The sequence below is a fragment of the Platichthys flesus genome, chromosome 8, assembly GCF_949316205.1.
Source record: "Platichthys flesus chromosome 8, fPlaFle2.1, whole genome shotgun sequence".
Classification (NCBI taxonomy): domain Eukaryota; kingdom Metazoa; phylum Chordata; class Actinopteri; order Pleuronectiformes; family Pleuronectidae; genus Platichthys; species Platichthys flesus.
The window spans coordinates 26,351,517-26,581,608 of record NC_084952.1 but is presented as its reverse complement, the minus strand read 5'-3'; the positions used below and the strand labels follow the sequence as shown (position 1 = coordinate 26,581,608).

Here is a 230,092-nt window from a genome sequence, read left to right as displayed (position 1 = left end):
GTAACGCATTACGCTGCATTTCGCGTATACTAACGTAGTAAGACGTCCACAGACAATAATTGGACAGTACTTTATAATTAAGTATTTAATTCTGTTAAAAACAGGAAAAACAGAGGTGGTAGTAGGAGCAGCCAACTATACGCCACTCATCTCTATCCTAGAAGTAGGCTGATACTATTCCTTATAAGAATGAGGCTGCATTGTTTTTGGTAAGTGATATGTCAAGACTGTGGCCTCCCTCACTGGAACTCCCCCAGCTGGATCACTTCAGTATTGAAAAGGGGAATCCTCAGATTCCACATCATCTATGCGATTTACTGCAAGTGGAGTGGAGAGGTTATTGTGGTTGCCCTATTAGACTCATAGTCTAACTAGTAGTAAGATAAGCTGCAATCCTTCAAACTACCACAACTTCAGCACTTCGAGATAACATCAGAGAAAACATGAATCAGTCTAAACATGGAACATATTGTATTAAATTCACAGTTATGCCATTAAAGCTCCTCATCTGTAACACCGGTATAATTCACTTAATCTTCATTAACATAAAACTATTCACAAAAACGTACAAAAAAATTATGAATTGGTGACTCTAGTTTCTGAGCACTCCTCATAGATAGAATTATTGACTGAACTGTGGAAGTTCAGAGTAACATTGTGATTTCTCCCTTTCTGACAGGTGGAAAACGATGTGCTGTTGTGTTCAGACCTATTTGTCACAGCAGAGAGATAAGACAAGCCAGCTGCTTCTATTTTCCCTATCTCAGCCATCTGACAGGCTGTCAGAGTTGAGAAGTAAATTTTCCGATTGACTGAGCGTTTAAAGATGAGTTTTAAATTGGTTATGGGAATCCAACACTTACTCAAACCCACAAGACACATCACAGAATATAATTAATTATTTAGCTATCACAAAACCAATGATACATTTATATTTAAATAAATATTGATAAAATGACACTTGATAAATTTATTGATTAATTACATTAAAGAACTTAAATAAAATGCCTAATTTCTATAGGGTTCTGTTACATGATATTTATATTGCAACTTTAATTTACCTCTAGGTTCAACTTTGGAAAAATGACAATAACTTTTGTAACTTTTGTTTTGTAATTTCAAATTTGAAAACAACTAATTTGTCTAAACTTGAGAATGTGTCTTAGCTGTGAGCATCCAATACTCAAATATTCCAGCCTATTGTTTACGACTACATGTAGACCTTACTGCTGTTATTCTTATTAGCACTAAAATATTCTGAACTAGAGCTTATTTTTCAAGCAATAAGTACCAGATGAAGTCATGACGTTTAGAGAAACACTTGCAGGCTTGTTGAGGCAGTCAACTTGAGCTAAGCTGTTTTGAGCTAAACATTTTATAGGTGCCTTTCACAGCACTCAAGGCCACCTTACGAGGCAGAGATAAAAATGAAAAAAAGTATCAAAAAGATCAATAAAACTAACAGTGAATAAAACATGCCCTCTTGCAAGCTGCAAGAGGGGATAAGCCTTAAGGCTCTAGATCCCATGGCCAAGCAGGCAGGTGAAACAGTGAGATCAATGAAAGAAGAAGACCTGAGAGTGCTGGAGGGTGTGTTGATGTGTAGGAGTACAGAATGGGATAGAGGAGCGAGATTATGGATGGTCTTTAAATTGAGGAGCAGATTCTTAAAAACAATTGCGCTATTGACCAGGAGCCAATGAAGTTGCTGAAGGACAGGAGTGATGTGATTAATGGAGGGGGTTTGGAAACGATGCAAGCGGAAGTTACCGTAATCAATGCAAGATTTAACCAGGGTTTGAACGATAATGGCGGCGCTGTTGGGTGCAAGGGTTGGGCCGAGGCGATTCATGTTATGTAACTGGAAATATGTGGGCAGGGAGCAACAATTTATTTGGGCTTGGAAAGATAGGGTGCTGACAAGGATAGGAAATCAGAGAGGGGTTAGGTGGGAGGATAGAGTTAGGTTTGCTGGAAAGGTAGAGCTGGGTGTCATCCGCATAGCAATGGAAATTCTTAAATATACGGAAGATATGGCCAAGAGGAAGTACATAGACGATAAACAAAAAGGGCCAGAGGACAGAACCCTGGAGAAAAACAGTTGTGTGTTGAAATGGCTGGAATTTTAAAGATTTGAGTTAGATGAACTCAGTGAGGCAAGAGAGATAGGATTTAAAGCAGTCCCGGGGTGTGTCAGTGCTGCCAATGGAGGCTAGTATGTCAAGGAGAATATTATGATAAATGGTTTCGAAAGCTGCACTCAGATCAAGGAGGATCATAACTTCTTATGGCAGCTCTCCGGAGAGAGCTGCCATAAGAAGGTCATTGGTGATTTTACCAAAGCCGTATCTGTACTTTGGATGGGGAGGAAAGCAGTCTGGAATTGTTCAAAAAGGTTAGTGTTAGATGATTGAGTATGAAGCTGAGTTGCAACTATTTTCTCAAGGATTTTTTAAAGAAAAGGTAGTTTAGAAATAGGACGAAAGTTATTGAAATTGTTGGGGTCTGCACCAGATTTCTTAAGTATAGGAGGAATTGCAGCTGATTTGAAAGTAGAGACAACAACACGTAGGTGAGGGAGAAATGTATGATGGCAGTAATTAGGGAGGCCAGAGAGAGTAGGCACTAGGACAGTAAGCAGTTGAATATATTAGGACCAAGAGAGTCAGGTGGTATTAGTATATTGTTAACAAAGTGTGTTCCCTCCATTTGAGCTGATTAAACTGAGTAATTTGTGGATTTTGCTGTAGAGAGAGCGTCCTTGAGTGAAGAATGTGATCATTATATATTTATTTGTGCACAACACTTCCAGTTTACATGTAGAGATGTATCAAGCAGTGTCCTTTCGCAGGTTTAAACTTTTGGGTAGAATGGGAAAAGGAGACAGACCAGGTGTTTAAAGGTGCTATGGGATTTCCCATCTCTCCCTTTGCAGGTCAATGCCTCTGCTGCCCTGCACCAATATCTCTGCCTATAGATTCAGCCCCTGAACCATCCCATCATCCACCTGTAGGCTTCAACGGGGGGGTTAGATATTATTAAATTAGTAATAATTATTAAAGATATTTTCTCATCACTCCCCATTATATTAGTGTAATCTTATCTGGGAAAATGTACAAATGTGAAGTCAAAACTCTAAAGATGTTCAGGGCGCGTCATATAAGGGTGAGAGAATATGAAGAGGAGTAATTAAACTATACTTTAAAGACAAAAGTGCAGCAGAATATGTTATCCGACCTGTTTTAAAAGACATGTAGGAAGAAAGGGTTATGCAATCCACGACTCCAAACCCCTTTGCTATAATTCTAGATTTTTCCTTCCGGCTCTCGGTTCAGATTCCCGTCAGTTAAGACTTACAGGCACAAATACTCTTTTATCCCCTCAGCCATCTCCCTTTTAATTTCAGGATGGGGGAAGAGCTGTGTGACCAAGGCTAATCACTTGGCTGAGTTTGTGGTGTTGTGTTGCTTTTAAGGACATGGGAAAATTCAAGAGACAATGTGGCTCTTGTATGGTGGTGGTGGTGACAATGTTAACTATGATGTCTTTGATGACTTAGCCCCTGATGATGGCTGGTTGTATAACAGATAGCAAGATGCTGACCCCTTATTGTGCTATATGTCCATGCTTTATGTCTTATGTGTTGCACCCCTTGCTGTGAACACAAATTGCCCTATTGGGACAAATAAGGTGGGACAATTTAAGTTGAAGGTGTTTATAATTAACTGGGGAAATAATTCAAACACTTTACTCAAAATCATTAATAATTTTGCATTTATGTGTACATAAATAGAGTAACAGAACAATTTTAGAGAGGAGTTAACAGAGAGCCTGAAAGAGCAGTCCGAACCCTGCTTCTTCTCTTCCATCGGGATAAAAGTAAAAATGGGCATGATTGTTCAATGTTCATTTCAGGAAAAGTAGCTGTTATTAGCAGTTCCCTCAAATCTGCAGTCAAATGTTTGCTTTTTGCTTGAGAAGTTTCTGTTTTACAATCCCTTAACCCCTGACTTTGTTCTAAAAGGATCTCCAGCAGGTTGGAAGAGATAAATTATAGATAAAACAATTATTGATAAGCCTCGATTCGTTCTCTAATTGTGTGATTTAAATTGCCTATTAAAATCTGCTGACCTGCCACAAACAGACTGTTCGTCTCTGACACTGTGCATTCTAAGAGCTCTGTGGGTTAATGTTAAGGACCCTCAGAGGACCAGTTGAGATATAGAGAACAATGAAGCCTGCTAAAAGCATATGTTGAAAAGTGCCTTGTACAATAAAAAGACAGATTATAAAAAATGGACATGTAATCATCCTAAATAGGTCTGGAGTCTGTTGCTTACAGACCTTGGTTGACTTTATTCACTTAATTTGACTTTTTAAGATCAGGGTCTAGAGTCAACTGATACTGACCACTGAGCAACTTCAATAGTGAATCGTTTGCTGAGTATTTCAGTACTGAGCTGGTAGATAGGTATGACTGCTAGAGTAGATAATACCACTTCACTTTGCCCACCCACATTTTCCAGGTGGTCCAATGCAAAAGACAGATACACTGGATGGGTTTGGCTCCATTTATATTTCCAGACAGAAGAAGAGGAAACCTATTGTATGGACTGAACACAGGCAAAGAGAAGTCTGGCTCCAGCAACTCTGTTCTATGGTCATTTCAAACCATATGAATACATTCAGCCAGTGTGGATGGGAGCCTCTCTGCTAGCAACACGCCTCAGGACTCTGAGGACTTTACAAAGTGATTTATTCTTTCTTGAGCCTACCAAGTTCACTTTCATTCCCAAATCTTTGATAACTGCAATCCAGTCTTCAAGAGGAGTCTTTTCCTTTTCTTTTTCATCTGACTTCCATTTAACAATCATGAAGATATAATGCTAATGAGGGATTAACAAAAGGAAAACAGATGCTTGGATTGTAAAATTTCATGAATATTTTGGTTTGACCATTTCGAAAGGAGCGAGAGGAGACTTGGATCATCGAATCAAGCACGGAATTTATTTTACATTCTTGCTTATGATGAATGTTATTCTTTACACTACGCAACAGCTGATTTGACAAACAACAGCTACCAACGAGAATTGTTAAAAGGACCTGATTTACATTCAATCAACACCACATCAGAAGGACTGATCATGGGTCTTTGCACAAGCAAGGCAACTGTCACTCTTGATCCCAGCGCCCATACTCTAAGTGCAGACCGAGCCAGTCAGGCAGTCAGCCCTGAAGGGACCCCCATTTTGGATGAGGGTATCATGATGGTACAGCCGGTCAAAAGAAAAGCTGAAGGCGGAGGAGGAATAGGGAGAACCAAGATTGACGGGTTGGTCAACCAAACTGCCAAGGGCTACCTGGAGTTGGGGGAAAAGGGAGGAGGAGAGGGGGAGGCACAGACATCACAGGAGGCTGAGGAGGAAGATGAGGATGAGGATGGTGATCAGGTTGAGGAGCTGATCAACTTGTCAGACAGTGAGGGAAGCTTGAAGAGTGAGTTTCTTGAGTAGAAAAGATAAAGAGAGGTAAGAGGAGAAAATATAATGACAGCAAAAAGTTAAGAAAGACAGAAAATTATAAAAAATGACAAAACATCTGTTGCTTATATCTTGATCTTGTAATTGCTGAATGAGATGTGGAGCTTTGAGGCGTTTAGTTGCTGACCTATTTTGTGTTTCATAATGTATGCTGCTGGGCTACAATTCATACTTATACTGAATGCATTTAGGATAGAAGCATTTCCTTGAGCTGTCATTTTCTGTAATTGTCACAAAGAGAGCTTTAAATAAATATTTGTGAATACAACACATGTAAGTGATCAACTTCTGTGTGTTCAGAGCAGTCATAGGTCTGGGACAGCCTAGCTAAGATAACATTACAGTGGCTTATTTTATATGTATATATATACAATACCTGGTACAAAAGTTTCTGTTACTCAACCCAGCTTAATCAAAGTATCTTTCCAAACACTCCAATTTACACACTGCTAGTACCATAAACTAGCTTGATTAGAAGATGAAATGAAATTAAACAATTAACCAGCTCACAATTAACCAGGAGGTATATTTCACTCTCTCTATTTCCACACCTTAATCACAAACATTTAACAATATTAAGTCCTAATGGAAATGCTACCAGACAGTTCTTATCAATTAAATCCCATGGCAATTAAGGGGAATGAAATATGTGGTGTATTGCTATTCTGTGTTCCAAAATGTACATGTAAAAAATCCTATAGCCATCATTATAATATCCTATAGCTAAGTCCTCCAGATTTTTATTTTGCAGGTGTATACAAGCTGTAGATGTTCTCAAACATTTTTTCACAACACCAGTAAAGTCCTGAAATTGGATATGTTCAGTATTTTATAATATATCCCTGGGCATCAGAATATTAAAAATAGCTAAATGTAGAGAACCCATGTTTCTTGAGTTTATAAAAATATCCGATTTTATTAAAGGTATGGTAGGCGTACTAATTTAACACATCTTTCGGGAAACTCTGCTTATATCTGCAACACTCTCTTTTTGTACTTATGATTTAATACAAACCCTGAAATTCCAGAAACATATACTTTTTTATTGAAGACACAGTCTTAGTCTGAGGATAGACTAAGGTGTAGGTTACAGTTTACATATTCCGTTTTTTCGCCAGAGCATTTTTCCACACTTAGATTTTGAGCTGAAAATAAGCAATTACAGAACACAATCAAATTATTATTTTGTGTTCAGGCAAACACTCTGGCACAGTTGAGGCTTATGTGAATTCCCAGCTAAGGATATACTGGCTGGATGAAATAAACTACTGCAATTCATTCAGTGACCTATAAACTGCAGAAAAATGATCTGACTTCACAGAGTTGAGGAAATGCCATAACAGTCATATGCAGTCAGATTTCACTGATATGTGGCTAGCATCAGCACATACATGATGCATCACTCTTGCCGTCGTGTCAGGGTCCTGTTGAGTAAGGACGTCCTGTGTGGGAACATGTTGACGGAGACAAATAATCACACAATGGACAAAATAATTCAGGGTTTCCCCAAAAGTTTGGTAATGACCCATCCTGATCTATTAAAAGCTAAAAAACCTGGCTCCATCCATTGACAAAGGTAGAGGTTCAGATTTGTACAACTTTCTACAACATACAGCGAGTACAGGTGTAGGTTAAGATAATTTGTTGGAGCTAAAAAAGACGATCCCAGACAAAATTTATACTGATTTACTTATTCACATACAAAATATTGTATATCTTAATTCACATCGTGAATTCCGACCTTTATAGTGATCTATCAGCCATGACTGGGTTCTCCACCACCTCCAGATGGATGCTGCCTCTGCTGTTGCTGCCAATTTTCATCATACTTCAGCATTCATCCATAGTGCAAGGTGTATCTCTACATGAGTTCAATGTCAATGTGGAGCATTTTGGACTGAGCGCAAAGGTAAAGTGTCTTATTTTCAACACATTTTAAACACACACATATGTAGATATATGTGTGTGAATTTGGTTACATACATATGTGTGTGTATGTTTGTGTTTGTGTGTGTGTGTGTGTGTGAGAGAGAGCGAGAGAGAGAGAGAGAGTGTAAAAAGGTTTCAGCTAGATCTTGCTGATACCTCTTTTGAGATGTTACTTCTTGTTTGATTTTACAGAATTGTTCTAAGAACTGCAGCTCAGTCCAGTTACATGTAAGTCTGAACCCTTACATTTGTTTTTTCATCAGATATCCCCTGATGCTGTTACTCTGACTGTATCTCAGCACTCTGCCACCTTCTCTGTCATTTTCATTCACCAGATTTGGCTTAGATTTTGCTTTTGGATCACAACAAAATTGAAAGTGTGCTTACCAAATAAGCTTAAATCTCCAGGCAGATATTGGATTCATGGGAAACTCATAAGTAAGAATTCTGGGATTCCCGTCCGTGAAACAGACTTAAGCAGCTCATAAAGATAACCAATACAAGAGATTTGAAAATATACATTATCCAAACTTGTACCTCTAATTATTTTAATGAAATATTAACACGTTTTTGTGCCTTTAAGGTTCATAAATTCCGACTCTTCAAAACAAACAGATTAAGTGTTACCTAAGAAGAAAATGTTGTTCTCTCTTTACTCGGACATTGTTGATATTAAATAATGGGAGGGGAGGAGGAGTAAAGCAATCAGATATAGTTTTACTGATTTAAATCTTTATGTAAGCTTCCAAAGTGCACCATATGAAACAAACTGTATATTTTTACCTTTTACAGAGGAGAATTTTCTGAGGAATTAGATAATAAGCTTAAATTGTTATGTTCACATTGCCACTGAGACAGAAATGCTGCAGTCTGCACTCTGTAACGTGATTTTGTTGCTCTATACCGGTGTGAGCATACACAACTTCAGGACCACACCATCTTTACCACTTCCTCTTTGCTGTAATCTCATCTGAATCAATTTCAGTTACTCATGTGAAGTTTTTTGTCTACATGCGAGTTTGTTTCTATTTTACCACAAATTTGTGTTCAGTGGTAAATATTTATTTGTCTTTCATCATTTTGGAAATATTTATCTTTAATATATCTATTTTTAGACCAATCTAATTATTTTCATTTGTAGCATGACAAATTATCGGAATTTAAAACAAGAAAGTTACAAAAGTTACATTGTTAATTGGGGAGGGATTGTTTACAACAAACACTGGATTACATTAATGTCATCTCTGTATGTCTTCTCCCCAGGATAAAATATGTCGCTGTTTAAACTTGACTATGTCCCCAGGGGTAAGTTGTTTCTGTATTTGTGTGTCAGTACTAATGCAATAAAGTAGATTATCATATATTATGTAATGATGATACTCACAATTTTATGATAAACTATAAAATAAAGATCCACACACTTTTTTTCTCATTATTATATATATATGCATTTCTGTCAAACTGGGCTCATAACACATTAACCAATTATCTTCTCTCTTCTATGCTTTAGCAGCAGAACAGATACAAACTTATTTTTTATCTACATCATATGTTCATGATAAAAATCTTTTAGTTAAGTACAGTATATCTTTAGCATTTTAACTTAAAAGATCAGCAGTCATATCTACTGTTTATTTGCTTTTCTAGTTTCATCATTTACATTTTAACTTATTATTTTTTACCACATTATTCATGCATTTGACAATAATGCCTCTGCCTCTGTCACATGAACATTAATACCAACATATTTAACTGAGACAGTTGATAGCTTAATAATGCTGGTTATCAAGGATGGCTGATTTCGAGGTTAAATTAAGCTGGATAGTGGTAAATGGTCGACATTTACATAATGCTTCTCTAATCTTGATGACCAATCAAAGTGTTATACAGTACAGTTTCGCCATTCATCCATTCACACACACATTCACACAGTGTATCTATGTGCAGCACTTTCTCTATCACACATCAATCTCACACAGCCTTCAGAGGAAATTTAGGGTTCATTACATGCCCAAGGACACTTCAGCACACAACACATGAAATAATGTAATCATTTTGCTGTGTTTCATCCTCTGAATAGGAATGTGGCTTTCCTCATCAATACATTAAAGGCCTGAGGTCCCTGCTCAATTATACTTCCTTGGAGGGCCTCATCCCAGAACTGATCGTTAATCTGCAGGAGTTGAATCAGAGAGATCAGATGGTAAACAGTTCAGTATCCTGCTCACACCAGTCTTTCAGTATGACTGTATTTTTGTCCAGCGTTTCCATCAATGAATGTCTTGTATCCAATCTCTCTTGCGACATCCCTCAGAGGCTGCAGCCGAAGGCTGACGGCATCACTAGGCTGCCCATTTAGAAGAGAAAACTTCCTTCTATTAAGTCCAATCTAACCCAGGACTTTTGTCGTTGAGCTTGCATAATGGTAAAGGTGGGACAATCAGATAAGGGCTGCTGCACACTAGAGGATAATCAGGTTGATTTGATCTGATATGCCCCTTCCAACAAGGCTGCAAGTTAACTGCCCAAATAATCCTGAAGTATGAGGGGTAAACATAATAATCTTAATTTTACTGATTGAGTCGCAGCCTCGATATGAAGCTCCTGAAGCTTGATGTATGATGTTTACGATATACGGCTGACTAAAACAACAATCAATTTCCAACTCACCTCCAGCTCACACTGCAAAATCTATACGTCTTCTCATCCATGACAACATCCATAGTTAGAAGAGGTTATTGCAAGTTTCTGTGAGATTTCAAGTCTCTGGAATCGCCACTGTGAAAAACATTTCCTTAAAAATGGCAAGTGTGTAGTCATTCTGGCCAAATCGTCCAGTGTGTGTGTGTGATTCCAAAAATCTGATAAATATGTCATTATGTCTGTGGTCTGCCCCATTATTTTAAATGGTCAAGAGTTGAACATTCTTTAGTGTGCAACAGCCCGTAACTGACCATACGCGGCTTCTGATTAATGCCTTAAGAGATCTAAAAGGAAAATCTAAAGGATCAACTTAATGATTTCAAACAAAAAACACAAGACAACATACCTTTAGAAGCTTCACATTAGAGCATAAGTCTCTTTATATGTTCATAAAAATAAAACAATAAGCTATAAGAGACTAATAACCTGTTCCATTTTTTGCCTTCTCACTGCAAGCGATACATGGCTACATTTTAATATGCAACACTCATGTCTTCTGTTTATCTCCACAGAACATTACAGTGTGTTCGATGGATGTGATGCGCAAACCCGTCCTAACAACAAAGTACCTCGTTGAGGCACTAGAAGAACTGAAGCACAAAATCAACTCAAGGAATAAAACCACTGGTTAAAATCGTCAGAGGCAGTAACGTTCTACTGGTAATACTTGTATACTGTACGGCAGCAGTATGTATTTGTGATTTTAAAAAAATTTGCCAATGTATTATTTTTGACTTATTTATTTTTATTTATTATGAGTTTTTGATTATAACAAGGAAATATGTTCATAAAACCTATTCAATTGATGTTATTGCCCTCCAAATGGAATGATTGTGGAAGAACACTTTATATATTTGAACTTTAAAAATGTACAGTGTTTATTTGAATAATAAAAATGATAATGCATTAAGACTGAGCTATGGTGCTCAAGGATTTACCTGTGTGGTAAATGTGCAACTAACCTACATATATCCTCCCAATCAAGCTTTTTTTTCTTAGTGCTCTGTTACTCACAAAATCTGATTAATTGTCAAGAATCCAGTATGTCCAAGACTTTTGCCAAGTTGGTATGATTATTTCCTACCATAAATATCAATATACCTTATGAGGGGTTTCAAAAGCACTATCTTTTTTCAGAGGTGCTGGTAGTTCTTATCGTTGGTTTTATGCAATTATATATATTATTATTGATGCATCTTAATCCTTCCAATTTAATAATATAAGGAAAAATTATCATAGCCAATTTCAATGTTTGCTTGCATGCAACACTTTGCTACTAATTTAACAAAGCAGTAGTTGTGTGAATAAAAAGAAATAAAAAACTACAAAAAAGATATAAAAATAGTTGCTTGCATCCTTTTTCTGCTTTGTACTTTTCTAAGCCGTTAACTTAATTTTGACCGAGTAGTGGACAGTCCTGACCTGACACTTCAGGATTTATTGATCCAGGCAGACCCTATGACCTGCAGGTTGACCTCCTCACAAGTTCCATTCTCCATAATATTCTTTCTGGAATTGGTGAAATTTTTTCTAAATGCTTTTATTTAATTTAACATATATGACATTTACGATATAAATACACAGCAACTAGTAAAGTTATGTTATATCTATCTTTTTCATATAGCTGCATGTTTTTATTAATTTTTTTATAAGTTACTTTTAGAGATTTTAGAGAAATCAAACAAGCCTGAATTCTGGGAGCGGAGTGCTATAGTGGGTTGATTAGGTACTGACAGCTCTTTATGGTAAAATGGTGCCATATTGTATAGGGCCTGGAAGGTAAGGAGGAGCATTTTAAATTCTATTCTAGATTTAACTGGAAGCCAGTGTAGTGAAGTTAATAGAGGAGAAATGTGGTCTATTTTCCTGGTTCTTGTCAGCATTTTGGACAAGCTGCAGAGTCTTTAATGACTTACTGACAAGCTGCAGAGTCTTTAATGACTTACTGCTGGAGCCTGATAATAATGGATTACAATAATCAATTTGTTTCATTGGAAGCAAGGGCAATGTCGTCTAGCGCAGCTATATCATTAGATAATGTATCTCTGAGGTGGTTAGGGCCAAGTATTAAAACCTGTTTTATCTGAGTTTAATGAGAGAAAATTAAAGGTCATCTAGGTTTTTATGTCCTTGAGAAATGCTTGGGGTTTAGTTATTTGATTACACTGTTCAGGTTTAATTGACAAGTATAACTGGGTGTCATCCGCATAGCACTGGAAATATACAGAGTTTGTCCTAATAATGTTAACTAGTGGAAGCATACATAATGAGAATAAAATTGGGCTGAGCACTTAAAATATAATATAACATAATTATAATTTAAACCAGTTTAGGGCAGTTCTTAATTAATTGCTCTAGTCTCTGTAATAAAATGTGATGGTCAATAGTGTTGAATGCTGCACTGAGATCTAACAGAACAAGGACAGGTACAAATCCCTGATCTGAAGCTATTGGAAGGTCATTAGTGAATTTTGCCAAGGCTGTCTTTGTGCTGTGATTAGATCTAAAACCTGACTGAAAGTTTAAATACACATAACTTTCCTTGAGAAACTCACACAGCTGATGGCTACACATTTTTGAAGGATTTTAGACAGGAAGGGGAAGTTGTATATCGGTCTGTAGTTGGCTAAAACCTCTGGGTTTGATTATAGCTAGTTTAAAGGACTGTGGTACATATCATGATTATAATGAGAGATTGATTGTGTTCACTAACATACCATCAATTAGGGCAGGATTTCTTTAATTTTGTAGGAATGGGATCTAAGATACAAATTGTCATCCAGATTTGTATGTCCTTGAGACTAGATTATTTTGGTCAGCTGAAAAAAGGTGAAGCTGTCTAAATGATTGGTAAGATTCTCAGCATTTCCTGAGATTTCTGTTCTTGGTAGGGTATTAGTGCAAACTGAGGTCGGGAGATGGTTCATTTTATTTTCTAATAGATAGAATTTTATCATTTAGGAAGGTCATAAAGATATTGCTATTTAGGGATCGAGGAATACTGGGTTCGGTGGAGGTGTGACTCTCTGTCAGCCTGGCAGCAGTGCTTGTTTACATTTAAGGTTTACATTTAAACCTTAAATGTAGCTACAGCACTATCAGGTAGACATCTAGAAAGGAGTTTTTGTATTAGTGGTACATATTCTGATAATGAGAAATCGAAGGTCATTAAATGATGGTCTGATAGAATTAGAATACTTCTGCATTTGTGTAGCACTTTTCTCTTCTTGAACACCACGTGCAGTGCTTCATAGAACAGTTTTTTCACCCACCCATTCACTTACATATTTGTATGGTGCATCTACTGTGTGCAGCACTTTCTCAATCATACATCCACTATACACTGCCGGCTTAGCCATCAAGGGCAATTCGGTCTTAGAATCTTGCCTCAGCATGCAGAATAGGGGAGACTGTGATTGACTGTGTGATGGAGGTTGACATTTTTAATATCATTATTTCTGTTAGTTTTACAACACCAAGAGTAAAGTAAAGTAAAGTAAAAAGAGAAAAAGAAAAACTATCGTTATTTTAATTATTTGTATTATTATGGGTTAAATAGAATTAGCAGAATTAACTAAATATGACTGTCATTTACCATCAGTGATGCCGGTAACGCGTTACTTAGTAACAGTCTTAGTAATAGTCTGACCACTTTTTTTCAGTAGCGAGTAATCTAACTTGTTACTATTTCCAAACCAGTATTCAGATTAAAGTTACTTGTCCAAGTCACTGTGCGTTACTATTTTGGTAGTTGTGGTTAAACCGCTGGGCACGTGCCGCGGCTGGGGGAGCAGTCGCCCCGTCGTCCTCCTCTCCACGCCGCCGGAGGCTCGGTGTGCTGCACGCGTCAATGTTTTTTTTTGGTGGGGGGGAGTCAGTCTGCGGTGCGCAAGGCGGGGACCGGTTGGAGGGGACCGGGTACGGCGATCGGCGGCAGCGACTCTGGACGCGTGTCGGTTCCTTCTCGCGGATCACCTCAGCTACAGCGCCCGTTAGGGGAAATCTACGTTCGCGCGGGGGGCCTCTTCCGGCAGTTTCTGTTAAAGTGAGTGTTGGCAAAAGCGGTTGTCATTTTTATGTTGAGGCGGCGGGGGTGTTTTCGGCTGTGGCTGAAGAATGTAACTAATAAGGTAACTTGTAATCTAACGTAGTAACTTTTAAAATCAAGTAATCTGTAAAGTATCTAAGTTACCTTTAAAATCAAGTAATCTGTAAAGTAACTAAGTTACTTTTTCAATGTTACTGTGGCAACACTGTTTACCATATTGTTAATTGTTTTGATAAGCAATTTAAATATAAAAAAAGATTATTTTATAATGTAAAAAATTTAGATCTCCCTCTATTAATTTAATAATCTGCAATCCAGTGTCCTAGATTCATGTAATCGCAACAATAGTAACAAAAGGTTTTCTGAAAAGGTTCCTCTAGGTGTTCAACAACGGCTGCCTTCTTCCCAGTTTTGGTTCCCTCTGCATGCTTTTCTTTCTCTCCCCTCTGCCTAGTTGCCGGACTGCTGGACAGCCATATTCATGGTCCAGATGTGTTTGTGCAAATGCAAATTTAAACATGAAGCCAGTAGACTCTGCTGCCCTCCACTGGCCTTCTTCAAAAATAGCAACACAAGCAGAGAGAGAGAGAGAGAGAGAGAGAGAGAGAGAGAGAGAGAGAGAGAGAGAGAAGAGAGAGAGAGAGAGAGAGAGTTTTTCAACACAGCTGACACAGACTTTGAAAGAAACAGAGATAATAACATTCAAACATGCAACCACCACCCAGAAAGGTAAGACAGTGCTGAGCCTCATGAATGAGGTGACTTGAAATGAATATAGAGTATCATGCTTACTGCTTCCACATTTTTAAATATCTACTGCTTATCTGCCTTCAGTTCTGTTCCTCTATCTTTAAGATTATTAAATCTACAGACCATTTCATTTAAAACATCGATACTACAGTAAATGGATTGTGCATTATATAGTGCCAAATACAGCATATATATGCATTTATTGGAAATATTTAAGTAATTTGTTTAGATAGTAGATATTTTCTTCACCGTGCATAGATGGGAACGCATCAGTCTGCAACAACTGAAATCACTGTTACTTTACATCATGAAAGTCTGTACTACATTCTCATTTGAGATCTTACAGAGATTTGAGACAATGTATTTTTTATCTCCATTCAAAGTTGAAATTCATATTCCCTTAATTCCCTTCAGCTGAATTTTTTTTTCCTGTAATCCACAATTTAGAACTGAGACAGTTGTAAAATAGTTGCAATTTGAAAGCTTAAGTTGACATTTTAAGATTAGTTATAAATAAGGATTGGCTTATCTACTCAAAGTTTTGCAATTATTGTGTTGCAAAAAAACATTTATGTATGAAGGAGATGTTTTATTTTGAACTCTCTTTGATTGCCTTTGCTGTATGTCAATTTATGTTTACTTGAAAGCTATTTGTAAGGACATTGAGAGCAACCACTAATTGACCAATAAAGATATTGCTGAGGAGCCAATTAACTATCTTCATTAAAATATAACAATTCAATAATCCCTGTGTGTGTGTGTGTTTGTGTGTGTGTGTGTGCATGCTTGTGTGTGTGCAGGTGAGAGAGAGTCAGCAGGTGAAACTGGTGTTCTCAGAGCAGCACAGTAAATTGCAGACCAAACAACATCAGGACACTGAACTGTTGGAGGAGATCAGGTACAGTTGTCTTTCTGTGGAGCTGTATGATGAAAATTAAAGCATGTTAATTACAAGTGTTTTTTTTGTGTTCACCTAGGTCCTTCAGTAAGCATCGTGCAGCTATAGAGAAGGAGTATGCCCAGGTGAGCAAACATAGTACTATTATAGTTCACTATTAGTCCTGTTTCTGGCATCTTTCGTTCTTTACTGGAAATGTTCATCATTTATTGATTTGAGGTCCCGTATCAGTTTCAGAGAGCAGCTTGCTCTGAAATGTCTGATACCGTCTGATGTCTGTGATCTATTTTTTGACACTATCAGAGCTACTGCAGCCATGAGACAAATAGTTAAGATAATCACACTAGTGATGGCCAAAATTGTAAAAGTGGAACATAAGAAGGAGAGGATTTTTTTTGATAAATGAATATATGTGAAGTAAGTGTATTTGTATGAGTGGAGGAGCAGAATGTACATGGTGACTGTTCAGAGGGTAGAAAAATAACATATTATGTAACATAACATGTAACATAACATCGTAACATATAACATAGTCAAGTGAAGCAGCACTTTACAGGGTGAAGGAGTGGGGAATATTAAATTAAATAATATGAATATGTGTATAACATCTAACATAGGCAGATCAAAGTCCAAATGAAGCAACAGTTTACAGGTTGAAGAAGTGGGGAATATTAAATAAAATGAATATATGTGAAGTAAGTGTACTTGTATGAGTGGGGGAGCAGAATGTACATGGTGACTGTTCATAGGGAAGAAAAATAAAATACTATGTAGCGTAACATAACATCGTAACATATAACATAGTCAAGTGAAGCAGCACTTTACAGGGTGAAGGAGTGGGGAATATTAAATTAAGTAATGCGATAACATCTAACATAGGCAGATCAGAGTACAAAAGAAGCAACAGTTTACAGGGTGAAGAAGTGGGGAATATTAAATAAAATTAATATATGTGAAGTAAGTGTATTTGTATGAGTGGGGGAGCAGAATGTACATGGTGACTGTTCAGAGGGTCAGTGTTGCTTATTCAGAAGCCTAATGGCCCGGGGGAAGAAACTGTTTGTGAGTCTGGTAGTCCGTGCTCGGATGCTCCGGTAACGTCTGCCAGACGGCAGCAGTGTGAGAAGTCCACAGCCTGGGTGGCTGTGGACATTACGGACATTACCATTTACCAGAGGTTTGGACTCGAGTCACATGACTTGGACTCGAGTCAGACTCGAGTCATTAATTTGATGACTTTAGACTCGACTTGACAAAATGTAAAGAGACTTGCAACTCGACTTGAACTTCAAAATCAATGACTCGTGACTTCACTTGGACTTGAGCCGTTTGACTTGATAAGACTTGCTCCTTTCCCCAAATATATGTATCATAAGTCCGGCTTCAGCCGACAAAGGACACGAGAGCAGGTCATGCGCTCGGGACAGCACACCCGTTTATTCTCCATTCATTTTACAACTTCACTCATCACAGCACCCACTTCCTTTAAAACCCCCTTTCAAAATAAGAATCACTACCAACAACCCACTTAAAACCGGAAATACAAATCAACCCTCAACAATAACGTCATTAAATAAATTAGCTTACAATTATAATGCCGATATTATTTCAGTATAGAAATATTAGGTACCTTTTAGCCATGTATATCACAAAAAAGGCAGAACAAGAGATATATTAAATTGCTCAAAAAAAGTTAAAGAAGATTGACTATTCTTGTTTGTACTTATTGATGATTATTTAATGTAATCATAGAGGAGTTATGCTTAGGGCACCAAAATGGCTCGCAGCGGCACTGGGTGGAATCATACTACGTCCACATCGTGCACAAATGACTGACAGACTTTTGGCCAATTTGGTCTTTTGCAAATGCAATTAAGCCTAGGGCCCTGACATATAAAAAGCACAACCCTGTTCATTGTTATGTTCAAGTATTTGTTATGTTTCTCACATGTACACACACACACAGACAATATGAGGTAAGATAAATGAGATGAGATAAACACAGGACAGGACAGAAATGTTCATGTTCATGTATTTGTTATGTTTCTCACATGTACACACACACACAGACAATATGAGGTGAGATAAATGAGATGAGATAAACACAGGACAGGACAGAAACTGCTGTGGAACTAGTTAAAATGCAAAATACAATGTTAGCACTTTTGTACAAATAATTACAGTTGCACTTGTTTTTTCAAATGTGTTCATTCTGTAGGAGTGGTTTAAAATGAAGAATATTCTTGCAAAATATGAGTTAAATGTTAAAAATGACTGGTTAATAGTGCAATAGGGAAGTGCAATGTTGGCACAATTTTTTTCTGTAATTTCAATTGCACTTGTTTTAATGAATAAATAAATACAGATTTTAAAAGCATACATGATCTGTGTAAATATATTATTACTCAGTGATCAAAAGGACTCGAAAAGACTCGAAACTCAAACTGCAGGACTTGGACTTGACTTGAGACTCGTCAGTCTTGACTTTGGACTTGACTCGGGACTTGCCTGTTTTGACTTGGGACTTGACTCGGGACTTGAGGGCAAAGACTTGAGACTTACTTGGGACTTGCAAAAAAATGACTTGGTCCCACCTCTGCCTTTTACCCAGGGCTTTTGGTTAGGGAAAGTCCTGACACTGACCCTAGGGACGACATCACCTATACATTTGGAGATATATGAAGAGACAGTATCTGTGTCTCGAGATCGGCATAGGATACCGGCGCGCTTTCCCCGCTTCCGGTGCGCTTTCTGGTAAACAAGTCGGCGGTAGAACAAAGGAGCCACAGCAAGCACTCCGGTAAGTTGAAAAAAACTCTGTATTGAGCGACGAGCGTATATCCAAAAGTGCCAGTCGATCATACTGTATGAGCGACAGTGCAGTGTGTACAAAAAAACAAACAAGAAAAAACGTAATAAACATAAAACTGCGTAGTGCATGCGGAGCCATTGTCAGTGCGACCTTTCTCTACGGTGCACCAGTAAGGAGCACTCCTTCTAGACCCACATACATAAATCAATATTGTCCTGTATTGTTAAATGGTAAGAATATCAAATTTAATCAAAAGGCTGTAATGTGTGGTGTAACTGCTAGCTCTACGTCCAGCCCTCCTATTTTATCCGGGCTTGGGACCATAGACTGTATATATAGATGGACGGAGGGTCCGTTACGTCACCCATTGGTTTCTGCAGAGTGAGAATGAGGCTAGTAGGAGGCGTTCCCCCGGCGTCATCTTGCCGGTGCTTACTCCTCCTGACAGCTGGGCGATGCTCGCTAGTGATGGGAAGTTCGGATCTTTTTACCGTATCGGTTCTTTGAATCTCGTTCAGTAAAATGAACGAATCTCTCTTTTCTCTGGTCACATCTGCTCAGAGATCAGCGGCTTCATGATCTGAGCAGAAGCTGCAGGTGATTTGTACCGAGCTGGAGTTTCTGTTTCCTCCTTCTCCTCTCGGCTCGCTCCTTGTGCTCAGTAGAAAACGAGACGTGACGCTTACAGTCAGGACTACTGACACCTAAATCATCCCAATAAAAAATAACCTTAACTAACCCTGTGAACTTGAACTAGTTCATTTTAAGTGTGAACTGGCTCAACGCTACAAACAGCTACTGGACACCAGTCAGCATTGAGAGGCAGAAGTAGTAGGGCTGGATCATTACACTCCTGTGACCAATCCTGCATGAGACTGCGGTTAGGCCCGCCTTTCTCATTAGCATAAGGACACTGCAAATGAAAAGGAAATGTATCATGGAAAAAATAAATGTTAAAATATATTTAAGACATTTCTTTTGACATTTCTTTTGGTATTAACATATTTATTTATTTATTTCTGTATTCATTTATTTATTTCCTTTTTTATTTATTTATATATTTATTTATTTCTGTATTTATTTATTTATTTATTTTTACTTAAGTCATGTATGGTCCTCCATTCTTCTGAGCCTATGGAGGTCACGTGGAAAATGATCCTAAGACTCGTACCCGGCAGATGAACGAATCGTTCACCTCCCATCCGTGTCTTCGGATCAGTGATTCGTTCATCTGCCGGATACGAGTCTTTGGATCATTTTCCACGTGACCTGCAGCAGCCTATGCAACAGTCCCGATGCGCGGCCACGAGAAAATGAACGAATCACTCTTTGAGAGGACTCGTTACTCCCGAGTCCTTGTAACGATTTGTTCAAAACGAACGAATCGTTCACGAACGACACAACACTAATGCTCGCGGAGCTGAGCGTTTCCAGGTTAGCTTAGGGCTAAGGACTTAGGCTACATGCTACCCGACGCTGCTAACCGGTTAGCGCTGTGCTGTAGCAGGTCGCGATCTTTACGAACTCACTAGAGGTAAGTAACCTTGAAACTACAACAACAACAAAACCTATTGCTTTATCTATGATCATAATCATAAGCTTACATGCCTCAAGTGGTTTTTAATATGTAATTGTTATAAAAATTACCGTTTATTTAACACATCTAATGAAAAGATTTAAGCAAGTTAACTACAGAGTTGTGTGTTTAGTTGTGACTTGATTTTAATAAGTTAATATCAATACGCTACATGTGATAGTAACTATGTTTCACAAATGTGCTGTTACAGGCTGGTATATCCTCCATTACCATTGCCACCTCGTTTATTTAGCCTTTTATGGAATTTTTGAGTGAATTGGACAGATTAGATATGAATATAATCTCCACACACCAGTGTTGTAAATAGTTCTCATTAATTATATAATTATGTTTCCACAGAGGGAAGTGGAGAGACATGATGTGGACTGCTATCAACAGCTCTGTGGGAGTCATCACCTTGAATATTACAGATGAGGTAGAAATACATTTATCTATTTGTACATTGTATTATTTCTTTCAGTACATTACATTTCATTTGGTTGACACCTTGATCCAAACTTACTTACAATATGTGCATTCAACTATGAGGGTACAAACCCAGAGCCCAGTAATCGGTTCCGACTGAAATCTGTGGTGCTGAACACAGAATAAACTGTAAGAACCAGTCTTTGCTGGAACATACACAACATAAGACATTATTTTATAATGAGTTTCTTCTTTTCATTAGACTGCAGCACCGGATCTGTCCTCAGCAGCAACATGGTCGAGATCGGCAGCTTCAGGCTGGTCAACACGAGGACGACCTGCACAAGCTTCATCGGCCCAACACTTCACGTTTTCTCCCTCAACTAAAGATGGCCTGTAACTGTTTAGAGTTGGCAATCATTGCTATGTGTCATGGATAATAGATTTAATTTCTATATTCATTATGGTTGGTTAAAAAGATTATTATCTTTTACAATCTGATTTGATACACTTTAGATAAAAACCCAGTGCTTTATTTTTCTAATTCCCAATAAGAGACAGAACACCGTCAGTACAGCTGAGTCCTTCAGGCTCGTCCGTCCCTAATAAAATGACAGGAGACATAAAGTATGGCATTATTGTAGAGGAAATGTTACTTATGAACAAAGTTTCTGTCCTAAAAAGTCTGTGGATATTCAACTCTGTATTTTAATTAAACAGTGCACTACCAAGACAATGCAGTATGGAGTTCTTCCACATTATCTTTGCTTTGATTGTTTGTAAGGTATGAAAACAAGTCTGTACCTGGAGTCAGTACATAGGTGATGACACTTAGTGTTCAGTCTTGTTGGAGTCCTGTTCTGTCTCCTCATGTTGGACATCCACTGGTGCGACTGTCTGAGTCAGCTGGAGGAAAACTCGAAAACACACCGATATGTGATACACCGGTTTTAAAAAATTTATTATAAATAGAGTAGAAATGTACAGTACACAGTTCATGCTAAAATTGTAGTTGCCATGTAAAAATCAAGTTGCTTGATTTCTCAGAAGTTATTAAAGCATTTCTGTGTATCCTTTTGTCAATGCTCAAGTGTTGTCTCTGAAAATGTTCACTGCAGACTCTCGGAATCCAGTTCTGTCTCTTCATGTTGATCACCCACAGGTCTAGCCTCTCAGGATCACCTAGAGGAAAACTAAACGAATACAAAAATATGTAAAAAACAATATCTGTCAGGCTACCATCTTCATACTTATGTATATGCAGACAATAAAATGTCGATAACTTCAGTCTTTTTAGATATCCCAGTTCACATAATCCATCTGTTGCATTGCCTCTTTTTGTGTTATTATGGGCCTATTTGTGACACTTATACTAAGTTATTTCAAATTCATATAGTTACTATTTCATGCCATATTCACGTTTTTAACACACAAGTGAGATAAGTTTAATAGAGTTTGAAAGCGGACAATTATAGAACACAAACTTAGTATTCACTTAAACCACAGATGACACATCATCTAGTGAAACAAATAAATATAAATATAATAACTATTATTATTATAAACTACCCTTGCCAGAAGTATATAGCCTTAACATTAACAAATAGGGTAAGTCTCGATAAAAAAACTCATGCTAAAGAGATAATATAGCATCATTTAAGCTTTCATTCCTGTGACCAGGCTTACATGTGTGCGTAGTAGTTTCATATGACGCACCAACATTGATCGCTGTAACAAATAATCCCCATGTCTATATTGAAACACTTCTCCACTATGTCTAGAGTGCGCACCGGTATACTGTGACTAGCATTCACGCTCCATAATGTAGCATCAGGACCGCTTCCGGCTGTGCTGCTCAGAGAGGAACCTACAGTCTATGCGGTGAACACAAGCTTAAACAACATTAGCTTAATCTCGACAACATAAGCAAAACTACCTGCTAATCATTGCTACGGTTCTAATATATGAATTAAATAAAAATCGATTTTCACTCACCGGAAGAACTTGACAACAGAGTTGTGAGACGGTCTGTTAGTTCATTTAACTGCACAGCAAGCCATGGTTTGTGTCGAGTGAATCGACGGGGATCCGCCGAAATGAACCGATGAGTGGACCGAGCAGCTTGCAGGTGGCTTGAGGGGAGCTAACGAGCGGCTAGTGACAAGCTGTGCCCGCATCGTAGCCTTTGCCCAAGTGTCAATCATTAGACCATGCCCCTAATTATGCATAATTTTAAACCTCAATATCGCCTAAACGGTAGCCTGGATGCCAGACGAAGTTAACCCCGCTCACAACATTTGAGGTCGGGAAGTTCGGTCTGGAGTCGCTCCGTTGGGGAGAAATTATGCCCGACCGGGCCAATCAGATTGTCAGTGCAGGCTTTATACGATGATGGACAGATGATCAACGGTAACGTAATCAACCACGTCATCAAAGTGCCCTTGGGTTGAATTCGTTTTCAACAAACATGCCTGCCGCTGGAGAGCTGAGATGTGTAGATGCTGCCATTGAGTCTGTTTTAGAAGACATCGAAAGCGCATTCATTTTGAAAGAGGAACAGAGAACGTGGAGGCGACGCCAAAGCACCGCGCTAATCCCTGTCGCGCTGGCGCTTGGCTGTTCACACCGGACACTGAAGCGACGCTGAACCGCCGGGCAGCGCTAATAATATCAACCCTTGATCCAGTAGATTAAAAGCATATACTTACTTGTTGCTCCAACATTAAGCAACAGCGTCCCAACATTTGTTTCTTGGTGTCGTCTTTATAAAACATGTTCCGAGGATCATACAACTCACTGTACTTCTCTACTTCAATTATTAATTTAATGTCATCCACGTTGAAGAACTTCGCTGTTTGCTCCGTTAAATGTCGGGTGTCGGGGGTAAATTACGTTTTCTCCACTCAAGCCTATGTGGAGAATACGTAGCCCCCCCTCTCTCTCTTTTTATCTGTATCACTGCTTGTGTGGCTGTAGTGGATGGGCAGAGGGGGACATTTAATAATGTCATTGGTCAAATTAAAACTCCAGGACAACAGAAGGGGACTTCAAAGTATGGGATGCATATTTGATCATTTATATCATATAAAATATGTCATCAATATAGTTTAAGATCGTTTTTCAGTGTGTTTCCTGGTGCGATACACTCGCGTCAAGCGCAAAAAATAGACTAGACGCCGAAACGATCGCTGCACGGCACGAGGCAGCCTTGGCGTGGTGTAACCCGCACAAAGTTTTAACATGGGAGTGGATGGGAGCCAGCTCTTATTTAAGGCTTGGCGCTGCGCTGAAGCGTCGCTTCGGTATCGCTTCAGCGTCCGGTGTGAACCCGGCGTTAGTAAATAACTCACAATGGGTTGCTTAACATACGTCACATATTACGTTGCTCTGATTGGTTGTAGGTCTATCCAATTGAGCGAAGAGGAATTTTATTTCCTGGTCAGTTGAAACACGCCCCATAATCACAGCCCAATGGAGCGGTCTCAGACTCACATTCTGACTAGAATTGTGAGTCTGACAACGTCAGGCTACCTAAACGGTGGAGTAAGAAAATAATTCACCCCCCTCAGAGTTGTCATGAATGAAGAACCTCGCGATTGAGACTAAAACCAAAGGTTGAACCATGCTGTAAACAGGTTTAATTCTGCTCTAAAGTTGGGCATTTTAAACATTGGAGTCAATGGGACTTTCTGTTTCTTGGAGCCAGCCTCTAGTGGCCACCCAGTGAACTGCAGCTTTTTACACTTCCGTATCGGCCTCATCGCTCAGCCCAGGATGCTGCCCCTTGCTTGGGACCAGCAAAATGATCCAAAAGAGATACTCTGGCACAGATAGCTTTTAATTTTTTTTCATAAGTTTCGTTTAGTTTTTAGGACCCTGAAAGGGTTCAGTTCCTCCACGTTCCACAATAGAGGTCTGGAACAGCTTGATTCTTAGATGCATCACGATGTGGACTCTCCATCGATGAAGATACTGAACTAAATTACTCTAAATGTTTTCCAGTGACAGTGAAGCTACATTGACACTTACATCCCTATGTAAGCCAGGGAAGGAGTAGCGGAGGCTTTGCGCACGCGTGATTCATTTGCAGTCTGGAGGACGCGGAGTGTGGGTCTCCTCTCTGCACTGACTGCAGCTGGGACTGCTGCGCAAGGCTACTGGGAGACTGAGCGCCTGTGAGTGCATTGGGGCGGCGGAGAGGCTCACGCCAGCACCCGCTGCTCCTTGAAGACAGTAACTGAAGAACGAAATGTGCTTTCATGTCAGTCTCCAAAACACAAGAAAGTATCCAATATCAACAGAAAAAGTCGCTGGATTTGTCGCTAGTAGCTTTTGACAAAAAAAGTCGCCATGAGGATTTGGTGGGTCGTCAGATTTAGCGACAAAGTCGCCAAGTTGACAACACTGGGTATAACTAAGAAAGGAGTGAGTCTTTAAAAAGACTGTTTATAAAGTAATGAATAACTGAAATGTCTGTGACATCTCAGCGGCCACATTGTCAGTGGCCATAAGACATTCATAAAGTTTGTACCATCCTCGGCAGGCAGGCAAATTTCAACATAAACTCCGTAAATTACATTTAATTTAGCTGACGCTTTTATCCAAAGTGACTTCCAATAAGTGCATTCAACCATATGGGTACAAACCCAGAACAACAAGAATTAAGGAACTACAATTTACCTCAAAGAAGCCGAACTACAAATTGCTACATTTTTGTTTCATTCCAAGGTGTAGTTGGAAGAGATGTCTTTTGTTGGGGGCGGAAGATATGTATACTTTCTGTACAAACAGCTTTCACTGCCGGCATTCAAATGATAAGCATATACAGTTTTCAGCAGGCAGGCAGCAGGGTAGCTTGAAAGTGCGAGAGTGTACTGTGTGTTATATCCTCCATGACCAATCTCTTTCAAAATCATATTATCCAGACTTCAGCTTCAGCTGTCGCTTAGGAAGTAGTGTAGGCCAGTGGTTTTTTCCCAGTCTCCCCCCATTCCATGGGCTGAACTGACCTTGGGCAAGCTACTGAACTTCCCAAAGGCTTCCGATCGCTGTGCCAACTGTGCATGATAGATGTCTGATAGGGAAAGTGCCAGAGGTGGGACCAAGTCATTTTTTTGCAAGTCCCAAGTAAGTCTCAAGTCTTTGCCCTCAAGTCCCGAGTCAAGTCCCAAGTCAAGACAGGCAAGTCCCGAGTCAAGTCCAAAGTCAAGACTGACAAGTCTCAAGTCAAGTCCAAGTCCTGCAGTTTGAGTTTCGAGTCTTTTCAAGTCCTTTTGATCACTGAGTAATAATATATTTACACAGATCATGTATGCTTTTAAAATCTGTATTTATTTATTTATTTATTAAAACAAGTGCAATTGAAATTACAGAAAAAAATTGTGCCAACATTGCACTTCCCTATTGCACTATTAACCAGTCATTTTTAACATTTAACTCATATTTTGCAAGAATATTCTTCATTTTAAACCACTCCTACAGAATGAACACATTTGAAAAAACAAGTGCAACTGTAATTATTTGTACAAAAGTGCTAACATTGTATTTTGCATTTTAACTATTTCCACAGCAGTTTCTGTCCTGTCCTGTGTTTATCTCATCTCATTTATCTCACCTTATATTGTCTGTGTGTGTGTGTACATGTGAGAAACATAACAAATACATGAACATGAACATTTCTGTCCTGTCCTGTGTTTATCTCATCTCATTTATCTTACCTCATATTGTCTGTGTGTGTGTGTACATGTGAGAAACATAACAAATACTTGAACATAACAATGAACAGGGTTGTGCTTTTTATATGTCAGGGCCCTAGGCTGAATTGCATTTGCAAAAGACCAAATTGGCCAAAGGTCTGTCAGTCATTTGTGCACAATGTGGACGTAGTATGATTCCACCCTGTGCCGCTGCGAGCCATTTTGGTGCCCTAAGCATAACTCCTCTATGATTACATTAAATAATCATCAATAAGTACAAACAAGAATAGTCAATCTTCTTTAACTTTTTTTGAGCAATTTAATATATCTCTTGTTCTGCCTTTTTTGTGATATACATGGCTAAAAGGTACCTAATATTTCTATACTGAAATAATATCGGCATTATAATTGTAAGCTAATTTATTTAATGACGTTATTGTTGAGGGTTGATTTGTATTTCCGGTTTTAAGTGGGTTGTTGGTAGTGATTCTTATTTTGAAAGGAGGTTTTAAAGGAAGTGGGTGCTGTGATGAGTGAAGTTGTAAAATGAACGGAGAATAAACGGGTGTGCTGTCCCGAGCGCATGACCTGCTCTTGTGTCCTTTGTCGGCTGAAGCCGGACTAATGATACAACCAAACGCTCGGCTACATAATTATAATAACTATGATAATTTTTCAGTTGCTTTTTTTGGTGCCCCCTCAGGACAGGCGCGTAGTGAGCGTTTTGGGAGCGGCGGCGCTGCACACACAGACGCACACAAACACGATGACAGATACAGAGCGCTCCTTAATAACATACTTTTTAATCTTTGTGTTTTGGGGAAAGGAGCAAGTCTTATCAAGTCAAACGGCTCAAGGCCAAGTGAAGTCACGAGTCATTGATTTTGAAGTTCAAGTCGAGTTGCAAGTCTCTTTACATTTTGTCAAGTCGAGTCTAAAGTCATCAAATTCATGACTCGAGTCCAAGTCATGTGACTCGAGTCCACACCTCTGGAAAGTGCTGCAGATGTAATAAATTCATGTGTGTGAATGTGTGAATGGCTATACTGAAAAATACTTGTGGTTGTCATCAAAACTAGAAAATGCTACATAAATATAAGCAATTTATATTTATACACACATTAATGAGGACTAAACTTGTGTTCAAAACAAAATTCTCCACAGTGAACGTTAGTCTGGTAGTTTAAAATAAGATGCTTGAAATGGAGTTTTGAGTTTTGAAGAAAAATCTGCTACAGTGCAATTGCCAAGGCCAGATTATCCCAATGATGACTGCTCCATTGCTATCCACAAGCGCATATTCTTAAGGACATGGCACAAGTGCATTTACGTTGAGTCCAAATGCATATTTGGTCATTGTTGAAACCATGGTTCAAAGGGGTTCTACTATGAGTAATGTCTTGGACATATCGTGAAACAAATCAGATGATTTTCTAGGTGGTAAAAAATAGGCTTTTCAGTAGAGGAATCTTTGTCCCTTTGCACATAAGTAAATAATCCCTAAAATAACAGGACAATACAGCATCCCATCCGAGTTTGTTTGTCAGTTACTTTTCCCACCCTCAAGTAAGCAATGTAGGCCTACCAACAATTAACTGACATCTCAGTTTAAGGCCAACACACCAACCGACGCTCAATTGGATTTAAGTACATTTATTTACACTGTTTGACAAATGACAAGTAGTTAAAAAATGAAAAGCATTGTCAACACACTATAATTTCCCTTCTTTTTTGCATTGTGATGTGATAAACATAATTTTCAGGCTCTTCAGAGGTTAGCTGTTCAGTACCAGAAGAGAGACTGGCAAAGAGGAAATACAGATGCTATCACTTCTGGGTAAGACCACACACACGACGTACACAGCAATCTCACCAGCTATTTGCTTCTCATTTCTTCTATTTTTGAGGTTGATTTTTTTTTTTACACAACCTGTGACTTGACTGTGGGCTCTGGCAGATTGATGTCATTTTCTGTAAGTAGGGAAAGTTGCAGATACTGTGATGTGTTGTTATTGCCAGGAACAGTTTGTGTAAAATGTGGTCATGCCAATGAAGATTATGAAGAATCATAGTATGTCAAACTCAAATAGCTAACTATTATTAAAAATATGGAAGATATTGGGCCATATGGGAACTCTAACCAGGATACACTGAACAGAATAAGCCATTTTACATACATATTTTATGACTACTTCTCTGTAATATTGTCTAATAATGATAAAGTTGGAGGTGAATAGATAAGCAAAAACATTACTTACACTATCAGCTGTAAGAATTGATGTATTCATAATGTATGTGCAAAATGTGAAATGGTAATGGTAAATGGTCTGTATTTATACAGTGTTATTTATTCTTTATTCTTGATAACTACCCAAAGCACTTAAAGGTACAGTTTTTGTCATTTAGCCATTCACACACACATTCATACAGTGCATCTATGTCTACAGCCCTCAGTGGCAATTTTGGGGTTCAGCATCCGAATGACACTGCCATGTGTAGTAGGCAAGACTGTGATTGAACCACCAACCTTCTGGTTAGAAGCAATTTTAATCCTTCAAGAACTAAATGCAGCCTTTCACATAGTAGATCATGCAATTTTAACTGAGTATATTAGAAACTAAACCACAAATTAAAAAAGTTAAATGTTTTTAATAGACAACATTACCTTACCCCAGGGGTGTCGTTAGGCCTGTTTTAGGGGGGCTGAAGCCCCCCTAAACATGCTACATATATGAGTCTGTTCTGGTTTGTATGTTTTCTCCCCCTTCAAATTACAATCGAATAGCCTCTCATCATACTTAACAATAAAAGACCAGGCACAAGGACCTTGGGGAGTCTGCATCGCTGCTGCGCTGGCTTTCTCACTCTGCCAAGTCAGGTGTCTCATCAAGACAGCAGGATTACAGCCAAGGAGTTTAGCTCATAGTAAATGATGCACAGAGTGAAATTGTATGTACATGTAGTTACAGAATGTGGCTATCTGTAGTTCTGTAGTTCTAGTTATCTGTAGGTGGCCAGAAACTTCCTTGCACGCAAAACAGAGGCTGGATGTCCACCCCAAGATATGTTAGCTGTGCACAACCTCCTGGATTTGTGTTTCCCTCTCTGAAGGCAATCATTCAAGCTGCCTTAACAGTGCCTGTGAGCAGCTGCTCTTGTGAAAGATCCTTTAGTGCACTGCGTCGGCTACACTCTTGGCTGCGGAAAACAATGGGGCAGAGAAGGCTTCACAGTCCTGCAGCCATGTCAGTAGAAAGTGACATACTAGGTGGACTGAGTCACAACAGACTAATAGACCAACTCGCCAAACTTAAAAACAGAAGGCATTCTTTGACGCTTCCTCCCACTAAATATAGTCATTAACCTGTGCTTCCAAACCACTCCCATCCCTGTCAATGTCTCGATGACCTCACTTCCTCAGAACGGGAATTGAATACACTGAACATTCATGTTTTCTCAATGGCATGACTATGGCCATGGAAACGTGATTACATTTTCTAAAATCTCCTGTGCATTGGATTCTATTTTTGAAATAATTTGAATGTATTTTGTATTTTGTGTATTGTGTATCTTATTCCCTTCTGCTCATAATCCAACAAATAAACAACTCAGAAGTTGACACTGGCAGGTCCATTCTCCATCCATTGGGTGTGGTCCCTTTAAGAATTAGGATTTGGGAGTGACGTGGATATGAAAACTAGTATATCCATCTTTTCTTTACAAGCAGGAAAATTATTTCTCTCTATTTGAGAAAAGTTCATATTTGTGTAGTCAAATTTCACTATGACCCTGAAATTCTGTCTCTTCTGTTATCTTATACTGAATGAATGCAAGCAAAAATACAGACTAAAATCACACTCTTTCTGATTGAACCAATCTATGAACTGTCTGAAACAATGGATATCCGCAGCCCCAAATGAGCCCCAAAAACTTGCAAACATTCTCTGTGCTCGCAAACATTCGGCATCCTTAGGGGCTAAGCCCCCTCTTTCTTTCAATACTAGAAACGCCCCATCCTTACCCCACTCCTTGCCTCTCTCAATTGGCTCTCTGTCAAGTTTATAATGGTATTTACATTTTTGAAGCACAAGCTACATCATAGAAATGTTACCCCTATATGTGCCTGTTCACAGTCTTAGATCCTCAGGTGGATCCCTGCTGGCTGTTCCAAAGTCAAGGCTGTAAACTAAAGGTGAACATGCTTTTGCCATCAGGGCCTCTCTGCTTTGGAACGACATACCTGAGGAGATAAGGCGCGTAGGGTCAGTGATTTCTTTAAAATAATTTCTTAAAACCAATGTTTTTTAGACTTGCCTATCATGTGTTGCCATCTTTTATAACGTATTTTTAAAATTTGGGCGAGGATGGAGGGAGCGAGCAGGCCACATAATGACAAAAACGGGCTTCAATGTGCACTGTTTAGCATTTAGAGACGAGTGTAGAGAAGTACAATTAATGTAGATTAGCAGTCATGGATGTGTGTGATTTCAGAGGTGTGTTTGGTGTGTGGCGGTCAATGGTTGATGCAACAGCTCAGACTGCTGCATCACGACTTGCTGCTGCAGAGGAATACCGCAGACTGACAGGACAAGCCTCCAGAAGTTTTCGCAATGCAAAGGACATCCGAGCTAAGCATGTGAGAGAGCACACAGAGTAAACTTAAAGTGATGAAACACTTTAAATAGTTAGAAAATCATCATTGCAACAGACAACAATATGTGTGTGTGTATATGTGTTGCTTATGTTTTTAAGGGCCTGGAGCAGCTTCTGAGGGTACAGGGTGAAGTCGTGGATGCCCTGCGAGAACTGCACAGGCTCAAGAAGAGCTATCACCAACTCAGCCACATTGCAAATGTTGCCAGAGAGAAAGCTGCAGATGCACAGACAAGGTCAGTGTTTGTCTTTGTGTTTGAGAAAAAGAGAGAAACATTTTTGATATGATTGCATGAAAAAGACAAGTGGTTTCATCTAAGATGTACATACATTATAAAAGGTCAAGGTTGTGGAAAAATCCTGAAGCGTTTAAAGCCCCCATGAAACAAAGGGACATGCTTATAGCATGTCCCTTTGTTGATTGTTTATTTATCACATGACTGAATGGCTTCCATCTTATGCCTCAGTAGAGACAAGGTTAGGATGGGGGATTAATTCATTATTTTTCAAAATACTTTCAGGAACTTTAACACTCTCCACTTGACTATAAATGCTGCCAGTACATTGAACTTATTGGTTAAATCTGCAGGGGAGGATGCAGCTCACTTTGATGTTATTTTCTCATTCATATAAATGATCAAAACCACCAACACAGTTTCCACAGCTTTCTAATTACAAAGACCATAGTCAAACAGATTGTAATGCTGGTTCTGTAAATATGCATGATATACTTTTTCCCATGTTGATTATTTAGGACACCATTTTTTCTTACTATATCAGTTTCTGCAAACTGATAAAGCGCAGCAATGTAGTGCAGCACTGACTGAATCAACAGTGTGTAAAATGCAGTGTAAGGGAAAGATTAAGTTCTGTTAGAGTTCTCATTTAGAACAGAGGTTTGACATAACGAGTTAGATAATGCGTGTTATATCTTATCAGAATGTTATATCTTATCAGAATGTTTTAACTTTGTCTTCTAGAGCCAGAAAGAGTGAACATGGAATTTTCCACTTTAAAGCAGGACTATATAAAATGACTGCTAAGGTATGGTGTTATGAAGGTACTGTTATAATACAAAATAACAGAAATGACACACACAAATATTCAAGGATGTCACTAATAACCCTATTTTGTAATGTGAAACTGCAACGAGCTGTGGTATCTAAATGTTAGTGATATGATGAGGTAAAATTATTTAATCTTTAAGCTAACAGACCCTGAATGACTGTACACGATCCTGAATGGTTTAGTTCAGTTTTGTTTTTTAAAAGTGTGTACGGTCTGTGTGTGTCTGTTTACAGCTCAGGGCCAGGTTGAAGGAGTGTGATGACCGTTTGACTGAAGTTCGTAATGACTATCTGCTGGCCCTAGCAGCAGTGAATGCCCACCACCAAAACTACTTTAGGAATGATTTACCACTCATTATGGAGGTACACACACACACACACACACACACACACACACATACACACACACACACACGCACACGCACACGCACACGCACACGCACACGCACACACACACACATATTGTGGAGAAAAGATAAAACCACTGAATGAGTCATATGAGCACAGTCCACATTAAAGCTTTCCCCTTTCTGGTGACTGATTGACTGGTGGGGGTTATCAGAGTTATGTGGAACTGAGTCCTATGACTTAAGCAGTCTTCAGGGAAGGGAAAACTTGTATTGCTCCTTTTCATTCCATTATCCGGGGAAAATTCCAAACTATAAGCACCAGAGCTTCAGTTTCCCAGGCAATAAGGTCTTGTTGATGTTTTAGGCCTTTCACAATTTTTTGCCTTCGATGTTGCACTTGCACTTTGCCCTTGATGTTTGCTTTGTACCATCTGCTCAGTCTTTTGACAGGCAGACACTGTTGGCATTGTAAAACTTTCTATCCTTAAGCCCCCCCCCCCCCGGTTCCCACAGAATCACTTTGCTGTGGGATCCCCTCCTCTGCTTTTTTTATCGATAAAAACTGCCTCATGTTCTTTATTTATCTCATCAGCAAATGGATGGGGACATTTATGATGACTTCAGGAGCCATTTTACCCTGCTGTGTGGGATAGAAATGGATTCCTGTTTGTTCACACACAAACTGTACAGCAAGATATGGGACAGCGTTGGTAAAGTACGTGTGTTTTTATTTTTTTTAGCATATATTATTTTGATTTATTTATGTATGAGTATTGTTTTGACAGAATGCTCTCTACTGTATTCATTATAAATACGAATAACTACAACTGATTATGTTTTCGGTAACTCACCCACTCACCCATTTAGAGCTTCTTTATTCAAAGGTGTTAGAATTAGCAAAAGGTCTTCAGATCTTGTTTTGGTTTCTGTTTAAGATGCATTAATGCCAGGTATCAGTCACTGACTTCTGATAAACCAGACATAAGAAATGTCTCACCTTTTCTCTAGACAACATATGTGTGAGGGCAGAAGGTCATGGGGAGGGTAGAAGAAGAAAGGTCACAGAAAGAATTTCAGCACATACGCAAAAGTTTGAACTAGCAAGTGAGTGCAGCCTGAGAGAAACACCTCCAGTTTTCTCTTCAACATGTGATTGGTTAAATGCATTTTGTATCACTGTATTGCTGGTCCATGGCCAGAAGAAGAGAAAATGCTGCATTGTTGTTCACTTACACTTGTTTGGTAAAAACACGATGTGGTTGTTTTGATGTATGAGTTGCCCACACATATTGAAAAAGTCATGAAGCTATTTCATGCTTTCCTGACAAATTCTGCAGAACTCCCTGTGATGTGACAATGGAGCTGTGTTCTCAGAGGGTTGATGGAGGAATGAATGTTTCTAATATTTCCCTGCTAACAGTGATTTACTCTTGTGTTGTCAGGTGACTAGAGATACAAATATTCAGCAGTTTCTCCAAGAATCTGTTGCCTTCAATAAAACCACCGGATTTCCCTTTCAACCTGCTCCATATGACAAGGTGTGATTAGATTACTTGTAATATATTTACTTTAAATTTGAGAATGATAATATCGATATGTGTGTACTCAGTTAGATTCTGACACCTTTTTCACACATTTAAACCTGAATTCAATTTATTTCAAACTGTCCCAAAAGGCAATTATTTTCTCTCTGAATATCTGTACTTATGAATGTTTGTCCGAGTACACACTTGTTTAACAGATGACCATTTATGTGCCAGTCTTTAACCCCAGATGCCTTTATGTGTTTGTAAAAGAATATCACATCCACTAAAGAACAGTAATACTCACCCTTTCCAATGTCACTTCCCTTAAATAAAACTAAATAGAAAAAACCGAAACAGTGATGTTATCTAAGCCAAACATAATAAATCAGTCTTACATTTACGTTAAGTTAAACTGCCTAGTTTTTTTTACATACTGCTTATTTAACAGGGTGAATTTAAAAAAAGGTTTAACTTTTGACATGTGAGATATTTGGTTAGCTGGAACATTTGTAACAAAATGTACTTTGAAAAGTGATACAGCCAAAACCTGCCATTTCAAAATTGTAAATGACACCAGCCCTCATGTCTCTGACGCTGTGTCATTAAAGAATTAAACATGGCATGCTGCAATGAACACTGCAAATGTCTAAAAGCTGAATAATGTCATTTCTGTCTTCTTTGCAGGTGTCTTCTCTAGAGGAGGTCTGTGCCTCAGCAGCGGAGGGTTGTCTGGTTAAGGAAGCCAAGAAATGGACTACTAAGGCTGCGAAGGACTATAAAATCATCACCCACGGAGAGAGGGTGAGGCTTTGATTTCCGAGTTAAGTGGCTAGGTGATCCTTGTTTAAGCAATGCTTGATGACACTACTTGAGTTTGAGTTCAGATTTTACTTAACAACTTCAAAATGTAGAGTAGAGTAGTCTAACTATGTAAAGTTCTCAGGACACACTTCACATATAGCCATTTCCCTACTTTGGAGCCGGGAAATGCTTGTAGCAGTGGACCTCAATTTTTGTTTGTTTGTTTTTGTTATTCACAATATTAATGTTGTAAAAATATAATTTCCAAATTAGCATCACTGTATTGTGAAAGACTTTTTGTGCATGTTTTCATTCATAGTAGCAATGAAAGTAGGTGTGAATTTGTGTCAGATATTAGACGTGCTATATGTACAGTATGGTTGATATGTTTAAAATTCTACTCTGACAACAAATGTATTTTATATTTCTCCTCCTGTCAGGCTCTACAAATGTTAGGAAGTCGGTTGAAGCTCTTGTCCGGGGAGACAGGGCTTAGCGTGGAGCAGAAGATAGCAGAGGTGCAGGACAATGTCAGGAAAGCCAAGGTATGGATCTCTCAACAGGTTGGTGCTGCCGACTATGACAGGTCAATGTGTGTGTGTGTTTTGAGAGAGAGAGAGAGAGAGAGAGAGAGAGAGAGAGTGTAGGGAAAAGCACTGCACGCACACAGACCTACAATTAAGCAACGGTACAGAACACTAGGTAGGAGAGCTGTAATGTTGTGTATATCATTATGATGTATGTTTATGTACAAATGTTTATATCAATGCTATAGATATATCACTACTCAAAACATTCAAGACTATGATTTCAAATAATAAAGACCTGAGGTAATGATAATCAACAAACTGAAACATAATATTGATATTAATATCAAGCAAGGGGAAAAAGGATGAAATTGCACCTTGGTTTAGTATGTATTTGCGGTTAAATATTAGTAGAGCATGTTTAAGCACAAAACACAAGCAATATCATATCAGCGCAATTAATCTATGCATGTTTGCACATACAGGAAATTGCTTTGGTGTCGTTCGTTGGTGCACTCAACATAAAACAACAATATAAAAACAACAATATAGAACAAAATATAGACAGCAACAGAGTTATGGGCACGTGCGGTGCTAAGGTGCAGAGATTGGTGATAGTGCCAGTAATATATCAATTATAAATTATGTGCAAGGGGGGTGCAGAGTCAGTGTGATGCAGGGGGCTTGTTTCTGAGCCCCACTGACATTGGGAAAAAACTGTTCAAATGGCACAAGGTTTTAGTCCTGATGGCCTGGAACCTTTTTCCGGACGGGAGACTCTGGATTGGAATAGGTGGTGACCGGGATAGGAAGGATCGGCAATCTTGCGTGCTCTACTGCTACTGGTCCTGGAGTGGAACAGGTCTAGGAGTGCCAGCAGGTCACAGCCGATGACCTTCTCAGCTGACCGAATGATCTGCTGCAGTCTGCCCTTGTCCTTGGCAGTGGAGGCAGCGAACCAGACTGTGATAGATGCGGTGAGGATGGACTCAATGATGGCTGTGTAGAACAACCATCACTTTCCGCGGCATGTTGAATTTCTTCAGTTGCCGCAGGAAGAACATCCTCTGCTGGGCCTTCTTGATGGTGGAGGTGATGTTCTCCGTCCACCACAGGTCCTGTGCAATTATAGTCACCAGGAGTCTGAAAGACTCCACTGTTTTAACTGGGGAGTCGCAGATGGTGAGGGGGCTGTTTGGGCTGGGCTCCTGCCGAAGACTGCTACCATCTCTACAGTTTTCAAAGCGTTCAACTCCAGCCTCCAGGTGGTTCTGGCTGCACCAGGAAGCCAGGCTGATAACTTCCTCTCTGTAGGCGGCCTCGTCCCCATTGGAAATTTATCCAATGAGGGTTGTGTCGTCAGCAAACTTCAGGAGTTTGACAGAGGGATGGCTGGAGGTGCAGTTGTTGGTGTAGAGGGAGAAAAGTAGAGGAGAGAGCACGCAACCTTGTGGGGCTTGTTAGGCGTGTTGGTTTATCCTAAATAGGAGATGAGCCGGACTGGTCCAATTTAAGTATTTATTGAGATGCAATGAAAGTTGAACAACATAGCTAAGGACAATTATCACAGCCTAGGCTAAATCAGTTAGCAATAGGTAGTTAATAATGGCCCCGAACAGAAGGGGTTTGATATAATTATAACAGTAGAATTAATGTTATTGGTTATAAAAGATTGGAGGGGAGTCACCGCAAATCAATTGGGTTCTCCCTTATTGGTCCACAGCTGTAGTCCCCCGCCTCTTGTCAAGGAATCCAGGAAGTGACAAGAAGCCGCTCTCCGTGACGCTACTACTACTCTGATAGTTGCTAAGCAAAATGTTCTCTTCATGAAAGGCCTTGACACAGCTGATGCCATGTGGGCCATTGGAGAAAGGAATATGATGTTCCTGCTATATCTAAACAATATCCTGTTGATGTAAACATTAGGATCCTCGAAACCAGAACAACGAAACAAAACAATGTCAACAAAGTCATTCTGTCCGACTTCCAGAACTTATCAGACAGCTGCATGAAATATATGTGATGTGAATGAATCTTGGGGAAATAATGGTTTTATACCAAAAGTTAGAATTCAGAACAATTATAAGATTCATTATTAACACTATGCAGCAAGGGTTATTTATAAATGATTTGTATAGAGGCCCTATATCTGGCCCAACCTGCTCAAGGCCCCACCTCCTGCCTTTATTGCAAATAGTACAGTCAGACCCACACAACAGCTAAAATATTGAATTCCTAACAGGCTCCAGTGCTGATGGTCCGGGGCTCAGAGACATGCTTGCCCAGCCTCACGCACCGCTTCCTGTTAGTCAGGAAGTTAGTGATCCACCTGCAGGTGAGCTCAGGCACGCTCAGCTGGGTCAGCTTGTCCCAGAGAAGCGTTGCAACCGTTGATCAACCGAAGGCCCTTCCAGACTGACGAGGAGTTATTGGCTTCAAATTGTTGTTCCAGCTTCTTTGAATACTGTCGTTTGGCCTCCTTAATCTCCTTGCCAAACGAGTATTTAATCAGACTGAAACTATTCAAGCCACCTCTTTCTCCAAAGGAAGGTGTTTGAGCTTTGCCGTGAACCAGGGCTTGTCGTTGTTATAGCTCACCCTGGTGCGTGTCGGAATACATGTATACTGTCATCACAGAAGCTGATGTAGGACGTCACAGCATCTGTGTATTCATCCAGGCTGTTAGAAGTAGTTCTAAAAATGTCCCAGTTGGTGTTTTCCAGGCAGTCACGCAGCTCCTCCACAGCTTCTCTGCTGCTCCAGTTCTTTGATCTCAGCACAGCATGTTTTGAAAGTTATAGTTTCTGTCTGTAAGCCAGGATCAAGTGAATGAGAGCGTGGTAGGATAGACCCAGGGCAGCGCGGGAAACTGCATGATACGCCTTGCTGATGGTGCTGTAACAGTGGTCCAGAGTATTGTCCCCCCTGGTCGGGCATTTGATTAACTGTTTGTATTTTGGGAGTTCCTGAGATAAGTTCCCCTTATTAAAGTCCCCAAGGACAATAACAGGTGAATACATGTTCTCTCTCCTTCTCTCCACTCCTAGTATCTGCTCCACGAGTTGTCGTTGAGCCTCGCGCACGTCAGCTTGCGGGGGGATGTAGACTCCAGTCAGGATAAAAGAGATTAATTCACGGAGAGAGTAGAGCGGTCTGCAGGTGATGAAAAAAGTTGCCAGGTCCGCAGAAACGGACTGTAAAATTACTTTCACGTCGCTGCACCTGCCATGGTTTATATAAAAACAATCCCTCCGCCTTTTGCCTTGCGTGACAGGATCGGTCCCGGTCCGTGCATAACAGCTGAAAGCTGGTCAGCTGTGAGGCGGAGTCCGGTGTAGCTTCGGTCAGCCACGATTCCGTGAAACACACACAGAATAAAGGGAAAAGTCTCTATTTGTCCGGAGGAGAAGCCGCCCATCTTATTGCAAATCGAGCGAACATTGGAGAGGAGAATGCTCGGGAGAGGTGAGCGTGATCCTCTCTCCCTGAAGCGCACCAGAGCTCCAGCCCGCTTTCCTCTCCTCGCCTCAGTCTTGCTGTGTGACCGAGGAACACCGCACCTTTGATCAGTAAATCCACTAAATCCAAGGAAGAGGCAAAGAAGTTGGGACATAAATCGGATGGTGTTGTGTCCCTGTTGGTAAGACGCTCGTGCATCATGAAAGTAATCGGAGTAGGGTCGCAGTAGCTACCACGGTAGTGACACGGACGAACTGGCGATGACTCAGTGCAAAGCCCGGGTAGATATAGCCGGTGGGTAATTAATGCAGGTGCGCTCCCTGGTGAGCCTCCGCCGAGCCATCTAGTGGGATGAGCTGCTCCTGTGGAGGAAAAGGAGAGAGGAGAGGGGGATGAGCACTGGAGGCACTGGAGGCACAGAGGAACTGTGACATATGTGTCATCTATTCTGTCACCTATTCTGTTCTCACCTGGTAAAAACACAATCCTCAAATCTATCAAAGGACCTCATCAATGTTTTGTGCCTGTAAAAGTGGAAAAAAGAAGCCCAACTAAAAGCTATATATCTTAGTTCATACAATATGCATTCTAATGCATGTTACATTACATTTCATTTAGCTGACGCTTTTATCCAAAGCGACTTACAATAAGTGCATTCAACCCGAGGGTACATACCAAGGACGACAAGAATCAAGAAAATACAATTTCTTCAAATAAAGCAAAACTACAAAGTGCTATAAGTAAGTGCCATTTAAGTGCTACTAAAGTGTTAGTTTCAAAAAGTTGTTAGTTTTTTGTTTTTTTCTAAATTTATTCAAGGTAAAGTCGGAAGAGGTATGTTTTTAGTTTTCGGCGGAAGATGTGTAGACTTTCTGATGTCCGGATGTCAATGGGGAGCTCATTCCACCATTTAGGAGCCAGGACGGAAAACAGTCGTGTTTTTGATGATTGTTTAGCTCGCAGTGAGGGAGCAACGAGCTGATTGGCCGAAGCAGAGCAGAGTGAACGGGGTGGGGTGTAACGTTTGACCATGTCCTGGATGTAGACTGGACCGGATCCGTTCACAGCATGGTACGCAAGTACTAGTGTTTTGAACCGGATGCGAGCAGCCACTGGTAACCAGTGAAGGGAGCGGAGGAGAGGAGTAGTGTGAGTGAATTTAGGTTGGTTAAAAACCAGTCGAGCTGCTGCATTCTGGATGAGCTGCAAAGGTCGGATGGCAGAAGCAGGTAGACCTGCCAGGAGCGAGTTACAGTAATCTAGACGTGAGATGACCAAAGCCTGGACCAGAACCTGCACCGCCTTCTGAGTGAGAAGGGGGCGTATTCTCCTGATGTTGTACAGCATGAATCTACAGGACCGTGTTGTTGCAGAAATGTTGGCAGTAAGGGAGAGTTGGCTGTCGAGTGTTACGCCCAGGTTCCTAGCTGTCTGAGTGGGGGTTAACACAGAGTTGTCAAAGTTAATAGTCAGGTCGTGGATGGGAGAGTCTTTCCCTGGAAGGAAAATAAGTTCAGTTTTGTCAAGGTTAATCTTCAGGTGGTGTTGAGACATCCACTGAGAGATGTCGGTCAGACAGGCAGTGATTCGTGCTGCTACCTGTGTTTCTGATCGGGGAAAAGACAGGATTAGTTGGGTGTCATCAGCATAGCTATGGTAGGAAAAGCCGTGCGAGTGAATGACAGAGCCGAGGGAGTTGGTGTACAAAGAGAAGAGGAGAGGACCTAGGACAGAACCTTGAGGGACCCCAGTAGTGAGGGGACAAGGTTCAGACACAGACCCTCTCCAAGTTACCCTATAAGTGCGTTCATGAGGTAGGAAGAGAGCAGGGAGAGAGCAGAGCCTGAGACACCGAGGTCCTGAAGGGAGGAAATAAGGATCTGGTGGTTCACTGTGTCGAATGCAGCAGAGAGGTCTAGAAGGATGAGGACAGAGGAGAGAGAGGCTGCTCTAGCAGTGTGAAGCTGCTGAGAGACAGCAAGGAGGGCAGTCTCAGTTGAGTGACCTGCCTTGAAACCAGACTGGTGAGGGTCAAGAAGATTATTGTGGTTAAGATAGGAGGAAAGTTGATTAAAGATAGCACGCTCAAGAATTTTGGAAACAAAGGGAAGGAGAGAGACAGGTCTGTAGTTATTTACTTCAGACGGGTCCAGGGTGGGTTTCTTCAGGAGAGGATTAACTCTTGCCTCCTTCAGAGAATTAGGAAAACAGCCAGTTGACAGGGAAGTGTTGATTAGATGGGTAAGAAAAGGAAGAAGGTCAGGGGCAATAGACTGGAGAATGTGAGAAGGGATGGGGTCAAGGGGGCAGGTGGTCGGGCGGGCGGAGGTTACCAAGGTCAGAACTTGATTGGGAGACAGGGGGGTGAAAGAGGAGAGCGAAGGGGATGAAGATGAAGTTGTTGGAAGTGTGGTTATAGAAGGAGGATCAGAAAATGAAGAGCGTATGTCATCTATCTTTTTGGTAAAGTAGTTGACAAAGTGGCTTGGTAGAAGAGAGGAAGGAGGAGGGGGACTGGGAGGGTTGAGGAGGTTGGAAAAGATGGAGAAGAGTTTTTTGGGATTAGAATATGAGGCTTGAATTGCAGTTTGGTAAAAAGTGCTTTTGGCTGTGGAAATAGAGGCAGAAAAAGAGGAGAGAAGAGACTGATAAGATAGCAGGTTGTCCAGGTGTTTAGATTTCCGCCATTTCCTTTCTGATGATCGCATAGTGGCTCTGACGGCACGCACCGAGTCAGACAACCACGGAGCTGGGAGGGACTTGCGGACCTGTTGTGACGTAAGAGGACAGAGAGAGTCAAGAGAGGAGGACAGAGTAGAAAGGAGAATGTCAGTGGCAGAGTTAGGATGCATGAGTGAGAAAGAGTCAGTGGAAGGGAGGGCTGATAGAACAGAGGAGGCTAGAGAGGAAGGAGAGAGGGAACGAATGTTGCGACGGACAGGTACCGACTCTGTTGATGTGTTAAGGTTGTCAGTTTGAGATAATGGGAGAGAGTAAGAGATAAAGAAGTGGTCGGAGACATGAAGTGGGGTTACAGTGAGGTTAGATGTTGAGCAGTTTCTGGTGAAAATATAGTCCAGGTGGTTACCGGCTTTGTGAGTAGGAGGGGAAGGACTGAGTGAGAGAGCGAAAGAAGACAGTAAAAGTAAAAGGTCAGATGACTTGTCTGTCTGGATGTTAAAGTCACCCAGAAGGATAAGTGCAGGGCCATTTTCTGGGAAGTTTGACAGGAGGACGTCTAATTCCTCCAGAAAATCTCCCAAAGAACCTGGTGGACGGTATAGGACAACAATAGTTAATTGTACCGGTTGAGTAACAGTCACAGCGTGAAATTCAAAAGATGTTGGGGTAAAGATTGGAAGCGAGTAGAGAGAAAAACTCCATTTGTGTGAAATGAGTAAACCTGTCCCGCCACCCCTACCAGTGGGTCTAGGTGTGTGGGTGAAGGAAAAGGCAGTGGAGAGGGCAGCTGGGGTGGATGTGTTGTCCGGTGTAATCCAGGTCTCAGTGAGAGCAAGGAAGTCAAGTGATTGCTGTGTAGCAAAGCCAGAGATGAAGTCTGCCTTGCGGGTAGCTGACTGGCAGTTCCATAGGCCCCCTGTGACAAGGTGTTGGGTATGTGTGGAGCGGGTTGGATAGATAAGACAGGAAAGGTTACGTGTTGGTATGAGCGAGTACAAGGCCTATAGTAACTACGATTAGAAATGCGCACAGAAATTATACACATATTGAAAATAAAAATGCAGCTTTATACTCAGCCTCAAACGAAAGACTCCTTTGTCTTTATCCTCCGAGTCTTCATACGATGAGTCTTCACAGACGCTGAAGCTGACGCTCCAAACAATTCCTGGTTTTAAGCCAGGGTTGACGATGGCTGGCTTCAACTGTGCTGACCACTCCCCCTGCTCATGAGCCAATCAGGCACCACGTGGTGTTAATGGCCCAGCAGCAGATCATCAACACAGTTAAAATAACAAGAGAGACTTGTCCCTTTAATCAGGGACTCAGCTAAGTGTCCTATCTGGCCAGAAACTGTTTCTGGACAAAGGCTATTTACCTCAGCAGGTAGAAAGTAAAATAGAATTATGCTTTTTAACAGAATTGGAACACATATATGTCTCATATAATCTACACGCCATTCATATCTTTTGGTATGCAAGATCAAGGTTATATATTTTTTCAAGGGTTTTGACTTGGCAGGTCCAGTGTGAGCCTAGATTAGTAGACTACTGGATCAAGACAATCATGGACTTAGATTACGAAAATGTAATTGTTGGAATGCAATACAAGTCAACCCATTTACTGTGGATCTATGTATACTTGGAAACCCAACATCTGAGCTGACACAGAAACAACTAACCCAATTTCCACAACACAACCTGCTCTAAAAACTAGAGATTGATGAGGTACATCAAATATGTTAAGGCAAGGGGGAGCCAGTATGACAGATCATTGGGCAGATATCATCATCATGCCCACAATCCGAAGTTGGGTTTTAAGCCCCAATAATAGATTCAGATAGCAGACTAACCAAGTTGGATACCTGGAACCTCCATAGCCAATTATTTAAGTAATTTACGGATGTCTGTTAGATTATTGTCACTATAACGGTGACCATACCTGACATCAACATTCTTGTCTAAAAGATTAACACAAAAATCCTAAAGAAGAGTAAAGGCCAGGATTAAGGCAACGTTGAGAGAGGTTAGTCAGCTATCAAGACTACAGAAAAGGATGGTCAAGTATGGGCTCCCAAAGAAATACAACCGATTGTCCATAACTCCATATATTAAAAACAAAACAAAAGACACAACTCTGTCTACATAACTGAAGAGGTACACTAGAGAAACCAGGAGAAACATGGTGTTTACCGTTCAAATTGTACTCTAAGGGAAGGGTAAAATGAGAACTATACTGGAAACGTATATGGGAGGGAGAAGAATCACAGTCATCCTAGACCAGATCAGACAACAAGCTCCGCATTTTAAGGAGTGTCTTATGATTTCTAACAGCACAATTATCTAGGATGATATGGAAATAACCACATCCTGAGTTTATGTCACACCGGATCTAAAAACATACCATTTCTGTGGGCTCAGAGTCCATGTGATTTTTTATGCTAAAACCTGTAGTTAGTTTGCCTTCAAATAAAAGGTGGCTGTGGCTCAGGAGCAAGTCGTCCAATAACCAGAAGGTCGGAAGTATGATTCACATCTACCCCATTCCGCATGCCAAATAAATACAGACCTTTTACAATAAATAAAAGCTCTCATAAAATGTGCTCAGCTTAGCTAGGTGATGGGGTACTTGGATGATAGTGTCAAGTTCGCTGAATAATGCGTGTGAAATAACTGTGTACTGATGTTGACATGTTTTATTCCGCTCCTGCTTCCGTCTCTCAACCCCGCACCCCACATTCACTCCCTCATCCCATTGGTCCCCAGCACACCAACATAGGGCTTCCCCATTGGTCAAACCCACATGTCAATCAACTATTACAAGTAACATTGAACAACACCACAGATAGCATAGTTAGAAAACACTCTGATAGATGACATCTTAATGTAAGATCCAGAACCTTCTGTCTCTCTGAGTGTGTCTAAGATGTTGACTTGTTTTTCTTGTCTTAGCTCAGCAGAGTGAAGGCAGAGGCTCGTCTGGTGCTGCTGTCAGACAGTGTCCCAGGAATTGAACTGTGGCTTCATGATGCCATGAACCAGGCAGAAGAGGAGCTGGAGAGAGAGAGACGGCTCAGTGAACAGAGGAAGTCTACTGAAGACTTTTCAGTACACAAACACACACGCTCACACACTCACACATTCACACAGGTGTGTTCTATTGACTAATTGAACTCAGGTCGCACTAATCAGAGCCAGGGGACTTTGTGTCATCAGAGTAAAATAGTTCTGTAATCTTAAATCTAAATTTATATCCACAGCTATACATTCAAACTGTATGTTGCTCTTCTATATCAAGCAGTAGAAACGTTTGAGTAGTTCCACTAATTCCACTAAGTAGCTGAGATTAGAAGAAGGAAACTTGGGAAGAGGATGATCAGTGGATTCAATCAAATGATATTTCATAGATCAAATCTATTTAAAGAATGAATGTCGGTATTATTTTATTGACATATTTCCCAAAGTAATGGTCTCCCACTGCCTGGGAATTTTTTTTTTTTGTGGTCTAAGATTGCTTTAAGATGGTTTTATCTTTTAATATAATTTATTTAGATATATCCTTTAAACCTTGTTTAGAAATTACTTCAGTCAAAAAACACAAATGAACAAGATGAAAACATTGTGTTCGTTGGAAAAAATTATTTAAAACATCTCATTTACAAGTGAGGTGGTTTGTGGACCCTCTTTATGTTTAAAATGATATATAAATTCTTTTGGATTATAAATCTGCTTTTCTGTGTTTTCCAGGGGGATGAATTTGAGCTGACTGACTTTGAGGACTATGATGATGATAATGCAGATATTTTTGCAGATCCAGGATCAGCATCTGGAGCGTGTGTTTATCCTGCAGCCTGTAGAGTTATCTATAGCTATCAGGTAGTCCTCGCTAAAATATACACACTTTTCTGGTTTGGTGACATCTGCAAAAATACCCTTCAAAGTTTTCAGTCATACAGTTTTGGTATTTGAGTCTCATACATTTTTTTGGTGGGAGACATAGTCTAATTTTTTCTTTGAACTTCTGTCAGTTGGTGAGTTGGTGTGATTTTAACTTTGCCTGAGCTAGTGTGATTATAATCCCGTCCAAAAAATATGTGATTTATTACTCCCCCCCACCATAGTTAATTACAAGGGTGCATGGAGAGCACATACCTCTGCTAATTACAGCCTTTCTCGCAATGTTGCAGTAAGAAAAAATTATTCTGGTTCTGCACCAAAATGTAATGGTTTATTTTGTGACCCATACCACATCCACCAAGTTTCAACACCAGTGAAAACATAACCTCCTAGATGTTATAATGAAGCATAGTCATAACCTCCTAGAGGTTATGTTTTCACTGGTGTTTATATCACTCAGCAGAGTGCAGTCCCCTTATGAGACCACATTTAAATTCACTAGATCTAGATTTTCATTCGGACCGGACCAAATTGCACACTCATAAATCAATCACATAAACATGCTTGATGTTAATCAAGTTAGATGTATAATATATTATTTATTTTCTCTCTGTTGTTTATGAATAATTGCATCAGTCAATATGACCTGGTAATATCCTGGCTAACATTTTACATATACGTTACCAGTCTGGTATAATTCAAAAGTATTTACAATTTGTGCCTTTCTTTACACATAAACATGTAGTGTAATTGTGTAAACCTAAGGAGTTGGAATGATGTTATTTAAATAGGTGTCACACATAATTGGATGATAATTTATACCTGATGCTTCATTAACAGTCAAACCTGATCAGGTAAATTTTGACCCATGACAATAAGTTATAAAAGAATAAAGTCTCATGGTCAATGGAAAGCTAATATAGGGATTACATTTTATCTAGAGAACTGGTTAGAGATATTATTTAAGAGATGCCAAAATGTCATGTTTATCCCCACACATTATGATTTTGTTATCTAAAATCTTTGGAAAATGCTGGTGTATTCACAAAGGCTGCAGAATGCTGTATTTCCTGTCTTCTTGTTGCATAATATCATCTAGTATCACAGTAAGCAAGTTTGAATTTACACAGCAAATGAAAATGTGCAGTGTGTGTGGAGAACTGCATCATGACAACGGCCATTTCATTTCATTGAAGAATTCATAGAATTTATTTTAAAGCATGTTGTGTTCTTCAGGCTGGCCAGTCAGACGAGCTGTCAATCAGGGAAGGGGAGGAGCTTCAAGCGATCGAAGATGGAGACATGGAGGACTGGCTAAAGGTAACAGTTCCTTGTTTAAATATCATGACAGCAGGAGGCTTCTCCCAGTTAGGTTTTAATTAATTTTAATCATCCTTTGAGGTTTCTTCCTTTCAAAAAATGTCATCCACCTTTCCATCCATCAGCTACAGCAATTATCCTTTAGGGTTATAAAGAAGCATAGTCAGACCGAGCTGACATTGGCTGAGCGGCAGGGTACAAGCACAGGTTGACATTTAGGCAGTGATCACTTTAAATGACCTAAATAACATTATAACGTATTTTATAGATATCTAGATTTATTTTTCTGATATCTGTTTTAATTTTGTTCAAACGGATGCACTATTGGTATTTGATGCATTTATTTTGTAATGGTGTTGATGGTGGAAGAAATGGAATACTTTTATTTTGAAAAGGTAGTCGTCGTCCCCCCCCCCCATGTCAATCAATCAATCAATCAAATTTTATTTGTATAGCCCATATTCACAAATTACAATTCATCTCATAGGGCTTTAACAGGGTGTGACATCCTCTGTCCTTATCCCTCAGCAAGAGTAAGGAAAAACTACAAAAAACCCTTTTAACAGGGTAAAAATATGTAGAAACCTCAGAGAGAGCCACATGTGAGGGATCCCTCTCCCAGGACGGACAGAAGTGCAATAGATGCCACGTGCAGGAGAACATCATCAATAATCAAAGTCTCTAGCAGCAATGATGGAGCACAGTCCATGCTCAGCAACCATCTAGACCACGATCCACCATCCAGACCAGACGCCACTTCAGTCCTCAGTCACCGTCAACCGCCGCCCACCAGGAGGACCCATCACAAGCCACCACTGCGGTCCTGGTCCACCGCCCGTGCCCAATGCCAACGCGACACAGGGTCCGCCACCAGCACCACGATCAGCCCACATGACTCAGAATCCGCCACACTGGATCCAACACCGCGACCCCCGGTGCGCGATCCACAAACCGTAATCCATGGTGCGGCCACAGAGGCCCTGGATCTGCGGGTGATAAAGCAAAGGGATTCCGGGGAAGGGGGATAGGAATGGAGAAGAGGAAGGAGAAGCTGGAAAGAGAAGCTCCGTGTGTCATGTGTCATAAAATAGAACAAGTAACGTTCTGGCGCACTAATTAGCTCTAACTATAAGCTTTATCAAAAAGGAAGGTTTTGAGCCTACTTTTAAACGAACAGATGGTGACTGCCTCCCGAACTGAAAGTGGTAGATTATTCCACAGCCGAGGGGCTTGATGGCCAAAAGCTCTGGCTCCTACTCTACTTTTAGAGAATTTAGGGACGACAAGTAGGCTTGAATTCTGGGAGCGGAGTGCTCTAGTGGGTTTATAAGGTATTAACAGCTCTTTAAGGTATAAAGGCGCTATATTATTAAGGGCCTTGAAGGTGAGGAGGAGAATTTTAAATTCTATTCTAGATTTAACTGGAAGCCAGTGTAGCGATGCTAATATTGGAGAAATGTGCTCTCTTCTCTTTGTTCTCGTCAGGACACGTGCTGCAGCATTTTGGACAAGCTGTAGAGTCTTTAACGACTTCCTGCTGGAGCCTGATAATAATGAATTACAATAGTCCAGTCTCGATGTAACAAAGGCGTGGACTAGTTTTTCTGCATCTTTTTGTGAAAGGACATGTCTAATTTTTGAAATATTACGCAAGTGGAAAAAAGCGGTCCTCGAAATTTGTTTTAAGTGACTATTAAAGGATAAATCAGGATCGAAGATCACTCCCAAGTTCCTGACTGTTTCATTGGAAGCAAGGGCAATGTCGTCTAGCGCAGCTATATCATTAGATAATGCATCTCTAAGGTGTTTGGGGCCAAGTATTATAACCTCTGTTTTGTCTGAGTTTAATAAGAGAAAATTGCGGGTCATCCAGGTTTTTATGTCCTTGAGACATGTTCGAAGTTTAGTTAATTGATTACTTTGTTCAGGTTTTATTGACAAATATAACTGGGTGTCATCCGCATAGCAGTGGAAATTTACCGAGTGTGTCCTGATAATGTTTCCTAGTGGAAGCATATATAATGAGAATAAAATTGGGCCGAGCACAGAGCCCTGTGGAACACCATGATTAACTTTGGTGCGCACAGATGACTCATCATTAATTTGCACAAATTGGGAGCGATCAGAAAAATACGATTTAAACCAGTTAAGGGCGGTTCCATTAATGTTAATTAACTGTTTTAGTCTTTGTAATAAAATTTGATGGTCAATTGTGTCGAATGCTGCACTGAGATCTAACAGAACGAGGACAGACACAAGTCCCTGATCTGAGGCTATTAAAAGGTCATTAGTGACTTTTGCCAAGGCTGTCTCTGTACTGTGATTGGCTCTAAACCCCGATTGAAAGTCTTCATATATATTATTTTCCTGGAGAAACTCACACAGCTGATTGGCTACCACTTTTTCTAAGATTTTAGAAATGAAGGAGAGGTTAGATATTGGTCTGTAATTGGCTAAAACCTCTGGGTCTAGGGTGGGTTTTTTGAGTAGGGGTTTGATGACAGCTATTTTAAAAGACTGTGGTACATAACCTGATGATAATGACAGATTGATAATGTTAAGTAACGAACTATCAATTAGGGGCAGAATGTCTTTAAGTAATTTGGTAGGAATGGGATCTAAGATACAGGTTGTTGGTTTAGAACCTGAGATTAATTTGGTAAACTGATCACGGGTGATCAGAGAGAAGCTGTCTAAGTAATGGGTAGGATTCTCAGCCGTTTCTGAGATCTCTGTTGTTGGGAGGGTATTAGTGCCAATTGAGGGCAGGAGATGGTTGATTTTATTTCTAATAGTTTGAATTTTATCATTAAAAAAGGTCATAAAGATATTGCTATTTAGGGATGGAGGAATACTGGGTTCGGTGGAGGTGTGACTCTCTGTCAGCCTGGCTACAGTGCAGAAGAGAAACCTGGGGTTATTTTTATTCTCTTCTATTAGTTTTGAATAGTAGGCGGCTCTTACTTTGTGGAGAGCCTTTTTATATTCTTTAACACTATTCTTCCAGTCTATGAGGTTTTCAACATTGTTGCTGGAGCGCCACTTCCTTTCTAGTTTTCTTGATAATTGTTTTAACTCATTTGTCATGTGGCTTTGCGACACATGGGTTTGTTTAATTGTACAAGTATGCTCTTTCTGAGTCTGTGTATCATTCACACTAATCATTTTATGTTATGTTTATGATAACATGATGTGGTTTATGAAGTGACAAATAATTTAATTTAAATTGAATATGTGTATATGCAGCCCTATATTAAGAGTTTGTTATTTTGTTAAGATAAATAGCTATTAAGTTCATAGGGATTTTATATTTGTATAAATTCATGTTAAAGTCAAGCCTTATGAAGGACAATCTAAAAGACAGTTGGTTAATAATATCACAACTTAAGGGCTATACAAGTCGTTAAGTACATAAAGGAAGTAATATTTGTTTTGTTTTCCTCCTAGCTCTTTCGGTGTGTTCACACTAATCACAGCATGTATGGAGATGGCAATAATGTGATTTAAATTGGATGAAATATACATTTTTGCTATTCTGGCACACAAACAGAATGATGATAAGTATGCACAAATAGAGGATATAATGCCATCGAAAGGTGACAAAATTAAATCATTACAATTATAGATTTTTTCCAGGCTTTTAAAGTGACTGGAAACATTTGGAATAATGGTGCAAAACTTTTATAACATAGATCTACTGTGGTTTTACGATGTGCTACACAGTGTATATTGTATGTTTTCCAGTGTATAATTCATATCGTTGGATACCTGATCATGTCTCTGTGCAGGTGTGTAACTCTTGTGGTCAGGTGGGTTATGTTCCTGAGCGTTATGTGCAGTTCATGTGTCTACAAGCAGAGGAAAGTGCTCAGCTGGACTGTTCCTTCAGCTCCACCTCATCCACTGGAAATAAAGAGAAGGCAAGCAGCCAAGGTTAGCATTTAATGTGTGTTATTAATATTAGCACTAAACATATGAGCAGTGTTGGGCAAGTTACTGAAAATTAGTAATTAGTTACAGTTACTAGTTACTTCTTTTAAAAGTAATTGAATTACTTCACCAGTTACTGTATATCAAAAGTAATTAGTTACTAGGGAAAGTAACTTTTAAGTTACTTTTATGTCTGCTTTTTAAATGTAATGAATATGAATAGTACTGAACAGTTAAACACAATAAACATATTTTTTGTAATCAACAGGGCAACAGGCCTTCAAATAAAGCAGTAGTACAAAAATCCCTTTTAATACTTAACTTAATACAAAATAACTGTCTCAGTCATTTAACAGTGTTTTTTTTACCACATTAGGCCCAATGAAATAAAAGTGAGGAGAAGCTTCTCAAACTTATGATCTGAGAGCCTATTTCCTCTTTGGAGAGAAAATCAGGCTCACCTTGCGTAACTGCCTGTAGCTCTCACGGAGCGGACAGATTTAATAGACACAACAACGCTGTCAGTGTTTCCCCTAGGTTTACAGCTTTTTTCAGATGGGGGGGTCGCGGATGCTCTCTGTCCGCTGGTGGGAGTGTGCTCACCTGTGTGTATGCGCATCGGGATGGAACTCCGCCGTGAGCGGTACAGAGAGCAGATGAGAAATCTAAACGCGCGACCATGTGGCGGGGGGCGAAAAAAAGAAAAAGAGCTGTTACGTGCGCCAGAGCGTCCTCATGACTGCCTCTTGTCCAGCGCGATCGACCCACACTTCCTTCGCGGTCGACCAGTAGATCGCAATCGACGTAACGCGAGTAACGAACTCATTTAAATTTCAGTAATTGTAACTGCGTTACTTGATTTAAAAAAATACCTCGTTACATGCTCGTTACCGCTAAAAGTAGTGGAATTACAGTAACGCGTTACTTTGTACTGCGTTACTCCCAACACTGCATATGAGTACTTAGTTATGTGTCATGTCATGCTTATATTGTAAAATTTAATGCAGTTGTAATGGGGACACATGTCAGATACTAATCAACCACCAGAGAGGTTAGCATCCAAGTTTCTTATAGTCATTCATGGAGAAGCACTCATCAGTACAGTGGCCATGAGAGCTCAACCCACTGCAACTGAAGAAAACACATGCAAGTGGACAAAACACAAGCAAAGTAAGAAAACATTGTTGTGCAATAGTGCTTAACAAGTGATACCATAGAATGGTGTGCCTTTCGGCACTCAATAAATTTGGTTATCAAAATAAAATATAAAACATTAATATTTAAAATATTAATATTAGATCATAACTTTAGTTGGTTAAAGTTCTCGCGAGGCACCACCATTCAAAGAAGGGAAAAGATAGCCAATTTATTGATTAAGAGCAGTCTCATTTAGATCTAGTTCGATTAGAAATCTCAATATTTACTATAGAAATGTATATAATGAACAGTGAAGGTTATGGAGTTCTTAACAGTGTAATGGTTGTCAAAGTTCATATATATAACAATAATGACAGAACATTTGTGAAAGAAGAACATTTATTATGAACATAATAAAGTATAAAAACACAAATTACTAAACAATCGAGCTAACTAACAAGGAGGTGTATATGCGTATATATGTGTGTATGCAAACTAGGGGCTCTCAAAATGATGGTTGACCAAAAGAGTAACGCCTTTAGATAGCAACCCCCCTTCTTCTGAAATTGTTTACGACTGGTGGCGGGGGTAGGTTTAACCAGGTGGAATGCTATGCGTGTCTGTGTGTATGTTAATCAGATAATGAGAGTCAGAGAGAAAGCCTGTGAAGAGCATATCTAACACTTAACTTTCAAATAACTTATAAACACAATATTAGAAACACATATCAGCCTTATAAACACACACAGAATCGAATAAACAGTCTTGCTTAGTGTAGTATAATTATTAAGCCCAGATTATGTTACCAGTCCGAGGGAAAAAGGAAAAAAGTTGCAGTCCAGTTTGCAATTCTGTGACGTTCCTGGAATTGTGGTCGTAGAGTTCTCTGCCTTAGCGTTACTGTGGAGCCGTGTGCTCAAATGCTGGTTCGAAGTCCTTAACGGCAGGACATTGAGTTGCTGCTAGGAAGTTTTAGAGGTTGAAGGGCGAGGAGATTTCCTTGATAAGATGAAGTGGAGAGCTGCATCTCTGACCTCCGGTTGTTGATGGGAAGAGAACATGGAGCAGTCAGGTTCCTCCCTCTCGCCGATGCAGGAGGAGAAGCCGGTAGCCTCACTCCTTGAAGAGTTGTGGGAAGAGCAGGAGCAGTCTTCGGCCATCAGAGGAATTGGAGAAAGAGGAAAAGTTTAGGGCAGAAGTCCCCTTATATTGGCAAGGTGACCCACAGGTCATGTGGCCATAGTGAACAATAGGACGTGAGCACTTTTGCGCTTGACACCTTTGTGTTACATTGTCCAGACCACAGGACATGCAGCATCCTGTTACGTCCTGGGGGACTGAGTCCTTTGGTTTTCTCGAGACAAAGAAAACATGCGGCAACAGGCTTTATCAACATGCGTCCGAACTATGGTTTTCCAAAAACCATGGCCCAACAACATCTTCATCAATTTGACAACTCAACACATTACAGAAGGGCGCTGCAATTACAGAAAACAACAACGTAAGTGTTTCCAGGGGAAACCTATAAGTGATGGACACTGCTACCACAGGAGCCACAAAAACGTCCAATACATCCAACAAATTTGTTTCCACACTAAGGACACTACATGGAGAAAACAAAAACTGTGAATGGTAATGCTAAGTGCTCTAAATTACTCAAAAACAGACAACATGATATTTGAGATCATATATGACCCAGTGGGTCTCAGAGGGTTAACACTAGACATCCGCAGTAATAAAGTTTATTATTTATAAAAATAAACCAAAAATGTTTACAGTTTAGCAAACTTGCCAATATCACTGACGGACACCGACTTTAACAACTCCAAACTTCGGCAGCAATAACAACCGGCGGTGTCAATCGCTTTTAGGTGTCCTCTGGAAACACTGCCGTTGTCGTTTCTGTATTTGCAGCGCCTTTCTGTTATGTGTTGTGTTGTGTTGTCAAATGATTGAAGATGTATTCTTACTTTGCTTGTGTCTTGTCCACTTACAAAGGGCTTCCAGACAATGAAACATGAAACAAATAACTGCTCTGTTTACAGAGAGCAGTTATTCTTCTTGTTTCTAAAGCTGGTGTATCTGAACTTGAACAGAGCTCTGACTTTTTGTCCATAAAAGGATCCAACTCATTTCCCAGAGTACTTTCCATTTTTAATAACAACCGTTGAGTGCGATCTATCTCTGTAGCTCATAATTCTTATAATATAATCTGATCTGTTTCAGGTATAGCCAGAGCTCTCTACTCCTACCAGGCCCAAAGTGCAGAAGAGCTTTCCTTCCAGGAGGGGGCACTGATCACACTGATGTGCTGTCGACTTGGAGAGGTGTGTGTTGTAACAGATAATAGCCTACATGATGGATCTGACAGACAATTACAGTCAAAAACTCCAGCTGCTGATAAGGGCCATGTGGCTGAAAGTAAAAAATATAGCTTTTATTTGAAGTGTGTCCTTCCACGTTATCCATATAATCAAATTGTCAGGTGGATGATGGATTTTGGGAGGGAGAGCTGAATGGACGGATTGGTCTCTTCCCGTCGTTGGTGGTAGAGCTCGTACATGATGAAGTGGATCTGGAGGAGCCACAAGAGGAGGTGAGAATGGTTTCCTGACTGCTCCTCCAAACCATTTATTTTCCAGTTGAAGGATTCCGATGTCACATAAGATTGAAAGCTTGATAATGTTTGTCCTCTACCCAACTCATCATATGGTTGGCTGGTTGTCTGTTGGACTTTGATGCCACCATCTTTATTTTTTCTCCAGTCTCTCCCAACCCCAACCATGCCTCCCTTTTCTTCTACAGTAGGAATCCGCTCAACTCCTGGCTGTAGATCCAAACTTAATGCTACCCCCCCTAGCTGTGTTGAAGACAAACAGCAGCCCTTACATCTGAGGGTTGCAAACATTACAGTAGGTGAGTAGCAGTGTTGTGCAAGTTCACACCTCTAATGAACTAGTTCAAATTTCAGTTCATACAAGTAAATTCTGAACTGGTTAATATTTCAGATAATTTCATAGTTTTAAGGTGGAAAATGAGAATGAAAGACTTAACTTGTTTTTTAAAGAAAACTTTATCTTTATCCTTTATATGTATCATTTCCTAAAAGAAAGCGAATTTCCTGTTTATTTATTGAGAACGGCTTCGCCACCGTGGAACGCCCTCTCCGTGCACCCCTGAGGGCTCTTCGTGCACCTCAGATTTTTCTAACTACACGTCGGCATGTTGGAGAGCCTAGGGATAGCCCTTGGCTGTGATTGGTCCGCTAACAACAGCATTTCCGAAAACTCACATATCCGGACCTCAAACTTCATGTTTCATTCCGTATAGCACAATAAACCCAAACACAACTACGATTTTATGATTAATGTGACAAGTGTGTTAAGCCACATTCTGTAACTACCTGTACTTACAATTTCACTCTGTGCATCATTTACTATGAGCTAAACTCCTTGGCTGTAATCCTGCTGTCTTGATGAGAGACCTTACTTGGCAGAGTGAGAAAGCCAGCGCAGCAGCGATGCAGACTCCCCAAGGTCCTAATGCCCGGTATGATGAGAGGCTATTGGATTGTAATTTGAAGAGGGAGAAAACATACAAACCAGAACAGACTAACATATGTAGCATGTAGCATGTCCTTGCTGACCGTTTATTAAGTTCTACATTTAGGACCTGCACTCACCATGGCTTTAACTTGGTCCAGCGAACCTTTATTTAAGTTTGCCATGCCACTTAATTTCTTTTGGCGGTGGCTGCCATTTTAATTTCTGTTTGTCATGCGACTTAATTTCTTTTGAGGAGACCGTACCGCTTTGCATTTTTGTTGATATTTCATTTTATTTGGTCTTGAACCTTAATTTCATTTTGGTCAAATTACCTTTTATTTAAGTTTGGTCTTTGCTGACCATTTATTAAGTTCTACATTTAGATCCTGCACTCACCACGACATTCACTTCCGATCCTATAATCCTACCTGCACATATGATCTTTACTGTTGGTCTCCAGACCTTTTATCTCATATCATTATCACTCGGGTTGCAGGTGCACTCTAACAAGATATTTCTGTATTTCTATTAGATACATGTTATCAACGATTGTCTGTTACCAAAGCATGTATTACTTTGCCTAGAATACTACAACACAAGGTAAGACTCCTCATTATCTCACTTCCCCTAATCTACCTTCTTCGTCTTATTTCTTTTGGGGGTATTCCTGTTCGATGCTCTGCTCCACCCCCTTCTAATCCTGATGACATCTCACAGGGGTCTAAAAGGCCACACTGTAAAACATTCATATCTTCTGTGTTTGCAAAATAAATATCGTAATCGGAAATCAAAAGGGTCGTTAACGAATATTTTTCATCATAGTTTTCGTCAACGAAATTAACACTGGTTTCAGCGAGAACTCAGATAATATGATCGTGTTCATCGTTCAAATTCACTATTTTTCATTAGGCTGCGTTCAGTTCATCGTTCTCATAAAAACAAACGTGTTCAATGAACGCGTTCTTTTGAACATGCACAACACTATTGAGAAGCATTAAACTTTACTGTAGTTAATGTGGTTAATTGTTTAGGTAGGAATGGTTGTCAATTTGTCTTTGTGTTTTTTCTCAGAAACTGGGGGCAGCAACCACACATCTCCAGATTTCTCCAGTAGTCGACTAAGACCTGTATGTACTGTTAAAAGAATCATGTTACAATATGTCTATTGTGACAGAAACGTAGAAGAGAAAGCTTGAATGTTGACAACATTTGTAGATTGTATTTTTGTATGGACACCGATACGTATAACAGATTTCTCTCATCCCTTGTACTGTTTTAGTGTCGAGCACCTCCCCCTCCTCCAACACTGAAGCCTTCACCTCATCCCGAAGACTCGGTGCGTTGGAGAAGTCAAAATAATCACCTCTCCTAATCACTATTCCAAGATCCTGCTAGGAAAGGTCACAAGGTCAAGAGAAGATGTCAAAGTGAAGCAGTAAGGAGTAAGGAAAAGAAATCCAACTCCACTTACACCTTTAAAAAAAACAAATACTGTCCAAAAAAGGATGATGCTACCTGAGAAAAAGATGTTTTTATTATTAAGGGAAGATTTAAGATTTTCGGCTATTTACAACAAAACCAACTGGAAATATATGAAATAAATGTAGACAAACCTTATAAAAGAGGACAAAAGATTTTTGTGTGCATTTTGCGATCGGGGCATTAAAATGACATTTATATTAGCATAATGAAGATTCTGATGAAGATATTGTAAACTATGATTTCCCTGTGTGTGTTGTTCACTGTGACTGATGACTGGACGGATTTGACAGAGCAGAAATCAGGAGCTCAGATGATCATGTTCGGATTTACATCAGTTCTGGATCTTGTCAGGAGAATAAAACAACTGCTTATTTTTTTCCATAATTACCAGATTTTGCTGCCGCCATGAATTGTGGGACATCATTTTTCTCTTTTCTTTCATAAATGAAGGTCTTGTCTTTCCCATGGTAAAAGAGGTTCAGTAAGTTAGGAAACATTGAAGCTCTTTTCCTTATAATTAAGATAACTCAAACAGCTATCATGGCTGCCACTTAAATGCTTCTGCATGGTCATGTATCTCATAAGAACCTAGCTAAGCAAAGTGGACTAATCAAAGGCACTTTCTAACTCAAGTACTTGGTAGGTGTTTGCAAAAGGACAGAGGATACCAATGTCCTTAAGGTGGCCCTGAGAGCTCAACACAAGGCAACTTCAGAAAACACATACAAGTGGACAAAACACAAGCAAAGTAAGAAAACATCTTCATCAATTTCACAACACAACACATCACAGGAATGCCCCATGTCCTTAGCTAAGACCAGAGGAGTCATGACGCTCTAAAGACAACATGATGTTTGAGATCGTATAAGGCCCAGTGGGTGTTAGAAGGTTAACAGTAGACATCTGGTGACAGCTCAGCTCAGCTGTGTTTCAGACGTTGTGCCTCCTCTGTCAGTCTCTCCCCTCTTTTTGTGTTAGGTCTCTGTGCCACTTTTTAACCTACAAAGAGAGATTATCCTACTAGACTCAGGTTTGCTAATCATCCACCTAGGTGCAGCTCCAGATACTTTGATGATTTCACAATATCATATTTGTGAAGCAGTGCAATATTTTTCATTGACAATTTTGTTACATGTAAAATATAAGAAAAGCAAGAAGTTATTACTATGTACCTTTAGTATTTGGCTACTGAGCTATTACTTTGTAAGACTTTAATAAGCAAAAACATATTTCCTACAGCAGTACAGCTTAGATTCTAACAGCTAGAAATATAAAACAACATAAAATAGTGCCGTAATAAAATGTGCTTTCAAAGAACATATGTTAAAAAGATGTATGGGAGAATTCAACTGACCAGGTGTCTCACTGCTGTGATCTTGACAAACAGGGAGTTTCCTACAGCGGACGGACACAGCAGATAGACACAAATGATGAGTTCATGTCTTTTTTTCATAATACGTTTTTTGAAGCACCTCTTTGTACTAGTTCTGGCTTGTCTTTTTTTCACATTGTTTTATAAAGCACCTCTTTGGATAAGTTATGGCTTTTGTGAACCTGTGGCCAGTTTCACTTTGAGCACCGTGCTTGTTGTGTAAACTCTGCAGAGTTTACTATTAAAAAGACTCAAGGCAAACTCCAGTCTGAGAATTTCATTATTTCAAATCTCAAGATGAATTTCCATCACAAAGACTAAATGTAAATTCACCAATACTACAGCAGACAGAGTTGTTTTTATAATATTTAGGAGATATATTTGGATTAGAGGGTTATATAAATAAATAGTGACTTTGTGGGTGAAATCTTATTACATATCTGTAAAATTATAAAAATACATCTATACAATGTATTGCTTGATTATGAATTTTATTCCATTAAATTAGTGTTCATAATAACCTACCATTAGGATGCTGTTGTGATACAATGACTACACTGGGCAACTCTCTCAGCCGTGTAAGAATGTGTGTGTGAATACAGTTGCAATCAGAAATATTCAACCCCCTCACCTCAATAGACATTATAGTGATGTGGATGACAGATAATGACAATAAATGACAAAAAAACCTCATCAACCAACAAAAGATATTTATTGATGTGTATTTTAGTTATTTTGACAACAGAAGTTGACTTAACTTTGAAGTTCAAATGAAAAATGTAACTCTTTCAACACATGTGCATGTGCAGTATTATTCAACCCCCCAGCTTCAGTACTTTGTGGCGCATCCTCTAGCTTTTATAACTTATAAAAAATGTTTTCGGTTAGTGCGGACAAGCTTCTTACACCTCTCGATTGGAATCTTTGCCCATTTTTCAAGTGCAAAAGATCAGTGATGTTTGAGGGCTTCCATGCTGCAACTGCCTTCTTTAAATCCCACCAAAGATTTTCAATCAAATTTGAATCTGGTGACTGTGAATGCATCTCCAGGACGTTCCAGGATCTTTTTCTCAACCAAGCTTTGGTGGACTTGGAGATTTTGCTTTGGATCATTGTCTTGCTGGAAAGTCCAATGATCACCAAGGTTCAATTTGTCAACAGAAGGAATCACATTACTCTTTAAAATGGCCTGGTATTTCTGTGAATCCATGATGCCATGTACACAATAAAGATTGCTAGTTCCTGCCGCAGAAAAACAGCCCAACATCATCTTTGACCAACCTCCATGCTGGACTATGGGAATGGTATTGTTCTGGTCATAAGCCTGTCCTTTCACACGCCAGACATACCGCTGGTCCATACATCCAAACAGTTCCAGTTTGGTTTCATCAGTCCATAGAACTGTCAACCAAAACTCTGTAGGCTTATCCAAATTCCTCCTGGCATATTCTAGTCGACTTTTGATGTTGCCTGTGGTCAAGAGCTGAGTGCGTCTTGGAGCCGGCCATTAAGTCCTTTATTATTCAGTGCACGTCTTATAGTTGCCACTGCAGCACTTGTACCAGCCTTCATCAGGTCATCCTGTAGGTGTCTTGCAGTCACACAGGGTTAGGGTATCTGAGTTTATCTGAGTTGTTCTGACTAAGTTGCTGAGGGTCCTTGATGAAATGCTGGGCTTTCTTCCATGGCCATGGTCTCTTGGAATATAATTTTTTGGGGAATTCTTCTTCTACCCAAGGCCTTTCAGGTGTGATGAAATAATCTCCTCTCTCAGCTTTTGTGTAAGCTCCTTTGTCTTTCCCATGATTGCAACTCACCTTGAATACCTTCATGGGTGGGGTTTATATATGCATCACAGCTGAAGCAAATGAAGGATCAGTATAGTTCCCAAAGGCTTAGTAAAGTTTCAACTCAACTTTAGGACAAAAAAAACTGTCAGACAGCTTTAAAAACAACAATATTATATAGGGGTTGAATAATTGTGACATGGCTATCTTAACAAAATATACTGCTACACACAAATACAACATCATGCATTTTCCGTGTTGATTTTCTTTATCACTCAACTCATAAAGAAGGCATCCGAAGCAGAATCTTGATCAAAGAACAAGATTCTGTCTACTTTAATTGATAAATCCTTAAAATCTTTGGGGGGTTGAATATTTCTGATTGCAACTGTAGGTGAATGTGAAGAGTACGAAGCACTTTGAGAGGCTATTAATACAAATTTTAAAAAGAACTACTAGACAGACCACAAAGCAGGTAGTTTGATATTCATGCTTGTTTGATGTAAAACACAGCGGTGCAATGGTCAACTGGTGCGTGATGTTATTACCTGGACTGGTCTGGTTTATATCTGGGTGACTTGCCCTGCACCTGGGTGGGAGGAGAGGGATAGCACGGGGTTTGGCTTCCAAAAGTCCCAACCCTAACCAATCCTTATAGGAAATTTGTAATATGACTACAAAGTTAAACTTTTGTACAAAGACAGACTCCTGTGTTATGATGGTATTTTATACTTATATGTTTTTATGTTTCAAATTAACTTTCATAAATATTTATCTGACATTGTCCATTCATTTTTTATTTTTTAGAAAGCTTGTGTCAAGAGCCTTTTCTTGCACGCAGTTTTCTAGACTGACCTCTCAAAACCTTACAAAGGAGGAAATTATGCCTGTAAAACTACAAATGCGTCTGATTGACAAGTTGATGAGGTTATTTACTCAGAGCACCTTTAGTGCACAACAGCCACTTTAAGTAGAGAAGACAGTCAATGCAAATGTAATATAAGCAATCTGTTCTTTATTGACAAGTAAGTAGATTCACATTGTTCTCTTTCGTGAACATAATATGGCTGATATGCTGATTGCTGCCCTGTTAGGGCATTTCCTATTTATTCTATATTTTCAGTGCAGTGTAATACATATATGATGCATCTATACATTTCTTATGCTTCTTAAGTGACTGTAGCTGCATCGGGCAAGTTAAAAGAAAATATCTATTGTCCTCTTTATTCACATTTATCTTTAGCATTCACCAATTATACATATTGGTATGGTTAACTATTCAACTGGTTAAACAGGGCACACACACCAGCTGCTGTGGTTTGTTTAGCAACCAGCAAAGTTGACATGCAAACCATGAGCACAGTTCAAAAATAGAATGGCACTCAATGAGGCACATACTACTGCCACAGGCAAAAAGTCCCCTTAAATTCCATTATCACATCAAAATACACATATATAAATATCTGTTCCTTTTTTACCGATCAAGACCCATTCATTATTTCCTGGGAAATGGTGAAAATGTCAAAACAAATGCCCTATCTCATGATGTTAAAGAAAGAGAAAAACATTCTGGATATGCCCTGTTGTCCACTTTTAAAGAACTCTCTTGTGTCCCATCCTTCCACAAAGTTCCATGGAGCTCCCTTCAGTAGTCTCTGTGCAATCCTGACAAACTAACATCCATCAACCCGACAAACAAACAAGTGGACAGGGTAACAAACATCTTGACACAAGTCAAGGATATTAACATGAAGATTGTTAAGATGGTAAACATGATGATTCATTGAAGACAGAGAGTGAGATAAAAGTTAGGACAGAATAAATTCTCTAGTAGCTTTCTCATGAAGGCAGGAAATGAAATTGACCTCTTACTTGAAACCTCTGAACTGTGTCTAGTAAACTACTTCTTTCAATTTGTAGTGAATCAGTCTACAGAACCTGGAATGTATACTCACTGAATAACAGCCAGTACAAATCTAAATAAATACAGATCTGAATAACTGCATATCTTTGATGTCACCACGCTCATGACAAAAGTAGGAAAAATATGACTCCCTATACAGAAATTAATTTCTAAAGTTATTGTTCATTAGAATTGGAAATACATAAATATTTTCTAGCCACCTCCTAATTTAACCTGTTAAGGGCAATTTGTTCACCTGCACTGACAACATAAGCACAACAAAACTAAGATTATTACATGACCAACAGTAGGGGAAGTGACAGGACTACATTGTATTTTGGATCGTGGGAAAACAGACAGATGATTGTCTCTCTAGTTGTGAGGATGCAAGTTTTACACAGCAGAGTATTATGTCCACTGTTGGAACATAAGAGCTTGAGAGTTAAGCATTGGACAGTGTTGATAATAAATATCCTATACTTGTATAAATATATTTTACTTAGATCTGTGTCAAAATGGACATACACAATCTGTTCTCTGGCATATGACTCAAGATTGTTATTTCAGGATATACTTTTTATCCACATGACCGCAACAATAACAGAGGCATTAGAGTATATAGTTACACTGTACAGTGAAGATGATATGTTAAGCTGTGTATAAAGACTTTATATAAAGTGCCATATGCCTGTAAAAGACAGCTCTGTCAACTGGAATCACAGAATGAAGTTTGCCAGACACAGGGGTGTTCTTGTATTTCTCATTGAGCTCAATATATTCGCAAATGAGGGGGACCAAAAGTCATCAGAGGAGAGTTCTGCTATACTTACCAATGCACAACATCACCTGTTGCATATATTTGTTTTACTGTCAGACTTAGAAATACAATCATACTTAGAAATACAATCTTATTTTAAAATGTATTTTCTATATTATTTATAGTTTCACAGCTTTGAGGACTGCAGAGTTTATTCTGTGGAAGGTTCATAACTCTGTAGTCTAAGAGATTTTTTTCACATAGCCTATGGGATACCACATTATCATGCCTGGGTATGTGTTGTTTAAACAATCATCCGTGTGGTTGTGCATATCATTAGTAGTAGTCACCAACTAGGAATCAAACAAGGCAAGGTGAGTAAATCAAAAAACGATATTCTTTCATCATAAAACAACTAAAGAAATTTGCCATAAAATCGTGACATGACTGAAGGACAAGTTTACCTTTTTAGTATAGCAGTATTTTACATAATTGCTGACCACTTTCTAAATTAATCCTGTATTATTTTAATATAATGTATTTTTCCAAGTAAGTCATGTTTCTGAATAATATACTAAAATAATCATGGGTTTCTTGGTTTGATCCATGAAAGTAGGCATCAAGTCTGCATCAATGCAACATGTAAATTGTCAGCAGTGCTTTCGAAATTAAATACACGTTTTCAGTAACAATCTTTGGAAATGGGAGTTTGTCAACCCTTCAGTCAGCTGGTCAGACCACCACTTTGGTCCAGTATAGAATATCACTTAAAAACTACAACAAGCTCTTTCTATTAGATGTATTTGAGCAATAATCTCTACAGTATCCAGGGCCCCCAGACTTTGACTACTGTTGTACTGAAATTATTGACCTGATCATGGTGCCAGGTGACATGTCAAACACTCATAAACTTCATCATGAAGGGAACATATGTATCAGAAGCAAATGTGTCAGAAGCAGTTGTTGAGGTATAATAATCATTCATGTAAACCTCATGGAGACTCCAGAGGATAGCCCAAGTAACAACCAAGTTTTTGGACCGAATAATGTGTGAATCTCTCAACATCATAACGATTCAGCACCCGAGATAACCATAGGCCAATGATTGATAGTTGAGCTATTTTAGCCTAGACTAAAGCCAGCTGACCTTTATATTCCCAAAGCCATGTGACTAGTATTGCTAGAAAAGGCAAAAACCCCAAAACATGTTATATAAAAGGTTAGCTGTGTTGTCAAGTGTATGCCATTTGTCAAAATCTGGGAGTTTCCACAACTGACCCTAACCTGCTTAGTGCAATATATTCTTAGCTGTGGTCAAATGAGCAAATGTGTGTTCATTATGTATTATATCATCAAAAGCCTTCCTTTCCTATAGTCAGCTGAGTGGTGCCATACTTCATATAATAATCAAAGACTATTTGGATTATCACATGGCTTCAACTTTCACCATCTTGAGAATGTACCTCTTAGTCCTGAGTCAACTGAGTGTCTACCTTCTTCTCCACCTCCTCCCTCTCTCGCTCTGCTTCTGGCAACTGCATCACCTTGCAGTCTTTTATATCTTCCATCTCCACCATTTCTTCTTTTTCTTTACATGTTTCTCTTTTCTGGTCTTTTGTTAATGAAGTGTACTCTTCATCCTCCATCATAGTGACAACAGAAAACTCTCTCTTGCTGTCAGGGCTGGCTTTGAAGATGGTCATACTACTTATTCTGCTCCCTCCTAATGCGGCTGTCAACAGTGGGCTGGAGGGAGACGGTTGCAATCTGCTCAGTCTATCTTTATGAACTGGATCAGAGGGAAAGGAAAGGACAAGGCCTTTAACACCTCCCTCCACTGGTAGAAGTTCAGCTGTTTTGAGAATCCCAACCATCTTTTTTTCTGTCTTCTCTTCTGTATTTGGGATTCTGGTTTGCTCTTCTTCCTTTATAGTTAGTGGGCTTGAAACCATATTGCCTGTGGTCACAGATTTGACAGACATGACACTTTCTGACTGCAGAGGAATTGAAGTTATGAAATCTGGGATTTGGTCAGCTGGAGAAAAGGAGAGAGTTGTGATGTTGTGTTGTTGTGATGATACTGGAAAAGTGGTAAGTTTGGGGCTACCACTAATAGCAGGTGAGAGAGTTTGGGCTTCTAATGAACTGGCGATATTAGATTGGCTTGACATCGCTTGACCTAATGGAAGTTTAGGACTTGGAGTGAGGGCAGTTGATCGAGCTGTTTTTGTACTCTCTGGTGGTTTATTTCTTGAGCTTAGTGCAGGGCTAGACATGACAGTCTGAGGTGATGTAGGAGTTTTCAACAAAGACATAGAAGGTGGGGTCTTGATTGGGAATGAAGACTGAGGTGATGAGCCTAAATTTATAAAAGCTAGGCTAGCACTAAAGCCGTGTTCCAGATCTGGGCTGGAGCTTGGGTAAGGGGGAGTCTGGATGACTGGAAAAACTGTGCTCAAACTGGATTCACTCTGACCAGCAGGAATGACAGGGGTGAAACCTGGAATAGATACTGTCATGGGGATAGTTGGTGTGGAGGTCTGAAGAGACCCAGGATCATAATCCTGTTCATTTTTCATAATTTTGTCTTCAGCATGTCCCTGTCTCTCTGTTGCAGTATATGTATGTCCCAGCATAGTGGGAGATGAAATGAGAAATGAGCTGAGGGCGGAAGTTGCCGTACTCCCAACTGAAGGTTTAATTATAAGGTTCAAACGAGGTTCAGGAGCAGAGCTAAAGTCATGGGTCTGTTGCTTACTTGGAAAAGAGGGAGAATTAACAGAACCTGATGTTTCAACATCACTTTGCAGTGGAGCAGGCATTTCAGTCTGTGAGGGCTCACTTCCAGGAGTAGAACCCCATTTAGTACCACATTCAGAAGTAGTCTCAATGTTCTGTGCTTGTACCAGCTCCTCCAATAAGACAGGTTTCTTCTGAATGGCAAATTTAACGCCTCCGGCCTCCCGACCTGTCCCCACCACCTCTTTAATGCCAACAGTTTCACTGCCCCGCCTCAGCCCGAATATGGTCACACTCTTCCTTCGCTTACCCACATTTGGGACAACCCCATTGGCACCCTCTGAGGATGTCCGGACATCTTTGAACATGCTCCTCAGGTTGTACCCTGCCTCCTTTTGCTCCTCACTATCCTGGGATTGGTCCAGCCTGTCCCCTGAACTGATCAATGGATTGGGACCTCCATGGAGCTTCTTATCATTGTGCGTCACCCGAAATCTGAAGGGGTAATGATATAAAGGATGAAACCTATGTCCTTTTTTATCTAATTAGTTTGACATTGTTCATACTTCATCTTTATGCATTTTATTTGGTACGTTCTATCTCCAATAAAACCTGCAAAAATGGTTTAAACATAATTTGTTACCTGCCAACAGAGAATACGGTCTGTTCTCCAGGACGTTGTCGGAATCGGGGGGTTCTGCTTTGTCTGCGGCCCTTTTTAGATTGAACCTGAGCACAGAGGTGGCAGGAGTTGTGGTCGGTGCCTGAGTGGACTGTGTGGTGATGAGGGGGAACACCACCAATTGATTCCTTGCGCAACCTGGATAGTGTAATTATAATGAATATTATCCTTTTTGAGGGGTGAAGAGTCAAAAACTGGAATTATGCTTTTCTGGGCACTCTGAAAGTCCTTCAGAAAAGTTCACATTTGTGTTTTTTATACTAAGCACGGTCATGTTTTGCAAACCAAATCCCAAAAATGTAGAAGAAATCGGGGTCAGAAGCAGAGTTCTAGTTTAAGATTCTGACTGTGCTGGTTGTGTGAAGATCTGAAAATTATGTTTTCAGCGGATCACAGGATAGAATTATGTTGTATAGTGAAAAACAGATGAATCCCTCTGACTGAACTTAAACAATTATTAATTTTTCCGGCTTGTTACCATCTGTAGAAAAGTGGTAATTGAAAATGTGCATGGACAGTCACTGGTCGTGTGGTAAAGAATGATTTATCCTGAGTGGGGCAGGTTTTGGGACCCATCCATACTTTCTTCGATCCTCAGTGGTTTCAAACAGTGTATTTTCCGGCAATCCAAAAGGAACTATACATAATTCATAGCCTTCAGAATGAAGGCATTCAATTGATGAGTATATTACGGCAGTACTGTAATTTGATTAAAGTCTGAACATTAATGTAATGTATAAGTGCACATTTTTCCAAAAAATGCAATTATACATAATAATTGAAAATGTGTTTCACAAGTGTGATACACTTCGTAAAATAAAACAAAATCATATATTATATTAAATTTTAAAGAATCAACAATTCAAGATTAAAAGTTCTTATTCACTAAAAATAACACAATTCAACACTAATCCACAGGTTAGCCTTGTCAGCTGAATTAATTTACCTGGGGTCATGGCGCACACAGACATTGCGGTTTCCCAACATCTCATTGAAAGCTTCCATGTTTGCTAGAGACAAGATGAACCAATATTAGAGCAGGAATATAAAAAAGTGACTTTTTTTTTGCCTTTACCTGACACCGCTCTGTGTTTCCACCTTGCTCAGCCAGATCACTATACCACTAGCCTGGATGCCAGATGAATTTAGCCCCGCCCACAACATTTGAGGTCGGGAAGTTCGGTCTGGAGTCGCTCCGTTGGGGAGAAATTATGCCCGACCGAGCCAATCAGATTGTCAGGGCGGGCTTTATACGATGATGGACAGATGATCAACGGTAACGTAATCAACCACGTCATCGAAGTGCCCTTGGGTTGAATTTGTTTTCAACAAACATGCCTGCCGCTGGAGAGCTGAGATGTGTAGATGCTCCCATCGAGTCTGTTTTAGAAGACATCGACAGCGCATTCATTTTGAAAGAGGAACAGAGAACGCGGAGGCGACGCCAAAGCAGCGCGCAAATCCCTATCGCGCCGGCGCTTGGCTGTTCACACCTGACACTGAAGCGACGCTGAACCGCCGGGCAGCGCTAAAAATATCACCCGTTGATCCAGTAGATTAAAAGCATATACTTACTGGTTGCTCCAACATTAAGCAACAGCGTCCCAACATATGTCTTGGCGCAGCGCGGTGCTTCAGCCTCCGGTGTGACCCGCACAAAGTTTTAACATGGGAGTGGATGGGAGCCAGCTGTTATTTAAGGTTTGGCGCTGCGCTGAAGCGTCGCTTCGGCGTCGCTTCGGCATCGCTTCAGCGTCCGGTGTGGACCTGGCGTTAGTAAATAACTCACAATGCGTTGCTTAACATACGTCACATACTACATTGCTCTGATTGGTTGTAGGTCTATTCAATTGAGCGAAGAGGAATTTTATTTCCTGGTCAGTTGAAACACGCCCCATAATCACAGCCCAATGGAGCGGTCTCAGACTCACATTCTGACTAGAATTGTGAGTCTGACAACGTCAGGCTACTATACCACACCACTAAACTGGAAACTATTCAGCCGTCAACACATTTAATATTCCTCTTACTATCTTTGTAATAAAACTTTAAACACCACTTTCACACTCTCTGCTCCTGTGTTCTGAATTTGAATTATATCACTAAGCAGTAAACAGCAACACAGAACAAAGTGAAGGAGGACAAAACCAGAAGATAAGACTAGATTAAAGCAGGCTAACTTTAAATTGGTAAATAAAACAGCATTAAACCCAAGAAACGCTTCAGTAAACTTGTATTAATCACCTTCATTTTCAATGATGCACTTGAGGATTTGCTCCACCGTATCCTGGTTCTCTTCATCCTCCTCTGAAATACAGCAAAACCAGGAATGAAATACACTGATTAGTGCATATTTGTGTTATTGAAAGTGTAGATTGTGAACAATCAGTAATGGGATTTTAGCTTTATTTTGTAGTTTAAATTATTGTCCACAACTTGTGGTTTGACTAGATGAAAAAAATACTACAACCTTAAAACCAGTTTCTTGTTGTAATGTGGTGGTTGTAGACTGCAAACCCAAAAATTCGGCAATCCCTCTAACCAAATGACACATCCATACAGTCTGTCAACTATTAAATAAAAAATTACCTTATTAAAACAAAAGTAAGCTAAGTGCCAGACTTAGAATAAGTGCATATGTTTATGTTTTTTTTCATGCAGTGCTAGAAGGAAACAAAAAGAGAAGAAAATAAAACCTGAAATAAATCATGTATTTTTGTCTTAGTTAAGATTACATTCACACCACTGTCACTTCAAAGACAGATTTTGTGCATGTGAGCTTGACATAGTTCATGATAATAATCAGCATAACTCATAATCCATGTGTTGCATATGCAGGGAAGCGTGAATCTTTCAATTAGTACATTTTTCTTTGTGTTTCTAAATCGTTGAACATGAGAGAGTTATTCCGCTCCCCTTGCAGATATTTCTCACTTACATGGCTTTCCTACCAACTGAAGACACATGTGCCTTCAATTGAAAATTATACCTAATAGATAACCAAAAGAAACTTGAAACACCAGAAATAGGTAAAAACAGCAGACAAATGGCTCAAATTCTAAAATTACTGGATCCTACATTTCCCTTAATGCAACAAGAAAATCTTGTATATAGGTGGGTTGTATATTGACAGGTAAACTGAAATGTTGTCTGTTAATTCCTGTTGTCATGCAGACATAAAGGAGGCATTTTGGTCACAGCTTTTTCACAGCCAATTATGAAATCCTACCATAGTGTGAAGTGTCTCTCCTGCGGGCTACTGAGACATTTGTCAGGATGATGTTAATTCACAATAATACTGGTATTTTATACTTTAGATGTGCATGTTGCTGTGAAGGCCATTCAGTTTTCAGCAATACAGTCAAGAGCCAACAGAAAAAATATACATTTGCTGATGGAATAGAAGAAGTTTCTGCATAATCATTTCTTAAGTGGCTGATGGTAAAAATGTCCAAAACTCCACCTGTTTATATCACTCATTCACTGCAAGAAAGTCAAAAGAAAAGGTAAATTGACACACTTCCAGACTTTCTGCTCTGCTTGGAATTCTTCAAGCTCAAATTGAGACAGCCCTGGTGACATCCCAGGGTTCTTCTACTTTTGAGTCACGGAAAACACAAGACTACTGTTTCCACAGACTGATTGGTATTCTCTGAAACTAATAATCTGAAACAAAAAAAACGAATAAACGTGCTTGGTCTGCTGCCACAGCAATGACCTTAGATGAAGATGAAACTGCTAGTCGCAGTAATTGTGAGTTTCTTTCCTATTGCAATTTTCTCAACCCACCATCTGTATTTCCTCCAACTTTCTCATCCTCATCTTCATTGTCCATGTCTCCAGTTCGGCAGCGGTAGCCTTTCTTCTTCAGCAGGTGGCAGATGAGGAAACCCAGCAGTCCAGTGACGAAGAAGAGGAACACCACCACAAATATCATGTAGGGAGGGGTATTCTCCCCCCCACTTGAAGTTTCAGAGTCTGTCATAATCTGGATCAAATCTGAGATTAAGAGAGAATCAACTTTTTTTAATTATTGATGACATGACACATATTATAATTATTTAACCATTTAAGAAAGAAAATGTTGATGAAACAAAATTGTCGTAAATCACCCTCCATCACAAACCACCCAATCTAACTATTTAGGAGCTATAATTTAATACTGGGATATGAGAGTGAAAAAGAAAATGTTATGTATACATCTGTTAAATTAACTTTGTTATTTGGTTCCACTGGAAAAAAGTTGAAAATTGTATTGTGTAGCAATAAATACAAGCCTGGCATATTCAAACTAACCCTTACCCTGAAATAAGGAAAATACAATCTGTGTTACATTACATTACATTACATTACGTTCTATTATTAATACCCAGATGAAAGCGTCAAAGCTATACTTTGTCTTTACAGTCAAACCTTCATTCAACTACAGTTAAGAAATGGGAGTGTGTAAAAAAGAAACGGAACGTGATGGAGAATTGTAAAAGAATGATGTAGAAAATTAAAGGCATTTTACTTTGAGTTGCCGTGATATCTCCCATCCCCACCTCAATCAAAAGACACAGAAATATACTAGGTACCTAGACCAAATGGAATGGATGGTGAGACATTGTTCCATCTTGATGCTCTTGTGGCTCTTTGGTTATGTTGTGTCTTTATTTTTCACATTTTGGCCTTGTATGTAGTCATAATTTGTATTTGTGTAAAGGGACATCAAAAAACAGGAACTAAATTAAAAGAAAACTATTCAAAATCTGATTTAAGTAAAATAAAAGATTAAAAAGAGTAGAATAAAAAGATGATAGAAGGTGAAAGAACTAAAAAATAAAATAATAAAATCTGTGTATGTGGTTGTTATATAGGTCCAATAGCTGACTTCAGAATACTGCTATCAATTTATAAAGCATTGAACAATTTAACAACAAAATAAATTTCTGATCTGGAGCATTATTCAGAACCATCCCGTTCCTTCAGGTCGTCTGGCACGAGTTTGCTTTCTGTGCATGGAGCAATAGTAAACATTGCGAAGAAGCGTTCAGTTTTTAAACCCCTCTTAAGTGCAATTAACTGTAAGAGCTCTCTGGAAATTTAAATGAAGAATTGTCTGTTTACTGCAACCTTTAGAGAGGCGGTGGTCTAGTGGCAGAAACTTGGACTATGGGCAGAGAAGGTTTCTGGTTCGTCTCTGGTTCAACTCCACGGAGAGACAACAAAAGACGAAACTGGATTGATCTGTCCAAAAATCCAAGAGTCTCCCTACCCTGTCTAGTGCTCCTGAGCAAGGCACCTTACTCCCCCAACATCTGCTCCCCGAGCGCCGTACACGGTCGCTCACTGCTCTGTGTGTCCTGCACACAGATGGGTTAAATGCAGAGGTTAAATTTACCTACCATTGCATGAGTGTGTTGTGCATGTCTGTGCATGTGTCTGGTATAAATAAACATATCTTAATCTTTCATTAAATCTTAATCACTCATTTAATACCGTTGCAACTTGTACACTTGAATCTATTATTCTTGAGTTTATTTTTTTACTTTTTCTCATTTCTGTCCTTGGACTTTTTATGTTAAATATTTGAGTATATATTTTACATCCAAAGGATAGCACATATTATAATTGCCTGGCAGTTGAAATGTGCTACACAAATAAACTTGGCATGCCTTGCTTTGCCTATGTGGTTGTTTCACATATTTTCGTGGTTACATCTTTGTAAGGTAATTGTTTGCATCTATTTGATCACTTTTTTCCCATTTAATTCAACAAAATCTTCTTTTATCCAGCCAAAACATAAAATGCATTATCTCAAGGCACTTTAGCCTCTATACAATTATAACAAGCAAGCAGTTACACTTGTCTTAATTAGCAGTTGTCTGCACATAGACTACAAAGTGTCTTACTGTAAAGAACAACAATAACCTGGCAAGAAAAATGTAAAATACCCTGCTGGAGAATGATATGCCACAATATGACGATGCAAAATACTGATCTCATTAACTATCAGTGAGTAATGTATTATACCTTAATGAGGCCATTAAATGCAGCTAAGAAACCTGTTTGTAAATAATGCCTTCGCATAGAGAGGTAGTTTAAAGAAGGTTGATTAAAGCAGTGTTTACAGATTTTATTTAAATGTGGGTGATGCTGGCTTTGCATCTATTTTTCCATACATAGTTTGGTCAAGGCAAGATTATCAACCATGGCCAAGCAGGGAGCTGCCCTGGGGCCCTTTGCAAATTTGTTTTGGAAAATAACCATGATAAGGGGTGTTAGATTTTACCTAACTTGAACTTCAAAACCTTAAGTAAATATGTAATGCTAAGAGCTTCATTAAATGATTATATACTAAACATACTGATGAAATAAATCATGAACAGAAGTTGAAACAGCAAAAGGAATTAACCAGCACCTCCAGAAAACACACAACTATGTGAAAATTGAACAACACTCTTGGACACAATTGAAGTCATCTAAACCATTTTCAGCTATATATTTCCTTTCATTTTTAACCTATCCTGATATCCTTATTTAATTTTCATTTTCTTTAATTTCTTTAATAATTTTGCTACAAATACAAAATACATGAAGGTTTATAACTTATTTTAAGTCTGTTATCTGTCAAATAGATAATCCTTACCATTTCTAGTCTGTCAGCAGTGGATCCATCCATCCATCGTAGTCAGTCTAAAGGGTGCCAAAAAAAAAGCTGTTGCGATCTAGTTGATAAATAATGAAAAATGTGTTTGTTGGATAAGAAGCTTAACTCAGCAGACAGTTCCCCATTAGCCCCACCTTACCTCAAGAGAGAGAAGCGGGCACACAGACAGCGTGAGAAGGAAAAGGGCAGCTATTACACAAGGGAACCTCAGCCTTGTTGGTTTACTAATGAAACCCCCAAGTTAACCTGAAAACATTTGAAATACACCAGTCCTAATAGACTAACTTCCATTTAAACAAGCATGTGTGTATACACGCAGCTTAGATTGTGAACATGTAACAGCTTATCGGTGTTGCCCTCCCACTGGCTTATCAGCATACAGCAACACCCATAGTAGCTACATCATTGGTACTTACTACTAAACTCTTAACTCTGAACTGAATATTTAATTTTTACTTGACCATTCGCCTTGTGACTTACATTAAATCGTTTTTGATAATTTATAGTGGTAATCAATCAGCAAGTGGAATAATGATGACATATGAATGATATCTAATGATCAGCTCCATTCATTAATGTAAGGATGTGTTTCTATCTTGCAATATGAACAACCTTCTTAATGTAATATTCTGCTTTATTACATTATTGTACTATTTCACTCTGTCTAATTATTATTACTATTAATTAATTGTATAAATATTTTAGTTTTTCCAGAAAAAGAGATGACAAATATAACATAGCAGTCTGTGGGCCTTAGCGACACTCACTATTATTACTATTACTACTATTAATACTACTACTACGACTACTCAAGAAACCCACCCTCAATCCGTCTGAGGTTAACGCCTACAGACCTGTCTCTCTTCTTCCCTTTCCCCTTTCCAAAGCACTCTAGCATGCTATCTTTAATCAACTCTCCTCCTATCTTCATCAGAACAACCTTCTTCATCCTCACCAGTCTGGTTTCAAGGCAGGCCACTGAACTGAGACTGCCCTCCTTGCTGTCTCTGAGCTGCTAGAGCAGCCTCTCTCTCCTCTGGGGTCATCCTTCTTGACCTTTCTGCTGCATTTGAAATGGGGAACCAGCAGAACCTTGTTTCCTCCCTTCAGGATCTGGGTGTCTCAGGCTCTGCTCTCTACCTGCTCTCTTCCTACCTCAAAGGCCGTACCTACTGGGTAACCTGGAGAGGATCTGTCTCAGAACCTTTTCCTCTCACTACTGGGGTCCCTCAAGGTGCTGTCCTGGGTCCCCTCCTCTTCTCTCTGTACACCAACTCTCTTGGCTCTGTCATTCACTCACATGGCTTTTCCTACCATAGCTATGCTGATGACACCCAACTTATTCTCTCTTTTACCCAATCTGAAACAGGAACACAAGTAGCAGCAGGAATTTATGCCTGTCTGACTGACATCTCTCAGTGGATGTCCGCACACAATCAACCTTGAAAAGAACAAACTATTTTCCTTCTTGGGAAAGTTTCTCCCAACTATGACCTTACTATCACCATAGACAACTCTGAGGTACCCCCCCCCCGCCGACAGTCAACTCTTTCTTGCCGCCAACAATGCTGCGACAACCAGATCGTGCAGATACATGCTGCACAACATCAGGAGAATAGGTCCCCTTCTCACTCGGCACAGGTTCTGGTCCAGTCTCTTGTCATCTCACGCCTAGACTATTGCAACTCCCTCCTGGCAGGTCTACCTGTTACTGCCTACGATCTCTGCAGCTCATCCAGAATGCAGCAGCTTGACTAGTCTTCAACCTACCTAAGTTATTCACACTACACCGCTCCTCTGCTCCCTTCCCCGCATCTGTTTCGAAACACTAGTGCTTGGGAACCATTTTGCGAAAATATCAGACCCAGTCTACATCCAGAACATGGTTAAACCTTACACCACAGCCCATCTACTCTGCTCTGCATCTGCCAATCGTCTTTTTACTCCCTCACTGCGAGGGAGACCTAGCCACTTAGCAAAATGAGTAATGCTTTCTATGCTGGCCCCCAAATGGTGGAATGAGCTCCCCATTCACTTCAAGACAGCAGAAAGTCTATACTTCTTCCGCTGCAGGCTAAAAACATCTCTTCCGACTACACCTTGGCTAAGAAGATGATGTCTCATAACCATTTTCAACTCTGGTGTTTATATTTATAATCACATAAAAAAAAAAAAAAATTAAGTTTAGTTACACTTACATGTAGTACTTGTGGTTTGGCTTTTTGAAGCAAATTGTACTTACTTGATTCTTGTTGTTCTGGGTTTGTACCCTAATGGTTGAATGCACTTAATGCTTTTTAGATGTTATTAATCACCGCATTTCAAAATCTATGTGTCCTTGGATGACAATCTTCTAATTTAAAAAACAACACACCGCTCAAGCCAATCAGAATCGAGCAGCTGCTGCATCAGAAAGTTGCTCCATGGTAAGCACTATAAATGTGCCAGCTAACAACAAATGTTCACTGTTCAGATGTACTACTAACTTTTTTGTTGATCAGTCTGAGAAAGAAGCTGATGATGCATCGTACTCTTCACAGGGATCTATGTCTTCACAGGACGTCTTAGCTGTGTTGAATGCACATGACTTTGGATGTGTAAGCCAAGTCAGAGGCACTGGACAAGATTTTCCCCAGCTCGCTCTTGTCGACCAAACTGCCTCTCTACCAAGTACTGAACTGGAGCAGGATGACGTTCTGGGAAGAGCTTTCTTTTACGTCCAGCATCACAGGAGGCCAACTAGACGTGACCGTGCTAGTTGTGTGCTGAAGCTGTTAAGTCATTAGCCCAAGCTCTCCACTAAGAACGGAGTGCTGTTCAAAGTGAAAAGTGACAAACAAATGAACATGACAACTCACTCGTTTGTTTTTCCAAACTCCATAAAGGCACAAGTCCTCAATGGTCTCCATGACTCAGCTGGTCATCAGGGCCAGGCTTGAGAAAATAAATGAGACATTATCAATCATGTCAAAAACTGCTTTCACTGTTTGGTTGGGAACACTCCAGGACATAAGGACTGTGCTCCACTTGAGAGCATTTGCACCTCTGAGCTTGTGTGTATTAATTTTTGGACTTCTGAGCAGACTAAAAAGAAGTGTGTGGATGTTTTAGTTGTAACAGATCACTTCTCCAAACTGGCACATGCTTTTCTGTTCAAAAATGGTTTCCCTAAACGCATTCATTCGGATCAGGGTGCAAATTTTGAGAGTCAACTCATTAAAGAGCTCCTGGAAGTAGCCAGTGTCCCGAAATCTCATACCATCCCATACCATCCTACGGGGAATGGGGTTGTGGAACTCTACAACAGGAATCTCTGTCCTGGCCAGGAAACATGATCAGGGCCCTGCCCCTACATTCAAAGGCAAAGTGGTCACAATGCTCAAGATGCTGACTTTTTTTTTACAATTGCACCCAGCACGAGACGACAGGTTTTGCTCCCTTTTGTCTTATGTTTGGCAGGATTCCCCGGTTACCAGTTGATGTTAGGTTCCAGCAGGTCCTTCCCAATGATGCTGTTGTTGGTCACAGTGATTTTTTCTTTCGTTAGAAACCTGTCTGAAGCTGCATTCATTGCCCGGCAGAACAGTTGGACAGAACAGGCTCGGAAGTTGAGAAACTACAATGGCAAAAAAAAGGGATCATCCGTCACGGTTGGTGACAGGGTCTTGCTTGCAGTTTGTGGTGAGAAGGGGAAGAGGAGAATAGGGAACAAATGATAATCAAGAGTGGCATCTGTAAAACCTTTAATCAATGTTTACTGCATCAGGGACCCTGTGAGATCAAGATAAAAAGTTGTTCACAGACACCTTCTACACCCTTTGAGTTTTTTTCTTGCAGGAGATGATGATGATTCAAGCTTTTCTTCTGTTGATGGGAATGAGCAATGTGAACCAGTCGTTGATGTACAAGACACACAAACAGGCATACTCACACATGAACATGTAGTTTGTGTACAGCAGACTTTCATTTGCATGGAATTATTTATGAGCCAAATTCCACTATACGATTAATGAACGCCATGAGTGACCACGCAACTACCTTGTGTTGATGACCCTTCCACTCTTGTGTTTTATATGAAATATGCAGAGTCAATAAATATCTGTTGCCAACAATATTGACCAGCCTCATGGGAATCATTGTGGGAGAAGACAGACCACAGAGGTCACACAGGCATTAAAAAAAGTCTGCAGAGCACCGCCTTGTATAGCTTGTTGTTACTGCGCTGCGAGGCGGTGGTCTAGTGGCAGAAACTTGGACAGGTCTCTGGTTCATCTCTGGTTTGACTCCACGGAAGCACAACAAAAGACGAACCTGGATTGATCTGCCCAAAAATCCAAATGGATTCTCCCTACCCTGTCTAGTGCCCCTGAGCAAGGCACCTTACTCCCCCAACATCTGCTCCCCGGGTGCCGTACATGGTCGCTCACTGCTCTGTGTGTCCTGCACCAGATGGGTTAAATGCAGAGGATAAATTTACCTACCATTGCATGAGTGTGTTGTGCATGTCTTTGCATGTGTTTGGTATAAATAAACGTATCTTAATCTTAATCTTAAAACAGTTGATATATGTGCAACCTCAGTGGGACTTTTCATTTAAAAATGAACTATTCTGAAGTATATCATTCTAGATACCATTGTATGTCAAAGTATAACAATGTAGCCGGCATAGCTCACTTTTAAAGCTAATAATCTAAAATAGTCTATGAGATGTCTGTCAAGCCTACAGTGTAGGGTAAGTCTGGTGACAGTCTGGTAACTGTGAGACCTACGTGCTCAGATGGTACTAATGTTCCAGGAATCCAGAGATAGTGCCCTTATAGAATGGCCAGACTTTGTAACTCCCCCTAATGCTACTATTACCACAAGGACCACTTTGGATTTCACCTTTTATATCTGGTCCAGATCTTCATTTAGACCTTGCTACTTCTCAATCTTACCATGGTTATTCTTCCAGAATGTGATTTATGTTTGGATAGTGAGCATCTGTTTGTCAGGTTGGAACTTGAAACCCAATAGGATCCGTAGTTCTCAACCGCTGTACGTGGTATGTCCCACAGGGACTAGGATACTTGTAATCCATTCTTTGCACGGATGTTCATGTATACCAGCCAAGTGTCCAGAAAATTGGGTCTAGACAATTCAGTAATCTACCTCTCACATATGAAGAACACAGGAGATTGTCAGAGTCCGATGCTATTACAATGACAGGAACATTTCTGGAACATTAAGTCTGGGGATGGAGCCTGAGCAGAGCATGCAGCAGGCAAGGCATGACCTGTAAATCCGCTGCAAAAAGCCCAATGTTTGAGAAATGTTGTGCTGTGAGTGTTAATCTATTGTCAGTTAACAGCTCATTGTGAACATCCCTAGAATTTTACTCTGCATAAAATGGATATCCACAGTTGACTGACCGATCAATCCGGTGTGAACCCAGCGTAGTAAATAACTCACAATGGGTTGCTTAACATACGTCACATACTATGTTGCTCTGATTGGTTGTAGGTCTATCCAATTGAGCGAAGAGGAATTTTATTTCCTGGTCAGTTGAAACACGCCCCATAATCACAGCCCAATGGAGCGGTCTCAGACTCACATTCTGACTAGAATTGTGAGTCTGACAACGTCAGGCTAGCAGACTCACATTCTGACTAGAATTGTGAGTCTGACAACGTCAGGCTAGCTGTGCACACTTTGACTGGGCTAATGAGCTATGCAGCCCCTCCTGGGTCCCTGCCCCTACTCTATGCGCCCTCGCTGGGGCAGTGGAGATCTATATGGCTCCCTGGGTCCCTGCCCCGGAATGAAATGCAGACATGTGCTTCTGAAAAGCTTCATGTAACAGCTTAAAGTGCCTGCTCAGCAGTGCAAGATATACTATGCTCTGCAGTATTTGCTATGTTTTGTACATTTTCTACTGTTTTGTGTGACTAATTGTTGCAGCATTGATTGCAACATTGATAATTCAATTTTGGTTTATTTTATTGAAGAAGGTTGATCTTACAAATAAATATGTGTGATTGTTGTTGCTTTGCCTGTTCTATAGTGTAATACATACTGAATTTGCATGGTTTTTCAAATTGTGTGACATTTCTTCAGTTATGTGTGTGTGACTTATGGAACAGTTGCAACATCCCTGTTGCGTCAAACTAAACCCAATTATAGAGGCTTTGTGATTAAATGAAACATTTCATCTCTCATCCAAGCGGCCTCTTCAGTTCACTTCATCAGTTATTGTTATTAAGGAACAGATTCATAACTTGTCATCACGACTTATTATGTCTTTCCCACCCATTATTATGTTGTGGCCCCTTTGTCTATGAAATACTATCAGTAAAGGAAGACATGGTTGAGACATATGTCTTGTATCATTGGTTTGTATTACATTTTCACAATATTTGTGTACAGTGTTGTTACTGGGTATGATTGTAATGGAAGGGGACATTCGATATTTTTTGTAGTTAGAAACATTTGACTTTAACCTAGAAATATTGCATTTTGCTTTCTTAATATGTTTAATTTGCGATAAATCCCAAGTTAATCTGAGTGTTCTTTGGAGTAATTTTTTGATGTTTTGGCCATTACATTACATTACATGTCATTTAGCTGACGCTTTTGTCCAAAGCGACTTACATGCTTAGTACACTCAACATTTATGAGGGGCCATTTAGGGGTTCAGTATCTTGCCAAGGACACTTCGGCATGCAGATGGGGAAGAGTGGGAATTGAACTGGCAACCTTCTTGTTGGAGAACGCCCACTTTACCCCCTAGGCCACACCGTCCCCTAATGACGTAATGTAATGTAATGTAATGTAATGTAATGTAATGTTTTGGCCACAAGTCTGACAAACGGCCTGGCACTCTCTATGTGGGTAAACAATATGGACATTAGGAACAGGGGGTGACAGGACAACCCCAATGGTGTTTTTCCACCACAGTGACCTAAGTCGTTATATTGGTAGTCTCTAATTCATACTAGCAAAAGCTTTGTGCATTTCTATTTATAGCATGCACTAGGCCTTTAGCGTGCGATACATATTTGTCTAACTTCCCATGGGACGTCTGGGAACTCTCTGGCTGTACTACTACACTACTCTTATCCACATTGGAGAATAAGCACACATTCTGACCACTGAAAGTGTAGAATCGGTCACGTTATCTGAAGGTCATTAAGATAACGTCTCTTAGCATCACCAGCTCCTCTCCTCTGACCTGCTGTGTGCCTTTAAGGACGAAAAAACCGATGTCCCGTTCGACGACCCATTGAATCACGTATACCACACCTCAATAGGAAATGTTCAACTAATCGTGGTTTGATTTGTCGGAAGCTACACAGCTCTACAACGAACCCGAATACAACACATTCAACCGTATGGCTCTACTCTTTAATTCGGCTGGTACACAACTTATTCATCTTGTTCAAATGTTGATCTAACCGTTTGTTACCGTTCAAGTAGTGCGCTGTTATTTGGTTATAGACAAATATCATTTAAAGTTTGAGTTGGATCAAATTTGACTTACTCAGCCGAACTAACCACAAGACTCCATCTGCTCCGAAATACACTGGGTCCTATTTTAGTAAGTGTAGCCAACATATTTAATAATATAATATTTTTAGTATCGTATCTCCATTCAGACCGAAGCTGGACACATGTGAGAGTTATGAATGCAGTGTCGTTTTTCATTTAGCACACAGGCCTGTTTGTATCCGGTCTGTTCCACCCCATAATGTGGCGGTGGAGATTCACTGCATCATCCTCCCCACCCAGGCAATAATGTCCCGGACACCGTCATCTTCATATCTGGAGGCAGATTCACCCACAAGGCAGCGTAGCCCGAAAACAATCTCATACTTGACTTCAAGAATCACTATATCCAGATAGAAAATCCACAATCGGCACACACCGGAATGATGTGTATAAGACACTCACCTTTAATAGCCTGTGGCAGGAACACCTCCTGGTCCTCTCCGCTGTTCCTGCAGCTGGAATGCTCTTCCATGGCTGGAGCCCGGTCCGTGTCCTGACCGCAGCAGGGGATGCGGCTGTCTGTGGAAGAGGGCAGGATGACAGGAAGCTGTGGGCTCTGTACTCCTGCAGCATCTTTTAATTGTAACTTCTTTATCCAGAGAGTGTACGATGAGTGTTGTATCTGTCAGGATTCTGTAGTTATCTTTTATCATAAATGAATATCCTTATAGATTCTAAAACTAATAATTTATGTAACCATATTCTATCATATATACTATTACTTGCAACGTCTAATTATTAATTGTTATTTGCAGTTATCCAGCTAAATCTATTTGAAAAATTCAAAGTTTTTAAAAGCTTTTCATCATTTGACCTGCTTTAGAACCTACATTACTCTTAAAATTAAGGTTAGGTTATCTTCAACTGTCTTCAGATGCTTAAATGTGTTTCCTTAATTGGATTGAACGCACATTTGAATGCCGTGTTCAATTTATTATTGTATATGATATTACACTATTATATGTATTGCGCGCACAGACTAAGGGTAGTGTTAACGTAACCTTCAAGATGTCATCAATCCAGCTGTTTTGTTTGTTTTAGAACGTCCATTCTACATAGATTTGACTTAACCTACCGTGTTAACAGTTTCCCGTGGTAAATACGATAAAGATGTATGGGCTACAACCGTCATACTGTTGTCATACAAAACTAGTCATAGTAGTTAAAGTTTCTCCAGTTTATCATTTCATATTATTGCATTTCCTCTACCGCTAAGCAAATAAAATGTTCATTGTTTAAAGAGATTCCAGTTGAAATTTGAATTAGATAATTGATCATCTTTATTTGATATATATGCCAATATTGGTAAAAAATAATTAATGTAATCAATCGCAAACACCGAAGTTTGTGCATAGCTTTTTCATTTGAAAAGTCAGGCCGGAAGTGTTGGTTTGTCACAGGCAGCTAACTACTTTACTAGCGAGTTGTTTCCTCAACAGCAGCTGCTGAACTATTCGTCGATATTGACATCGATGACTAGCTGTCTAATTGCTACTAGAGCTGGGACTTGGTTGAAGCCAAGTCACACAGTCTAATACTGCACCGGATGATTATATGCTAGTTACATTTCCAGCCTCGCCGTCTTGCAAACGCAGACTGGGAACAGTGGAGAGCAGCTTGCTAGCTCGACCAGGCTAGCTGTACCTAGCATTACCAGTTCACTGGAAGTAATGCAGCTGAGGTAAGTTGCTGGGTAATGTTTCCTCAAGTTCACATTTTATTTCATTTTGTAAAACCGATTCGAAGATTCTAATAAGACAACTGCGATGCTAGTAGTGTTGCCCGAGTCAAGTTAACTAACTTCCGCTTTCGTTAACGGTGTGCATTGTGCATGTCTACACACTGCTTGTAATAATATTGCATGTCATCCGCTGATTGTATTTACATCACATTGTTCAATGGTTAATACATGTCCCAGTGTCTATTCACATGTTAGCTCCAGTAGAGGTGAGCTTGTTGAGCTCAGCATGTACGATGTAAACAAGTGTCACCGTTCAAAGACCAACCTGTCAAACACAACTGCAGCATTAGGAGCTAACACGATCAGCTGTGCACAGCTAGCGCTAGCACTCTGATCTCGTGACCTGCAAGTTGCTCGCTACATAGCCTCTGTCTGTTCACGTCCGGTTTGCGTTTGTTGTTGTTATTCTCTGATGGCATTCCACTGATCTCTCAACTAGATTTATTTTATTGATTCATTATTTTTTCTTTAAAACCTTACTTACTATACCATTATGAGTTTACCAAACTGTAGAGACAGAAACGCAATAGAATATTGATACACGATGTACAATTTGGTTTTACTACGTTATAGCTGCTGGCGGTAAAAGGCTGTTTAGCTTTGTACATAATTGAATTGCAATTGCTGAAACAGCATTGGAATTGTATTGAGTACTGATAAACATCTAAAATCAAAGCATCGTGAACCCACTATTAATATAACGTTGAAAAAAAATATATTTTGGTATTAGTTACATTTACACAAAAATATCCCTTAAAACCTTTTGTTGGATGATTGAACACACATTTATTGCAGAAGAACACTGGAGACAATGACTATCAGAGGATGTACATAAAAGCTGCCTTAATGTGTTGCCACGGTGTGGATATGCCTGCTTAATGTGTTCTACTGTATTGCTTTCTGTTGTATTCTGTTCTTAACGATCCTTCATTCACTTTAACTCGAAGGAATCCCGAAATGTCCCATTTTAATCAAGTATCTCTTTTCCGGTTGTCTCTCTGTCATGTGAAGGTATATCCATTAGTGAATAATCATGATGGCAGGTTCCCATTGGGAGCTTCCTCCAGAGTTATGTTGTCGGCCCATGGCATTTGTGGCTCTGACCGGCCTGGATGTGGTATATAATGCTGTGCACAGAGCCATCTGGGATGCCTTCTGTGCAAACCGTCGCGCAGACAGAGTCCCCATCTCTTTCAAAGTTCTCCCAGGAGACCATGAGTACCCTAAATGTCGCACCAAAGTGAGTGGCTAATACAATTAAATGAAAAGTTTGTGAATAGTTTGTCAAATGTTAATGAAAAGTTTGTATAAAGTTTGAAAGTAAGGTCCCAACAAACTAAAGTGCATTCAATTGTAACACTCGCTGTGTGCATTTGTCTGTGCAGATGTTTAAAACAGCAAAACAATATTTTTTGTGAAATGTTTTTTTTGTGTGAGAAGGGTGTTTTTTCTCAATGTTTCTAAACATATGTATATTTTTCTATGCAGCGAACATCTTATGAGTGGTACATCCCTAAAGGCATCCTGAAAACAGGCTGGATGAACAAACATCTGAACCTGGTACCTGCTCTGGTTGTTCTCTTTTATGAACTTGATTGGGACGATCCAGTGTGGAAGGAGAAACAGTCTGAATGTGCCACTAAAGTGGAGATTGTGAGGTCAGTTCACCTTCTGTACCCATTTGCTTCTTTGGGATTGATTGGGACATTTTTTTGCATAGTTTTCATTTATGTGTTGTATATGTGTGAGTCCGAAGATGATATCGTTACATTTTGTATTGATTTCATTAAATTATTATTTATTTTATTGATGGTTATTCTGGGATTAAAGTTCTCTGTTGCAACAGATTTCTGTCACTTAGATTTCATAGGGGCCAAGTATGAGTTAATTGTAGATAAAAATGTAGTTTTAGCTTGATTTATTTTATTCTATTTCTCGGAATTGGTGAGTTATTCAATAGGCCCCTGACTTTGAGAGTTTTGTGTAAATGGAGCTATGTACATGTTGTTTCTCTGGCCCGGTACACTCCAGGTAATAAGATGGGGTTTTTGTGATCCCATCACAAGTTGAGGGCTCTGAGTGCATGTGTTCACACCTGGCACTGGAATGTGAACCTACACGCGTCTAATGATCGGATCTCAGATTGGATTTCATCTCTCCAGTTGTCATTTCTTCTCACGAAGACAAAGTTATGTGGTTTTTACTCAGTCTGAGTACACAAGTGTGTTCAATGCACGTGTCCGCACGATGAGATCTAAACAGAGCTAGAGAGATGAGTCTGAATGAATCCCGTGAAGCTGCACTGTGAAGAAAGATTTTACCAATTCAAGGAAAGTATTATTATGGGTTGATCAGTTTGGATTGGATTGGATTCAATTTATTGTCATTACACAGAGTACAAGTACAGAGGCAACGAAATGAAAAGAAGGTTGAAAGAGGATGGAGGTAAGCCAGCACAGACAAGCAGCCATCCAGTCCTGCAGTCGCAAAGCGCTGGTCACAGACCCGCCTATCAAACTGGGGGTACGAAGCAGGATATTGTGGTGGTGGTCACACACAAACCAACGAGAAGAGAAAAATAAGTTTGATTCATGGTGAATCTGTAGTGGCTCAGAGGATATCAGCTGAGTAGAAGGCCCTTCATATGTGGCCCAGGACAGATATACACTGCTAAAGAATGTGGACATGCGTGTCCACTCATGATAGGATCACAAAAAACACATGTTCATACCAGGTGTGTGAATTCAGTGAGGGATACTTTATTTCACTTCAAAGATTTATTGGGTCAGTTATAGTATTTTAATTATTTACGATACATTAACCCAGTGTCAAGGATCATTGTGAGTGATCTTGTACTGACAAGTTAACAGTCCAATGCTGCATAGTGTGTACTATTGTGTGCAGGGGTTGTGCAACTTTTCTGTGTGAATAATTCCGCCTGTGGCTGAGGGGTAGAGCGGTCATCCTCCAACCTGAAGGTCGGCAGTTGGATCCCCAGTCTTCCCCATCTGCATGCCAAAGTGTCCTTGGGCAAGAGGCTGAACCCCGAATTGCCCCTCATAGAAGATTAAGATTAAGATATGTTTATTCATACCAAACACATGCACAGACACAACATGCACAACACACTCATGCAATGGTAGGTAAATTTAACCTCTGCATTTAAGCCATCTGTGTGCAGGACACACAGAGCAGTGAGCGACCATGTACAGCGCTCGGGGAGCAGATGTTGGGGGAGTAAGGTGCCTTGCTCAGGGGCACTAGACAGGGTAGGGAGACTCTTGGATTTTTGGACAGATCAATCCAGGTTCGTCTTTTGTTGTCTCTCCATGGAGTCGAACCGGAGACGAATCAGAGACCTTCTCTGCCCAAAGTCCAAGTTTCTTTCACTAGACCACCGCCTCTCCCTCAACAAATAATGCTGCTAATAGATGCACTGTATGAATGTGTGTGTGAATGGGTGAGTGTAATACTGTACTGTAAAGAGCGGTCATCATCAGACTAGAAAAGCGCTATACAAATACAAAATTATTTACCATTTACCATTACTTAATGCCGAGTAAAGTCATGTTTGTTAACATAGTAGATGAATAAAAAAAGATTAGCAGATTCATAATTTTTATTTGAATAAATTTAATACACACAAACACACATATGCACACTCCGACCAATGGAGCTCAGAATGATGTTTGTTGTGTGTATGTGTCTGCTGATAGCAATGACATGGAGCAGATGGAATTGGTAGTCAAAACACATCCCTTTGTTTGGTTTCTTAGCATGCTGCTTCCCATGGTCCTAAATAGAACTCTTGGCACTTATTGTAGTATTCCCCATTGTACCAATTCACAGACAGAAGGTAGTCAGGGAAGCATTGAGAGGGACTGCCCTGCACATGCTATGCATTAACACAACCACTGTAAATTCACCCTGCAGATATCTGTGCTTTCTTTGTTTGTCTTCAGGACGAGTCTTCAGGGCAGGAACACCAAGGTCGCTGTGGTTCTAATCCAGAAGAAAACTCCTCTACCTCCAGGTGTAGACCTCAAGTCCTCCAATGAATGATATAAAACTAGACAAGTCCAATCCACATACGTTTCACTCTGTATGTGCAGTTATTACCAGTCACTCTCTGACTGGTAATCTTACAAAACAACTTTGTAGTACTGAATGACAAAAAACTCTACTTGCTTTGGTTCCCTGGGATTGTTAGACAAACTAAAGTAAAAGCAGCTTCAAAAACATGACTGTGCATTTTGTTTAATCATAGTTTTGTGATCGTAACAAATCCATTTTTTATCCTCTCTGTGTCTGACTTGTGTGAAATCATCAGTATTATTGTGTGTACAGGGGAGGACCTGGTAGCATCAGAGAGAGCAGCAGCTCTTTGTAATGCTTGCGATCTGTCAGGCAAGAGTCTCTTCGTACTGCCGCACACTGACCACTTGGTGGGCTACATTATAAGGTGATTAACTATTTAATAGATACTGCATGGTCACCGATGGGGCAGGAGGGTAAAGTTAGAGGCAAAAGTTTGTACTGCAGCACTCAATTGGTTGATTCAGAAAATGACTAATCCTGCAGGTTGGAGAATGCCTTCTATGAACATGCTCAAACATACTACTACACTGAGATTCGTCGTGTCAAGTCCCATAAGGAGTTCCTTAACAAGACAACACATCAGGTACCTACAACCACACTGCACCCACTAATTGAGAGTGGAGAAAGTTTGAACATCTGTCCAATCTAATGCAGGATATTCACACTGTACACATTTTTTCAAATGGAAGCAAGCGATAAAGTCTAAACTACTTTTAAATGTCAGATCCCTCTCTGTGTTTCCAGCTGCTGTTTGTCAGACACCAGTTTAAGATTGCTTTCTTCAGTGAGCTGAAACAGGACACGCAGAACGCTCTGAAGTGAGTCTCAATCCAATCACTTGTTTTTTCACTGACACATTACTGTGAGCACCTCTTAAGGGTAAGGAGATGCTCATTGAATCAGTGCATTGTTCACAGCTTTTAAATTAAAGAAGACCTCACTGAATTGAAACAGTAAAACAAAAAGTAATCATGTCGCCACAAATAAATAAAAAATCTATCAGTAGCGGGCAGAGGATGTCATCTGAGTATATCTGCAATGTGGCCACATGCATCTCAGACCACCTCTGAATACGATGCAAGTGATCAGATCTCAAATACCCCCTCAATGTTTCATGGGTCAATATTTGAGTGGATCCCCTGAACCTGATGTCATATTTCATACCGCAGAAGGGCCTCAGAAAGTAAGAGTCTTCTAAAGGTCTTCTAAAATGATGACCAAAATGTTCACAGTGTTATTTCTCATGAAACACTGCCATTATTACAAACTTCTTTTTGTAGTTTGGAATTTTTTAACTACTAAAAATGTCCACTGCTATGCTATGATATTGAAGCATTTGGACTGCGTTTTGAACACTTCAGATGTTTTACAAACATTATTTCCCAAGAGTGTGTAAAACAGAAGACTGAAAAACTGATATAGAAATGTTACTTCTATTGTTTAAAGTATTTGAAGTCTTCCACGTGCATTTGGGTTATTCTTTGTTTGTTCAGATATGATAAATTGTTTCTCTTTACCTGAGCTTATCATTGTCAAAGTGTTACTTTGCTGAGTGTGTTTTTGTTTTTATAGGTATTACAGAACTGCATACAGCCTTGTCCATGAGCTCAGAGCCCACGAAACCAACATGTTAGAAATCAAAACTATGGCTGGATTCATCAACTATAAGGTATGGCTCTCGCTTTTTTTTTGGTGAGTCAAAATGTTCCTACTACAATACCTAGATGCATTTTTCAATACTTTTCCTTTTTCTCCTTTATTGTCTGTGTAGATCTGTCGTCTGTGTTTCCAGCACAACACTCCTCTAGATGCTATAGCCCAGTTCAGGAAACATATCGACTTGTGCAAGAAGAAGATTGGCAGTGCTGAACTGGCCTTCGAACACACTGCATGGATGTCTAAACAGTAAGACACAAGCGGATGCACCTTTGATTGTTCTTGAAGAAAGTATTTCCCTTTAATCAATCAATCAATCAAATTTTATTTGTATAGCCCATATTCACAAATTACAATTCATCTCATAGGGCTTTAACAGGGTGTGACATCCTCTGTCCTTAACCCTCAGCAAGAGTAAGGAAAAACTACAAAAAACCCTTTTAACAGGGTAAAAATATGTAGAAACCTCAGAGAGAGCCACATGTGAGGGATCCCTCTCCCAGGACGGACAGAAGTGCAATAGATGCCACGTGCAGGAGAACATCAGCAATAATCAAAGTCTCTAGCAGCATTGATGAAGCACAGTCCATGCTCAGCAACCATCTAGACCACGATCCACCATCCAGACCAGACGCCACTTCAGTCCTCAGTCACCGTCCACCGCCGCCCACCAGGAGGACCCATCACAAGCCACCACTGCGGTCCTGGTCCACCGCCCGTGCCCAATGCCAACGCGACACAGGGTCCGCCACCAGCACCACGATCAGCCCACATGACTCAGAATCCGCCACACTGGATCCAACACCGCGACCCCCGGTGCGCGATCCACAAACCGTAATCCATGGTGCGGCCACAGAGGCCCTGGATCTGCGGGTGATAAAGCAAAGGGATTCCGGGGAAGGGGGATAGGGATGGAGAAGAGGAAGGAGAAGCTGGAAAGAGAAGCTCCGTGTGTCATGTGTCATAAAATAGAACAAGTAACGTTCTGGCGCACTAATTAGCTCTAACTATAAGCTTTATCAAAAAGAAAGGTTTTGAGCCTACTTTTAAACGAACAGATGGTGACTGCCTCCCGAACTGAAAGTGGTAGATTATTCCACAGCCGAGGGGCTTGATGGCTAAAAGCTCTGGCTCCTACTCTACTTTTAGAGAATTTAGGGACGACAAGTAGGCTTGAATTCTGGGAGCGGAGTGCTCTAGTGGGTTTATAAGGTATTAACAGCTCTTTAAGGTATAAAGGCGCTATATTATTAAGGGCCTTGAAGGTGAGGAGGAGAATTTTAAATTCTATTCTAGATTTAACTGGAAGCCAGTGTAGTGATGCTAATAATTACCTAAACTGTGTTGACCGGTCATAGTCTTAATTTGTCCTAAAACAGTTTCATTATGATCTGAATGTTTCCGAGGCCCCTTGTATGCCTGCAACAGCCATTAGCCAGAGGCATTATGTTTTCAGTTTGCCTGTCCATCCATCCATCCATCCATCCATCCATCCGTCCTATTCGCGTGAACATTATATGTCAAGAATACCCAATGTGAATTGTATTACATCTGGCACAAACATTCACTTGGACTCATGGGCGACCTGATTAAAATTTGATAATCAAAGGTCAAGGTCACTGTGAAATTTTTGTATTGTGAATGTGATATATCTCAGGAACATCTCAAGGAAATTATTTCAAATTTGGCAAACATGTTTACTTGGGCTAACGGATTGAAAAAATTGATTTTAGTGGTACAAGGGCAAGGTCATGGTAGCTTCAAATAACGTTTTTGGCCTCTTGATTGTGATGTCTCAAGACTGCCTTGAGGGAATTCCTTCAACTTTTGAGAAGTGGCCACTGGTACCCAAAGATAAACAAAACATAGGTCACAGTGACCTCATATGAGTCTGAAAAAAAGTTATTGAAGACAGAAACTTCCCTAGTTTAAAGAATATCTAACTCAGTGTTTTCTGCCTCTTCTTTATTTTCGAGTTGTTTTTGCCCTGCTGTTGCTCTCTCAAAACTTCCACAATCTTCCATCCTTTAAAACAAATCCTCCTCAAGACAAGACTCTGCTACTCTGTGATGAGACTCTGCTCTGCTGCTGCACAGAAACTTTCGGTCTATAACAGCAGCATCAGAAATCCGCGTTTAATTAATACTTATATTATTAGAGAACCATGGTCACATTTAGCACCTATTTGTCAATTATGATGCAAATAATCCTTCAGCCACTTTGATTCAACAGAGCAAATTTCAAAGGGAAACACTGTAGCCAATACACTAAAAGCACAGTTTTCTTTACTGTCTTCCATACACAAATGTCAGGATCTAGTCCTTATGCCTGCTTACCATCCCCTAATGTCTAAAGGTCAGGACTCAACTCTTACTTTTTGTCCATTCTTACTCTTTTCTCAGGTTCCAGTCATTTGGTGAACTGTTTGATGAAGCAATCAAATTGGGTCTGACAGCCATCCAGACCCAGAACCCTGGTTTCTACTACCAGCAGGCTGCCTGTTACAGCCAAGAGAGGAAGCAGCTGGCTCAACAGCTCTGTCAGGTGATAATATTACTGCTGATTAATCTTCCCTATCTGTTACTGCAAGTAATAGTACTGCTAGTACTACTACTAGACATTTATCATCTCAACTATTATTATTACTGCTGCTGGTACCAGCAGTAATACTGTTAATAATATATTCAGTTGCAGAAGGATATTACACATATTATTCACCACCTTAAATCTGACATGAACGAGTTACATTAGTTGAAAGTCCAATTAACAGTTTCATTTTGATAATAGGTTGGAGCGAGTTATCCTTCCCCTGACCCACTGGACTCCCAAAGTGGAGCACTGGACTTCTATGGGCAGAGATCATGGAGACAAGGACACCAGAGTAAGCACAAACACACTATTTTACCAATGACAGAGTAATGCTTACACAAAAGAAAGCGACGTAATTCACGGTACTGCATTGCAAAATCCCTATCTGTTCAGGAGTAACTGTCTCTGACATGGTGTTAGAAAGATGTTGGGTATACATGAACTTTGTTATGCTTGTACTTCAGGTATTGATCCTCCAGATGCAGAGAAGGAAAAGACAGCGATTCTGGCTCTGCAGATCAAAGAGGGAGATGTACCACATTCTGTAAGTACAAATACTTAATATATGGCTGGGGCCATATTGTAGGTTTAAATGTGATTGTGAAATCTGTCATTTTATTTTGGTTTTATTAATTTGACATGGTTAAATGATGAAGTTTATTTGTAGAGGCATTCATTGCTGTGTGCTGCCCACTCTTAAAAAGAATGCACCTTCTGCTGTTACATATTGATATTCCCTGCATTAACCCCCCCCCCCCCCCCCCAACATTCTGTGTAATAATGCATGCTCCTATCTCTGGCTCTGCCTCTACAGGAGCTGATAATAGCACTTCTCAGTAATGCTGTTGCCCAGTTTAAGAAATACAAGTGCCCCCGAATGAAGAGTCATCTCAGTAAGTATCAAGTTGCTCTTAATCAAAGTTCTGCATACCTCTACAACAAGATTACATTTCCCCATGTGAACATTTGAAATAGTAAGATCAATAAGTGGGGGTCGGAGTTGATCTTGTGTTGGGGCCTCAAATAAATCCATGCAGATGAAACACTGAGACGTGTTTTCCGTTCATCATGTGAATTTGATTACATGCCTCTCAGACCACCCCTTGGTCTGAGTTAACGGATCTCTGAGTTAAATTATTTCAAATTTGGCACACATGTTTACCTGGGCTAACGGATTGAAAAAAATTGATTTTAGTGGTCCAAGGGCAAGGTCATGGTAGATTCAAATAACGTTTTTGGCCTCTTGATTGTGATGTGACAAGACTGCCTTGAGGGAATTCCTTCAACTTTTGAGAAGAAGCCACTGGGACCTATGACCACTGAAATATTAGATTTCAGTGGTCAAAGTTCACAGTGACCTCATATGAGTCTGGAAAAAAAGTTCTTGAAGACAGACACTTCCCTAGTTTAAAGAATCTCCAGTGTTTTCTGCCTCTTCTTCATTATTGAGTTGTTTTTGCCCTGCTGTTGCTTTCTCAAATCTTCCACAATCTTTTTCAATCCTCCTCCTATGTGACAAGACTCTGCTACTCTGTGATGAGACTCTGCCCTGTTGCTGTAGTGTTGGTGGCAAATAACTCAATGCAGATGAAACACTGAGACATGTTTAAGGTTTTCCGTTCATCATGTGAATTTGATTACATGCGTCTCAGACCACCCCTTGGTCTGAGTTAACGGATCTCAAATGTGTCCTCTTTGTGTCTTAGGTGTGATCACACTTTACTTTGAGCTGACCACTTGGGATCAGACTCCAATCAATCAGGTCTTTTAATGCTTCCAATCGTCCAACAGGGTATTTCACTTGTATCCGCTATATATTCAATATTGCATACACTTACACCAATCTGTTTGCTGTCATTGTATTGAATTTTCCCTTGTGGAATTAATATAACATCTATGTCCATTAGGTAGACGTTTTGTGACCACATGGTGAGGAGAGCTCATCTTCAGATTGATGATTGGTGATCTTTGTTGTTTTGCTAAGTCCATGTTTAACCTTGTAATGCTACTTATCTGTCTGTCTCTTAGTGGTGCTAATGGGAGAGGAATACTATCATGCTAAAGACTACACCAAAGCCCTAAAGTAAGGAAAAGACACATTTGTCTGTAAATTACACTTCTGTGCTCTGATATCCATGTCAGCGTTTACAGAAACAGCTGGAAGTCATGTTTTTGTAGTTCAAAAATTCTCATGCTCTTGACCTAACAATTGCAAACTTCCAGCACTTTTATACGCGTTTAAATCAATTTTCACTCACCAAAACATATCGAGTGTAGCTTTGAGTCTTGTTGAAAATCAGTGAATAAGATCTCTCCTCATTAAACATTTGTGTGTGCATGTGTGTTATGTTATCAGGCTTTTGGACTATGTCATGTGTGACTACCGTACAGAGCGATGGTGGGGACTCCTGACAGCCATATTGACCACAGCTCTGCGCTGTGCTTATCTAATGGCAAGTGTCAAAGACTACATCATATACTGCATGGAGCTGCTTGGCAGAGGTAAGCAACCAGGCTACCAACAAATACTGAGACCATTGTGTGGTTATATGGTGCATTACCATCGTCTACCAGGTATCCATCGTACAAGAGGTAGACTCTACCTCTTGTACGATGGATAAAACCCAGTTTGTTCAACTCATTGTTTTGAGTCTTTTTAACTTAACTTGAGATGGTTCTGACCTGACTTACTGTGGCTGTGATTCCTTAAATAATATTTGTGTCATGGTCAGATGTTTTCTCGAGTATAATATAGAATATAATTAATTCTGAATATGGCCTTTTACAGCAACAGAAGAGCAAATCTAAAGAGTGCTAAAGTATTTTTGTCTTTTAAAACCCCTTACAATGTTGATATGCAGCATCTTGTTAATGAGGGCATCAGCCACAAGTCATGTTGTCTGTCGTTTCCTTAACGCTTGAGTGAACTTTTTTTTTTATTTATTTGAGATCTTCAAAAAAAGTCATTAAATGAGGTCTGGCTCTGACCTATTAATGAAATGATAATGTTAATATGTTTTTAATCTGAGGCAGTCACTGTTTTAGTGCTCTGAACTAACCATACTTAAAGCAGTGACTTCACTTGTTTTCTAGCATCAACACTGAAGCAAGAAGAAAAGGGAAGGATTGAGAAGAATCTCATCAAAGCCATGATGGTGAGCTGACTCAATCTGCTTCAACACAGTTTTCTACCAAACATGTTTAGATACAATGAAAAATATATGAGGTCAATAAGACTATACAACAAAACTGTAAAATACTGTGGAAGAAGTACAATGGCTTTGTTAAGGCCTCAGATAATTGTTGTGTATGTTATGAAGTTAGTCCAGACCAAGGTGACCAAGGACAGTTTAAGTTTATTCTCTTACTTTGTTCAAATGTTTCCTGTCCTTCTGTTTGACCGTCCCCAGAATGAGGTTCCTGATCCTGAGCCAGAGTGTGATCCAGCCTCTGTCAGTGCAGCCAGGTTGCTGTGGAATGACTGTATGGCTTTAGCTGGATCAAATGACCTCACCATAGAAGTGCAGGACTACATACCATTCAGTTAGTATTCACCAATTACACACATACATTTGTCAAAAGTATGACTTTTAGATTCTCTTTAATTCCTTTTTCTCCTTGCCTTAAATCTGGTAAGCCACTAATGACAACAACAATGTGTCATTTAAAGAGTACATTTTTTAAGTTTTCTTTTTTTAAAGTTATTAATTCTAACACTAACCCTATTAAATTAAATGTTGTGTACAGTAGATGCATAATGAGTTGTTTTTCTCTCAAACTTCAGTCCAATGTAAGGCCAAGTTCCACTCTCCCAGTTTCCATGTAGACCAGCCCATCCAGCTTCACGTCTTCCTCCGAGCTGACTGTCCTCATCCTGTATCACTTAACAAACTTGCCGTCAGCCTCAGTAACCAGGTACACACATAAACATTTGAAAAACATAAGGAGCACAAACAGAGTTCTATATTTCAACATTTGAGTTTGTTTTTTTCTAAGTTATATAACCAGAAGCTGCGTTTTTTTGATACGCAGTCACGCAGTACCTTATTAATCTACCTTGTGTTTTTTTCTCCAAAATATATTAATGACCTTCTGCAAACATTAAAGAGAAATTATAATAAAGATATACTACACATCAAGTGCAAGATTGTAGGTCATGGGGAACCTCGAATTGAATGTTTACCTTTAAACGTTTTATTTGTTTTTCTTAAATGCTAAAAAAGTATATGTTTGTGTGTAGGAATACAACCAGTGGTGTGTGGTGGAGTCGGCAGGTCAAGAGAGTATGACGTTATTGCAAGGGAAAACCAAATGCTACAACTTTAGCTTTGTAGCAAAGACTGAAGATGTTGGCAAGAAGATTGAGGTAAGTGTGTGTGTGTGTGTGTGTGTGTGTGTGTGTGTGTGTGTGTGTGTGTGTGTGTGTGTGTGTGTGTGTGTGTGTGTGTGTGTGTGTGTGTGTGTGTGTGTGTGTGTGTGTGTGTGTGTGTGTGTGTGTGTGTGTGTGTGTGTGTGTGTGTGTGTGTGTGTGTGTGTGTTTAAAACAAGGCAAATTGTTTGTAACTCTGTTATTTTATGTAGATGACAGGTATTGAGGTGATGCTGGGGAGTGACGTTGGTCGCTGTGTGTTTCTGAGCTGGAGAGGGGCAGGTGGAGATGCAGCCTCTAGCCATGAAGCCTTGCTGGCCAGTAGGTCCTCACGCCGATTGGGGCGAGCCATTGAGACACGGCCAGAAATGGATTGGGACAACCTGATCATGCAGCAGAGCACCATGTAATCCTTGGTTAAGATATTACACAAACCCAGTATTTTCTATTAGTTTCTGGCCACCCTGGACTTAGTGCGACTGTAATTTGAAATCTTAAATTTCTTTGTGTTTGTGTGTTGAGGATCATCTCGAGAGTTCCAAAGATCTCAGTTCAGCTGAGCCACCAGCCTCCAGCCCTCAACAACGAAATGTACTGCATCAGCCTCACTGTCCAATCACAGGAGGAGGGTGTGGCAAAGGATGTAAAACTAACAGCTGGCCTCAAACCAGGTACTTTGATAAAAGTACTGCAGAAATACTGTTAGAAAACCAAGCTCCCATTATAAGCACAGTTAGTCTACTTTTAGTTAGTGTAGATCAGGGGTGTCCAAACTTTTTATCCTTTTATAAAAAAAATTTAGCAGGCCAATTTAAAATGGATGGCGGGAAGCATATGGCCCGAGGGCGGTAGTTTGGATACCCCTGGTGTAGATCATTGAAGACGACATATATTTATGTTTGTTTTGATATTGATCCGTCCAGGCCAGGATGCCAACCTGAGCCAGACCACACATGTTACATTTGATGGCTCAAAGGTTTGTGATGATTCTGCACCTGCTTTACTTCCTGACGTCCCTCTGAAGGACCTGAAACCAGGGGAAAAGGTATGGATACATTTAAAAGCCTATATTCTCGGTTTATTTTTCCTGAGAAACTTGTAGAACAATAATGTTTTGTGCATTGTACCTATATACACAATTTATTTTGTATGTGTTTGTTTCTAGTTGGAGAGCTGTATATATGTGAGGTGTACTTCCACTGGACCACGGGTTTTCCTATTCCATGTGGCCTACAGCATTGATACCACTGTGGAAGGACGACAGATTGTCTGCAAATGTCATAAGGTATCTAACCTAATGCTCCTTTAAATGGCAGAAACAACACATTTTCCTTATATATGTTAAGTGCTTTCTATGTTATTCTGTTATTTTTATTTTAATAACTGAGTACTTTGTTTTTCACTTGGTTTACTCTTCTCCTGTGTTTTTGTCTTTCAGGATGAGACGGTTACCATAGAGACTGTGGTCCCATTTGAAGTGTCTGTCAAGTTTGTATCTACCAAGGTGTGTAGCATTATCAGTTATTAGCAAATCAAGTTTAAAAGGGATCTGTTTAAATAAATTAGGTATGTATGCCTGTGCACCAGGGTCAGCCAGTATCCAGAGGCATTATGTTATCAGGTTGTTTGTCCGTCTGCAGTCCCATTCTTTTGAACACGATATTTCAAAAATACAGTGAGGGAATTAGAATTCCTTCAAATTTGACAAATGATAATTAGGAAACAAAGGTGAACTAGTAAGAGTTTAGTGGTTAAAAGTCAATGATCAAGGTTAAAAGACCTCATTTTCTTGTGAATGTGAATTTGTTTCTCTCCATAGTCACCTAGACCCTTTGGTCACTGTGGGAAATGTTTAAAGTCTTGCTCTACCTCCAATATAAAGTGCCTTGAGATAATGTACAATGATTACATTCTAATTATCTGATTTGGCGCTATACAAATACAATTGAACTGTGTGATTGCAGTTTGAGCCACTGGACCATGTAGCAGTTGACATTCCCTTCCTGGTAATGACAGACATCCTCTCCTCATCTCCCTGGCCTCTTCTGTTGGCCTCTTCCTCTCTACAGCTCCTAACAATGACCAGCAACACACCTGAGCTTCATTCACAGCTACAGGAAGGTACTTGACAACTGGTTGAAATTCTCTTCCAGACACGTATTTTACATTCATAGCTGTTATTATTTATTCCAATAAAAATATTGATCTGTAAATCTCATAGCTGTAATGTTCTGTGTGCGTGTGCAGTGGTTTTGCAGGATGGTGAGTGTGCCAGTGAGTGCTTCTGTCTCCGCTGTCCACCGTTGACAAACAGCAATAACACGGTGGCTACAGGACAGTACTTGATATCATGGAGGAGGTGCACACGCACACACACACACACACACACAGGAATAATACATGAACATCTATTATTTCCTGGACACTTGCCCCAACCCGACCATAACTATAGACCTGAAAATCAGCTTTTTCACAGTTTAGGAGGCATAATCCCACAATTATATTGTTTTACCCAGTGTGACTTTACAGATGTGTCAGATGACAACGTGCGTGTCAATCATTAGGTGGTAGTCAGTGTTGACATTGTGACAGTGTCTACAAACAAATCAACATATGGACAGTGAAAAGCGTAAACATACTTTAAAACTGCAATGGGTCAAATCATAGATATATATAAAGTCTAGATTTCTCGGCCAACGGAGTCGAACGTCCGCACATTGCGACCATCTTGCCACAGGCAGCTCGCCCACCCATAACGTTGTGTTGTAGTGGTACGTACTTTTTAAATAACCATAACTTGCTAAATTCTCAACCGTTTGTTAAATGGTTCGGTTTGTTATAAACGTCAGAGATGTAGTTATGACACTGCATACTTGTGAATAATTATGTTATTTTCTAAAAAATAGAATAAGGTTTTATATAAGTACAAGATTTCCCTTTACAAATATACATCAATAATTTTTTTTATTTTTTTTTTATTTAAAAAGTACATGTACCACTACCAACACAATGTTATGGGTGGGCGAGCTGCCTGTGGCAAGATGGCCGCCACGTGCGGACGTTCGACTCCGTTGACCGGAAACGCTGATGAGACATCTATCCTTTATATATATATATCTATGGGTCAAATGACGTCTGCTGAGTAGGCCATCCTTCATATGGGGCCCAGATCACCTTCAAATATGGTTTGAGAGACCGGATCTCAGGACACTTTAAAGACACATTTGGGTGTGTTCAGACCTGTACTTAGTGCTGACAAAAAATTTAGATCAGATTAATCTTAAGGAGGGATGTTAATACCAGGCCACACACACGCAGGCACGCACACACACACACAATGTGTTGGTTTGTTAACTGTTTTTACTATGTTGGACAGGAAATCCTCCAGTGCAGACAGTCCTTTCATCCAGACGACAGTCACTCTACCTCATGTCATCCTGGAGTCTGTCCCTCTCTACATCCATGCTGGTCAGTATATTCCCAGTTCAAGGAATAACACACTCACTGAAAACAAATGTAACACATTTGAAACATTTGTTCACATAATACTTTGTGTTAATGGTCAGTTTTGTTGTATGTATTGTTTCCTTTTGGTGTAGATTTACCCTCATTTGGCCGAGTAAGAGAGTCTCTACCAGTTCGTTACCACATAGAGAACAGAACAGCTGTGGTGCAGGAGGTGGAGATGGCTGTTGAACCTTCTGATGCCTTCATGTTCTCTGGACTCAAACAGGTACAGCTGTGCTCTAATTTAAATAAGGATTTGAAAAACTAAAAAAGTCATAACTGCATTCCAATCAGCTGGGTCAAAGCTTATAATAGACTAACGTCTGAACCAAAGAAGAAATAGTTCATTTTTGCTTTCGGTTCTTGTCAGTTTCACACTGATTTACTTAAAAATAATCTTTGCAAGGAAATGTGCAGCGAGCATTTTATCAGCTCCTTAAAAAACAGCTAGAATCATTACAAGACAATAAGATTTTAGTTTAGTTCAGTTGTATAACAGGGAATAGTAAATGTTTGTTTCACAGACTTTTAGTGAGATACTGCTAAATGATGTTGTACCGGAAAGAAGCAAACCACAACTCATGCACATGTGGGTTTCCATGGTTACCAGGTTATCTAGCAGTGATCTGGACCAGGGCGAACTTTTGATCCACAGCTTTCAGATTGAAAAAGACCCAACAAATAGACAAACAGATACATTTCTTTTGGGGAATATATGTTATTATATTTTATCATATACTTTAATCTGTTTTTACATGTTGTATAGGAGGATTTTTCACTTTTGATAAGTTATGCTGGAGAGATCTAGATCTCGAGCCCTTTTATGTCACTTTCAGTTTATTCATGGTTTTGAATCTATCTACAGTTTTCATACTATGGCTGTTTAAGATTGAGATACATTCATTTATCTCAAACCCATGCACAGACATGCACAGGCACACTCATGCAGGAAAGGAAATTTAACCCCTGCTTTTAACCCATCTGGTTTAACTGATGCAGCCTTTGTTCACTCTTTGGAAATTGAAAGTATGTATTTGAGTATCAAATGCATGAAAAAGAAGATGCATTCATGTGGAGTTGAATATGTGTGTGCAGGTGCGTCTCCGTATTCTCCCTGGCTCTGAGCAGCAGATGCTGTATAATTACTACCCTCTGATGGCTGGTTACCAAACACTGCCCCAGCTCAACATCAGCCTACCCCGCAGCGCAATGACCAACACACACACACTGAGACGATTCCTGCCTCAGCGCATCTTTGTCAAGGTAACACACACACACACACATAACTGAGATAACACCTTTTGTGAACAAAAGATAATTTCCTCTTTGTTTCTCCTCAGCCTCAGGGTCGACAGCTGGATGATGCCTCCATTGCTGCGGCTTAAAAAGGACACAACCTGTTGACTGTAATATAAGAGAGATCTGCTTGTTCTTGATGTATGAGTCCTCACAGATGACAATAATAACACATTTGTTTTACGTTGTTGTGTAAAAACACACCAGGAGAAGCATCCATTGACCATCAGGAGTGTAGTGTCGTTAGTGAATGTGAAGACATGATGGGAGCATGACAGGAGGCTGGTGAATGAACCCTGATATTCTGATGTTAATGTTTAGTAAAAAATCTTGCTTTAATCTTGTGTGATGTATATGGAAATGTGGGTAGCGTGTAATACATTGTTACTGAATGTAATGAAGGTTTGATTAAACTAAAGTGATGGAACACAAAGTCGACTATGATTTAGTGTGTAATCAAAAATGGAGGTCAGTTGTACCTGCTCCAAAAACAGACACAACTTTCATTAAGGCTTAAAATGTAAACGCAACACTGTAACAAAGTCGAGAGCAGCCACACTACATAGTGATTTAAAAGTATATTTTACATGGTTTGTTGTACATCAGAATCCATCTTTGCCTTAAGTCTATTTTGTTTGATGAGAGTGAGCATTAACATCTTAAGCCTGAAACATGCTTCTGCGACTGCGTCTGCGTCTTTTCACGCCGCTGTGGCGCAAGACTCGTTTTCATTCATGCTTCCCCAACCGTTGCGCTTCTAACAAAGCAATTCCGTGCCAGAACACTAGGCGGAGTAATGCTTTTTGTCGAAGACGACCTTAGAGACACCTTCTTTCTTCTTCGTCGATTGTTTATTTACATAGCCACTGCGGCTCCTCGTGGCCTTTTTCTGGCGGACAAATCCGCCAGTCAGTGACAGGTTATACAAGTGATCATACTATCGGATATCTTCTGCCAAGTGCTCTTCTATTTGGTCCATATTCGTTCTTCTAAATCTTCCGTGATTTCTGCCGGTATTATGGGGCATGAAACCGGAAATGCAGCTCCAGAAGGGATGTAGAGCAGACCAATCACAGCCTTGCGGACTGAGTGAGCTTGCGGAGCTTTGCCGTAAATTTTAGAAAAGGGGGTCGACACCCGTCAGCACGTAAGGAGGGATACATAAGCACGTAAGGGACCCGGAAGGGCTCTTGCGCTTACGGGCCCGTGAAAACGCAGAAGCATGTTTCAGGCTTTAGGAGGAACAATTTTTCGCAATGAAATAAAGAGATGAGATGAGAAATGGAAAACCAGATACCCAGCAGTGTGTAAACCTCCATCGGAGCAGCACGACTAATATTACTGAAAAATGTTAGCTTGGATACCAGACGAATTTAGCCCCGCCCACAACATTTGTGGTTGGGAAGTTCGGTCTGGAGTCGCTCTGTTGGGAAGAAATTATGCCCGAACAGAAACTGCTCCGACCAATCAGATTGTCAGGGCGGGCTTTATACGATGATGGACAGATGTTCAACAGTATTGTAATCAACCACCTTATCAAAGTGCGGTTGGGTTGAATTCGTTTTCAACAAACATGCCGGCCGCTGGAGAGCTGAGATGTGTAGATGCTGCCATTGAGTCTATTTTAGAAGATATCGACAGCGCATTCATTTTGAAAGAGGAACAGAGAACGCGGAGGCGACGATAAAGCGGCGCCGCGCTAATCCCTATCGCGCAGGCGCTTGGCTGTTCACACCGGACGCTGAAGCAACACTGAGCCGCCGGGCAGCGCTAATAATATCACCCGTTGATCCAGTAGTATAAAAGCATATAGTTACTTGTTGCTCCGACATTAAGCAACAGCGTCCCAACATTTGTCTTTTTTGGTGTTGTCTTTATACAACATGTTACTGTACTTCTCCACTTCAATTATTAATTTAATGTCATCCATGTTGAAGAACTTCTCCGCTGTTTGCTCCGTTAAATGTCGGGTGTCGAGGGTAAATTACGTGTTCTCCACTCAAGCCTATGTGGAGAATACATACCCCCCTCTCTCTTTTTATCTTTATCACTGCTTGTGTGGCTGTAGTGGATGGGCAGAGGGGGACATTCAATAATGTCATTGGTCAAATTAAAACTCCAGGACAACAGAAGGGGAATTCAAAGTATGGGATGCATATTGATAATTTATATCATACAAAATAGGTGATCAATATCGTTTGAAATCATTTTTCAGTGTGTTTCCTGGTGCGATACGCCCGCGTCAAGCGCAAAAAATAGACTCGACGCCGAAACGATCGCTGCACGGCGCTAGGCAGCCGCGGCGCTTCAGCCTCCGGTGTGACCAGCACAAAGGTTTAACATGGGAGTGGATGGGAGCCAGCTGTTTTTTAAGGTTTGGCGCTGCACTGACTCGACGCTTTGGCGTCGCTTCAGCTTCCGGTGTGAACCCCTATGGTGAACCCTGCGTTAGTAAATAACTGACAATGCGTCGCTTAACATAAGTCACATGCTACGTTGCTCTTATTGGTTGTAGGTCTATCCAATTGAGACGAGGCATTTTTTTTTCCTGGTTCGGTTGAAACACACCCCATAATCACAGCCCAATGGAGCGGTATCAGACTCACATTCTGACTAGAATTGTGAGTATGACAACGTCAGGCAAGAAAAATGTGTTAGAAAGCCCGTGTTTCCAGATGCGATGGGGAGGGAAGTTATGGTTGGCGCCACTGGAGGCCGCTGTTTGCTCTGTGAGTAGCCAACACTCTCGCCTCTCGCTTTTCATTGGCTGAGCTAGACATGTCTGGCCAGTCTATGCATGAGTCTATGGGCCTATCAGGCACAACTCTCGTTCGGGCCGTGTCGCGAGAGTTTGGTGGAACTGAATTCAAACTGTGGCGGTACGTGGTTTTGATAGAGGATTGTTACTAAAAAGGTAAATATGTTGACGGGTGTCGTTTAATAATGTCTGCTTTTAACGTTAGTAAATGTAAGTACTTCCTTTTTGACGGTATACTGTCGCCTGAACGGAAATGGAAGTGTTACGGACTCTGTGATTTAAAAAAAGCTGAGTCTGACACGAACCCTCAGTTAATAGTGTCTGTCGGGCGGGTAGTGACAACAAGCTGCTATTTGTATTTGATCGCTCACATCTATTCTATACTTCCTGCAGTTGGAATGGACCAGTTGTAAAGTAGATGTACAACATGTCCACTAGCTTCAATATTCAACACTAGCGTTAACACAGCAGATAAATAAGAGCCGTGTGCTGTTACGGGTTATGCCCTTAATGTAATTATGTGAGACTTGGTTGTTAACTGAATCATTCACCAGAGTTTTCCTGCCAGTTATTCAGACACAGCGAGTGAAACGAAACCGAATACGCTCTAAGATAAGAGTATTTAATTGAAACTTGGGTTTAATTTGGAACCAATTTTGTATTTATTAGTTACAACAGATATTCCTTTTGAATGGAGCGACTGGCAGTGTAACTCACTACAGTCTGTATGCAAAATACAAAAAATTGCAAAAGCAGCTTCCACAATGAAACACTGAGCAAGTTCAATCTAAATATGCACAAATTCAAAAATCATAAATGAGACAATTAAGATATACTACTGACAAATATTAATATTACAGTAGGGCTGTTCCATTTTTTTTTAAGGTTAAAAAGAATCCCCCAAAATATCCTGAATCTCTGGCTTTAAGTTGAGAGTTATCACTTGAGATGATGACAATGATGAGCTCCAAAAGAAAGTTGTTAACTGTAAGACAAAATAATGATGTGGGAAGAAAGACAAGTAAATCCTTGCAGTGACTCAGTGAGTTGACGATTGGCAACAGTGATCTGTCTACAGACATCAAACAATGTTGTTTTTCTAAAGAACAAACTCTGATATACTTACCCCAGTTCAAAGGGAGTGTATATATGTGCTTTATATGTTAAGGAAATGGTCAATTTTATTTTACATTGTTCTCTTTTTCTTGCTGTAGTGTTTGTGGAAAGGTCGTTGAAAATACAGACCAAAATTCAAAGCAGCTTGTTACTATGAAATCCCATTGTTGATGTCAGAGTTTGAGTCAGACAGAAAAGATGTCTACGGTCAATACAGACATCAATGAGTGTTGAAGAGATTTGTTTTCACTAATTATTCTGCAACTTTTTGAGACAGGATGTGCACTGATTTTTGCGATGTTTTGATGGTGAAAAAGGCAGTGAATTTAGTTTTAAATGTGTATCTGAGGATGAGTCTGGATCAAAGATAACTTCCAGATTGCTAGTGGTTTCCATTAGTATTGATGGGATAGCCTCTAGTTAGGGCACAAGGTAACTGGAAAAGGTTAAGGAATTGGACTCACTCTGGAATACATCAAAAAACACATTGAGTATTGTGTTACCGGAAGAAAGAACATGGAATAGCGTACGCTCAGGCTCCCTCAACATCTCCATAGAAACATGACTAGGAACATCAGTCAGTCAGCCAGTCTTGTCCTGTCCAATGTCATCATTGTTTGGGGATTTCTCCTCTGTCCAGCTGCATACAGCTCTAGCACAATACCACACTCACCCGAAATACATCTGGAAACCCTTCTTTATTTTAATCAGGCCCATTGCAGCCACACACTCTCGAAAAGGATATCATAATCAAATGCGTAAACATGCTGACAGTGATAAGCATTTTGTCCCTGTGTGTGTGTACAATGAGTGTCACCCAAGAGCAGCTGGATGTTGAGGTGCAAAGTTTGAAATGTAGTGAGGTGTGTGATGTGTTGCAGTCAGCACTGCGCTTGAAGACGATTATACCTTTTCCCACGACTGCAGATGGAAGCAGCAGAGGAGTTCGAGTTGCTCAAGAACCAGCTGAAGGCGAGGGAGGAGCAAGTCCACCAGGCTGCTCAGGCTGGATTAGATCTCCTCAAGCAGCAGATGGAACTACAAAACACACTGGATGAACAGAGAGTAGAGATGACCAACGCAATTGAGGTATGACACTGCACTGAGTTGACGTAAATCACAATAAACCCACCCATTTTTTCTCCCACCTCTATTTTTATATACCTGTGCAGATAGTTTCATGTCTCCAGCTCTAAGATATTATCCTCTTCTTCAAAACAAACTGAATGCCAGCAGTTCTTATAAGTACTATTCTTTCAAGACAATATAGTTGCAAAGAATATTGTTCACAGTAAGGTTTGGGGATTGTCCCTATATCTTACCTTGTGTCCTGTGTGTATCATAGGCCCTTGAGCAGGACAAGTACTCCTTGCAGAAGGAAGTGGAGTTGAAGACTCGGATACTGGAGTCACTGAAGTCAGACTATGTTTGTGTAAAGAAGCAGCAGAGACAGCAGCTTCAGGAACAACAGCAGCATCTGGAGAGGAGCCACAGCATGGAACTCAGTGAGCTCACCAACAAGGTACACTAACCTAGGGTGATCTGTTTGTTTCGCTGTCACAGTTTACTGTGACACAGAGCCAATATTAATGTCACTAGTAACACTAACATTAACTGGCTGTACCACCACTTAAATATTATGTAATTTTTGATTCTTGTTATTCTGTGATGTCCAGAATGACCTTTACATGGTTCTGATTTCCAAACACAATTAACCACAAATCCTGCAGTTCTATTTTTTAAGTAGCATTCACGGCATTTGTCACGTGTCAAACATTTTATAAAAAGCTTGTAGTTTTTGAAAAATTATTTGGCATGTAATTGAGACACTATGACCATGAGGTCATCCAGTTGTATTTTTGATTATCTCTGTAGTCTCAAACTTCACTTAGGGAGTTGGTTGTATAAAACTCTATAGTTTCATTATTCAGATTAGTGTGGAAAACAGGGATCATATTGGGGACCAGATAATTCATAGGCTGTAGGTAGAACAAATAGATTATGGAGAAGATTACCCAGCCCCCAATTCAAGTGCAATGGGAAAATTAAAGAACTTGAATTATTAAGCAATATCCCTTTTCAATTACAGATTATTTTCTCTCTGTCCTTTTCTAAAGAAAAGATAAATCTATGTAATTTCGAGACCAAACATTGTGTATTAAAGTGGCCGAGGGGAAAACTAACAAATGGTTATGTGTATTCAGTACCTCAGAACCATGTGAAGTTAATTGCTTATATAACTTGCTGTATCTGTGTACTTTTTTCAGATACTGAGGTTGGAGTCTGCTCTTGAGGAATCCCAGCTAAATGAGAGACAACTCAAGCACAAACTTGAAGTGCAGACTGAGACTCTTAATAACAAAATGGAAGAGTTGCAAGCTCTTAATGAACACACCCAGAGCTCCATGACATCTGAGATGATGGAGGTGCAGATGAACATCATGGAGCTGGAGACAATTAAGGTGAGGGGAGGCAGACTAGCTGCTGCTGCCACTTCCTGAATAAAGTGGCTTTCAGACATGCACTGTCTCTGGAGAACCAGAGAATCTCCTGCTGCATTGTTTATGTGTGGAAGGCAACATCCTGTCTGGACCCAATGTCTGAAAATGGACAACCTGTATTTCAGCTCATTCCGGATGGTAATGTCATTTTTTTAACCCCGATGGGAGTTGCTCTAGTAAATAAGCAGATTTTCTTTGTGTACCAGGTGGAGTTGGAGCAGACTCTGCAGGAATGTCAGTACAGAGAGCAGCAGCTGGAGCTGGCCAATAGCAGCCTGCAGCGTCACCTTGAGCGAATCACAGAGGAAAAAGAGGAGCGAGAGAAAGAGGCTGTCTCCTGGTTTAATGCCTTACAGGTAAATACAGCGCAATTTAACAACTGAGATAAAAAAAATTCTGTGTCGGAAGTCATTCTAGCAAAGAGAGAAGGGAACATCCATGAGACAGCACAACTTTGCATTGTGAGATAACCAGCATTGTGTCTATGTATGTCTTTGTTTCTTTTTCTCTTAAGTCTGTAAATTATTTTACTGTATGTTGTTATATCACTCTGTCATGGCACAGAAATCTCGGGAGGGGAACCGGGACCTCCAGATCCAGTTGGACCAAGCTCTACAGCAAGCGCAGGATCCAAACAGCAAAGGGAACTCTCTTTTTGCTGAGGTAAAAACCAACCCTGTCTTTCAACATGCAACAAATGTTTAGCATAAAAGGTACTACCCAGGAGTCTAAATGAAAGATTGACCCTGTAAAGTCAGTTTATATGTTTACCTTGTGTATTTCAGCTTGAGGATAAGCGGGCTGAGATGGAGAGACAGCTGATCAGTATGAAGGTCCAGTATCAGTCCCTGCAGAAACAACATGGCTTCAGCAGACAGCAGCTGCAGCGCATGAAGGTACTATGTTACACAATATATAGCTATAAACATGCACTGTTGTTTGTTTTTAACCAATTGTTGCATGTGGATATACATGTGTTTTGCAGGTTCAAGTAGCCACTCTGATGCAGCTTCAAGGTTCCAGGGCTGACCCTGCTCAGCTGGAGAGACTCCAGTGCATGCTGTCAGAGAAGAATGGAGAAATCCAAAATCTCTTGACTAAATTACAGAGACTGGAGAAGGTTGAGGTGCGTGCTTATTAACCAACAACTCATATTTTAATGGAGAGAAAAAACTAAGTCACAATTAAATGGACATATGCTTTGCAAACAAAATCAACTTCTGTCATCATACTCACAGCTAATCTATCAGTATGTATGGAGTAATACAATAATAAATGTCATTATGATTGATAAATGAATACACTAGGAGGACTGACAGATATCTATAACCAAACATCACATAAAATCTATAAACTTTGTTTAATGATGCATTTGATTTACCTTGTGTTTAATATGTGTATGTTTGTGTGTGCAGATGATACTGAAGTCTCAGCCAGCTAATTTAGCTCGAGCTGAGAGCGCTGAATGCCAAGATGAAACCTACTACACAGACCTGCTCAAAATGAAGCTCAACAACACTGTGTGAGTCTAATTGACGCCCCATGTCTCTAAATGGTTGCTGGAATAAACTTGTTTTACAGAACCTGTTATTTTCCCATCATACATCAGGAGACAAAGTCATTCCTCTCAATGTTGTGGTCAGAGGATTTTAATATCTGCATTAATTGGTAGTGTATTGACTATTATTTGATGGAGCTTAGTGGTGATGAATTTATCAGTGAAAAACAAATAGCTAATTTTACTCAACAATGTAATCAAGTAATTTTGGAATGATATAAAATGAGTGATGGCTTACAGAAACACTCACAGTATCTAATACTGACATAGGACTTGACTTTGTCATATGTGTATAAATTGTCTTCCTGGTTCACTCCAAGTTTGTGTGTGTCCTCAGTAAAGATGCAGAACGTCTAGGGGACGAGCTTTCCCTGCAGAGGATGAAGTCTTTGTCAGAGAGCCAGAGAGCTCTTGAGCTGGAGAGGAAACTCTTCACGTCTGAGCGGCTGCTCAAACAGGTAACAGGTTGCTTCATAAATACTGCATGAAATAGGATTCTGTCTATAGAATATGAATATTGTTTAATCACAAAGTCATAAACTTGAATAGCATAGCTCAGATTTGAAAAGATGAAAAGGGTAATGTCTGCCTTATATAAGTGTGTTTTATGTGACTGAAACGTCAGCAGCTTGTGCAGCCAAGCCAGTCTGTTCTGTCTGCTGTATATATGCTAGACACAATGATTCATGATGTAATGTTCCAAAACACTGAAAATGGTTTTAGAAGAAATGATACACATCCATATACTGTCAAGATACACTGCAAACAATGATACATGGCTGCGCAGATGCTAACATGACACTAAGTTACAGAAACACCTCCTGCATCCATAACCATCTCTCCTCTTGGCTTTGATTGTTCCCAGTCTCCCACATTGCACTTAGCCTTGCTCCTCAATGGAAGATGCTGAATTTTACTGTGATATTCATAGTGTGCCTTATTCTTCTGTTCCCTGCTGCAGACTCAGAGTGACAAGATCCACCTACAGCTGCGAGTAGAAGAGCTACAACACAAATATGAACCCAAAGGTAAGTAGAATAATAACAAACATTTTAAGGACATGGATGTAGATACTTTTAAAATTTTAGCTTATGACTGAACTGATGCTGCCTCCTGCAAATTTCTGTCTGCAGAGTCAAAAATGTATCTGATCCAGAAAAGGAAGAAAGAGAAACTTCCTGTGGATATTGTACCCTCCTCTCAGGAAAGCCCACTTGACAAGGGTGAGCAGATAGTTACTGTGGAGACCGATGTAATGCATGATATGACTACAGACCCTAAGGCTTACATCAGTCCTAAAACAGAGGCACAAAGCTCCACAAAAGGTGTGTATATTTATAGTCAGGAGTGTGTGGGCTGAAAGGATCAGAACCTCATATTAAGATAAAATTAATGTAGTGCCAAACTCATTAATCATTCTTGTAATATGTTACAGGTTTAGAGCTGACTGTGCAACGTGCTGCAAAATGTGTGAAGATCAGTGGAGAGGAGCCTGTTGTGATTCCCAACGTCAGGTCAGTGTGTGTACTCACGTCTTCCTCAACCGCTTAAGAAACGACTTTGTGTAGAGATTTAAACTTTTACTGATATCAAATCATCTGTCAGGCTAAAGAAACAATATTGAGTAATTTTGTAATGTGTCCCCTAAAGTTATCCTGTGACTGACAGGACAGAGACTGAGATGGAGAGGAACCAGCAGCAGAACAAGAGAGAGGAGAGGATAAAGAAACAGAGAACAGTGGAGATGATCCATGTGAGCTCTATGAGCACTATGGAGAATGAGTGTGCCCAGCAGTAGGCCCCTTCTGGAACACACTATGTGCCACCACATTCAGATCTCTCTCTCTCTCTCTCTCTCTCTCTCTCTCTCTCTCTCTCTCTCTCTCTCTCTCTCTCTCTCTCTCTCTCTCTCTCTCTCTCTCTCTCTCTCTCTCTCTCTCTTTTCTCTCTCTCTCTCTCTCTCTCTCTCTCTCTCTCTCTCTCTCTCTCTCTCTCTCTCCCTCTCGCTCTCGCTCTCTCTCTTGCCTGATGCTAAAACAATAAAGATTATTACCAGATAATGCTTCATTTTTTTAATTTTCACCTTGAGCCTTTCAAGATACCATGACACAATTAAACATAATTTTTAAATACACACATCACATGTTTGTATAATCTCTCACAGCTGCAATGGCACATCAGAGCAAAAGCTAAACCATGAAGTTTAATGAACTACTGTACTTTACCTGCAGAGCTCAGAGACAGCAGTGTTTCTGAATACTTCTGCCTGTTTGATGTTTCAATAATTCCTTTTTAATACATTTCCAAATTTTATCTGACTTGGGTTGTGGGTTGTAGATTAATGAAGGGAGTGATTTTCCTTTTATTTTATCATATTGCTGGTAAAGGTAGCAACTTCTACAGGTGCACCATAGAGAGCATCCTGACTGGCTGCATCATCGCCTGGTATGGCAGCTGCACTGCCCTGAACCGTAAGGCTTTACAGAGGGTGGTGAAGTCTGCCCAGCAAATCACCAGGACAGCGCTACCATCCATAGAGGACCTCTACACCCAGCGGTGCAGGAAGAAGAGCAGCCGGATTATTAAAGACCCCTTTCACCCCAGCCATAAACATTTTTGCCTGCTGCCATCTGGCCGACGGTACCACAGCATCCGGGCCTGCACCACCAGGCTCAAAGACAGTTTCATCCCCCAGGCCATAAGACTTTTAAACTCCTCTCCGTGACATATTTGCATATTTGCACTATTGTTGTTTTATTTTCTCCTCAGCTGTTTATATATATTTAGATATATATACTTTATTTTCTATTTTAAAATTTGATATTCTATTTTATACTATTTCTATTTTATTTTATAGGTTATAATTACTTGAGCATTGTTAAAAGAGAGCCTGAGACTCAAGCATTTCACTGCCAGCGACTGCTTAATGTTATTGTTGTGCATTTGACAATAAAAATCTTGAATCTTGAGATCTGAAAGCTTTCTGTCATGCAGTGTATTCCATCAAGCTCCAATTGTCTGTGTGATTTGTGTCTCTGTAAACCTCAGTTAAATATTTTTTATACAATATAAACATTTATGAATGTATGAACTTGAGCTCTTGTATTCAGATGCGTGTTCTGTGTGTCGTCTTTTGTCTTTGTGGTGCAGGATATTCCATCATCTCGAGGTTTCTGGATTCTCTGATCCATGCTCTTCATATAAGTTTGCACTTTATGGTCATATTGTACAAATGCATGAAGAAAGGATGGGATATTACCTGTAGGAAACACCAACATTTAACCTGATAGTATTGTAACATAATTTGATCCTGTCCTATTGGTCTTCCACACCAGCTGGTGGCAGCAGTTTGACGTGCTCATGTTAGTCACGCTGGGAACGCTTGAAACGAGGCCTTGTACGTGGACCAATGAGGAGCGAGTGGGCAGTGACGAACGCATGACGTCAAACGTGTCACTGAAAAGATGAAGAATCACGTGTCTTTCCTGCGATCACCCTCTGATTTCAATAAAACAGGTGAGTAATGTGAGCCTTGAATATTGTAGTTGTACTATAAACATGCTCCTCTGATAAAGTATCAACAGACATCAGAACGTCCGATTTGTAAAAATAGTGTGGCGAGTTTCTCAGTGTTATGGTCTACATCCAGCGAGCAGACCCAGGACAGTCATTGTGTCTGTGTGTGTTTCAGTCACCATGAAGTTGATCTCCAGCTCAGTCACAGTTGCTTTTCTTACCTGCATCACTGTGGCCTCTCTCCTGCTGCTGCATTGCCGGCATGTCGTAGCAGACCGGAGGGTGAGTTATGTTGGATTTAATTTTAAATATACTGACATTCTTAGACCTTGTCTGAAAGTGAATATATTGCTAATACATGGAATAAAAGACAGGCAAGTGGAGGTCTTGTACAACAATCCATGTGAAGAATTTCATATGTTGGAACTGAACCTTCTGTGGTGTCTCGATCAAACAGACAAGAACTAGTGAGAAGATGGGGAGATTGGCCAGAGATCGGTTGCCTTGTGTTTCCTTTAATGCCCCTCTGTGGACAGTAACATAACAGGGTGATATTACAAAACTTAAGTAAAGGGACAACTGTTTTATTTCTGTGTCTCTACAGTCAGACTCTTCCCTAACTGTGGTGGAGAATGCAGAAGAAGGAGGAGGAGGAGCAGGTGGTGATGAAGAAGAGGAGGCAAATTTTAATTTAGAGGTGATCCAACCTACTGAGCAGTGGCAAACACTCAAACCAGGTAATATATACAGCAGAGTGAACTGACACTGTTACGGTCAAATCAAATACAAATATCTGGTCATTTTACAAGCGTGTGTGTGTGTAGGTCAAGCAGTGCCAGCAGGTTCCCATGTGAAGCTGAATCTGCAGACAGGTCAGAGGGAGGTCAGACTGGGAGAAGAGCAGCTCAAATACCGGACACAGAATCACAGGTATAGATCATAAAAACATCTTCACATGCGAAGGATCTCATGTATAGGTCAGTATAACATCTTCATATGACAGACCTGTTCTCACACAAGGAAGACCTGAGTCTTCCTTGTGTGTTCACTTCTGATAGAAAACTGAGGTCTTCACAATACTGTAAAAGCACAGACCATGAAACAACATATAATTATGATAGTAGTACTAAGTCTGTCTTTCTCAGGAGGGGAGAGGAGTCTCATTCCTTCTCCATCCCTGACGAACCGAAACAGGCCATGAAGAATATAAAGGAGGACCTAAACCCAGTAAGTCAGAAGAGAGACCAACATTATCCATTCCAGGCTGATGTTATCATTTTATTTTATGTCCTTGTGTTTCTATTTAAGCTCTTACAAAACAACCAAACATGTATGCATCTTTATGATGAGTAATGCAGCATATCACGCTGAAAATACAAACTCTTCTTTTGTGTGTTCGTAGGACTCTGTGGCTTCCAAGTATCACCCCCTAGAGGAGCTGAAGAGAGATATGGCTCAGCTGGACCTGCTGGTTGAGACGGATGGTCAGGTACATCAGAGTTTAGCAATACAAAATCAGTAATTAAATACAGTTAATAGTTACCTAAAAATGACTAAAAGCGAGTTAATACTAGACTCCACATGAATCATCATCCGGATTTTATGTCAGTGTTGTATTTACAGGTTTTTATACTTTGCCAAAGTTGGAAAATAATATTTTAATCAATTTTTAAAAATCTATTTAAAGCTGTGCTGGACAAATAACAGTATTGCAGGCCGCCGCACTGTAGGTAGTAAATAATAAATATATCTGTAATGTCATGACAAAGACCCTATAAAGGCAGAAAATAACATCATGTATAGTTAAAAAATGCATTTTCCATGTATCTCTGTATCCTCCAGGTCTGTAGACATGTCTAAAAGCTTATATAGATCAGAAAATAAATCATCATATTTTAAGAGTGACATCATCATGATGACGATGAACTCTGAAATCAGAAAATGACGTGACCTCTATGACAGCCGAACATGTTACAGTAGTCATCAGAGAAAACTGTTAATCTGGACATACACTTAAAGCCAACACTCTGTTAAGGCTGTAGATATACTAGTACTCATTTAATTGAAAAACATTATATGTTGTAAGTAACTGTCTTATATCAGAGCCAATGCATTTCCCTTTCTGAGTGGTAGAGAACAGAGCAAAGTTTCTGTCTTAGACTTATAACGAGAGGGAAATCCCTGTCTTAGTTGTTGGTGAAGCTAAATTAAGTGTGTTGTGATGTTGTTTAGATATTGAGGCGGCTACTGGACCAATTCAACAGCAGTAACTCAACTACAGAGCAGAGACTGAACATTCTGCTTGAGCTGGAATATCTGGTGCACCAGGTAACTGAATGCACACCCATTCATTACAACTGCACGATATTTTGAAAAATTATCGTCATTGCGATATCAACGTGCCCGATAAACAAAAACTGTGTTCCATACGCCATGCATTTACGCTCAACATGTCAAAATATTTGGCCAATCAGAGGATGCCCTGCTGCCCAAGATGATAAATTAAAGATTTTCAGATCATTGTCAGGTGTTTCGGTCAATTAATCATTGTCAGAAGAAATGAAATAAGAAGAGAGTAAAGAGAAAACAGAATTGTGAGGAAGGTCCATCGAATCTCGCTCCAACTCTTTCAGACTGAACTTTACTTTGAAACTTCTAGTGATCATGTTTGTCCCAAGTCAAATTCATATTTTGTATTTATATAGCGCTTTCACTAGTCTTGATGACGACTCAAAGCGCTTTACATTACAGTTTGCCATTCACAAACATATTCATGTCATAAATGAAAATATATTTTCCTAATATCGTGCAGCCCTATCATTCATACACATGAGAACTCTGAAGATGTTTGCTTACCACCTTAAAGTAATTGTGTGTTTGTGTGTGTCAGGTGGATAATGCTCAGACTTTGTGCTCGATGGGGGGTCTTCAGGTCATTCTAGATGGCCTGAACAGCTCTGACTTCAGATTACAGGAAAGATCTGCCTTTGTCCTGGGATCTGCCATGGCCAGGTACAAACAGCAGCAAGTTTTGTGTGTAGCTAGTTTTTCAATGACGAGCTTTATTTCCCCTCACTACAGCTATACAATATCATTATCACTTCTCTACATTTCATTTAGAGAGTAAGTGAACCACATCTGTCCTCTGTAGTTGCACATGTCTAATTGGTCTTGTAAAACAACACAGACACACACACACACACCACACACTGTGTTAACACTAGGGAGCTTGGCTCCTATAGGAAAGGGTTCAGCTTATGAATGAAAAACACTAAATGGTAAATATGTAATGATCACAAACTATAGATAGAAACTGTTACCTGTCCAAATGTATTATTTATCACCATGTAAACAAACATCGTAAAGATATATTATTGTGATAACATCATTATATTGTGATAACATCTGTATTATAATTAATTTTGTGATGATAATGATAGAAGAGTTGGGTAAATCTGTTATTGTGACAGCCATACATATGGTTACTGTTAAATAAGGTCAGTACCGTCTCATCATTTCCTGGTATTAATCATGGGAAAATGAAATGAACATGAACATGTTCACAGCTCAGTCTGCATCAGTCTCAGTGTTGATGTGTTTGTGCCCTGCAGTAACCCAGTGGTTCAGGTGAAAGCTGTGGAGAGTGGAGCTCTGCAATTGCTGTTAACTGCACTGGCCACTACACAGCCACTCAGAGTGAAGAAGAAGGTACTAACAGCCACTCACATGACCATCAACGCTCCAGTAACTATACAAACACGTAATGTTTTCTGTGTGCCATTGTCCTCATGCCAGGTCCTGTTTGCAGTAGCCGCCCTCTTGCGTCACTTCCCCTATACTCAACGTACTTTCCTGTCTCATGGGGGACTACAGGTCCTATCAGAGTTGTTTAGGGCAGATGGAGGTGGAGTTCTCCGAACACGAATTGCAACCATGTTATATGACATGATCAGCGAGAAGGTACAACACACAACCTGTATTTAAAGTTATTCTAGGAGGTTAACTCTCCCTCAGGGTTCCTTTTGTAGTTACTTTATTACAGTTTTACATGTTACATATAATTTAGCTGACACTTTTATCCAAATTATATTATAGACAATGTTTTCAATTTCTGGCCTGGACACAATGATAATTAGGACGTGTCCAGGAATGAAGAGGGCATACCTTCACCAAGGAGCAAAAGTCACCTTATATGCAATCAATCTGCACCTAATTGCACACATTAATAGATTTCAGCCCCCTAAATACTGTTTGTCTGATAAATCTGACCCCAAATTCCCAATATTGCAACATTTAAGAAAAGGATATAGGAAAATCTGCATCTTGATCCGCATCTGCACCAAGATTTTACCTACGTTTACTGTATACTGCGGTTTTTGATCAATGCTGCAACGTCAAAGACATACAAACAAAGGCTGATGACAACATTACCTCCTTGGTGGAGGTAATGATAATAATGAGGGTGATTTGTAAGATTATGCTGAGACTGGTCTTGTCTGTTCCTACAGGAGCTGATCTCTCAGACAGGCCTGGACCCGGCATTGGATGCCGCCCATGAGGACCGTGTGCGGCAGTACTCTGAGGTGTCATTGGAGGGGGAGCTACTGGAGAAAGGCTGGTGCACTTTGGTCCCACAGTTGCTGGTGTCCACTGAGCATGACTACAGAGAGAAGGTGGGCTGAACCTGATACATAAATGAAACAGATAGTAAGCAGCTAAAATGCGAAATCAACAGTTTTTGTATTTAAGAATCCATAGACTGGCTAAAAATAAGAACATTATTAATGTACATAATTATAAAGGCTGTTTGTGTTGTTTCACTTTCAGGCTCTACAGGCTTTGTTGGCGATGGCTCCCACATGTTTGGATCAGTACCGCTCTGACAGCTCTCTGCTGGGCTCCCTGCTCTCTCTCAGAGAACAGTATAAGGAAATGGTCCAGTCCGAAATGATTCTAGGAGAGGAGAACAGCTACTTCACAGAGATTGCGGAACTTATTGATGCACTACATGTCAAAATGAAATCACCGTAGGATTGTACAGTGACACTTTACATGGCCACAATGCAGAGACTCAAAACTAACAACCAATGTGTGTTGTTAGTCAACTTGATGTGTGTCATGGACGAGGATCATTCAGAAAGCATACATCGTAAAATTAGGGACATCTCATGAGAGTTAACATCCATATAAGAAAGGTCTGTAATGGAAAATGCTCTTTGTGTTGAAAAAATTATATTTTTAAATTATTTTTTGGGAACAAATGCTCTGAGTTTGGGGATTTCTTGTTGTTATACCTTTCAGTTAAACCAGTTTTAATTAAGTTTAAAGTTGTAAAGCTATAACCTTAATGATGAAGGTCCATCTTATATACAGTCAGTAGGTATTCAGACCCCTTCATGTTTTTTTTGCCTCTGCGCCGGTGACAGCGAGGGGCCGGAGGCATTATGTATTTTGATTGTCCGTCCGTCCCATTCTATCTCAAGAATGCTTTGAGGGAATTTCTTCAAATTTGGTACAAATATGCCCTCGCCACAAGGATAACCAATATGATTTTGGTGGTCAAAACTCAAGGTTAATTTGGTACAAACATTCACTTAGACTCAAGCAGTGTTGCAGCACAATCTAATACACTTGGAGTAAATGGTGACCTATCTTCAGATGTAATAAAACAACAGAAAAAACTCCATGCCTCCAAACTGCTCGTGTTGTGTCATCCAAGTGTCCGAAATCCCCAACATTCATATTCGACTCGAAACGAGAGTTCATTTTCACTGTTTTAAGCCTAAAAGTCTTCTGATATCTTCCTATGAGGTGCAATCACGGACCCTCGGACACACCATCGTGTTGCTAAGACCGCTACCTTACATAGCTGCAATAAAAAAAATGTCTCATCCCTCATTAATTTAACACAGACCATTTCACCAATATAACCAGGCCAAAACAACTTGAGCCTACTACCTCTCCCCAGTGGAAATGCAGATGTTGATGCAGATTTGAGCATATACTTAAGTAATAAAGGTATTACTTTTGTAGGAGTTTTGATAAGTTATTCCAATTTTACAATATAATTTATATACAGACATAATTTCAGTACAAGCCATTATGATGTTTAGCTTAACATACTTAAACCATCATTCATTGGCTACATTCATACAGTGCATATATGTGCATTACTTTCTTTATCATACGTGGGATGGGGAGAATGTGATCAAATGCTGACCTTCTGGTGAGTGGACTTGCTCTACCTCCTGAGCCATAGCTGCCCCACCACATCCCTGCAAATATTCAATATTGTCTATTTGAAAGCAAAACCTGAATGCCTCATACTTGCAAGTTGCTGAATATATCATTGAGTCAGATTCATATTCAGACGGCTATGGCTGAGGGGTAGAGTAGTCGTCCTCCAACCTGAAGGTCGGCAGTTCGATCCCTAGTCTGATCCATCTGCATGCTGAGGTGTCCTAGGGCAAGATGCTGAACCCCGAATGGCCCCCATAGAATAACTAAGTGCTGCGAATAGATGCACTGTGTGTGTGAATGGGTGAATGTAGAATTGTACTATAAAGCGCATTGAGTGGTCAAGACTAGAAAAGCGCTATATAAATACAAAGCCATTTACCATATATTTGAAACATTATGATGTGGCTTAACACTCTTGTAAAAATGTAGCTGAAATGAAGAGAGGCACTTTTCTTAGTGAAGTTACAATAGAGTGTGATAAAGTGAGTGTGTGCATGCGGCGCGTGCAAGCCAGTGAGAGACACGGACAGAGCAGAGCCAGGAGGGGCTCTCTGAATCAATAGGCTTCCTTATAATAAAATAGCATCTTACCCATTTAAAAAAAGTAAACATACGGTGAACGGTGCTGTCGCCACAAATAATTGAATGCGTTCACACCTGTACTTAGAGCTGTCCACTTAAGATTTGATCACACAGGATGTTGTTAACTTGGTTAACACTAGGTCTGAACGGGGTCTATGGAAAGCAAGACTCTGAACGAAATAAACTGTTATGACTCATGTCTGGAGAAGAGGAGCCCATGTTTATTAACTGCTCAATAACATCCCAGTGGTAAAGTATTGTGGTGGCATTATCATCCGGTGGAAGGCTAGTAGAAAAGCAGGGACAGGGAGACTGGTCCTCCTGCTGGTCCAAAATGCTGCAGCACGAGTGCTGACAGGAACAATAAGTAGAAATCATATTACTCCTGTAATAGCTTCTCTGCATTGGCTCCTTGTAAAATTCTGAATATAAATTCAGATCCTGCTGCTCACATACAAAGTCCTAAACAATCAAGCCCCTTCATATATCTTCTATCCCCTCTTTTCCACCTATCTCTCTTCTCCCCATTTTCCCCTGCTCACCCCAACCGGTCGAGCCCGTGGCCGCCCACACAAACGAGTCTGGTTCTGCTAGAGGTTTCAGTTAATTAGGGAGTTCTCTCTCCACAGAGAGCTGCTCATCATAGGAATTGCTGGGTTTCCCTATAAAAAATGTTAAGTCTTGACCTTCACTGAAAAGTGCATTAAGATAATGTATATTATGATTTTGCGCTTAACAAATATAATTGAATTTGAGTTTCAGGATTGAGGGAAACCCAGTCATCCACCCATCAATGCATGCATGGAGTTAATCCCAGTTGACATTGGGCAAGAGGCGTAGTACACCCTGGACAGGTTGCCAGCGTAATGCAGAGAATTCCTAATTAATACCTGGACACAGCCAAGAAAACACAGGGAGCAGCTTAGAGACATCTGTAAATGTCTTTGAGTCAGTGGCACAGCCAGAGCCCTGAACAAACATCTCCAGAGATACCTGTCCACTGAGGATCTCCATTCATGGGGATCTGGAGAGATGAATGTCAGAAATGCCTCAAATACATATGTGCAGACTGTCCTCAGTCTTTGATCAACACACAGTACAGGTAAAGTCTCTGCATTTTATTCTGAAAACCTGAACCGGAAGTCGAAATATCCTAGGGAAACAAATGGATTCATTAAGAGAAGCAACGCATAGAAGCAGCAGAGGATAGTAACATCTAAACAGGACAACCCCGCTACAGTATACCCCTGAGATTAGGCATGAGTGGACAAAACGGTAATTCCGAGCTAACGGTGAAAACGTCCTGCGGCTCAGTGTTTTCTAAGTGTGATACTGCACTGTTGTTAGCATGGTAGCAGCTAGTAGCTACTAGGGCTAGCCTCTCTTTGATCCTCCAGCACAAACTGGACATGTTTCTTTCTTTCTGCCTTTAACTCCCTGTGTGTTAGTCGCGTGTGAAACTCGTTGTTGGTTGTTCTTCAGTGTCATTGCTGTATTGGGTACCTCTGTTGTCGAGTCAAGCTGTTTGAGATCTGTTTGAGATCTTCACTGGATTTTTTGGTCACAGGTGTATAGTGGATGAACACAACAGTGATGGAGTTGTCTCAGAGGGAGCGGCTCTCAGAGCTGGTGGAGGAGCTGACCACATCGGGGCAGCCACAGCTCGACCAGGACAAGATGAAGAAAATCAAGAAGATCTGCAAGTAAGTCGCAACCTTCACAGAGAGATTCACTGGGCATGGACCACTGTGGAGCTGGAGAGCAAGCGACATGGCAGCCAATCAGGAGACTGAGCTGTGAGCTCGATCCAAACCAGTGCTCCTAGTTGTGGCATTATTGCCATTTTAGCAGATTATACTTTGAAATTATACAATATGTCCTTTTCAATGATGATGATACTTGTTATTTGTTCAAACATCTGTGAACACCCATGAACAACTTTGGTTGGAATATAATTTGTAACATCAATGAGCCACTGTGCACAGTAATAATTGAAAAGAAACCAGTTTTCCCAAATAACAATCATCATAATCGCTTCCCACATCTTCTGTCATATACAGTAATACAGTAGTAATGCATCAGTTTTCACCCTATTCCAGAGACCTAGCTCAAACCAATACAGTCTAATTCAACTGTCCTGGAGTTACTCATCCATCAAGTCCGTCAGGGTTGAATCTGTGTTGAAACTGCGTTAAAGAGGTTTTGATTCAATAAAGGAGGATTTACTGTCTGTTGTATTAGAAATAATAATATATAGACTGCTTTAGCAAGGTTGTCTTAGAAAACTGCCAACTGAGTGAATGAGCATCCCCAATCGTTGTCTGATACATGTTCGTCGTGTTATATGGTTAAGACATCACAATAATTGTAATCATCATACCATTGTATAAAAACAAATCACGGGACTAACCACTGCTCACTGTCTGTCTGTCATTCTAGAGTGTCAAATGACTGCATCGACCACCTGTACCACTTAGTGATGGCTCAGCTCAACCAAGACCACTGCGAGGTGCGACTGTCAGCCTTCCAGATCGCCTCTGAGCTCTTCTCCAGATCACACCATTTCAGGACGCTGCTGGTAGACAACTTCCAGGTAGATCAATACAGCACCACACTTCACTAAAGCAAAGGTCTGAGCAGAGTTATAAAAACACAATCACTGTTTTCTTTCAATGCCAGTGTTTCTTGTCAGTACTGTGGGAAAGGCTATCTTCTGTCTGTAATTATGCAATTCAACTTGAGTTTCAAAGCAAAGCTGCATTAAAAAATGAATATGCCCAGTTTGCCGATCTACAGTTAGGTCGAAAAATATTTGAACATTGACACAATTTTCATCATTTTGGCTCTGTACACCACCACCATGGATTTTGAAAAAAACAATCAAGATGTGCTTTAAGTGCAGACTTTCAGCTTTATTTTGAGGGTATTTACATCCAAATCAGATTAACGGTGTAGCAATTACAACACATTTTATATGTGGCTCTCCCGTTTTAAGGGACCAAAAGTAATTGGACAAACTAACATAATCATAAATGTAATTGTCACTTTTAATACTTGGTTGCAAATCCTTTGCAGTCAATGACAGCCTGAAGTCTGGAACCCATAGACATCACTTGTTTCATTTCAAAACCATTGTGGTGGTGTACAAAGCCAAAATGATTAAAATTGTGTCAATGTCCAAATATTTAAGGACCTAACTGTATGTCTACATGGAAACTGCATGCAACAAGCTTGGTTTTGAAGTTTTTTTTAGTACCTGCTTTGGAAATTCGCTTTATCTGTCCTCCTGCCTTCTGCTCCTGCAGGAGTTCTTGGACTTGACAGTGGAGACGGACCTAGACCAGCCCCTCCCTCCTCCTAAAGAAGTAGCCAGGAAACTGAGGTCACTGGCTATCCAAACCGTCCAGTCGTGGCAGGCCTCACATGGCACAGCTTATAAGAAGTTGGCACTGGGCTACCACTTTCTCAAACAGGTTAAGAAGGTGAGAGACAATCTGTGGTACAGTTAGAGAAGCTAGACTTGGGTAAACCGCTTCACTTTGATTAGCTTTATTTAGCCCCTCTAATGAAGTCCTCTTTGCTGCTCCTACCATTAGTTGATTTGAACTTCCAGATTAAGGCATTTGTGTGGTTCTCTCTAAAAAGATATTTATCATTTGGTTATTGTTGGTGGTTATACAGATAATGCCAGTCTCTTTAACTGAGCCTCAGCTGTGCCTCATAGCTGATATGATCACCAGGCTATTGAACACCAGGGGCCTGATGTACTAAAGGTTTGCGGGTGTGAAGCCTGAAACATGCTTCTGCGTTTTCACGGGCCCGTAAGCGCAAGAGCCCTTCCGGGTCCCTTACGTGCTTATGTATCCCTTCTTACGTGCTGACGGGCGTCGCCCCACTTTTCTAAAATTTACGGCAAAGCTCTGCAAGCTCACTCAGCCCGCAAGGATGTGATTGGTCTGCTCTACATCCTTTCTGGAGCTGCATTTCCGGTTTCATGCCCCATAATACAGGCAGAAACAACGGAAGATTTTAAAAAGAAGAATCGACAACCGCGAAGAACTCCTGTCGGAAGAGGTCGGAAGAGGTCGGAAGAGGTCCGAAAATATGAGGACCTTTATAACCCGTCGATGTCCGGTTGATTTAATGGCCGTACAGACCACCTACGCCTCCGTCTCCTCTCCAGTCGCTTTTCCTGATGACTAATTATAAGAAGTTGCTCTTCAATGTCCAGCAGCTCCATCTCAATCAATTGTTGTTCGGTTGGAATCGTGAATACACTCTCTGCCATGGTTCACGGTGTGTTTGTAATGGAGAACACGACTGGTAGAAGGTAAATAAACAGTCAACAACGATTGCCACACCCACAAAGAAGGCGTCTCTCAGGTCGTCTTCGACAAAAAGCATTACTCCGCCTAGTGTTCTGGCGCGGAATTGCTTTGTAGACGCGCAACGGTTGGGGAAGCATGAATGAAAACGAGTCTTGCGCCACAGCGGCGTGAAAAGATGCAGACGCAGTCGCAGAAGCATGTTTCAGGCTTAAGAACTTCTCCTGCCCAATATTGGTCAGAGGCATCTCTTCTACAAACCCCCCACCATTTTTATTTGCCGAGGTTTTGTAATGAGCAATTATTTCTTTTGTTCTTCTTCTTCCGTTCTGCCATCTTCTCTTAATTTCATTGGTTGTTCTTTTTGTTTTACCCACAGCATTTACTCTCTTGCAGATACTCTCCCATATTGCGTTTCTTTGAGTTATATTAATGTTTCTTTGCTGCAGCTCAACAACACGTTTGTTTGCCTCTTCCACTAACCCCACCAATACCTTGGCATTCAATTTTGCTTTGCGCTCGCGGTTGCTCTGCCCTACGTGATGCTCCATGCCGGTAAATAGTAAGGCACGCAAAACACTAATTTAAAAAACGACTGTCTCTACCATGTTTGTACCTGTAATCATTTGCGCAATTATTATTAGTAGATCAATCTCAAAACGGCCAAACCCCGAACGAGGAATCTGTTTTAATGTACACGCAATTTTGCACTCGTTTTTTAGGACCTTAGTTGTTCAGGCCCCAAGTGTACTATGGGTTTACAAGAAGATTGACATGTAAAATTGTCAACAGTTTAAGATTTGTTGCTTAGACATGTAGATCAGTTCTCTCCCTGTTGAATGTCCATGTTGTCAGATCGACTTCCAAGATGCCGAGGCCAGGACTGTAGCAGAGAGGGGGAGGGAGGAGGACAGACAAAGGAGAATGGAGAGGATCTACAAGGAGAGAGTTGAGGCAGCATGCAAAGAAATGGAGGGTAAACACAACATTGTTTAACAAAAAATACACTTTGATAATCATCATGATTTTTTTTGTCAAGAACTAGAAATATCCAAAATTTTTGCTGATTGGAAATTTAACAACTTCCTTAAATCAAGTGTGGTCCTGCAAATACCTACAGCATGATTAGTGATAGAATGTTATCAATAACTTTGGACAGTTACCAACAGCAAACCTATGCCGATATGATATCACATATATTTACTTTAAAGGGAAGCACAACGTCTTCTTTAGTAGAATGATTTTATCATGTTTATAGATCTTAACAGTCTTTTCAAGGTGTCCAGTTAAATTACTGGAGTGCACCAGGAACAACTGTCTTACAACTGTAACAAGCATGTTCTTAGAAAGACTGAGGCTTATCTGCCTCAATAATGTCATCATTCATTCAGGTATTATGAGTTTCCTTTAGCTGTGAGAACCAAAAAAGTAGTCATCTGTGTTTCAGTGACTGGAGGCCTGTTAAACTAAAGCTGATGGCGAATCTGGGTTGGCAGGTCTTCCTCTGTCCTTCTCTGTCTTGTCCGGGCTTTATTGTATTTTGTGATGACCATTTTCTTATAACTGATCTCACTTGATTGATAAACTGATTTGTAATTTCATAATGGTTATGAATATCAATGGACTGAATGAAATGATTCTAAAATTAAATTAAAGTGGCTGTCATCTGGCTTAGTTTTTTTCAGGTTTGAAGTATTGAAATATTTTAGGCTTCACTAACAATGTCATATTTGTTTGTCAGAGTCGTACCAGGGAATTGAGGCAACACTGACAGAGATGGAGTCCTGTTTGAGGCTACTTTTCCCTGAGTTTGGTCACACAGACATCCACTCAGCCAGCAACACACCTTCAAGATCCCATAGAGACAACGAATGCCCATCAAATTATGGACAGCCCTGCTGCAGTAAAGATGTGAGGGATAACATGAAAGAAAAGATGGAGGAGAGCAGGGAAGTGAAAAATAGGAATGGAAAGAAGGAAATAATGTCTCAAAAAGAGGAGAGGGAGCCTGGGAATGAGCAGAAGGAGGAGAAGAAAGATGAGATTGAGAAAGTGCTTGGGGAGGGAGAGGAGGAAAAAGACACGGAAGAGGAGGAGGAGGGGGGAAGTAGTGAAGAAGAGGAAGAGAGACCTTTTGATGAGGACTTGTTTATTCGGAACTCTGGACTCATTTCTCACTCTTACAGTCTGGACCTGAACCTCAGTCCAGGTGAGTAGTTCACAGACACACCTGTTTATGTGGACCCTTCAATGGTTTATGTGTATTTTGTTTATGTAGTTTTACTTAGTATGCATTGTCTTATTTGGTTCCTATCTGACTCAGGATGACAACACATATAGTAAAGTCAGAAGATCATTATCTAAATCCACAACATGACAACACCTGGCTTTTAGAATTCAGCCTTTCAAAGGCTGAATTCTGGCAGATTGCTGCCTGTTATTGTGCAGGTGTAGTTAATAAAGTGATGGCTGAGTTTATAAATTTATTTATTAGTGAATTATTTACCACGAGTCACCAGTAAAATGTTATTTTGCTTTCCTTTCCCAATTTTTTCTTTCAGGTTTTCATGTAAAAGAGTCAGAGGATAATGAGGCAGTGGTTTCCACAGTGATAGACCTCCACAGACTGATAACAACCAAACACCTCCCAGCTGTGCAGAGCTGGGTGCAGGTTAGTACAAAGCAAATAGAGTTTAGATTTGTAAAAAAAAATGACCATCTCAAAGCCTGTACTGGAATATCAGAGGACTGCATATTCCGCAGATAAATATACAAACCGTCTGCAAAGTACAACCTTTTTGTCTCCATCTGATTTAATGTCTGGCTTGCTGTTGACAAGGTCTGATTCTGTCTAGGTGTTCACTAAGACTGGTGCGGGCCAACAGCTTTTAAGGAGAGCACTTGATCTGAAGACATCTTTAGAAGCATCACTGCAAAAACACAAAGAGCTCCACATCGACTATAAGACCAGGGTCCGGAAAGTGGTGAGTGTCATACAATATCACAGGATTTCTTGATGCTGAGCTTATTCCTTTAATTACATCCTCTGGCTGATTCATGACACATGAAGTAACCTGCGTCAGAGTTTACCTTAATAACATATGACATGCAGGACAAGATCCTGCTTGTTATTTACCCCTGTTATATTCTTTTAGGAAATGGAAAAGTCCTAAGAGGGAAGGAGACTTTAATCAGAGTTTAGATGAACGATGTTGACACTGGCATTACTTTAAAATAAGTTTTACTAACATGAAGACACAGTGCTGACTGTTTTAAACAGTTACCAACTTTTACAGAAGTTTTGGCCCTTCATCTTAAAAGAGAAAAGGGTTTTTAATGAGATTTTCTTGTTAAAGAAAATCTCATTAAAAAATGAGCTCCTTTTTTGTTCTTCCAATTTCATTCAGTAATTGGGGTATGTTAATTGTGATCATTGGACATTGTGATTGGACATTGTTGTGTTTTGATCTTGGAGTCCTGCTCGTTGGTTGATGTAGTTTTTCCACCATGAACGTCCCTTCTGTTCCATTTTCCTCTTGTGGTCACATCCAGGGAGGTTGGCTACAGTCTTTTAGACCTTAAACTTCATATAACACTATGGTAACTGCCACATCCTGCTGATTGAGATGCTCTTGTAGCCTTTACCTTCCTTACCTTTCATTAGACAGTTATCTTCTCTCTCTTTTCCATGAACAGTTATATGTACACATTGATACCGAACAGTAGCCTGGATGCCAGACGAACTTAGCCCCGCCCACAACATTTTTGGTCGGGCAGTTCGGTCTGGAGTCGCTCCATTGGGAAAAAATTATGCCCCGACCGGGCCAATCAGATTGTCAGGGCGGGCTTTATACGATGATTGACAGATGATCAACGGTAACGTAATCAACCACGTCATCAAAGTGCCCTTAGGTTGAATTCGTTTTCAACAAACATGCCTGGCACAAAGTTTTAACATGGGAGTGGATGGGAGCCAGCTGTTATTTAAGGCTTGGCGCTGCGCTGAAGCGTCGCTTCGGCATCGCTTCAGCGTCCGGTGTGAACCCGGCGTTAGTAAATAACTCACTATGAGTCGCTTAACATACGTCACATACTACGTTGCTCTGATTGGTTGTAGGTCTATTCAATTGAGCGAAGAGGAATTTTATTTCCTGGTCAGTTGAAACACGCCCCATAATCACAGCCCAATGGAGCGGTCTCAGACTCACATTCTGACTAGAATTGTGAGTCTGACAACGTCAGGCTAACCAAACAGCACTGTGAGGGCTTTTCTCCATTAAATACTCTTTTGATGCCTATCACTGCCTCCATTAGCATGTTTGTTTGTTTGGTAGCAAGATTACACAAACAAAACTGTCTGACAAAAACGACTGAAACAATTTCAATACAATGCTTGTATGTATGTTTACACATACTCTCTGTCCACTGTGTGCAGGGCAATATTTAACTCACGGCCATTATGGAGTATAGCCAGCAGATGGTAGCATTGTACCACACATAAAGAGGTCGGACAATGACGTGACCACATGGGAGAGAGACTTCTTTGTACTTTGATAGACCAGTTTCAGAAGAGTGGTGATAACTTGGCTGCACCTCACTGGATATCATCAGCCTGCATTAACAGACACTAGTGCAGTTTGTTTTCTAGTCCTAACAGTTGACTTCTGATCCTCTTCAAAATTAATATGTGATTATACATAATATCAACATGTTTGTGTCTGTAAATCATAGCACACATTCGAATAAAGTAAATTCATATTTTTTTGTATTCTAAAAGTTATAATATATATTTTTCAAGTGCACCAACAGAACAAGGTGTCTGTTACCAGCACCAGCAAAAGTGTTTATGATTTTTTTTAATGCCTTTCTGAGAATTGCACAACTTAAAAACAATTAGTTATAAGCCTCAGGCTGTCTAATGGAAAAAAGAGTGGCCATATTAAGTCAAATGATAAGCCGATGCTTTTAGTTCCACAAATCATAGGCAAATTTTTTCCGGCAGAATTGCATGTCTTCTTCTTGGGCTTGTTATTTACCCTCTCGAAATGATCTACCACTTTGAATTTCCTGCCCGACGTGTGTCATTACTTTCTAATACCAGCAGGGTCCAGCTGTGTTATGTCTGTCTTTGACTTTCTGAAGGACTGCGATTCCTATTGTTCGATCAGATATTATAGGGCATTCCTACAAACCTTGAGAAATGCTTTGAGTGGGGGTTAAGGTGGGTCGTCCACTAATCGGAGGGTTGGTGGTTGAATTTCCTTGGGAAACACGCAGAAATCCTGACTACTCCTGACAGCTGTGTAGGCAGCGTGTGAATGAGATGCAAATTTGTCCATAGATACAGCAAAGAGCTCTTAAAAAACTAGTAAAATCAGTGCAAGTAGGTCTGCCCTTTGTTTCAGGAATTCACTTACTTTGACCATACCTATCAGATGTGGAATTTATGATGGTCTGGTGGTCTTTCTGAAAAAAAAAAAAAAAAGGAAAAGGATGCATCGTGCAACTATTTGGAGTGCCACAGCAAAGGGAAAGAATTTTGTTAGAGATTTCACTTTTTGATTCTAAGAAAAAAATATTAATTAAATAAATAAAGCCCAAAGTGTGATTGGTGGGCAAAAATTGCAATTTTACCAATTAAACAATTAAAGGTGCAGTGTGTAGAATTTACCGACTTCTAATGGTGAAGGTACAAGAACCTGTGGTCGATTTCTCAAAAGTTTTTAGTTTGTCCAGTTTGGAACTTTAAAAAACATGGCGGCCTCCATAGAGAGGACCATCTCCCGATGTACAGTAAGTATTAAAAGCCACATATTTTAGTATGGTGTATGGGCTGAGAGACCAGTGCAAGCCAATATGACTCCTACGGGGGAGGAAGGATGAAATGAAAATTCAATAACATATTTCTTAGAATGGACTGAGAAATATACTTTGAGGCTCCCTACTGACCGCCTTCAAGTCATTATGGATAGTAAAAGCCCAGAATATGTATTTTACCAAATATGGGCCCTATGTATTCTAGGGTAAGGAAAACAACAATTTGTACAATTTAGATGAACACACTAGTGAAAATGTCACTATGATTATTTAGAATTCAGTTTCCCTTTTTTAACTTAATCTTACACACTGAGCCTTTAAATCAAAATTTGACTCCATTCAGCTGTGATGCTAGCTTCTTTTGTGATTACTATTTCACCAATATTAAGAGTTCAGGTAGGATTCAAGAAGAGTAAATGAATTCTTATTTTATCTTTCCTCTAAAATAAGCAAAATACATAATGCCAGATATGTAAATGACCAATCATTGTTACGAGTTCATTTAAACCTTTTTATTTTGTACTTTCACGTCAGACTCAAAAACTCATAGCAATATTGTTATGTGATAGCTTGCATGGCTCTGTCTGAAATGTGTCATCTCTCTGTTTTAGGACAGGTTGGAAATATTTACAGTAAAAACATTTAGAACAGGTGAGATAGCAAGGCACCGCTATAATGCATAATGTATCAAAGACAGAGGGAGAAGAAATTGGGGAGCATTGGGGAAGATGTACCCGTTAATTCACTTTACTACCACTAATGTGCTCCATATCTTGACAGCTGTTATGTCTATCTGGGTGTTTCTTTATCTGGGATAGAATCATCGATTTGCTGTTGTCGAGATTAGTAAACAGATCAGTGATGTCTTGAATAAATGTTGAATCATGAGTGTGTTCAGTCAAACGTATTATTTATTTGTGAGGTTAATATGGGATGAAATGTTTTAAAGTGTTTATTAAAAAGCATGCTGGTAATAGCTACATACCTGTTGTGCTAATGCTGAAAAAAAGAGAGAAATCGTATATGCAATGTGCAGTTTCAGGTTTTAAAGGACAAATGAATGCAAACTGCTTTATGAGTTCAAAAAAGACATAAAGTTGTAGCGTGTAAATCCATCTTTCGCTGAACAGAGCGGCAGAGTGACAGTGACAGAGCACCGAGTGTCTCACTCTGCCTGGTTATCACTGTCAAGGCCCAGTCTGCTGCACCAGCAGGCCCAGCACTGTGATAACCACACAACATACAGCCCCTTTATCATAATTAGCTTTTCCTTTTTAGCCTTAAAAGGCCTTCCATTACTGGGTCCTTTTCTATCGGGTTGCTGACACACCACACGATTGGGTTCTCTCTCAACAGGCCTCTAAATACAGTCTCCCATAACAGTAAGCTGAAGAGAGAGGAGTGTTATGTAGGCTTATGTAGATGGAGTGGCTTGTTTATTGAATGACAGAAAGAGACACAGGGTAGAGTGAAAAAGCCTCTACGTGAAGTTGGAAGACAATTGTACGAAAAATGAAGTAAGCTGTTTTTTAAAGGGTTGAGTTCTTGGATTAAAAAAATTCTTCACCTTCTGTAAACTTTCAATCTGTGCAAGAGAAGGGGCGAATAATACAAACCTGCAGCGTGGCTTTGCATGACGATCAACAAAGGTGAACTTTGACCTGTGACATTTGCCTTTATTTGTGTATCAGTTTCTGTTTTTCTCCAAAAAGTAACTTTTGGACTTTTGTATGCCCCACAATTTATAGAGCTTGACAAAATGTTTGTCAGTTTCCGATGCCCTCTGCACGTGGCATATTGCTAAAGTTGTGGGTGAACTATGAGCTTTTTGTCAAAGAACCAGGATTGGCCTAACATACTATACCTTTTTTCAGTTTGGTTCTGATTCAGAATAAAATTTTTAATAAATAAATACAAGATTCTATTGTTTTCAGGGCTTAAGATCTTAACCCATGTAAAGCAATTTTTATTGTGCATACTCAAAAGTAATTCGACATAGGGCTAAACAGAGCATGTGTTGCCACCTCTGGCAAAGCAAATCTAATTCAACTGCTCTGGCTCTTAATGAACCCTAACTGAATTGAATATTGGCCTGATATCTTTAGACAGGTGCTGGATAACATTACCTACCTGATTGGTAGTAACACATTTAGCAAAAATACTTTTGAGTGGCTTCAACTTAGGGCTGCTCGATTAATCTAAATTTAATCGTGATTACGATTATGGGGTCAAACGATCTCTAAACTACTATAAACGAGTTGAAACGATTATTTGGCATTTTTCTCGAAAGAGAAAAATGCATGCGCGATTTAGTCCTTCCCCCAAAGCAAGGGATTTTGCAACAGTGTAGTGGTCTGGATGAGAATGCTGGAAAATGGTGACTTGCTCTCTATCTACTCACCACTATACCGATGAAGGGCTGGGTGAGTTTTTGACTGCACATAACTGTTAAAGAGTTTCATGGGTAAACAGCTTTGCAGCTAGGTTCAATTGAAGTAAATGGCTACCACTTCTTCAAATGTAAAAAAACAACAGAAAAAAAACATGAAATGCCTCCATACTGCTCCTGAGGTGTCCTATGGGTTTGGGGCTCTCTCCTCTGTGCCCCCCTTTGCAGCTATAGTGATTACTCCCTAATCTTGTCTTGTGAGTATCACGAGAACTTGCGCTAGCTGCTGTTACACTGATCTTGTCCTGTGCACCTTAGGCGTGGCAAATGTGGTGTATGTGTGCAACCATGTACGCGGCTCCGGGCTAGGAGAACGGCTGACATTTAGGCTAAAAGCATGGTGTAAATTACGCTTTTTTGAGTTGAATTTAAATGTTGGAGCTTACAGATACTTGAATGAAACCACAGGCGCTGTATGGAGGCATTTTATGTTTTTTTTTCCTACGTTTTAAGAAGTGCTTGCTATTTACTTCAATTCTATTGGATTTGGCCGCAAGGCTGTTTACCCCTGAAACTCCATTGAGTTTTGTGGACTCAAACACTTCACCCAACGGTCAGTAGATAGTAAGTGAATTATCTCTTTAAATATCTTGGGGGTCTCGTTCACATATGAGCAGAAGATGAAGCGCAAGATGGACATGCGGGTCAATGCAGTGTGAGCCTTAATGTTGGTATTGTACAGGACTGTTGAGGTGTTGAGCTTCCTTGACACCAAAATGATCTTGTTCAAGAAGAAGCATGGCTTTAAATTTACTAGTAAATCTATGTTGTGACTCTCACCTATGGTCATGTGCTACGAGTAGTGACCAAAAGAATAAGATTGTAAATACAACTGGATGAAATTAGATTTCTTCTTTGGTCAGCTGGGTTTAGCCTTAGAGATAAGGTGTTAGAAGTAAAATCACTGTTCATCAATCTCGAGGGCGGACGGTTGAGGTGGTTTGGGCATCTAATCAGGATGCCTCCTGAGCCCCTTCTATTGGAGGTCTGGTGGGCATGCCCAACTGAGAGGAGACCCAGGGGTAGACCAAGAGCTCCCATCCCCAACTCAATCTCAGATAAGCGGCAGACATTTGATGGATTGATCATGGGGTGGAAAAAGTACTTTGTGATAGGAAGCAAAGAGAGAGCTGACTTCTTATAAAGAGATGAGAGCTTTTTGAAATATATTTTTTAGTATATTTTGTGGGACCACTCATGAGACTAGCAGTTGAAAAATACAAATTCGCAAAAAATAGTTAACAGACTGTACAGTTTCAATGTATAGCTTACATAAGTACATTAACTCTATCTATAGACAGTTTGTGAAGTCAGAGTGAAATCTAATGAGTACACTAAAACACTGTGGACGCAGTCTGGTTCCATGAGATATGTCTGATAGTGTGACAGGAGGTGATCCAGAAGACCTCTGGGCCTTTCTGATATCACTAATCACAGTGCCAAACTAGACCCCCAAGGCTCCCTGAAGGGCTCCTGCACTTTTTCAGGACAGGTGTCGTAATAGAGCTTTCAGGACATCTCAGTAAAATTAAGAAAAGCACTGTGTAATTTCACTATGGCAGTCTGCACAAATGTATAATAATGACCATTTTGATCACAGATTGAGACAGACTAGGAGGGGGAAGTGAACTAGACAGTTGAGAATAAGCTCAGTGACGGGAAGGTTTGGAAGGCTCTGGACTGGCTAATAGACCTGCCAGGCTAGGTTAGTGAAATAAAGATGTCACCTTATACATCATATAAGCTGACTGCTCCCCAGAGACAAAGGATGCTTGTGTGTGTGTGTCGGTGTGTGTGTCGGTGTGCGCGTATGTGTCTGGGAAGGTTGGGGGTCGAGGCGTATAATGGGGTTGAGCAGCAGAGAGGAGGCAGTCGAACAGGGGGAGTGGAGAGCTTTTTTCTCATTAGTCTACGATCCCATGGGATCCTTTCTATGTTGTAATGAATAGGAGTGCAAGGTGGTAATAGAGATGTGGGGTGTTGTGGCAAATCAAGACCCAGATAGGTCAGACTCCAATGGAAGCTTAAGGCCTAATTAGTTTGTAAATATGTTAAAATCAATGAGAGGCAGCACGTTCAGTGTCTTCAGCAGAACCAATATATTTTAAAGAAATAGTTGGTTTGTTGAAGAGACTGGATTAATACTAGCTTTATTCAAATTAATTTGTAATAGGGCAGGGGCTAGCAGATTTGCTCAGTCCAGCCTGAACTGAATGCTGGTTCAAATTAATCATTCATGCTATTGAGGTTCGTGGAGTTCTAAAACGTTTTTTTATTCGATTTTGTTATGGCCTTCTTCAGAATGAACCACAGTATAATTGCTGGGATTCTATCAGCACTTATTTGTCTTTGACCTGTTTCACCAAAACTACCCCTGTCAGTTATAGAAGCAGTTGATAAGATTTTGTAAAATGAGAAGAGGGGTAACAAAAACTTGGGATTTGAGTTACCTTTCCACTAAGATCCTGACCGCTGTAACTGCAGCAACCAGAAAAAAACAACATAGAGAATGCCTGAATCAATGATTTCAGCAACGTTGCAAATGTAATAACAAAGCCCTAACCATCAGTAAAAGTAATAATGGAAAAAAAGCTTACGTTAGCCCAAATACTTTATTACGTTTTTTAATTATCATTGCCTTTGAATCAGATATGTGGCTAACTCGGGCAATGTGGTAATCCACTACAACAACACTGCTGTACAGAAACATAACTTGTGCAAGAGCAGTGATTGACACTCGGTCAAACACTCCTCCTGGCTCTTATTAGTGGTTTAGGAATGGGAGCTTTGGATTCCTCCAAATTGGAGGAATCAGTAGGTGCAGCCAGAGCATCAGATAGTTTTCTAATATTTACTGCCTCAAATTTAAAGTCAGGTCATTCTGACAGTTTAAAATTTTTTTTTTTATATTTTGTTACTTTCTTAAAGGTATTTGAACTTGTCCTGTGGGAAACCCCGCCTCTGATAAAATTGTCCAATAACGGGTTCGAGAAACTTAAAGGGGACATATTATGCCCATTTTACAGCAAGTTGTCTGTAAACATTTTTGTCAAAATTCCACAAGGATCATTTAAAACAGCACCCTTTTTACCCTGTCTATAACCGCCCTCCTCAGATTGACCTGTTTTGAGTGCACTATGACGTCAATTCTGATCGTAATACCATTCAACGCACTCTAGCGTATAGTTTCTGACATAGAGGAACCACAACAAATCGCAGGATGGGTTTTTTCCACAGTTTTTGGGACGGTAGACATGCCAGATACCCAAATTAACGTGTAGAAGCACTACAAAAGTAGAATTTTCCTAATATGTCCCCTTTAAATAAAACATCTCTCAGTACAGTGTCAATATCAATAGTCTGCACTCATTTATGAACCAGAATATCCGTAGGAAAATTACTGAGTTCATTAAGCTAATTGTTTATATCTTGCTCTCTCTTGGGGAAATGTCTTGAGTGCGTGCAGGCGTGCATGCGTGCATGCGTTTGAGAAACCAGGTGGAGAGTCATATTAACTTGTCAAGGGAGACAATGGAACATAACCCTCCCCGCCATTCACCTGACTTATGGCTGTGCAGTAATAATTTGCCAGACCTTGGCAGGCTGAGTGTACATTAGCATATAAATAGCAGATGCACTGAGTGCCCATCACAGTCGACTACATTTAATTTTTGGTTTATAACATTGAATGGGTTTTTAAATGCAGTGCCATCAAACTTGCCAAGAGACAAATGAAGTCAGGGAAGCAGTTGTCCGAGGCAGAGCCCTCACATAATTTTTTTAAAGGATAAGAGTCTTATCTAAGGGAGGGGAGAGGGCAGGAGAGAGGGGGAGATGCCTTAGAAGCTGAATAAGCAAGACACCTGTGGGAATGTATTTACTTAAATCCTGTTCTGACATTTTATAACTCTGTAGTTGATCTTCATGCTTAGCATACATTAAATTACCAAAAGTAGGTGGACACCCAAACATTACAAAAATATGAAGTCTTCAACGTACTACTCTTCTGGTTTCAGTTTTCCCACCAGATGTTTAACTTGGCACCAGTACAAACACTAGTAATAGTAAAATCATTTTAATGATATTGATTCCAACGCCAGAGTTTCTCTGTGCAATACGGGGATTATATTTATGATTTGTCATTTTCAGGAATATAAAAGTGTTACTTGCTTTTAACTAAACATCGTAGACCTTCTTTGGAACCTATGTTTCCTTTAAATTCAACACAAAGGCCACTCCGTTGTTTTATTGAAATATAAATTGTGTAAAGTCATGTCATTTTAAACACACCTCTCAGATCTAAAAATATGGACCAAGAATACGAAGATTTTCCTTAGCATGACATCTATTTGCTTTTTGGATTTATGCATGAATCTACGACACTTACAATGTTTAATTATATTACATATTTTAAAGAATAAACGTCATCATATACTGCTGCAAAGGAACAGTAGCAGGTGCTTCATTTAAGTGCATACATCCACTTAAGTTACCATAGTGTTGACAAGACTTCTGATATCTACACCTAATGTTAGCTAATATAGCCAGCTATTATTCAACTTATTTCTTAACTTACAATAACCTTTAATACTCGTAATAATTTATTTCCATCAGTTAGATATTTTACACTAAATGCGACAACAACTGAAATGCAAAAATCCCTCTTGTAATTTGAATAATCCATATTGGGGATAAAACTTAAATTAAGATTATTTGAAATATATTATGTATAAATATAATTAAAAAAAAAGGATCCTTCATGGTGATATGTCACTTAGATCCTTCAAAATGCTCACATGAAAAGTTAGTTGGTGAATCAACAGAAAATGAATAAGCAACGAATTTGTTAATTTATTTATCATATAGTTTATTGTTATTCTAGTAGTTTCATATTGTTAGTTGGAATAGATAACGCTATTTGTTTGAAAAGCTGTAGTGGGCTTTCCCCCCCAAAATGTATAGACCTTAGGATTAATCGCTTCAGAAAAGTAATTGAAAATGTTGCAGCTTCATAAATACGGTCCTGGTCAGCTGTTCAGTTGTGATTAGTTGTACATGGTTGTTGCCTCAACATCCATTCAAACTTTGTTATTGCCCAAGTAAAATATGGTCCCATTTTAAGCACACACTTCCAACGAAGCTCTTTTGTATTTGGCAGTTACTTATTTTTCTTTCTTCCCTATTGTCCCTTGGAGCCTCTTCGTTTTTATCTTTGACTAAACATAGCCATTATAGTAACACATAACCCTGCTTTACTTAAACAACTTTACCTAATTCATTCTGCTCTGTGCAGTAACATTTTTTTGTATCTATCTGTGTTGATATTTAATGTTGAAGTTACCAATATTTGTTTTGTCTCTTTGCTATTACAGTGACACATTGTCCTGCTTTTCTGAAACCATGACTGGTAATTTGTCTGGTAAATCTTGAGGTTTTTTTGTTAAAGATGCAGTTTTTATGTCGTCCGGGGAACTCTGCGGCACTGTGTGATTATCTCCTAGTGTGTGTCCCGGAGAATAAACCAAAGCTCTGCTCATGCAGCTATGTGGGGGAATAGAGGCCATATTTTAGCCATGCTCCCCGTCAGCAAAATGTTTCTGGAGGAAGGCTAATTCTACGCTGAGACTTACGGCTCTGCCAGGCGGCCGACATTAGTTGATGCTATCAGGATTAAATTAAGGTGAATTAGAGACAAAGCTGCAGAAATAGGGGAAGAAAGGATGATGTTGGGGCAGGATTTTCCTCCAGCTGGGTGATCACTTCTTAGTCTTAGGTCATTGATCAGAGCAGAATAAACCAGCCAGGATTAAAGCAGACAAGCACAAAACCTATAGAGACTATATGTGTGTGTATGTGTGTATGTGTGTATGTGTGTATGTGTGCTGTGTGGGGATCTATTGTACTGTGAGGATGAATAGTGTAGCAGTGGAGTGGAGTAATGAAGAAAGTTTGGTTTGGAGTTTAAAGTGTTACTCTTCTGTTTAAGAGCATTCTCTCAGGTTTTCTCTTAAGAAACAAACAAGATGCAGTCTCAGTATCTCACAGCTCTAATTCACAATGTGCAGTATCTTTTCTGTGATTCAAAGGATCATTTGTAATAATAACAGCTCTGTTTTATCTGAGTCAGGAGGATTTAACTCCTAACTTTACTGCAGCACTACATTTCACAGAGTTACAAGTCACTTTATTGTTGGAATTTGTTGTTTCATTTTATGACGAGTTCAGTTTATTCTGGTTATTTATTCTATTCCCTGAAATATGTGCATGTATATAAGAAGACATGGGATTTTTGCATGACAAAACAGAACTAGCAAAAGGTCCATTAGGAGCTTTTGCAAGGTTTTAATTGCACAAGAAGATCAAGTTTCCGCAGCTAAAACAAGATGTTTAGGTGACTCATTTGATTTGATGTAAACATAAAGATATCAGTTATCGCAGTTATCAATATTGTAGGACTAAATGCAAAGATTATATCCATTTTTATTACATTCTTGATTATTATATAAATATTGTAGTATAATGTACTTCTCTTAATTACTTCAAGCATCCTAGATTTCTTCTACCTCCTATAAGTAAGCAACACTGTTGTTTAATATACATGTAAAATTGCCTAATCGCATATGTCTGTACATATGTATGTAAAGACAGTTTCTGGTTATAAAACCAAGTTTTCCTTTAGATGGCAAATGTAAAATTACTCCATAAAGCTAAATTTTATGTCTACATATGCAAAGTGCATCTTCATTGTTCATAATAAAATAAATACTGTCCCTTATATTTACACTTGGTTGTCAACAGCAGAGGTATCAGCTAAGTAGAGACTCTAAAGTTGTGCACCTTAGCGTCATCAACAATTTTTTTCGCCTTGTACAGGCCGAACTTGAGGGTACGCTGGTCCTACAGTGGTAGTGACAAAATGTGATAAAACTGTAAGCGGCTGGCCATCGTCCACCAACATTTCCAGTCTTGGGCTTGGTCAAACTGACCACTCCTGTTCAGTGGAGAAGGCCCTCTCTATCCCTGGGCAAGGGAAGAATGTCATTGGTTGCTCTAAGCAGGAAGCCAAACCGGCTTGCTCCTATTCCCCGCAGGTCCTTCCTGCTGATCTTTCTTTTCTCTTTGCTCTCCCCTTTCATCCAACTGCCCCTCTCTGGCCTTAGTGACAGCAGTTGCACATCTTTCTGCCTTTTCTTGATGCCGGATTTCCAGGACTACCATTTTTTGCCGCTCTGTAGGACTTGCCTTGTTCCACAGGGGTCTACTCTGACCTAGGTCCAAACCTCCTCTACTCTGATGAACGTTGTCAAGGATAGTCCAACAGCCCATATAGATTTGTCTCAGGACTCTGAGAGGGTCATCTCGAGCCTTGTCTTGGTACATTTAAACTTCTCTACAACGCTGATATGGGCAGCTCGATGTTGCCGTGTCCGTACAGGCCGATGATGCTTAGGCCTCTTGGGTTTCCTCACTACCTTCTCAAATAGGAGTTGATCATGATCATCTCCATATTCTCAACTTTTGTAAGGAGAACAACAACTACTGTAAGTGGCCAAACTCTAGGCATCGTTCTTTAGCTTGCCAGGTAGCAGGGACTTATCGATGCTCTTGTCTTATTTCTGCAGGCTGATGTTTGCAGCAGGGACAGACTATATAAATTAGAAACTAAACTGTTCACTCCACTGCCGCACTCTCACATCTAGTTCCAGAGATAATATCTCTTCAACACAAACATTGCTCAGATCTGTAGAGTATTTTGAGTCATCACAGTCCTGAAAACTGCTAGCAGGTCTACAAAGACTGTAGTTGCTGTCTACATTGCTTTTAGGACACGTTGTAAAAACTTGATTTTCACAAAGTAGATATTTTAGACATCATGCAGCTCAGACTGAAACACTTACATCAAGTAACCAGCAAGATGAATTGGAAACCCAAAGGCCCAGACCCATGTTGCTTCACAGACATGAGAAACATGATTTAGGGTATTCTTAGAAAACTTCCTCCAGCAAAGGTCCAGAACATCATAATGTTTAACTGGCATTATGATTCAGTTGAATATACTGTATATCGAAATAGTAGATGTTTCAACACCTGTGTGTAGCCAGCAACCGTCTGTTGTATATAATGCAGTAATATTTCAACAATGTTTATTTCAGTATTGAGCTCGATGGATTATAAATAAGTACTCTATTAAAAAGTAAATGCTCTTTTCTCATGTCAAGTGAAAATAAATAAGAATCCAAAAAAAGAAAACTTTTCTAAAAATGTGCACCTTAATAAAGTGCCAAAAATAACCAAACATATTAACAAAATTTCCCTTTTTCTTCTTTAGGTTAACACATTTTCACAGTCTCAACCAATGTTTTGGAAGCCTTTCTTGTGAGCTTTTGCTCGTCCTGCCAGGATTTTAATATGAGATATGACAAATTTTTGTTTTGGAACTGCCTGTCGGAAGAATGAATAGTTTTAATTACAAACTCAGTTTTGCTGTCTCATTTTCTCTTTATAGAGAATACCATGTTAAGACACTTTTCTTATTTTTTTCTGGTTCACTTCTCGCTGTCTTTTTATCCTTTCTCTCATCTGTCTACCGTCTGACTACTGACTACAGACAAAATGCTCAATTCACAGATTTGATTTCTGTGTGGTATCACGTGAGAAGATTTACAAGGCATGACATTTGTTTTTAGGTTTTCTGGGCTATTAAACCTTTGCTGCAAGGGCTATAGAAGTAATAGTAAATAGAAGTTTCACCCTATTTTCATAACATCAAATAACTAATTAGAAACAAAATCTATATTATCTTTATGTATACCAACTTTTATGAATGAGGACTAATTTCTCTCCCTTTTACCATCCACATTGTTCCTGTCACTGTGCATGCATCAATTGCAACTAATTAGGCAATAATTGTTTGGTTGCTGGTTGATTTGTAATATGAAGTGTTTTAATTGGTCTCTGTTTGCTGGATCGAGAAGTGTGTACAGACTTGCCTCCATGGTTAACTGACTGTCCTGTTGTTCAGTTTTCTGTGTGGAAATGTTTCAATCATCATCTAAGGACTCATCATTCGTAAACCAATTCTACATTTTAATAGGCTTTATTAACAGTAACAGTGCAATCTTCTATCTTATGCGCACCCACACACACACTCTCTCACAAAGGTATTACACATCAATGAAAAATAGGCCTTTGGGAATAAGAGGTTAGTTTAACGTTAGGTTTGACTGCTCCGCATAAAGCTAATCACTGTGATTATTATGCTGCTAGAATGGTGTGTGTGCATGTGCACGTGCGTGTCTGAGTATGAGTGGTAGCTGCTTCGCCTTTAACAGCTGAGGACATGGAAATGACCCCTGTGTGTGTGTGAGTGTTGTGTTATGCATTGTAGCTCAGCCAATGCCTAACAACCTCACTGGGAAATTAAAAACCGTAAATTCTGCTTAGCATTGATGGGAGCTCATCTCACACACACACACAAACACGCACGCATGCATGCACGCACGCACGCACACACACACACACACACACACACACACACACACAAACAGGTTAAGAGAAAACTACCACTGTAACCAAGCAATGGCTGGCAACTGTCAGCAGCCCAGCAAGAGAGGCACTACATGAAGAAACAGTCTATTCTTCAATTTCACATCGAAAAATACGTTCCAGAGATTCAGCCTTATACAATGTTTTCAACTCATCCTGTTACTGTTTGAGTACACCTTATGGGTGCCCTAGTTTACTGGATGTTGCCATTATTGTCAGTTTGATTGCACTTTTGCACTTAATAAGCAAGTGTAATTTTGAAGGCTATTATCAAGGTACTTGTACCGCAGTGATTGGTGGTGTTAGAGCTGCTTTGACTTTCAAAAAACACACTTTTTTTATTTTCAATTAAGAATTGTTAATTTGAATAAAGCTGTAAAGTGTTACAGTGTCATATCTAGAAGTGGCATCCAGCTAAGACGACTCCTAATACACCAACTAGAAGGATCAGTGAGGTAATGAAGATGTTTACACTACCAGCTAAAGGCTTCAAATAATTTTTAGAGCTGGTTAACATCGCTGCCCATGACTTAACCTCTGAAACATCATGTAGAAAAGTGTCCATCTCAGCACACCACTCTTTGGATTTGTTATAATTAGCTCCTTATAATCTGTCTATCAGACAGCCATGCTGCTTTTTCCTCTTGAGTTAATATCTTTGACAGTCCTGCTCCCATGCTAGCTAGCAGGTAATGCCCCACATATGCAATGACAGCAGGTGAGAGAGGCAGTGAAATATTTTAACAATTTAATTACACTAAGTGGGTGAGTGTTGTCCTGCAGTCTTGGCTACAATATAACCTGAAGCTAATCAGTCTGCAACAATACACAAGTTGAATTGAAAGGTTAATTCTACACCTTTTAACTAGTAGTTTGATAAACTGTTGACTAGGTCTTCTAATGGTTGAAGGTCCCAGGACAAGCAAATCTGTAGACCCTATATGTCAATATACCAGTGTCATTGCACTCAAATTTTTCTCATTTTTCTAGTTTTGATATTAACAAAAGCTGAACCTTCCTCAGATGAAGGCCTCTTCAGACGGACAGGATGAGGAGGATGATGATGACGATGATGACTTCGATGAGGTTCCAGAGAAAGAGGGATATGAGCCACACATTCCAGAGCATCTAAGAAGCGAGTATGGTGAGTCCAACTGCACAAACATTTGTTTGTTACCTCAATCCTACAAACATATTCATATGTGGTGCAAGTCAATGTACAAAAAGGCCTGGTGCCACCCAATACTTTCAAATTTCAAACATAGAAACACACACACACACAATCTCTCATATGAGTGAAATATATTTCTCCTTTTCAAATTAAAAGTACATTATAAGTCATTTCAAATTGGGAATCTAAATACCTAACGCAAAAACAAAGCACAGGCCAAACATTTGTATGATTACCTTCATAGGTTGATGTTACAGTGGAGTGATAGCCACTAATACAAAGTACTTGGTGAGACTGACATGACCATAACTGCTTCCTGAGCCTAGCCAGGCTAAAAGGAGTGAGTAGTGACCTGGCCTAGTCTCACATACTGGGTTCTGATGGTAAAGTGTGTGTTTTTGATTTGAATGCAGCAGTGACTTTTAATGGAGACAGATAACTTATTTTTCACAAGCATTTTCCCTGTGTACCTTTGACATCCATTTTACCTCTACACAGAGTCATCACTAGCTACATAGGAGTAACTGTTAAAGTATTGGTCCTTCTTGCATCGTGGTTTCATTGGAGTCGTATGGATCGTGTTTAGCCTCCAGGCATCACAGTAGGTTAAAGGTTAAATGCTCAGGTCTTTAACCAACTGCTCATTTTATTGCTGTATCAGCTACATAGCAACATGTTTTTTCTAAATATTAGATGGAATTTGAATGCTGTTAATATAATTATCAGTGAACATGTGAAGGCTCTAGGCAATTGTTAACGCCAACTCTGTGACAATGTTGCTCTGTCAGCCATATTCAAACCTCTCGCCATCCCTTGTATAGATTTATATGTGGATTCATATGTGTTTAAGTGAGTGTCTGTATTTATGTGTTTGTTAATGACGCCATACCAGAACATGTTGACAGTGCCGTTATTGCGAGGTCAGGCATGTTGTTGTGGTTGTATGTTGGCCTCTGACCTCTGCTCTGTACTCCCCTCCGGAGTCGTTACATTCACACTGAGCCTCTTCCTTACCTGTGAGGCCGTCCCTCTCTCCTCCCATGCCCGCCATTACTAATCAATTAGACACAAAAGTAATTAGATTGTATCTGATGGGTCCAAACCAGCTGTGTGTGTGTCAGGGTGATTAGTGGGCTAGATCATTACGATCTGCAGAGGCCATACCAAATTAACAATGCAACCTCTTTAATGAGCCCCTATTAGCCCCGCACACAGATTTGACCACCTCACGCACACACACATGCACATTGTGACACACACGCACATGCACACGCACTCACACACACCTGCCATCTCTTCTGAATTTTAAAGGAATCCTGACAGTTATTTCAAAAAAACATGATTTTGTGCTGCAAATTAGGAAACCTTTTCTGCTTATTCCTCTACGATATATTTTTACTGGAGTAGACGTATACTGCTCTGCACTGGAGCGTTGAGAAAAATGATGTGACACTTGTCTCACACTTAACACTTGTTCTTTGCGAACACAGTATTCATATGTAGCTTTAGCTGGAGCAGACAAACCTCAGGTGTATTTGGTGTGTTTAATCTGTATATTCACGCTATTCATCTGATTACCAGAACCGAAGGAATAATTGAGAGTTAAAAATGTCTCATCATGGAGCTTTATGTCCTCCTCTGACTATTCAACCCAGCCAGTGGTTCAAATCTTATTCTAGTTACTCTTTTGTCTTCCTTTCTCTCCTTTCCCCTGTTGATACCTTGAAAAACATGTAACATGTGTTTTCAAGATGTTTTAAGATGTTGATAAGTGAAGTCAGAGCGGAATGGTCAGATGGCTTGGAGCTGAAAGAAGCTACAGTAATTCAGATAAACACTCTTTAGAACTGTGTTATGCAAAGAAACATCTCAGAAAGACCAACAATTCAAACACAAAAATGGATGGTCTACAACATCAGAGACAGGTTCCACTCCTGTCAGCAAAGAAAATAAATCTGAGGCTGCAGTGACACAGACTGACAGCACATAATCTTGATTTCTGTTGAGGCTGCAGATGGTAGAGTCACAATATGGAATCAATAGCATTATACCATTGACCTGAGCAGCCTAATGTCAACACTCCATGCTGTTGCTGGTTGTGTGATGTTAAATGTTTCCTTGAATCACTCTGGGCCCTTAATACCAATCAATCATATTCTGAATGCCACAGTCTATATGAGTAGTGTGGTTGATCATGTTCGTCCATTCATGGTCACAGTTCCATGAACTTCAGTGACCTCCACAATCATCAGATGTGTATCCAGTAGATTATTTGTGATGTGGTAGATCAGGAGATTGGCAGCATGAATGTGCACCTGACAAATCTACAGAAATGGTGTTTCTAATAAAGTGCTCAGAGTGTACAGCTGTACTCCGCTCTCACCTTCTTCCTCCCCTCTGTGCTGTTTTGTCATCCTGATTATCAGTCCTCTTATCCCTCTCTCTGCTGTCAGGACACTATCTCCCTCTCAAATTAACATTTTAATTACAGGCCCTCCTTAACCCAAGAAAATCAATACTTCTTTCCGCTTTCCACTGGCTTCTATTTCTCTCCCCTTCTCTTCTCTCTTTTGTCATCTTCTCTTTTTTTGCTGCTATTTTGTCTGGTTTGTTTGAAAAGATGTAAGAAGCAGATTGAGACGGTATTTGAAACCAGCTGGCAGAATTATTCTGTTATTCTATCCATCCGAGACACACATATTTTGTGACAGTGTAGTGTGTACACTAGAGTTTGTCATTTGCCATAAAGGCAAGAAAATCTTTAACAAATATGTATTTTTTTAAACCCTAGCATCCACAAAATCCTTTGTGACATTGACAGACTTGTATCAGCAGATCTCTAGTTATTTTTATGTGAATTCGAAACAAGCCCTGCATTTGACACAGACAGTATTTTTATAGAATCAAGTTTTTCTTTCCACATTTATATTTTTCCACAACTTTATCAGTTGGGTTCAGACAGAAATCAGCAAGTTTGTCTTTTGTATATTTTAATACATTTATTGAAATCAAATTGTCCTTTCTATACTCTTTAAACATAGTTTAACAACTGTCCACCGGTGAATCTGTTGGTGCACTGTGGCAGTGGTCGACTCTTTGAAGTGTCCAGATCAGCCCTAATAATGTGTGGGATCAGCATGTTGGCAGATCTCAGCTTACTGCATCCCTCTGATCTCACCTGCAGCACAAGTGCATGGCTTTTTGTGTTTAAGTCTGGATCAATCCCCTGAGACCTTGGTGTTTGAACAGACACACACAGGCGCATACACAAAATCAGCAGTAAGCGTTTGCACTAAAAAAAGTATCACTTACATATGTGTCTGTTAAAAGAGAATAGGTCCGCCGGGCTGAAATAAAATTACAATGTTTATAAATCACAAATACATATATATTTGCTCAATACTTGAAAATGAACAAAGAAAACTTGTTTTTGAAGATAAACATTACAACTTTTAAGAAAGGAGAATGTCATACAGGCATCAGTGTTGTAAAGTGTATGTTAAAGACAGACATAAAATCAACCTAATCTGAAGTGAAGGCCACGTGGAAGACTCCTAGGATGGCAGCCTTTGTATAACATCAGGCCCTCTTCGATCAAACCATCAACCCTCTGGTTAGTGGACAACCCTCTCTATCACCTGAGCCACAGCCACTCCATTTGAGCTACAATCCATTCAGCAACTTTGTTACAGAGCCACATTTTTCTTTGCCTACGTGATCACACAACTCTCAATATGAGGAAGAGGATAAGACTCATCCATTGTCATAATAATTTGTCAAAAACTGTGTGGTCTAAAGGCTTATTCTGGCTTACTAACTTAATAATAATAATAATAATAATACACTTTATTTATATAGAAGCTTTCCAAAAAAAGGTTTACAAGGTGCTTTACATGATTAAAACATTAAGAAAGCAAAATAGATAAATATCTGAATAAAACCAGGAGGGGGAAGGCTAGTCTATAAAGTGCGTTTTAAGAAGGGACTTTAAAAATGTGATACATTTCACCATCCTAATCTCAGGCAGGTTATTCCAAAGTGGGGGGGCATGAATGGCAAATGCTCACCTTTAGATATAAGCCTGAACTATGGAACAACCAGGGGGCAGAATTTGATGATCTCGCGGCTAGTGACATTTTATGTGGTTGTTGCAATTGAGCATGTCACGGGTCTCTCCCACAGCCAGAGACAAAGGTGTCACTTTTCAGCATTTTTTATTAATAATGACACGAGTACCCATAAATTTAACTTAACATGAACAACTAGCTTTTCAGCTCAGTCTCAGTCTTTGTGACAAAGTCCTCTGTGAACTTCGCTCATGTCTTGTCTCTCTGTGACTGACACAGTCCTTGTGTGTCTTGGTTCTCAGTGTCTCCCTGAGGGAGTGCCGCTGCTGCCTTTTCAACCTGAGAATCAATTGGTTTAACAGCTCTCAACTGCGCTGATTAATCCTCTGGTAAAGGTTAGGGTGTTTTCCCAGCCACCTCCAAAAAGTAGTTAAAACATCAGCTATGTAGCTTGGAGCCAGACCATTCAGGGCTTTAAAAGTGATAAGCAAAATGTTTAATACCACTCTTAATCTAATGGGGAGCCAGTACAAAGATGCAAGAATGTGTGTGATATGTTTGTGTTTTCGGCTATCTGTAAAAATTCTGGCTACTGCATTTTTTATGAGCTGAAGTGATGAGAGAGATTTTGTAATGCAGAGAGAGAAAAGAGAGTTGCAATATTCTCACCATGTTGATATAAATGCATGAAGGACGGTTTCTAGAGAGAAAAGGCTGTATAATTTTCCCGCCAATTGGTTTAGGGTCAAAAGAGGGTCTGTTTATCTTATTAAATTTTGATCATATTTTCTCCTTGTCTTTGTTGTTAGGTTTGGATCCCACTCCTTCCACCTCAGCAGCACCTGTCACAGCAAAACTTCCTGCTAAGAGACCTTCAGCTCCAGCCCCTCATTCTTCCTCACACTCGTCTAACTTCAGGCGTATGAAGCGTCTCACAGAAGAGGAGCAGGATCCAACTTGTGCAGCTGCCACGGTGCGCCTCCTAAGACAGAGCCTTCCTCTTTCTGTGGAGCCCAGGTGACAAATCCTTGTGCTGACCTCATAACTTAACATTTCCACTTTCTTTAACCTCCTCTTGGACACCCCTGGGTCTATTTTCTCTCATCCTCCATTACCTCTACCTACCATATTTTCCTGTTCTACACCCTTTTCCCCTTCTTTCCATCAGCCTCAGTGTGTACCTGCAGTCACCATCACTAATTAGCACACAGGGCCAGCTTCAAACTTTCCTTCCCTCTTACCTCAGATATAAGGGCATGAGCTTTGGTTAATTACACTGTAGCTGTTAGTCTATATAAATTTGTTATTATTAAAGCATTATACTTGCTTTGTGCAAGTACACTTATAATACACAATGAGCTCAACTTCATGTCAATGAAATAAGCAGCCTGGGCAGAAATATGGAAAATGCATATTTGCACATTGCAATTTGGTGCACATTTAAAATGTGATTTACATTGTCATATAAAGTGCATTTAAATAAACATTTTTATTTTACTTGACAAGTAAGAGAGGAAATGCAAGTAATGTGACTTGCATTTCCAGGGACTTGTATTTTAAGGGACACCTCAGCGGATGATGTTTATGTTCATTGTTTCATGTCCAGCAAGGTTAGAGTTTACAACAATTCTTTGATAAATGTATATCCAGTTTAGGCTCGGCTAAACAAATAAAATTGATAACCATGCAGTTTGGGCCACAGTGAGTTTAACATTTAATTGATAGTAGTAATAGATCATTGAAAGCAGGCATGTTTGTGTGTAATTTTAGATTGCTAATGATTTGAAATTTGTCAAAGTAAATTTCATTATAGACATTGATATGCAAACACAAGCACTAACCTAACATGGCTATGTTATGTTGTATATTTTGAATGGCTAATCCTAAACCTGTTCATAGCCCTGACATCTAATACATGGATAGAGATTAACCTGTTTCTCAAATGATGCTGCCCAAACTACACTGGCCTCTGTCAGCAGACATTATCTTGGGTCCCAAGGGCCCAGCATCTAATGACCAGGCTAATTAGGTCAAGCTGAGCCCCCTGGAACCTAATCATGTTCCAGCAGGCAACAGTCTTTTTGATCACGTATTTTCGTAAGTCAATTAGAAAACTAGTGGTAGAGATGTGTGTCTGCACAGAGCAATGCTGTTATCTGATTAAAACCTCAAATAAATAATTACAGAGGATAACATCAGTTTGTAGTTCAAGCAGTGAAGTCTGTATTTAATGGCTGCTCTGTTATACTGTTACTCTTTTAAATTAAACACATACACAAGCTCCATTTGATTACAAACACTCTTCCGGTCCTTTTTCAAGCCATTATGTGAAATGTTCTGGCTACCTTCAGCTGCACTTACAATATTTTGAAGTTTCTGTATGAAGCTAGTTTAACTCTCCCTCCACTCGCCTTCCCAAAGCAGCATCAGCTCACCAGGTCCCAAATCATCTCGGTCCAGCTCAGACCAGAAGGCTTTGGATGCTCCTGTGGTTCCATTTGGTTTGGACCTGTACTACTGGGGACAGGAGCAGCCCAATGCTGGCAAGATCATCAAGTAATGAAACAACTCACATGGATCATATCACTGATAGATACAAAGGTTGCCCTACATGACTCTGCCTATCATTGACCTGTTTAATTATTATCTAAAGACATACATTTTTAGGAATGTTGAACTATTCTCTATAATTTTTATTCCTGAGTTTTTTTTGTGAATGAATGTAAGTTCATGTTGAAACAGAAGAAATTTTATGTCTGCGATGAAATTCCCTCAAAATTTCCACCACGTCTACTCTCATAGAATATGATAATAAACCCAGCCTTAGGAAACTACATTTAACCCCTTTCCTTCTGCATATACTGTCAGCTTGTCGGTCAGTTTTAAACAGTGTGCTATCCAGTGGATGTTTAATACAAAATATTACATTTTTATACTCTTACAGTTAGTTTCATAATTTTTACATTTTATTGCAGATACTGGCAGCTATGTGTTTTTTGGGATCCAATGTTTTTTCTTTGTGCAGATCTGCTTCTCAGCATCAGTTCTGGGTGCCCATTGACGTGGAGGAAGAGGTGGAAAATGAGCAGTTACTGGAAGAGAGCAAGAGCAGATACATCTCCTTCCCTGGAATCTTCACTCCTGTCAGTCATTACTGTAGTGCTCCACTGGGTAATGGAAAGCTGTGTCAGAGGCAGGACCGGCTCAAGGTATCAGGTCAAACACACATTTACATCTGTTTCTGTTTCCTCTAATGGCAACAGTATATGTTTGAGCTAGGACTGTGCTTCTTCTAGTGTCCTTTCCATGGCCGGATCATTCCTCGAGACCAGGTCGGTCGACCCTGTAGGCGAGAGGACCAAGTGAGGGAGGAGCAGGAGGAGAGGAGGAAGAGGACAGAGCAGCCTGGTGAGAAATGACACACACATACACACTCACACATACAGTAAGTATTAGTGAGCTCTGGAAAATGTAAAACACTGAAATTATGTAAACTGCCTCCACAGCACCCACACCAACTTCTCCTTCATTGCAAGGGGGGAATGGGAGGGGCTTGAAAACATAATGGTCAAATGACCACAAATATGTTCCGTTGCCTAGATACAGGGGGTGTCTCACATTACCCGATGTCCCACATTACCCCGCTCTCCCCTATTCTGGATTTCAGTTGTGAATAAACTTATGAATAAACTAATGCTTTCAAGGTCAAACATTTATTTTCATACTTACTTACTCATTCACATCAGTATTTTGTATTAATCAAGGTCCAATAACTAGCTTTTTCCAGAGCTTACAACTTTTTGTACGATTAACATCTATCTACTATTTCCAGAAATCTCTGTGGAATGCATAACTCGGAAACCGTTCATCTTATCAGTTTTACTCTTGCAATGTGTATAGTTAAGGGCCCATAGAAGTGCAGTGTTGAATTTGGTGCAATGTGGACCTGTGATATATTCAATATCAATAAGATTGGAATGATAGCAGTCAGTGTGGGTGAAGCAGTGTGAAAACTGAGTGAAACATTACTTTATTTCCACCCTAACCCAGAAATAAGCAAATGTCAGTCTAAAAAAAAATATATTCAGACAGCCAGGGTTAGTGTTTTCACAAACCTAAGAAACCAAATCTGTCATAAGTGGATAATTGGGTCAGGTAGTGACATTGGTTTCGTGGCATTGGCTGTTTTGCTGCTGGTCTAAATGCTCAGATCAGTTTGTGAGTAAGTGGCTAGGTCGATGATATATTTTTATTTTTGTGAACTAGTGGTATTGTCTTTCACAGCTTAGTGTGTGTCCCGTCTGAAATGACACAAACAATAAGAGTTTGTAAAGGAAATGACAGATGAAGTATTCTTTGTGTTCTGTCATACATTGTGTGTGTGTGTGTGTGTGTGTGTGTGTGTGTGTGTGTGTGTGTGTGTGTGTGTGTGTGTGTGTGTGTGTGTGTGTGTGTGTGTGTGTGTGTGTGTGTGTGTGTGTGTGTGTGTGTGTGTGTGTGTGTGTGTGTGTGTGTGTGTGTGTCCGTGTCCGTGTCCGTGTCCGGTGTGTGTGTGTGTGTGTGTGTGTGTGTGTGTGTGTGTGTGTGCGCGCGCGCAAGTAAGAGTCTCTAGCCTGCAAGATGTCCACTAGCTGCCCGCAGTGTCTCGTTAACTGACAATGTGTTGGTGTGGAGTGGGGGGTAGCTGAGTCCAGTGAGTTGTGAAATAGCGTCTTTTGTTACAAACAACACTATTGATCCATGAGTCAATCTCACATCTAGTCTCTCTCTCACCTCCACGCACACGCACACACACACAAGGGGGACAGTGGCCTGAGTGAGTTGATGGATGTTTGGCCTCAGAGCCCTCTACCTATTTGGTCTCACATTCACCAGTCAGGACATTGTGCAGGTCAGCTGACACCAGTTACCATCGTAACAGATTAGGAGACAACATTTGTAATTTATATACATGTATGAAATATACATATATAAAATATATTTTGTAAATATATTTAACTGTTGACAATAAACCAAATTCAAAGGAAATTGGCAATACTTAAAGGGGACATAATATGCCCATTTTACCACAGTTGATATGGTTCCCTTGGGTCTTAATGAAATGTTTGTAATATTTTGGTCAAGATACCGCAAGGATCATTTAAAACAGCACCCTTTTTACCCTGTCTAATACAGCCCTCCTCAGATTGACCTGTTTTGAGTGCCCCGCCCCCCTCACCCCCGGTGAGCAGCCAGGCTCATCTGGGGTGAGGGGGGCGGGGCACTCAAAACAGGTCAATACAAGTGGTCATACGTGTTGCGTGTCTTGCGTGCATGCATGCGTGCGTGCGTACAACCCTACTATAATTCGGCCTTTAGATCAAGATCTTTGCAAGGGCAGCTCACTGGGAGCATTGGATTCTCCCTGCGGTGTAGCCGGGGAAGCGGCTGTGACACGGTGCTATTGGGGTCGTCCAAGGCAGCGGCGGATCTGCTGATGTGATGACATAGCAGCTGGGATCAGCTAACATCGCTGCCTCGGACAGCCCAGATCGCGCCGCGTCACCGCCGCTCCCCCCGTCACTTTTGCCGCGTGTTAACTCATTGCTTTCCTTGAGCCGGCTACACCTCAGGGAAGTCTCCAATGCTCCCAGTGAGCTGCCCTCGCGTAGTGTGGTAGCAACAGCGAGCTAACGCTAGCCGCTGCTACCCCTCAGACATCTAAGTGGCCGCATAAACATGTCGACCGTCGAGGGACGGAGACCCCAGGGACACTAAATGCTTTCCTTAGGGTCGGCTGTTGCTGAGGGGTAGAGTGGTCGTCCTCCAACCTGAAGGTCGGTGGATCGATCCCCAGTCTGACCCATCTGCATGCCGAAGTGTCCTTGGGCAAGATGCTGAACCCTGAATGGCCCCCCATAGAATAACAAAGTGCTGCGATTATGTGCAGTGTGTGAATGGGTAAATGTAAAACTGTACTGTAAAACGCTTTGAGTGGTAATCAAGACTAGAAAAGCGCTAAAGAACAGCAATTGAGAATTTGTGTCATTCATAATCCGATTAGTCGATTAATCGTTTCAATAATCGCAGGAGTTGTTTTTTCCAGAGTTTTTGGGAGGGTAGACATGCCAGATACCCGAATTAACGTGAGGAGCACTACAAAGGTGGAATTTTCATAATATGTCCCCTTTAAAGGATGGAAAATATCACCGACTTGTTATTTAAGGAGTCCCAGAAAATATCCTTACCATGGAGTGTCAAGGTAACAGGTGTAACCTCTGTCCCGGTTCAAAGATGCTCTCTGGTGTTAAATGTGTCTGTTCTCCTTGGTCTCTCTCCAGCTGTCCCTGGTGGATGACCTTTGACCCCATCCAATCCTTTCTCATTGTTTAAATTCACTCTGTTCTTCCTCCTACACATGAGTCTGAAAAACACATTCACAGCCAGTACTGTTATTTATACCAGCTACAAGGCACAAGTCAACACAGACATCTCTTAGCAGAGGATAGCAACGTGGGGGTACGTAGCTGGAGATTGAATGTATGAAGGGGTACAGGCCTGTAGAAACTTGTGGAACCAGTGTCTTTATACAATAGTATGAAAGTGTGTGTGTGTGTGTGTGTTCCTGTACCTATCCCTTGTGAGGACTATTTAAGGGAAAGACAATAAGGACATTATGGCCTTTCGTAAATTTTTAAAGAACTGTTTGAGGGTTAATACTTTGTTTTAGGGTAAGGGTCAGAATTAGGTTTCAGAATTTAGGCGTTAAGATTAGGTTTAGGGGCTATGGAATGCATTTTGTTAATGAGTGTCCTCACTAACACTACTTGGGTGGCTGTTGCTGAGGGGCAGTTCGATCCTCAGTCGTCCCCATCTGCATGCCGAAGTGTCTTTGGGCAAGATGCTGTATGAATGTGTGTGTGAATGGGTGAATGTAAAACTGTACTTTAAGGAGCTTTGAGTGGTCATCAAGACCAGAAAACGCTATATAAATACAAAACCATTTGACCATTTACTAAGAGAGGTGTGTGCGTGTGTGTCTCAGTGTGTGTGTGTGAGAGAATGTCTTTATTGTCTGCTTGTGAAGGTTTGCATCAGAGTTCATGCAGGTGACAGTGATTTGCAGGGAATGATGTTCCACTACGCTGTGCTTCTCTGGATTCATTCTCTCTCCATCTCACATGTGCACACACACACATACATACACTGTCCCTGTGCTTAGTGGTGCGTAGCTGAACGACTGAACAAACCTAAAAACCCCAAATGCTTTTGTGTGTGTGTGTGCATGCATGTTTGTGTGTTTATCCAGGAAGTAGCCAGGCCATAAACACACACACACACACGCACACACACACACACACACAGAACCCAGCTGTAAAGGCTAAAAGCTGTTGACGGAGTGAAGAGCCCTGCTGTAACATGGATTAAATTCAAAAGACTGTCTTTCTCTCATGGGCATCTCTTCTTCCTCGTCCTCTGTCTCTGTCTCTCTCTCTGTGTCTCTCTCGCTCTCTCTCTCTGTCTCTCTCGCTCTCTCGCTCTCTGACACACACACTATGTAAATGCAGCTGCTCTCCTTTAAGCAGTAATGATTCTCTTAAATACACCAGCTGCTTTTCAATTACTGCTTGTGTGTGTGTGTGTGTGTGTGTGTGTGTGTGTGTGTGTGTGTGTGTGTGTGTGTGTGTGTGTGTGTGTGTGTGTGTGTGTGTGTGTGTGTGTGTGTGTGTGTGTGTGTGTGTGTGTGTGTGTGTGTGTGTGTGTGTGTGTGTGTGTGTGTGTGTGTGTCATGTAATGAGGGATATTTGAAGGTCCATTCAGACCCAGGGTCATAGGGGCTGATTAATAACCCCACACCCACAGTGATCTGGGGTCAGTGTTTTGACAGAGCAGAGAGCCCAGCTTTAATCCCGTCACAATCACAGTGTAATTACTTTGCATTACTGCAGGTTTATCTCTAATTCAAGCAAACGTCATTAAGTAGAAGTGTCTCTTCGTTTAGAACATCATTACTCTGCATTACAGCCCCTTTTACTTTATCACCCAGAATTATGACATTACACTTTCATTAACACCAGAATTGGATCCAAATGGCTCTGTACAACACACTGTTTACTACCTTTGGTGTGCAAAACTGGGCAGTATGAGCTTATCAGCTGCAATTACTTCATTACACTTTTCAGTCAAATCACTTGTTGTGAACGTTTGAGTCTGTAATTGCAGCAGATAGAGAGTAGTTGTTTAATGAAGGATTTAACTATGTGCAGATGATGTGAACCTACACAAAGACTTAGTTCAATCACTGCTGGTAAGTTTTTTTTATTCTGTGCGTCAGTCTCAAGTGTAATTTTGTCACAAATTTACAATTATCCTGTGCTCATTCTGACCAATGTCACGTAAATAAATGGTACCATTAACATGATAATGTTTCATTAGCTTACCTTTTAAAAATGGCAGAATAATTGTGGTTTGTCCCGGCTCTGCTGTCACTGCTCAATGTCCATTTTTGTCTCCAAAGGAGATGTCGACTGTGTCACACAGTGCCACACAGTGCTTCTATATCTAGCTCTCCTCTCTGTTTGGGACTCATTGACAGGCAGGGCTAGAAGAGCTAGTTATGTACCTGACCTTCAAATTAGTTGATGACCCGCTCGACATCCTGAGCTTGTCAGGCGTGTTGGTTTATCCTAAATATGAGAAGATGAGCCGAACTCGGTTTGTTCAATCAAGTATTTATTTAGAAAGCAGTGAAAGGTATCAATCAGCAAAGCAATGGGCATCCAACAATTAGCATCAGAACACAAGACCCATCAGAACGCATCAAACAGCCGGCACCTGTCTATTTTATAACAGTAGATCTTGGTTCTTCCTCCTCGAAAGTGCGCAGGCGTAGGCCATCCTCTTGGTATTGGAATAAGGAAGTGACAAGGAGCCACTCCCAAGACCTTGACACAGCTGATGGCATGTGGGCCAATGGTGTTGACAATTGGAGAAAAGATTATTATTGCTATATAAAAACAATATTCTGTTTGTACAGACATTCCAAACAATTTAACCAAAACAACGAAACACAACTATAACGCAGACACATTCTAATTTTCAAGATTACACACTAGGAAGGAAAAGGTTATTTATTAATCATTTGTATAGAAGGCATTATATCTGACTCAAACTGCTTCTATCTTTATTCATTTAGAGTTGAGTCAGACACAGAATATAGCTAAAATATTGAAATCCTAACAAGCTACAACAGGTAACATTAGCAAACATTACTGGAAGAAACAGATTGTTGTTGCAAGAGATGCCCGTCAATACAAGCACACAAGTACATATAGATCAAAGCAGGATGTGGTTTTCCGTATTGGTTTTCTCCGAAGTCTTTAAGTTTTTCTGTCCTTCATAAGAAAAATCAGTCTGAGCAAAATAGGTTTTGTTACCCTTACCTTAACCATCACAAGTACATGCCCATCTTAACTATTATCTTTCATTTGTTTCTTTGGTTCTATGAAAATTGTAAAACATTTTGTTGAAACTTCTATTTTCAATCACAACTTTTTATCACAGACAATTTAAGTGTTTAAGAACCGGAATAATGTTTCTTTATCTGCTGTAGACTGGCGTGATGCAGAGCTGATGCGAGACATTGAGGCAGCAACAGGAGAAAACCTGGGTTCGGACAGAGTGGGTAAAAAAGGGAAGGGGAAGAAGAAGAAGTTTCCCAACCTCAGTGATCTGAAGCAGAGCGCCAACACAACCCGTTCCAGACTGGAGAAAAAAGTCTTCAACAAGTATGTACTGAAACCTCCTGTTGTAGCAGTGCTATAAAAGCAACCACTATTAGGTTAGTTTGCCATCATGTTGTTGACGAGTCTATCGATGATCACATTGTGGGCAGAGGCAAGAAACCTGTTTAACATTTATAGGTCATAAATGCAAGGATCCGGTGATAAAGTGTCTTTTATATTATAAATGACTATGGTTCAGGTCACATGTTCAAACGAGGTGTAATTGGAGTGAAGGTTGAACTGAGTCGTGTTTGTTGTTTTTTAATGTAGTGTTATGGTGTGTAACTTTATTTTCGCTCATTTGTTTTCTTTTTCACCTCCCATCTTGCGCTCCTGCCCTCGTTCTGTCCGTCCCTCCAGGAGCAGCATGCGGAGAGTGGCTCAGGTGATGAGTAAAGCTGACGGAAGAAAACATGACAAGTTCTCCAACCAGTTCAACTATGCTCTCAACTGACCTCCTGTCAGTGTCTAAGGCCTCTGACAAGGACTGAGGAGTGCTTCTCATTGATTCTGTTTGTACTGATCCATAAGGAATATCTTAATTGTTGATGTGAAAATGCTGTATATGAATCTAGTTACCAGATAAATAATTCAATTAGTGTTTAAAATATTAAACACTATTTGAACACAACAGTGCAGTTGGAATGATTTGACTTGTGTCTCAACTTTTTAGGGAAAGGTAATTTGATCATTAATCAAATGTATTATTGCATATTTATGATGTGCCGTTCCTGCCACATTCTTTTAATAGTTTTATAGTTTTAATGCCAAATCCAATTTTCATTTTGTACAACTGAAATGATTTGTGTTTTGGGGGAATAAGCCATGCAATACACTCCCTTCCCTCAGCTTTATGTGTTTGTGTCCTTGTATTGTCCTCTACTTTGAAAAGGTTAATTTGTATCAGGATTTCCATAAAATGGATGTCTTTAATAGGCTTAAATTGAGGTCAAACATACTTAGGGTGATTTTTGCTTTTTTAGCAAAGTTTATTGAATACACCAAAAGGATGTATCACTCTATGGAGGCCGTGTCTACGAAGCACATGTTTGATGCACCCCCCTTGGCTAATCAATCTATATTCCAAAAATGGGTTACATACACACTGGGCTACATTCTCATGTATGTGGGTAAGGTAAACATCTTGAGTTCAAAACATCAGCTCTGTTTGTCACTGGACAGAAATCCAGTGAAATCTTTTTATGACAGAATGAGGGTGGAACAAACCTCTCTACATAATCAAACTGTACAGACTGCTGCAAGGGCAAGTGTTTTCCAACCACTTTATCAAGAGAGGCGAAACCGGGTACTAAAATCCATTAGGAGTCAAGAGTTGAGTCATAGAAGAAGTGTGGTCAACTTTCAGATTACTGAAGTTATGGGTGAAAACATGTTCGGTCTCCAGAGGGAAATAAACTGAGCTGTGCCCATAAACCTGCAACTTCTCAGAGGAAGAATGGGAGGATCTTCAGATTTCTGACTGACCACCCACCAGCCTACCTTCCTCCCTGAAGGTTGAAACTTAACTAGTTTTTAATTTTACAAACTAATTCATTTGGTAATTGCCTTTGAAATACATTGTAATAAACTGTGGAAACCAACTGCACCCAAACAGACAGTTTACATATCAATACTAATCACAGCTCTCGTGAGTTACATTGTGTCCAATGTTATCAGTGATTTGATGTGTAAATAAAAACACAGAACCCTTTCTCCTCAAAGGTTAAACTGAAGAAATTATCATCTTGTAACAAATTACTTTTATTTTTATTATTACAACCTCTAGTATCATCAATTTGTAAAATATGTTACATGTTATAATTTGTTTGCAGGCTTATGTAAAAAAACTGCAAACATGGTGAGATAAGAAGTTTGCTTTGGTGGAGGTATGCAGTCTCCTAGCTACATATTTTATCTATTATATAATGTGAAAATACATCAGCTTGACAGTTTTATACTTAATAACAGCAATTTGCCTTTATATATAATTTCAGGTCTTACATATATACTTTGAGCGGCTGTGGATGAGAAAAAATGTGCTGCCCATGCACTGTATGAATGTGCTCATGAATGGGTGAATGGTAAAAGAAAATTGTACTGACAAGCGCTTTGAGTCTTCATAAAGACTAGAAAAGCACTGTATAAATACAGATCATTTACCAGAAGTGTTTCCACAGCAATATATATATATCACATTAACTTTGCAATTGTTATAGAACACAAAATATGCAAACCAAATAAGCTACTGTAGCTGTAGAAAACATTGTGTAGAAAATGGCTTATGTAGTAAACTTGTGAAACATTTGCAGACCAACAATCACTGAAGGAAGAAAAAAAAAGTTTTATCAGCAAGTTTGAGCCATTGTTTCAGTTCTTCAATCTGTTAAAAGTTTTTTTGTCAGTCTAGCTTCGGCCAAATGATAAATGTTTGAAACATTTTCTTTCCCTAGTGAAGCAAAGATGAACATTGAATCTCATAGAGGTTAGAGGTTGGATTGATTGCAGAAATTGCCACGACCACACTGGACTTATTTCACAGGCTAGTGTCTGACCTGATCAGTGCGAACATCATCTGGAACACCAACAGGAACTCTGGTGGTGGAGACGTGGTGTTAAGTGTTGGACGACCTATAAGAACGCAAAAGAGTGGCAACCTCTGCCTGGAAGCTCCTTTGTTTCAGTGGCTTTTGGACTCACATTGGTACAGTAACACAGGCAGACCCACCATGCATTAAGAAGGGCTTAACTGAGGGTTTGCAAAACAGCTAGTGGCACCACCTCATGTGGCACTTTAACCTTAAAAAAGATTCATTAAGGAAATCAACTTGTCATACTCCTTTGCTATGTGTGACATAGGACCAACATTGGATAGCAAAATGTGACTTCTGTTTTCTGTTTGCATCGATTGCTTTGAATTGAACAAAAAAAATCTAAGCAATTGAAACAGCTGAATAATTAAGCTGCACATTGCCATATTTTTTATTATTCTTCATGACTATTTTAAAGAGTCATATGTGAAGATATGATATTTAAATAACTTGGTTTGTATCAATTTTACAAGAAATGTGGTCAGTTTTGAAATGTGATATCGGACATGGTATTAAAGCATTTAAATTGTATGAATTGAATGGGTTGAGACTCACACCTTTAGTGACAAAAAACAAACCTTTCAGAATTTCCTGGTTCTGTCACATGTGCCAACTATCTAGGCTGCCATTTTGGAAACGTTGTTGTTGTCATGCAAACAAAGTCGCATGACATCATCCAGATGTTCCGTATGTGTCCCTTAGGGACTTCATGAGTTTTAGTCAATGTAAAGCTATCTTAAGTTCTGTGTTGACATGACTGCTGAACTCTCTTATTTCTCCCTGGAATTTCATTTGAAAATAGTGCATATATTGAACTTATGTGAAGCACATTGAATTGTCCCTGTGTTACTGCACAGAAAGACGTGCCTGTAAATGACTGGCTATAATTGTAAATGATCAAATTAATCTCATGATATGAGATGTTGCACGTGACATCTGGCATATGGCTAATTTCTGACATTTTGTTGGTGTTTGGAGCCTCTGAAATTTTACTTTGTGCAGACTGCATGAGCATCAGCACTCCTGCTAGCTATGAGTGGTAGTAGTAGAGTTAGTGGAGTTGAATCTGAAACAAACTGAGCTGAATCAAATCCAGCAGAACTCTAGTCTCTGCTCTATGATGTCAATTCAATTTCACTGTCACTAGTGTCATTATGTTGAGGGTCACATGGTCCGGGACATGAAGTGTCTGCTTGGACCATGGTTTAATTATTTTCAAGAAGTCACTGCTATTTGTTAATTCACTTATAACGATTTCATGCTGAGTTCAATTTTGAAGTCCATCACATCAACTGCAGGTACCCACAGCAGCCTACCACCAGTTTCCAACATAAAACCTCGGTGCTTTGAGGGCTACTTACTGCTGAACCACTGCACCACTGCTCCACTACTCCATCCTTCACTTCATAATTAAAAGGTCACTGGACAGGTTTCACTGTTTAATTGTCATTATTTTAATATCAAAGACAATTTCATGTTGAGCTGAGGATTTAATACATCCAAAGATTTTCTGGAAACAAATTCAACAGAAACAGTCCTAATGAGAACAATCACAGCTGGAGTTACACGGTACTAACAATAGATCAAGCCATTCCTTAAGTCATAAATAAACATTCAATATTCATACAGATTTTTATTTTTTCCAAACAAAGAACTCAGCTATTTGTCTATTACATATTTTAAAACAGCATTCAGAATAGGGAGCTGGAACATAGGTTTATGTACAGTTTCTGGTAGAGATTCACATTCTATCAAAATAATCCATTGAAAGTAAAGCCTTCAAACGTTGGTAGTAAAAACAGGAGCAGAGCTGAACATGAACTGTCTGCCTGTTGTGCTGCTGCAGTTCACTCGTACCACTGAAATGTTTCAGTCTCTGGCTCAGAGTGTTTTTGAGGGGGGATCTGTCAGGTTTGTGTGTGTGTGTGTGTGTGTGTGTGTGTGTGTGTGTGTGTGTGTGTGTGTGTGTGTGTGTGTGTGTGTGTGTGTGTGTGTGTGTGTGTGTGTGTGTGTGTGTGTGTGTGTGTGTGTGTGTGTGTGTGTGTGTGTGTGAAGCTTCCAACCTCTCTGTGGCGTTTGTCTACAGATGTGTGCTGTAGAAAGCAGGGGCAGCATAGCTCTGCGTCCCCAACATAAATGGGGACAGGACGTGGCTGGCTGTGAGGAAAGGGAGCTGAACCAGGCTGCCAGTGGGAGGGTGATGGTGGCTGGCATAGCCAGCATGCATGGCCAGGTGCCCACTGACTGGGGGGGATTGGCTGAGAGGACTGAGACCCCCCAAGCCTCCTCCCCCTACTCCCCCAGCCCCTCCTGCGCCGGTGGGAGCGGACGTGTCTGCACCAGGGTTTTGTTTCTTCCACTTGGTCCGGCGGTTCTGGAACCAGATCTTGACCTGAGTCTCAGTGAGGGAGAGCGACAGGGCCAGGTTAAGCCGCTCACACACTGATAGGTAGCGGGTGGACTTGAACTTGTTCTCCAGCGCCACCAGCTGCTCGTACGTGAAGGCAGTCCGGGCTCTACGGGGCTTCCCTGACTTGGAGTCTGAGCCTGAGCGCTTCCTCTTGGGCTTGACCCCTTGGCCCCCATGCGTCTGGCCATTGCTGATCTGGCCTGCAGACCCTCCTCCTGGGCTATTGGTGTCTCTGGAGGGGTCTTGGTGGCTGTGCTGGCCCTGTTCTCTCTCTCCACTACTGGGCAAGGCTGAGCTGCTCTCTTCACTGCTGTAGGGGCCATCTGGACCCTCTGAGTCTGGCGTCCCGGATCTGTGATATCCATCTTCATCTGGGCTTCTGTATGCAAAGCCTTCCTCTGAAAATACACACAGCAAAAGCAATGTCAGATTAAAGCTATTGTCATAATCACAACTCAGATAAGGAACTGTTGAGGTTAATACCACTCAGTAACCAGAGGGTTGAGCTACACTTCCTCTAATGACCATTCTCAGTGCAACATTTCAGGCTCAACAAACTAAAGTACTGAAAAAACAATTGGAAGTGACATGAAAGAACCAATCTTTGTGAAGGAAATATTCTGTCCAGGAGTGGACTGATCTATGGAGCCTCAGGATATGGCTTTAGGGCCCATTTCCACGTCCTCTTTCTCTCAGTCTCTCTTCATGTTGATTTTAGCAAACAAAACAGTTTTTCCTTGTACCCTAGATTCCAGCATCCTTTTCTGCCTCAGATTTGTGGTGTGACAGTGAATTTGTAAATATTTATAGACAATCACCATGAAAGCAACAAAAAAAATCTTATTATCTATAATGTATTATGTTGCATAATACATAAAGTAGTTTGTGTTTTTCTAATTCATCAAGTGACGAATTACCACACATATTACAATTATAATTCTCTTTGAGCCGTTATAGTCCAACGTTTGGAGATTGTCCAATTCAGCCAGATCAGTCTCCGTAAAGGGTCTAAATCATCTGAAGAGGCCAAAATGAGCTGTGGGCCCTCAGTGAGGACAGCTGGAGTTCCTGCTACTCCTGCTTGGCTGTTTGTCAGATAGTTTCTGTTGTTACAAAATAATAATGCAAACTAAAAAAATATTTAGTGAATACTGTGGTTGAAGTATTTCAATTTGCAATTATACAAACAACTGGAGCCTTACCTGAAAAATTGAGTTATATGTGAAAATGTGAACATTTTGTCTAAGTGTAATTAAAATCAGTCCTATTTTTATTATAATTGTAATAAGCCACTTTCATGAAAAAATGTAAACCTACTCTGCCCTGAAACATGGTAGAAGAGTGACCACAGTGAAGCAACAATTCAGGTAAAAATCTTTCAACTCATGTTCACATGTGTCTGGAATAAAGAGTTCAAAGAAAAGACTTTCAACAGGTTAGGAAGATATGGAAAAAAAATCTTTAAAGAAACGGTAAATGTCCAGCTTATATATGAGAATCACCTTCACCACGGTCCAGGGATTTCAATGAATTCGTTTGATTAAAATATATGGTTTGGTTTTGCGTTCTCTCGATATGAATCAATTTTCTCTCTGTTAATTTTGTATTCGTTTTTTATTCATTATTAAAGCATTGGTACATTTATCCTAATAATTAATTAAGTCATACTTTGATCTAAATGTTAAAGAAATTTACGAAATTAATACAATAAATGAAGAATTGAAATAGCAGACAGGAAACACACAGTACAGGCTGCTGTTTGAAACCAATATTCACCAAATAATAATACCGTTGTCACACACGCATGTACACGCAAACATTCACAATTAGCCCACCTCGGGCCTTTTTTATTCTTGAATTAAGCTTTACTTTTTATAGTTATATCAATATTTAAAAATATAATAATAATAGCTGTATTTTTTATTATTATTACGCATTAATAATAATAATGATAATAATAATAATGTATCCATAATATATAAGGGTTATTATAATTCTTGTTATTATTATTTCTGATGGAGTGTGTGTACTGAGCACGTGTCCGCTCAACACAAATGGACGGGGGGGGGGGGGGGGGGGGGGGAGGCGTAGAAACATAGCGGAGTGAAAAGAGGCCAGAGCCCGTGTTTAAAGGTTCATTCCGTGTAAAGTCACACTTACTCCTCGGGTACTCCTCGGCCCCGTAGCAGCCTTTGGGCTCCAGATCGGGCTCGCGCTCCACCACTCCTCCTCTCCGGTTCTCCGCTCCGTAAGCGCTCAGTTCGCGCTCTCCCCGGTCGCTCGCGTGTTGCTGCGGTCGCCGGCTGCTCGTGAACTTGTTTGGGTCCAGGATGTCCAGCACGGAGAAAGAGGTGGTCCGGTGCCCGGTGGGGCCCTGACAAACAATACACCACAATTCGTCATTTCGTTACAAGCTGCGTTTATTCACTGTGTCCAGAAGTGCAGCTGTTCATACGACACAAACCTGTGGAGCTCACCGCCTCTCATCATGTCTAACCGACTTACAATTACTTAAAGCTTCTACCACAACTACCATTATTATTATTATTGTTATCATTATTATTATTTTAGTCGCAATATGATTATTCATTTAGAATATGTGCCACAATTCTTTACATTACGATGTAATAATAATAATTAGTGTAAAACACATGTAACATGATTAATACAAGGAAAGTAATAATGATAAAAATATTATTGTTATTATTAATAATAATCAAAGTTTAGAATGGGTGAGCCAGAGTAGGGACATGAATAGTCCACAACTGTACCTAGTGTTAAAGTTGGCTATAGAAACACGCTGTGACCTGGAGGCAGACAAACAGCAGTGTGAACTGCGCACATCACAGCCAATAAAACGGACTGTAAAGTGTATTCATAAAGCAAACAGACACAGCAGCGACATAAATCAACGAGATTTCTTGTATCCAATATGTAGCGGTCAGTAGGCTATCAGCAGGCAAACGAATCAAGCCCACTTGTACTTCTACACTTGTGCTGTTGAAGAAAAGCAGAGTGGAGAATAAAGGAAAAAAAGCCCTTATTATTTTTGATAAGCGAAACCAACATGTGATTTTCAAAAGATCGTTTGCATTTATTTTTAAGCCTTGATTTATTATTTCCCTAAAATCACCAAACACTCATGAAAGTTACATCAGTTTGACCCCACATGATGCTGATATGCGCATGAAATTTATTTCCTGAAGATTTATGCCAAACCAAAATGGTGCCAAAAGTATGTAGTTCAGTGGGGTTTAGGACCAGTCACTCACAAACGAAGTAAGTCTAGTGAAGGTCTACATGAATAATCTCACATTAATAATATTATTATTCTCTCTTTTAATAATCCGAGGGACCGTGAGGGTTGGACCACAGGACCTCATTTCATTTCATTTCATTTCACAACAGCCAACCACAAAAATACACACAATCTTGCGTATATATATATATACGCAAGATTGTGTGTATTTTTGTGTGTGTATTTTTGTGTGTGTATTTTTGTGTGTGTATTTTTGTGTGTATTTTATATATATATATATATATTCTTATCAGGACATCAAAACCGGGTTGTAATCTACACCAGACACATTTAATCTGTCTCCGATAAATTGACACGAGGGTTTCCCGACAATTTAAGTCTACTACTTTAATTTTTAAACGATAATACTTAATTTTTCGTTTAGCTGATAATGTTTCTAATTAAAAGGAAGGGAAATATTTTATATCATTTACATGCTGCACTTCACAATTCTGACGCTGGGGATTTCATTCTCCTCTTTATCATAAAATAGCGAAAGAAGAACAAATGAGCGTGTTTGACATATGGAAATGTGTGTGATTTTTTATAGCTTTTTCCTCTTTTAAAACCACTTTCAAAACTGGCTCCTCATTTTGATTACATGTCTGACTTGGGCCTCACCGAAGGACATGTCACCACAGGGCCGCAGGACGTCTAACATGACCAATTCCATTACGATCATCATCATCAAAATCATCCTCATAATCATCATCATCATCTAACCCCAAACAGTTCGCCACTTACACGCTAAACCTCACTCAACAATCATTGGTTTTCTTCTACTTTTAATCACGTGTAACTTTTGACGTGTTGAATCTCTGCTGTCAGTGTGTGTTTGTCTGAAGTGCCCCCCCCCCCCCCCCCCCCCCCCTCCCTCAAGATTGATCCATGCATCTACCTGCGGTGGCGGGACTAACACCGGGTTTGTCGGCGCGGGCTCCGAGTGGTTCTCCCCGGCCTGAACATCTCTGCCTCCGGCTACCGCGTTAGAGAAGAGCCGCTTCTCCCCGGCGGCAACTCCGTCCAGCACGTCTCCGCTGTCCGGGCCCACCACTGTCTGAATCCCGTCCCCGTCTGGCGCTCTGTCCCGGCTCATCACGGACTGGACCGCGTCCACCACGGGTCCTGCTACGGCTCTTTCCCGGTTTATCACGGCCTGGACCCCTTCTCCTCCGGGCCCCGGTACCGCTCTGTCCCGGTTCATCGCTTTACTCGCCTTTTCCCATAGATCGAAAATCCGGATTAAATTACAGGTGCGGTGTTGAATGCAAAAAGATTCCGATTAAACCGTTTTACAGGGACTGCATATTTCGAAAATATTGAGTTCACACCACGCAGCGGTCAACATCCAGTGTGAGGGGATGTTTTCAGCCCGGTAAAGTTTTCCATCGGTGAGAATGGAGGGATGCGGGAGTGAGTGGATCAGGCTACCGGACGTGGTCCCGTCAAACTTTGAACTTCTTCTCTCCGGCTCTGTCCCTTCATCCTCCGCGTCCCCGCTACAACACAGCGTCCGCCCTCACGGAGTCTGTGAGTCTCGTTCGGCTCCGATGTCCCGCTCTGGCACTTACACACACACACACACGCATAAAACAGCGCAGCGTCCCGACCTCCAGCACCGCGCGCTTAATCTGCTCACCGGAGGGTGCGCGCTCTGGAAGCCTAACGGGAGTTGAGGGCGGAACGGACGCTGATCTATCTGTAATGGTTAAAACGCACACACACACACATACACACACACACACACACACACACACACACACACACACCTACTCGCTCTCTCTCTTCCCCTCTCCCTCCCTCCCTCTATTAGTTAAGTGAAGACCCCCACCCCCTCTCTCTTTTAGCGCCTCCAATTCGCAACTCATTTTTCGATTTTTAGCCGGTCCCTCTATTCTCTATCCTACATTCACATATAACCCTGTGTGTGGGTGCGTCTGTGCGTGCGTGCGTTTCTCATTGTTTCTGCATTCCTATTCAACTCTGCGGGTTGTAATTGGCTACAAATTAATCCAGTTCCACTAATAGTCCATTATCTCAGGGCTGCGCGCACACAACGTTGAGGTGCAGACCAGTCCATCACGAGCACGAGGACGACCAGACAGAGCAAAGGAAGCGCGCGCTCGCACCTCTCAGGATGTGAGTTTGTTTGTGCGCGTGCCTGAGCAGGTGAGAGGTGTGTGGCCTGCAGCGAGGCGGGCAGCTGCAGGGACACACACGGTTAGTGTGGAACTGAGTGCAAACTATAGCTGATGCGTTAAGCTCGACCAGTGCATCCACATGAATGCAGCTCTTATCTCGGATGCAGATTCCAGGTCAGGGCCTCTCCTCAAAACTCAATTACGGCCTGAATAAAGCCGGTAATGTCCCCGCTGCAGTGAAATATTGATTCCTAATCCTTGGCAGTCATTACTATGCCAGAAAATAATAGACCACAGAATTGGATTTTGATTTAACACACGACGTGTTTATTCTAATGCTGGGGATTTAATATTCCGTTGACTGTCATTTTGAACCGCAGAGGGTAGAGAGCAGTGATGAGGCTCTTACGCAACACTTTTTATATTGTTGTGGAAGAAATTACAAAAAGAAAGAGAGGCGACGGGACATCTTTCCTGTCCTCCTCCCGGGTCCTGATACGCAAGGTCAGCTCCATGTAATTGCCTTGCTCAATGATCCTTAGGGGGACAAAATAAAAAAGTTGTGCAAAATAATGGCTGAAATAATGAGACATGATTAGCCAATCAGAGAGCTGAACCCATTACGAGCCATTTGATCTACTTCCTGCTTCCGCTCGGGGGCTTTATGACTTTATTTTAAACAGTCAATGTGTGAACTTTATATCACAGCAGCTTATTCACCTTGGGAAATATTAGCATTTTAAGAAGTGGAAGAAAAGCACTACCACCCACTGCAACAGGAAGAGTGAACAAAGGAGTATGGAAGGCTCTCATTATTTTTGTTTTATCTGCATGTGAGATGCAGGGCTGCATAAATCCAGGGCCTGTCAAATAAGAGACACATGACAACTTTACTCTTGGTTAAAACATGATGCAGTTTAAATATCAGTTTGACTCCATGATTCTGACAAGTATGGTTATTGCCAAATAGACCCTAAAATCCAGATACTTACAGAGTATTCAGATCTCTTGTCCCCTCCAGATTTTTTAGATAATAATAGCAACAACAACAACAAAACCAAAACAATTATTATACTTATTTTATGAGTTTAATGATAATAATTACATATGAACAGTATAAAATTATGTAATGATATAAATAGCAAATATATTAGAAAGAGCATCAACAAAAAGAGAACATTATCAGAACAATTTAATATTGTTAAAATATAGTATTGTCTTAATTTCATAATGTAATTAGGCTTATGTATGTGTGTGTGAGCGTGTGCGTGTGTCCTTTTCCCACCGTGTGCCAACAGACTCCCTCTCTCTAGTCACAAGTGTACGTGTGTGCTCGTGTGTCAATGTGTGAGAGGGAATGCGTGTGTGAGTCTTGTGTCTATAATTATTCTAATGAAGGTTAACGAGCTCTACTCAACCTCCTCTTTATTTAATTAATTTCAGCCAGTAATGAATCATAATTACTATAATTAGCAGCTTAAGCGGCTTGATCTCACAGTGGTGGTTGGTCAGAGTGAGGTGATGATACAGAGGCTTCCATTTCCTCGTCCCTCTGCTGATACTGTCTCTGCTCAGTTGCATGTATATGCTCCACACAAGTTCACACGACTATACCTCCCCCCTGTTGTTATTAGAAAACCTGAAAATCCAACCAACCTTCTGGTCATATTTAAATAAATGTATGTTTCTGCTGGTCTTGTTTTGGTGAAATGTTTACATACTGTTCTTTCATGTACAATATCACATTACATTTCAAATCACAGATATCTTTGTCATGAAAGGCTTTGTATTAAAATGCTTTTATATTTTGCCAGCATTTGTGTGAACAATTTCAGTTAACAATTCAAATGTTTTTACTGAGGTCCTGAGCCAAGAATCATAAAGCCTACTTATATAATTAAAAAATGTAAAAACATTGACTACTGACACGAATATCTGCTATCAACAAATACCAAAAAAACAATTTCATCTAAATTAAAGATGTCCTTCTTCTCTTCCTCCTTTTTCATACATCTCTCTGCTTCTATCACATCTCTGCTTTTTTCAAGGTTCTTTATTTTAGATCAGCACTCCTCCTCCTCCCCATTAGAGGAGTTATAGTCCCTTGCTCCACTCACACACATTTGACCCATCCGCCCCCCCCCACACACACACACACTCACACAGTTCGACCACAATACATACTAACAGTTAGACACTCAGATAGCATCTGACCTGAATAATTAATTAAATATGATAGCTGATTAAAAAAAGCATAACTAATAGTGTAATATCTCAAGCTGTCGTCTTTAATAGTCAACATTGTGTGTGAGTGTCTTATCTGCTGCAGACAGACGCTCTCACTATTGATTCCTGTTCATTTCAGTTGTCAGGCAGACCACTCAGCTCATCTGGAATCATTAAACTCTACTGTCTACCTGTCTCTGTGTCCCCCAATGTCTCTCTCTCTCTCTCTCTCTCTCTGTCTGTCTGTCTATCTTTCTATCAGATTTTCTAACATCATTGTTTATATTTCATCCACTAAATTTACAGTAATTTTATTAACATTTCAAGGATTAAACTGTGGCTGTTTAATATATTTCTAATATTCAAAAAATCTGGGCAAAACAACATTAACCATCTTCTGTAGCACTGTATGTGTGTACGTCTTATTCCTACAGCTTCAGTAGCATCACCATAGTAAAACACATCAGCAAGCCATCCAGCTGCATTAACATTTTTAATACTGTTTTTTTTTGTCTTAATTTACTCAGTATTTGTTACAGGGACAATTTCCAGCTGAGGAATCAGAAAGATGGATGAATTGATCGTTTCAGGATGCCGAGAGGTGACGTACCCTTAGTTTGATTGTGGTGCTGCAAAATAAATCTTGTGAAGACCAATCAATTACACAACTCATTCCACACCAGGAATTAATGTTTACTTTCCTCTCAAATAAACTCAAACCTTTCACATAACTTCCCTCGAGACATTCAGGGTCAAGTCTCTCTGACAAACTTGCAACAAGAATGTGTTTTCAATCTACTACGAGGCCTCTGTGTTACTTCGCTTGATCTAGCAAACAATGGTACTCAACTGCTGACCATGCAGGCAATGTGCTAACATAAACACACACACTCACACACACACATATGACCATCAGATCAATATTTATGAACTACCGTGCTCCTGACAAACAAGTGAGCCACATCCAAGTTATGGCAAACAATCAGCACAGACAAAAATTCACAAGAGCCATTTTATTGTCTGCTAATTGATTAATTCAGTTAATCCTTCAACAGCTTCTATTGCGATCCAGTTCTAGAAAGATGTTCAGCCCTACAACTGTCTATTTGGCCATTTAAACATGTTGTTGGTTCAGTTCAATTCACTGTGGAGGGTGTTTTTATGTGTCTGTAATGATGTAAATTCCAGGATGCCAAATTACAGCTGGTTTGACTGCTCTCAGTAATATAATGATGAAACCATGTCAAATTTTGTTGAGTTCTGACGTATACATGGGGCTGGATTACGAACTGGACAAACCGGCCAAGCCCTCAGCCCCATGCACACTGTCAGGGCCTCACATTCATTTATCTGCATTTATTCACTAGTAATTTGATTGTATCAATAAAGGAACTCTGGCCATAAACCTTTGTAGCACCTTACTTGAGCGTGAATTCACATATCGAGGTCACTATGTCAAAATGAACATGACCATATTCCTATAGAATGTTTTATTGAACTAAAGCAGGGTAATTTAGCCATGTGTGGTATGGAAATGACCTTTAAGCACTAGAGGAGTTCAACATGAGCGAGGGGTATAGAGTACTCCTTTGCTTTGGTAAAGGTGTTAATCCAGCTCCATGATCAATTTTAAACTGCATGATGTTTATTGTTTTTTAATTGAATTGCATTATATTGAGACATCTATTTAATATTCTCTTTCCTTGACAGTACAAACAGTTTCCGGGTACAGTACAAATAGCAGCGGGGAACAATATATTTGAGTCCAGCAGATCTCTGATATACCAGGTAATACATTATGTTATAGCTCACACTATACAAGCTATGCTTACATATAGTACATACTTTACATGTCCAAAAACAACTGGCCACTTTTGAATAGATACTGTACAAAGATCTGCCTCCTGTAAGAAAGAATTACAGGATAAAATTTACTTTTCTACTCTTTGTGCTCATCGCCCTCAGATAATTGGAAAAAGTAGTAATAGAAGTAGTAATAACATGTTTATGCGCTGCATCTACACAACATTACACTGTGCTCACTGTGGTAGTGCAATGAAATACAACAATAAACACAATGAAAATTATGGATTTTTAGGGAAGTGAAACGTTTATAGTGTTCATCTATGCAATACTCTGTTCCTGGATGAGAGGGTTGTGAAGTGATGAGAGGTGATGTCCAGCTTTAAAAACCTGAAATCACTTAAAAGTCTTTGTGGATCTTCAGGGCTAAAATGGTTAAACATATCACTTTATTCTCACAGTGGCGCTTTCACACAGTAGCAATGATATCTTTGCAGCACAGTCCTTCGTTTTGAGTGTGTGTGTGTGCGTGTGTGTGAGTGTGTATGTGTGTGTCAGTGATTGGTTTCTGTTTTATGGACTGGCTAGCAGAGTGCTAGTAATCCGCAGAAATAAATCTGCTTTATTTGACCTTAGTGTTAACTGCAATAAAGTACACTTTACTGCTGGACAGAGACATGTACACACACACACACACACACACACACACACACACACACACAAACACAGTGGCCAGCTATCGGGTCATTGCTGGCCACTTGACAACATTTATAAGGACATAGAGAGGGAAATGTTTTCTACACGGGCTGTCCTGTAGCTACAGATTACACACACACACACAAAAAGACACACACACACACACACACACACACTCATACACACTCACTGAAAACCTGTTTACCATGTCTGTTGCAAATAGATTTATACTGTGGTTCATATTATTACGTTATTGTTTAACTTGGTCTCATTCATCTCTGATATAAAAACCTGGCCTATTTAATGTTTATTCTCCAAGAATTCAGACTTGCTGTCAGGTGCAGGTTGGACTTGTTAACAACTCTGTTGAACTCTGGTAATGTTTGGACAGATATATTTACCATACTTTTCACAAGTGTAACCTTTTTATTCATGGGCTTGGCTGATGCCTTTGCAGCAAGTAAGCAGCCAATAGAGATGGAAGAAGGCTGAGCTTTTTTTGGGGGACATAATTCTGCAACATAGAAAATGTCTGTTCGGTCTGTAAATAACCACATGCTTGAGTTGAATGGGGCAGAAGTAGAAACATTCATTTAAGGTCAAAGCTGTCACATCTGACAGGATGTCTCTCAGGAGCGTGCAGTACACTGTTTTCATAATAATGATATGACCAATTGTTTTCACAGAAGAAAACAACTTCCATTTCTTGTCTTCCCGTTTCATGTCTCTATTGTCGTCAGCTATCTTGTTTCTGTCACATCCAATAACAGTAGAAGAAAGTCTTCCACTCATCATAATTATGAAGAGATGTTCCAATTTGAAGAGCTTCAGCCTGGATAATTAATTCATATTCTTGGACATTATAACATCGCCAGCTACATACATAGCTAATTAGTGCGGCAGAACGTTACATTTCCTATGTTCTAAAATAGGAAGCGTTTAGTCTTAAAAGGCATAGAGGTATTGATGGCTGATCTATTGGGCAACATGGTTTTCATCGAACTACCATACAAACCAGTAGCCAGTCAGATTTACCTTGAGCCTCAGTGAACCCCCAAGTTCAACCTGTATCATTGTATCATTGATTACAAGGCAAAAAACCCTGATGACACTAAGACGCAAAGGGAATTTATTACACATGACACACGGAGCTTATCTTTCCAGCTTCTCCTTCCTCTTCTTCATCCTTATCACATTAAAGTAAGTCATATCTCATCAGTACATGTTACTGACTTGACCCCTTCCCCGGAATCCCTTGCTTTATCGCCCGCAGATCCGGGCCCGCTGTGGCCGCACCATGGATTACGATTGTGGATCGCGCATCAGAGGGCGCAATGGTGGATCCAGTATGGCGGATTCTATATCATGCGGACTGATCTTAATGGTAATGATGGATCCTGTGTCACGTCCTGTGTCACGAAATTATCCTTCAAAATGTTAACTCTCATCAACGCTGCTAAAAACTTTAATCCTGATGATGTTTTCCTACACCTGACATCTATTGAACTTCTGTCCGTCCTGGGAGAGGGATCCCTCACATGTGGCTCTCTCTGAGGTTTCTACGTATATTTACCCTGTTAAAAGGGTTTTTAGTAGTTTTTCCTTACTCTTGTTGAGGGTTAAGGACAGATGTCACACCATGTTAAAGTCCTATGAGACGAATTGTGATTTGTGAATATGGGCTATACAGATAAAATTTGATTGATTGATTGATTGATACAAAGTTTGGAATGTGTCGTTATCATCCTGAACATCAAAGAAAGGGGTTAAAATGTTTAACCCTTCAGCGCTCTGATGCCAATAACATTATGATCAATGTTGTATTTGAATTTGCTGTTCTTAAACATGGTAATTCTTGTAGCTCAGAGGACTCTATTAGTGGAAAAAAGGTTCTGGGGAGAATTAAAACAACAATACAAAATAGGATCAAGTAAGTACATATCATCAGTGTTGTACCAATTTTAGTGTGACCACACAGGCATGGGTGCTGGCTGAGATACTGGCTCCCAGCTGAGACACTGAGCTCCACATTAAATGTAATGTATTCAAAAGTATGAATTATGAAAGCAATTAAATTATAGTGGTCTTAGAAAGTCCAAGAAACGATTAGACAAAATAAGTTTGAGACGACATTGTTCCACGATCAGAATGTATTGGCAGTTTTCTTCACTGCTTCAGTTCAGTGGATTGTGGGTTTCAGAGGAGACAAACTGTTTGTACCTATTAAAGTAGTTGTGTTGCTGGCTGCCGCTTGAGGTGAATGAGAGTATAAACCCAGTGAGACCAAATAAAAAACAGTGACTCCTGTTTCAGTATAGACCAAAACTAGAAATATCACTTTCTCTTAAAGCACTGAATTAAACTGATAGCTATCTGTATTGTCAAAGACTGAATAAGGGACTTAATAAATCTCAAACACATGCACGCACACGCACACGCACACACAAACACACACACACACAAAAATACACAGAGAGAGAGAGCTGTCAAGTATAACATCAGAGCTCCAGGCAGAGAAATGTGGCAGCAGCAGAAAAAAAAGCAAATAAAGCAAATGGTGTTATCAGTAATTTAACAGCAGGCTGATATGGCCTATTGATCTGTCCAGTGGAATCTTTTATCTCCACAACACAATGTATCCACTCTGCTGTTTATGACCCCACCACACCACCACCACCAACCCACCACTAGCACCACACATAGTCTATTACAAGTCTTGGGTCTATCAACACATACTGTAGGGACATACTTATCACAATATAAACACAACACAACACAATTGGACCAAGAATGTTTATGATCCTGAGCTTTGTGTTTTTTTGGCTCTACCACTAGTGGTCACTAAACTCACAAAATAAAAAAAATTTGCCGCATCAATTTAGAATCATTGTTGTATGAGTGCTTATTGTTAATGTGGCTGGTGCAGTGGTGTGTGTGTGTGTATTTGTGTACAGTATGTGAATGCTTCTCTGAACCAAGTTGATGGCCTAATGTTAATACATTTGCTCCATTAATGATAATTACAGTAATTGCTAATTGCTGAAAGGCAGATACTTCGTTTAGTATCCATGACTTGACAAACAGGTGTAGTTATCTTGCTTTAGTTATTGTAAAGAGAGCTAACCAGGAAACATCAGTAAAATGATTTCAATGGATTTCCCGAAAGCTAAGTGGGGAACTTTTAGTAAGCTCAGTGCAATGGACACTCTCTCAGCACACTGCTGCCATTCAGACACTTATTAGCTAAACAACTTCAAACTCTCTGTTTCTTGTCAAGCTCTGTTAATCCTTCTTTTGTTGATATTGTGCATGTCCTTTCTTCGGTTCTGAAATGGTTCATGACTAACAATGTTATTTATGCCATTACTGCTGAATTGGCTGATTTTCACACTGGATGGGAGGACTGATCAGATGTCAGAGTTGTGACTGTGTTCAGACAGACTGGTCCACACTATGAGAAAAAACTCAAACATTTTGGTAACTCCAAAGTATTCATATGTTGCCTGCATACTTTAAGGAGCAGGGGTTTGTTCAGAGAAAAGAAAAAGCCCAAGTTGACCTGTAAAGTAACTAATTTCTTTTTCTGTTGGGTCATTAGCAGAGTGATGAAATTACATTTTGAATTAATCAATCATTACAATTAGTATCGTGTGATGAGCCCCCATGGAGCATAACCCAGCATTATGTGTATTAATCAGGTGTTAGTCAATTCTTTTAGTGGTTTCAAGGGGTCAGTCAGGAGAAAATTATCTTAACATCAGCAACACCTCTACAGTTGAGCAACAAACTCTGCTGTGTGACCTCTTTAATGCTACATATCTGATTGTCATAATAACTGGCACACACACACACACATACACACACACGCTCCTCTATTCACTCTATAATCTCTCTGCTTTATTTATCTATTCTATCCATCACAGAATTAAAAGACACACACTGTAGTTAAAATTCCCAATAAATCCATGTTCATCAAGCAAGGTGCAGCAATTATATCTCCTTTATGGCACCCCTGTTGCCAGCGGTACCCGCAAATCTTTTGTTAATTAAGATCATCCCATTAAGAAACTAATTAACAATTAGCATAAACATAATTAGTGAATGCTGACATTTGGCGTGCTCCATTGTTGAAATAATTTCTAGAAATTGCCCTCAGAGGTTTTTGTCAGAGGGGGATAATGGTGGTACTTTGTCATACATAGCCATAAAAACAAAGAGGAACATAACAAGCTTCCCAGCTAATTTTCATAATGTGTATGAATGTATGTGTGCTTGCCTGCATGCATTACTGTGAGTTTGTGAGAGTGTGTGTCAGAGAGAGAGAGGCAGTTTAGCATACAAAAAAGAATAGAACAGTTGTCTTGAAGAGTTACAAATCGTCATGTTCTTTCCTATCTACAAAAGGTGTTGGTTCCAAAAAGTTTGACTCATTACCTTCATGTTGTTCATTTGTGTGTAATTGTACCTTTGCTTTGACTTAATGTTCTATCTGAACCAATAATAGATGCAGCCAATCATCAAACTCAGTGTTGTCTCATTGGATGTATTGAAGATCAGTGGCATTGAGATGTCTAAAGAGCTTTGATTTTTATTTGGCCAAAACTTTGCACCAATGCTTTAAAAAATCTTTGGTAATATGCAACAGAAACCAAACCAATCTGCCTGAATAACTTTTTCAAAGAAAGATAACCAATCCAAAGGGACGCCAAAGACAGTCAATGAACAAAGAAAAACAGGCTTTGGCTCAGGAAGTTGAGTGGTAGAGCGTCCACTAATCAGAAGGTTTTTATTCTCCGCTGCAACTGTCAGGAGAATAAAAACAAAGTGAACCCCCAAAGTGACCCATGGTGGGTATTGCTGGCAGTGTGTAACTGATGTGTGACAGAAAGAAAGAAGATCCATACAGGAAATAATGCGAAACAGACCGCAGATTATCAGTTGTAGAGCATGTCCATCCTGGAGGCTACTTTAGACCTGCACTTCGATGGAGGAGAGTGTGAGGGGCTGGTGGTCTGAAGTGAGCACAGCCTTGATAGCCGCCTCCTGGTTTTCCCTGTCAAAGCGAGCATAAAAGCTGTTGAGCTCGTTAGGGAAGGAGGCATCACTGTTTTGGCTGAATAATACTGATATCTCATACCCCCCATGCACACACACACACACACACACACACACACACACACACACACACACACACACACACACACACACACAAACACACACACACACACACACACACACACACACACACACACACACACACACACACATACACATACACACACACACACACACACACACACACACACACACACACACACACACACACACACTGGCCAGTCTCCTCTTTCATCTCCTCTCCTCCCCAATGGGCAGCAGTCTTTAGAAAATTAACTTTGAAAAGTCCGGGAGAGACATACAATTCATCACATACAGCTCTGTCAACCACAACACTATTAGAGACAGGGGTGGAACATGTATGTGCGTGTATGTGCATGTGTGTGTTGCAATGACAACCATCCCACAGAAGCATTTACTGTAGGTCTGTCTGGGGATGTCTCTGCATCTCAGTGTGAGTGCACGTGTCTGTGTGTATGTGTGTGTGCGTGTTGCCATCTTCAGAGGCTTTGATAAATGTTTCTATTTGATGGTGTGTTTCAGGCACACTGGCTGTGATGTGATGGATGGATAGAAAGAAGCTGCTAATATGTGGGATCGGACTAAACACTACTACACTGGTATCACCTACACCCATCCTGCTATTAACACATCACCTGTACATACTTAGTGCAATAGGCCACCACCGACAGGCAATAATATTATCCGTGCTATTATACTTCTGAAATGTTTAGTTGTAGTCTTAAATGTTAATGGCAATCTCAGTCTGTTATTCTGTATGTATTACCTTCTAATTTAACAAAGATATGGGAGAAATAGTATATTATAGGTTATTTTCCAATCAAAATTCTATTCTTATCATTCTAATTAGCATATAGAGTTGATGTGATTAACACCTTAGTCTACTTAGTGCGTCTGCCTGGGTAAGGTGCATTGTCAGTGTGTGCAGTTGTAAAGCTGTTGAGAGATCAAATATTTGTGTCTGCACTAGTGAGTCTTATCAAATGGGCACCTTCAGGGTGAAAAATGGTCAAGTGGGGTATATCAAACCCCTGTGCACCATGTCCTCCTATTGAAGCTAATTGCTGCCAGTTGAATATAATGGTCAGACGGGCATTCACTGCAGATCAACAGAATGAGTTAGAAGCAGTCAGCTCCACGGTGCATGCTGACAGAGTCCTCCCACATTAGGAGAAAAAGTGGGCAAATAAGACCATCCAGAGTATCTTTGAGATTTGAATTTGTGATCAAAGATCAAAACTGTGCTCTAATTCCATAGTTGTGCCACAGGACTGTTTTAACAAAAAGCCCTGCTAACAGGATTCCACAGCTGCAATCTACAACCACTGAACCCATTTGATTTTTAAATTGTTCCTTAATGACCTTTGCAGGACCTTGTAGCTGAAAGAAAAGTGCAATACCACAGTCTAATGTCAGTTAGCACAGTGCGAGTCTTGTTAGCTCTAGTGTGTCTCACTGGAAACTGAAGATAAACAGAACAGCTTCAATATTGAATAAGAGGCCAAGAAACACTCTTGTGCTGAAATACATGTTTTCTTGAAAATAGACTAAAAGATCATAAAAGATAGTAATTACTGTGGAGCCAAGTTTAGCTAATGTGCATGAGTGCGGAACACTGAACGCCCCTGAAATTGTGGTGCACTTGATATGCCCACTTGGTAATCTAGCATTGGTGCAAGTTAGGGTGACTATTTATAATTCAAAAATATTCTGGTGGGCTGATGCCTAAGAACTAAGTCTTACTCATGTATACAGCAGGTACAATCAGACTCTATAGAGTCTACTGTTTATTGATGGCAGCACTGTAGTAATGTAACTCAGTCCTGTCATCTGTTGTGTGTATACAAAAGGTTTTTGAGTTTATCTTGGTGCACATCTTCAGGTCAACATGTCCATATGACCTTCTACACCTTCCTTCAGCATCCCCCTCACTAACAAAGACTTTACACACACAAGGCATCATTAACACTGACACACTCACAGGCTCGGCCTAAACCAGAAACAGTTTTATTATGTCACCCAGTGCTTTTAACCATGTTTTTTACTGAATTCTTAGCAAAGATTGCTCCGTGTGGGGCAGTGAAATATGAAGTGTATTGTCTGCTGGTTGGGTTGCTTCATTGTAGCTGAACCTTCAGTGTCAGTCTGAGGAGACTATTGATTTTAATTAGCGTCTGCCCACAGGGAGCTGGCTGATGATTGGAGAAGAATAGGATGTCCTCAAAACTATGATAAAAATCACCCTCACACACACACACACACAGCTAATTATTAGGTTTAATCAGTGGTGGAATGGCTCTAGGTCTTATCCAAGGTGCTTAGAGGTGGAAAGAAACACAAAGAGATGGAGGGTGGGTTTCTAATCCACACATAGCACAAATTTTAACCGAATTTGAGGGTAATTCTAGATTATGTTTTGATTTTTGTTTGTCTGTCTGTTAGCAGGATTAAGCAAAGCTACTGAACTAATTGTATTGGAACTTGATGGAAGAGTGGGGTGTGTGCCAAAGAAGGTCCCATTATTGTGAAAGAGCAGATCCATGAATTATTTTTCCGTTTCTTTCTTGAGAACCTATGGTGGCCTTCCTTTGTCTTAATAACTCAAAATCACATCACTGAGGTTATTTTATATTGAATTTGGGCCTGAATATTGCACACTGGATGTTTAAAGAAAGTAAACTGGAGCGCGAGAGAGAGAGAGAGAGAGAGAAAGAGAGAGAGTAGAATGGAGAGAGATAGCATTATATTAATTGTAAGGAGCTTTGCTGTATCACTTAATATAAGGTAATATAAGACCTTTTTAATCCCGAAGGAAATTCTTGTCTGCATAAGCATGTAAAAGCTTGTATTAAAAATGAAAATGTAAAAAATTCCAGCATGTACAAATAAAGTTGATGGTCCAGTGTTAATTTTGCTACTGAAAAGCATGAATTGAAATACTATTCGATTACCCTGTCTTTAAGACAAAAAAAAGCAACAATATTAGTCACATAGGAATAAGACCTAAATGCACTGCTCTCATCATTTGTAATACACATTTATCGGCCATAATAGTATCGTCTTTAACAACAAAAGACAATAGAAGAAACACACCAAAGAAAAAGCACTTATAACGCCTTAGTGTGAGATATAATGCAACTTCAACAGATGCTGCCTTGTATGTTTAATGGTAGAGATTTCCCATTGTGATGGAGCAACTACTTCTAAGGTTTGACCACCTTTTGTCCTCAGTCAAGTGGACCAGGACCAGAGAGAACTGCTGGTCCTACAGAGATAATGAAGGTCACAGGTGGAGACAGGTGCCTCATCAAGAGGGTCTTACATCCTCTTAACTAGTGGACTAGAGATGTTTTGGTTTCTGAGTTTCTTTACACATAGAGACTGTTTCCGTTCTCTATGCTCATCTCAGGCCAACTACCTTCTGAATTTAGCTTCAGCAAACAAAATGTTTTTTTATTTGCTGTTTTTTTGTTTGCTGTTTTTTTATATCTGATGTTTTCGCAAAGATTTGTTCTTACTTCAGCTGCAACATTACTGTGTTAAAAAGTGCAAAATTGAAGTAACTGGAAAGTAAGTAAGCAAATAAAAACAATGTTTTAGTTAAACAGAAACCTGGATCAGCAGAGTGGGGAGTATTACATGACTGTGTGCTTGATGTCTTACTGAAGGGAATTAGTTCTGATGAAATGTACATACTATTAAATAAGGTAAACATTGTGTGCTTCTGAGATCACATTGCTGCAAACTGCATCAATAGTAAATCAAAATGGGCTCAGATCAGATACCATTAAGCAAGAAATGGTCTTATTAAAGACAGATGGAAAGACATCTTTAACACAAGTATTTCGTCATTTCTTTCTTTGTGCATTTCTGAACTTTTCCTGGCTAATGAAAATCCAGATCCATGCATTTCTTCCACTTTCCTTCATCCATCCTGTAAAACTGTGGGGATTTGTTTTGCTGTTATATTTGAACCCTTAACCGGTGGGAAGTGTGACCGGTCAGAGTGTGTGCGTGTAATATCCTCACCCAATCAGAGCACAGGAAGGACCGGATTGCTGTCGCTACACAATTACTGTTAAATGTCAATTTCATGGTGGCAATATTGAGGAGATTAGAACTTACCTATACCATATTCTCTCTCTCTCTCTCTCTCTCTCTCTCTCTCTCTCTCTCTCTCTCTCTCTCTCTCTCTCTCTCTCTCTCTCTCTCTCTCTCTCTCTCTCTCTCTCTCTCTAACACACACATACACCCATATATGTTTTCATACATACTTTTTGGGGACATTACATAGACCAGCATTAACTGATCCTAACACTAGCCCTTACTTACTGGTCTTTATTCTTAAAATTAAACACAAAAATAAACACAAACACACATTGACGTATACACAGACACACAAATAGTAAAAATGGCAGCAAGACAGTCACATAGACACACACATGGCAGACATGGCGGTAATGTTAATGTATGGCCTGAGGAAGAGTGAAAGTGAAGGTGACTGAATCCTGTCTAGACTAATGGAAATCTTGCCAACCTTAACCCTATCACTGGAAATCATCTGCCTACCCCAACCTGACTGCTAAACATACCTCATCATACACAACTCGACACAGTGTAATTCATATAACCTGTCCTGGCATTCAGTCTGTGCTGCGGCATCTTTACCTTCCTGCATTGAACTAATAATAACTCAGCCTTCAGACTGACACAGTACCTGTTGTCACAGCTATTACTGGAACTCTGGCTGCCTTTAAACTGTTTACCACCAGAATGAATGCTGCAGGGAGATGGTCTTTTTCTGAAAACATAATTTCCACGGAAGAGTCCAGGGGAATAGTCCTTTTTCACACTCCTAACATGATTTCAGTTACCAAAGTCTACTTTTTTTAACAAGCTGCTAAGGCGGACTAGCTTGTGTAAATTCTTTAACTTAGCCGAAAGGTAGCTTATAATTTACTTAATTTTTCTAATGATTAATAATGATAACTGAAGTTATAATTTCTTTGTTGATAGGCTTACCCTGGCTGCAGTCTGACAGTGTTAGAAATGAAGCACCTTGCTAGTTTGAAAGGATTCAAACATTCCTGACATTATGAACACTTCAAAATAAATGGTAAATGGTTTGTTAATATATTGATCTTTTATTGTCTTCATGAAATCTCATTGCACTTTACTGTACAGTTTGCCATTCACCCGTTCGCACGCACATTAATATATTACATTTATGGACAACACTTTTTTGCGATTCACCCATTACACTGCATTTATTTTTCAGCAAGTTGATTTGACAGTCTTGTGCGATGAAATGTATATTACGTCCCAGAAGAATTGTTGTAAATAAAATGGGAATCAGGAAGACATGCCCAAACATGGACAAACAAACATAGGAAGGAAGAGAAAAGATAGGGCAGGATGTAATAATCCCACACAATAGTTTCCATAGTAAAACATGTTGGCAATGAAAGTTTTCTGATTTGTTAGAGAGCTTTTCAAGATATTTTGTAAATTATAGGGTAGGAAAATCATCGACATAAATAATAAAATGAACAACATCTAAATTGGATGATTTGTTTTGCTTTCAAGGTTGATGTTTTGTCCATTAAGGGTCACAGGCACACTGGCTTAGTGGGACACCTACATAGAACAGAACTATTGAGGTGGTACATACGGGTGTCGGATGATAAAATTCACACACTCACTCTTTCACACAGACGCACGCACACACACACACACACACACACACACACACACACAAAGACGCACAAACAAATTCCCTTGACCCTTATTCTGAACGTAAGCCTAACCCCAGTCCATCAAGAAAAACTTCACTTTCACAGCTGAACAAGCAATTTGTATTGCCATGCACAACAAAAAAAGTGATGGTTTATATTATCAGTGTTTTGGCAATTAGACCCAAATGTGATGTCATTGGGATTAGAGAAGGGTTAAAACAGAACATAGTTTGAAAGCAACTGCATGATTGGCTGGATGAGATTGTGGCAGAATCTGATGGGCCTGTGAAATGCCCCGAATCAGATATATAATTGAGAGGAAGTCTTCCTGACTGACTTAAGTTGAGCTACATTAAATCTCATTAGCTTCATTAAATCTAAACCCTTAAACAGCCCTTTGAAGGTGTGTCCTCACTTTCCCAAAATTGCCTCATACTGTTAGGTCTTTTATAACTGGTCCTTACAAAAATAGTAATCGATACTAAACACACACACACACACACACAAACACAGAGACAGAGACAGAAACACATACACACACACACACAAACACACAATCATTCTTTCACATGGTCTGCCAGGCTTTACTCTGAGCTTCAAAGCTCTGTTCTGATTGACTGGTCACTGACTGCCTGACAGTGTGTGTGTGTGTCTGTGTGTGGCTTCGAGGTGTCAGTTCACCTGACATACACACATTTAGAGTACCTGACTGATCCCACAATCCATTATGGGAGGTTTTCTTACAGAATAAAGTGGTCAGCACATTGACTGGTGTTAAATAGGTGTCAGACACTACTGCTGGAGGCCACCCAACGCTCAACACCCACTTAATCTGAAGAGTGTAAACACATGCTACACACAACACTGTATATGACAAGCCATCACACTCTGAGAGAACACCCAGGTTAACGTAGGGTTTGAGAGTATTTCCGAAAAAGTCAATACACTTAATTGTTCTGTCAACCAAGCGGAGCTTCCATGTGGTGGACAGCTAGGTTATAGTCGGGTAGTATGAAGCTGTTGTGCTATTGTGGGAATCTTAATCACATGATTCTTGTCCCAGGAGAATTATGCGATCTACTCTAGATCCACTTGGCATTTCTGATGTGTGAATCCTTTTTCTCACATATGTCCTTCCATAATTGCTCAGTCTCAGTTCTGGGTTGGTCTGTAATTTGATAATATTTCCTTGCAACTGAGAAAAAGGCCTCGATGAGTCTTTGGAGAACGAGTCATTTATTCTCTTGGCCTCTGCTTCTCAGGTGTATCTCTTCAGCTAAGTGGCCGAGTTGTGAGTCTTTGTTTGGCCTTCTCTGGAACCTCAGTTATGGAAATTATGTCATTTATTTTCCACCCAGGACCAATCTGTGCAATATATACAAAGGTCATGCACAGAATTTAGGGTGAATTTGGGATAATTCAGTAATGTGGGACACCTAAGCTTCAGTCTATTTATTTCCTGTTCTGAAAAAATCTAGTCAATAGTGTTGTGTCCTCCGCGATGCTGGTGTGGTTGGTAGGGGCACAGTCATGAGTTTGGAGGGAGTAGAGGAGGGGACTCAGCATGCAGCTCTGCGGGGCGCCGGTACTAAGGATGAGGGTGAGGCTATTTCCACAGCCTGAGGGTGGTTTGTCAAAAAGTCCTTAATCCAGTTTTCCTCCATGTTTTTTTGGGAGTCAAGATCTGTCATGTTGGAATGATGGATTTGGTCAGGTACAGGTTAGAGATTTTTGTGAAGACGGCTTTCAGTGGGTTCACGGCTCCGAGCACACGCCTCACATCATTCTCCTGCAGAGTGAAGGTAAGGCAGTTTGAGGCTGATGGGGGGGGGGGTTGAATTAGTCCTCGTTGCTTCACCTCAAAGCGAGCAAAGAAATAGTTTAGTTTCTCTTGCAGCGAGCTTTGGGCTGCTGCTCCTGTAGTAAGTGCTTGATCCCCTGCCAAACACGCCATAAGTTGTTGGTGCTGAAGTGGTCTTCATACTTGTTCCTTTAGTATACTTTTGCCGTCCTGATGCCTCTCTTCAGGTTGGCTCTAGCAGTGCTGTACAGGGATCTGTTGCTGGATCTGAAGGTTGTGTCCAGATTTTCGAGAAGAGATTGTTAGGTTAGTTGTAAGGTAGGACCACAAAGCAGACGATTACTGGAAGTTTGAGAAGGAACAGAGTTTATTGTAACGAAGTAAGGATGCAGGCTCGGGTGGCAGGGTGCTGGCTGGCTCGGAGATCCCAGATGAGACGAGGATAAAGACTGAGCAGCAAGGCACACGGAGGGGCTAGGTAGACGAAAAAGAAGATACATGTGTTAGTAGAAATCGAGGAAAGACACAAGGGTTGAGAATTACTGAAGCACATGATCTACCTCATACGACGGAGTAATCTGGCGCCGTAGTGGTGAGTAGACCAAGCTTTTATTGAGGCGATGATGAGGTGTATTGAGAGCAGGTGTGCCTCGTCGGCTGCAGCCAGGAACCAACCACGCCTCCAGCCACACACACAAATTACATAGGGAGAACGGAAAAGGGGAGGCGGAGAGAAACATCAACAAACGCCTATAACAGAATTATCACAGAGATTTAACTTCTTATCTCATCCAGGGTTAGTTGGTGATAAGAATGTTGGGCAGTGGCGGTTTGTGTGTCTGTTTTCTTAGCCTAGCAAGAAGGCCCGACCAGCGTCCGCTCTTCTGCTTCTCGATACCTGCCGGAGCCAACAACAATCCACAGAGAGCCCGGTGTTCAAGATTCAAGATTCAAGATTCAAGATTCAAGATTCAAGATTCAAGATTTTTATTGTCAAATGCACAACAATAACATATAGCAGTCGATGGCAATGAAATACTTGAGTCACAGGCTCTCTTCTAGCAATGCTCAAGTAATTAAACCCCCCCCCCAAAAAAAATATAAAATACAAAATAAAAAATATATATCTAAATATATATATTTACAGATGAAGAGAGAAATAAAATAAAACAACAATAGTGCATCTTGTGCAATAGGTCAAATATGCCACGTAGCTGGTTTGGTGGAGTTATTGCAGTTCAGTAGCCTGACGTTGTCATATTCACAATTCTAGTCAGAATGTGAGTCTGATACCGCACCATTGGGCTGTGATTATGGGGCGTGTTTCAACCGAACCAGGAAATAAAATTCCTCTTCGCTCAATTAGATAGACCTACAACCAATCAGAGCAACGTAGTATGTGACGTATGTAAAGCGATGCATAGTTGTTGTCAACAGAACTCAGCTGCACGCATGCTGGGAGATGTAGAAGAAGATCAGTAAAAACAATTTTTGCCGGGATTGTAAAAATAATTTAAGGATACACGGAGAGCTTACCAACACGATCAGCATTTTTGAGAGAAACAGTTAATGTAACAGCCACTCCCCCCCCCCCGAACATGACGCAGAGTTTCTCTACTGATGTCACACGGCTCTTTATTGTTAACTTCATCATAGCCGTAAATACACCGTAAAACTGGAATGACATTAACTATATGATATTTTCCCGTTCTGCACTACCTGCAGCAAAGTAAATGGGACCAGCTTCCTTACCTCGTTCCGCTGGCGAGGGGTGTTAAACTATAGTTTTTGACAAATGCCGCACAGCCCGCGTCCGGTCGTTCTTCCTGCTCCTATCCTTGTGCCGGCACTGTACGGCAGGTGTCTTATTGCACTGGTCCGTAAGCGAGGGATCTGGTGCGTCTATTAACATGGTCCGCTCCTTAAACTGCAGGTATTTATGCGAGGGGAGTCGCTACGTGTAAAACTAAATAAGCCCAACACAAAATAACAGAATAAAACAGTATGCATAAAGTGGCAGGTGTAGCAGTCAGTTACAGTAAAGGTGAATGCACGTACGAACAAGTTCTCCGTTTAGAATTACAGCTCCACAACACATCAAACAAATCGATTTGCATTTGTCGGTCCTGTAAGAACTTAATAACACGGTTGGAACGCGACATTCCCGTGTCCCATCTTCTTCGCGACCATCGGGGCCAGCTGATAGATTAAACTTTTTCCGAATCCCGTTGGCAAAAACATCTTTTCGATCTACAAATGCCTTGATCACGTTTCTCTGTTCCTCTTTCAAAATGAATGCGCTGTCGAAGTGTCTCCTAAAACAGACTCAATGGCAGCATCTACACATCTCAACGCTCTCCAGCGGCAGGGATGTTTGTGGAAAACAACGTCAACCGAAGTGCACTTTGATGACGTAGTTGATTACGTTACCGTTGATCATCTGTCCATCATCGTATAAAGCCTGCCCTGACAATCTAATTGGTCCGGATGATTTCGAACCGGGCATAATTTCTCGGTCCTCCTGGGCCTCTTCAATCTCCACAGCCGGGCAGTTACTCTGCTGGTCTTGGCTTTGTAGATGTGATGGTTCTCAGTCCGGCCCACATGTTCCTTGTGTTGGAGCCCTTGTAGTGGGACTCCACTTTGTCCCTATAGAGTCTCTTGGCATTGCTAAGTACCTGGATTTCCTGTATTCCTTCTGATCCCCTGAGATGTAAGTGGTTTGAGTACGTGCTGTGAGTTTAGCATGGACGTCACCATTGATCCGGGGCTTCTAGTTTGGAAATGTTCTTACAAATATCTTGGGTACGACGTCATCGATGCATTTGCTGATGTAGCAGATGACCGCGTCTGTGTACGTGTTGATGTCATCATCCTGGAACACGCACCACTCCGTCGTGCTCAAGCAGTCCTGTAGATCCGACTCTGATTGTTCGGACCACCGCTGAATGGAGTTTCTGCCTATAGGAAAGCAGCAGCAGAACTGAAACGTGATCTGAATATGCCGAATGGGGGGCGATGGAATACTTTATACGCACAACGGAAGGGAGTGTAAACATGGTCCAGCGTGTTCGCTCCCCGGCCACGATAAACGCAGCCTCGGGCCGTGATGTCTTTTTCCTGTCGATCACCGCATGCAGCTCGTCCAGTGCCTGGTTGGTGTCGGCGTGTGGCGGAATGTAAACCGCTGTTATAATAAGTTTGTGTATGGTGGAGACCCCCTCGGGAACAATGGCGGTGTCCGGGATCGAGGGGTTGAGCCAAGTCTCCGTGAAAACCAACACGTTACAAAACTTAATGTCCTGTTGAAACGCCATCCTGCTACGAAGTTGGTCCAGCTTGTTGTCCAGAGACTGGACATTAGCCAGAAGAATGCTTGGTAGAGGAGGCCGGTTCTCATGTTTCCTCAGCCGGACCAGGACGCCTGCCCGCAACCCTTGTTTCCTTCGTCGTCGCCTCCGTGGAAAGGCATTGCAAAGGTACGGCAGGAAAACAGTGCCATGGGTAGTCTCCTTTGTTTGTTGTTGCTGGCAGTGAAAAATAGTTTTTTACCGACAACCCGATGGACAGAAGTTAATCTCTATCATATATGATGATATGGCTCACTTTACCGGAGTGCACAATGCAAAAATAAAGTAGAATAAATAACAACAAGATAGAAAAAAAAGAAAAAAGAGCAGAGCTGTGGGAGAGCACAAGACGAGGAAGCCTTCCTCGGCGCCATCCTCTTCCCAGGCTATCTGGCTATCTCCTCCTGTATGTTGTGCCAGTGAATAAATTTACTCCTAATCGTCTGGTTTTGCTGTATTCCAATGGTCAGAAGAGCTTGACGGTTGTAGGTGGGATTCGCCTTACACGTAGGAAGAGACATACTGACATAAACACACTGAAAGAGCCGCTGCCCTTATGAGTATGATATCTCCATTCTTTCTTCTGGTGTGGTTAGAAAATATCTTAAGGATTACAGAAAGATATACTATGTTTCAAAATTGAAAATAAATCCTATGTGTTGTTTTCACTTTCAGTGCAGTAGTCTTCCCTGTAATTGTGAAGGCAACTTTGACATCCTAAATTTATAATACATAATCACCAGTTGAATTGCTCAGGAACCAAGGAAATGTGCTGCTGTTTGGATGATGCTCTCAAGAAACTGGATTAACCCAGGCAATGTTCAATGTGCACTGCACAATTTTGTTCATTTAAATAACTGATAGCAATGTCACATTCCAAAATATTAATATTAATTAATAATCACACGAAACACCATCATAGTGGTTTGTGAACATTTCACATTAAAACATATTTTTCGTACTGCAGTATTGAGAATAAGTAATGAGTCAAATGTTTTTTTTTGTCTGTGAGCGGCATTGGACTTTACCGGTCAATTTTATTTTTGTTATCCGATTTTGATCTGTTGCTGATCAAATCTGTGCAAAAATAATAGAGTGAAACATAAATAACTTAATAAAATACAAAAGATAAAAGGAAGGGTTCCATATAATTTACCATCCTGGTGCTCTACATGTAAAAGGCCATGTGGTGTGTCAGTGGACAGCTGAGGCTGCAGGCTGCAGCTAAATCTGCTCCACATCTTGTCTGCTGGCCACAGTCTTAAATCTACAACATTCTGTTGAGCAGAGCTTTGCTAACCTCAGACAGCCACCTCTGTGGCACCACTATCACTCACTGTGTGTGTGTGTGTGTGTGTGTGTGTGTGTGTGTGTGTGTCTGTGTGTGTGTGTGTGCGACCAGACCACAGTGCAGATAACCTGATGTTATTGATGCTCAAGACCACAGAGCCACTGCTATCTACATGTGCTGCATAACACACACACTCACACACACATGCACGCACACACACACATACACAAACGCACAAACACACATCAAGAGACCATATTAGCAGCTAGCTCATGTCTGAGAGCTTTGGACAGTCTTCTCTCCTCTCCTTCCTATCTCTCTCTCTTGGTGAAAGACCTTCTTTCTTTCCATCTTTCTGTTTTCCCTTCAACTCATTTTCTCTCTTTGATCTCTAGGTCTTCCCCACATATTCCCATCCATCTCCTCTTCTTCTCGTCCTCCTCCTCTCTTTTACACTGTCTTTCCAAGCCATTCTCCCCAATTCCATCTTCTCTCCCCCTCTCTCCTGCCCATTTATCTAAATCTGTGCTCTCCTTAACCACTTCTTATCAAAAGTGGCGGTCGTTTTCCATCCTAAATGCGCCTCTCCAGATTTTAATTTTCTTTAGATTAATGTCCTCCCCTCCTCTCTTAATGCCTTCACAGCCTTCAGCTATCTGGCCCCCTGATGTCTATCAGGGTGCATGTGAGAGTGCACACATGCACACACACACATATATACACACACACACACACCCACACACACACACACACACACACACACACCCACACACAAAACATAGATACTGTTCCAACCAACCTGGGAAAATGGAATAGAACAATTTTCTCAAATTTCCTGTAAATTAGAAAGAGTTGGAATGAAGTGAGAACAAAATCAACTCAGGAATCTTTTCATTACAAAGGAGCCTACTGAAAAAAAAACAGACCAGCAGAGCAGATGGAACCAAACAGACCGGATCAAATAAGGCAACTTGAAGATTATGGATACTGGATACTAAGGTGAGAATTTAAAGACTTGAGCTACCAACAGCCAGGGGGGTAAATACTTTGGAGTGACACTGTAAGTTTTTGGCTAACTCTGTGCGAATAGAGTATCAATAATCATATTTACTGTATGCAGTGGGAAATAAAATGTGAAGCGGTAGAATACAGTGGCAACAATTCATGATTTGAATTGAGAATTTACTGTGGGTTACAAATGGAGTACGTATGTGGTATATGAACCACTTAACTATAATCTTGGACATTTCAGGAAATACAAGTGACGACTTCTGCATCACTTCATGACACCCAGGGAAAGCATACCTCCACCAAGGCTGGAGCCCTATCTCACCATGGATCGGCCCATTTATCTGGATCCACTAAGAAATGTACTTGGTCCCTTCTTGGCCATGGTCTTAACCTCCACAAAATTTCCTGGAAATTGCTTCAGTACTTTTTTCAGTAACCCAGCTGACTGCAAAAGAAAATGACAGTAAATACATAACCTCCGTGTAAGAGGTATAGAAATTCAAAAAAATATTTTGGCCAAGGTTAATATTAGAATTCAGCATTGCTTTGGAGTTGGTGACATAGAAGTTATTGAAAAAGCATGATTTAAAATATATTTCTTATAAAACACAACAAGCACTAAAATCTAGTAAAACGAGTTGAGTCACGTGACATGGAAGTAATACAAAGTTTCAAATATAAATATTCATAGTCACTCGGCCCGGATTTTTATTCTGATCTGCACAATATTGCACACTCGTAAATAGCAATGCCCTAAATATGCCAGATTTTTTTATCAATTTGGGAAATTTGTTAAACACCCCATCTTAGAATGTAAATGATCTGTATCTGCTCCAAAATTAAATGACTTCTTCCCTGACCCATACCACATCCTTTCATGAAGTTTGAGGTAACGTTTCCAGTAGTTTTTGCATTATCTTGCATACAATCAAACCAACCAAGAAACAAACAGTCAGGTTGAAAACATATACTTCTTGGCGGAGGTCATAATCTATACTGGTTTGGGTTAAGACACTGTGGATCCCTAAAGCTGCAATTTAATAAGACACTTTATATTTATAATATTACAACAAACAACATCATTATACTGAATATAAGAGGTTAGCAAGTAAGTTTGGCTAAAGAAAAAGGTTAGAGCATAATTGAAGAATTAATGAAAACAATGCTCCTTGAAGTGACATGCTTTAATTGTTTCAGACATGACCTCTGGATTAATTCCAAAGAATTGGCTATGGAGTTTACCCAGAGTTTCCCTTTCACACATGCACAACACAGCGGGAGGTTCCCTGCACAGACGTGTTCACAATAACGTCAAATCCACTGCATTATTCAGTCCTGAGGTGGAGCAGCTGGATGAAGCAGACAGAGGCAGGAAGTGACGTATTAACTCAGCTGCAGAGATCATGTGATTTTCTTGACAACACACAGACACCGGCGTCAACTCTTATCACCAAAAACTCTTGAAATCTTAGTTGATGTCTTTTACTAAGCTGTGCAGGTCGTGAGAAAAGAGATTTTAAACTGGTGGGCTTTTTGATGAGACTCATACATGTCTTGAATCAGCAACTTGATACTCGGGTCATTGCATCTCGCAGCCATTCAATGACCATGATTAATTCTGTGGCTTTGTCAATCTTTTCATTCTTTGTCAGAGGGTAATGGGTCGGATGTCAGAGAGTAGATGATGACCAGACTTGAGGGCCTTCAGTCCATCTTGGAAAGACTGTCCGTGGGAATTTGAGAGCAATATCTGCACATTGTGGACTGTTGGTTCAGGTGTGTTTAAGATGGTTCAGCATAGGGATTTCCTCTTCGCAGCATTTCCAACAGATGTAGTAGTCCAACCAACAAATGACTTACACAGGGCAGCTATGGCTTAAGAGGTAGAGTGGGTCAGCCACCAACCAGAAGGACAGCAGTTTGATAGTATCAGCTTGCCACACAGCCAGCCTGTACCAGTTTGTTCTTATCATTGCAGTCAGCTGTGCCTATTATGTGGTCTTTAGCCAGCCTCTGTTCCGAACTGCTTGGACTTGGAAGCGCAGCTTCTTTAAGAGGTTATAAAGTGCTAAATGGGTGGCACCGAGGTATGCCGTTTGTATAGCACTGAATGCCGTCAACATTACATTACATGTCATTTGGCTTACGCTTTTGTCCAAAGCGACTTACAATTAGTACACTCAACATTCATGAGGGGCCATTTTAGGGGTTCAGTATCTTGCCAAGGACACCTCGGCATGCAGATGGGAGGAATGGGGTTTGAACCGGCAACCTTCTTGTCGAAGAACCACCACTCTAACCACTAGGCCACATCGCCCCAACATAGATCAGCATAGAGGCTGTCAGCAGTTGGGTGAATGCTTGCTGATCCTGCCTAGAGCAAGAAGCAGTCTTCAGATAAGCTCAAGTAATGTAAGTGCAGGCAGTGGCTTCGTGATTACGATTGCACTTCCAACAACAGTCACCTTCTCTGATCATCTACAGAACCTCACAGCTACTTGAACTCTACTTGAACTACTTGAACTTTTCCTTATGTTGTTTAGTTGGAATTAGTTTAAAGAAGACCACTTAGAGTGAGGTTGCTGGGGCAGCTGTGACTGAGGGTGTCCTCTAATCAGAAGGTTGGTGGTTCAATCCCAGTCTTTCCCATTTTCGCATGCTCAAGGGTCTAGTCCAATTTTATTGCCATAGTGGCACTGGAGTCATTTGTCATTCAAGGTAAGTGTGGCTTGGAACACCGAGAAAGGAACAGACCCTGCTGGTGGCAATGTAGTAACTGGAACCTGCACACAACCGATTTAGTGTTGGGAGAACGTTAGTGGGTGGATGCGTCAAGGTTAGTATCATAACATGGGAGGATTGATATCCATCTGAAGAGGCACCATATCCTGATGCCATGGTTTAGTGCCTTAGAGTAGCAGGAGGGGGGACATGTGGCTTTGTTGATTAGCAATTGCTGGTGTGCATAAGGGAGCAAAACTGACAAGGCTGTAAAATGGGGGTGACAAACTTGGCATGGCTAGCTCATTCTCCACTATTTTGTTGGTGTATGTGCTGCTCTTCTGCTTGATCATGATTAATTCAGTCTGGAGGGACTTCTTTGTAAGTGTCCTCCTGTAGGCCAGAAAAGGCTTGGGGATTTTTAAGGTGTGCCTAATTTTCATTTTCTGGCTGCTGAAGTTCAGTGAGTTCCAGCCTTGTCCTCTAGCACTACTGATTGGACACCAAATAGAGCCTGACTTGACACATGACCGGAAACTGGATATACTGTCTCCCGTGGCTGCCTTCTTCTGGCCAAATGGTCCTACTTTGGCTGTGGCAGTAACAGGCCGCTGAGAGGACAGATATTTTACATTGTAGGTTGCCAAATGCTGAGGGAACCATGCTTTCAGTGAGGTAGAGTGTCTAAGTCAGGGATGCCAAGGTCATGGCCTACGGGCCCGACTGTACGTCATATCTGACCAGCGGGTGATAAGGGAGAATATATCTTTTTATTACGCCGAGTAAACAGGGCAACGAGCTAGAATCATCCCTACAGAAACAGCATTCTGTAGGGATGTATTATCCAATTGTCGAGATACACACAAAGGTTTGTTTTATTTGTATACATATTGTAGCATCCTCGCCTCACAGACGACACAGAACTTCTTCTCTGATTAGTTACTTAATTATAGTTACCACGAACATGTCACACTTGTCGTTCCTACTCTGTCACTCCACACATCAACAACCCCTCGTCACTTCACGTCCTCATTTACACCTGACCCCCCACAAAACCAGCCAATGAGAGCCTGACACCCAACACAACCCCAGCCTCATTGGTCCAGAACAGTCACATGTCCCACCCGACCCCTTCACTGACCCTCAGGATATCTCAACACTCCTTCAACATGGTGTCTTACTGAACATACGTCATAACAAAACATATACATAAACCCAGTCCGTTACAATATTGTAAAGAAATGATAGTTGAGTTATGTTCTGTTTGACTGCTATGTGGTTGTTATGACTTATGTTCCGCTAAGTACACTGTGTTGAATAAGTACTGAGCTGTCCTTGACCAATGACTGTGGTAAAGTGTGAGATGACGGGCTCTCATTGGCGGGTCAGGGGTGAATGAGGAAATGGAGGAAGAAGACAAGTGTTGATGTTAGGAGTGAAGAGATGGGAATAAGAAGTGGACATGTTCTTGTTAACTTGAAAAAAAATAAAAAATATAAGAAGTTCTGTGTCGTCTGTGAAGCGGGGACGTTACAATATCTTCTTCAACTCTTAGTTCTTTTTTACTGTACCGTTTCTGAAGGAGGAGTGTCTCAATTTCGTAATACCTATAATGACAATACATTTCACTTCATTTCAAGGGGCAGTGAAGGCAAGCTATGTCATCGCTCGGGAAATTGCTAAGGCAGCCAAGCCTTTCTCAGAGGGTGCATTTGTCAAGACCTGCATGCTAAAGGCAGCCGAGCTAGTGTGTCCTGAAAAGCGACTAGCTTTAGCTAACATAAGCTTATCGAGGCCTACAGTGATGGAGATAGTTGAAGAACTTTCTGGTGATTTGAAGAGTCAACTAAAAGACAAGGTTGTCCTTCATCGCATTCTCTATTGCTCTCGACGAGAGCACTGACACGACTGATGTAGCCCAATTAGCGATATTTATTCGCGGAGTGGATGCTTCCCTGAATGTCATTGAGGAGTTTGTGTCAGTCGCCAATGACAGACACCACCACAGCTAACGACTTGTTTCTTAGCCTTGTCGGGGCCCTGGACAAACTGGAGGTGGACTGGAGTCACAATGTCAGTGTGGCTACCGACGGTGCGCCTTCTATGATAGGAAGAAAGGCGGGAGTAGTTGTGAAGTTGAGAGAAAAGGTAAATGCGGCTAATCCAGAGCAAGTATTCTGGAACTTTCACTGTATTCTGCACCATACCATGGTCATGCGTGTTGCTATTGACAATGTGAATTTTATCAGAGCCAGAGGACTTAACCATAGGCAATTCAACACTTTTTTATTGGAAAACGACATTCATCATGGCCTTCCCTATCACACCGATGTGCGTTGGTTGAGCGGAGGCACAGTGCTCAAAATTTCTACCTATTACGCACAGACAAAGCCGAGTTCATGCAGGGTTAAGGGAAGCCTGTGGTGGAATTGGACGAACCAGAATGGACCAGGGATCTTGCCTTTTTATTGGACATTACAGAACACCTTAATGTGCTTAATGTTACTATTCAGGGCCGCAACAAACTTGTCACAGTGTATTATAATAGTTTTCGTGCTTTTCGCAGCTCTCCAAGCGCAATGCAGCCCACTTCCCCTGTCTAAAATCTCAGCCTGTCAATCATCAGAGTATGGAAAAGTACGCAAACTTGCTTTCCGGACTCAGGCGTGAGTTTGACAATTGATTCACATTTTTTACTGAACTGGACTTGCGCTTTTTCGCACTCCATTCACCATTGACGCTTCCTTGGACCCAGAAGCGATCCAAATGGAACTGCAGTGTTGCGCACCGTTGAAGGATAACTACTCATCTGTTGCAATTGAATCATTCTAGCAATCCTTGCCACCACAGTACCCAATGTGTTCGGCCTTTTCAGGTAAAATACTTTGTATGTTTGGGACAACATATTTATGTGAGCAGGCCTTTTCCCTGATGAATATTAATAAATAGAAAGTGGCAATCGCCTGACGCACGGACATCTGAATGATGTTATGAAAATAGCCACTGCCGAGAATCTGTCCCCCGATATGGAAAAGCTGGTGAAAGTTAAAAGGTGTCTGGCTTAGACAAGTAGCTGAAGTAGGCTGGTCTCCCCATTTATCATAAACCAGTGTGATATGGGTGGGAGGGAATAAAAGGGGTTGGGGTTGACTGATAGCCAGGCTAGAGCCATATAGGCATATGGGTGTGTGGAAATATGGGTTTGGGTTGACTGGTGATAACTGGCAAAGTTAATGTGCCTCCTCTGTTGTTGAGCCAATTTAATGTTTTTAGATAGCTCATATTTGGCTATTTTTTCAAGAACCTTTTTTTTTTTACTAATTCCTACTGGATATTCAATCACATGGCCTATTGTTGGACAACTTTATTCTGGCGCTTACTTTCTGTGACTTGTTTGGCCTACTTGGCCTGGCCTTCTTTCAATTGGCCTAATGATTCATTGACGTGTTTTCATGTGCAAGCCTTCAATAAACATTATAAAAGTAATTAACAGTTTACACTTGTGTTATTTATAGGAAATCTGTTTTGTAGGCACCTAGTCTATTTTGTTGGTTTTCTAATTTATAAATGTAGGCTATTTGCATGAATAATTTCAAATAGCCTACCTATCCATGTGTTGAGTCAGTGTTTGGCCTTTTCAGTCCGAAAGTGTAATCCGGCCCCCTGAGGTCCGCTTGAAAAAAATCTGGCCCTCTGTCCAATCTCACCCTGGCATCCCTGGTCTAACATAATGGACTTGAATGAACTTATGTGATGAAATGCAACCTCTGGTCACTGGTATGGGTTGGGATATGATAGAAATGATTCAAATCAGAAAATCCTGAGGCAGGAAGAAAGTTTATTGGCTACATATGTTTGTTTGTGGTCTGTAATAAAACAAGGCATAGATACATTAAATGTATTGAAATAAGAAATCCTTCAACATGAAATCAATCAACAACAAAAATGCATTAAACTGACTACTTCTTTTATATAACATAGGCACTGACACACATCTCAGGAAGACTTTCCGCAGTGTTGTCCGTCTGTACGTTTCAACTACATGACTGACTGACAGAAAACTTCTCATTAACTATGGCTTGCTGCACTCTGCTACACTAGGCAGTTAGAGAAGGAGAGTGAACTTATCACATTAATAAGTTCTGTCCATATTACCATCTTTCTACTGTTCACACAAAAGCCTTGACTATATTAAATTTGTTATAAACAAAAAACATGAGCCACAACAACAAAACAATAGACAGAAAATGTGACAGTCTACTTAAGTCGAATCAAGCATTTGGCATGGTCTTTTCAATAACCTCCCTGTGCAAATATGTGAAATTAAACGTCAAATGATAAGGCTACTTAATTGTCAATTAATCTCGTGAAATGACCAAAACCGATAATGAATAAAAGCACTCTGTGTGTATCAGAGCCTGATATATCATATCCCTCTGAGCCACAGAGCTCCACTGTTGTCCAGAAACTATTTAAAACATGAGCGAGGAGTCACATGTATCTTTATTTTGATACACTGTCCTGCTGCCATAAATACTACATCACCAAATATGGATTATTCCAGCACTAAAAATAATCCTAAACAAATGCGTGATTTCCTCCTCTTCGAGTAAAAGTTGATTAAAACTACATCTCTTATCTTACCCCAACAGCAGTTGTAAAAAGTCATTGAGCATTTTTAAGAAATGTGACTATTTATTTTTTAATTTTAAATATTTGTTTGGCAGAAATCTAGAATAATGTCAGCATTGTTGAATGCTAGTGTCAGTGTGTGCCTTTTTATATACAGTCTATGGTGTGTGCACATTAAAATAGTAAGTAATAAAATCTGATTTCTCCTTCACCCATTTTTCCTGCCTCTCCCGTATAATCATTTCTCTTTATATGTATCCACAAAGTTATACTACTGTTACATATCATTGATTGACCTAACATATTCAAATCAAGAATAACTAAATATTGTCATGACAAACAACAATTAAATATTTATGGATTTTGCACAAAATAAATATTTTTTTATCCATTATTTTCAAAGTGCTCTTCATTGTGATTATTTTGCAATGATGTAATTACATGTAGGAATAATTATTTCTTAATAGGTCTAGTAAAAGTGAATGTAGAAGCAATACATTCTAATTAATCTTGAGGCTGATGTAAAGCAGCAATAAAATTAGCTGGCAATCACTATTAGCAGAGTCAATTATTACACATTAGTAAGCCACGCACACACACACAAACACACACACAGATTTATATTGTATTTGAGCGTATGAGGGCACTCTGTCTCGCTTGCTTTCTCCGCTTTTTGTAGCACATACACACACACACACACACACATGAATGCACACACAAGAGATATCCCAAGCCTCCATAATTATTTTAATAGGATTTTCTCTCTATTCAGCCTGAGCTTGTAGCTTTAATAACACCATTACAACCTGAATATAACCTCAATATATTACTGCCTGATATCGCTTTGCAGACCGCCGCTGCGCTCTGTGTGTGTGCGTGTTTGTGCATGTTGGGGTTAATAAGCTGCTGTGTGTTTTAGAAGAGGCACTTGGCCTTGCTGGGCTCTCTCTTTGTCTCTGAGCATTGTGCGGCTGGGGGACAGGCAGAGAGAGAGAGAGAGAGAGAGAGAGAGAGAGAAAGAGCTGACAATGACAGAATAGCCTCTACAGAATAAAATACCGGTCATTGTTTTCTATTAGCTAACTCTCCTCCCTGCATTCTCTAACCTCATCTCCACATTTTACACTGAAATGAAATTGGCTGGGGAAATGTGAATAAATATATGTCCGTCACAGAGAAACACACTCCTCCTTTAATCTGAGCAAGATATTAAAGTGGCTCCCACCAGAATGCTCTTTTCTCCAGCGCAATGTTTAATTCCCTTAAACATGAGAATTAATTAGTGCAGATCTGCATCTCAAAAGCAGCTTCATACTGTGGCCTATTGCAGAGGCCTTTCTGGGCCCTGTCACAAACACCGGCATCATATCACAACTCTGTGACTGGTACAAGAGTGAGGATAAGCCAGCCATTACTCTTAGACTGAATCAGCACATAAGGAACGGCAAAAAAACAGAGTTCAGAACAGAAAACACCATGAAGCTGTTTTCACACTCTGAAATTTTCAACCACATACTCTGTCCTTAGTGCTAGTAACTTAAATTTAGCTTTTCTAAATCAACTCATTTAGCTTACAGGATGTATTGGTATTGATGTAGTTAGTGGATTATTACGGTCTAATCCTTCGAAAATTAGTTGATTTACTGATGGATTAATCTTCAGAAAATGTATTAACAACTATTTTGAAAATCGATTAATCATTTTGAAATGTAAAACCATCAAACATTCCCTGGCTACAACGTCTCAGAACTAGGGTGGCTGTGGCTGGGGGGTAGACCTGTTCTTCCAACCAGAAGGCCGACGGTTTGATCCCAGTCTTCCCCATCTGCATGCCGAAGTGTCCTTGGGCAAGAAGCTGAACACCGGTTGCCCCTCATAGCAAAAAAAAAGGTGCTGTAATAGAATAGTTAATACCATTTAACTTAGAATTCTGCTTTTTCATTTTCATTTATAATAGTGATATGAATATTTTGGGGTTTTAAATTGTTAGTGGAATAAAAAAGTGTATGCTGAAATTGTATCAGATAAAAAAGTGATAGTATTATCAGGAAAATAATCAGGAGATGAACAGATGCAGAAAAATCATTGGTCTAAGTAGAATCGTTTTCAAATTAAAATATTTTTTATATATATTAGCGCCGGGAAATTTGGCAGAAAGCTGAAACCAAAAAACATTTCAGGATCTAACACAACTGGCCCCTAATAGATGTTGAATGCACTAATTGTAAGTCGCTTTGGATAAAAGCTTCTGCCAAATGACATGTAATGTGACATGATGAACTGAATGAAAAATCTGTTCACAATGGACCAAAAAGATAAGAATCCACTTACAGTTGACATCTCATCAACAAAACTTATACAGTGGGTGGCAATCATCGAGCATAGTCCTATCTGAATCAACATTTTGTGATAGTCAGCCTCGGTTGATTCATTCAAAACCTTCTAATAATTTAAGATTACTGCTATCATGTCTGTAATTCAGGTTGCTAATTCAGGCTTGAGATCATCATGCATGTTCAAAAGGAATTTAAAAACACCTGGAGATAATATTGACTCAATCTTTTTGAGTTGTTTGCATAATTTTATGTATAATAAAATGTTATGGATAATAAAAAAATAATAAGAAAAAGACAGAGGAGAAAGGATGAACAGTTACATCCACAGTCCACTACATTTCCATTCTTATCTCCTTCTGAAGAGTATCACTTTATAATCTTAGCTGCCAGTTCTGAAGCTGTAATTTTAGCCTGGCTGTCACTCTGAATCACAATTGATTCCTTCCGACTTAAATAAAGGTTCGATTAAAGGAGACAAATTAGAGGAAAATTTTGAATTAATGTTGAAAATAATAAAGTTATTCATCGGTGAGTTGTCACTGTTGATCACCTCCTCTAACTGTAGTTTCAATGTCCTAATTCATTATCTCGGCAATAACCTCACACTCTCAGTCTAGTCAAAATACATTATCTACCTTGAATGACATTACCACTGACGACTTCAAGCATGTCAGTTAGACTGAGACGTGCACATCCAATACAACGCATGGCTGCATCGTTGGGAGCCTCAGACAGCCAATCAGCTGTCAGAGCCACAGATGTCTCCTCCTCTTAGGCTGAAGAGCCAACATTCAGTCAGTCAGAACCGAGACATTAGCACAGGCCAAGAAGACATTTCATTTCCATGATAGGTCTTGTTCACATTAAATAGTTCCCATTTTTTAATCACAGTGTGTTTAAGTTCAAAGGTTCCGAGTTAAACTGAAATTTGAATTCTCGTCTTGTGTGTAAAGATTGCTTCCTATTAGTACCAAAACAATTTCCCCTGCCCTGATTACCAAATAAACAGACAGGGATCAAGAAATTAGGACTGCAAAGTTTTTTTTGGATCGGCAGGACCCATTTAAGGAGTTGGTGAGCCTAGGACCACCCAGGTCCACACATACCATATCCCTGCTGGCAGATACACCAAGAAGTTTCTAGGCCTGGTCAATATGAATTAACCCTCCATTTTGCTCCTCTGGCTATGCTGACACACTAAATGCACCCCACCACCTTTGTCTGGCTTTGACAACTGACTTCCTTCTGTCTCCTTGCACACCCGATTGGCTGAGAATATCCTTTGAATGAATGTTTCAGATATAATTAATAGTTCACTTCTGAATGAACAGAGATGATAATTTAATTCAATTTCAATTCCATTTTATTTGTATGCCACCAAATCCTTACATACTTACCATCATAATGATCAAGACCGTACAAAATTAAAGAGAAACACAGCAGTTCCCACAAAGAGAAAGGACTTTGGTGCTTCTGAAGAAAGAAATTATCCTCATTAGCTGGAAGGAACCTTTCTAGGAGAATCAGTGAAAAGTATCGGTCCAAGGACAGAACCTTGTGGAACACCATGACTAACTTCTGTGTGTTTGGGGGAGTTATTGTTAACATTAATACATGTAATTTAACTGATAAGGACAAGAGTAACCAATCTAGTGCTGTTCGTTTGATCCCAACGTCCTCTGTAACATAATCTCACAATCTAGTTGTCAAATAAGGAACTAAAATCAATTACAGAGATGAGTCCATTGTCTTGGGCCATTAAAGGTCCTTGGTAAATGTGAACACTTAACAGTGCTGTTTATGTGCTGTGATGAAATCTAAATCCTAATTGAAAGTCTGTTCTTAGCAACAGCTTTTTTCCATGATTTTGGAAATGAATGGAAGGTTTGATATGGGTCTATATTTGGCAAAAACATCTGCGTCGAGTGGGCTTTTCAAGCAGAAGTTTATCATTTACTTACAGCACAAATATTGTACAAACACAACTGGCCTAGCCAGTGAACAACTAATCAGATGAAGCTTGAAATGTCTCATTGCAGCCTCTGGGTCATACGTTCTTTGTGGGACTGTGTCCGAATCTGCCCCAGTGTGTAGACGTCTGTGGTGTGTAGCTGTGAGATCCAGTGTAGCTTCTAGTCTTATTTGAAGTGTGGCACACAGGTTGGTGAGCTCCTGGCTGTAGACGAATGGATCCATGTCATCTGTCCGGCTTCAATCAGCTGTCAGTTCAATGCCAACATACACCTATAACTGAAAAATTATCTAATGAATCTAACCTTACCCTCTTTCTTCTACGTCATAGTACAGGCAGCTGAAACAACATGAGTAATATGATTTTATTATTAATAAACGTATCCACAGCAAAAAAAACAAATTCCTAAACAGTTACTTGGATACAATGGCGTAATTTTCCGCATTGCAAATGCAGACGTTCAGCGAGTCTCGACCTAATGTGCATAGTTCGGTGCGGGAATCAGGCTGTGAAAACACAATGATGAAATGGATCAGCTAAAGTAAACCTGGAGAATGTATTTTGAACAGCACAGCACATCTCTTGTTAATCTTACCCTCGCTCCGGTTCATGGCGCCGGCCATTTGCATCAGAGCTGTGAAGAAACGTGGATTTTCCGATCAAAAATACAGTCGGTGAAAGGCAGGTTTATGAAAAAACTTAACGAGAACAAACTGTTAAATTTAAGCAGTTCATACATATTTAAACATGGACTCGTTTTGCTCAAGTACTTGATGCTCTATTCTTCTTTTAGCAGCTTTCTCGCTAATCCCAAAGTTGTTAACACGCTTTTCAGATCTAAGGGTTAGCTTAGCAGTTAGCAATGTTTTCTCTCTTTGGCTGGGTCTCACCTTAACTTAGGGACTGTGCGCCCCTCTTCTCTGCCTCGACTCGTCCACCCTGGGCCCGCGCCTATGCTTTCCCACGCACTCATCTTCTCCTCCAGGGAAACAGTGTCGTGTTACTGTACAGTAACAAAGGAAGTGCACTTTGTTAGATCCCACCACTGAAAGTAAGAGACATAAAGATGCACTCTTACACCAAAAAAACACTTGATTTGTTTGAGTTAAGTTCAGAAGACAAGAGGTAAAATAACAAGAAGCTGAAATAGTTTATTCTTTACTGCCGAATCTCCTAAAGCATAATATTGGATTTAACCTGAAAATATGATTATAAGGCTGTACTATTGTGTATGTTTATTATTCTGTCAGGTAGATAGAATAAAGGAATAGTATTAAAAAATGTACATTACACATGTGTCGTTGAGGGGGAGAGAAATGGATACACTTTTAGCACATTGATTTCTGTGGATTAATCGTAATAGAATTTGTTAAAATAAGAATCAAATAAGGAATAAGTGTGTCCTGCTCTGTGAGATTTCCAATTAGCTGCCTGCTGACTTCCATTTCAGTAGACTGATGTTTAACCAATGTCAAACTCAGCAGGTGGTGAAATCTGGAAAAGATTAACAAATTGTTGTGACCATAATTAATATTATTTATCTCAGAGAGTGTGCTGATGGTGGGATACGCATCTTCAAACCATTTAAAGAATTGATTTGTAGATTTGACATGTCTGTTTAATATTTGAGTTTATTTATGACACAGACTGTCCGAAATGTAATCAGCTATCTTTTTATCGCATCATCACTTTAAATGCTATACTACCAATTGGAAGATTATTGTCTTCTTAAACCAAAACCAAACCAAACCCCAGTCTCTGGTTAGTTTAAATATTTAGTAAAGCTGTCATGCACATCCATCCATATGTACCACTTCATTCATTCAAAAATAAATATTGCATTATCCAGCCAGCCACTGTATTGCTTTAGGAAAACATTTTTGCTTTATATTAATTTAATTTCCAAGAGACATCAAAGCTAGCAGGATTTATACTCTGGTTTCCATTGACTGCATGCTGAATGTGTTACTTCCTGCATTAGCACTGGACATTGCTGCTGAAGGTCAATTGTGAGGTGCAACTTTTCATATTAAAATCATCCGTACAAAGCTGACAGTGACCCCTCCTTTCCCATCCCACAGGAAAACTCCTTACAAGGCCTATGTAATTGTTTGTAGCAGGTACTATTATATCTGAGCTTTAGGCCAGTGTGATGAAGCTTCTCAGCAAATCAAAAGAGAGAGTGAGGAGATAATAATGGAACAAATGAAATGCACTCCACATTATGGCCATGGCTGCATCTGGATAGTGAATATCTGGAAGGGAGCAAGATACTAGTGCTTTAGGTAATAGACTTATCCATGATATGAAATTTCAGTTAATAGTCTAATCTAGTCCCATGCCTGCTGTTTCCAGGGTATAGCCCTATCCCTTCTACAGCCTATTCACAGAGATAATAAACGAGCATGGTGATGGGCTGTATATTTCTTCTCAGCCTGATAAGACACCGGCAGGGAAATGAAATTCTGCTTTTGCTGAAACATTATGATTTATGGATTGGGGGCAAAGCACCAGTGGCCTGCACATTGTCCATGAGCACTCATATCTGTGTGTGTCCCAGTGTGGGAAGAAAATGTGTGCATGTTTATGTGCAAATGCTGTATGCATTTGTGTGTGCTAACCATAGAGCGTATATGAAGGTGGAAGTCCTTGTTTTCGTCCTGGTTAACAAACAATCAATCAAATTTTGTGTATAATTATTATTTATTATAATTATTTATATAATTAACGAATCATAAATTGTCTCACTGGGCTTAAACAAGGTGTGACATCCTCCATCCTCAACAAGAGTAAGGAAAAAACTACCAAAAAAAATCTTTTAACAGTGTAAAAAGAACGTAGAAACCTCAGAGAGAGCCACATGTGAGGAATCTATGAGGGGCCATGAGGGTCATTATTCAGATTATCCTCTCACACACACTACTGAAAAGCTCTCACACACACACTAATGAAAAGCTTTCATACACACATATGAAAAGCTCTCACACGCACATATGAAGCTCTCACACGCACTACTGAAAAGCTCTCATACACACATATGAAAATTTCAATTAAAACGGAAGGTGTTTCAGTTGAAACGGAAGGTGATCAAGGATGACAGCCTAACCATGTGCTTAACAGCCCTCAAGCAATTTAGCAGAGGCAACAGCGTTACTAAACAACATATTGGCCTCAACAGAGACAATCAAAACACTGTCTAATGCCTCAACTGTTCGGCAGCAGCCGGTCGTTGCAGCAGCTCCAGGTATGGATACACTGGACAGCCACCTAGCAGCTCTCTTTCCGTCCCGGCAGCGCAGCGGCGTGCCACTATCTGCTGCTGGTCCAGTCAGGAGAAACTGTGCACCTGCACCCCGCTATCAAGCGCAGCAGCACTTTGGCACATGGACATCAAAAGGCATGAGGAGAAAAAGGTAATTATTAGTGCTGTCAGTAAAACGCGTTATTAACAGCGTTAACGCAAACCTATTTTAACGGCGTCAATTTTTTTCTCGCGAGATGAACGCAGAGCGGCCAACTCTCACGCTTTTGCCGTGTGACACACGATTGTGCATGTTGGTGGTTGACACAATCATATTTTTAAACATCATCGTATCAGGCCGTCATGAAGTACCAGGAGTGGGCGAGTGTGTGTGTATGTGTGTGTGTGTGTGTCCTCCCAGATAGCGCACTGGTCAGGGGGCTCTGCCCCCTGCCCCACACTCACTCGCTCAGAGAGACACAGTGAGATCAGAGCTTGTTCAAGTGGAGCAGCCTCTCAGTGACTGACTGCTTCTTAACTATGGAAACAGTGAAAACACGGAGTTTCTCTGGTCTCAGCTGATCAGAGATCAGCGCCTCAGCTTCTTGATCAGAGCAGAAGCTGCAGTTGGTTTCTGCCGAGCTTCAGTATCTGTGTTCGCCTCCAGTCTGACCTGCTCTCCCTTTCTGTTTTAATATTTCGCCAACCAAAATATATATTTTTAAGCTATTAGGCTATATGTTTTTATTTATTTCATAAATTTCCCACAAATATGGGGAGGACTCAAATAGCCCTACAATTTTCTGTGGTTAATTTATTTCAAAGTAGGCCGTCTGTGTATTTTGTTTGTTTGTTATTTTCTTGCTTGTCTTTTTGAGTAGCTGGCTGAAAGCAAAGAAGTAGTAGGCTTAGCTTTTATTGTTAACCTAACTGTTATGGTTCATTGTTTCTGAAATAAGAGGCCTGACCGCTATGTTCACAGCAAACTTGAAAAAAAGAAAATATTAAACCATTGTTTAACTGCACTATAGAGTCCTTGTTTCACCTGAAATGTGCATTTTATAATTTTATTTTGTACCGCCCTGTTTGGCAATGTTGTTTTTCAATAAAATCAAACATTTGCATAAAGCAGGCCAATCCACTTTTCCATGTTGATAGTAACTCAAAGATAGTGTTAAAACGAAAAAAAAAAAAAAAAAATCTTTCATATAAATGTTAATTGGACTAACTACCACTTACAATGTTTTTCTGTTTTTATAGAGGAAGAAGTGCCATCCAAACTACACAAAATATTGTCCTTTGCAACTGGAGAATCTGTGCTACCACCGATTGCCTTTTCTCCAACTCCCTCTGTCCAGTTCATTCAGAATGAAGATTACGACTTCTCCTGTACACCGATGTTCCCTCTGGCCAACACATGGGTCAACTGCATCAAGTTGCCACTACATGTGTCATATCAACAGTTTAAGGAGAAGTTCGACTTCGCATTAGGGAACTCATATGGGTTTGGCAGGGCATAAACGTATGCTCTGTCTATGAAAAAAGAAAAAAAAAATACAACTGTTCTTCCCCTCACACTGATATTGCCTTCTGCAGTAACGTTTTCAATTATTAAAGAATATTGAGTCATCTCCCCCTCTGTCTCTTATCCGTCCGTCTCTTACGTGTCTGTCCGTTTCTCCCTCTGCCTGTCTCAGTCTACGCTTGTCTCTCAGTCTGTCTTTTTGGAAAAAATGCGTTGAACAAATGTTTATGTTTAAGATAACTGTCTTGTAATTCACTGACTTGTCTTGTCTTGTAATTCACTGAGAAAACTGTATTTGTGCAAAGACTCGTACCCGGCAGATGACCGAATCGTTCAACTCCCGACTGTGTTTTCCGATCAATGATTCGGTCATCTGCCCACAGAGTCTTCGGGCGACGTGTCGGCCACACAGAGCGAGCTCATCTCGCCGGTGACCGCGGTGCGGGCGGCGGACGGGGAAATCGCTGGAGCTCCGGGGCAGCGGGGCTCCAGAGCCCCCCGGTCACCTACATGCACATCTGCGAGACGGAGGTGTTCAGCATGGGGGTGTTCCTGCTGGGGACCGGAGCCTCCATACCGCTGCACGTCCACCCGGACATGAACGGGAATCTACGGAGCTCCTGATCACCACGCTGCCAGCACATCCAGCTGGCCCGCCGCATCCGCGGACACAGAGCTTAAACTTCTGCTGATCCACTGACTATAACAACGCCGCATTCCTACACTTTTTTTAAAAGTCCATGCCTTGTGTTTATACTTACAATGACTTTGATTAAATTACTTAAATGCACACCGATTTGTTATTCTGGTTTCTGTAATGAGCAGTTAAATAAAAATGTGGGAAAGAATATTGTACAGTATCTAATATTGTGTTGGTCATATTGAAATCATTCATTACGTTTTTTTGGGGGGGAAAGAGAGGATAAAATAAAAGAATCGCTAAAAGAATCACTTTACATTTACCGTAAATGTAAAGTGATAAACTGTAAATTTTACAGTTTAGTGCAGTGTAATTATTTCCCGTGATAATTAAATGCCAGTGTGACTATAAATGACAATTTAAAACCATACAAACTGTCATGTTTTACTGTATATAATAGAGGAGGTTTTCTTAAAAAGAATATGATCTGCCACACAAAAGCTGTCAGTCATGGCTGCTTTTTAACAGCGGTCCCGCGATAGGGAGTGAGGTATCTGTTTCCTCTTCTGAGCCTATGGAGGTCACGTGAAAAATGATCCAAAGACTCGTACCCGGCAGATGAACGAATCGTTCACCTCACGACCGTGTCTTCAGATCAGTGACTCGTTCTTCTGCCAACAGAGTCTTCGGATCAGTGATTCGGTAATCTGCCCACAGAGTCTTCGGGCGACGTGTCGGCCACACAGAGAGAGCTCATCTCGCCGGTGACCACGGTGCGGGCGGCGGACGGGGAAATCGCTCCCCGGAAAAGCAAGCCGAGCTCCGGGGCAGCGGGGCTCCAGAGCCCCCCGGTCACCTACATGCACATCTGCGAGACGGAGGTGTTCAGCATGGGGGTGTTCCTGCTGGGGACCGGAGCCTCCATACCGCTGCACGTCCACCCGGACATGAACGGGAATCTACGGAGAAGGTTGCCGGTTCGAATACCACTCTTTCCCATCTGCATGCCTAAGTGTCCTTGGCAAGATACTGAACCCCTAAAATGGCCCCTCGTAAATGTTGAGTGGTCTAAAAATGTAAGCCGCTTTGGACAAAAGCGTCAGCTAAATGACATGTAATGTAATGTAATTTTCCACGTGACCTGCAGCAGCCTATGCAACAGTCCCGATGCGCGGCCACGAGAAAATGAACGAATCACTCTTTGAGAGGACTCGTTACTCCCGAGTCCTTGTAACGATTCGTTCAAAACGAACGAATCGTTCACGAACGACACAACACTACCATTTAATAATATTGTTGTTTTTAAGCTGTCTGACAGTTTTTATGGCCTAAAGTGGAGTGGAAACATAATTAAGCCTTTGGGAACTCTATAATGATCTTTCATTGGCTTCAGCTGTGATGCGTATATAAACCCTAGCCATGAAGGTATTCAAGGTGAGTTGCAATCATGGGAAAGACAAAGGAGCTTCCACAAATGCTGAGAGAGGAGATTATTTCATCAAACCTTCTGGTATAAGAAGATTTCCCAAAAATGTATATTCCAAGAGACACCATTGGGAGCAGCTTCAAACCTGCCTGGCCGTGGAAGAAAGCCCAACATTTCATCAAGGACCCTCAGCAACTTAGTCAGAACAACTAAGAGAAACCCCTGTGTGACTGCAAGACACCTACAGAATGTCCTGATGAAGGATGGTACCAGTGCTTCAGTGGCAACTATCAGACGTGCACTGAATAAACAAGGACTTCATGGCCAGACTCCAAGACGCACTCCACTCTTAACTACAAGGAACTTCAAAAGTCGACTAACTCGCCAGGAGGAATTTGGATAAGACGACTGAGTTTTGGGTGACAGTTCTATTGACTGATAAAACCAAATTGGAACTGTTTGGACATATGGACCAGTGGTATGTCTGGCGTGCGAAAGGCCAGGCTTAGGACCTGAAGAATACCATCCCCAAGATCAAGCCTGACAGTGGGTCATTGATGATGTGGGGCAGTTTTTCTCTGGCCGGAACTGGTAATCTTGATCGTGTACCTGGCATCATGGATTCCCAGAAATACCAGGCCATTTTAAAGAGGAATGTGATGCCTTCTGTTGACAAATTAAACCTTAGTGATCATTTGACTTTCCAGCAAGACAATGATCCAAAGCCCACCTCCAAGTCAACCAAAGCTTGGTTGAGAAAAAGATCCTGGAACGTCCTGGAGTGGCTTTCCCAGTCACCAGATTTAAATATGATTGATAATCTTTGTTGGTATTTAAAGAAGGCAGTTTCAGCATGAAAGCCATCAAACATGACTGATCTAGAGGCTTTTGCACTTGAAAAATGGGCAAAGATTCCAATCGAGAGATGTAAGAAGCTTGTCCGCACTTACAGAAAACATTTTTTAGAAGTTATAAAAGCTAGAGGATGCACCACATAGTACTGAACCTGGGGGTTGAATAATACTGCACATGCACATGTGTTAAAAGAGTTACATTTTTCATTTGAACTTCAACGTTAAGTCAACTTCTGTTGTCAAAATAACTCAACTTTGTATCAATAAATATATTTTGTTGTTTAATGAGTTTTTTGTAATTAATTGTCATTATCTTTCATCCACATCATAATGTCTTTTGAAGTGAGGGGCATTTGCAGCTTGCAAATGTTTGAGAACCCCTTATCAGACTATTTTTTTGTGGCAGAAACTTGGACTGCCACAAATGCCGTACATGGTTGCTCACTGCTCTGTGTGTCCTGCAACAGATGGGTCAAAACCAGAGGTTAAATTTCCCTACCTGCATGAGTGTGCCTGGGCATGTCTGTGCATGTGTTTGGGACTAATAAATGCATCTTAATCTTAATCTTACTAGAATTATTCTGGCATTTAGTCGTCTTCATTAGCAAATAGAAAACCTGTGGGGGTATTTATAATAGTTATTTACTTTAAGGAAATATTTAAATAATGGAAATAAGCAGTGTAGTACAGTAAAAAATGTACCATAAGTGGAGAAATGTATTAAATATATAAGAAAACACCTAAACATGTCTGAAAAGCCTATATTATAGTGTTTTGAAAACCATTTCGTAATTTTTCATAGAACAACTGTGATAATAGGTGTTAATCCAGTCATTAAATGAGAATAACAGAGGTCCATAAAAAACTTCCTGATAGCTGTGACGAAAGCAGAACGATTAGACCAAGCAGTATTTGCAATACATTTTCAGCTCTTCATATCTCATTAGGGAGATGTGTGGGTCTTTGTGTGTGAGAGTGTGTACAACATTATATGAGTGCGGGGTGGCACTAGTCAATTGACCTCAGGGTCAAACCACTTGACCTCTGATCTCCCTGAGGCTCACCCTCTCTCACATGCACCCATCCAACCAGACACATACACACTCAAACACAAGTGCACACACACACACACACACACACACACACACACACACACACACACACACACACACAACGTTATAAGTTATAAAAAGTCACAATTTGAAATAAACTTTGAAATAAGGTAATTAATTAGTCCATGAATTTGTGTGTATATTGCTGCAAGTAATCAGATACTGATGTCATGCTTCCAGGATATAATTTTAAGATATATTTTCTGGGGATTTGAGGTGTTTGTTAATTGTTCGCTTGTTCAGAGCATTTAGTTTGAGGATGTACTGGTATTTTTACAGTGCTCAGCAGCATTACAGCTTATATAGTGTTGAATAAATAAAAAAAAGTCCATACAGTGAAATCACAGCTGGTTTCTACAGTTGCCATCCAAACCTCTGTGATGATAACTTCAAGAGACACTGTGCCTTGCAACTAGCATTAGAGCTGGTTTGGAGCCACGCTGGGCTGATTTCATAGGATTACAGCTATAGTTTTCAGTTTTACCCCATCTAGTGCTAAGAAAAGGTAATACTCATCTGCTGCACAATGTATATCAGGGTACTAAGGGACTGTGATGGAAACAGTGCTTATAAACCTCTCGGTGAAATCTCACTAGTAATTAGAAAAATGACACTGACAAAAGCTTTGCGATGGATCTGGAACTTAACTCTGGAACTTAACTGAATCATAATCACCCCAGATGCATGTGTTTATTTGTAGATTCACTTGACTAGTTGAAAGGCTGATCAGGTTGGATGAAAAGAATCAAGGGTCCCCTGATGCGGCTTATGGGGCTAAACTGCTGACTATTCACCAAGGTTCTTTCTTGTACCTTAAAACAATCTTCCAAAATTGTCCTTGATCCATATTGACATAAAAACAATAAGTGATGAATTACGCCTGGGCCACACGCGATGCAGCCATCCAGCGCAGCATTTCGGCTGTGTGTCCATATATAAATCTGGCCCTCAAATAAATTCCAGTACTTTACAGTATGAAGCTGTGCATCTTCAGCTACGACTAAAATAAACAGATTAATAAATTCAGTCAATGTGCTTCTATTTTCAAATGAAAGTGTTGCAAACATGTGATTTATTTTCACGAGATAAGCATTGGAATTTTGCAGAAAGATCATTTTCACTATCTATTCAACTGTGAACCATGTGTGGTACATGAAGTAAATAGGCAAGACATTGAATCTCTGGAGGAGCAGCTAGCTGAACCACAGGCAGTGTAGCCCGGACGTTAGATTTAAAAAAAAAAAGAGCATTTTTGTCCTATAGAAATGTTTGGTAGGTTTGACCTTTATATTTCTTTCCAGTTTCCATCTAAGTCTATATCCACTTTTACAACCTGTTCACTGCTTTTGAAATATATGTTTTATATTGTATTTTTCTCTCTTAAGTTGAATTAAGATTCATCTGTTGCCTCTGTTTGGTAAATACTCAATCTTCAAAATGTTTCCTAAAAGATTTCTCCTTGGATCCTTTCAGATATTGATAAGATATTTGGAAAATGTATTGGAAGTTAAAAATCTTTACATAGGTAAAGGAATATTCCAGGTAAACCTCCAATCTCAATATTTCATTTGAGTTTTTCAGAAGACACAATATGACCTTGTGTTTATTTAGTCATGACGGTAATTGTAAACTTATTTTTAACGTCCAAAGCATGAGCAGCTTCAGTGCTAGTTGTCTTACACAAATGTACATGATCAAAAGTATTACTCCAAAACTACCCCTCATCGGATGCCTTGATGATGATGCTGCTGACGATGATGGTGGCGAGCACGAAAACCATAATCTGTCAAGTGTGTTGATTTGAGTTAAAAAGAAGTGACGGTATGACTCACTTTTGTCCCCCTTTCTGACTTTGTTCCACTATTACCCATACGTACTTAGAGTCACACAGAATCACTCGACACCTTAAGTCAATTGTTGTGGCTGTACTCCCCCTCCTCTTCTTCTTGCTGTGTTCAGTGACTTGCCATCTCACCTGCTCATTATTCCTCATGTTGAACTGCTGATCCTCCCGGTGTGTTGCTGAATCACTGCACTTGTCACACACCAACTGCTTTACCTTCATCTCTCTTCCTCCTCTCTCACTTTCAACTCCGCTTTCTTTTCCTCACTTGCATCATTCTTCCAATACGTCTTCTTTTCTTTTTCTCTTCCTTGTCTGTACATCTCTTGCTTTCCTTTCCACTCTTCTCCACATTCCTCCTTCTTCTGCCTTCCCACATCACCTCCCTCCCCTCCCTCTCACCCTCCCTCCCTCACTCCTCATCTCTGTCGCTGTTGGCAGCCTATTTAAATGCTCCATTGGAGAAGGATTAAGGTTTATGCAAGGTCAGTGTGGGATGTGATAATTATAATCACAGCTTTTTGCCTGGCCAATGACGGCCATTTGTTATTCTCAGTTCAGTGCCTTCAAAAGCCCCTGGGTTTGGGGAGGTGGGGTGGGGGATGAGCTGGTGGGAGGTGTTGACAAGGGGCTGGCTGATTTACTGGGCCTCCTCCTCCTCTCACAACATAGAGCTGCCTTGGGCTGCATGTTTCTCCCCACTGTCTCCCACAACCCCACTCTTTATTTCTCTACTCTATGCAGTCTTTCTTTTGGTATATTCATCCCTCTGTCTCCTCTTTCCTCATCTTGACCTTTACTTTTAATTCACATTTACTTTCTGCTCTCCTCTCAGAGCAGGTGATAGGTATGAATGACATACCAAAAAAATACTGAAATGGCCACAAGAAAGTACTTAAATATTAATCTTGATCATGCTTCCTTTCAAAAGAAGAATGCAGATGCAGTGTTTTAGCAGTATTCTGTGCATTTTCCATGTGAAAAGTAAATGTTTAATGAACTTTTTAAGACCAAGATAAATGTAAAAAAAACTGTGTACCTGCGATGACTTTCAATAAATTTGATTATTAAATGATAAGCCCCCTCACACACCGCACAATTCTTACTTTTAGGTGCTTACTTTGCCTATGTCCACAGTTACAGAACAAAACACATATAGCGATTCTTGATGACCAAGCAAGTCACTTTACAGAACAGTTTATTGCCATTTACACACACACATACTTTCACAAACCACCGACCTGCAGGCCGCTCTTACCCTCAGCCACAACCAATGTGTGCCTCATACCGAGCAAGTTGTACTGTGTCATTTTTGCTCATATTGAATGTTATGGTTTTTTTGATGTAATAGTACAGGTCTATTTTTCGATTGTTACAGACCAACTGTTTATACATATAAACAATGCTGCTGTTCCAATGATGGAGGAAGAGCGGGACTCCAGACACATTTAAAGATGCTTTACCACTTCATCTTTGTTATTTGGACTTGGAGCTCCACTTTTAAACTGTACTACATTGTGTTTACCAGTGTGAGTACTCGACAGACTCAGGCCTGAGTCAGCTCTACTCCATTCTCTTGTCAAACACAGAATGAATATATAAATATTTATTACTGACGGCTGCATTCAGTGTATGTTTATAGGGCTTTCTATGGTTTTACTGGCAAAGCTAAACGGAACAGGTAAATGGTTGATAGTCAAACCTGTTAATAATCTGTTGATAATCAAACCACACCTTCCCCACTAATGCCTTTCTCCACTTAATAGAGCTGATGTTGCAGTCTGATAACATGGCTTAAAGGGATAGTTCACTGAAGAATTAAAATCACAAATTTTTTACTCACCAATATGCAGATTGAGAGGTGCGTGAAGTGTTTGAGTCCACAAATCACTTTTGGAGTAACTTGGGTAAACATCATTGCAGCTAAATCCAATACAATGAAAATAACTGATGACTACGTCTTCAAATGTAAAAAACAATGCAGTTTATGTTCCTTTAACCAAATTCACAATGTAGAAGCAAGTCTATTTAAAGCTACACTGATCAACCTTTGCACATTAACAAATTAAATTAAATGAGTCACTCACAGGAACAAATACACAACACTGCAGTTTTCTTCAGGTTTGCAGAACACGTTAGCCGCTTTCAGCTCAGTGTCTAAGTTCTCCTGTCACAAACATAACTGTTTGCATGTAGCACACATCTCCACCAGGGTTAGGGTTAGGGTTTGTCCTCTTTAAGTAAGCCACAACAAATTGTACACATTCAAGGATATGAGTCCCCTGAAGGAAAAGATCCATTATTTTTTCCCTGGGAAAGTGATTAAACTGTTAAAAAATCTCTCACATATTGTCCAAGCCAAAATGTAATGGGTTCTGCCTTCCTTGCCCCTCAGTTTATGTTTCTATCTTCTAGGATCTGCCAATAACCATCTCCCTGGTCTCGGATCCTGATCCTAATCCTCTGTAGTCTGAGATTTGGCCTGTACAAAACCAGCCTGTGGTCTGTACCTCTGCCCACTGAAAGCTAACCAGGACAACCTTTTTGGCAGCAGTCTAAGTGTGTGTTACATGGAGAGGTGTGGGGTCGCGGCTGTGTTTTATTTTCACCTTCAGGTTTTCTTGGTGATTTCTGGAGTACAACCTGTGATGTTGTAATCACAGGGCTGTTTCAGCCGGCCATGTGCACTCTGTGTTTAGTGGGTTACATGATGCAGAGCAAACCAAGCCTCCATCCATCATCCCTCCAGTCAGCCAACACTGCCAGCCATGTTTGACTGGTCAGGCCTGCTGCTTGGGAATAGATTGGTAGATTTGTCCAGCTCATGCACATTCACACACATGGGACCAGTCATAGCCGGGGATCAGAGCATTTTCTAGTTGACTGGTGTTAGAAACTGAACTAAGCGCAGCCAACGTAAAAGAGGGTTCAAAAGGCCAGGGTCAGACAGGGATTTGGGTGAATGACTCCTTTAAAGCCTCAGCACTACAGCTGAGCTGTCGGTCTGTGTGTCATTCATGAAGGGGAGAAAATTGTTTAGATGTTTGAGATCCTGCTGAAAAGAAAGGTTGCAGGTTTAAATCTGTGAAAATTCTGAAAAATGTTTAAGGGCAAGATGTTTTGAAGACAAAAGGAGGGCTAACAAAACATCCTCTGTGATTGTTTTAATTATGCACAGCTCCAAACTGAACCTATGTGGATGGGGCATGAAATAGTCAGATACTATCAGGTCAGCACTCAACAACAGAATCATTATAAGTTTCTTAATTTTTATTCATCACTGATTATGCCCTTGGCTTATTTGATTTGTCTTGTTGTTATAGGCTGATTTGTAGGGCTATAGCTTCAATATTTGTTTTGTTTGTAACTAGTCTATTATTTTTATAATTTACCTGTCTGCAGCATAAATAACGGTCTGCAGTAGCATGTAACAGTTGATGGATAAATAAATACTTTATGGACCGTCAGGTAGATGTATGAATAGATGAGCAGCTGATGTGTGTCTCACATATTATTTAGAATTCTAGCATATTTTTCCCTAGCATCTGTTCTCTTCTATGAAATGCTTCCTAAACTATAGTGAATTACAGAACACCAGATGTGAAATATTCAATCCCCTAGCTCTGAGATTGGTTGTCATGTCTCCATAGATTTTATTGTTCACTTTTTAAGGGTGGTCATACTGAGATCATGTGCTAAGGTACCTCAACCATTAATGGATCAATGTAGAGGCTATCGGGAGAACCAAGAGTTTTTCCTCGTTGGATGTGGAACAAACTGGAATGGAGAGAGAGCGGGACTGTGTAGTGGTGATAAACCCAGCATTATACTTTTGGTTGTTGGTGTCTTCATCATGGATCCTTACTTGCTCTAATGTTTCCCCCTTCTCTTCCTTCAATGTCAGTCATACAGTAAGTATTACCCAAACGGCAGCAGGGATTCTTACCAACCTCTGCAGCCATTTGGAATAATATGTGGATAAAAGGTTAACAAGCATCAAGTTTACTCTTTGATTTTGGCACATGAACAAATCGTGATCTCTGATGGAGCATTCATTTAGTCTTTTTATTTGATTTCGTCTTAGACCTGAGATATAAAGTCAAACTCTCTCATTTTGTTTTCAGTCCACTGAAACTTTTAGTCTCGGCTTAATCAAGGCAACACATGCTTTGAATTACAGAGATTTTATTTTGAAAATATGTGAATTTGGCTCTGAGGATTGTGTCGATTGCTCAACAGAAATAGCCAACATTCAATTTATGAAAACAATATCACCAGATTAATAAATCATATATACATATTTATGAACAGTAATATAGCAAATTGGGTTTCATTTTATGAGGAACATTGGTTGCTTGTGAGTAGATCATAGATGGTTAATTTTATTGTTATTTTGTTGACTTAAGCCAAATTTGCTCCTTTCTAGATCAACTAAGTTTTTGACCTTGTTCAATACAACAAGTTGTTTCTTGGACATTTTCTTTCATTATTTCTTGGACCAAATAAACTCTTTATTAAGAAAAAACAGCATCAGTGAAAAAATACTCAATCGCAAGTAAACGTCTTGCATTGAAACAACAACGTACCAGGTATATATGTATGTATTATCAGAAAATATAAAAAGTTACATCAGAGGTACACAATCAAATACACATTTTTTAACTTAACCTGCAAAGTAAAACAGTCAAATAAATAAAATGATGATACTTATTTTATTGAAAAAAGTAATTATAATTATAATTATTAATAATAATAATAATAATAGTAATAATTATAAGTATTATTATTATATGAATTGTTGCTGCTATTGTTAATCAAATCATGAGACTCTTACAATTTTAATTAAAATTAGTCAGAGCTGAAACCTGATGGTGCACAAGTGTTCCTGGTCTCGCTCTCCTCTCCTCACCCTTTTCCCCTATCTCTCTCTCTTCTCTCCTCTCTTTTCCACCCAACTCTCCTCTCCTCCCTATTTTTCCCTGCTCAGCCCAGCCGGTCGAGGCAGATGGTCCACAGTCTCCAAAGTGTTGCTCATTGTGGGAACTATTGGATTTCTCTATCATTTTTAAGGTCTTGCCTTGAGAAAAATGTATATTATGAATTGGCGCTATGCAAATATAATTGAATTGAATAAGGAAAGAGTTGTCAAGCAGCAGACAGCCACACCTGCTATTGCTGTGTCAGGTGCATATGAAAGTGTACTGCGAGCGTTGTAACTGTCAGTTGTTCAACAACAGACTAATTTGTTAAAGTGTAAAGAATGGTGAACAATGGTCTGCAGGAAGCTTTTGATTGAAAAATGTTCTTGGTACCAAAAGGTCCTTGTTATTTTGGTCGAAATGGAGCTGAGTTCTCTTGAAAGTCACCAAGATTCTTTTCAGCAACAATACTTAACAGCTAGCCAATTACCTGACAAGCATACAGCCAAAATAAACCACACGTTATTCCATCAAGCTATCTAAAAAAATGCTGTAATTGCTATTTGTTTGCATGAATTGTCTCAAATAACCTTGTGGGCCGTACACAGCTTGAGGTTTCCCAACTCTTCTGCAATGGAAGGCGAGAACTATTTTTATACATTTGCTGTTAGAATTCTGTTTTAAGTAGAACCAATTCAAAATTACTGATATCATTTTAACCGTTGGAATAATTGTCTGAACAGCTAATTGTGTAACTGAGGGTGTAGTCTTCTCCATTTCAATTTATGAGGAGGGCCCTTACCAATTATTCTTAAAGGTACATTAGGACCTCTGGTGTGGCAGATCAAGGACTATTTGTTTGGTGTAGACATATTAACAGGCTCAAAATGATCAACCATTTAAGCCAATGGATTTGGCCGAATGAAACTTGCCTGTGAATCCAATATGGTGTAAAGCCAGCTTGAGGACTGCAACCCTGTAAAGAAACAGGAATGGCTGTTTTTTCACTGCCGCCTCTTTAATTGTTTCAGCCTGTGTTCGACAAAGCCTTTTTGAAGGACAGGGTCTCTCATTAGGCATTCACACCAAGGACTTGCTCCAATTGGGCTGCCTAAGGAACCTGAAGGCAATGCAATTGTGTAATTTGCACACAAAGTGGTCTGGATTGATCCAAAATAAACCTCTCAACTTTAAATGTAGGGGTGGGTGGTGGTGGTGGTGGTGGTGGGGGCGTATAATTGCATCATTTAGTGAATTGATTGGCTGAGAGTCGATGGAAGGGAATCAGGAAGCAGCAGATAAACGGTGACAGCAGCGCCTTTTAGAGCGGGGACCCATTGACGCGAAGACACACACATACACACACACACACACACACACACACACACACACACACACACACACACATACACATACATGTTTGATGCTCTGACGCAAAGATTTACACACACTAAAAAAACACTCTTAGAGACACAAACACAGATAAACGAGACATGAGAACACACACAAACACACACCCATATACCACGTTAGATTAGACAGCACAAAGAGAGCTCAGGTCCACATCACACACCGAGTGCTGCAGGGCGGGACAATGGAAGACTGAATTAGAGGTAACAATAGATTTCATTAAGCCAAACTAGACTTAACGAGACAATCGATACGTCATAATTAAAGCGAGGAGGCTGAGAGCGACTTAGACTCTAAATGATGACTGCTCTTATTAAGATGGAGCAGATAAAGAAAGGCTGTGTGACAATGGAACTCTATAACTACCTACCAGAGCAGGCCTTTATGCCCACACCAGCCTTTCAACAAGACATAGATAGGAAGGTGGTGAGAGGAGCAAAAGAGGTAAAGAGAGAAGAGGAGATGGGAGGTGAAAAGAAGAAAGGACAGGAGAGGAGAGGAAATAGGATCTTTGGTTTTTTAAAATCCTTTTATTGAACTGAGACCAGGAGATTGTAAAACCATTACCTGAGTTCAAATGAGATAATTTTTTTGTAGAATACAACAAAATCATTCAACCAAACTCAAAAATAATAATCTCTTTGTAGAAATTTACAAATCAGTTAATTTGAACTGAATAGCAACTGCTCCTTTGCCTCCTTCAGCCACATGCTTATTGCTGACCTGACTGGATGAAGTGTAGGATGGCCCTTTGAATGTCCTGTATTGGCTCTGATAGACTCGCAACTGAGTAACTGGCAACAGGAAGTCTTTCAGTATGTGACAACTATTTGCTATTAGACAGCTGAACACAAACTTTCTCTGTAATGCCAACTTAGTTCTTTCTTCAATTTGAGCCCTATACTTCCCCTACTGAACTCCTTGCGCAAGACATTGGCACTGCCTGATTCTTCAACTAACCAACCAGCAAAGCTTCACCCATGCAGATGAAGCCTGATGAAGAGATGCGTGAATGATGGATCTTAATAAGTGGCAGTGGACAATGACTGTTGACTATAGTGGATCTGACCAGGATGATGGATCATTATCTTGCTGGCTGCTGACCATGGACTATGATTGCAGCTTGAGTACTTGACATATCGTATTGAGGTTATCCTTCAAGATGTTTCCCCTCATCAACACTGCTAAAAAACTTTAATCATGATGATGTTTTTCTACACTTGACATCTATTGCACTTCTGTCCGTCCTGGGAGAGGGATCCCTCACATGTGGCTCTCTCTGAGGTTTCTATGTATTTTTACCTGTTAAAAGGGTTTTAGTAGTTTTTCCTTACTCTTGCTGAGGGTTAAGGACAGAGGATGTCTCACCATGTTAAAGCCCTATGAGACGAATTGTAATTTGTGAATATGGGCTTGTAATGGAATATTTAATTACATTTCACAGCAAAGACAATTATCAATTCTGGTTCATACAATTCTACCTAGCTGCGGCTAGGGGCCAGAGCACCCTGTCACTTAGTCAGACTAGGGTCAATGGCACAGAACAATGGAATCACATTTGATTTATACTAAATAAGCCCCTCCTTTCACAGAGGTAGAATGTTTTATCCAATCAGCTCTCTGCGTGTTGTCTTCAGACTTAGATTTGGTCACCTTCAATCTGAATGAGGACCCCTTCGAAAGTCTCACTACACATTTACATCAGGCTCTGCTTAGACTCAAGGCCAATGTATGCTTCTCCGTTTTGACGGACACAGACAGATATGACCGCCTTCTCCAACGTGGAACGCCCTCTCCGGGCCTCTCCGCGGCTCCTCGGAGAGCTTTTCGTGCAGCTCTCATTTTTCTAACTACACGTCGAAATGGCGGAGAGCCCGCAGATAGCCCTTGGCTGTGATTGGTCCGCTAACGCCAGCATTTCGGAATGGAAACTTCCTGTTCTATTCCCTACATCACAATAAACCAAAATCACAACTACGACTCTATGATTAATGTGACAAGTGTGTTAAGTTGTGGAGAGAGCGTGGCCTAGGGGATAGAGTGGGTGCTCTGCAACAAGAAGGTTGCCGGTTCGAATCCCACTCTATCCCATCTGCATGCCTAAGTGTCCTTGGCAAGATACTGAACCCCTAGATGGCCCCTCATAAAATGATGAGTGTTCTAAAAATGTAAGTCGCTTTGGATAAAAGTGGTCAGCTAAATGACATGTAATAATAATAATGTAATTAAGCCAGCGGCGTTGTCCGGCTGACGGTTGCTGGTTAGAGCACTTACGGCATGTGTGTACGGTCACATACGGTTATAACGAACTTTCATAACGGGGCTAGCGGGCTACCCACCATGCTAACTGCGGTTGGAACAGCGCAAAAACCCGCTGACTTTAATCCCACGGCTGTCATGACACTGTTTCTCAAACACTGTCAGGTTAGAAGCAAACACTTAGTAGTAGTTAGTATCGGGTGTCCCTGCTGACTGTGTGTGGAAGCTGGGGGGGAAGCTAGCTGCCTGCGTGTAGCTTCAGGCTGTTGCAGCTGTTGAATTAGCAACGCAGTTTGGAAACAAGACCGGGGAACCGCTGCGTTAAGACACGATAACACAAGCATTGTTTATTCAGCAAAAACTGTCGCGTCATCAACATCCTTTTTCTGTTAGTTGCCATCGTTCACTGTGTGTGAGGAGCCGGGAGGACGTAAATAAACCAGTGTGGACTTCTTCTATATACCTCATGAGGTAGGCTTCTCTAAGCTCGACTTCAGTTGCGCCATCTACTGTTCTGGCGGTGAATTGTTTTCACAACAAAAAGGCTCGTAGAACTATAAATCAAAAAGGGTCCGTCCGATCCGTCTGTCCGTCAGTCCGCAACGGACTCGGAGAAGCATACTGAGGCCTGTAGTGAACCCCGTCTCTGCTGGATGACCCATAAAAGACTAGGTGTGAAAACCTTTTGTCTCAACAGAGGCACAGAGGAATCTCCAACGAATACACATCTGAGTCTGCCAAGCTGACCCCCACATGTTTTCAGTCTTAAACACACAGGAACACATCAGAATAATATTGCCATCTATAACTGTCATTCCTTGCATGAAACATATCTAATTATAAAATCTCCCATCACAGGCTATACAAATAAAATTTGATTGATGAATACAATGTGCAAACTTTTACTCAACATCTTCCTGACTGGAGACAGTAACAATAACAACTTATTTTTTATCTGTATAAGCAGATATGAATCAGAATCAGAAAGGGGCTCTGGAAAATACCTTATAGTCTGAACAGATAACGGCAACATGCCTCCAGTTGTTGAGATGCCAGGACTAGGCAGCAGGTTCAGGAGACAGTAAGAGGTTTGGTTCTGAACCAATTGAACAAAACACCATGGAAATCTTGTCCAGTAAAATGTAGAGTCAGCTCACAGACCAGAGCAGCTTTCTACTCCAGGCTTAGCCATGGAAATCCGGAGCTATCCATGGTGCTGCACCAAAGAGTTCAGTGTAGACGTCTGTTGCATGACTCCTTATCCTGGACGAGTCTTCATAATCTCCACTGGTAGCTTATGGCAGTTCATCTGCTTCTGCTTGAACAAGAGCTCCCTTCACTCTCTCTTGCAGGAAGGACTCAACTCAAAACTCTCCTCCTACAGCAGTTGACCAGACGAGGGATTTTTGTCTCAATATGGCTACTTTTCAATACTAATGTTGGCTGTCATTTAGCTGCCTTTATTATTTGCCAGTGAAATGGCAAAACAATGTCAACATTGAATTACCAATCTTCCACGACAACTTCGATGTACTAAAACATAATCAATCTGTATTTAGCCATAGTGCACTGACAGAGACTACTGAATTGCAGTTAAAACCAGTAAGACTTTATTCCTTCACTTAGCAAAAAAAGTTGACTAGCCTAGAGCAAAGTGTTGGTGGCGATCTTAATCTGGTCAAGTCTGTCAGTATACTGGATGGGTGAGCCTCTGAGATGACAGTGGGTGGGGTTCCTCTTTTGTCCCATTTGCAATAGGTTCTACAGTACAGTTGATCTCCACGATAATGGTAACTTGGTCATGATGGTGATTCCTTTTTAGCACAGTGAAAAAAAACCTCACTCTGTGTTCCTTTAATCAGGTATATACTGTATGTTAACAAAGCGTGTACTGAATTACCAATCTTTGGCCAAATAGGCACTTGCCAATCCCTACTTCATTAACAGATAAAAAAGTTGCATTTGCAGAGCAGCAACCTGTGCTCCTGAGATAATGCCATGAGGAAGAGCATACAAATCCTCCCAACTAAAAGCCTAGTCTAAAGAGACATGTTAGAAAAGAAACAGACAAAACAGTTACATTTAGAACAACAGATGAATAAGGAAAAGTAAAAGGAGGAAAACGTCCATATCATATTAGGTACTAAACTCTTTTTCTAACTTTTTTTCAGAGTTGTAATGTACAGGGGTCACATTTATTTTCACTATGCTAACAGATCTGATGAATTTCAGTATCTCCAAAGTTATCATTCACTCTGACAGAATTCCCAACTGTTTAATCCAGAAAAAAGTATTTATTACTTCTAAAGTGTAGGCATTAATGTTCCTGTTAGAGGTTTTAGCAGTAGTCTGACTAAAAGTCACCCTCCATTTCATCTCCTTATGATGCCTGGCTCAATAGTACTCTCCTTCATTGAAGATTAGTGTAACCCCAGAACTTGTAGAGGCTCCTCCTTGAGGAGTCTTCACTGATTGTACTGTGCCAGTGGATCGGAGGCTGCACAGGGGGATCAGGGGAGCCACAGAGAGTTGTTGATCTCATACTAATTCTGGTCCTCCCTATGTAAGACCCAATTTTCCAGAATGTCAACCAGAGGCCCCAGCCACAGCACTAAAAGCACCATGATCTACTGCAGAGCACAGGCCAAGGGGAGAACCATTGAAGCAAACTAGCAAACTATCTTTTTATTTCTACACTCAAAAACATTTAAATTGTCCTGAGCTGACATTAGCGTCACAGTATAAGAGCAGCTCTAGTGTTTGTGTAGGTGAGTCCAGGAACATCAATTCCTGCTACCTCAGAGGTTGTGATTCAGTTTGAGATCCTTACCCCTCAGTCAATGTTTTAAATCCCCTGGCAAACTTTCTGAAGCAACAGAACTTGTTGTCCAACAACTCAGGAATTATGAACAGATGGTGATCTGTGTGGAGGGAACTCAAACCAGTGAAACCTTCACAACAACATCTCTGCAAACATCCCCCCGATTGTTGATCATTTCCTACATGTTCATTTATAGCCAAAAGAAGCTTTTTCACAGTGACATATTAGGTACTAAACTCTTTAATAATGACATAACAGCTAAATAATGAGAATTCCTCCAATAATGTGAACATTTCTGAAAATAATGAGCACTTTCTCAAAATTTTGTCCCAGAATTTTTAGAGGGATAACTCAAGACTTGTTTTGTATAGCTGTTTTAGGACATGCACTGAACTGTACCTCTGTATTTTCGACAAGTGAGTGAGGGGGTTAACCTCACACTTGACAAACGCAAAAAATTAAAAGAAATAAAAGAAAACAAATATCTACCCCTGAAAAAGTCTGGACACAAATAGAAGACACTGATGAAGATATGATAAGGTTATAAGGGACGCTACGTCTATGGATGCTTTACGTCACTTTCAAAATAAAAACAGGATCTTTATCTGGGAAAAACATGAAAATGTTTTTTGCGAAAAACAGGATCTTTATCTTGGAAAAACTGGAGAATTTTTTTTGTTAGAAAACAGGATTTTTAACTCGGAAAAACAGGAAAAAAAATTGGTTAGAAGAACAATTATTTTACCAGCAGCTTCTTTCTTTTTTTCAGGTGAATGCAATAAGCTTCCGTACTATCATAGTTCACTCATCTTTTGATTAAATCTGTACTCAACTGTTTATGAATAACTACCTTTGTAGATCTGCCACGATTAGTCGACTTCATCGAGGACATCGACGCCGCAAATGCGTCGACATCAATATTTTAATAAGTCATATGGTCCTTGTGTGGATCAAGTAACCCAGACTGTAAACTATTTCATGTTTTTAACAGCTGCAGACTGTACAAGTTTAGCACAAGCTACTTTCACTCAACATTTAATCATTTGATTCAGTTGAATATCCTGAAAATGTATTAATGGAGCTTTAATTTCTAATTATAATGTAGAGAGTGTTTGTCAATGCTTATGTGGCACAACCTTTCAGTATCACGGGCCAGGTATAAAAGCATTGTGAGCTTTATTCATAATTTATAGAAGTATTTCAACTAGTCACTAAAGGATGTTGAACCTATGGTTTGTAACCACTCTGCTCTTCATTTATCTTGATATTCTCCCTTATAGGCGAGATAACACAAAGGGACATTCTAGTGCAGCCAGTACATATAAGGTATGACTTCCACTGTCACTGGATCTAATAAGAGCTGTTTCACCCATCATTGACTGGTACATGAGGGCCAGCTTTCACTGTGAACTGTGACGTTGAGCTGGAAAAGAAAAGGTTTCTATTGTCACACTGCAGCAGGTTAAGGTGCTGAATACATCAATGGATTAAGCAGCATAATGTGGCCTTTTGAAACTCAATGAACACATTAGAACATTTGTACAACGATGTCTTTCTTTCTTTCTTTCTCTCTCTCTGCCTTTCTTTCTTGCCTCAGTGACAGAATGACATCAGCCCATATGGATATTCATAAAGTTAGAGCGGACTGTACTGATATGGACATCTATGCAAACATTACAGCAGATACGTTTGTGCAGCAGTGTTAGTGCAATCACTTACAATCATCTAATAATAGATGTTGATGCCGTATATCACTTTCATCATCTTTTTCTGTGCTATCTAGAATGATATAAAATCATATTAAATATTATATATGTAGTATAAAAATTTAATTTATTATTTTGACCAAATAATATCTTTTCAATGTTGCTGTTTAACGCTTAATTTTGCTTATGAACTACTTGACTGAGTTTGAATAATATTACATTTTTTTACTACTTAAGAGACATAATTCCCACCAGGAAAGAGTTACGTGAAACGCCTGAGGTTGGACATATGTGACAGATTTGTCACATAGTTATATTTACAGTTTAATTTCCTTGAAATGAAACCGATCTGGTTTTCCAGTGTGGAATTTTTGGTTTGTGTCATAACAAAAAACTGTCCTATCTTGCTATCTCTCCCAATCAATCTTTTCAGACATTTCAGACAACTATCATTTCTGAATAATATTTTATGGGTCGTTAAGCATCCATAGTGCTGGGTTACTGAAAGAAAAGCAGAGGGCAGCAGGAAAGATTGATGAGAAGACTTAAAATATTGAGAGAAGCTGGGAGGTGAAAACAGACTGAATTTCCCCAAATGAAAATATGTCTTTCATTAGCACTAATTAAATGCACACAGATGGTACATGGCACAGATTGACTCAGGCTTAATGGAGGACATACACACATAGACATACAGCCCCTCTAAAGAAAATAAATAAATAAAAACACTTCAAGTAGTCTTTTTCTAATTTTGTAAAATGTATTATTATTTGTATTATTTGATCTTTGTTTACTTTATCATTAACAGTACAGCACAGTTTATTTTCCTACTTGTTACCTTTTTTTAATCGGTGCTCATTTCTCAGGACCTGTGCCAGATTAGTAAAGCAATTCTGTAAGTTAATTGAGGCTCTCCATGTTCCATGGTGATGATGAATTTCTGTCTCTGAAAGCATAACTTTTACATCTATGCATGTATACAGAGATTATGTGACCTAAAAGCTATACATTGATTTTATCTGTCCTAACGACTTTCTCAAATAAGCCTTGTGATTTGTCAACGTGCAGTTTAAAAAACTCTAGGCAGTGTCTTTTTCCATGACATAATCTTTTATTCGGTAAGTCACGTGTGGATATTGGGATTGGACGTTCATTGATCTTGGATCTCAGTTTGTATTTGTTACCGTTGTTGTGTTTGAACTGTCGTGTTGCATTTTCCTTGTGTGTCCACATCCATGGAGGTTGACTACAGTCTCATCGACCTTAAACTTGATTTATCACTGTGGTGATAAATGTAGCTTTTACCTTGACCATCAAGCTTGACAGTTATTTTCTCCCTAATTACCTCAGACAGTTTTCTACTTTCTCCTGTACAGTGTGATGCAACCAGAAATGTGAGGGCTTTTCTTATTTAAATAGTCTGGATGATGACTATAAGCTTAGGTTGAAGACACTTGTAACGGTAATGGAAGAAAATAGTATAACTACGATACACTTGTTTAACACCATTTATTGTAATAATTAATTTGTTCAGACCATTTGAGAAGATCCTGTGGAATTATTGTTTTGAAACTTAACTGCTCTTTAATCTATTTCTCTGCACTATGAGAGGAAAAAATATTGTACGGATTGATCTGACATAAAGTGAATGATTTAAATGGAGCAGATAAAATAGGTCCATCCACAGTGTTTCATGGTTTATTAACTTGATTCAATGTTCTTTCTGAATAGCAATTCACAATCAAGTGATAGGTTTATAAGTCTGCTCCTAAGGCACAACACATTTGTAGTTTTTACAGAAATATTAATGGATCTGTGACTGCTGTTTTTACATACTTATACCCAACATATAAACTGCCCCTTCATTTGAAAAACAAATTTTTTTATTCAGGTTCAGAAACCATCGACAATACTGAATACTAACATTCATAGTTTGATTGTGTTAATGGCCATTGAAGGGCACGATAACGGAGACTACACCATCATGTTGTTTCTTCTTCCTGTTAAAATTTTCCACCTATATAGGTCCTTCCAGCCACAAGGTCACAGTGTGTTTTTAATTGTGGTGCCCCTCGACCATTCCCCCCCCCACCGACCAACCCCCTCAGCCCAAATGATGAACGACTGTACCTTCTGAAAAGGGCCCTCTCCAATAAACAAGCTTATCTCTCCTCTCTCTCTCTCAACACTGCCTGTGAATAATGAGCTCTGGGTATCACTGTTAATCACTATAATTGTTAATGTTAAGAGGGGGCCGGTTGCTATTTGCCCGACGCCCCACGCCTTTATTGATTTCATTTTTTTACATTAAAACGCAGCATGCCTTTGTCAGAGCAGTGGGTCACCCCCACCTCAGCCCCCATCTCCACAGAGAAGCTAATTAGTTATTTAGTGGCCTGTGTGTGTGTGTGTATGTGGGGCTGTAGCGCAGAGCTAAAGCCTGTTATCAGTACCCTGATAAAGGGAATTGGTTGTCCCACAGTAGCTGTGAGAGGCTATGGCTGATAGCAGTGTGGCTATTATAGAGAGGACAGACACATGCACACACACACACACACACACACACACTGCACACACATCTACACACATATACTGTGGAAAACATACACATGTAAATATAGCTAAGCTCATGAACATATGTAGTTTGAGGAAGAAATCATTCTTGTACAATGTTTGTCGTTAGACTGCGGTCTGGTTGCTGTTATTTAAAATTAACCCAAGATGGCCCTAACCTTCCCACCTCAAAAACGACCTGATTGGTTGAGCTTGTTGTGGGCTGCACACTGTGTAGGCTGTCACAATAATAATCATTCAAGCTAAGGTTATGGAACTTCATCGCTAATACAACATTGATTATCGGTCTCACAAAGGAAATAAACAGAATAATTTTGTGTTGAAAGACTGATGCTTTGTTGACTTTGTAACTCTTATTACAATCAAGTAATTTCCCATCTTGCTTCCATCACTGTTGCAAGAGCCACTAGCAGTCACAAATACAATCTAACTATATGCTTGATAAGATTCTCACCCAGATGACCTACGCTCATGTTTTATAGTCTCAAGTGAGACCAAGAAAAGTACACAGGAAAATAAAATGATAAATCAAAGGCTAGGTGTTTCTGGAAGGACATTTCATGACCCGACTTTGAATCAAACTCATATTCTGATTAAACCCGAGCAGAAAACCAAGCTATACAAAATTATCCCATTTTATAAATTATATAGCTTCCTGTTGTCTTCAGCCTGGTGCATAATGGTCCTAACTGTTGTCTAGACAGTTACTGCTATATACTATCACTATCAGAAGCAGTTTGAAATATGTCAGAAACACTTTTTTCTGAATTTTTCCGTAAGACCTTCACATTTCTTTAGCTTTATCATACATGTAAAACATGTCAGTGACATCCCACTGTTGCCTTGTTGAAGATGTGATAAAGACTCCGACACATAAATAGTAAGCATGTGAGCAGAGCTGTGGGACCGAACAGAACCGAGATGGAGAGGGAGACAGACATCTGTTAATGAAAAAACTTCAGAAGCGCTACCACATTCCTATGAAAGTCATTGTGTCCAACCTGGAGGGGGATACAGACCCATCGGCAAGAGTCAATAAACATTTGGCATTTTTCGTTAATACTTTCCTTGCACTCTTGAATTGTCTGCTCTCAGATTTTTCTTATGCTCTTTAATTTTGTTTGTGCAACAACCCTGTCGCATTTTCTTTACCAATAGAATGTCAGGTGTAGTGTTGACCACTGATGGAATGAATGAGACGAACCCTTCCTCATTGCGGTTGTGTTCGCTTTACTTCAGGTTGTCCTGTGCAGGCGGTTCATCCACAGCTTTATTATATGGACTTCCCGTTGCTTTGTCTATGACTTTTGGAATACAAAGACAGTTATTGCACATATATATGCACTAAAAATCCAAGAGCAGAGGAGAAGTCTTAGAGCAGACGATTCACGAGCGCACAGAAAGCAACCCGAGTGTGGAGAAGGGCTAAAGCTGGAGCGCAGGAAATCTGTGCAAGCAACAATATATCTGACTGCAAGCACACAGTTTGAGCAGAACCATAGACAATTTAAGTGCATGTGTGTGTGTGTGTGAGAGAGAGATAGAGAGAACTGAAACACTCCCTGAAGGAACTTTAGTTTTTAGTGGAACCATTAACCCTAGAGATGACAGAGATCATGCAGCCAGAGCTGCAACGATGACAGAACGATGATGAAAGAGACATTGTGTGATATTGTTAATTAGCAACAGTACTCAGATGCTGCTCATTACATCCTTTCAACGCATTACTAAAGACTAGATATTTGTGTTTGTAGGGCCACATACTTCTGCCCTAGTACTAACTAACAGTGATATGGTACATAGCAGACACACACACGCAAATGTACACATACACGTTGTGTGATAATGAAATCACAACTGGAGATCGCTCATAATTAAATATCTTGCCCTGATGACAAAACAGTCTAATTACACAATTACCTGCAATGAATAAGTCCTCTCCATAAAACACCACACACTAACCACATTAGCAGAAATTAGTTTGAATCACAACACATCACAACAGTTATATCAATGGGAAAGCCATGCACATGAATAAAATCAAACAAGGTGCATCACAAATAACATCTACAGCAATTTGGCATAATGACTAATTGCATTATGACCACCAGGAAAAAGCAAAGGAATAACTTATGTAATGTAATAGTCTGCCTAAACACCTTACATATGACCGCCATTCAAATAAAGTCACCCAATACTGAAGTCCATAGCTTACAATAAGAGGTAATTTACCTCTGTTATATTTGTATCTGCATTTTCTAGAAGAGAGTACAAAGTGTGAATCCAGGCAACAGAGAAATAAAGCAGTGTCTATATGAGGCTGGCTTCCAACAACAGCATTGATCATTAAGTCAAACACCAATTAATTATTCCATTGTACGACTATACCAAGTCTATGTTGATCTTCTGAAAAAAGGCTTTCTGTAATGAGGCACAAACTGAGATGTCAGATTTAGACAACAATATTTGAACCTTTCCATAGACATTGATCTCTTTGAAATGCCAACTGACATTTATATTAAAAGCCACTGTTCTGAGTATGCATTTATAAGTCTTTTTAAATTCATGTTTTCATCTATAAATAAATACTACACAACAACTTATTCATAATTTGGTAGTCTAAACGTTAACTACAATTGCCCACAGTACATAGAGTACCTCCTCCAAGGCCCAATGTTCCCCTTACGATTTTACATTTTTTCCATTTTTTATTTATCTCAACCACATTGCACACAATCATACAAATCAGTGGCTGGTTTTATTTATCAGGAGCCATGAATTATTTACAGAGAAATTGACCAAAATTTAAAATGTAATAAAAAGAAATCCTGGATATTCCCCCTGATCCTGATCCACCTAAATTAGTAGGGTTATTTTATGACACATAATACATAATCCTGCTAAGACAACCTTGGATGACAACATGCACTCTTTAATGGAATTACTAATGGAATTTTAAAAATAAAGTTTAAAAAAATAACTTAATTGACTAAATGAATTAAGGATACATTGATAATCAGATATTCAACACAGCAGTTTAATTTACCATTTGTATTTTTTATTTATTTGTTCCTTTACCTATTAGCTATTTTATTTGTCCTTTAGGTTCTCCTTTTATTCTCTCCATGACACCTTGGGCTTTATACTAAATTAGATATAATAATGCAAATAAAGCAATGAGTGTTACAAGCTCTTATATTAAATGCTTGGATTGAGCAAGCACACAATGGCATGGAGGCCGGACACATTAGATCTACAATCTCTAACTGTCTGCCATACTTATCACACAGTTCTACCCCTCCTCGATGATGGGGAAACTCTGAGTAGGTACTTTTACATTACATTACATTACATGTCATTTAGCTACTTGATAAGGTTTTCTGGCGAAACGTCATTGTTGATGCTAGAAACAACAGCTGACACGGTCTCTCAAGGTTGTTTTCCTAACCAAATGTATACCATAAAACCTCATACTAGAATTATTGCTTTCAAATATATGTGTCTTTATGAACTGACACAAGTACCAGAAAGAAAAGTCCTTCACATGTCCATTTTCTGTACCTGACCTGACCTGTTACCTGCAATTATCTTCAACTTAAATGCAGACCTGTCCAAACCCAACTTGTTATTAAACACACATGCTACATACAGAGTCACTCACATCAAATGGGTTGTTGAATTCAGTTCTTGGAAAAGTACCAAAAAGGAAAGGTATGACTATTTCTGTTATTCGAGCAGTTATTTGAATGGAAGTGAAAAGGTCAAATATGGTGTTGTATG

General features: G+C 40.1%; 7 protein-coding genes and 1 long non-coding RNA gene across 14 annotated transcripts; 6 read left to right on the top strand and 2 right to left on the bottom strand.

Annotated features, from left to right (window-relative positions):
* The first annotated feature begins 14,928 nt into the window (after positions 1–14,928).
* LOC133958538 (F-BAR and double SH3 domains protein 1-like) lies at positions 14,929–58,383 on the top strand. The gene is made up of 21 exons (XM_062393406.1): positions 14,929–14,949; positions 15,771–15,868; positions 15,948–15,993; positions 28,142–28,215; positions 30,870–31,014; positions 31,131–31,267; positions 32,012–32,075; positions 32,333–32,461; positions 33,041–33,163; positions 33,891–33,986; positions 34,659–34,775; positions 35,216–35,320; positions 44,392–44,547; positions 45,187–45,315; positions 46,573–46,656; positions 50,445–50,589; positions 53,950–54,050; positions 54,209–54,319; positions 54,489–54,639; positions 56,340–56,395; positions 56,548–58,383. The coding sequence occupies exons 1-21, from the start codon at positions 14,929–14,931 to the stop codon at positions 56,638–56,640; spliced, it is 2,181 nt and encodes a 726-aa protein (XP_062249390.1). The 3' UTR covers positions 56,641–58,383.
* LOC133958567 (uncharacterized) lies at positions 19,970–21,418 on the top strand. Its single transcript, XR_009921695.1, has 3 exons — positions 19,970–20,214; positions 20,617–20,692; positions 20,945–21,418. It is a non-coding gene; the product is annotated as an uncharacterized LOC133958567 (long non-coding RNA).
* Positions 58,384–60,904: 2,521 nt separating the features above from the next.
* On the bottom strand, positions 60,905–82,232 carry rell2 (RELT like 2). Of its 4 annotated transcripts, XM_062393402.1 has the most exons (9): positions 82,176–82,232; positions 80,572–80,688; positions 72,622–72,668; positions 71,248–71,335; positions 69,780–69,989; positions 68,235–68,297; positions 66,937–67,000; positions 65,952–66,128; positions 60,905–65,803 (listed from the first exon to the last, which is right to left on the bottom strand). In XM_062393402.1, the coding sequence occupies exons 5-9, from the start codon at positions 69,973–69,975 to the stop codon at positions 64,036–64,038; spliced, it is 2,268 nt and encodes a 755-aa protein (XP_062249386.1). In that variant the 5' UTR covers positions 69,976–69,989; positions 71,248–71,335; positions 72,622–72,668; positions 80,572–80,688; positions 82,176–82,232; the 3' UTR covers positions 60,905–64,035. The 4 variants fall into 4 exon arrangements, with proteins under 4 accessions (XP_062249386.1, XP_062249384.1, XP_062249385.1 ...); XM_062393400.1 differs by lacking the exon at positions 71,248–71,335; XM_062393403.1 differs by lacking the exon at positions 71,248–71,335 and having other exon boundaries at positions 65,662–65,803; positions 65,952–66,037.
* Positions 81,575–99,858, top strand: trappc11 (trafficking protein particle complex subunit 11). Its single transcript, XM_062393388.1, has 30 exons — positions 81,575–81,850; positions 82,922–83,150; positions 83,399–83,568; positions 85,873–85,943; positions 86,258–86,372; positions 86,492–86,591; positions 86,753–86,826; positions 87,581–87,677; positions 87,780–87,913; positions 90,067–90,208; positions 90,452–90,545; positions 90,718–90,797; positions 91,068–91,146; positions 92,282–92,336; positions 92,610–92,755; positions 93,347–93,408; positions 93,664–93,796; positions 94,038–94,168; positions 94,494–94,619; positions 94,835–95,028; positions 95,145–95,293; positions 95,546–95,667; positions 95,788–95,907; positions 96,061–96,126; positions 96,587–96,743; positions 96,870–96,981; positions 97,999–98,090; positions 98,222–98,355; positions 99,225–99,392; positions 99,470–99,858. The coding sequence occupies exons 2-30, from the start codon at positions 82,944–82,946 to the stop codon at positions 99,512–99,514; spliced, it is 3,375 nt and encodes a 1,124-aa protein (XP_062249372.1). The 5' UTR covers positions 81,575–81,850; positions 82,922–82,943; the 3' UTR covers positions 99,515–99,858.
* A 2,367-nt stretch (positions 99,859–102,225) lies between these two features.
* Positions 102,226–109,555, top strand: spdl1 (spindle apparatus coiled-coil protein 1). Of its 3 annotated transcripts, none has more exons than XM_062393412.1 (14): positions 102,226–102,339; positions 104,227–104,388; positions 104,645–104,821; positions 105,567–105,761; positions 106,007–106,156; positions 106,365–106,463; positions 106,586–106,696; positions 106,786–106,926; positions 107,216–107,322; positions 107,696–107,816; positions 108,320–108,386; positions 108,492–108,581; positions 108,794–108,872; positions 109,009–109,555. In XM_062393412.1, the coding sequence occupies exons 2-14, from the start codon at positions 104,227–104,229 to the stop codon at positions 109,154–109,156; spliced, it is 1,647 nt and encodes a 548-aa protein (XP_062249396.1). In that variant the 5' UTR covers positions 102,226–102,339; the 3' UTR covers positions 109,157–109,555. The 3 variants fall into 3 exon arrangements, with proteins under 3 accessions (XP_062249396.1, XP_062249395.1, XP_062249394.1); XM_062393411.1 differs by having other exon boundaries at positions 108,492–108,683; positions 109,027–109,552; XM_062393410.1 differs by having other exon boundaries at positions 108,492–108,683; positions 109,009–109,548.
* A 1,213-nt stretch (positions 109,556–110,768) lies between these two features.
* sil1 (SIL1 nucleotide exchange factor) lies at positions 110,769–116,136 on the top strand. The gene is made up of 12 exons (XM_062393415.1): positions 110,769–110,874; positions 111,050–111,156; positions 111,479–111,611; positions 111,699–111,804; positions 112,020–112,101; positions 112,277–112,363; positions 113,107–113,202; positions 113,765–113,886; positions 114,486–114,582; positions 114,670–114,834; positions 115,383–115,547; positions 115,702–116,136. The coding sequence occupies exons 1-12, from the start codon at positions 110,823–110,825 to the stop codon at positions 115,903–115,905; spliced, it is 1,416 nt and encodes a 471-aa protein (XP_062249399.1). The 5' UTR covers positions 110,769–110,822; the 3' UTR covers positions 115,906–116,136.
* Positions 116,137–118,857: 2,721 nt separating this feature from the next.
* Positions 118,858–155,684, top strand: uvssa (UV-stimulated scaffold protein A). 2 transcript variants are annotated; one of them, XM_062393397.1, is made up of 15 exons: positions 118,858–118,971; positions 119,264–119,399; positions 120,136–120,289; positions 121,002–121,178; positions 122,877–122,997; positions 123,763–124,230; positions 124,583–124,692; positions 124,877–125,005; positions 140,857–140,977; positions 145,881–146,088; positions 147,496–147,627; positions 148,097–148,280; positions 148,368–148,479; positions 154,664–154,838; positions 155,196–155,684. In XM_062393397.1, exons 2-15 carry the CDS (start codon positions 119,275–119,277, stop codon positions 155,287–155,289), a joined length of 2,310 nt encoding a protein of 769 aa, XP_062249381.1. In that variant the 5' UTR covers positions 118,858–118,971; positions 119,264–119,274; the 3' UTR covers positions 155,290–155,684. The 2 variants fall into 2 exon arrangements, with proteins under 2 accessions (XP_062249381.1, XP_062249380.1); XM_062393396.1 differs by having other exon boundaries at positions 147,493–147,627.
* A 3,819-nt stretch (positions 155,685–159,503) lies between these two features.
* nkx1.2lb (NK1 transcription factor related 2-like,b) lies at positions 159,504–164,335 on the bottom strand. The gene is made up of 3 exons (XM_062393422.1): positions 164,030–164,335; positions 161,994–162,207; positions 159,504–160,231 (listed from the first exon to the last, which is right to left on the bottom strand). The coding sequence occupies exons 1-3, from the start codon at positions 164,333–164,335 to the stop codon at positions 159,504–159,506; spliced, it is 1,248 nt and encodes a 415-aa protein (XP_062249406.1).
* Positions 164,336–230,092: the final 65,757 nt, after the last annotated feature.

Bases quoted from the DNA above. Each gene is read 5' to 3' on its own strand.
- LOC133958538 (XM_062393406.1), top strand. From the start codon at position 14,929: ATGCAACCACCACCCAGAAAG. The intron at 32,462-33,040 runs GTACACACACAC...TTATCTCATCAG, and splicing joins ATTTACCACTCATTATGGAG to CAAATGGATGGGGACATTTA. The intron at 50,590-53,949 runs GTTAGCATTTAA...GATCTGTTTCAG, and splicing joins AGAGAAGGCAAGCAGCCAAG to GTATAGCCAGAGCTCTCTAC.
- rell2 (XM_062393402.1), bottom strand. From the start codon at position 69,975: ATGACAGACTCTGAAACTTCAAGTGGGGGGGAGAATACCCCTCCCTAC. The intron at 68,298-69,779 runs GTGGGTTGAGAA...GCTGTATTTCAG, and splicing joins AGTTGGAGGAAATACAGATG to AGGAGGATGAAGAGAACCAG. The intron at 66,129-66,936 runs GTAAATTAATTC...TACACTATCCAG, and splicing joins TGTGTGCGCCATGACCCCAG to GTTGCGCAAGGAATCAATTG.
- trappc11 (XM_062393388.1), top strand. From the start codon at position 82,944: ATGATGGCAGGTTCCCATTGGGAGCTTCCTCCAGAGTTATGTTGTCGG. The intron at 93,409-93,663 runs GTGAGCTGACTC...GACCGTCCCCAG, and splicing joins ATCTCATCAAAGCCATGATG to AATGAGGTTCCTGATCCTGA. The intron at 95,029-95,144 runs GTAATCCTTGGT...TTGTGTGTTGAG, and splicing joins ATCATGCAGCAGAGCACCAT to GATCATCTCGAGAGTTCCAA.
- spdl1 (XM_062393410.1), top strand. From the start codon at position 104,227: ATGGAAGCAGCAGAGGAGTTCGAGTTGCTCAAGAACCAGCTGAAGGCG. The intron at 106,157-106,364 runs GTAAATACAGCG...GTCATGGCACAG, and splicing joins CCTGGTTTAATGCCTTACAG to AAATCTCGGGAGGGGAACCG. The intron at 106,927-107,215 runs GTGCGTGCTTAT...TTGTGTGTGCAG, and splicing joins AGAGACTGGAGAAGGTTGAG to ATGATACTGAAGTCTCAGCC.
- sil1 (XM_062393415.1), top strand. From the start codon at position 110,823: ATGAAGAATCACGTGTCTTTCCTGCGATCACCCTCTGATTTCAATAAA. The intron at 111,612-111,698 runs GTAATATATACA...GTGTGTGTGTAG, and splicing joins GTGGCAAACACTCAAACCAG to GTCAAGCAGTGCCAGCAGGT. The intron at 113,203-113,764 runs GTAACTGAATGC...TGTGTGTGTCAG, and splicing joins TGGAATATCTGGTGCACCAG to GTGGATAATGCTCAGACTTT.
- uvssa (XM_062393396.1), top strand. From the start codon at position 119,275: ATGAACACAACAGTGATGGAGTTGTCTCAGAGGGAGCGGCTCTCAGAG. The intron at 146,089-147,492 runs GTGACAAATCCT...GCCTTCCCAAAG, and splicing joins CCTCTTTCTGTGGAGCCCAG to CAGCATCAGCTCACCAGGTC. The intron at 154,839-155,195 runs GTATGTACTGAA...CCGTCCCTCCAG, and splicing joins GAGAAAAAAGTCTTCAACAA to GAGCAGCATGCGGAGAGTGG.
- nkx1.2lb (XM_062393422.1), bottom strand. From the start codon at position 164,335: ATGAACCGGGACAGAGCGGTACCGGGGCCCGGAGGAGAAGGGGTCCAG. The intron at 162,208-164,029 runs GTAGATGCATGG...ATTGTTTGTCAG, and splicing joins TGTTAGTCCCGCCACCGCAG to GGCCCCACCGGGCACCGGAC. The intron at 160,232-161,993 runs GTAAGTGTGACT...GTGTATTTTCAG, and splicing joins GGCCGAGGAGTACCCGAGGA to AGGAAGGCTTTGCATACAGA.